This window comes from Lampetra planeri, chromosome 9, assembly GCF_965212315.1.
Source record: "Lampetra planeri chromosome 9, kcLamPlan1.2.h2, whole genome shotgun sequence".
NCBI classification, from domain to species: Eukaryota; Metazoa; Chordata; class Hyperoartia; order Petromyzontiformes; family Petromyzontidae; genus Lampetra; species Lampetra planeri.
The window spans coordinates 1820515-2108872 of record NC_136115.1 but is presented as its reverse complement, the minus strand read 5'-3'; the positions used below and the strand labels follow the sequence as shown (position 1 = coordinate 2108872).

Below are 288358 nucleotides of genomic sequence, written 5' to 3'. Positions count from 1 at the left end.
GTGCTGATATTGCGTTGGCAGGCGTGTCATGCGCAATGAAGAAGGGTGATTGCCCGAAACGTCGCCGGCTATATATTGTTCCTTGAGTGTTTTCTTACATTGCACTGGTGGGAGGGAAGGCGAATGGCAGCTTCTGATACACGCGCACTACTTCGGATATAAGCACAGCCGCACTCGCTTGCAAAGGTTGAGCTTCTGCTCATCGTCGTCGTCGTTATTGTCATCATCATCATCAGGCACCTGACGACCTGAGTTTGATTCCTGGCCACGGCTAACATCAGTGCTGAGTGATGTGTCAACCGGTCTTCGGCGCCCCCCTTCAACCAATCCACGCTGAGCAGCGTGCGGTGAAGTATGGTCGAAAAACCTCCGCGACCCGTACCGTGTTTGGGGAAACCCTCATCCAGCGAGTGGATCAATAAAGGGCCTGCACATGTCCTGTGAACACCGTGCCTCGCAGTGATATGTCGAAAAGCAGCGTTAATGTTTGAGATCCAGTCGTGATTATTTCGGCGATGTTTCCATGCTTCTCTGTGCACTTAGAAGCTTTCATTACATCCCCCCTTGTCAGTGTCCATGTTTATGTTACCAATGGTCGCAGCCGAGAATCTGCAATCATTGACACATTCGTCTCTTCAGTCGCCGGGGTATTGCCGCTTCTCATTGTCAAATGAAGTAAAAACATTTCTTCTACTCGAAAAAACTCGGTAGGAATTCGTCACGTGTGCCTTATCTGATTGGTTGTCTCTTGACGGTTGCCTTTTGCAGTGGCTGTAGATGGCGGCTGCATTGTTAAGCGCTACGCGAGGGTTATGATCCTGAAAAGTAACGGAGTAATTCTGCCGTTGATGTTGTTATTGTTGTTGTTGTTACTGCAACAGCGTTTACTCTTGTAAACCCTAAGAGCAGCGTGCTACCAGACACCGTATCACAACGCACGGCCACGAAGCGTGCAAGGGGTGCACTTGGATTGGGACCACGTGGGCCAGAGGGGTCGAGGCGTGGCTACAAATCGAGGCCCCATTTCATTTCTCGCACCAGGGCCCCATGCCAGCGACAACGACGCCACTGGCTGAAGGAGTACATCCATAAGCCCAGACTGGCAACAGCGACTCCTCAATACACTTTAGAGTCGGGTGTTGAAAGGCAGTTCCCATACGCACGCCGACACACTGACACACACTGACACACACGGCCCACACGCTGTCAACACCAGCCCAAAGAGGCCGTTCCTGTGTGCGCCTGGGAGCCCCTAAACCTGACCTCCCCGCTTCGCGTAATGACAGCTTGGTGCCGAGTGAACCTTGACTCTGGCATTGTGACGATGTTTGAGAGAAGTGAGCCCTTGCGATTCGCGGGCCGCGCAACGACAACTTGCATTCGCGATCACTCGACTCTGCCTCGCCTGGTGGCTCAAACCAGCAATGAGTATAATGTAAGGCCCGTTGTCAATCCACTGCTGAAAGTCTTCGCGTGCCACATCAGTCATGGCGAAGCTGTGACCATTCTTCACCATGCTGGTTTTGTCTTCAGAAATATGGATTTTAAAATTCACGGGTCAATGATGCTGCTATTGAGGTTAAAAAATAAATCAAGGGGAACTGGGCAGGACGCTGTCATGTACGTGTATATTTGCATGTTGAACTTCTTTCGCACCGTACGGAGCCGATCGGAGGTCAGCACGGTTGGCACGGGAGCAACTGAAGAGGGATGAGAAGCAGAATAAACTCACCATGTTGGCGTTCATTCACAGAATAAACTCCACAGACTTGTGTTGCCTCCGAAACGTCGTGATTTTATTATTTTATTTTTTTATTAATTTTCATTACATTTTTTACCTACGTGACTTTACCGAAAGAACTAAGAATATAAACTCCACCGTGTTGGAGTTCATTCACAGAGATGAGAGAGCGGCGACACGACTCCACAGAGTTCGGAGGCCACGGCTGTACAGGAGCAAGCGGGGCAAAGGAAGTGATTGTGTGTGGCCTTGGTCAAGCAGTGGGATCTTGATGTGTGACAACTACAAACAGCAGCGCCACGAGGCTGCTCGGTGTGCGTTGGTGAAGCGGGCTACCCACACAAGTGTAGAGGAGTCGAGGAGAGTGGTGGCGTCGTGTGCGCTGTCCGGTGCGATGACATCACGGGACGTGGGGTCGCACGTGTTGGGCAGTGCACGTGACGTCACGTCTCCTAGGGTATTTAAGGGAAACCCCGTGACGTAAGCGGGGTCACTGTAGGAACGGGGATAGTAAACAGGGTGAAGAGGGAACCAGGGATAGTGAGAGGGATCGAATAGGGAGTCTGGGGAGAAGCCGGTGGTAGCCGTAGAGGTGCTTCTCTCGCCGGTCGGTGGAGTCGGCAGAGTCCACGATCCGACACGAGAGATAGAGACCGGAGCTAGCCGGCAGGGACCCGGACTCAGAGTAGGATCCCTAGCCCCTGGGAGTTGTGTACACTGCTGTGTAGTATTGATAAGTGTTAATAACCCCTGGCGGAAGCCCCTAACTTACCTCCGTCTCCGAGTACGTCCGTCGGAACTACTCAACACAAGTGTAATGACGACTTCTCTTGAGATGGCACTTCATTGAAGACACGTTCACTTGACATCAAACAAAACCCCCACTGCAACAGCCCCGAGTCTCCCGCGTATCTCCCTTTTATACCAAGACGAGGTCACGCCCCCCCCCCCTTCCCGAACCTTCTCGCTGACTCTGGACGCTCGCTCCACCGTCAGACTCCACCGCCCTTTTCTGTCACGTGACCGCGCTCCCTTCTCGATCATTCCCGTGGCCACTAGTCCCTTCGCACTCACAACTGACTCCCCTGTCATTACCTCCCGTGGCCACCAGTCCCTTCGCACTCACAACTGACTCCCCTGTCATTACCTCCCGTGGCCACTAGTCCCTTCGCACTCACAACTGACTCCCCTGTCATTACCTCCCGTAGCCACCAGTCCCTTCGCACTCACAGCTGACTCCCCTGTCATTACCTCCCGTGGCCACCAGTCCCTTCGCACTCACAACTGACGCCCCTGTCATTGCCTCCCGTGGCCACTAGTCCCTTCGCACTCACAGCTGATGCCCCTGTCATTGCCTCCCGTGGCCACTAGTCCCTTCGCACTGACCGCTAATGCCCCTGTCATTGCCTCCCGTGGCCACCAGTCCCTTCGCACTCACAACTGACTCCCCTGTCATTGCCTCCCGTGGCCACCAGTCCCTTCGCACTCACAGCTAATGCCCCTGTCATTGCCTCCCGTGGCCACCAGTCCCTTCGCACTCACAACTGACTCCCCTGTCATTGCCTCCCGTGGCCACTAGTCCACTCACACCGCATGTAGGCTCTACCGTCATTACACATTGTTACTCACTTAGTGTTGTTAGCCGTGACCAGGATAAGAACTCAGATCTCTGGGTTTAATTGCACAGTGCTCTAACCAAAGTCTAGCATTTGTTTGCGGCCCTGCTCAACACGCTCCGCTCATTGTCCTGCCTTTGTGTGTCGACTACCGTCGGTTTGTCCGACTTGAGTGATTTTAATGGATGTTGCGAGCTTTACAACATCCTTCAGCCTTTTGTATTGTATTGTATTTCCTACAGTTAGATTTTTTGGTATTTCCCCTTTATTATACAGCCCACAAAATGCACTTCCTCACAGCGAGGCAATGTTGCCTTAATGAGCTGGGATTACTAACAGGTTCTGGTTTGACTCGGCTATTTTCAATTACCATCTCCGAGAAAATCTGCATGAAATTATGAGTGGGTGCGTGGGCCGTTCTGTTACACACAGCTCAATCGCTGTTGGGCAAAGAACATGCCCTGCCTGAAGGATGTGTTTCGTCACTCTTACACTGCTCGTCCCTCGTGAGCGGGAATCGAACTCGAGTCGAGAGGGTCGTGGCGCAGCGCACTAACGGCTACACGACCTCTCGCCGCAAGGGCAAAGACAAAGATCCCCCGTGTAACCTTAACACACCGTTGTGGCAAGTGCTCTTAGCGAGCACCTATTACGGCCGGAACGGCACACGAGGGAGTGGGTGGCCAACACCACGCCCAGCCGCCTTTGTCTCCCCAGTGGCGATGTTTACTCATTTTCTTAGGCTGAGTCGACCTAAGGGAGGCCCCAGGAACGGTTCAGATAATCGACACTGACATTGACCATGAGCGGGAATCGAACTCGAGTCGCTGGGTTCGTGTCGCACCGCGTTAACGGCTACACTACCGCTTTCCACGCACAACAATTAACACATCCATGCACTCACACATATCATTTAAAGAGGCCATCTCCCAGTTGCTGTTACTGTGTTACATGTGATTACAATCTTTAATATGTGCCCTGCGGTCCAGCACGAACTATATCTGGCCATGAGTTGCAGTTGCTCAACATAAGTAAGAAAGGAATGTTTATTTGTTTAAAATAAAAAAACACAGGTAATGCCATCCAGGTGCGCTGGCTAGCCTGCAGTCTTAACATAGCTCAAATGTTATCACAAAAGAGCGTGGCATGAGCCCTGTCCCCCCTGAAACAAAAACCACTTAAAGTAGAGGAAAAAATGATGTTGGTTTTAATATCGCGGCATTATGTTTGTCGGGGGAATATATGATGTTTTGCACCCTGCAATTTTCAGCGAACGTTTTTCAAAGAACCCGTTTCACGTGTCACTGGAGTTTGCGCTGTGATGTTTTGTTGCTTTTCATTAAGCACACCACCCTACAAATGTATTCCACGGTGAAGAAACGCCACAACAAAACTGTGTACATGCGCCGATATTTCACGGCCACAGTCCTGAGTGTATTCAACCAGCCTGTGGCGGGGTACAGGCTGTCTGGCCTCTCCTTGTAGATGCTATTGAGACGGACCATTGCCTGATACGGTCACCTATTGTATGCTTCTCATTTTAAAGTTACAGTATTACTGACGAATGCGTTGTTCGCGGGGCGGTAGATTGTGAACATGCAACAAAATTACGGATCACGCTCAATGCGCCCAGTACAGTCACATCTCAGAAGCTCAGCAGGGCTGAGCGTGGCGAGTACTTGGATGTTGAGTGACCACCAGGCCGTGCCAGGTGCTGTCGGCATGAGGCTACGAGGTGTAGCCAGGAAGTGCCAGTGCTGGGTGTCTCCACACCCACCCCCCACCTCCTAAGCGGGTTTTCTCCGGGCTCTGCGGTTTCCTTCCACGCGAAGCCAAACAACTCACGAATGGCATTGGCCAAACATCCCCGTTGTAGCAGGACCCTCCTGAAAAGCGAGTCTTGAGACTCAGTGGTGGCTTGCCTGGGTAAATAATTGGAAACATATTGTTGAAAACGCTGGGTGTAAATGCCCTTTGTTCCCTTCTCTGATACATTACAACGTTCTGTTTTTGCACTCTTTAAACGAGGTCATATTCTTTGGGTCTTTCGGTAAAGCCACGTAGACAGAAAAAGTATTACATTATTACGACGAAAATAATCTATTTTCTCCTGTCTCGGCAGCTCTCTCTCTATATTTTTCACCTGATGACGATTGCTTGTGTTGCGACCGAAACGTCGTGATAATTGTATTATTGTTCTATCTACGTGGCTTTACCGAAAGACCCAAAGAATATGAATTCCTGCAGTCACGAAAGCTTTAAGTCGAGGTCATATTATTGTTTTACAGCGGGACAACAGCGCGGCTGTTATCAGAACACTCCAATCCGGCGCCGGTAAAACAACCATCGCACAATCAATCACGCCGCACCGGTGCGCGTGTGTGTGTGTGCCCGTGTGCATGTCCCCTTGTGTGTGAAAGGCGGCCGGGCGTGGTGCTGGCCACCCGCCCCTTCGTGTGCCGTGCTGGACCCTTCAGAGGTGCTCGCTAACAGCACTTGCCCCAACAGTCTGTGAAGGCTATTATAGGGGGGATCTTTGTGTGTGTGTTGTGGTTGAGCGTGACTTGCGAACAGTTTCCTGATTTCTGCTTAATAAATCCCGAACCTTATTCTCTGGCCATATACATTTTACAGTGGCTTTACCTTGCTACTGAGGGCAATCTGTGCAATGTCATGAACAAATTGCCATTTTGGACTCTCAAACCCTGTGTCAGAGAACAGCCCGGGAAATGACATCACTGGATTGGCCTTTGAATTCACCATAGGTACACATTTTCGAAACCCTACAAAGAGGGTTCGTCGCATATTTAAAAAACATGTTTTATTCAACATTTAAAGTTGGGGTTTTCTTGTTTGCAGTCATTGGTGACCTGGCTGAGACCATCGACTTGCGAGACCCGGGAGCCCTGGTCAAGTCGCTGGCAGCTGAAACCCAGATTCAATCAATGGCTCAGCCCTCCGTCCTCTGAGCTGCGAGGCCAGAACTATACAGGATTAACGGCTGGCCCAAGACTCAGCTTGTTTAGCAGGATGGTTTATAATGGAACATTCGGAGGTTGTGAAGGCACAGGGTGGAAACTGGGAGTCTAGTGACAGATTCCGACAAAAGCTACGGGTTCTTTCCTGAAGCGAAGTGTCTGGTCAGGTACGATGGGAAATTCAACCGCTTTGTGGACAGGGTTTGTCAAGCATTAACGAAATGCAGCCATCAAGCTAAGGCTATAGCAGTTAGCGCACTGTGCGACAAACCTGGCGACGGGGGATTCGACTACCGCTCATGGCGAACATCAGTGACGATTATCTGAACCGGTCCTGTGCCTCCCCTAGGTCGACTCAGCCTCAAATGAGTACCTGGTGCGATGTGTAAACATCTCCATTGGGGAGACAAAGGCGGCCGGGCGTGGTGTTGGCCACCCACCCCCTCGTGTGCCGTGCCGGCATTCATAGGTGCTCGCTAACAGCACTTGTCCCTACAGTCTGTTAAGGCTATACGGGGGATCTTTATCTTTGCATTTTTTTGTGTGCGTGTGAGCGTGCGTGTGTGTGTTGGGAGGGCGGGCGAAGAGGGATGATATTCACGACTGGTTTTATTGCGCTGGTCATTGCCTCTCTATTTAAACACAGTAAGGGGCTCTTGGAAACGGGGTGGTGCCATCGACACCAACGAGCCGAGTAACAACAATGATTCAGTTAATGGGGGTTATGGTTACCACTTCTGAGCTACTAAAACACTGGGACATATAATGGAGAGAACACCGCACGATACTGGAAGATGGGAGAGCTACATGCAAATGCATTGTCTTGAGTGGTACAGTAATACTATTATTATGCAACTGACAGAAACTGAGGTTTCTTACTGTCTGCGGGACGACTTATGGATTCCCCAGGGGAGTCAATAAAAAATTGGATGATTCTGGAATCACCAGGACAGGTGGCAACTATAGCTGCAGGTAATTTCCACCACTGTGATTCGGGCTAGGACAACACTAATGCACAATGTTCCCGGCTCTTGTAAATAACAGGACAGGGTCTTTAACATTAAATGTATAATAGCCACCGCACTTTGAACTCACTCGTTGTGGAAAGGCACACACCTGCCACACGAAACCAACTGCGGCACTTGGGCCCCAGCAACGACTGAATTAATCAAAAATTCAGACGAATATCTATATATATAAAAGGGAAATGTGTGAATATGTGTGTCTGTTCGAGATGTTTAGCATATTTCCCAACATGCAACAAACTTTAACTTTGGCATGTGGGTAGCTTCCAGACTCTACACAATGCAAAACGTATAAAAATAGACTTTTGTATTTGGGGGGGGGTGGGGGGCGCAATAATGGATATATATTGCACGGCAAGTGAGCGGTGACGTCACATCTGTGATGTCACCCGCATGCGGCAGCGTCATGCAGTGTGCCTGCTGACGTCACCCCCCCCCCACCCTCCGCGTAGAACGTGTATTAATCCAAGACAAGAATCCAAGTCTCGGGCGAAGCCGGGTAGTAAAGCTAGTATATAGAATACGGCCCTTGTGTTTATTGCGCCGGCTGTTGGAGAAAAAAAAACACATTTGACTGCACTCCCTTACATATGCCATGCTGCATCTGCGTGGCCCGTTCGTCTGCATGCGAAACCCGCACTCCATTGAGACCCTGTCATGGGGAACGTAAGGGCTTCCTTCTCGGTGGCTGCAGAGACCTGAGATTCAATTCTTTTAAATCACTTTCCTCACTCGCGCTCTGTTACAACAGCAAAACCTATTTACCAGATCACCCAGAATGCATCCCCCATCACAATAGATCTTGGAAGCTAAGCAGGTTTTGAGACTGGATAATGCTTGCGTTGGTGACCCACGTGCATGGCAGGCAGCTTTTGGCTGATGCGGGCCCACATAGTGGCCAGCTAAGGGAAGCTAGCACGTCTAATTGATGGGAGGAATGCAGAGAGAAATATTGTTGTACTGCACTTCTATGTTCCAGCACCCATGCTCGCAGTCTTCACCAACCCGCACTGACCCAGCATGGTGAAGTATGGTCAAATAACCCCGGCAACCCACACACCATGGGCTCTACTGTACCACGTGCACACATACCAGAGGAATGCACAGTATGCTGACTTTTCGGGCAATCTCCCTTCTTCAGAGCATAGAGGTCGGAGAGAACGGCATGTCGATATTAGACTGCGTGGTCCTGAGTAGTACATGACATTTAAATATGGATTTGAATTAAACGATTTACATTGTTGTTTTTTATTACCAAGTTAAACCCACTGGGCTACATTTCAGAGGTGACCAGGATGCACGAACATGCATCCTGGAAAGTGTTCCACGTTTTCAGCGCCCATTGCTAAATGTGCACCACCGCCAGCATAGCTCCTTTGATTTGAATACCTAAAATATGCGGTGTGTGTGTATATACATGATATAGTGGGGAGCGGTAGTCTAGTGGTTAGTGCACTGCGCTAGAAACCCGGCTACCTCCTGCTCATGGCGAACATCAGTGCATCTCTACTGGTCCTCGGCCTCGGCTGCAGTTGTGTAAACAGTCTGCTAAGGCTATACGGAGATTTTTTTGTATGAAAAATAATAATATATGACAACGGTGCTGGGCCACCCTTCATCAGCGTGCACTGACCAACACTGTGCAATATGGTTAAACAATCCCGACAACTGGCACGGCGTGGGGGAGGCCTTCATTCATCGGTAGATTGAAAGAGTGATCAAATTAAAATTAGTATATATAACAACAACCGCCATTCGCCACTAAGTGGCGGTGACGCCACCACGACGCTTGTGCTAGGCTATGTGCACCTTGAGGCCACGTGAAGTGTTGAACGCCCGCTGGCAGGAGGTCACGGGGCAGACCCAGATGCCACAGGTCGACTGACTGAGACGAGTGGTTGATGCACCACCTGTGCCCCCTAATGTGCCAACTTGCTGTGCTTTATCCACCCGGTGCTCCGCTCGTTGTTGTGAGCGTCGCTCTTCTGCCCTTCGTTGTTGTTGGAGGGCGACTGCCTCCAACTGCCCAGCAGCGTCATTCACGAGCCTCTTCCACAGAGGCCGATCTTGACACCACTGGTACCAGTCATCGGCAAGTCCACTCAGCTCCACGTCCTCCTGTACCACATCACTCCATCTCTTCTCTAGCCTGTGCCGCGCCCATTTAGCCCCCTCTATCCGGCCGAACAAAAGCTGTTTAGGCATGCGGTGACTGGGCATGCGGGCTACATGACCCAGCCACACACACCCATTAAATGTACTTGGGCTCCTTCGGGCAGCAGCTGTAAGAAAATTGTGGGTGAGACTCATCCTTTAAACTTGAACTTGGGTAGATGATGGTGGTATTATTGTGCATACCAAGATAGTAAACGGACGTTAATATATAATGCATTAATGATTATGCTGCTGCTGCTACAGACATAGAATGGGAAATCAGCATTCATTGTGTAAACAATGCAAATCGCAGAGAAGGATGGTATGAAATAAATAAATAATCAAGCAAACACATGTAAAATATCTATAAATTAAGCAATGCGATAATTAATATGGAACAATTTAGAGCCAGTAATGTTCTACATGGCCTACAGTTTCCGAATTTATGCAACAACCCAAATTGCCTCTTATTATACATTAAAAAGAGACAAATAAAAAAATAGGCTGAAACAGAGCGCAGATGCGTGTCATTAAAATAATTGCCAACCACGCCGGTTTTCCTGCTAAATCTCATTGCATTGCGAGTACGAGAGGGAATATTAATGCACCCGTGGTTCCTGGACCTTTTGGACCATTTCCCAGAATTTTTGTCAGACTTTAGTGGAATTTTGCGGTCCGTTTTTCTCTCAGGTATCAGCGTTTCATGGGAAATTATTCTGAGTCAAACTGCTGTTTGGCATTGTTTTTTTAAAGCATGCTTAATGATGATATACGACAATAGCAATAATAGCCCAGCGAATGTTAGTATTAAACTATGACCAAATTATCCGAAATGTGCCCGATCTTATCGGTTCTCAGAAGCGAACCAGGTGTTTGCGACTGGTCAGGACTTAGTCAGGCGGTGATAGCTATGCATGTCTCTGTAAGGTGTTGGTGGGGGATCACAAGGAGTTGGTGGTGGATCACAAGGTGTTGGTGGGGGATCACATCGCAAACGTGGTCTAATATCAACTGTCCTGTCTGTACAGGATCGAGTGTTGCCTCCGCGCCCACGTGGCTTCTCCCCAGGTGCTCTGATATCCTCCCACGTGTAAACACTCAGCAATTGTTGATGCGATGCAGTTCCATCAATTAATGTACAGACAACCATATTATTAGTCGGATGGGTGGCCACCCGTCCGTCATTTATGACGCTGCATCGCACAATGCCGCACATTGAGATAATTTCAGCCGACGAATGAGTGTTTACATGGGGGAGGTAACCAGAGCACCTGGAGAAAAGCAGCGTGTGTGAGCGAGTAACGCTCGATCCTGTAGCGATAGAACAGTTGATATTAGACCATATTTGCTGTACAGCTTTCTCCTGGAGAGCCCAGGTATGGTCCCTCGACATTTGGTGGATAACTATCCAAGTGATAACAATTACAAGGTGTTGTCAGGAAGGGGCAGTGAGGCGTTCAGGAGACAGCAGAGTTGAGTATCACCCCCTGCTATGCATTGTGGGTTTTCTTGGGTTTCCTCTAAAATAGCAAATACAATCAACAATGGCTTTGGCCAAAACATCCCAATACAAGGCCCTTCTACAAAATTATTGATATTCAGTGAGTAATCATAATTATGATTTTTACTCTGTGTGTATATATATGTGAAGATTGATACAAAAACAAGCCTGTGACCCACATTCATTCCATGGGTGTGGTCAGGGCCACATTAAGTTTGAGGGGCCTCCTGGGCTGTTAAAGTGTTGGAGCGCCCCCCCCCCACCTCTATATGTTCAACTCCTTCCTTTCACTTATCGACTCTGACGCCAACAAAAGACTCCGTGTGGTTGTTTTTTTGCTTGGTTATTTCACCGTCACTTTTTTTTCATGTTACACGAATGGTACAGTTAAATCAAAGTTAAAGCACACAAAATTATTTTAATTTCGGCACATAACCTGGTAGTTATAGACACCTTTAATTACCACATTACCTGCAGGGTTTATCACAGTAATACAGTATTGCATTTCAACCATTATACAGCCGTTTATATATTTTTGGAAGGCCCTCAAAATCGAAGGTTCCTAAATTCCCGGCATTCATTCAGCCATAGGTATGGTGATACAACTCTATTGTTACAAGGCCAGAGGCTTTTTAGATCATTCCTAATCCACTTAATAATTACCATTCGCTTGTAGGCTTGAGGCTGTTGAATGCTGATCCCGCCATCAAAGGGGGGGCTAGGGGGGGGGGGTGTTGTTCCAGGGTATAGAAACAGCACGGCCTTGCCGAGGCTTGGGTTTTCAGGGGCCAAGGCCAAGTTTGCCCCCAGCGCCAGGGTTACAAATGTTGGCGCCTCATTCTAAAGTCGTGGTCCACGGGACCCGGGGGGTGGTGGGGGCGGTTCGATGCCGTTGTTTTTGGCGAGGGATACAGGAGTGGAGTTTTGATGGAAACTTGGGCAGCTGATGTTTATCCCATCTCCAGCCACTGCCAAACGTTTCTGAGTTGTTTTGCTGCGTTGATTTCTTATGCGTTTGTTTTATTCGCCGCTCAAATATTCCACCGTTTAAAAAATATATCAATTTTGCAGAGAATCACCGCGACAATTGGTTGTTTTTTTATATCCCTCCTTATGTGAGCTGATGAAATGTTTTTTAGTTACACTTGCTGCGAATAATTCTGTCCAATTATTATTGTTGCCCCCAAAGCCACGTGGGGAGCAAGGCGACACGTGTGCACAGCCTTCGCTTGTATTGCTAAAGACGGTACGATCGATTGGCAAATATCTTTCAAACCAACAAAATGAATGCATAGCAGCAACACGATGAAAAGAACAACAATGGGGGTGTGGTAAATATTTGAATAATATTGCAGTTCAGCCATCCAATAATCTCATAAAACCAATCACTCCAATACATTTTCCACTCTCTGTGTCAGGCCTTCTCAAAAAACGAACTGGCATTTGTGAAAAGGGAATTGTTTTTGCTGATTTTTGGTGTAGCATTCATGTGTGTACTGATTTTGGTTATTCGGTTATGAGGAGGAAAAAGCAACCACCTTTAGATTATTCAATAATAGTGTGAATTTTGAAAAATGTAACACCAGTTGTGCTGCCGGAGAAATGACAAACAAAACCCAACGCGTTCGTCTGTTGCTTCTGCAAGGAGGGTGAGAGAAGGCGGCGGTCGGGCGTCACGTGACGTAGCGCGACGCGTGGGTGTTGGTGCACGTGAACTTCGTGGCGCGCGTGAACTTCATGCACCCTGGTGATTGCACGGCAGTTCGTTGTCGCGCTCGCTTATGTCGATTGTAATTCCTACCTGTCAACCCCTTATCAGTGCCCTAACTTATTGCAGACAAACCCACACCGTATTGGTCACCCCGTGCCCCTTATGAATCTCAACGTTCATCCTACAAAGTCCCATCACAAGGGAGAAAGACATAATATTTTTGTTTTACTCCATATCCCTGCACAAGAAGACGGGTTACCCGTGTGAGTTGACAGGGGTGGTTATTCCACACAGCCAATGTTGCGCGTGCGAATTCAATTATTCGCAAACTCTTCGATGGTTATTATTTTGTATTGCTCTTGGGGTTTAAATTTAATATTTTGTAACATTACACAGACGCCCTGGCAAAGCTATAGCCAAAGTAAGGGCACACACACACGGGCTACCAGAGGGCTGTCATCGTCTCGTTTCCTTTCCGCGGCTGTTTTTTGTAGACCGTTGATGGGGTCGCATTTGACGGCCGCTAGCCTCTGCACACATTTACGGTAAAACGAAGATATTTTCGCAAAAGCGAATTGTCACACATGCAAATGCTTCCATTTTCAGACAACGTAAATCTCTTGTCGGGCAATTCCCCACATCTGCAATTCTTTCCGAACATATATCTTCGTTTTCACTTGTTTTCCCTGCGCCTTTTGTGTGGGGGTGTTCTACGTCTCGACTACTGGTGCTGCATGCCTGCAACCCAAGACGTGAATTTATTGACTGTGCACCATTTTGTTAATCTACTGCTGGATGACGGTGAAAAAACACTCACTGCGTTTGTCATGGGAGTTGTTTGTCCATGATTCATCATGCTCGTATGTGTGGGTTGGTGAAGATGGTGGGCGGAGTGGAGGGCTAGTGAAAATGTTTAATGTCACTCACTGTGCTGATTTCATGGTCAGCGACTGAACTGAGGTCACCACGTTCATCGTGCAGTGCGCTAACCACGGTGCCACCGCTCCACCCCATCCAGCAAATGAGAGCAGCGAATGATGTAGCTATTGTCTGAAACAGGCATCCACCGAGTAATGTGGCTCCTGTAGGTTGTAGGTTGGAGGCTTCGCTCGTTGTGCGCATGCTTATAAATAGGCACTCCAGACTTCCGCCCGCACAGAAAGCCTCAGACAAAAATAGGGCTTTTGTAAAGCCACCAAATATATTCGCATTTTTATGCCCGGAGGATGTACACACCAGTGGGCTTTCAAGATATCTTCATTTGCTAAGTGAACCTGTTGTCCATGACCTTTGTTCTGCTCATATTTATGGCGAATGCAACGCTGCAGCCTGTTCTAAGTTATTCCATCATGTGCTGGAGGTCATTTCCATTGAACAACGTAATGACTACGTCATCAGTAAATCTGAGATTGGGTAATAATTTCACTTTTATTTATTTATTGCCTTTATTTTTCCAATCCAATGTTCGTAAAACACCGTCTAATGTCGCTGTGAATAATGCGTCTCATTTCCCGATCCACCTTGCGATATGACATGTCGTCAAAACGATGATTAAACGAGCAGCTTGATGTACCTTTGGAGGGGAAAGAAATTAACTTGAAAATGAAAAGACGTGTTTGAATGTGCCTAAGGAAGTTAGGTTTTCAATCGGTTAATATAACGAAACAAGATAGAACATGCCCCTGCAGGCAATGCAAACGAAACAGAAGGGAATACGTTTTGGAATTTAAACGGATAGACCACGTATCGTGACAATTCATCAAGTCACCATGGAGAGGAGGGGGTGGGATGAATCATTCCATATTTAATGTAAAAAGAAAAATACAACCCTAACGTAAATAAATAAATTACGCCTGCAAAGTGTAAGATGAGGAATCTGCACGCCTGCGAATGAGGTTTGTTCAGAGACGCGTGCGGCGAGCCTCGCTGTTTTGACACCGAACCAAACCAGCAAACATCTCCCGCATGCCACGCACGGCGAGCTTGAACATTGAGTGCTTATAGAACTTGTGGCAGGTGGCTTATTTCGCTGCCCCCGTGGACGGCAGGTTCATGAATCACTGCCAGGGCCAACGTCTCCGTGCTTTCGGCCCACTTTGGAGTAAGAGCCCCGCTTGCCCATTCCCGGAGCCTTTGGGTAAGCCCCAGTCGAGAATTCGCACATAAAACAAATTCTGATCTTATCGTCTGACGGAGCTGCCGCGGAAAGCCATGCCAATGGACCCTTTGTCAGGAAAGAAAGAAAAAAGAAACTGACAGAGTAAACTTCTCATAAAATACAAAGTTAAATAAATAAGTGTTCCAAAAAAAAAACATTACAAACGTCGTGTACAGCCCTTCGGCAATCTACCGCAGGGTGAAGGGCTCACCACATCGTGTCCATTGCGGGGCGTTTTTGACCACACTGTATTTGATTGCACTGGTCACCGTGAGTTCTTGAAAAGGGGGGCCCACGACTGATTCATATAAATAATTGCATGTACGCATGTTGATTTCTTTCGCACCGTACATAGCCAACCGTGCTAATCGGAAGTGCGGGGTTAAGGACAACAAACTAAACCCAAAAATAAGTAAAAAAAAAGACGAGGTTTCAATCTAGATTTAAAAGTGTATAGCTCCAGTGGCTTCCTAATATCCGAAGAGCGTTCCAGACGGCCGTGTGAAGATCCTGTGTTGGCAGTGGTGCACAGCAACAGTAGCCAGCGCTTGTTGGTTGAAGGCCCAGAACCGATTCAGGAACCGAACTCCGGGTCGCCGCGTTCATAACGGCGGCGCGCGAAACCACTGCACCGCTGCTTCGCACGTGCACAACATCACAAGCAAAAGGAAAAAAAATGTGGATAAAAGCAGATACCTTTACACTTCGCTGAGCGTGAACGCTGGTGCACAGGCCCAAGATGCGGGATGTCACAACACGGCCTCCGGGTATTCGCACTCTAAAGGAGACACGTGGTGCCAACTTCTCACTGTGAATGTCTTCCTTAGCACCGTGGTCAGCCTTGGTTGGGGAATTCGACCGGGTGGGATGAGTTAAGCCACGATACCTCTCAGCAGGGCTAAGAACATTAGACTATCGACGTGTCTCAGGAGCTAAGCTGGATTTGAGCCTGGTTAGCAATTGGATGGGCGATCACCACCGGGGCTTGCCAGGTGATGTCGGCATGGGGCTACGAGATGGCCAGGAGATTCGAGTGTTACTCCCTCGTATAGAGCGTGGTGAGGTTTCTCCCGGGTTCTCTGGTTTCTTACCACATTAAACCAATCACTCGCGAACGGTATTGGCCAAACAGCCCCTAATAGAGGGCCCTCATTCAAAATAATCTTGAGACTCACGAACTATTGTCTATAATTATTATCACAAACCGTTGTGTATTTTCTGATGATTAAGGCCCCCCCAAACTGCTACCCCCCCCCTTCCCCTCACAGTGATCCGATGCCACAATCCATCTCAGTCCTCCACAAGAACGAATTTCATCCCTCCATCCCTTGGATGGCACCTCTCTCCTTTGGCCGTCATTCCGTCAACGGTGTCACCCATCGGCCGTCACCTCCGACAGCTATAACGAACGCTTCCTCACCAAGCCCGGTCACTCACCTCAAGGGCCATTATTAGCGGACTGGTTATGAGATTGACTCTTTCATTGTCCATCCTAAATATTGCGCGCAAATAAAAGCTCGCTTGCGTCGGGGACTCCCTGGTCAGTAGTAAGACTCCTTGCTATCCCAGCATCTGTGCACACACTGGGCAGGGGAGACCTGGAGGCTGCTGCCATGGCCGGCTTTAGAAGCAGATAAATTGGCCAACATCCATGCGGCAAAGCCTGCCAAACTCCAGCGAGTGTTTGGTCATGTGTTTGTTTGCTGTTGGTTTGCCTCTTATTTTCATAACTTCAACAGCGATCGGTGCAAGGGAAGGACATCTGCTTGGCGATCTTGCAGCCCTGGGTGTGTGCGCCAATTGCAACAAGTGTTTTAGAATGCTGCTCTGCTGGTGATATTCAGAGAAATGTCCCTTCAAGTTCTTGCAGGGATTTATGAAAACCGATATGGTCTGTTTGCATGCATTTCTCGTCTCTATGTCTACCCATCTGTCGGTCTGCTCATCTGTCTGTCTGGTCTGTCTATCCATGTCCGAACGTCAGTCTTGCCTTTCTGTCCATCTGACATTCTATCTGTCCATCTGTCTGTCTGTCTGTTTGCCTCCCTGCCTTCCTCCCACTCTCCCTGTTGTTGCTATCTTCCCCTGGCTGGTGGCGTGGGTCACGTGTTCCGCGGAATGCTCCCAGTCTCCCTTTCTCTTGAAGTCGAGCAGACCCAGGTTCCCAGCACTCACCCTCAAACCTCGCCACACTTACAGCGCCCCCCCCCCCATGTCCACATAACCACGACCACTACCACCAGTGTGTGTGTCTCACATTCCTGCCAGCGGGCAAACGGAAGAGGCAGGTCCGTCTGCCGGCGCTTACGCGCACAAAGGGTGCCTCTTCTTTTGCCATCTATGCCCAGCACCAGCTGCCTCTCGCTGCCCCCATCCCCTCCCCCCTCTCTCTCTCTCTGCCCTGCTCTGACTCCTGCAAGGCCGTGGAAGCTTCCCTTTGCACCGACCCGCGAGGTCAGAAGCGCTGCTCTCCGCACTCAATCGGGCATCTGTTTCCTGTCACGATTTTCCTCTCCCTCGCTTTACATTTTCTTTTTCGCTTCCTGAATTCATCTTCCCAAAAGCCCACTCCATCTCCGTTTAGAATTCTCTCTCTCTCAAGATGCCCCACTTTTGTCAAAACCAACCCCCCTCCCTCCGGCCCTGAACACGCCACCACGGTGTCTCCGTCTGCCTCTCGCTCTCACTACCCCTCGCCGCTTTTATTCTCTGTCTCGTCTCTGGCTCTCTCGCTCGCTCGCTCTTTTTCCCAGAGCTCTTCCATAAAAGGGCCGTGTTATTGAGCCAGGGTGTAATCCCCGCACTTGCACAAACACTGACTGTAAAATGTGCAAAAACAACCGAGCTCATAAAAGGATCGGGAATGAATAGGAGTGACTGGGTGTGCCCTTGCTACGCGCGCACACCACTTCCACTCGCATTTTTTAAAGCGTCTTTCATTTCGGGGGGGGGAGTGGGTTGGGGGGATGCAGGTTTTGGAGGCTCTCTTTTCGCAATTTATTTGGTTCAATCGAAATGAACTGAACCGTTGTGTAGATGACCCCTTTTCGCGCGTTGCCCTCCAACTTTAGTCGCACTCGGCGTAGCGGCTTCGACTTCCTACGGTTTCCTGCGATTTCCTCCTCCATTTGCGGCCGGGTGAATGCCCTTTTAGGTAAAGGATCGCCGCTGCAAGGGAGACCTGGGGAGGAGGCAGAGGTTGAACTTGATGGCATGGTCAATCAATCATTTACCCCCACCCAAAGTTTATTAGGGCGCCACGGTAGCGGGACGTTAACTACCTCGCCTGGTATACAGGAGGCCGTGGGTTCGATCCCGAACCTGACGCCTGTATAGTTGGAGTTTGCGGTGTCTCTCTCCCCGTGATAGCGTGGATTTTTCTCCGGGTCCTCCTGGTTTTTCCTCCACATTTAGAGTCAAAATGCGTTTCAAATATTTGGCTACAATAAATGTCCACACAGTAAGCCACTTCGCTGTGACCAGGTCGCTTATGAAAAAGGAGCGATACAGCTCAGTGGGCCTTACCTGGTAACATTTAAAAGGAGCATTGTGTGAAATATTAGGTGGGGTAGAGTGGTGCCGCAGTGGTTCGTGCACTAAACTGTGAACCCAGCAATCTGACTTTGATTCCTGGCCACGGCGAGTAGCATCAGCGGTAAGTGACATCTGAAGCAATGCTCCCTTTGCCACCCAGCCTCACCAAACCCACGGCGACCGGCGTGATGAAGTATGGTCGAACAACCCCCCAGTGTGAGCAGGCCTTCGTCCAGTAATGGATTGCTGCTGTGAATTATTGCTTTTTATGAGTGTATAATATTTTTTAGCCGAACAGTAATAATAACAAGAAAACTAAAATGCACAGTGTATTTGTATAAGTCGTCATTCGCCAGTAATGCACTAAAACAACTTACACAAGCGGTCAGCGGAAGACCTGGGAGAGCCAGGGCTCTCAGAAGAAACATTCATTTTCGATGACACTTAAACATCACTTCATGTCAACTGCGAAACCAGGGGATTCCCAGTTGACATCACAAACTGTTCTTTGATTTCCCCCTTTACTCCCTTCCACGCATCCTCCGCTCCAGCGAGCAAGGTTTTTTTTTGTCAAAGCCCCGAGACCCCTTTCACTCAGTGGGAGGTCGCTCATTCCTCCTCTGCTGACCCGCATTGTCTGGCACACTCCCTTCCGCCAGTCCCCCGTGCTTACGACTCCCTGCCCCTGTTCAAGTTTAGACTCCGAGATCATTTCTCTTCTCCACTGGGCCTACGACTGCTTCTCACTCTCAAGAATATTAAATTTGCTCGCCCTGTCAGTGAGACGCTATGGCATTTTGACGCTACACAAATCCTGATTGAGACGTTAGTGCAAGGCGCCTTACAACTAAATGTAAATTATTATCATTAATTGTTTCGCGATGTTGCTATGTTCCTATGGGCGTGCTACTCAAATGCAGTGGGCGCAGTAAAGCGACCAGTCAAAGGGTGGCTTTCTTGTTCAAGCCTGCAACGTGGCTGTCATATGAAGTCATTAGGAAGAATGAAACACAGGCACGCGCACGCAAAAAAAGTACGTGGCTTTTGAAGTGAAAAAAAGGTGCAGCTAAGTTGCATTCTTCATCCATGTCGTATCACACTGCAGTCGACATCGCCTGCAACCGCTTTGTTATTGCAACAATTAACAATTATTTTCTATACAAACAATGTAAAATATAACAAAGGGGTCCTCATGCCTGCGTGCCTCCCTTGCCTGCCCGTTGAGCTCATAGGTTTATGAAGACCGCTATCTGGCAGGCTCGTTAGAAATTGGCTGGAGCAGCCGTGATTAGCGTGCTTGCGGAAGGAGGTGATGCTGGGGGTGGTGGTGGAGCGGGGGTGGGTGGGGGGGCTTTAGCAACTCCAGCGCGACGGCGAACCCAGAGATGAAAGCACCGCTTTGCAAAAACCCCACAAGCACCAACAAAAAAAGGACGGGGTGAAGAAAGAAAACATCCCACGTGAATTCGACGGTGTCCGTTGGTCAGCCCAGCCAGCCCAGCCCAGTCCAGTCGAGACAGCCAGCCAGCCCTGTCAAGCCCTGCCAGCCCAGACAGCCAGTCAGCCCCACTCGGTTCTTCCTCGCCCATACACAGTGCCTCTTTAAAACACGGGGGCCTTGATAATCGCTAACACATGGCGTTGGCGGACATGTAACAAAAAAAAGAGTAGGAAAAAGTGGTGCTGGCGAGGTAGGTGGGGGGGGGAATCCATTTCGCTTTGGGACGTATGGCCCAGACGTGAAAGCCGACAGTCGGACCCGGGTCGCACGGCGGTGGGACAACAAACTCGGCAAAATCAGTTCCCTTTTAAGGCTCGCCCAAGTCGGGTGCCGTGATAATGAGAGCGGAATGCCGTGTTTTTCTCTACTCGGGTTAAGGCTCGGCCGCGCAGCAGATGCGTGGGACTGTGTTTCTGCTCCAATCGTCCTGCCCGGGCAACGCTAACGCAATTGTAATTTATGGCCGAGTTTTTCTGTCGTGAAGAGGGGGTGGGGGGTGGTGGTGGTGAAATTTTTTTTCTTAAAATGTTCACCCGTAATTTTTTCTCCTCTCCTCGCTTTTCTCCCTCTTTCGTGTCACCCCTTTCCACCGCCTTCCTTCGCGCGCCCCCACCGCCATCCCACCACCTCGTGGCCATTGCACGCCTTCTATATAAGGCGTTGAAACGCGCTTGAGAGATGGAACGTGCCGTGTCGGACGCGCATCGCCGTACGCCATTCCGCTCGCTGGAGATGCCCACAAAGGGGAAAAACCCTCGGGTTGTTTACCACCGGGACACCTATCTGGCAACAGCGGTGCCCCAAACACCGCTGTTGCCAGAGGTTGGTCGTGAAAAAACAAACCCTGCAGAGACGTGACGACCACACGGGACTCGAGTAAACAAGGCAAAGAATCCACGTGGACCAAAGGTTTCTTGCCGTGTCAATATAAACTAAGCCGTGTCGAATGTTACGCGTTAGGGAGATCCCCTCGTGTTTTTTTTTATCGATGTTTTTAATCGCAGTTACTGAGCGTCGACCAAAAGGCACAACACGCAAAGTGGCCAGCAATAAACAACATTGTTTAAGATTTGAAGCTTTCGTGACTGCAGGAATTCATACTCTTTGGTTCTTTCGGTAAAGTCACGTAGGTCGAAAATAATAGATCACGACGTTTCGATCGAAAGAAGCAAGGAGTATTGTTTAAGATGTGATAGATAAAGCGTTGCTAGGTTTCTTGACTTGGGGAAATACGATGGGAGGGAAAATTCCGAAGCAGAAAGAGAAGCGTTGTAGTGACCTGCAGTGTGGTGAGTGGCTGAGTGAGTGGGTGAGTGAGTGGCTGAGTGTGTGGGTAACTGAGTGGCTGAGTGAGTGGGTGAGTGAGTGGCTGAGTGAGTGGGTGAGTGAGTGGCTGAGTGAGTGGGTGAGTGAGTGGCTGAGTGTGTGGGTAACTGAGTGGCTGAGTGAGTGGGTGAGTGAGTGGGTGAGTGAGTGGGTTGTTATCCACCTGCAGTGTGGTGAGTGGCAGAGTGAGTGGGTGAGTGAGTGGCTGAGTAAGTTGGTGAGTGAGTGGCTGAGTGTGTGGGTAACTGAGTGGCTGAGTGTGTGGGTAACTGAGTGGCTGAGTGAGTGGGTGAGTGAGTGGGTGAGTGAGTGGGTTGTTATCCACCTGCAGTGTGGTGAGTGGCAGAGTGAGTGGGTGAGTGAGTCGGTGAGTGAGTGGGTGAGTGAGTGGGTGAGTGAGTGGTTGAGTGAGTGGGTGAGTGAGTGGGTGAGTGAGTGGGTTGTTGTCCACCTGCAGTGTGGTGAGTGGCTGAGTGAGTGGGTGAGTGAGTGGGTGAGTGAGTGGGTGAGTGAGTGGGTGAGTGAGTGGGTTGTTGTCCACCTGCAGTGTGGTGAGTGGCTGAGTGAGTGGGTGAGTGAGTAGCTGAGTGAGTGAGTAGGTGAGTGAATGGGTTGTTGTCCACCTGCAGTGTGGTGAGTGGCTGAGTGAGTGGTTGAGTGAGTGGGTTGTTGTCCACCTGCAGTGTGGTGAGTGGCTGAGTGAGTGGGTGAGTGAGTGGGTGAGTGAGTGGGTTGTTGTCCACCTGCAGTGTGGTGAGTGGCTGAGTGAGTGGGTGAGTGAGTGAGTGGCTGAGTGAGTGGGTGAGTGAGTTGGTGAGTGAGTGGGTTGTTGTCCACCTGCAGTGTGGTGAGTGGCTGAGTGAGTGGGTGAGTGAGTGGGTGAGTGAGTGGTTGAGTGAGTGGGTGAGTGAGTGGGTGAGTGAGTGGGTTGTTGTCCACCTGCAGATCGGATTCTCAACAGTTCGTGGGAACGGTAATAAGGGTAGCAGCAAGAGAAGTCATAGTGAACTCGAAATAAAGAAGGCAGGATGCCGCATGGAGCCAACGCATTGAGGGAGTATTCATTCAACGTTAAGAGTTTCTAAGGGAAAAACAATATGTGCGCACAAAAACAGGCAAAGGCACGCACAAACAGACAGGCCAATTAGGGGCACTTGCTTACACGTGCACGCGCTTCCACGTGCACGCGCGCTACACGGACCCCGCAGGTGGAATGGCGTTAACTGCTCACGGCAAAAAAAATCCTATTGAGCCCTCTGACGCGTTCTCTGGTTGTTTCGCGTGTTTTTTGGCACGATGTACGACGTTTTTCAGTTTTTGTGTGAGAACATGTAAGGTGTCCTTGGGACTGACGTAACATTTCTCGGGGTACAGAATTGAAGAAGCCTCTATGGTTCCATCCCCTCTGTGCTTCTGGCGTCGATAGCCTAACTCGCACCGCAAATACACAACTCGGACAGAACAATGCGATGCAGCTGCGTGCATCACGATACTGATGTACGCAATGATATTTACGGATATGGACGGAGCTCTGATACATTGAATTGGCATTACAGGAGACACAAGCATGCACAAGATCGCTATTTCAATTGTAATCAGTGCTCTGTCATTTGGTCAAATATACATATCCCCCGTATTGTCTCTAGCAGGCTGTTGGGGCAAGTGCCGTTAGCAAGCACCTATGCAGGCTAGCCAGACACACGAGGCGGTCAGTGCAGGATTATCCTCGCAGCAAAAGTAGCTACTTTTTCTTACGGGTCCTGCACTTTCAAGGGCCCCGCGCTAAATGCTTTCAAGCTACCAATTCCAGTTCAGTTATTCTGCACTTGCTCTATTACTATAGTACTATATTGCCTTCAACTTTTAGAACGACTGGGTGTTTCAGTTTAGCGATTTGTCATATTATCTGGCTGTACAGCAAATGAAAAAAACTAATTACTTTACTATGCAAGTAAAAACTTCGTGTTTTAATATTTATGGGTTTTTATTTATTTAGGGCCCCTTTATAACAACATATGCTACAGGCTCCGCACTAGCTTCATCCGGTGTGTGGCCATCACCACGCAACATCGAACGTTGTCTTCCCAGTGCTGATGTTTAACACTGCGCCAGGAACCCATTTGAGGCTGGTTCGAACCAAGGATCAAGCTCAGCGGCCGGTTAAGTGACTTGCTCACCGTTAATCGAACTGATCAGGAATCGAACCCAGCTCGGTGCACGCCTTCGGGTTTCACAATCGCCACGTTGACGATTAGCGCGGTTGGCTACGTACGGTGCGAAAGAAGTTCAACATCCATACATACAGCCGTGGAAATCTACAGTGTGGTGCATCGCTCAGACTGCAGGAGTTTGAGAAGCACAACCCTGTGACATTAGTTTCCGCGTGTCCTCGTACAGCCAAGGTAGGTTGGTATCGATGTGGCTGTGGTGGTGGCATTGTGACAGATAGTATAGATTGATGCTGGTACTCAATACCCGTACTGATAAAGTGTGACTGGGAATGAGTACTACGTGCCTTGATGGCATGTATCTCGACAGACAATGATTTGAAGTCAAATTTACATTCTCAGACTGGCTGGGAGGGCATCCAATGAGAATAATTGCCGCATTCTTGTGTGTATCGTACGTTGAACTTTTTCCGCACCGTACGCATCCAACCGCGCTAATCGGAGGTGCGGGGGAATCAGCTCAATGGGGGTGCTGCGAACAACAATCCAACTAGAGACGAGTCCTCCCACTCACCATCACGCCCACGGGGAACGCCATCTCTGTATGACGCTGATTGTGGGGCTTTTATTTCTACATGTGGATTGCATCTTCTGCGTAAGCCACGTCTCCCTTGAAGAAAAAAGACCGTTCAGTATTTAAGGGCTCTCACCTGGTGTTAAATAATGCATCGATGTTAAATTCCGGCTTCAACCGAAAGCCAGGAAACGCGGAGGCCACGGCAGGAGAGTGGAGCGGTGGCACAACGCAGCTTCTGGACCCAGCACCACGAGGTCGCGATGCGAGGAGACGTCGGGATGGGGGGCCGTGTGATGGGCGGGGGGGGGGGCTGAGTATTCAGTACGTAAGGGGTCAGCTCTCTACAGCCCCCCCCACCACCCCCTGCTAGATTCGTGTCGTCAAGTCAAAAAACTGTTGAGCACGAGTGGCAAGTTTTTGTTCAAAGTGTGTCAGGTCGGCGAGAAGCACCGACACAAGGCGTCTGCGTTCGTTGCAGGAGGCTGGAGACGATGCAGAAATTCGTACATTCCGATGAGCACGGTTGGCTACGTACGGTGCGAAAGAAGTTCAACTTACATACGATGTCGGACGTTTGGCTCCACGTCCTTTAAGCTTTTGAGAAACATGCGTTTGGAGTGTTCGTCTGCTATACATGTCCTCACGATAAGCCACTTTGTTGAGCCTCCATTTGGTCACTTCAGAAAAAAACGAGCTATTCAGCTGAGTGGGCCTTACCTGGTAAACAAAGAGTAGCAGCTCTTCAGAATGAGTACAATCAAGCGTTCGCTCATACAGCGAGAGGAGATCCAGAGCGGAGTGCACAACAGACAAAAGCAGCTTGCATCTTGTTTGAAGCGTATAACGGTTGCGCAAAGTTTGGTTAACATTGACCGTGTTATTGCACCCTCCCCCCGCCACCAATGTAAACAGGGTCACCAGACAGAGCTCCTGGACATCTGTGAAAAAGAGCTTTACGGCTCATCAGATTCCTCCAGTATGAAAATAAAATACAATCTGATTTCTGATTCTGAGCTGCGTGCGAGTGAACCAACTTCTAAAACGAGTCCGACACCAACACCACCACACAATTATTATTTTTTACTTTTCCTGGAATTTTTTTCTCTCTCGCGAATTCGAGTAATCTTCAACAGGTGCTGTAGTTCCCATCGTCAGAGATAGGCAGAGCCACACATCATCGTGTTTCTGTGGTACTGGTGGCAAGTTGTGGGCATGAGTACGGAGACTGATGTGACGAGACAACATTACATTAAAAGTTGTGTTTGGCACCAGGTCTCTGGAACATTTGCGAATGCTCATCTGTGTTGGCTCGGCGATGCACTCTTTAAAGTTTTACGTGCAATCACGGTGATACAAAAAAAGAAGAAGAGATAAATAGTCATCGTAAAACTTTACGTTTGGCCACAGACTTCGAAAAAAAAAAAGCCAAAAAAAAACATCGCTCGAAAAGGATGCGAGCGCATCCACGCCGCAAGGACGAACGGACGGCTCCATAAAGGGGCCCTGCTGGTCGGAACGAAATGAAGCGGCCTTGCCTCGCCCCGTCGCGAGACCACCCAGTGCTGACAATCACAGCGGGCTCAACCCGCATGGATCGCAGGAAAAAAAACACGGCGCAAGCGTTTAGCCGATGACTCTGGAGCGCTTTGAGGACACAGCGCCCGCCCGTATTGAGACGACACTCATCACGTCAAATCGAGGTGCAGGTAAACGTACGTAAATGAATGAACACGAGTTCGTTTTAGACGTTGTAACTCCACTGCTGGAGGAAGGATCTTCCCATACCGCACAGAGTTGTGTCAGCCACGGTGGTGGGGGGGGGGGACAACACTTTGGTGCTAGCGGAGTCGGAGGTGGCCTTGAACTTGTGGAGATATCAATCACCGTCGATGCTGGCTGCTGTGGAACTCAGGTGGCTGGATACATAGCGCAGTGTACTCACCAACCCACCAGCACCCCCTCCCCAACTCAGAAGAGCCCCTCTCAAGCCCCTTGAATAACTTGGTGGGTCTCATTGCGTTGGGATTTCACGCAGTGCGAGTCGAAGTGTGTTCCCCACACAAACAAGCATTGGGCCAGCGCTCTTCTGCTGCTCACAGCCCTGAGACAGCGGTGCAACTTCCACATTACTGTGGCAGGGACCGAATATCTTCGTGTTGTCGGACAAGCACCGTCAACGTTTGGCAAAGTGTTTATTCTTTCGGGTAGTTTACCCCCGGAATGAGGGCTGAGTCGACGCCGGACCGAGATTTGAACGTGCATCCTTCCGAATTGCGATTTTTGCAACTCGCACATTCTTAACGGCTGCACCAGAGGCTTGCATCCCACGAAATCCACTGACTGATGAGAGCTGCCGAGGGTTAAGAAAACACAATAACACAATAGGAGCGTGCGCACGCTTAGCATTCGGTGAGCAAAGCTGACCAGAGGAGACCGTTCACTTCTTCCACAGCGCCGCGTGTGAACACAAGGAACACGTAGCCGTACGAACGATTTAGCTGCAGCAAATGCAACCGGGGAATAATTGTTCTCAATTCATCACGTTTAACCGCCAGCTTAATGCGCCCGCGAGCTTAGACCGACGTATTTTTTTTTTGTATATTTAGTTTGTAACGAGCTGTTGTGGATCTACGCGCGAATCAATGGACCGCTGTTTTTTTTTAGTTTTCCTTGTAGATATAATGAGGCCACTGTGCACAACCGCAGCGGCTCACAGGGGAAGCCACGCGTAAGCCTCCGGTCGATTTGCTTTTCAAGCGATGTCATTAAGACAGCGGGTGACCCGAAGGTGAGACGTGGGGAGAGAGAAAGAAAAAAAAACAACGACATTTCACGCATTATTCTCTAAATGGACATCGACTCGATAAATGAACGAGAGAGGTCAAAGCCATCTCTAACGATGGGTCAAACCGTGGAGACATAAAATGTGTAATTGCACATTTAAACACTCGTAACTCATCCGCGGACCTATACACGCATTCTTATTTATAGCAGACGCATCTGTAGCGTGTGGGGGGGCTTTGGAGTGAGGGGCAGAATGAAAAGGCGTCTGGGCACAGAGTGGTTAACGCAGCCCGTGCTACGATCCTACTGACCACAGCGCCCACTCGGATCGGTCTTATGCCAGTCTTAGTCAGAGAATATGGCGATTACATTCACAGACAATCCTCATTGAGTCTCTCGACTCTTCTACAGCAAGGTTCAGCATCGGGCTCTTTGATCAGTTCCATAAAAGAGAGTTCGATCTCATGTGGGTACGAGGCTTAAGTACATGGAGAACATCCATGCTTATACAATAACAATAATGATGGTTTCTTATTGCTACGGTGCCATTGACACCAGGGCGTCTCAGAGAGCTGTTACGTAACATCCTCATGAAAGGGCACCCACAGTGGCAGCCTTCTCTGTGGGCACAAGGTGACTCTAACAGCACCTGGCCTGCAATTAAACATTCGTCTGCCAGCTGGGATTGATGATGATTATTGCGCGTAATCCCAATTGAGTAAGTTGCAGATAATTCTTGTTGAATGTGGCACATTTAAACCATGACACTCGCACACAATGGCCTGCTCTCGCAAATTACATTAAGGGATCTTTAACGTTGCACTGTGAAGCAGACGTGACGTATTTGACGATGAATGCACTGACGGTAATAACCGGGGTGGCCGGCCAGATTCGATCCACGGACCTCTGCAATGAGCGGCGAACGTGCTTCCTCTGGAGCGTGTCACTGCTCCGTATGAAGGAGTAACACTTGAAGCGCCACACAGATAGTTTCAAGAAACCCTTGCTGGTCTACAATCTTCTGGCTCTCTCGCAGACCAAGCCCTCAACACGTGACATTCTCAGGCAGCCTCCCATCCATGTACTAACCACGCTGACCTCTGCTTATCTTCCGAGATCCGACGATGATATGGGGCGCGGTGATGGTGGTTTGACATTGCTAGGTGCTCGCTAACAGAATTTGCCCCAACAGTCTATGAGACTAAATGGGAATATTTTTTTCGTCTGATCTGCCCTCGCCTGCTGAGAAAGAATAAGTGTCCAATAAATTATAAATAAAGTCATAGGCGGTATAATGGGAGAATGAAATTGTCATTGATTCTTGTACGCACACGGAGCGTGTCATCGCTATAACTAAAATAGATTTCGGATAAATAGCCAGAGTATTCGAATCTCTACAAAGAACAAAAAATATAAATTACATAATTAAGTTCTTCAATGTTGAGTCTGGCTTAATCCCGCTGGCTCTGATTTACCCTACCATTAAATGCACCCTAACACTGACCCGAGTCTAAATTCCACATTGCAGTAGTTTTAGCCTGATATTTCTCTAATAATTATTGTTTACCCAGGAAAGCCTGGGTCTTAGGACTTTTGCAGGAGGGTCCTGCATCGGATATTTGATCAATACCAAATTTGACCAAAAGTCCCCAGGAAACTGGCTAAACGGAATCATCTGTGTGAAAACATCACTTAAATTGAACGAGAGTTTGGCTTCACGTGTGCATTAAACCAGAGAACACGGAGAAAACTCCACCACGCAGTGGAGGGGGCGACACTCAGCACTGCCATCTCAGGGCAAAATCTCACAGCTCCACGACTACCCTACAACACCTGGAAAGCCCTGGTGGTGGTCCATCACCGATTCCAACCAGAATCAACCCTGCTTAGCTTCGGAGATGTAACATGTTCAGATGCATTTCTAGTGAGTCGGTTGTGGATTTAGATGCAATTTTTTTTATCGTGAAAAAAAACTCTAAAATGTTATCTTTTTTGCTATCACTGTTTTATATATATGCGTACGTTTTATCGTGAGGAATGTGCATCTGCATTTTGTCCTCTAACAGGCAGTCTGCTCACAAAGTTTATTGCTTTTATGGTTTGTGTATCAGGCCGTCCATGACTACCTTGAAAACAATCATGCATGTGTTTGTGTCTGTGTGTCTTCGTGTCTGTGTGTGTGTGTCTCCGTGTCTGTGTGTGTGTGTCTCCATGTCTGTGTGTCTTCGTGTCTGTGTGTGTGCGCGTGCATATAGGGGAGCGGTAGTGTAGGGGTTAGCACGCTGTGCTACGAACCCGGCGATCCGAGTTAAATTCCCGCTCACGGCCAACACAAGTGACGATTGTCTGAACCAATCCTGGGCCTCCTCGAGGTCGGCTCTGTCTCAAATAAGTTCCTGGTGCGATGTCAAACATCGCCACTCCAGAGACAAAGGCGACCGGGCGTATTCCTGGCCACCCACCCCCTCGTGTGCCGTGCCGGCCTTTATAGGTACTCGCTAACAGCACTTGCCGTAAAAGTATGTTGAGGCTATATGGGGGATATTTATCTTTATAGAGGGGAGTGGTGACGTGGTGGTTAGTGCAGCGTACTAAAATTATATGAATTTAATTCCTGGTAACAGCTAATGTCAGTGGCGAGTGCTTTTAAGAACCAGTCCCAAAGCCTTCCCTGTGTCCACGCAGGATTAAGTAAGTACCTGGTCTGGTGTCTCAACATCAACGCTGCGGATACAAAGGGAACCGGGCGTGGTTCTCGCCACACCGCGCCCGCTCGTGCTATGCCAGCATCCTCTAAGTCAGTGGTTCTTAACCTTGCGCCCTTTGGTTCTCAGTCGATAAGAAGTGGACAATGTAATTTTTATACTTCAGACGCTGTCTTTCCGACAGACCTGTTCTTCACCTGAGGACGGCTGCTTGCGTTGTGGCCGAGACGTCGTGAGAATTATTGTATTATGTTTAATTTGTATTATTTTATTATTTCCCTTCTACATGCCTTTACCGAAAGAACCAAGCAGAGAAAAAAAAATGCTATTTTATTTTATACCTACGTGACTTTACCGAAGTAACCAAGGAGTATAATTTTGATTTAAAGCTTTCGTGACTGCAGGGATTCATAGTATTGGTAGTTTCGGTAAAGTCACGTAGAAGGGAAATAATAAAATAATATAAATATAAAACAATAAAAATTCTCACGACGTTTCGACTGCAACACAGGTGTCGAAACGTCGTGAGAATTTTTATTGTTTATATTTATATTATTGTATTATTTCCCTTCTACGTGACTTTACCGAAAGAACCAAGAATAAGGAGTATAATGTTAAAAAACACACATGTTTGATGAAACAAAGTAAGTTGCAACTTACGTGTCCGTGCTTAATTTATGTGTTCGATGATTTACCTTCTAAAAAACATCTCGCCACGTCTCGCACCCCCAGAAAGGGCATCTCGCACCCCCCCCCCCCTCCCCAGGTGAAGAAGAAGACAAAGAACCACTGCTCCGGGTTCTCATTAAGAGCGCGTGCTGCAGGAGTCCGTGAGAGGCTACACGAAGCGATCTTTGTCATTGTGTATAATTGTCCCAGTGATGTATTTCCATAATTATATTGGTTCCATGACAACTGCGACGCCTCCCTCACGTATTGTCTCGTAGCTCAGTCAACGATGTCACTGCACGACCGCAGCTTGGCATTCATGCTCCTCAAGACATGCTTTATTGCCAACTCATGACACAACTTCCCTCGGCGTCTGCCCACTTGTTTTCTTTCGCCGTGTTACGGGTCGTCTTTTTTAAATCCTTTATATTAAGTTCGCTTGCTTGCTTGCTTGCGTGCTTGCGTGCTTGCTTGCTTACGACCGTGCAAATCTTTCGGTCGTTTTTTAACACACTTCCCGTGATCCAATCGAGCTGACATTTTCCACACAGACTCGTTGTGCATGACAATTAATTTTCGTGAAAAATGTTTTCCAAAATTTTACATTGTTTAGGGAATTGTTTTAAATATTTAATTACCAATTGCTTAATGCTGGCAGACAATCATCTGACCCATAGGTGGCAGCCATCTCAAGCCAGAGGACGAGAGGACTCTAGCCGCCACGCATATAAAGGATTTATAGTGAAAAACTTTGTTTTTACGGGTTAATTTTTTTTTCATTCGTCTCTGCCTCCTCATGTTGGGAGAGGCTGCGGCGCAGTAGCGTTAACCCTGACCTCGTCTGTCCGTGCCGCTGCTCTGCAGGAAGGTGCAGGGCACGGGTTAAGTTGACAGAAGGCCACGGGGAAGCTGGGCTCCCCCACCATTAGAACGTCACGGTATTGATTGATAGGGATACTGCCGTGGATTAATGGTTAGCACGCTGGACTCGATGGTTTGCAATCCAGAGGTGGCTGGTTCGATCTCCGGGCGCGGTAATCTCCATCCACCCCTGTTCACCAATGGGTACGCAACAGTGCAGTATGCCGCACTTCTTTCGCACCGTACGTAACCAACCGTGCTAATCCGAGGTGCGCATCTCGCAGTGAGTAGATCAGCTGGTCGCATGCGGTGCGTTAAGTGTGAGTGCTCCCACTTTTTTCAAAGACATTTGGCCATTGTGGAAGAGTAGGCCAAATGCCCTCCAGCGGGGCTCTCGAGAACTCTCTCGAGCCGGAGGTCCTTTGACGATTACAGAGCTGCACCTTCAGGGATTTTTTTTTTCCAGGAAATCTTCACTGCGCATAAAGGTTGTGGAGGGGGCCCTGCTAGTCTGCTCCATTGCGATACGTGGTGGTGAAGTAGTATTTGTTATTGTGTGCAGTGTTGTGTTTTGTGCATTGTTTTACTTGCATGCACGCAATTTGGTTTCGTCTGTAAGTATTCATGTTATTATTATTATAATGCTCGGGGGGGGGGGGAGCTTCCATCCACTTGGAATGCATTAATTTTCCGCACTTGCCAAATGTCGTCAACACGGTTGTCCACTACCTCCCTCGCTCTTTAACCTTTCCTTCCTTTTCACCGAATCATTCGAACGGTCATACTGCTCTTCGACAATGTCTCTCGTGGTTGAGATTTTTTTCTCTCTCTCTGTCTCACAGCCTGGGTCTGGTGGATAATGAAGCCGAGAGTGTGAGGGGCATTCCGAATCGCGCTCCATCCGCACTGCGCGGGGTCACGACATTGAGTGCAATGTGGTGTTGTGGCAGCCCTTCTCAGAAGCGTCGCGTCATGCGGCCCGTATACCGCATAGGGGTGTAACAATTAAATCACCCCTGAGCCCCATTCAGGGTCACTATTATACTCAAGAATGTGCTTTCAAAATGCATTACACAGTGGTGAATGTAGTGGCCTCTAGACAGAGCAGTGGTCACGTAAACACATTACATACAACTTATCAAATATGTAACAATCATTTACAGCCCTATGTCAATCCACTGCTCGATTTTGCCCCACGCCCCCCCTCCCCCTCCACCAATGATGTGTTGGTCATACAGGTTGTTTGACCATACTTCACCAAACTGATCATTGCGGATTTGGCGAAGGGGTTAGCCAGGACCAGTGCCGAATGATCCTCGTAGCACAAGTAGCTACATATTATAAGGGCCCCGCGCTTTCAAGGGCTCCTCGCTAAATGCTTTCAAGCTATCAATTCCAGTTCAGTGATCCTGCACTTTCTCTATTACTATAGTACTATACTGCCTTCAACTTTCATGAACGACTGGTTGTTTAAGGTTAACGATTTGTCGTATTATCTGGCTGTATAGCAAATAAAAAAAGATATAATTACTTTACGATGCAAGTTAAATATGTGTGTTTTAATATTTATGTATTTCTACGAAAAAAATAGGGCCCCTTTATAACAACATATGCTACAGGCCCCGCACCAGCTTAATCCGGCCCTGCCCAGGACCCGTTCAGGCATCACGCGCCAACTCACGCTCGCCGCGGCTGGGAACCAACTCCGTCCACTGAGTTCATAGCGATGCAGTGCCTGCCAGTCACCCCACGCACCTCCCACTAGCACGGTTGGCTACGTACGGTGCGAAAGACGTTCAACATACGAATCTAACACACACAAAATTTCTTACCGATTTCATTCAATGCATGTATCGTGCAGGGTTAATGCCGTTTGGTAAGAGAATACACTTGAACCTAGGGAAGTGCACTCCGGCAATAAAATATTTTGTGGCATGGCGCTATACGCTCCCACATTACTGCATTACTGGAAAAATCAGCCCCCTTTCCATTGTAAAAGAGTTGCCCGCACAACACCCAATACGGTGATTCATCTAGAAAGCGCTGCGTAATTACACATGCACTGTACGTACACACGTGGTGATTTCATCGTTTTGTAAATTCGCAGCTTTGTGGTTATTAATCGTGGGCAGTCTGTGGGTGAGCTGCGTAGCCTGCGACGCAACTCAGCAGTCTCGCGTCTTCCTGCGGGATATACCCACAACACCTCCCCCCTTCAAAGTGTATCCTTCTGCCATGGCTGGCTTTTGGAAAGCGTGATGAGTTAACTTCTCGCACTGGCAAAATGGTAACTCCCTCGCCTGGTATGAAGGAGGTTGTGGGTTCGATCTGGACCCTGACGCCTTCTGTATGTTTGGAGTTTGCGTGTCTCTCTCATCATCATCATCACGGTGGCTAGGAGATGTTAACTACCTCGCCTGGTATGCAGGGGGCTGTGGGTTCGACCCTAACGCCTGCTGTATATTTGGAGTTTGCGTGTCTCTCTTCCCATGGTCGCGTGGATTGTTCTCAGGGTCCTCCGGTTGTTTTCCTTCCACATTTAGAAGCATGCGTTTAGAGTATTTGGCTGCTATACATTTCCACGTGATAAGCCACTTCGTTGAGCTATCATTTGCGGCCAGGTCGCTTCTGAAAAATAGCTACGGAGCTCAAGTGGGCCTTACCTGGTTAAATAAAAAATATTTTTATTTTTTAATAAGTTGTAGTTTTAACGACTGCCACGTGTAGTGTCTGCTACATGTTCCATTCCAGGTGCCAATTGTGGTGAAATGTTCCACGTAAATAAATGAGCATCGTCATCTGTATACGACTGCAATTACAACTGCTGGGAAGCGAGTTGGATATTTGTACGTACACGTTACCAGCCACGTCGGAGATTTTTGAGGTCACGTAAGTTGCTTTTCGTGGAAACGCAGCGTCAGCGGGGGAAAGTCGGGAAACCCGGTGATGAGCGATGGGGAACGGGAAATGCGATTTTGGGGAAGACATATGGGAGACGATCGAAGCACAATTCTTCAGGACAAGGATGGATATGTAAATGCAATGCGTGATTTTTTTATCTTTCTTCACACAAGGCGATGTGTTTGGGCAACAAACACAAAGACCCCCCCCCCCCCTATAGCCTTTAACAGACTGTTGGGGCAAGTGCTGTTAGCGAGTAGCACCTATGAAGGCCGGCACGGTACACGAGGGGGTGGGTGGCCAGCACCACGCCCGTGCGCCTTTGTTTTCCCAGTAGCGATGTTTACACACCGCACCAAGTACTCATTTGAGGCTGAGTCGACCGAGGGGAGGCCCAGGACCGATTCAGATAATCGTCGTTGGTGTTGGCTGTGAGCGGGAATCGAATTCGGGTCACCGGGTTCGTAGCGCAGCGCACCTAACCCCTACACCACCGCTCCCCTATATGCACACAGACACACTCACACACATACAACAAAGATCCCCTGTATAGCCATGCAAGCAGTTGGGGTAAGTGCTGTCAACGAGTACCTATTAAAGCTGACACAGGGCAGGAGGGGGTAGTTTGCCCATTATTATCCCCAGTGCTGATGTTTACACACTGCACCAGAACCTCAATGTCACTATAGAAGGCTGAGTCAACCTAGGGGGGGGCAAGACCGCGGGTTCTGAAATCACGCACACCACGAATGTTGGCCAAGGCTGGGAATCGCACCCAGGTGGTTGAGTTTGTAGTGAACCTCTGTGATGAAACCGCTGCACGCACAAGCACATGGATCCCCTGCATGGAACATAGTCTACAATAAAGGCAAAGATCCCCCGTATAGGCTGAACACACTGTTGGGGGTAAGTGCCGTTAGCGAGCAGCACCTACGAAGGCCAGCACGGCACACGAGGGGGTGGGTGGCCAGCACCACGCCCGGCCGCCTTTGTCTCCTTCTTGGCGATGGTTGCAAATCGCACCAGGTACTCATTTGAGGTCTGAGTCGACTTAGAGGAGGCCCAGAACCGATTCAGATCATCGTCACCGGTGTTGGCCGGGTTCGTAGCGCAGCGCTGTCCGCTACACCACGACTCCCCCAAGCCACGCAGTCTGCAGCCCAACGCCCACGCACAATCCTCATTCAACCTCGCAGACTGTACGGGCACGTGCGCCGCTAGCGAGCACTTCACGCACGCATGGCTCCACGCAGAGTCCCCCAGGCTGAAATAAGAGTTGCAAAGGTGATGCAAGGGGAATTTCCACGATGATTGAAACACAGCGTTGGGGAGGGGCAGACGGGCGTGGAGGTGCAGCAGTTAAAGAACGACTCCCCCCGCACTCACTGAATCGCGCGTTCGTTAATTGTCCTGAGCGCGAAGCTCCAATATCCAGGGCACGTCAGCAGCCGCGTCCTTCACCTCCCTGCAACCAATCCGCGCAGAGGCCACCGCTCACCCACGACCCGCGACTGCGATAACAACAGCGACGTTGGTCGAAATCTGTCCGCACCTGAAGGGCGACTGAACCTCCAAACTCCAGGTGCAACAAAAGGGGGTCCTTCACGTGGGCCGCGCGCGTCGCGGTGCGACTGACGCGGGCTTGAAACTCACTCCCGTGGGAGTGAGCAGATGCGATTCACAAATGCGTCGATCGCACCCCCCCAACCCCCCCTAGTGGGTCTCACGGCCGGCAGAGCGGCTGGGTGTGAGACCTTCGATTGGCGTTCTCGCACCTCCGGTTGGCTACGTGCGGTGCGAAAGAAGTCCGACATACCCGGAGAGGCGTTGGTGAATCTCGGGTCAAGGTGTATACGGGGCGGACACTGCCTACTATGAGGGACCGCGAGCATTGGCACTGCAGTTTAACACGTCAGCTTTCGCGGCCAATATTATCCATAATAAAGGATTTTTAGGGGGGTTATTTACGCGATCTAACCCATAAACCTCAATATTTAATTTTCACTCCGTCAATGCAAAAACAGTTTTTATTTTATTTTGGAGCAGAGGGAGGCTGTGGGAGGGAACCCGTGGAGACACATGACGCGAGAAGGATCGATGTTTTGATGGACGACATAAACCACGGCGGTGGAGGAGAAATGTCAACTTGGTGTTCAAAGAGAAACGTGTAGCCTTTGAACGCAGGTGCACGCGCGCAGAGGACGCCAGGAATGTCGCGCAAGGATCGGGTAAGCGACTTGGACGTTCGGCGTGCAACACGAGGACAAAGTGTCGTGAGATGCAGACGCTAATTTGCAGCGTGCGATGTATGTACGACGAATTTCGTTCGCACCGTGCGTAACCAACCGCGCTAATCGGAGGGGCGACGAGTGGGACAGGTATGCAGGGTGCAGGAGGGCGGGTTATTGACGCCGGACATTGGAGTGGCACCCTGATGAGGTCCGGCCGAGGGGAAGACCCGAAAGCGGATGGTGCTGATCGAGGGGCTGCAAGAGCCGTCGTTGGAGGTCGGCAGGTAACTCTGCACCATCTGCGGGGACCTACGGAAAGTGATAACGAGGTGTGGCAGCAGCGACAGAATTGACTTTGATGACCTCTTCCTGTTCGCCTTCATTCACGCCCTCGGTCGGTGTGAACTCCAGAATGGTCGCGCGAGAGAATGCATCGGAGATCAGCTGTCACTTTAATTGTTGATAGTTACAATCAAACTTGATTTGAAGCTTTCGTGACTGCAGGAATTGCCCTTTTGGTTCTTTCGGCAAAGTCACGTAGAAATAAAATAAATTAAATAATAGAATACGACGTTTCGATTGCAACACAAGCAACCGTCATCAGGTAGAACTAAATTTGAGAGAGAGACCGAACACAAACACGGAGACACACAGCAGAGAGAGACAACACAGAGACACACAGAGAGAGACACACAACATAGACACACAAAGACCCAACGCCTCCGTGTCGAGGCCTTAAATAGAGAGAGTTTCTGGGGTGCGTGGACTAAGGGGGTGCAGGGGAGAGAGGGGGGCCTTGGAACGTTGATGGAGTGTGCGGGCGCGAGTAAGAGAGGAGGCAGATGGTGTGTGGGTGCAGGGGAGAGGAAAGCCGGGATGGTTAATGGTGAGTGCGGATGGCCGCATAGCAGATGGAGTTAAATGCACTCGCTCTCTCTTGCCCTTTCGGCCAGCGCCAGTCACCGCGGAGCTACAATGACCAATGATGGGGGCATCTGGAACAACAGGGCGGATGCTTTTTGCGAGTCAAGGGGTCGCCGTTTAGAAACTAAATCCGGGCTACATGGGGCTTCTTATTCCTGCACACCCCTCCCCCAACCGAGCTGCCACCCGTGTCTCTCTTCGCCTCGTCTCAATCTCTCTAAGCCTCTCCCTACCCAGGACATACACACACACACTCTATATATATATTTGCCTATGCGGTAGAGGTTGAACTGGACAATTTTAGCACTCATGCCTAGCCACGCGCACGCTCACACCTTGGTGTTTCGCTGAGTAAACGCGTTAATTACATAATAATTGTCATCTTCATTGGCAAATGTTATATCCACTGCTGGATGAATGTCTCCCCACGCCATCGCAATCCCGCACAGTCGAACGCTGTTGGAATCCACCTGGCTCCTACACGTGAACTGATCTTATTGCTCCATAATAATGAGGGCAATGTGCTTTATTTGTATGTATATTGAACTTCTTTCGCACCGTACGTAGCCAACCGTGCTAACAAACCGACAACAAACTAAACACAAAAATCCGTTCTAAAGAAATTAGTTTTCAATCTCGATTTAAAATTGCATAGCTCCAGTGGCTTCCTAATATCGGAGGGAAGAGCGTTCCAGACGGCCGCAGAAGCGCATCTGAAAGCGCAGCGATGCGGTGATCGTCTTTCTTCAATGACCAGCCAAAATCCGCTGCTGCGAGGATGCCTCTCTGAGTCTCAAGGCTCTTCTTCAGGAGGGTGTTGGTGCATTTAGATGTTTGGGCCCTTTCCGTTAACTTTACATTTTGGCATCATGCGGAAAGAATAATCAAAGTACCTGGTGAATACCCCACTTGCATACAGGAGGGTAATGCACCCAAAGTCCCACACAGATAGATTCGAGATAACATTTCTGAACTGCCATCCCATGGCAGTCTCACAGCAAAAGAAATCAGTAATCTGCGCGTGCATCGTGCGTTCATGTGACACTGCAACCGAAGCTTACGCAGACACGCGGAATTTGGTTTTACCAAATCAATCGCCAATCGCTGTAAAAGTTGGGATGTAGCGGCGGTGACGGTGGGGCAAGGGTTAACGCACCGCGCTCTAAAACCCCGCGGAGCCGAGTTCGATGACGCCCCGAGCCGTGGCTAAATCAGTGGTGGGTGAAATCTAAAACCGAGTATTGGGCACCCCTAGAGCAAACCGCGCTCACCAGGGTGGTGAAGTATGGTAGCGAATTAATGAAGCGCTTCATCTTCTTGGTTCTTTCGGTAAAGTCACGTAGAAGGGAAGTAATAAAATAATAAAAATAAAACATAATAAAACAATTCTCACGACGTTTCGGCCACAACGCAAGCAGCCATCCTCAGGCGAAGAATGAAACACCCCAAGCTTGGAGCGTATATTTAAGCTGGGTTAGAGGGGGGGGAGGTGGGAAGAAGAGCGTCTAAACAAAATAATTTGCATATCAAGAGGAATTCAGCATATGGAAAATGCGTAGGAGGTGGGCGGGGGGGGTTCCAAATCAATACTATGCCCGTGCATTATGCAGGATTAGCAGCATCAAAGGGGGGGGGGGGAAGGGGGGGAGCATTAACAAAGGAAAGGAATGTTAATAGTATGTAGCTGTAGTTACTAAACAACCACGTAAAAAACTACAGTATAAACTGCATGACAAACTAAAGTATAAACTACATAGCATCATCAGTAAACTTACTATACTCTACAATAAGCTGAGTTACTAACAGTAAGTAATACATGAAAAATTCTACGTTGTAAAAAAAATTATATAATATGCTTCCATCTAAACTTTATTCTCTTACATCACACGCGTCTATACCGTACTATATACTTCCATAGGCAAAACCAACATTAAATTACATACTGTATTGCTATAAACCACCCTATACCTTATACATTTTTAATATAACACTATGTATTATTCTACCCACCCTAATGTGTATCAAAATGGTTTATTACGTCCTTCCAGTGATTGCTAAGCCAGAATCCATCTTCTCGGTTAAAATTGTCTCTGTGTTTGTAAATGTGGATCGCCTCATGTACGAATCTCTCATGATAGCCAGATGGCTTGCAGAGAACCTCTGTCTTGGAGAAGTCAATGTCATGTGAGCCCACTGAGTTGTAACAGTGATCTGCCACGGCTGAGGTGTTTGTCCTACAGTGTTTCAGGTCAGCTTTATGTTCACGGATGCGGTCCGAGACATGTCGTTTGGTTTCCCCAATGTAACTGCTACCACAGAGGCAACTTAGTTTGTAGACACCAGGGTACTGTATGTCTGGAACCACATCTTTTACAGACGGTACCAGATCACGGATTTTATGTACTGTGTTGAATCGGACCTGGATCTTGTGTTTAATCAGGATTTTGGAGATCTTTTTTGTGACCCCAGCAATGTAGGGTAAGGTGATGGTCTTGAAAGGCTCCTCAACAGGATCCTTCTTGGTGGTTGGAGTGATGGCTTTGCGGATTGTGTAGTCGGAGTAACCATTAGCCTTAAGAGCTTGGCGTACGTGTTTGAGTTCACTGGAAATGTGTTCATGGTCGGAGATGCATTGGGCTCTATGATATAGAGTCTTGATGAGGGAATTCTTCTGGGATGGATGGTGGTGGGAATCCGGTTTTAGATAAGCATCCGTGTGGGTGGCTTTCCTGTAGACAGAGTGGCTCATTGAACCATCAGGTCTCCTTTTGATTAGGACATCCAAAAAGGGTAGCTTGCCATCATTTTCGACTTCCATGGTGAATCTGATGGCTGGGTGTATGGAATTGATATGGTCGAGAAATTGGTCTAGAGCAGGCCGGCCATGTGGCCAGATGACAAAAGTGTCGTCTACGTACCTCTTCCATAAGGTCGGGCGTAGAGTGGCAGTCTGGATGGCGTCCGTCTCAAATTTCTCCATGAAGATGTTGGCTACAACCGGAGATAAGGGGGAGCCCATTGGGGTGCCCTCAATTTGCTTGTAGAAGGTTCCATTCCAGGTGAAGTATGTATTGGTTAAGCAGTGTCTCACCAGGGGGGGTACCCCAGCATTCAGTCCTTGATGAACCAAGTCTTCAATGATTGCGATGGTGTCAGGCACAGGCACCTTGGTGAACAAGGAAACCACATCAAAACTGACAAGCAGGTCGTCTGGGGACAGGGCAATCCCCTTGATTGTTGATACCAGGTCAGTAGAGTTTAGTACTGCAGAGGTGGTTTTTCCAGTGAAAGGCCGTAGGATTTCGGACAAAAAACGAGCCAGTTTGTAAGTCGGGGAGTTGATAGTAGAGACAATGGGGCGAAGAGGTGTATCTTCTTTATGTATCTTTGGCAAGCCGTACAATCTTGGTGGCCTGGCTGCAGAAGGTTTCAACGAGAACTGTTTGGTCTGATCAATTAATGCGGTTGAAGCAGAAATGATGTTGTTGGTTTTGGAGACGAGGCTGTTGGTGGGGTCTCTTTTTATTTTTGTATAGCTGCCATCGGTGAGTAGTTCTTGAATTCCGTGATCTGGTACCGTCTGTAAAAGATGTGGTTCCAGACATACAGTACCCTGGTGTCTACAAACTAAGTTGCCTCTGTGGTAGCAGTTACATTGGGGAAACCAAACGACATGTCTCGGACCGCATCCGTGAACATAAAGCTGACCTGAAACACTGTAGGACAAACACCTCAGCCGTGGCAGATCACTGTTACAACTCAGTGGGCTCACATGACATTGACTTCTCCAAGACAGAGGTTCTCTGCAAGCCATCTGGCTATCATGAGAGATTCGTACATGAGGCGATCCACATTTACAAACACAGAGACAATTTTAACCGAGAAGATGGATTCTGGCTTAGCAATCACTGGAAGGACGTAATAAACCATTTTGATACACATTAGGGTGGGTAGAATAATACATAGTGTTATATTAAAAATGTATAAGGTATAGGGTGGTTTATAGCAATACAGTATGTAATTTAATGTTGGTTTTGCCTATGGAAGTATATAGTACGGTATAGACGCGTGTGATGTAAGAGAATAAAGTTTAGATGGAAGCATATTATATAATTTTTTTTTTTTACAACGTAGAATTTTTCATGTATTACTTACTGTTAGTAACTCAGCTTATTGTAGAGTATAGTAAGTTTACTGATGATGCTATGTAGTTTATACTTTAGTTTGTCATGCAGTTTATACTGTAGTTTTTTACGTGGTTGTTTAGTAACTACAGCTACATACTATTAACATTCCTTTCCTTTGTTAATGCTCCCCCCCTTCCCCCCCCCCCCTTTGATGCTGCTAATCCTGCATAATGCACGGGCATAGTATTGATTTGGAACCCCCCCCGCCCACCTCCTACGCATTTTCCATATGCTGAATTCCTCTTGATATGCAAATTATTTTGTTTAGACGCTCTTCTTCCCACCTCCCCCCCCTCTAACCCAGCTTAAATATACGCTCCAAGCTTGGGGTGTTTCATTCTTCGCCTGAGGATGGCTGCTTGCGTTGTGGCCGAAACGTCGTGAGAATTGTTTTATTATGTTTTATTTTTATTATTTTATTACTTCCCTTCTACGTGACTTTACCGAAAGAACCAAGAAGATGAATCCCTGCAGTCACGAAAGCTTTAAATCGAAATTTAACCGCCTCTACGGGGAGGGTTTCCACATAACTTTGAGATCCTTCAACAAGCTCCGGGACAAGAAGGCTCAGCTAATCGAGTCTCTCACCTTTCTGAAGAGATGCCGCGACTCTAAGGTAATACCGAACGCATTTACACTAACATCTGCTGCTGTAACTTCTTCTAATGCGAAACGAATTCTGTCTAGAACTAGCTTAGCTCTTATCTCAGAGAAAATCAGACTTACGCGCACCGAACTAGATCAGTTAGACAAGACACTCTACAAATCACACTTATCCTTGAGTGCAACAATGTCCACATCGGATTGGGAACATGTGGAAAAAATGACTGCCTCTTCAGCTGCCGCTATGTCGACTAAATGTAAGGACAACTTGATTTCCAAATTCAACCGCCTCTCAAACAAGAAACCGGACCCACACATTGAAAAGCTAGATGTTAACAAAGTCGTAATTAATCGCAGTAACAGTCCTATTTCTGAAGGTTTGAAATCCGTTTTAGCTAAAGGACTAAACTTTGCAGTCACACCTAGACACATACCAGTTAATGATATAATTGCTCGAGTAGATGTAGCTCTCAAGGGCTTGAGTCACATCGCTGCAGACGTAGCAAGATCGGAAATCTCTGTAACCCTCAAAAACGCTAAGATGCCAGCTAGCAACATCAGCAAAGATGAGCGTTTTGAATTAGCTCAATTAAAAAAGAGGGATGACATTGTCATCCTCTCAGCCGACAAAGGCAATGCCACTGTCATCATGGACAAAATAGAATACAACAACAAAATTCAAGAACTACTCACCGATGGCAGCTATACAAAAATAAAAAGAGACCCCACCAACAGCCTCGTCTCCAAAACCAACAACATCATTTCTGCTTCAACCGCATTAATTGATCAGACCAAACAGTTCTCGTTGAAACCTTCTGCAGCCAGGCCACCAAGATTGTACGGCTTGCCAAAGATACATAAAGAAGATACACCTCTTCGCCCCATTGTCTCTACTATCAACTCCCCGACTTACAAACTGGCTCGTTTTTTGTCCGAAATCCTACGGCCTTTCACTGGAAAAACCACCTCTGCAGTACTAAACTCTACTGACCTGGTATCAACAATCAAGGGGATTGCCCTGTCCCCAGACGACCTGCTTGTCAGTTTTGATGTGGTTTCCTTGTTCACCAAGGTGCCTGTGCCTGACACCATCGCAATCATTGAAGACTTGGTTCATCAAGGACTGAATGCTGGGGTACCCCCCCTGGTGAGACACTGCTTAACCAATACATACTTCACCTGGAATGGAACCTTCTACAAGCAAATTGAGGGCACCCCAATGGGCTCCCCCTTATCTCCGGTTGTAGCCAACATCTTCATGGAGAAATTTGAGACGGACGCCATCCAGACTGCCACTCTACGCCCGACCTTATGGAAGAGGTACGTAGACGACACTTTTGTCATCTGGCCACATGGCCGGCCTGCTCTAGACCAATTTCTCGACCATATCAATTCCATACACCCAGCCATCAGATTCACCATGGAAGTCGAAAATGATGGCAAGCTACCCTTTTTGGATGTCCTAATCAAAAGGAGACCTGATGGTTCAATGAGCCACTCTGTCTACAGGAAAGCCACCCACACGGATGCTTATCTAAAACCGGATTCCCACCACCATCCATCCCAGAAGAATTCCCTCATCAAGACTCTATATCATAGAGCCCAATGCATCTCCGACCATGAACACATTTCCAGTGAACTCAAACACGTACGCCAAGCTCTTAAGGCTAATGGTTACTCCGACTACACAATCCGCAAAGCCATCACTCCAACCACCAAGAAGGATCCTGTTGAGGAGCCTTTCAAGACCATCACCTTACCCTACATTGCTGGGGTCACAAAAAAGATCTCCAAAATCCTGATTAAACACAAGATCCAGGTCCGATTCAACACAGTACATAAAATCCGTGATCTGGTACCGTCTGTAAAAGATGTGGTTCCAGACATACAGTACCCTGGTGTCTACAAACTAAGTTGCCTCTGTGGTAGCAGTTACATTGGGGAAACCAAACGACATGTCTCGGACCGCATCCGTGAACATAAAGCTGACCTGAAACACTGTAGGACAAACACCTCAGCCGTGGCAGATCACTGTTACAACTCAGTGGGCTCACATGACATTGACTTCTCCAAGACAGAGGTTCTCTGCAAGCCATCTGGCTATCATGAGAGATTCGTACATGAGGCGATCCACATTTACAAACACAGAGACAATTTTAACCGAGAAGATGGATTCTGGCTTAGCAATCACTGGAAGGACGTAATAAACCATTTTGATACACATTAGGGTGGGTAGAATAATACATAGTGTTATATTAAAAATGTATAAGGTATAGGGTGGTTTATAGCAATACAGTATGTAATTTAATGTTGGTTTTGCCTATGGAAGTATATAGTACGGTATAGACGCGTGTGATGTAAGAGAATAAAGTTTAGATGGAAGCATATTATATAATTTTTTTTTTTACAACGTAGAATTTTTCATGTATTACTTACTGTTAGTAACTCAGCTTATTGTAGAGTATAGTAAGTTTACTGATGATGCTATGTAGTTTATACTTTAGTTTGTCATGCAGTTTATACTGTAGTTTTTTACGTGGTTGTTTAGTAACTACAGCTACATACTATTAACATTCCTTTCCTTTGTTAATGCTCCCCCCCTTCCCCCCCCCCCCTTTGATGCTGCTAATCCTGCATAATGCACGGGCATAGTATTGATTTGGAACCCCCCCCGCCCACCTCCTACGCATTTTCCATATGCTGAATTCCTCTTGATATGCAAATTATTTTGTTTAGACGCTCTTCTTCCCACCTCCCCCCCCTCTAACCCAGCTTAAATATACGCTCCAAGCTTGGGGTGTTTCATTCTTCGCCTGAGGATGGCTGCTTGCGTTGTGGCCGAAACGTCGTGAGAATTGTTTTATTATGTTTTATTTTTATTATTTTATTACTTCCCTTCTACGTGACTTTACCGAAAGAACCAAGAAGATAATGAAGCGCTGTTAATAGTTTATCTCACTGTACACCTGAAAGGTGACTGAATCTTTGCCCTGCACCCACTCTTAGACTCTACCCCAAAGGTCAATGTTCGTGTCATAAAAACAAATGTTAAATGCCATACATACGTGTAAGTGAGTGGTGGGTACCGTGATTCACGTATATCAAAGAGAGCGATTGGTCATTGATCGGGGTCAATCTGTGTCGATTTGTCTCTCGCGCCCCAAGGCCTCACACTCACACGCGTGGAGTACTCTGAATTAAGACACAACGTGCCACGTGACATCCCTCACCCGTACAGGCACCTCCGTGTCCCCAATGACCCCCCCGCATCCCCCATGCCCTCTCCCCCCCCCCCCCCCCATGGTAATACGACCCTGAGCGCAGGACCGACCCCATGACCTCCTGAACACAAAAAAAGTAGACATCCCTATGCAACGATGTAGACTGTCGTCAAAAGTGCTGTTCGCGAGCACCTATTAAGCCCTGACGCCGGCGCACGAGGGGCCCCGGCTCCAAACACGCCCGGCCGCCTTTGTCTTCCCAATGCTGCCGATGTTTAGGCACTTCCCCGGCTGTTCGATTGAAGGAAGGCCGAGTCGTCCTTCGGGGAGGACCGAGGACGAGTCGTCGATAACCCCCCGCCGCCGACCCCTGAAGCCGCGCACCACAATCGATCCCAGGTGGTGCTGTTCGTGTGGGGCAGTGCCCGCTGCGGCCTCCTACTGTGCCACCGAAATAGACAGAGGGACATCGCTGCCTTTGCAACAGGACCAGCTCTGGCTGCTGTTACCAAGCGCTCGTGGCTATTTTCAGCTCTGGGCGATATCAGTGGAAGCCTCGCATCGAGAGGGCAATGCCGTTAGCGAGTAAAGCACGGGTGCAGATAAAGCCAGTGCGCTACCATAACGTCGGCCGCTTTTGTATCTCCTTTGTCTTCGCCGTGATTGATGTTGACCGCAGGAACCCTGATTGTTGTTGTTGACGGATGAAGCAATTTGTTTTTTTTTTACGGTTTGAGTCGACTTAGAAGGCCAGGTTCAGCAAGGTTTCGCGAACAACACGTAGGACTGGTGATTTGTGCACCGAGGGTCAGGGAGCAGCAGCGCAATCACCACACCGGCCTGTACGCTACAGCTCCCATGTTTGTGAACTCACCCTCACTCAACAGCAGACGAAGATCAGATGCGTGATTTCGTATACAGATTGAGCACGTGTTGTTATCGAACACCTATTTGCGTGCACGAGTCGGCGGAGTGGCACCATGTTTGTTACTGTAAAGCCGACACTCAAGTCAGGGAAACGCTGGACAGATTCAAATAACTTCTTACATACACACCAAGACAACCACAAAAAAACCCGTACAGAATTATAGACTGTTGGGACAAGTGTTGTTAGCGAGCACGTGTTAAGGGCAGACCCGTGCAAAGAGCGGCGGTCTGGTTAGCACCATGCCTGGCCGCCTTTGACTCTCCATTTCTGATGCGTACACAGCAAACCAGGCATTCCTTTTTAAGGCCGAGTCGATCTATGGGAGGTCCACGACTCCCAGGACCGGTTTCGGATGTACCACTCACTACTGATGTATGTTAGTCGTGGCTGAGAATCGAACCACGGTCGCCGGGGTTCGAAGCACAGTCCGCGAACCGCTTATGCCACTGTTCCACACTGCACACACAAACATCATACTAAATGCCCCCTTATTACAAACCGTCCAATGCGGCCCACGTGTTTCACTTGAAAATCCATGTTGAGTTTGTTTATAAAAAAAAACAACACAAGCGAAGCTCCGGGAATGGATTATTATTTTTGGTCCGAGCCCTTCCTTGTTTGGCCATTGTGCAGAACCTCCAAATCGTCGCCAGCGAGGACGAATCTGGGCAGGGAGACCCCTGCTGCGTCGTCTGTGTTTATGGGTCTGGTGAGCGCAATTAAGGAGTGGGGGGTGGGGGGACGTCGGGGGGGGGGGGGGTCCTTGACATTTTTGACAAGCCAAGTGTGTGTTTTGATTTAAGATGACCCATGTTAGCTTCATTGGAACACTTTACGAGCCACTCTTGAAAGTTGTTTTTGTTATGATCATCTCCCCGAACGGTGACCTTGACAATTCACGTTTGTGGGCAACTTAATCCGACTGCTCCCAACAACAGCCGGCTCTCCGGGACAACGTGATTTCGTCGAGTTATCAAGTTTTCCCGGGATATTCTTCTGAACTGCTCAAAGTCCCGTCAATGTTGCTGCCCTTGCTTCGGCTTCTCGACACCAAACCCAACTCGATGCATCGAGACATTACAAAATATATATATTCGCAACGTCACGGTGCACAGAGCAAACACCCTGCTGATGACACCCAGCGACGTCGAAACCGGTCCACAGCTTGTATGCATCAACTAAGACGGCTGGAAAGATCGAGGGCAGTAAGGTGAGAGCTTATGGATACCATGCGCAAAGGGGAATGGAGTAGTGGGTGCTTAAAATCGCACCGTATATAGCCAACCAATTTAGATGATTTAAAAAAAACGATTCTAAGCTAAAGCCCCCCGCCCCCCACACACACACATGTAGCCATGGGTCGTATGAAGTGAAGTCGCTGTTGCGGGTGCGTGGTTCCTAGAGGCCCGTATGGTCGATGAAGTGGCGAGCTGTGGGTGCCCCCCACCCCGGGCGATTCGCAGGAGCGTTCCCGCAAGAACCCGACAGCCCCCCCCCCCCCCCGTAGCGAGGAGCCGCCCTGCTCCTACGACTTCACTCCTCCTCCTTATTCGCTTTCGGTGTCGTGGCCTTGCGTGGCGAGCGCTCGTGGCTGGCGACTTAAGCGGGCACAGCGGCGCTGCTGCCTTTAGCCCGCACGGTTCCACACCAGTTACGATCGCATCAGTGGGGTGGGGGGGTGGGGCGTCGGCCTGCGGGGGAGATACCGGCGGCACCCACGCGTTTTGCCGTGGTTCTCACGAGACATCCGCACGAGCCAACGTCACTCGATGTTTACATTGTTTCGTTTGTCATCGTCAGCCATGATCAATCCACTGCTGGATGAAGCCCCCCCCCCCCCACTCCCAAGCTGTCGTTTGACGATTCTGAGATGCAACAAGAATTCTAGCAACCATCCCGCGCACGAGCCGATTTCATCGCTCCGTCTCCACAGGGGTTGACCAACACCAGACGGCGTTCCATCCTTTGGCTGCCACTATTTAATTATTTTGACCATCGGCTATGATCGATTAAAAAAAATCCAGAGACGCAAAGAAGAGACGCAGAAACAGACGCTCGTGAGAGAGGGGACAGTAGAGGGGAGGGATGAGGAGGAAGGGAGAGGCCGCGCGTTTGTGCTGAGCATCTTGACAGCACAGAATTGCTGAATTGCAGTGACCCAACCTAACCCAACCCAATTCCTACACTAACCCTACCCGAACCCCAACTCCGACACGAACCCTAACACCACCCTAACTCCTACACTAACACTACCCTATCCTACCCCAACTCCCACACTAACCCTACCCTACCCCAACTCCTACACTAACACTACCATAACCCAACCCAACTCCTACACTAATCTAACCTAACCCAACTCCGAAACTAACCCTCTCCTACCCCAACTCCGACACTAACCTAACCCTTACCCAACTCTTACACTAACCCCACTCTAACCCAACTCCGACACTAACCCCACTCTAACCCAACTCCGACACTAACCCCACTCTAACCCAACTCCTACCCTAACCCAACCCAACCCCGACACCCACCCTACCCTCATCCTAGCCGGGTTCCCACCGCTCCCCCCGACCCGCCCCCTCTCTCTCCCCACGCCGCGCGCGTCACTCCCAGAACTCACAAAGCGCCGACACCCACTTCAATGCCTTCCCCGCACCACTACCACCAAGTCACCACCCCCGCCAAAGACACACACACACCCCTTCCCCGAGCAACACCCTAACCCTACCCCTCCGAATACCCGCGGCGGTCAGAGAGGCTAAGGATAGGCGCATGAACTCACTCACTCGCGCTGCTGCAGGTGTAGGGGAATGATCGAGACTCCTCGACTCGTTGCGGTGGCATCGTCACCAGCAGCAGCAGCATCACCATCATAAAGTAGCCCGTGGTTCCATTGACAGTACGAGTCCAATTTGCCCACGTGGTGCTGCGTGAGGGTTTGGGCGCTGGAGCTGGCGGCGTGAACGCGGTGAACTCATTCGCTACGGACACGTTCAAGGAGTGCCGGTGCTGCTGTTTGCTGCTGCTGCTGCTGGTGGTGCTGGTGGTGGTGGTCGGGGCGAGCGTGAGAGATGATCGCCGCTGGCACGGGCATGGAGGAGCGGTTGCTGCTTCGGCTGAGTGGGGGGCCACCCTGGGGATTCAGACTCAGCGGGGGCCGTGAGGTGCAGAGTCCTCTCGTGGTGTCCAAGGTACGGACCGGTGGATCGGCGTGGGACGCGGACTGTGGTGGACAGGGGGGGGGGGTTCGGGGCCGCCCCGAGATGAGCGGACGGTGTTTCTGCGTGAGTTTGTGTTGTTTGCCTTAATAGGTGCTCCCTAACAGCACGCTCCCCTGAAGTCTATATAAGGCCGTGATGTCGGTTCTCTCGCTGTGTTAGCCTTATATAGGTGCTCACTTAAAGCGCGTTTCCCCAACAGTCTCTGAGTGGGATCTTAGCTTTGTGTGTGTGTATGTGTGTGTGTGCGTCTATTAGCTCGTATTGCGTGTGTTGGCCCAATCGGTAGGCGATCGCTAACAGCACTTGGACCCAACAGTCTATAAAGTTGTGCGATGCATGTGTAAGTCCACGTGTGTCTGTGTGTGGGGGGGGGGTAGTGTAGCGGTTAGCGCGCTGCACTATGAACCTGGTCACCCGGGTTCGATTCCCGCTCACGGCCAACACCACAGTGACGATTATCTGAACCGGCACTGGGCCTCCCCTAGGTCGACTCAGCCTCAAATGAGTACCTGGTGCGGTGTGTAAACATCGCCACTGGGGAGACAAAGGCGGTCGGGCGTGGTGCTGTCCCACCCACCCCCTCGTGTGTACCGTTCCGGCCTTCATAGGTGCTCGCTAACAGCACTTGCCCCTACACTCTGTTAAGGCTATACGGGGGATCTTTGTCTTTGGAGTGGATAGAGATGAGTGGCGCATTGATCAGCCCACTGCGCTTCGAACTCGGCGACCTATCGGGTTCAATTGCTTGCCACAGTACTAAAGGCTGGCGCCAGTTGCAAGTGATATCTCAACCGGTCACAAGCCTCCCCTTGGGTCGACTCAGCCTAAAATGAGTACCTGGTGTGGTGTGTGTGAACATCCCCATTCGGGAGAGGACAATGAGTGACCAGGCGTGGTTCTGTTCACCACCTCCTCTTCGTGCCCCGTAGCAACCTTGAAGAGGTTCTCGCAAAAACAGCACTCGCACACAAAAAAAATATCATTATAAAACACTAGGGGCGGTTTATTTGTTATTGTTATTTTCGTTTAGAGTAGGCACTTTAAAATATATATATCATGACTACACCCTTAAGAAACGACTGTACGATGGGGATTCATCATTGCCTAACCCTCAACCACTCAGGGCAAAGTCTTCGAGACTTCAAAGTCACGCGAATTGAGACACGCGTGGGGTTCCAATTCACACCGTGTCCGTTGAGACGTCTTCGGAACTGAAAGCAGCGAAAATTTGTGTTGTTTATTTAGAAGCTCAAACAAAATAGACGAATGCAGAAGTGAGGCGTAATGTCAATGGAGCTAGTCTTACTGGGGAATTAAGTTTGATGGAACACTGGCACTCACACGAGCCGAAGAAGCGATGTTGTGTTTGAGTGCGCGTGTATCGTGTCTGTATCGGGGAGAGCGGAGGCGCAGTGGTTAGCGCGCTGCGCTACGAACACTGTAGCTGTCAACCCCTTATCAGTGTCCGACTTGATTGCAGACCAATTCACACCTTATTAGTCACCCCGTGCCCTTATAAATCGTAACGTTCATCCTACAAAGTCCCATCACAAGGGAGAAACACAAACACATAGATAAACAGGTGTTTGTTGAGCCCAGTATTGAAACGGCTGTACACCGTATGGACCTGAAAACTCAATTCCCCTGTACACGAATACGGATACACCGTATGGGTTGACAGGTATGCGAACACGGTGACCTGAATTCGATTTCAGCACACGGCCAACATCAGTGACGATTATCTGAACCGGTCCCGGGCCTCTCCTAGGTCGACTCAGTCTAAAATTAGTTCCTGGTGCTATGTTTAAACACGGGGCGTGGTGCTAACCACCCACTCCCTCGTGTGCTGTGCTGGCCCTTCATAGGTGCTACTCACTCACAGCACTTTTCCCACAAAGTCTGTTGCCTCCGAGCAAATTACCCTGACAAATGCGTCCGAACTTGTCGCATATCTCAGCGCTGCGCAGAGTTGAGGCTGTTCGTCTCTTTGGATCGGTGGCCACCACGAGGACTTCCCAGGCGTTATGAGCCGGGGAGGTGAAAGTGCTGAGTGTCAACCGCGACGGGGTTTTACCCACGTGTCGTTCAATATCGCAACGCAGGAGCCTCTGGGTAAATGTTTCGCATCATTGCACCTGAGGCTGTGACCAAATCAGCCGGAAGCTAAAGCTGCTTTGACCATCGATGGTGCTTTGATGTGTGCCCACCGTACATCATGATGAAACAGCTGTTATAGGCTGCTGCGGGAATACGTTGGGAGCATCAGAGGCCAGATCATAAACATTCCGTTGTTACACTATACCGGTGGTTCTTCAAGACCTGGGGTGCATGCACCCACTGGGGGTGCGAGATGCCCTTTCTGTGGGTGCGAGACGTGGCCAGATTTTTTGTTAAGAAGGTAAATCATCGAAACACCAATTAAGCACGGAGGTACGTGAGTTCAACTTAATTTGTTTCTTCAAACCCTTATGTATGTATTAACATTATAATCGTTTTGACGATTGTGAGCCAAAGGGTTGCAAGTCTGCAGTCAAGGTTAAGAACCACCGCACTATACTATGCTGCCACGTCTATGCCCTCTACCTTCGCCAACTCAAACTGACCAGCGTGGCGAAGTGGTGAAGTATGATCGAATCACGCGTACGGGACCCGCAGGATAGGCCCTCATCCAGCAGTGGATTAGCAAACGTCTGTACACAGTACAGGATGGTTTCGTGTTCACAAATGCGATTTGCAACTGACAGCAAACCATGGCGAATGCAACTGGAAAGGAGGAAAATGGAGAAGTGACACTTGTGGAGAAGGCAATAGTGGTTGTCCGATGGATAGACTCGCCCCTGCCATACGAACGTGGAATTTCCCAGGGGAGATGAGCACTGACGCACTGGGTTATTGGAGCAGGAAGTCACTCATAATGTTGATATATATACAGAAATAACGTTTCATTTCCACACAAATAATGGTAATTGTTTACTTATGAAAGCCCTGAGTCTCAAGACTTTTTTTTATCAGAGGGCTCTGCATTGGCATGTTTTGGCCAATGCCTGACTTAGTGGGCAGGAAACCCGAACACCAGGAGAAGACCCCCCCCACCACCACGCATACGAGGAGGGTGACACTCACCTGCCCCCCCCCACCTCACAGCTCTCTTCGCCTACAACGCGTGGCAAGCCCTGCTTGCCGGAGGTCACCCAACCCCAAGAACCAACCAGCCTCAAAAAATCCTTCAGCTTCAACTTCATTCCTGCTGGGTGATTTGGCCGTAGGCACGCACACACACACACAGTGCCCCACGTGTGCGTGTGTGCATGAGCTGCTTGCGTTCCTGTGAGTTTATTTTTGTGGCGGGCATGTTCCAGCTCCCGCTCCAAAGTCTGCCCCTCTCTCCTCGCCCATGGGACCGCTCCCACCAGACACCGATTCTTGCCCATGTGAGACAAATTCTACTTAGTTATTCTGGTTATTTAATGTGTCTACATACGGTACAAAATACATATAGACTGGGCTTCATTTCTCACTCGGTGTGTTTTCCAGAACACTGCTAGGCTGGCTTAGAGTAGGGATTATTGGCATGGCACTCCCTACCACAGGGGTACAAGGTACGCCTATCCATAATAATCACTTTATTATTTTACCCCATATTTCTATAATCCGATGGACAGGTTGATGCGAATATAAGGTGCATTGAGGACAAAATAAGGCGAGATGGGTGTGTCATACCAACATTCATTCCCGGAACAGCATTCCGAACTCCTTCCGGTCAAAACTAAGAACAGCATTTCGGCGATTGTGACAGAGAGACTTGTGTAAATTATAATCACGTTCTCAACGGGTCAGAGCGGAAATGCGGTACAAATTCAAGCATAGTAGAGTCAGCCATTGTCCAAATAATCAGAAATGCACCCGGTCTCATACCAGGATTAAATCGGGTTAGTGCTTTGACGGGTAACCATCCCATGCACAGCAGGTATGAGGGCAGTGCAGCTCGCATGTCTATGCTCCCCACCTTCAACTCGCCCTGAGAACCATGGTGAAATGTCGTCGTATCACTGCCACGACCTGCACGGCGTGCAAAGTTCTTTACCCATTAGGGCCTCACTTGCTCTCAATTTCAGGAGGTTCCTGCGATGGCCGTTTTGGCATCTTTGGCCAATTCCATGATTGAAGTGACTTTGTGCGGGAGGAAACCGGGACAACCCGGATGCGAAAACCCCCACCATGCATCGGAGTCGGTGGTGGCACTCAGCACTGCCATATCCGGGCCACTCCCGGTAGTTCCCACTCATGAATCACCGGGGAGGCCCCGGCGGTCACACGCAGCTGACGAACCAAGCGAGTTCAACCCTGCTCAGCTTCCGATATTCATCGAGATTTGGCGCAGGGTTGGGGAAATTGGTAACGCTGAGCCATGGCACAATGGGAATGCCACCGGCAGTGTTCGACACGTACGAAGCAATACAGAACGAGAGCAGCTCAAGCCAGAAGTGGTGGTGCATGCCTGTGATTCAGCAGTTTCTAGGAAAGGCTTATTGGGTCACGTCGATTTGGGCATCAAAACTTCCCACCTGGGCTGCAATGTGGCCAGGGGATAGCAGTACAGCAAGTGGGCTCGTGCACCTGGTCGTTTAGACATTGGAGTTGTAATCACCAGTGCACGGACTCTCTGGTTTTCCTCCCACACAAAAGCCAAACTCTCACCAATGCTCAAATATCCCAGCGCACTCTCCTGAGAGGCACTCCCTGAAGTTGAGTCAGACTTTCGTGGAAAATTAAATTACGTTGCTACTAATTTTGGTTATTATTTTATTATACACGGCACCAAATGTATACGCGTCTCTCTGTTCAATTAAATAGTAATAATTTACCACCCTTTCACAATCCATTGCTAGACGAATGCCTTCTCACGCCTATTCTATCACGGTAGTCGTTTGACCATACTTCACCACTCTGGTCAGTACGGGTTTGTGAAGGTGGGTGCCCAGGTCCTGTTCAGATATCACTCGCTGCTGACTGTAGCTGTTAATGGGAATCAAACTCAGGTTGTCAGGTTCCTGACTCATTGCGTGAGCCACTGCGCCACCGCTCCTATGCACCACACCCGTATGTGTGTATGTATGTTGAACTTCTTTTGCACCGTACGTAGCCAACCTTGCTAATCGGAGGTGTTGAGGAAGGACAAAAAAACTAACAATGCCCTTTCCTGGTGACGAGCTGTCTGCCCGAGTGGTAAGTGTGCGCAAATGTGTGCAAGTGTGTGTGTGTGTGAGAGAGAGAGAGAGTGTGTGTCAGGGCCCTTTAAAAGGTGAGGCTGAAGACGTTCACAGAGTGGATTTAAAAAAAGCCCTCGCCTCTTGCGGTCTCCGGTTTCCCGACTCCTCGCGCCGGGGAGCTATCGAGTTGACGAGACCGCTCTCTGAACCGGCGCTACGGTTAGCGGGACCCGGGTCGGGTGTCCAACTTGGGTCCAAGGCGCCCGCGCCGCTGAGAGTTCGTTTCGGGGGAGAATGCGCGCCGCGTGCGCGCGTGGCTCTGGGGAGCGAGCGAGCGAGGTGGCGGATACCGTGGCAATCTCCTCTCACTTTCGTGGCTGGCCGCGGCGTCTCCTGTGTGTGTCTCTCTCTCTCGTCTCCCCACCTCTTGCCGTCTCGTCCCGCGTCTCTGTAAACACGCAGCAGCAGCAGCAGCAGCGGCAGCAGCGGTGGGAGGTATTGGGAGAGTTGCCTTCTAAAGAGGGGGCGCGGCGTAGGGGTGCAGAAGCGATGGATTGGTGGTGAATATTTGGTGGGGGCAGAGTGGTTTCATATTGTGTCAAGTAGCCAAGAGGGGTTTATTGAGGATATGTATGTTTGTATGTTTTTCCCAATGTAAAAGGGGCCACTTTTTCCAGTAATGCAGTAATAAGGGGGAGGCGGGTATAGTGCCATGCCACGAAATATTTTATTCAGGGAGGGCACTTACCTACGTTCAAGTGTATTCACTAACCAATACATGCTCTGAAACCATTCGGTAAGAGTTTATGTTTGTTGTTAAATTCGTATGTTGAACTTCTTTCGCATCGTACGTAACCAACCGTGCTAATCGGAGGTTTTAAAATCACCCCGAAAAAAACCAGGGCAATCCTTACCCCCCATCAGATTTGACTCAGAAGTCACCTGCCTCTGCTCCTCTGTTCTCACACTTATATTGGAGGAGTAAGATGAAGGCTGAGATACGGTGTTACACGTGGCCGTGAGAATGTTGTTGTTATGTTATGCACATATTTTAAAAGTAGCTCACATGCAAATCATAGTGATAAATAAATTAATCATTATTGTGGATTTTATATAACCTAGATAGTCTCAAGACTTTTTTGATGAGGGTCCTGTATTGGGGTTTTTGGTAAATTCCTTTCGTTGATTCTCAGGATTCACCTGGCATAAAAAATATATGATCATAATGATCTTGCTACTTAGATGCTGGTGCTGCTAACACTGATGACAATGATATCATTGATGCTACCGATTATAATGATGATAAGACACTGGTGCATCATACTGGATTAAAAACCAAAAAGTATCGCATTGGCGTTGAGATTATTGCATTAATTATAAGAATTCCAAATTCCTGGAATGTGTCTCAGTCGTGCTTCTTTATATATAGCAGAATTAATATTAGCATAATTCCATCATTCAAGGTTATATTGAGATATTGAGATTGCTGGAGGAGGCTCAGGTGTCAGGTCCACTGAGCCAACACCGCTGTCATCCTCTGGGTTTGAAACCAGGCAGCCGTCTGTGATTAAATCAAATCGTCGTGTGGAGTGAATTGATGGTCGTGGTGCAGTCAGCAAGGCAATTTTCTGAACAACAACTAAAATATTTTTTTTCTGAAAAAAAAAACTCAACGCATTTGTCATTTATATTTGCTATGAATAAAAAGTGCCATTGCCCAAACACATCAACTGATTCATTTCTTGGCTATGGCGTTTTTGTACTGTATGTATGTTGAACTTCTTTTGCACCGTACTTAGCCAACCGAGCCAAATGGAGGTGCGGGGGAAGGGCAATAAACTAAGCATTAAAAACTGTTATTAAGAAATTAGTTTTTAATTTAGATTTAAAAGTTATTGACGAATGTGTTGAGTTTCTTATTATGTGCACACCATTGCCAAGGCAAAATCGAATTTTCCAAAATATTAAGTATTGTCTTTCACTTTCATAGTAACGAAACATCTTGGTTTGAATGCCATGTGCAAAAGTTTGCCCTCTAGTCTGTGTGAATAAAGAAACCCGTTTGAAAAGATGTCAGAAATAGTTCCCATGATGGGTTATTTTTGCTTGGCATCCTCTACCACATGGAGTTGAATTGCTCTCTTAAGAGTTCCGAACGGATACCTTGTCTCGTTCGATGGCACCGACATCACAATTGAGATACAACTGGGAAAATACAAATAACTAAGAATAGGGCTGAGATGGGATGGGGCAAAGAGTGAATGTGGACGCACTGGAGCCAAAGTCAGCCGGTATCGTTGTGTCCCACCGCACTACACCTACGACAAAATCACCGCGGATTCAGACAATCTCATCGGACCACCAAAGCTGAGCAGGCTTGATCCTCGAGAGTGTTGGGATGAGCGACCCTCATGCATACCAGGTGCTGTAGGCTGCGCAGGATACGTGGTGGGCAGCAGAAGATAGTGCAGCCAAATCCATCGTCGTACTGTACTTCTATGCTCCCGCGCCTACACTTTCCATCGACTCGGTCCCAAGAGGCTTTTGGCGCCCCTTGCGCACGCGCGCGCCGTGGGACTCCGCGTGCCCGGCCCTCCAGAGGAGCGGCCTCCCGCTTGCGGTATTTACAAGGCGCACCCGGCGCGTGCGTGCGTGCGCGAGCGAGGGAGCAAGCGAGCAATTTTTAGAAGGTCCCTCGTTGCCCCCCGTTCTGGGAGCGTCGTCGTGTAGGGTAGGCGCTGTATTTATAGCGGCGGTGACGACGCCCGGCAAAACGGAGATCGCGCGCACGTACGGGGGGTGTCGCCTTAGTGAGGGTTGCTGGATCCACCAATCTGTGCAAACGCACACGCTCGACCGCTCGCTCGCTCGCTCGCTGGCGCGCGTTCGTGTGGAGTGTTAAAAGCAGGAAGGCCTCGCCGAGTCTGTGGGCTGCTTTTCAGGAGGGTACTGCGTGAAAATGTTCGGTCAATTCCTTAACAATGAGAATGTTGCGTGTCAGAGGACTCCAGCGAGCGCGGAGAAACCCGCGCCTCCTCCCCCCGTGCGTGTGAGGGGATGACAGCTCGGCGCTCCGTAACGATGGTTTCACAAAGCCTCTTGCTCTACTGCCACCGCCTGGCCACTTAACAACCCAAATTGGCTTGCGAGTCACAAATCTGCACGTTGTCCACCAACCCTTCCCTCGAAAGCCACGTATCCGCCGCTTGGCACCACCTGAATGTTTACAACACAAGCCAAGCTGCAGCCATTCTCGAGCCACCAGCGCATGAAGGTCGCCATGTAGGTCACGGGCAATCTTTGGCCATCCTTGCCCATGCGCATGGTCAGTGCAGGGCGGTGAATGGGCGGAGGGGCAGGGAACGGTTCCGTTAACGCTCGCCACTAATGTTAGCCGTGGCCGGGAATCGAACTCGGGGCGCCGGGTTCAGATGGCACCACGCGCTCACCACTCTATCGCCTCTCCGCCACGGCACATGCAAGCTTCATATTTCATGTGATATAATTCCCTAATAATTTGTATTTTGCATGTGCAAGGTAAAGGCTCGAATAGAAAAAAACCGCGTCAAGATAACTCGGTGTCAGTGATGATGTTAATCTGCTTCTATACGTATCAATGGAGCGACTCACCAGAAGCATTGTATCAGGGGCCATTGCTTTTAATTCAGAGCTCAAGATTCTAAGAATCTCATTCACCCACGACCGCCTCATTCAATTCACCCTACCTCGGCCTCCGCGTCATCGCGACGCACTGAAGCGTCACGCACGCAACACTCAGGCCCTCCCTTTGTGCCACATCCTTTTGCTTTAAATTTCAAGGTGTCCCTGACAATTGCAATCAAAGGCTATTGTGAAAAAAATGAAAGTTCTCAAGAGTTGTAGTATATATATAAAAAATATATTTCCTTGGTATGTTTAACTCTCTATTGCCATCAGAGATGTCAGATTGGGATAGAGATATTGTAGGCTGGCATAACAAAAAAAGTACAGCCCTTTTGTAAATCCCGTACTGGATGAATGCATCCCCAAGGACCATGAGGGCTTGTTTGACCATACCTCGCCATGCTGGTCAATGCTGGTTGATTAAGGTGGAGAACATAGACGCAGGGGCATAGAAGTACAGTGCAACAATGGGTTTTGCTGCATTTCCCACAACGTGGCCCCACAGTCTACAACGCCCATTATGTGTGGCGACCATCCACGCACGATCCAAGTTCTACCCTTCTGAGACTTATTGGTAGGAAAGCATTGATTTTTATTTATATATATTGATTCATTTCAGTCTAAGCAAGGTTGAACCTGGATCGTGCTTGGATGGATATTAAATCAATATATTCATCCACTTACAGCACGTGCATCAATTTGTGAATGTATGTAAGAATATATCAAGTTATTTTCATATCTGTTTGTGAATGGTACATGGTATGGAATTAACTTTGTGATGAAAGTGGCTCTCAGGAGAAGTCAGGAGGTTGTTGCCATCATTATAAGTTGGCGGAGAGCTTCGAAATGCAGCCGTGATCCCATCTTCTAGAAGTCGTCTCCATATGCAATCGTACGTGTTTATAGTATGCGTTTCATACCGCCACAGAATCCACAGATTCCCACCACTTCTATTGATTCATGCCCCCTGGGATGCTGCTCCCGTTGTGCGCGACTTGCAGCGCACGAGGTAGCATGAACTTAAGTGACACTGAACGCAAACTGAGCAATATGCTTCTGAACACCATTGGAACCTCATTTGCCAGAAGAAAAAATATGATAATTGGTTTTTTACCCTTTTATCTGGCAACAAAACTGACACCTTTTTTTCACAAGGAGTCATGTTTGCATTGACCACAATACATGCAGTCATAATGCAAACAAAAAACATAACTCTGATAATGTATGCACTGTCCTTGAAGTTGATAAGTCCACACCCGAGACAGCTTTCCTTAGAGCCTAGTCTCACATAGTGTTGGACCAGATGACGCCAAAAGGTGCTTCTGCACAAACAAGCGTGCACAGTGATCTTAGATGTACAGTTTTCGTTGAAAATCCACAGATATGCAAAGAAGGATTTAGTCTGTCCCGACAAGTAACGGGGGGTGCAACATTCTAAAGGAAGGGAACATTATTCCTGAATATTTCCTCCACTCGGCGGAACAAAATCTGTGTCCATTCCTGGGGCACAAATATTTCCTGATACGGGACTGACATTGGGGTTTCGTCACGGAGGTCCGTGACGATGCACAGACCTCGTCGTGATTCCCACGGGCGTAGAGGGGGGGGGGGCATTGTTCTCGCCGTGAGAGAAAGCCGTCGCCGGTATGTTCCCACGTACTCGAGCCGGCACAATTAAGAGTCGGTGTAACTATAAATGCCTCCTCGGCTCTCGATGCGAGGGGGCTCTTAACTTTGGCGATCCCGCGTATTATGAGACGGGCTTGCGTAACCTCGCGCGCAATTCGTGTGTGGATCTCATTAGGTGCATAAAGGTCCCGATTCAGAGCAACACAACAGCCAAATCGTCATGTGCCGTGGCTTAAGGCGACACTGCCAGCTCACCGATACACACCGGCGTGGCCAAACAACCTCATTGAACGGGGGGCGGGGGGGGGCTTCCGTTAATCAGTGGATTTCCGAAAGTCTGCAAATCATCACCACCACCATTATTATTGTTCGCGGAACGCGGCCACTATCATCACGTGCGTGCGCCCCGGTTCCTGCGTCATAGCATCTCTAAAGGAGCACGCCGCTCATCCAGCCACCCAACGACACCCCAGCGCTCACGCGTGAACCCACCACCCCGCACACGACCTCTCATCCGCTGGTCCTGTTCGCCCTCCCTCCCCTCATTTACACGACGCATACCAGAGACCCTCCCGCAAGCCAAGGTCCAGAGAGTCGCTGATCTTGCAAGCTCATCATGGATTATAAATACTCGCTGAAGCCAGGGCAACGTATGGGGGGGGTGGGTTCTTGTGCCACTGTTGCCTCCTTTTTATGCAGGGTGGGGGGGGTCTCCGGGCACTATTATTTGTTAGGCTCGAATACACACCGGCCTTCCGCGAAGACGCAAGAGAAGTAACTCGATTACAGTAATTAAAATTGTATTGCTGCTCATTAGTTTATCTTGAACGGCCGCTCCTGGAATTGCATGTATTGCTATTTGTTATATTTTGTATTATTATATATATAATGTAATCACGCACAGCCATACGTTCATTACACTGCTGGATGAAGGCCAGCCTACAGCCCAGCTTTGGTCATAGGGAGTAGGTATTGGTCATACTTCACCACACTGGTCACTGAGAGATGGTGAAGGGGTGCGGGACAGAAGAACGGGTTCAGATAACACTCGCCACTGATGTTAGGTGCGGAAGGGAATCAAACTCAGGTCACCGGGTTAACATCACAGTACGCTAACCACTGCGCCACCACTTATCAACCGTGTTTGAATCGAAAGCGGCATATGTTTGAAGTCTGGCCGACTGCACGAACGATATAAAAAGTCTGGGTTTGTGCCTGTCCATCGGGGCCGATTATGATTTCCATGTGACAGACGATGTCAAAAAAAATTACTTGCTGAAAAATAACACCGAGCAGGTGGCAACGCGACAGGGTGGAGGGGAGGAGGGCCCCAAAGTGTTGTTTGGGATACAACCCGAGGGTACTTTGACCCGGAGTGAGAGGCACACTTGCTCTCACCCATCACAGGCACCAACCCCCAATCCCCCCTTTAACGCACGCGTCACTTGGAATATTCCAAGTGTTGGACACCCGACACCAGTTGCAAGTCCAGCATCAGTCCTGGAATCTCGCCTATGATAGTGCAGTCAGATTTGGAAAGAACCATTTCACAAGAGGGGTGACCCAGATGACTGCCAAACTGTCACATCAATTTGCTTGGCGTTTTTGTATTTCTCTGTGTGTGTGTCTACATGATGTGTATATAGATGAAGCCCTTTTGCCAATCCACTGATGAATGTGGATCTCTCGATTTAAAGCTTTCGTGACTGCAGGGATTCATCTTCTTGGTTCTTTTGGTAAAGTCACGTAGAATGGAAATAATAAAATAATAAAAATAAAACATAATTTAATAATTTTCACGACGTTTGGGCCACAACGCAAGCAGTCGTCCTCAGGTCGATAAGACAGACCTGTTCTTCACCTGAGGACGGCTGCTTGCGTTGTGGCCGAAACGTCGTGATAATTATTTTATTATGTTTTATTTTTATTATTTTATTATTTCCATTCTACGTGACTTTACCGAAAGAGCCAAGAAAATGTGGATCTCGTCGTGTCTTGCATGTCGTGGGAGCTCTTTAACCATACTTCACCACGCTAGTCAGCGTAGGTTGGTGAAGGTGGTGAGCATAGTACCACACAATTAAAGTAAAAATGTAATGAATCACGCAGGAAACAATGATCTTCTTTGTCTCGGGGAAACTATGCCTTGAGTGGACCCCAGGATCAAACTCGAGGCTGGAACGCCTTTGATCTCCGCACCAAGTTACCTGTTGCCCCGTAATGACCAGGGGAGCGGGGGGGGGGGTGTGGGGGGCACTTGGTGGCATTTTCAAAATTCCTCATAGCAGCCGGAGTGGAGAACACAACAAGCAGAGCACGCGTGAGAAGAGCTGCCTGGGAAGACCTTTCCACCGTTATCACCAACAATCGCCGCATTTTGTAACTTAAATATGTGCGCACATACAACGATAAGTAAATAATACATACGCGGACAGACAATGGCTAGGTTTGACCGCGTTACGAATGTAATGACATTTGGGTCCATCAGCCTGCTAATGGGCCTTCTGGATCAATGCCCCCCCCCCCCATAATTGGTTATTTTGTAGCAAGCAGGCAAAAGCATTTACCGATGTAAACGCTCGGTGTCTCAACAGCAGGGTCTCTGACCTGTTGGAAATCAATAAAGGTAACCATTTGGACGTTATCGCTTCTCTAGCAACAGACGGATAATTGAATAATGTCCGAGGCAAGAGCCCCGTCACGCCAGGGTTGTTGATTCCACGACACGTCGCCACGGCACGGGTCCCGCAGGTGGGGCGACGCAGCAGGGGGCCTTAGTCGCAAGAGCCTTCCTGCATCTCTGGCTTTAGGTCGACTCGTATGTCAGCAAAGTCTTAAACAAATGTGTGTTTCTTTATTGATCGAAGGTGTGACATTATTTTCTACATACGCTTTCAAAATACCACCAATGCAGATTGTTTAATTATATAAAGGATATAGTATGTGCATGTCATCATCACCACAATCCACTGCTGGATGAATGCCTCAAGCCATCGCTAGCCGTTCACGATCCTTCAATCCAACACCTGCACGTGCTTTTAGCGAGCACCTATTTTTCAATTTCCTTTCAGTGCTGAAGCTTTTTAGTGTTACGATTACGATTGTTGTACTGAACCCAAATTAATGACCCATCCGTGCTCACATTGATTGCAATGCTGTGTTTTTGGCCACGTCTACACATTATGATTTGGATGATGGTGATGATGATTATCATCATCATGTACTGATGTAACATAATAGGCCCTGGAGGACCCTGGAGGAGCCAGGGCCTTTTCAGATATTGCTGGCCACTGATGTTAGCCGTGGCCATAAATCAAACGCAGGTAGCTCGTTTCACAGCACAGTACCGCTAACCACCGTGCCACTGGTCCACCCATAGTGGAGAGAAAGGCACTTCATTGTGAGACCTAGATTTAAAAAAACAAATCCCAGCCAGAGCCAACTCAAACTCTACGTAGGTTAAAAGAAAACAAATAAATTAAATCACGACTTTTCGGAGGCAACACAAGCTTCCGTCTTCAAATGAAACCGTCACAGCAAAATTGCTGTATTGATACATCAATGTCCCCCCGTCGTGATTTAATTTATTTGTTTTCTTTTAACCTACGTGACTTTACCGAAAAAAACAAAGAGTATGAATCCTTGCAGTCACGAAAGCTTCAAATCTAGAAATAGCCAACTAAACCCATTAGTACCAACAGGTGAACGCCGCGTGATGGGAAGCCATTCGAGGCTCTTGCTACGGAGAGGTAACGGTATTCACCATGAGAATGTGGAATTTACACAACTGGGTGAGGACCATTGATGGAGGGGAGCACTTCTTTGAGCTTGGGAGTTGACTTATTTAGAGCTGCCTCCACGCACGGGAGTGTGTACAGATTAACTCACCTTCCCAAGAGAACAGGCCTGGCGACAGCCCAGCACTGACGAATTCCAATTATTCAATTAAGCCACCTGCCCGTGTCACCCGAAACCAGGCAAAACTCAACACCAAATTTATCCCTTTCTTCGACTGGATCCAAAGGTCTGCCACGCCTGTCGTTATATATTTGCGTGCAGTCGCCACACAAATGTTTAATTTCAGCGAAAGGGTGAGGGAAAGCTATACCAAACCCACAAAGGCCCCACTTTGATTTTTTTAAGGGCCATTCCACGCATTGTGAGAATTCCTACACCTCCAACCCGCTCAGCATCACAACCGTATCCTACCATAGCCCCATCTCTCTCTCTTCAGTATCCTCCCAACGTGAAGTGACCTGCAAAAAAGACACGTGCTCTGATTCTTCCCATATTCTCTCGCCCGTCTCGTACATTGCAGAGGCTAAACGCTCAAAAGACAGACAGAGGGCGGAAACAAGAAAGTTTGTTATACGCAGCCAGCGTCGCAGAAACGCACCTTCGTGCGGTGCTGTCAAATGCTATTTACGCTTGAGAGTCTCAGATGTATAATACATCGTGACATTTTACGTAACAAAAGCTCTGTTTTAATATTTATTTCATGAGGGTTCTAATTGAAGTTTTTGGCCACTGCCTTTTTGGATTTGTTTTTTTGCAAATGATAGAACTTAGCGTCTAGAGAACCCCCACAATTGAATTATATTAATGTCAGCAAAACTGAATTAAACGTAAACATTTCTAATTTACAACCACGTGTCAATCCACTGCTGGATCAAGCCCGCCCCCATGTTGCGTGGATCTTAGGGGTTGTTTGACCATGCTTCACCAGGAAATGTCAAACAACCAATTTAAACTACATGGCCTCATTCCCGCGGGGTGTCTTGAATTAAATGATCAGTGTAAAGGCGCTGGGCCCAGTACTGGTCCAGATATCAGTCGCCGCTGGTGTTAGCTGTGGCTAGGAATTAAACTCAGGTCACTGGGTTCATGGCACAGTGTGAAAACCAATCCACATTCCCACTACATTACCATTTCTCAAAAAAAACGTGTAATTACATTGACATCTCTTTAACGTAAACCATTTTTAGACATTTTTGGCCAAACAAAACTTGCAGTAGGACAGTATGAAGTGGCCAGGTGACTGGGGTCAGAAACGCTGACCTAGAACTGCATAAATCCTGGATTCAAGTCATGATTTCTTCCACGTGTAATAAATCCACATTCTGCGGTGGAGCGCACTCATAGTATCAGCCCGGTTAGCAATCACTGCATGAAAATAAATATTAAATTTGGCTGCTCACTAAACTTGGCTTATTCCTACTCTGAGATTAACAAAATATATTTGAGATGCGACGATCTCTGGCTCCAAGAAACAAATTGCGTGCATCCGTCTTCCAGGGGCCATTCTCTGATGCAAGGTGATCCACTGCTGTCTGCGAGCAATTCCAAAGTAACAAAAAAATCTGTCAGACGCTCGACCCGTCCGCTCAGCGTGCGAGACACCGACTCGGCTTCACCACGTTATTGCTCATCGGTGAGCCGTACACACCGGGCAGGGAAAGAGTAAACAATCCGCGTCGCCCCGTGAAGGCTTGGGGCAACAGCGCAGTGTCTGCATTACCCACGGGTTTCTTTGGCCCCCGAGACGATCGCAGCTACCGTCGACTGGATTCATGAGATCGACAGGTGCGTGTTTTCGACGGCCCCGCATGCTTTAGGAATGACGCGCGGCCCCAGCATTGGGCTTGGCGTGGTGCCGCTAATGAGGCCGGTAATTTGAGGCGGGGGTTGGTTGATGGGGGGGGGGTATTGGGAGAGAGGGGGGGGGGCTCTGTGTGGCCACGTTACACAGAGGTGGGAGGAGTATGAGTGAGATTGATATCTGCACCATCGTTTTGTGCGATTCAGATCGATCGTGAGTAGAATTGCATTGCCCTGCGATGTGCTTTCAGGTTGTGCCCGCGCGTTCTTTGGCACGACGTCCGACGTTTCACTCCATGTGACTGGGATCTTATTCGGGAACCTTTTTTTGGAGGAGTGAAAAAAGCTCCTGGGAGCCGGAGCGAATTGTCAGATGTTGTTACCAGACAAAAAAGTGGCCTAACCCGAAACACAACGTAGAGCTACAGAGCGCAACCTCAAACAACTCTGCAGTGGTCAAAATCGAATCGTATTCCAATTACGTTCCACATCTGCGAATGGACTTTGGGAACACGTGACATTTGACGTCAATTTCATAATAGGTGAGGTTCGCAAGACATGGCAGTGCAGCACTGGATTGAATTATACCGTGCCCAATATTATTCTCTTGCACGTGCGGTAGCACAGTGTGTGTTGTTATGCACATGCACAGAATGTTCTGTTTTATGCAATGAGACGGCCAAGAGATGACAGAACAACAGTGGGCTCTTGAATTCGTTTGTGCAGAGGCGGTGTTACCCCCTCTCGTGCGTGGGATTTCTCCGGCACTTCGTTCTCCACCAGCAAGCCAAACACTCATTCATCGAATTTATCAACACATCCCAGTGCAGGGAGCCTCCTGAAAGAGTCATGTGACCCAATGGGGCTCTTCTCGATACACAGAGTACATTATTCATACACTCAAATAAAAAAATATACACGGACAAATATTTTCCAGAGCCATTAGACTTGAGCAAACCCCTGGGCAGGCTTCAACTTTCTCAGTCTCATCAGCGTGGCGCAGCCTCTTACAGTCAAGCAGACGCTGCTGGGGTCACCGGCTACCGTCCGCTGTTTCGCTCGAGGTGACAGTCACAGGGAAGCATTTTCATAACGTGGACAATTGAGGACGGAGGAAGTGATCCGTCGAACGTCGCCGCACGCCAAGACGTTGCATGCGCGGGTAATGCTTTCCTTCATTCAGCTTCATTCAGCGGGGCCATTCGAGTTCAGGCTGCAGCAGCGGTTTCCTCGCGGCCCTCAAGTCACCCCGTCACTCCACCTGGCACGCAGCGCGGGTGGCGTGGAAAGCCGGTTCTGGATCACGCCGCACAGGTTGTAGATTGTGGACGCCTGTCGTAGGCAGAGCAGGGAAATCTGTTGTTGTTGTTGTTGGTGTACACTGCCGTCAGCAGTATGTGATGGTCAAGTAACCCCCATAACCTGCGGCGTGGGGAGGCCACCATCCATCCAGTCGTGGATTGACAAAAGTGATGTACGTGCACGGAGTGTAACACGTGCGCTTAAGTGCAATACAATGCAATGTTGTCACGCGTGGCTTCGAGAGTCTGTTGATCCACCAACCCTTGCCTCCAAAAGGCCGCTTCACAGGTGTGCCCCCCCCCCACCTTCCCCCCGACTCCACCCCCCACCGCCACACTTCTGTTATTCGTTAACGTGTGGCAGACACGTGCAGGTGTCACGCCAACCCTCCGTGGCTCTCTCTCTCTGTTGTGTTCACAAGAGCACACATGGTGCACGACCGTTAGTCAACTTCATCTGCGCCGCGAAAAGCGTCGACATTCCATTCCGTCTGCGCGTCGCATCAGATTAGACGCATCGGGAAAAAAGAGCGAACTCCATGAATACAGCGGGATGGCGTGTCACGATTGAAAAGCCAAAACGATTTGAAGTGGTTTCCAGCCGGGATGGGGTGTGGAGTGTAGTATGTGTTGAACTTCTTTCGCACCGTACGTAGCCAACCACGCACACACAGAGCAGTTCTAAAGAAACGAGTTTTCATCTCACGTTTACTCTTCTCAGCCGGAAATTCCACATTCACGTGGTGGGTAATGAAGAAAACAATTGACTAAGTGCACTATTAAAATGGCACCGTGTATTTTTTTTGCGACAATTATATTTGTGTTCTGCACTTGCATTCCACTTCTGCGCATTCGCGTGACGTCGTGAGATGACGCCACCATTCCAGACACACGCGGTGTGGTCCATCACCCCGCGCGGAGCGTTCGAGAACGACCCGTGGAAGGTGATGTCACAAAACTACTTCTGAGATCCCTAATTAAGTCCGCCCCTCCACACGTGAGCGGCGGACTCACTCTCCCACACAGCCACCTACAGATAAATGTTCCCGATACGGCAGTGAAATGGTCATTGTGATATGTGTAACTTTTTATTCAGAACTGGATTTTTTGTTGTTGCCAGTTTAAGTAAGCGAGACAAAAAAAATTAACGTTGAACATAATTCCGCTTTTGTACAATAACCGGTGACCATCACCTCGCTCCAGTTGCAAGCCCAGTTTGGCAACGACAAGGCAGCCAAAGCCTCGTTTCATACTCGCGATGTCAGTGATGCCAACTCGGCTCTTGCTGACCTCTGAACCAACCCGGCCACCCCTCGCAAGGCTGCTTATTGCACAGCGGGGATCTGCACCTTTCGAGACGTGCCAAGCCTTTCCACGTGGCTCTAATCACTCGCCAGAGTTTTCATGGGCGGGTTGCTCCAGCCCCTCACCTCCTCAGGAAAGGAGCGGTCGCAGGCTGTGATCGTAAAATCAGACGCCGATCTAAAACGGTGGTTCCACCCAAGCCTTGGGAAAAGTCCTTCACCGGAAAACCTTTTAATATGCTTTTTTTTTAAATGTTGCCCATTCTGTCAATAACCTTGGTGTTTCAGATTACATTTCCCACTGGGGGATGGTCTATAGTGGCTGGGGGAGGGAGGGTCCAGAGAGAACGGGGGGCTATACAGATATTTCAAGGTCATTTCTGGACGAAACTTTCAAAGTGAACAGCGGCAGCACCTAAATTAACCTCGCCACCCTGCCTGGCCTGCTGAATGCCCAATACGAACGCAGGATGTCAACAAGCACTAACCACGCATCGTCAAGCGCAATTCTCTCCCACTTGGCCACGCTTATTGAGCACACATGAGGACAAGCGTGCCCTGAAGGCCGACAAAGCACACAAACGGGTGGCGTGGCCAACACCGAACACCCCGATTTGGGCTGAGTCGACCTAATTGCAGCTCAATTCAAGATATATCTAACAATCACAATGAGCAGTGCAGTATCTCTAAATAGACTGCCAGTGTACAGTCCTTTGTCGATCCACTACTGGATGAAGGCCTCCCCACACCGTGCCAGCCATGGGTGTTTTACTATAAAGAATCAGTGTCTTTATTTAGACTGCAGGAGAAATCCGATGAGCTATGAAGTTCTTTTCACAGATGTCCAGGAGGGGCGGGTCAGAAAGTTCAAACATGCTTTAACTCGCCAGTCAGTGTGGATTGGTGAAGGCGGGGAGCGTACACGTGGTGGTATAGAGGTTCAGCGCAATAACATATTTTACTGCTCTGGCCTCTGTTACCCACAACGTAACTCCTCAAATGACACGACGCTTTCCTTTATTTACTACCGGCCTGAGTCCTGACCTCCTCCGAATGACGATGGGGGGTCATGGACATGGCAATAAAATGGGTGAAAGAGGGCAGCTTAACCCCCTCCACCTTCCCCACAGCTACGCCACCACGACCCCTGCCACCCAAACATGAGACATGAGGAGCAAGGAACATGACGCCCTCTCAAAGTCGAGTTTTCACGGGCCTCTTGGCTCCTCAAAATGAACCCCAAATGGCTCCCTGGCCTCCAAAACTTCAAAAACAGTTCCCACGAATGCACGAAGACAACCCCAGAGGGGTGGTGACTCACGGTTTGGATTGTAATGTTACTTCTCTTTTCCTTTAGTTACTGCAGCTACATACTATTAACATTCCTTCCCTTTATTAATGTTACCCCTATCCCCTCCCTTTGATGCTGCTAATCCTGCATAATGCACGGGCATAATATGACTTTAAACCCCCCGCCAAACCTCCTACGCATTTCACAATTAGTACTAATCGCATATCTGCATTTCCCATAAATATGCTAAATTCATCTTGATATGCAAATTATTTTGTCAAGGCGCTCTTCCCCCTCCATCCCAGCTTAAATAGACGCTCCAAGCCTGGGGTGTGTAATTCTCGACAGACCTGTTATCCACCCGAGGATGGCTGCTTGCGTTGTGGCCGAAACGTCGTGAGAATTATTTTATAATGTTTTATTGTTATTATTTCATTATTTCCATTCTACGTGACTTTACCGAAAGAACCAAGAAGATTCTCTTTTCCTCTTTGGGGACACAGTGGCGAAGCAGCTAGCGGCGCCGCGCCACGAGTTTCATTCCCGGCCACGGCTCGCGTCCGTGGCGAGTGGCACCTGAACTTGATTCTGGAGCTGTCCCCTTCGTTACGAGTCGGGCTGAGGATGGGAGAATTGAGGCCGTGTCTGAGACAAAACACGTGACAACCCGACAACGTCTCATTGTCCAGAGAGCTTTTGTTGAGAGCGCGTGGATTTAAGTGGATGAAAAAAAATACATTTTGAGTACACTGTGGGGACGCTAAAATAGGTTGTTTTTAAACTATATATTGAAGCTTGAACTTGATTTGGAGCTTTCGTGACTGCAGGAATTACTCTTATATTCAAGGTTTTCCAAGACAACCCTCGATCGTTATGTGACTACTGATCTTGTCATCTGATGAACTGTTACAATTACTGCGATTTGGCTATGCGATCCAAGTCAATGGCAAGAAAGTGGATAAACAACAGAATGCATATATACTTACTCCCTGAGGCTGTTCTGCTCCCCCTTGTGCCCCCCCCACCCCTCCCACCCCTCCACCCGTCCGTGCTGAAGATGCGCAAGCGGAGCGCGGCGTCGCGAGCCGGCATGTGCGAGCGAGACGAGGTGGTGGCCATCAACGGCAACCCGTGCGCGGGCCTCACGCACACCCAGGCCATGAACCTCGTGGACGCCGGCGGTGGCTCCCTGGACATCCTTGTGGGCAGGTGCGGGGGGAGGGGGGGCCGGGGGGAGGGGGGCGGGGGGGGCACATCATTATAATAACGCTAATATACATTTTTAAGTCAAGCACCCCAACCTAAACCTAACCTACCCCAATCCCTTCACGAAAGTCTAGAAAAAAAAGAGTGAAAGCAGCAACTACTGCGCCACCGCTCCCCACGTTACACGCACGCAGTCGATCTAACCCCCCCCTAACGCGCGGCTCCCGACGCCTCTCGATGCGCGCGCACAGATGCAGGAACCTCACCGAGGCCGAGGGCGGCCACCGTCTCCGTGCGTCCAGCTACCAGGAGCTCACCTCGGCCTCGGACAGCGACGCTTACTTCGGCGAAACGGACAGCGACGCCAACACGGACCCGGGCTGGGCCTCGTCGCACCGCCCGTGGGGCCACCGCCGCAGCCCCCGGTCCTCCCCCACCCAGCAGCAGCAGCAGCAGCCCTCGTTCACCTCGTTCGCCTCCTCGTCCGGCCCCGCGTCCGGCGACACGGGGCTCTACCACGCAGACGGCGTCGAAGTGTCGGACCTCAGCGAGTACGACTCGACGTCCGAGCTCGTCCACTACCACCACCAGCAGCAGCAGCAGCACCTGAAGCAGGCGGTGGTGAACGGAACGTCGGGGTCCGGTGGCCACGTCGTGAACGGAAGCGCCGCCCCGCCGAAGCAGAGCTCCCTGCACATCGTCCTCAACGGCGGCCAGGAGGGCGACGCGGGGGACGTCGAGGGTTCGGGGGGTCACGGGGGGGGTGACGCCGCCGACGACGCCGCTGATGCGGCGGCCCCGGCGGCGCAGGACGGGCAGGCGGCACTGGCGTTCACCCTCAACTTGGCCGTGCGAGGGCCAGGCGGCGCCGCCACCAGGGAGGTGGACCCCCTGCGCAACGTGGCCATCGTGGACGAGGAGGAGCTCATCGCCACGTACAAGGAGAAGGCGAAGCAAGCGAGTGCGTGTGGGAGGGGGGGCGGGCGGGGGGGGGGTTGGGGGAGGGGCCGGGGGGCGGAGGGGGCCGATGCTCACTGACATGGGCAATATTGTTATTATTTACACCCACCAAAAGTTGATTGGGGCGCCACCTTTGCCGGGATGTTAACGACCTCGCCTGGTGTACATGAAGTCGTGGGTTCGATCCCGACCGTGACGCCTGCTGCTGTATACTTGGAGTTTGCACGCTCTTGCCGTGCTCGAGTGGATTTTTCTCCGGGTCCTCCGTTTTTTTCCCTACACATTTAGAATCGACGCCACTCGTTCAGAGTTTTTGGCTGCTGCTGTAAATGTCCACGTGATAAGCCACTTCGTTGAGCGATCATTTGTGATGGCCAGGTTGCTTCAAAAAAAGAGCTACTATATAGCTCAGTGGGCCGTATCCGTTAAAATGTTTGAGATATATATATATAATGTGAAGGGGGGGTTGGGTGGGGGCAGTGACATGATTGATATGGGTCCTGGTGCAAGGATAGAAATTGGGGGGGGGGGGGGGGGCTGTCTAATGCCACCCACTCTGTCCCATTTCCATGGACCAATTAGGTACGTATTTTTGGGATCCCACATTTCATACATTATATTTTTCATATTTCTAATTATGTGTGCAGATTAAATTTCATATAAGTGCCAAATTTCAGATTCCTAACCATCCTATAATATATTTAGAATTTACATCAGTCTTGATTGTCTGCATATATTATTATTTCGTAAATTATTTTCTCAAGATGCCATTCAACTTAGACTACCAATTGGCGTTCTGAAGCATACCAAAAACACATTAATATTGTCAGGTTTGGATCAGCTTCGTGCTCTTGGTACTCACCAGCAAGCCATAGCTGGTTTTGCAATTACCAAAGAGCATGGATCATCCATAATAGAGGTTTGTTTGGGTTCGATCGCGTAAATATATAAACGTGTCGTTAAAACCCGCCACCACCCGACACAGCCAACTAGTAAGGGTTGTCACGTAAACAGAACGTGGCCAATTCGTCACTAGTACAGCACACTGGTGTGTTGGAGAGCCAAGCCACAACATTTACAATCTTAGTACAGATGTTCCATTTACGTGACAACCCTTACTAGTTGTCTGTGTCGGGTGGTGGCGGGTTTTAACGACACGTTAATATATTTACGCGATCTAACCCAAAAAAACCCTCTATTATGGATGATATTGGTCGCGATGGCCTCCTACGTATTAAGCATGGCTTATACATGCATACACAAATACATGCCTTTAACAGGCCAAACACAACGGATCTCCCCAGCATGCTTTGCAGATCAAGGTGACATTCCCATTGTTACGCCATCTGAACACGCGTTGCCCCAAAGCGTTACACCTGGATGTCAGCCAGCACGCACGCCTTGGCGGGCATGTCACAGGATGTGTATTAATAGGCTGACATCCAGGCATGAGTAAGGGCTCTCTATTCTTATCCCGTTCTCATATCAATCCCCTGTCGCCATTACGACAGGGGTCAGCGTTAGCGCCGTTAATTATCGCTGTGATGCGTCTGTGTGCGTGTCTGCGTGCGTGTCTGCGTGCGTGTCTGCGTGCGTGTCTGTGTGTGTGTCTGCGTACGTGCGTGTCTGTGTGTGTGTCTGCGTGCGTGTCTGCGTGCGTGTCTGTGTGTGTGTCTGCGTGCATGTCTGCGTGCGTGTCTGTGTGCGTGTCTGTGTGTGTGTCTGCGAGTGTTGGGTAGCGGCAGTGTGGCGGTGGGCACGCTGCGCTACGAACCCGGCGACCCGAGTTCGATTCCCGCTCACGGCCAACACCAGTGACGATTATCTGAACCGGTCCCGGGCCTCCCCTAGGTCGACTCAGCCTCAAATGAGTACCTGGTGCAGCGTATAAAAACATTGCCACTCGGGAGACGAAGGCGCGAGAGCGTGGTATTGGCCACCCACCCCCTCGTGTGCCGTGCCGGCCTTCATAGGCACTCGCTAACGGCACTCGCCCCAACCGTCTGTTGAGGCTTCACGGGGGATCTTTGTCTTTGTCTTGCACCAGCGTGGCGGTTGTGAATTGAACGCCCGCTGAGACCGCCACGCTGCCTGTGACGTACACGCGCGTCATTGTGTGACGTCACAGCCCCCGGGGCGACGCACTGCTTGCTTAGGGCCTCCCCAAGCCGCGTGGGCCGTGAGCAGCCTGATTGGGAGCGTAGACGCGGGATCAGAGAAGTTTTACTGTCACGTCAATTGGTTTGACGGGGTTGGCCTCGGCTGATCACAAAGTGGCGCAGCTCCGCAACCGCCAATGGCAGCCTGGCATGCACGGTGACCAAGCACTATCCAGGCTCACGCCGGCTTAGCTTCTGGGATCTGCCGAGATCAGGCTGATTCCAGGTGATTTGGTCACGGGCTGCGTCTTGTCTATGCTGCTTGTGTCACGCTGCTCTGTGTCTGTCAAACTGCTGCGAGGGAATGTGCACTAAACGCCCACCTCATTACTCATGCGCGAATGCAATCACTCACATCACACACCAGCACACATACGCGAACGCACACTACAATTCACACATTCTTACTTACACTAACACTCATACGAAGGCAAAAGATCTCCCCTATAGCCTGAACATAGTTGTGGGGCAAGAGCTGTTAGCGAGCACCGAAGAAGGTCGGAACGGCACACGAGGGTGTGGGTGGCCAGCGCCACGAATATCTGCCTTGGTCTCCTGAGTGGCGATGCTTACACACCGCAGCAGGTACTCATTTGAAGCTGAGTAGACCTAGTGGAGGGCCAGGACCGGTTCAGACAATCGTCACCGACGTTGGCCGTGGCCAGGAATCGAGCGCGGGCCGCCGGATTTCCTAACGCAGCGCGCTGACCGTAGCAGCGCTAACCGCTGCACCACCGCTCCCCACTCACTTAGGACTGAACCGCGGCGAGAGCCTGGTGGAGAAGCAGCAGAAGGAGGTGCGCCGGCGGTGCCAGAACATCGCCCACTCCCTCGCCTCGCCGGTGCCGCGCGCGCCCAGCGCCGACCCCGGCAGCCCCCGCCCGGACTCGCGCGGCATCCTCATGTTCCGCCGGCGCCGGCAGCGCGTCAAGCGCTACACCCTCGTCAGCTACGGCATGGCGTCGGACGGCGAGGGCGGCGAGCCTCCCGGCGCGTCGGGTGAGGACTACGACGAGGACGAGGAGGATGAAGAGGAGGAGGAGGAGGACGAGGAGTGGGCGCGGACCGAGGGCACGGAGGGACGGCCCAACGCGTGGGACGCCGTCTCGTCCGACTGGGAGAGCGCCGGGGCCGAGGGCCACCACGGCAGGGGGGGTCGCGACAGCCTCCCCGAGCTGGGCAAGGGCAAGGGCGCGCTGCTGTTTGAGCGGAGGAGGCAGCGCGTGGAGGAGCTGTCGAGGGAGGAGCGAGCGGCGGAGGGCAGGCGCGAGAACCCCGGGGGAGCGGCAGGAGCAGGCGAGGCGCAGAACCCTGGAAATTCTCTCGGCCACGCGGCGGGCCATCAAGCGGATGGTAATTTTAGTTTTTGTTTTCAACGTCATCGTGATCATTTCATCAACCATCATTCATCAGCCGTGGGTTGTCCACTGCTGTCACCACCACCATCCCTCATGGTCCTGCCATGCCACAATCCATTTCATCCTGCACTCGCCTTCTCACTCCATTTCCACGGTGGCCATTCTCTCCAGGCATGTTCCCTCCTTTAGCAGCCGTTATGTTACCGCTCTCATCTGTTGACCTTTGTCCCGTCTCCTGATGTGCGCTGTCCCAACGGGCGTGTGAATTGAGTTGTTCCTGATCACTTTGCTCCTCTTCCTTCGTCTCAGTGCGATTCTGAGCTTGATCAGCACTGTGAGAGTTGCAAGTAGATGTTTGGGTTAAAAGACAGAAAAAAGGGATTTAAAAAAAAGTTACTTTTCATTTAGTCAATGTTAAACTAAAAATGCAATGATATATAATGTAACAAAATATAAATTGTCTATATATATATTTTTTTACTTTAAATATACACAGTGAATCAATGCGTGTACACGCAGAAATTGATTGACTTGTCCATGTGTCTCTCCCACGCGCATGTACATACGCCCGCACACACCCACGTACACACACACGCACGTACACACAGCGCTTCAGGGTGCAACCCCGCATGCCCCCCCCTCGTACAGCCCAGTGCAGCCCCCCCAGTCTCGCACCTTCTCCTCCAGCGTGCAGCTCCCTCCGGCCCCGACCCGGGGTCACGGGGTCAGCGTGACCACGGCGGCGGCGCCGGTGACCATCGCGTTCAACTACTCCGGCCCCGGGGGGGAGCCGGGGCATGCGGCGCAACCTGCCCAGCAGCAGCAGCTGGGTGAGCAACAGCAGCAGTACCAACAGCAGTACGAACAGCAGCAGTACCAACAGCAGCAGTCGGGCGTGCAGAATCGGAGCGCGCGGCCGTTCACCCCCGTGGCGGAGGGGCCCGGCAGCCAGCGCCCAGCCTCGGCGCCGTTCAACCGCGTGAGCTTCTCTCCCAAGCCGCCCCAGCAGCAGCAGCAGCAGTATCACCATCAGCAGCTGCAGCCATCGTTATCGTCGCCAGCAGCCGTGGCGGTCAACCGCACCGCCCAGGCGTTCGCGGTCTCGGGTCGCGGGGCTCAGGGAGCGGCGGCCGTGGCGGCGGCGGCGATGCCGGCGATGCCGGCGATGGTGGAGGAAGCGCCGAGGACCTTTGCCCAGCCGGTGGTGTCGGCGGCGCCGCACGGCTCGGCAAGCGCCGGGGCCGAGGTTCTCCCCTCGAGGGAGCAGAGGATCTCCACGCCGGCGGTGCGCACCGGCGTGCTCCAGGTAGAGGAGTTCGCTGTGGTTGTGGTTGATGGGGTGCATGGGGGTGGGGGGGGGATATGTTTGCCACCGGTCCGAGTTTTGGCATCTCTGTGTTTGGGCGGCAAGGAATTGATTTGTGCCACGATCTGGTACCGGTGTCGTGTCGCGCTTAGTCACAGTTATTCTGCACAGTGTTTGTTGATAGGCCCTAGGCTGATTGACACTTCTGTCCGGGTTGGCTCTGTGGACAAGGTGGCCACCTACCCCAGGGCTGGAGCTGAAAATGTCCAAAAGTTAAAAGAAAAAGTGAGAATGGGGCCAGGTGAGAAGCCAAGAGAGGGGCTAAGGTGAGAGTCAGCGGTCAGGGTTCGGTACGGTGGGCGAGTTGGTTCGGTGAGAAGACTAGTATTCGTGGGCGGTTGGACAGTTATGATTAGAGATGGTTTTGGTTAAGGCAAATACCAGTGTCCGGTTGACAAAATTGGCTGTGATTATGGGTTATGGTTCGGACGAGTTCTAGCCGCTAGTTGTTTACCTGACCGTGTCTCTCTCTCTCTCTCCACCCGTCTCCGCACGCAGCAGGCACAGAGACGCCCTAAGCAGCGCCTCTTCTCCATCCCGGAGCCCCCCAAGGAGAAGCAGCGGCCAAACCCGGAGCTGCTCTCCCTGGTGCAGGGTCTGGACGGGCGGTTCGAGTCCGGCCCCGAGGACGACTCCCTGAGCCTCGGCGCCGAGGCGTCCAACTTCCTGCGCTCCGGATCTGGCGTCGCCACGGCCACGGCCACCGGCACCGTCGTCTTTGGCGGCGGCGGCGGCGGCGGCGCCAAAGAGAAGACGCCGCCACCCATCGCTCCCAAGCCGTCGTCGGGTGGCAGCAAGCCGTCGAGCCCTGTGGAGGAGCCCCAGGAGAGCGCCCTGTTCCTCCGCCACACACCCTCGCCCTGCCCCCTGCACACGGCCAGCGAGCCGGGCGTCCCGACCCTGCAGGCAATGCGCGACGCCGACGCTCCCCGCCCCGCCGTCGCGCACGCCTAGATCGACTCGTCGCGCGCGCACACGCGCGTGCCCGTTCGCCGGGAAGCCGCCGGAAAGTCACCGCAAAGTCAGCAGCGCGCCGATGGGGTTGGGGTGCGGCGCCATCCACGGCGTAGCTACCGAGCGTGCAGGCGGTGGAACTGCCACGGGGTTTTGGTGGGCTGGAGGGGCTCTAAGTGCCAGGGCTGCCGAGAGGAATGGGGTGTGGGGGATGGAAATTGGACAGGAAGGGGCTCCCACCTCATTCACGGCACTAAAACGCCGATGCCAATCACGCAACACCGCTAAGCGTGTCAGTGCCACAGCTCGCGCTGTGAATTCACACAGTGTCCGACAGACAGGACTGCTCTTTGAGTTAACATTTCGATTTCCAGTGAATTTGACCATCTCAAGGAGTATATTTTTGTCATAGTTGTAGTTGTGTTAGTATAATGGTATTGGCAAATATTGAAAATGCTCTGGCATCTTTAACAAGTGTTTCTAGAGACTGAGTGTGAAAAGCTTTAATTAGAAATTTGGACTGGTTAAATACTGAAAAAAAATATAAATCACCCACCTATGTACCAAATGACCTTCCTAATTACCTACTTACCAAACTTACTAATCTATCAACTGACCCAATTAAATATTTACCTACTCACACATTAAAAGACCGATCAACATAACTACCACCTACCTTCTTAAAAATTCTGCCACCTGCCTGCCAAACTAATGACCTACCACCGATCTACCCAGTTTAATAATTAGCGAGCTAATCACCCAATGACCTGCCTAGCCACCGACCTGCCCGCCTACCTAACCACCAACCCAATTAACTAACCACCCACTCAACACACCCCAACCTTCCACTTACCTAGCCATCCGCCCACCCACCGACCTCCCCACACCAATTAACTATTCGCCCATCCATCAACCCACGAGCGAACCCGGTAAACACGGTCAACCGATAACTGGCGTGCCCCCACTTCGGCATGCACCCCACTCCCCCCCCCCCCCCGTGCCACAGGGTAAAGGCGGGGAGCTGTTTGCGCGTCGCCGCAGCCGCATGGAGAACTACGTGGTGGACAGCCCCCGGCGGGCTCCCACGCCCTCGTCGCCATCCTCGCTGCCCCCGTCCTGGTTGCCCACGTCCACCGTGCGCACGCCACCGCCACCCTCCTGGGGCAAGCAGCAGCAGCAGCAGCACAAGCTTGGCGGCGGCACGGGCGGCACGGGCGGCAAGGGCAAGAAAGGAAGCAAGCCCATGTCGGCCAAGGAGGTGATGCGCCGGCCGGCTTACCAGCTCAAATCGGCCATGTTCGTGTACGACCCGGAAGCGATAGCCCGGCCCTCCCTGCCAACGGCGGCCCCCGGGTCTCGCCCCGCGGCCCCCGTCGCCGAGACGGCCGCGGCCGCCTCGGCCGCCTCGGCGATCGGCGCCGTGACGCGGCGAGCGGCGACGCTGCCGTGGGGGCCGGGGCCCGTCTCCGCCCGCGGCGCTCCTCCTTCCGCTCCTCCTTCCGCTCCTCCGTCGTCGCTCGGCGCGTTCGCGGCGTCGGTGCTGCCGACTCCGCCGCCCTCGTGGGGCCACGAGGAGGAGGCCGCGGTGGCGTCGGCGGTGTTGCACGTCAGGGCCCCCCGGTTGGCAAAGCCGCGGCCGACGTTCAGCGTGCGTAACCTGGGCCTCCAGCGCCAGGTGTGGGGGCCCCTGGCTGAAGCCCAGTACTACAATTGAGCGCCGCTCATAGAGATGCCCCTCATTGGAGAAGAGGGGAGGGGGGCTCGCTCAGCGTGGTAGTGGGAGGGATATAACGATTCCCCGTGATCGTTACATCCCACGTAGCCTCCCCACAATCGTTGCATCCCGCGTAGCTTCCCAACAATCGTGACATCCCGCTTAGCTAACCCGTAGCGAATTTCAATGAGACAACGTAAAGCTGCACCACAATTTAGCTGCGATATAGTGCCAGCAGCATGAGTTTGTTTGTAAACTTGGGATTGTTATTTTTTTTTTAATACTACCTAATCGATGCGGCTTCCGCATTGCACTTAGTTTTCCGGGGTGCGAGTGCACGCCGATAAAAGATGTTAGAAACATTTGTGCCGTTAGTCCGGGCTGCTGGAGTGCTGCCACGCAATGAAGTGCCTCTCGCCTCGGCGTCGCCTTCAATCGACGACCGACGCACCGCTCGCAAAAGCGTCGTCACATCTCGGCCTTTTGTTAAAAGTTGCCTTCGATGTACCCGGCTGCGCAATCGCGGCCACGCGAAAAGACGAAGCCGACCGTCGTCGTGAGGTTTAGGTACGAGAGAGATAAAGTGGTTGGGGGGGGGGTGGACTGGGAAAGTCGTTTCCCCCCCCCCCCGCCCGTATCCACCGATCACCTCCCAATAATCACACGGAAAACGAGTCCCGCCCTGCCGCCCCGTTCCTTGACGAGAGCGTGGGCCGCCGAAACGCTTCGCGCGCCTCCTGCCTGCCGTCGAAGAGGCCGAGTAGAAATTGAGCAGAAAACGAACGATCGCTCGGCCACGGTCATATCGGAGAAATCGAAGCGTCGGCGTGCAACGCGACCGCCGGTTGCTCGGATGCGTTGACCATCATCGACGTCGCAGAAGTTGTAACGGTCGACCTCGTGAGAGATTCGGTCGCTCCAGGGGGGAGCCTTGTTACGTTTGTATTTGGTGCCGGAGGTGGCGGTGGCTGCCGTATCAGGTGTGACCTCTTTAGTGCCTTTGGAAAGCAGACATTGGCCACCCACTGTGTATCAGCTATTTAAAAAAACGCAACTGGAGTTTGCAGATTTAAGGAAAATTCTGCTTTCTCGCCATTTACGTACGGCATGATATCTTTTTTTTTTCCAGCGGTTGAAATATTTATTCGTGAACCGTTGAATCTCGTCCCTTTGCTTGTGTGTCTCGCGTAGCGTGAGCTACATGCCTTGCGAGCGACCGACAACACCAGCGCCCTTGCGATTCGTGAACGTTTCTGTTCTACCGGTGATATAATCACGCAGCGACAGCAGCAGCTGAGATTGTGTGGCTTAAGCCGTGGAGGTTTATTTTTTTATTTTCCCAAGCACAAATTCGATGGGATGTGCCCTCCCCTTGACAGCTATTCTTTACAAGCAAAAAAGTATATTATTTAACAAAAACAAAAAATTATATATTTTTATAATCGATTCATTGCCAGCCGGGCGAGTGACGCCCAACACGCCTGGCATGGCACCGCGATGACGATTGGTAGAGAGAGATGAGATAATCATTGGCATCGGTGACAATGATGTCATTATGGGGGAGATCGTGACATCATGATGGGGGATAATGATAATGTGTAAATAAAAAATATCCGCACACAAAGCTCCAACCACGTGATTTTAGTGCAGGGATTTAAAGGGATGTACGACATGTATTTATGCAAATGATGTGCACATTTTAATGCGAGTTTTAAAATAATATCAGTCAGAACAGTAATAGATTGAGTCATTGATTGTTTGAATCATTGGCCGGTTGCTGCGGCTCTACCTGACTTTCGTCTTTAACTTCGAGTGTCCCCCTCTATCACCAGACGCGTGTGCCCAAGTGGAGAGGGTAGAGTTCGTGGACGTGTTCCTTAGATAGATAACAACAATAGCCACACAGTACCTACATTCTACACAGCGCCCGCAACGTCACCAATCGTCTCCGCAGATGAACCCGCGTGCTTGTTATCCTTTGACCGGGATATCATTGAACTTTAAAATATAGATCATGGGATATCATTACAGTAGTGTTATTATTCTTACCATCATTATCAGGTGTGTTATGGGTAAGCTCCCCCACCCCCTTCGTTATCCATGGCTGAAGAGATCTAATTAACCATATCACGTGCGGGTGAGCTCAAGAATCGATCTTAATCGATGGGTTGAAGCGTCGTTAGCCCGACTAGCCTGTCACTTGTTTTATGTCAGCAGTAGTGCATGTCCCCCCCCCCCCCTCCCTGTGTTTAACGGCAATCATTTCTCAATTTTACAAATTGTGACCTCTCAATCGTGTAGCCTTTTTCATGAAGTGAGTTTTTACATACACCATCATCGTGAATAAATCAGCTGTTTTCATATCTCGTCGGAACTACGCATTCACCTGAACACGTTTGATCTCAGAAGCGGAGCAGAGGCTTGAACCCGTTGAGTGGTCTCAAGGGCGGCCACCACGAGGGGGCTTGCCAGGTGTTGTAGGCACGGGGTTGTCAGGTGGGCAGGAGGCGGCAGTGATGAGGGTCAACCCCCTGCTGTGCACGCTGGGTGGTCTCTCCCCCGGTCTGTCCAGTTCCCCACGTGAAGGCAAACTCGCAGCGACGGGAACTGGCCAAAACATCGCAATGCCGGACCTTGCTGAAGAAGTCTTGAGACTCACTGAGGTGTTTCTGGGTAAATAATTGACATCACCATCATCGTCATCTCGCTGATCACTGACTGAGCAGTATTAGTCGCGCTACTCAAGCTAGCACATGGATCAACTCGCTGTGGTCAGTCAAAAGAGGAACCACCTTTTTGAGGCTGAATTGCTTGGTTAAAAGTCAGTGGTAGTTATATTTAGTAAGCATATGCCAGGTCCCGCCGTACGAATGTGAAATGTCTTTCTCTGGCCAAGCATACACCGCAGAGATGAACGCCATTGATCGTTTATTACGGCGTGAAGATGATGACGTGACGGAGTTATGCTTTTCTAATCGCTATTAACCACCCGCTCGCAAATCTTCTTCACAAGTTGTGCACGGCTTATCTGTAGAGACTGCTGCGTAGCCTCCCGCGAGCTGCGAGCACGACACCAGCGTGCTTCGCGTGCATTTTGCTTCTCGTTTATAACACGCTCGCAAACTGCTTCCCTTCCTAAAGAGCAGCGCAAGGCAGGAACGCAGCCCCGCTGTGCCCCCCCGCTGTGCCCCCCCTGCTGTGCCCCCCCCCCCCCGCTGTGCCCCCCCCGCTGTGCCCCCCCCCCCGCTGTGCCCCCCCCCCCCCCCCGCTGTGTCTCCCCCGCGTTGTCCGCTAACTTTTCCCCGCGATCCCCATCATCCAGTGGTTCTCAACCGGGGGCACGTGGGCCCCTGGGGGCACGTGGCAATGTCCCAGGGGGTACGTGAGGTCATTTCTAAATGCGTGAAATTATATCGTACGTGAGAGTCATTGGTGAGTAATCACGTATGAATCTGCCAATGTAAAATAACTACGATTGAGTAAAAATTCATATGGTAACCTACAACTATATAAAATATATTTCTAAACTGACTGATCGTAAATAATGTGGTTACCAAGAGTATCCAGTGATCGCGAACGAATTTATCGGTTTGCATGCGGAGTATAGGTTGATTTCTTTTTGTATTATTCGCAGTTAGGATACCCCACAAAGTGGGCAATTGATTAAAATATTGGCGTCCACCATTCATTAATTTATCTGAACCATGTTGGGTCAGGCAAGGGGGGTAACTCGGTTGAAACTAAATTTAACAATCGGGATAGCACAGTAGCCAACAAAGGTTGAGAACCACTGGCCATGAACCGTTACAGGTCGGACGGACGAAGGTCGAAGGCTGTGAAAGAAGGCAATATGTTGTGTGCCGGGCGAGCGGAGAGGTTTGAGCGAAGGTTGAAAGGTTCACGTTGCGAACGCGTGCTGGGTGCGCGGTGACGGCGCGCTTTGCGCACAAGGTGTTCGGGAACGCGACAGGCGTGAGTGGAAGAGTGGTGGGTCAAAATGCTGCCGCTGTGAGCACCAGAAACTAAAAGTGACCGAAACTGTAACGGCGGCGCTCTGCAAAAATGGGGAGGAGGGGTTGGCAGGTTTTGGGGGCACGCTCACCGAAGCTTACCCCAAGCCCAGTCGCCAGTGAACGCCACCGCTGACCCTTCCCATGACCAGTACGAGCCCTCTTTCTGGTCCAAAATTCCATGCATTCAAGCCAACCAGCCACTAATGTTATCCTTGCCGCTGGCTCTAACGCTAACTCAAACCTTAAACATCAAGCCAACTAGCCAGTAGTGGTAACCCTACCCTTAATTCTTACCAGCCATCCAATCAGTCACTAGTAGCGAGCCATCCCACACAGAAGAGGCTAATACGACCCCCAACCTCGCCTCCAGCACTTTTCCCCTTTTCACTTTTGTTCACTTTTCAGTTTTGACGTTCACAGCTCACAGCTGAATTTAATGAGGTCACTGCTCATCAGCTGACGTCTCCGCCACTCACTAATTCGGTCCCCAAGGCTGCCGCTGTCAGTGCGATGGTCTTTGTAGCTACTCATAGCCACGAAGCCAAACACTACGGCTCTTAGAATAAGCCTGTGATCCTTATGACAATTGCACTGTCTTAAGGAACATATACACAAGACCGAATCACTCTTTGTGCCCCATGTAGTCCAAGTTCAGGGTTGAGCCTGGTTAGGGATGGGTGGCCACCACGGCTTGCCAGGTGTTGTAGACATACGTTGCCACCTGTGCATTTGTTGAGATCGCTGTCCAGGGGAAATCTCTAAGTCGTTCTGGGACTTTAAAAGTCCAGGTTTTTTTTCATTTGAATAGTAATACTAATACGCCACTCAAGACAATTAATTTACATGCAGAGTAGTTCGTATCTTTTCCAGTATTGAGATTTTATTCTTCCCATTATATGTTGCCACGGTGGCGAGACGTTAACTACCTCGTCTGATATGAAGGAGGTTGTAGGTTCGAGCCCTACTCCGACGCCTGCTGGAGTTTGCGTGTCTCTCTCCCCATGGTCGCGTGGATTTTTCTCTGGGTCCTCCGTTTTTTCCCCTCCACATTTAGAATCGACATCACGCGTTGAGAATATTTGGCTGCTGTACATTACCACATGATAAGCCACTTTAATTGAGCTATCATTGTGATAGCCAGGTGGCTTCTGAAAAAAGAGCTACGTCGCTCAGTGGACCCTTACCTGGTAAAATAAAAATAAAAATGTGTTTAGTTTTAACTTGTAGCTCAGAGGTGGCAACTCTATGATGTTGGCGTGCGGCGATGAGGTCCATGGCAGTGCCGAGCGTCACGACCCTCGCATGCGTGGGGGTTTTCCTCCGGGTTCTCCGTTTTCGCCCCTCGTTGAAGGGATTAGCCGAGCATCCCAACAAACTCGGTGAGGCTTTCCCGCGTGAATAATTGGCAATATTGTTGTAATTATTGTCATCGCGTTATCGTTTCGGCCTAGGGATTCTACGGTGTTAAAATTGAGAGGCATCTCTGTTGTGCAAGTCGGAGCTAATATATAATGTAGGCGGATTGGGCCCTGGGCTAATTTGAAATGTAGGCTAATTGGGAGTTTCAAGGAAGTGAAACATCATGTTTAGATTTGGTATTATTATTTTATTATAAAGCAGCGTTTACATAAAGTATTCAGGTCGTGAATGCAATGACCGATGTTTAGAGTTTGGCCACGCTGGACTCTGTACGGAATGCACTCTGTGGGTGCAGCGGGCAGTGTCTGTTCGGGGCTCCGGGTTGGAGAGGCAACAAAGTCCGCTTCGGGTTTTCTGGTCTCGGCTGATGACGCATGCGGCGGCTGGTGGATTCATTGATAATTGGAACACGAAGGCGCCGTGGTGGTGAGATGTTAACTACCTCGCCTGGTATGCAGGAGCGCGTAGGTTCGATCCCGACCCTGGCGCCTGCTGTATATTGGGAGTTTGCATTGTTCTCCCCATTGTCGCGTGGAATTTTCTCCAGATCCTCTGGCTGCAATAAATTGTCACACGACGATAAGCAGCTTTGTATAGCTATAATTTGTGGCCAGATCGCTTCTGAAAAATAACTATATAGCTCAGTGGGCTTTACCTTGTAAAATAAAAATATAATTTAAATAGTTACAAAAATTGTTCAAAAATATTGAACCAGTGCTGGGCTCCCACAGGACCAGTTCTCCTGGAAAGCTGATAATGAAGCCACTGTCAGCATGTTGTAGTTTCTCAAATGGGTCTCTATGTGAGGCCATAGGTCGAATTGTGATTCTAAGGGGTCCCGTTGTGAGCCTATAGGTCTCGTAAATCTATGGGTGTCTACGTAAATCTGTGGGTCTCTATTCGAGTCTACGGCCCTCTACGTGAGCCGGTAGATCTCTGAGAGTCCTATGGGCCTCTACGACAAGCCACTGCCAGCGCATTCCAGTTGCTCAACGGAGCCACCTGTCACGCGTTGTCACCTGACACTGGAAAAACCCGAGACGGACTCTGTTGCCCCCTCTACCCGGAGCGTTGAACCGCCCCTCGCGAGAGAATGGAGGTGAGATGTTTGGCAATTGAGGCACAGGGAAGCTGGTGCCCAAAGCAAAGATGAAAGTCGGCCTCGCCTGCAGAGGCTGAGACGCAGAGAGACCCGGCACGGGAACTGGCACAAGGACGATGAGCTGCTGGGTTCGATGGAAGTTGTGACGTTTTTTTTTTTTAGGAGAGAAGTGTAACGGATTTCTTGGATCTGTGTGCATGCGCGCTTCACAATAATCCCGTTCTGTGCTTCCCACGCTTTATTGGCATCGGCTGTGTGACTTCCAAAAAATCACTTCGACGATAACGCACGGCCGTCTTGTCGGTCCACTGCCGGACGAAAGCCTCCTTCCTCCCCGCCGCCGCAGACGCCTTCGGTCGTGGGCAGTTGCTGCCTCGCAATGGGACGCTCACGAGTTCAAGCCCTGGTTGGGAGGTTGACTGCACCCATACTCCGTACGGGGGGGGGCATTAAAATGAGAACCACGTCGTGTGGAGAAGTCAACAGGGCTCGGTTGTGCTTGGCAGAGACTCACCCCGGCCAATGGAATGGAGAATTTCCACCACTGGCTCGTGGCTGAATTGATTCATCCAGTCTAAATTAAGATTGTGATTCTGATTCCGTAAATAGGTGATGAGCGTAGCCTCGATGCTCGTTTTGGGCTCTTGGCTTGGCTGCACCACGCTGGTCAGCGTGGAGTTTACAAAGAGGAAGGTTCAGGATCAGTTCCCTTATAATTCACCACCGATGTTAGCCGTGAACGGGGATCAGACCCTAAGTCACCGGGTTCACAGTGCCACTGCTCCAGCCCCATAATAACTCATTGCTACCTTGTAACTCTATGAAGGAATATCTGAGCTCGGTAATCATACGAAGTAATTCAGTAAGATTTGCTCCTCAATCACGAGAAAACTCACTTGTTTCTTTTATAAACAGTATGAGATTAGGTATAAATCAACACTTAAATATTCATAATTCAGGTATCTATTTAAGTCAATTGGTGGCCCATGTGAGTCTATGGGTCTCATCGACATGACACAGGTAACACCGTCTCATCTCACCGATCGTGCTATCTAAACAAGAGTAAATCATGATAATGACCGTTAATAGAAGCACAACACCCACCCACACACCCCTTGAGATTGAATTATTTTTTTCGAATCAGGGTCACGATTTGGCTCAAGAATCGTTTTTTGTTTTTTTTGACCTCGTGGTGACCGCCTCGTTTGTATTGTTTCTCATTCATTGTCCAGTTGATCGAGTTCCATCAGCAGAAATGCATTCTCAGCTAATCGTTTGCATATAATGTGCGTGCATTGCAAGCAACTACTTTACGCACGCTTGGCGAGAGCGAGAATCGATACGAATCGATTAGTTTACGTACGAAGACGTGCTTGTAGGTTATTGTACTCGCAGCGCTGAGCCGGACCCGCTGGGTTCCCTGGGTTCCAATCCAGGCTCCAGCCGCCCCTGAGTTTAAACATAGCAAGTTGATGGCCTCGGCCCGGTCGCCAATGACTGCACAAAGAAGACCATGGCATTCATTTCGTTTCAACGTTAAATTTGACTAATTCTCACGCTGAGTATGGAAAAATATCCGTTTCATCGCCACGTGCGATCAACGTTACTCCTCGCTGGCAGAGTGGACGGGAGAGTTCCGCCTTCTGCTGTGTGGACCGGAGGTCGCTCGAAAAGCCATCTCGGAGGTAGCTCTTCAACGTCCACTTCTGTGGACCATTCCCCAACACGGAGGAGGGTGGCACTGGCTTGTAACGTTTGTCCCACGACGTGACACCAAGGCTACAATGGGGAATACAATTTGCGGAATTCCTTTAATTTACTATTTTAAAATAATAGTAATGATCTGCATTAATTTAAGCTGCTGCACTGAATCCGAGGAAGTAATTTACAGTCGTTGCCCTCTGTTGTAGGTGGGAGATGGGAAATCGCGCTGTCTGCTCCATTATCGCAGCAGCCTGCGAACAGAACATGCCAGATTGTGAGCAGGCGCACACAGGGTCAAGGCTAATGCATTTATTTGCTTTGTACAAATTACTGCTGCAGCTCAGTGTCTGCCAATACGACAACTCCGATTGCAATCACGGCTGGGTGCAATTATGCGTTCAAAAGTTTCAACGGAGAAAATTGTTTTAATTAATAAAAAAAAGAGAATTACCCATATTCTTTCCCTCCCGAGCGACAGTAGAAAAGAGCCACATTTTCGCTTTGAATTCACCTGCTACTCGTTATATAATTGCACGGAAGAAGCCACCTCAAGGCGTTGCTGCTGTTGTTGTAACAAAGTTCCCAGAGCCGCTGTCTCCAGCTACGATCTCCGACTTTCTCTCACCTGCTCACACTTCTCTCTTCTCCGAAGAGGGGCCATATTAATAATAATACGAGTAGCAACGATTCTAGAGAGTCTTATATTTATTCGTGTGTGTGTGTGGCGTAACGAATCGCCCTCATTGCGATGACAACGAAACGTCGCTATTCGGGACGGCCGTGTGAGTCACGCGTTGACTCGGTTGCATTGCGGTGAATTTGGCTGGCTTCTCGCTGGTCACTGGCTCGCACGAGCACAATGATCGGTAGCAATCGACAACCCGATGCGTCGCTGCAGCCCGATTATTACGAGTGTTATGTTTTTAATCAAGCAACGGAGGTCGCTCGTGACGGCGGCGAATGGCACGCGTTGTCATCCCGTGCGCAGTGCGTTTGTTATTTTATATATGTAACAAACAAAAAAACACAGCAGGAATTTCGAATAAAAAAAAGTGCTGTGTGAACGTCAAGACGCCGTTCACACACAGTGGGGTCGTTCGTTTTACGGAGAGAAATAGGCGGTCGGTCACAGGCGGAGGGGAACAAAAACGGAAATGTCTTGAGCCTGGATTCGAACGGGGACAAGGGAGTCAACAGCAGCACGGACGGCTGGGCACTCTGTTTTCAACGCGAGTTCCGCAGTCCGGAACTCGACGCGAAATTGACACCAGCTGGGCGAACGTAAACAAAGCACCCCGACGCGACAACTTGCGCGGCCGTCTTCTAATGAACGCATCTCGACCCTGCCTCTCAACGCGGGGAGCGCACGGACACACTTCTTCACGACCTTCCCACCGTCTGCTGCCTCGCTGCTGCTGTCCACCGGACACTTGTCGCTGCTGCTCCGCTTCTTGGCGCCCACTTTCCTGAGTGTGTGTGTGTGCGCGTGTCCGCACGCGCGCGCGAGATGTATTCTGTGAGCGCCACCGCTGTCTCCCGCGTCTCCGTTCAGCATCTTCTCGCAGTCTTCTTTACCCCCCTCCCCTTCTTGGATGATGACGTCGATGATGTTGGGTGGATTTGTTGTTGTTCTCTCTTTCGCATTAAATCTGCTCTCCTTGATTTCAACCCTTGCTCGACTGTCTTCTTCTTGTTATTTCCCCTGCGCGACGCGGGATGCACGCAAACGTCGCCCATGCACCGACTCGCGGTGTTGCGATACACGCGGGAGCGGGTTTTCATTTGTCCCCCCTGCGACTGGCGATTGATGCATCGGGTATCCAACGTGACCCGTCACAAAAGCGGCCCGAATGCGGACGGGGTTTCATGCGGTCTCTCGGAGACTAAGCGAGGTTGAGGCCAAGGTGTTGCCACCTCCTGAGGTTCATTGAAAAAAACATCCGGTGCGCATATCACAGGGAGAAGAATGTCTGACAGAGGGTAGAGCCGCATGTCAATTTGCATCGTTTCGAGTGGCGTATTATCATTATTATTGTGCAACCAGCAAAAGCCGGGACTTAAAATCGTCTGGGAAGACTTACAAGTTTCTCCGGACAGCTGCCTTAACAAGGGAGTGTGTGTCCCCTGAACTCCGGGACAGGTGGCAAGCCTAGCTGAGGCTGGTTAGGACATGGGGTATATCAGGAGATTCCAGTGGATCAGTGTTTTTGTGAATCTATCTGTGCAGAGCTTTAGGTGTTACCCTCTTCGGGGTACTCGGCTTTCCTCCAACGTGAAGCCAAACACTCAGCAACGGAAGTTGCCCACAATCTAAAACACAGTACCCTCCGATAAGAGTGTGGAGACTCGGTGAGGCTTTGCTAAATAAATCAACAAAGCGCATTTTAATTAAGAGCATTTCATTGCTCTGTTAGCTGGTGAAACCCCACCAAATTGCCTTACCTCTCGTCAAAAAGTGACACCTTGAAAACGCTAGTAATATGAGGCCCAGAAATGTATCCCAGTCAAATATATTGCATGACCTTCGTCATTCTACCGATGGATGAATGCCTCTCAATGCCGTGTCGGTCATGGGGGTTGTTTGAGCATACTTCACCACACTGGTCCGTCCGTCTTAGTGAAGGCAGATGAGGCAGGCGCCTAGGATCGGCTCCGATCTCACCGAGCCGTGGCATTTGGCCTTGGCAGGCAGCTGACTTCGTGTCGCAGGGCTCCTGAACAAACCCACGTGGCACCGCCCGTGAACTGACATTATTATTGCGACCTCGCGTATACCGAAACCACCGGGGTCAGAATGAGATACCTAAGCTCCTAGTACGAGTGATCCCAGCGCGGCTAACTCACCCATTCCCTTATTCACCTTCCCACAGTATCGTGTATCCGTCTGTGCATCCGACGCATCCCTGTAATGAGGCCAAACGCAGAGTCGCCAGCTCCGATAGACCCACGGTGACGTAACGACTCCGAGCTGATTCGCTCCCTCCTCGGGCCGGCGAATGGAATATTGCTGCTGCTGCTGCGGCCACGTGAACATATTACGACACAATCATTTACAATCGTCGGATCTTACGCGCCGCGTTTTGGAAGCGTGCGTCATAATCTAAAGAATAAATCTTAATCAATGGACCGTCCCGCGCCAAATTGGCAAGCAGCTATAGCCATTTGTCTGACGCAGAGGACAAAGCAGCCCGACTGGCTTGATTATCTCTATCACTGTTTATTTTAGGCTACATGACCTGTGTATCGGGGTGTGGGCAGTGCCGGATTAAGCTAGTGCGGGGCCTGCAGCATATGTTATAAAGGGGCCCTAAATAAATAAATAAACTTTTCTTTTTTTCGGTAAAGTCACGTAGGTGAAAACAAAATAAAATAAAAATAAAACAACTAAATTAAATCACGACGAAGCAACACAAGCGTCCGAAACGTCGTGATTTAACTTAGTTGTTTTATTTTTTATTTTATTTTTTATTTTTTACCTATGTGACTTTACCTAAAAAAACAAAGAGTTTGAATCCTTGCAGTCACGAAAACTTCAAATCTAGAAGAAAAAAAACACGTACATTTTTAACGTGCATAGTAAATTGTATTTTTTCATTTGCTATACAGCCAGATAACACGACACATCGCTAACCTTAAACACCCAGTCGTTCATAAAAGTTGAAGGCAGTATAGTACTATAGTAATAGGGCAAGTGCAGAATCACTGAACCGGAATTGATAGCTTGAAAGCAATTATCGCGGGGCCCTTGAAAGTTCGGGCCCCGTAGCATGTGATACGTTTGCTACGAGGATAAGTATAATCCGGCACTGGGTGTGGGGGCGTAGTGGTTAGTGCATTGCGCCACGAACCCAGCGACCCTGAGTTTGATTCCCGGCCAAAGCTAAGGTCAGTGGGGAGTGACATTTGCAGTGGTCCTGGGGCCACTCAACACGCCCTTCTCCAACCCCGCCAGCGTGGTGAAGTATGGTCACAAGCCCCTATAGCCAACACATTGTGGAAAGGCTTTCATTCAGCCGTTGATTGACAAAGAGTTCAACATTATCGCATTACAAATGCATTTATAAAAAGCCAAAGTGGGCCCCGTGCTCAATTGCGCCCTGGGTGGCACTTATATTTCCATTTATAACCATGATTTAGGGGTGGAAGTTCCACATTCCCGTGGTGTGACCGAGTACATCCATAGGATCACAGCTGTTGATTTTCCACGCTGTGGTTCTCATTTTAGTAACGACTCAATGTCTCGAGGGGCTGAGTCGACTCCCGACTTGGATTTGAACTCAAAACCTTCCCATCCTTATCACGACTTGCTGAGTGAGCCACGCGGTTGGCTAGCAGCTGCTGGTGATACGCTCAGGTCACATGGCTACATCGTTCAGCGATGTCTGGAATAGACCTAAAGGCCACGATAAACTGGAGAAGATTCCGGGCGAATGTTGCTGGTGATTGTCACCGGAAACAGCCCGATTCTGGCAAACGTGATCGCTGCTCCCCCTGGTGGTCATATGGGATTGCAACTTCCAATAAGAATTGTCGACGAAGATCACATGACTTCCGGAGGTTGTGTGCTGTGTAGACCAATCGTTGCTCAGCAAAATCAATTTTCTTTGCCTCGACTCAACATTGTCCCTCGCTATCGTTTCCACCAGTGCCGGATTATCCTCGTAGCAAAAGAAGCTACAAATGCTACGGGCCCCGCACTTTCAAGGGCCCCTGCGCTAAATGCTTTCAAGCTATCAATTCCGGTTGAGTGATTCTGCACTCGCTCTAATACTATAGTACTATAACGCCTTCGATTTTTACGAACGACTGGGTGTTTAAGGTTAGCGATTTGTCGTATTACCTGGCTGTACAGCAAATAAAAAAATACAATTACTTTACTATGCAAGTAAAAAAATGTGTTTTAATATTTATATGTTTTTTTTTATTTAGGGCCCCTTTAAAACATCATGCTACAGGTTCTAGATTTGAAGCTTTCGTGACTGCAAGGATTCATACTCTTAGTTCGTTCGTTAAAGTTATGTAGGTAAAAAATGAAATTAAAATTAATAAAAATAAAAACAATAAAATCACGTGATTTTATAGTTTTTATTTTATTAATTTGTGATTTTACCGAAAGAACTAAGATATCATGCTACAGGCCCCACACTCGATTAATCTGGCACTGGTTTTCCAGGACAGGTTACCACATCCAGTGACTGTTGCCGTCAACTTGCCACATTAAATCTCGGTCTCGAGCTGCATGGGCGAAATGTACATTTCTTAATCCAACTTTAAAAATGTTGAATTCGGCGAGGAGCTTTGTGTATGTATGTTGGACTTCTTTCGCACCGTACGTAGCCAACCGCGCTACTCGTAGGCGTGGGGGAAGGACAACAAACGAAACACAAAAAAACAGTTTTATAGAAACGAGTTTTCAGTCTAGATAATTTAAAAGCGCATGGCTCCAGTGGCTTCCTAATATCGGAAGGAAGAGCGTTCCAGACGGCCGCAGAAGCGCATCTGAAAGCGCGCGGTGCGGTGACCGTCTTTGTTCGATGGCAAGCAGCCAAAATCCGCTGCTGCGAGGATGAGCGGAGTGTGCGTCATGGTTTGTGCTCCTTGACGAGATCAGCAAAGGATTGTGGTTCCTTTGTGGCGAGCACTTTGTGTGTAATAAGTGCGACCTTATAAGATAATCGTTCGGGAATCGGAAGCCAATGCAGCTCAGAGGGGCACCGGATGGACACGGCGGGATGCTTTATTGGTCAGCATCTGATCAATTACATTGGCACGTGTATAAATAGCACAAATTATATATAATATCACGGGACAATCTTGTCGGGTGGTGGAGGCTTAAGGGCAATACATTTGGCATAAAACTGCGACGTGGGCTGAACACGTATAACTGGATCATTGCACTTTAAAACTCAAATAAATGTTTTCTTTCAATGAAACCTACCACCGATTTTTTGGTTCCAAGTGAGACCTGGTCATCCAGGTCATCCAGGTCTCACTTGCTAAAACAAGCAAACATTATTACTTGCTTAAATAAATAGCACAAAAATGTAATTTATTTACCCAGGAAAAGCCTGGATTTCAGTCTGGAATTACGATATTCCACCAAATACATTCATGACTTTGTAGTATTTGTGAGCAAACCGGAGAAGCCAGAAAAGGAAAAAAAACCTCCCATGCGTAGACTGAGAAAAACTCTCAAAGCACCACACGGATGGATTCAATAATGCATTGCTACGCGACTTTGATATCCCAGGGCAGTCAATCAAAAGTACTGGACCAGACATTTCACTTTTTAGGTTTCACCTAAAATGGAAATAAAAGTTTTATGGTGGCAATGTTTTTGAGATGACCGATAAAAGTGAATCATGGGCGAATTACTGCCCAATTCGCTTGCAGGTGGCAGCATGAAGGAAATTTGTCAAACTCACATTTACTACCGCACCTGGTACCAAACTCCACTCATGGCCACAATATTATTTGAGCTTGTCTCCCTCAATATCTGTGTGTGTGTGTGTGTCTCTCTATCCCTGTCTGTCATTGCTCTCAGTGTCTGCCTCTGATTTGTATCTTCCCGTTTGCCTATTTTCATCTTTCTCTGTGCCGCCCTGTGTGTCTGTCTCAGTGGCTCCATCTCTCCAGATCTCTCTGTCTCTCTCTGTTTCTGTGTCACAGTCCATGATCATGAGTCTCTCTCACTTTGAGTCTGCTGTCTTTCCATGTTTTTTTTTGTCTCTGTGCCTGTTTCTCTTGGGTTGGCAGATCGCACAAATGTTGTGAAACTATTTCCATGGCCTGGCTTACCAGGAGAATACAGCAAAAATGTGTTCTCCACCCGTTCTGTCTGTATGGGATAGAGTGTTTCCCCCTCGCATGTGCGGGTTTTCTCCAGGTGCCCTGGTTATCTTCCAAATGTAAACACTCATTTAATTGGCCGTTAGCAGCGTTATATGTAGAGGACCATTGAGCTTGGGCAATTGTTGGTGCCGGCTCACTGCGCGGCGGCTGCCATCCCGCTTGTCTGTTGTTCCTCATTATCCCTCCATCCAACAGTCGGTCTGTCTGTCGGCCCTGTCCACCGCGCGCACCCCGCAGGACTTCACATGGAAGCCCCAAGCCGAGGACGCCTTCTCCGCCTACTCGGACCCCCACCCGTGGTCGCCGCTGTCCCCGCGTCCCTCGGGCCCGCGTGGGGCCCTCTCCTCCTCCAGCACCTCCGGCCTGCCCCCCACGGGGCTCTCCCCGTGGGAGGCGGCGGCGCGCTCCCCGCTCGGCTCCGTGGACGCCGCATTCCAAGCGACCTCCGCCCCGGCGATGGTGGCCCGCGCCGTGCTGGCGGCCGCCCGCCGCAAGACCCTCCCGCGGCCGCCCGAGGAGTGGCGCGACCGCGTCACGGGCCACCCCGCGCCGCCGGCGGCATCGTCGTCCTCGACGGCGGCGGCGCGCCGGTCCGCGGGCACCCTGCCGCGCTCCTTCGGCAGCTCGCGAGCGCCGCGGATCTTCCAGTTCGGCCCCGAGCAAAGAACGGGAGCGGGGGCAGGGATCGGAGCGGCGGCTGGAGGAGCTGGAGGAGCTGGGGGCTGCGGTGGCCGTCTAGGGTTTGGAGGTGCGGCGAGACGGAGGTCTCTGAGCTCCGCCGCGGACGGAGAGCGCGGGGGCGCGGCGAGGGTCGATTCGCACCGGGGCTCGCCGGGCCTCGTGTCCCCCGTGGACGGGAGTCGGGATCACAACACGAGGCCCAGGGGCTGGCAGGGCCTGAGCCGGTGATCGGTCCTCACGGTCGCTGTCTCGTCTCGAGCGAGCTGCCCTCAGATGTGCGCGCTGCCGTCTGTGCGCGAGAGCCTCCACCCCTCACTTAGCCGCTTAATTTCGGCCCCTCGCCGAAAATTGTCTCCCTCTGTCTCACCCCCGTGTCTCTGTGTCAAGCTGTCACTGCACCTCTGTTCCCTGTTGTTGGTGCGCGTGCCTTCTTCGTCTCGACCTCTCTCTGCGCCTCGGCCTCTCTTTGTGTCTGTCGTCTCCATGTCTCAATGTCTGCATGTCCCTTGTCTCTCTGTGTTTCTCTCCATCACTGTCGTCGAGAGGAGACAGCAAACCGGTGCATCCGTGCACACATGCACGCACACACAAACAATCACAGCACGTACAAAGATGCAACATGACTGCGGAGACTCTATGACCAAGTGATGTTAGCAAGCATCTATTAAGGAAGCATGGACCATAACGCACAAAAGCAACGACCTATTATCTCCATTCAGTGGCAGATAAAGGTGCTCGTGTCATCTTAGGTGCGCTTTGAGGCCTCTTGAAGTGCGGTAGGCTCGCTGGCATGAGGTGACGGGACTGCTCCTGGTGGTAAGGTTTAAACTGACCCGGATGACTGACAAATGCGCCACCTTCGTTCACCACCGTGCCAATGTGTTGCTCAGCGGCCTGGTACTCTGCTCATTGCCGAGTGTCGCGCCTCCACATCCCATTGCTGCTGGAGGGCGACTGCCGACAACTTCCCAGGAGCATCCTTCGCGAGCCTCATCCGCACGCAAAGACAAAGATCCCCCGTGTAGCGTTAACAGACTGTTGGGGCAAGTGCTGGTTGGCGAGCACCTATGAAGGCCGGCACGTCACACGTGGGTGGCCAGCACCACGCCCGGCCGCCTTCGTCTCCCGAGTGGTGATGTTTCCACACCGCACCAGGTACTCATTTGAGGCCGAGTCGACCTAAGGGAGGCCCAGGACCGGTTAAATTAATCCTCACTGATGTTGGTCGTGAGCGGGAACCGAACTCGGGTTGGCAGGTTCGCAGTGCGGCGCGCTAACCGCGGTACTACCGCTCCCCACGTATGCGCATACACCCCCTCGTATACACACCGACACACGAAGATTAACCCTCTCATCCAGATATGCATGCGGTTCTTTCACGTGTCCAAGGTGTCGACTTGTGATGAGTGCTGCTGTTCAATGCGGACGGAACACGCGAGCGCTGTAGCATTTAAAATTATGCGCAGAGACAGAGAGGAACGTTACACGATGCAGCCACGAACGCTGAATAATAAATACCTTAACGCGCGCGCACCAGCCCGTGACATGTATAGCTTTCACGTTACGTAACTGTCAGGTTTTAAAGGATCAACAGAAGCAATATATTGTTCCGGCACAATAGTAATAACAACGAACACAAATTCATTTATTTACGCGGACTGTACAATGTGTGTATCGTCACCGTTTCGGCAGAAAGGACGACTTAAATATTTCCGTGTTTGCAATTGTACAACGCAGCAGGCATCGCCCGGTCTCTCAAGGTTGAATCGCCGCTCGTGGCGATACAAAAAGAAACCGCAACAACAAACACTGTTTAAAGTGTGGCGAGTAACCTACTCGTCACAGTCGAGGCTCGAAACAAACTTTGAAATATGGGCTCCAAAGAGGTGGTTGTAGGTGGCTGAAGGGTTCATGATAGCCTTTAGAGCAGTGGTTCTTCTTCTTAACCTGGGGTGCACCCCTGGGGGTGCGATATGCCCTTTCTGGGAGTGCGAGACACAGCCAAATTTTTGTAGAAGGTAAATCATCGAAACACAAATTAAAGAACAGGGCACGTAAGCACAACTATTTTGTTACATCAAACCTCTATTTATGAACATCTTTTTTTTACGATTGAGAACCAATGGGGTGCAAAGGCTGCAGGTAAAGGTTAAGAACCAATGATCTATAACGATGCACCATGAGTACTGCCGATATCCTGCGTTTGAATGCGCGTTAAAGCTAGATGTTGATAATCTGCTTTCTTAAGAGTGGGGTGTTAACGATCTCAGCCCAAGTCATCAATGACTGAACACACACACACGCAAAAACCTCTCGTTAAATACATGTTTTTTTGTACAATTTGAAATATTTACAGCCCTGCGAATAAAAAAAAATACTTGGGTTAACCGTCGTGCATCACCTCGCGTGGACGAGGGGACAACTGAAATGGTCTCAGAATTAGTTCTGTGAAGTCGTCTTCCGTCAGCCGCTCTCTAACACGCGGTGATGCACCGCCTTCTGAGGGCGTTTCGATTGGAAATTTGGGATGTGACAATATATAGGCTACAGATTTATTTTGTTTACAGAATAAGAAAGCATTCCCGGATATGAATGTTGTTAAAGTTATATACAGTTTCTGTTTCAGCGAACTCATGCAGGGAAAATCGAATACGTTGGACATAATAAAATGTTTGTTTAGGATATTTCCTAAGTAAGCCAGCAGGCCAAAACACCGCGAAATGTTACGTGTGAAAGTAAAAAAAAGTCACTTTATATTCTTAATAAGTGCTTTGGATCATTTTTTGTAATTTCCGGTTGGAAATATTGACCATTAAAGCTTTTAGAATTTCGTTTAAGTGAATAATTGCCTTTGAAAATATTTACTGCGCACTTCACTTGTTTGACACATGATGCAAGAAGGAATATAGAGTATGTGGTATGTGCCGTGGAGGTTTGATTGCTATGACAATCTTAAGCATGTGGACTTTGCAGATATGTGCGTGTATGTAGTGTGTAAATATGACATGAAGAATCAATAACAGGGACCCGAGTACAGAAAATGTTCTGAAAGATTTCTCGTAATTATACAAACGCCCAATATCGTAACTCACATATTTACTGGGATTTTCGAGATTTTTTTTCTTGTTACATTCCCATTTTCTGTGCTCTCGTCCCAAGTTATCCGAGTGGGTTGGCGACACTGGTGGACACTTGGTGAATTGTGAGGACGTTGTGAGCCGGTGACCGAAAAAGGCTCTTGTCGGAATATCACGCGAGATTGGTGATGGCATCTGGACGTGCAAAGCCATGCTGGTGCCGCCTCTTGCCGTACCCTTCGCCTTGTTGTCGAGGGCACTTCTGTTTGCGCCTAGTCATTTGTTTCCGGTCCGAACGAGCGTTTTTTTTTTATCCGGCCGTCGAATAGCCTCTTCACGTGGAGAAAGCGTTGATGTTGTGCTCCAGGGTTATCCGCCAAGGCATCGGGGCGGGGGGGGTCATTACTCGTACCGGATTTGCACTCGAGCTCCAAGCAAGGCTCACGTATTGTTCTGTGCGGCCCCCCCCCTTTCTTCTTCTTTCATTCCGAGACACTTTGCGGTTTAATGTTATTAGTGCTGATCCCACGGCTTGCTGGATCAACATGGTTTTTTGTTGTTATTGTGCGGATAACAATATCACTATAGTGTACATGCCAAAGAATACATCGCGATAGAAATGCTGAAACCAAAGAAGGCCACGGCGCTCGGGTGTTTGGCAGAGGGCTCACATTTTATGGTAATGATTTAGAGTGCAGTGTGAGGCAGGGTTGTGGCTAGGGATGCCACCTTTTCCGCAGCAGACCAAACCCAGACATATTTCTCAGTCAGCCTCCCGCTATCAAAACTGTGCAAGTGCACCGTAATACAACTCAACGAAATGCCAACAGATCTCGGGACAAACGAGTTCCTGCCACTTGACCACAAGACGCCCGTAGCGGGTTAATCCTGGACAGGTGGCAATCTTAGTCGTTGGAGGTATGAGACCAAACCGCGCTGGTTAGTTAGTGCGAGCGAGTTAATGTGGCAAGTCATCTGATGACAACGTAATCACGCAACGCCCTATACCATTATTGATGGCAGGTCACCCATCCAGGCACTACCAAGGCTCAGCCCTGCTTAGATCCCATAAAATCTGATATTGGGTATATTATTCTTTGGTTCTTTCGGTTAAGTCACGTCTAAAAATAAAATAATAAATGTATTATTTTATTTTTATTTTTAGACGTGACTTAACCGAAAGAACCAAAGAATAATTCCTGCAGTCACGAAAGCTCCAAATTAAGATTGGGTATATTCTGGCCAATTTGTTCATAGGCCCTCATCTCAGCAGTGAATTGACAAGAGGGCTGGTCCGCGAACGTTGTTATAATTTAATCTAAGCAGGTCTCACGCAACGGGACCCTAGTGGCGACTCGTGGCATTAAGCAGTGAATGTCGTATCGACAGACCTCTCTGGCGAAGACGAAGAGTGGTCGTGATAATTTGGTACTTACATAATCAAAGGCATCGCCAACGCCACAAGCCCAACCGTGTATTCATATTGTATCACCGCTATTAATTGCAAAAGCACTTGTCTATGACCTTAGCACCTACCATTAACTGCCATGCACAACTAAGTGCGATTTGGAAAGCCTTGGTCACGTGTCGGCCGACTCGACTAAACACGAGGATTGTATGTACTCGGTACACGCGGTGGTCTGTTTGGACTGCGTTGGTTGTCGTAAGGGAGACAAAGATTGCCCGGGCGTGCTTGGCGTTGGACATTCTTGCACACGATCCAAATCGCTCCATCAGCACGGTGGTTGGCCCTGCCGGGCACACTCAAACTCTTAGTTTTTTCGGTAAAGTCACGTAGGTAAAAAATTAAATTAAAATTAATAAAATGAAATAATAATAAAAATCACCTGCCGGGCACGTCCCAAGCCTTCGGCTGCCACCGTCATCATCCCTCTAGGGAGGCGTCCTGCCCACGTGTCTCATAACCAGCACGGCAGGCTCGCATTCACCCAGCAGTGAATGGACAATGTTCGATGATGAGGATGATTTACGGTGGCGGTGATGATTGTGGAAATGATGGTGAATAGGAGGATGAAAAAGATTACGATATTCTTTGGGCCTTTCGGTAAAGTCACGTAGATAGGTTCAAAGAAAATAACAAAAAACTACGACGTTGCGATCAATCTACATGACTTTACCAAAAGACCCAGAGAATATGAATTCCTGTAGTCAGGAAAGCTTTTAAGTCAAAGATTACGATCATGAAAAGGAAGATGATGGGGGGTGGGGGGGAATTGTATTTTAAGCTGATTAGGATACATTCAACTTACTACTGTATCTGAACACGATGTATGAGATGCAAGGTTTGACCTTACTCCATAAATTGAGCGAGAAGCGCCACGTTTCGGGCCAGACCGCATCTGCTTAATGCCGCTTGCGTCACGAAGACAGTAAAAGAAAGTCGATAAATGTGTCTGGCAAGAGCCAGACATTCACATGTGCACTTACAAAAACACACGCGTCAAAATACTCCCCCCTAGAGCGTGGACTATTGGGGCAGGTGCTGTTTATTAAGACACACGACATACACACACACTACACACACCCATTCGCCACTTAGTGGTGAAGTCACCACCAGCCGCTTGTGCCAGGTGAGGTGCACTTTGATGCCACGTGAAGTGTGAAGGCTCGCTGGCAGGAGGTAACGGAAGAAACCCAGGTGTCAGGGGTTAACCGAGAAGGCTGACAGATTCACCACCTGTGCTCCCCACTGTCAACATTTGGCATAGTCGGATGTTAAATACACACCAAAACAAAAATACCTATTGCCACACTTGTGCCAGGCTAGGTGCACGTACACAAACCCACTCAACCTCTCCTCGACTCAGGCCATTTCGCTGCGGAAATTTTAGTCATAGCTTGACTTTACCGCGACCCAGGGAACGGAAGACACAAGCTACGTTTATACAAATATTCCTTGCGAGTAGGAGCGCGTGCGAGACATTACGTGGATTTTAGAACACACACCCTCTATGTATAATAAGCAAACATATAAAAGCACGTGAAGCTATATCACGCGTGACATTATCACGAGGATGTCAACGTTCCCGGCGGCGGCACTTATTTTTAGAAGCGCCATGCCGTTCCTAAAGTTTACCTTCACAGTTGCTGTCCTGCTTTGTCTGCAATTATTATTAGACATCACTGTACTGTTGTTGTTCACCGAGTGAGTCGCATACACGACATTCATTTGGACACTTGCGGTGTTTTGCACGCAAGCCGCTCTCCTAATAATTGCGGATGCGCTTTGTTTTGTAACTCAATGTGACGCGATAATCGATAACCCCCGTGCACTGTTTTTGATACCACGACCGTTTTGTATCCCGGCGGGGTGACGGTGCTGCAACACACGTGCCTATATTGCGCATTGCAGTCTTATATATGGGTGGTCAATAGCACACTCACACGTACCTAGCCACGTTTCAAAATAAAAGCCATTAGCGTTCCAAAAAACCTGTCTCGCTTCGTTTCCTTTAAAGGCGCGTCACAGTTCACCATTCCACCGCGATTCAATGAAGTCGATTGGAATAAATGATTAGTTTGTTGATTTTGTCTGTTGTGTGTTTATCTACCATTATCCTAAATGCATATTTTCAGATATAGAACAATCAAATATTTTTTACAAACCCATTCCACGCATTTGTGATCCGTTTTACTCTATGGATCTAAATGCTGGATAATCTAGATTTGAAGTTTTCGTGACTGGACCCTAAGGGGTGGGAGGATGAGAGATTCTTGGTTGCAGAGATGAACTGGCCGAGAAGGATCCCGGGAATATTGCCACGACAAAAAAACACAGGGAAAACGTGAGAGACTTTGGTGCAAATGATAAAGATGCAGACTTCTTTGGTTTGGAAATATAAAACAATGGAGGCCAACAAATTACCACCAAAATCCCGGCACTGCTATGTGGGGAGGAATACGAAATTTAGAGGGTGTCCACGCAAGAGGGCAGCCTCTAACGACACAAAGGAGAACTCGAAACGTTGACCTACAGGAAGCGATCGGCCACGACCAGAGAAAGGAAGACTTGGAAGTAGCTGTGCCTCATTGTCAGCCGCCACGTGACAGCCAGGAGCATTACTCGCGTGTTGGGCAGGGGGTGCCTGGCCCTCCCTGGTGGCCAAAGCTACAAGTTGGCGGCCCCTTTGACAACCAACATGAGATACTGTATACTCTTTGGTTTTTTCGGTAAAGTCACGTTGGTATAAAATCAAATAAATCACGTTTCGGGCGCAACACAAGCGTCCGTCATCAGGTGGGAAAGCATGGTCTGCTGCTGAGGCAGACCGTTTTAAATGTTTGAGACCGTGAGCCTAATGATGATGTGATTATGCGACCGTGCGAGGCAAATCAAAGTGGGACTCCACCTGACCGATTTCTGCACCCCCTGAGCTGATAATGTCGTTACTACGCCACCGATGGACAACCGAACGACGAGGATACATTCCAATTAACATCGCACACAAACCGTTCACTCGCGCACTAATTCAATCGTGCAGATCGACACGCACAGACACGACGCAACGCCTCTTTACAGTCTCAATAAGCGAATTTATTGTTTTCTACAAGATGCGACACGTCTTGCAGGGAAAAATATCGAAGTACAACACGTCCCAAAAAATCAAGAGTGAAAGAACATATCCTGAAGGAAAGAGCTACGGGCAGAGCAAATCGGGCATACGGGTTACAGAACGCAAGAGGCAGCCCGACTCCTGCCAACAACATTACACTACGTCATCATGCAGCATACAGCAAGCGATTATAAACTATTTGAGTTAAAATAACGGACTATGTTCACCAAAAGGGGGGGAAGAGGGGGCAGCAGGGGTCGGGGGCGGGTATCGTCCTTGCTATCTTTTCACATTCCTGCAAATAAACGGCCTCAATTTTGCATCCACTCCTAAATTGTTCCTTTTTTATATTTAATTCTCTTCTACTTCTTCAGATAGAAAATGTAACTACGCCCCAAGTTCTACAGTTCACAAAATACTGTTACCTTATTTTTTGTTGTTGTTAAATGTAAGCACTCAGGAAGTCAATAAACGATTCCTGCCAACCCGCAGACCTTTCTCTTTGACCAACATCAGCTCTTCAGCGAAAAAAACAACACCCGTGCACATTTTGTTACGACTTGCAAACTGGAGTGCCGTGCACCGCGCGCGCGAGATGGATTAACGTTCAACGATTTCGTTTGTTACTTTTTTTTTGTTATCCTAGATATATATATTTTTTTACCGTGCACGTTTTGCTCTCTAAAAACACGCTCGGATGAAGAAGGCATTGGACTGGTCGACGCCCTCTCTAAAGTTGCACATTGTGTTGCTCAGATAAGTAAAACACGATGGAACAACATGCTTAGAAATGATACAACTCAAAAGCATTCCAGGAAGAAAAAAAAACTAATTCAAATACAAGACTCTAAAAAGGTAACCAACGGAGCAGGCTACATTTACCGTGTTCAAATATAACATTCAATTTGTAATGAAAGATTAACTGATTACACCGTCTTTTTTTGTTGTTAATTTTTTTAATTAAGCTCTGCAACTTAATATGTTTAATATTTCATACCAGTTCACGTTAAGTTTTTTTCTTATTTTTGTTTTAAATAAATAAGCAGTACATGCATTTCAATCTTTATTTGGCAGGCATTAATCTGTTTGCAATGTGTTTAAAAGTTGCATATCAGACATGATAGTGATACACTGAAAAACAGCACTTTCTTTATTGTTACCGATCTTAACCTAAATTGTATTAAAAATGTAATACACTACAATTTAATAACTGTCAAATTCAAATGTCATATAAACCTAAAAACTTGTTTTACTTTCCCTTATTTCTGCCTGCAGTGCTTCATCTGTGCTGTTGTTATTTCAAACCAATCATGGAAATAAGTTATTGCACAAAAAAAACCCCAAAAAATAGCCACGAAAAAAGTAGTTGCTAGCAATTAGTGATCGATATGCAAAACCGAAATAAAATTCCCACGCGCTCTCTCGCACACACGCACACATATGAAATTGTAAAAAAAAAAATTCCAAAGCCTTTTTTAATTAAAGCCTGGAATATACAAATACAATTTAACGCAAAAAAGAGAACATTGCCGAAAATGTTACAATGCTAAAAATATGAAAGTTCACTTTCGAGAAAAGGCTTCATCAATCTCACTCACATCGGTGTTCTGGCTTTCTGCACTCACCCCAGTACTCTGGGGGGGGGGGGGCAACTCAACAAACCCCGATACTCAACGCAGCACTGCCACGATGACTTGAAACAAAAAAAATAACGAATATAACTCAAACCCAGCCACATACCCTGCACCGGCCATCATCATACGCACAACTGCCTGCATTCTCAGAAGGAGTGGCGAGCCCCCACCCCCCTCAACTCTCTGCTGCGCCTCTTAGCCCCCTCGTAAAGTGTGGGGGAGCAAAAGGACGGGGAGAATCCGACAACACCGCCGTCTTTTTCACCCCCTCCCCGCTACAAACTCCAACGTAATCTACAGCTCCGTTTCCACACGGGAACGGGGAAAAAAGGTTTGTGATCTTTCTGTAGTTCCACATTCTCAGCCACGCGTAGGAGACCTTACACCACACACAGCGAGGGACGTTTCACCTTCAGCCTCAAGGAACTTTACGTGAGGTGGTGGTGGGGGGAGGGGGGCAGGGAAATAAAACAAAAAAATAAACGGAAACATTTTTTAAATTAAAATGTTCGTTCAAAAAAGCATTGTTTTCGGAAACCTCTATCAAACTAATACACCTTCTGATTAGTGGAAGCTTCATCACAGCTTGATACCTTTAATGACTGTTCCTCTGAATGTTCTTCTCAGTGGAAGCTTTTATAAACCTCCCCAGTCTACAACATGACAATTACACCCAACACGATGATCCTCAATGTAAGAATAACATTAATAATAGTAATAATAATGATAAAAAAACAACAGCTGCATGATGCTTCTTTTGTTTGCATCACCTCCACGAGAAATCACTTCTGATGAATTCAAATGCTCACGTACATATCCAATACCATTTACGACACCTAATTGTAAGCACACCAACGTGACAATTTCATGCCATGGTGATAATCTTTAAACAAAAAAAAATATGAAACGTTACCTTTTTTTGCAATTTTAATTTCAGTACTTAAGAAAATTCATGCAACAATTTCATCCTGGCCAGCTATATGTATGACACATATACTTTTTTTTCCGTTTTTTTAGCTTAAGTATTATGCGCCGCCGTGCGGTACGCTGAAACAAGTTGAAACATCCACCAAAGAGAGAGAGAGTGCGACGCGACAGGACAATGGAGTCACGTGCTTTTTTTTTTACGGAGCAGGCAGCCGGGCGGAGGGGATGGCGCGACATGCGTTGCTGCGCCACCCGGCGGGCGACGCTGTTGGCGGCTCGCTCGAGGCTGCCTCACAAGGGAGCACACCATCGCCGAGACCACCCGCTCAGCCTGCGTGACACGGCAACACAAAAGACACGCGCGCGAGCACACACCGGGTTAGGTCGGTAAAACGTTACGCGCGCACAGCAAAGTGCGGCGACGCAACTGCCAGCGCTGCCCCCAGTGTGCAGTGCGTGTTATAGCGCGGCCATGCAATGACGCGTCCACGCTAAGCGGTCGAGCGGTGACCCGCAGCACACAAATCGGCAATGAGCGATGCCCAAACTCGGATTGCCTTGATACACACGCCATGCACATTTCCAGCTCTGCACAATACAGACACACTTCACATTGTATGGTGCGGCCGCTCAATTACCCATCCACACAAAGCAGCCACACAGTGACCTGCACCGCACAATCAACAATGTTGCACAAATGCAGCCGCAAATATCCGCAACTAATGTAGCCAAACAAATCAGCCGCACCATGCAATGCAGGAATACAACATACTGCACGGTACAGCCTCACAACTTTCCAAATCATATATAATATACGCAATCATTCACCCGACCACATAGCCTTATATTCAACACGACTATTTTAAGAGAGCTGTCATGCAATTACCCACACCACACTGCAGCAATGTGACGCCGACACCCCAGTCAAAGTATCGTTAATCCTTGCTACACACTTCGGGAATGCAATCATCCACATCTCAGCCACAAAATCAACCGTACCCACCTTGACAAATTAAGCATTTGGGGTTACAAGGTTTCTACTAAGAGCATTACCTTATCACAAGCAATATTGGTGATAAAGCGGTGACGCACAAGGCTAGACTCAAAAGTCACGACAACATGATTGCAACTTCTGCAAACCTTCACAATCTCCTGAGTCCAACAAATGGCTTTGGCCAGTGGTGGTGCCAGTAGCGGTGGGATTAGCATTGAGAGAGCACAAGATAGTAATCTTGATCCAGGCAGGCTTGTTTGTTTGTGCTAGTGCAGTGCACTGGACCACTTTCAAAACACCCAGATTCTAATCATGTTTCTGTTCAAAGTGGATACCTCACTCAGGGGGGTGATGGCTTCAGTTTGTGACAAGGTGGGCTGAAAGGGCTCATTGAATGTTCAGAATACTGCATTTTTGGCAAGATGTATTAATTATTGTTATACATTTTTATAGTAACATTTCTGTCAAAACAATCTATTGAAGAAATAATAATTTACATGCACATCCAAATAGAAAATGTTTACAATGAAAACCGAAAATATTCGGAAAGAAAAACACTGCCGCAGAAGCTCCCAGCACGTGGCGAAACGTTGGACATCGTGCCGAATAACATGCGGTACAACCCAAAAACACATCAGAGGGCTGTACAGCAGTAGCACAACTTGCTGAAGAAGGCCTCAACACGGGAGGAAAAACGTCAGACATCGCGCTCAACAGCACGCGGTACAACCCACAAAACCTTTTGAGTCATCGTTGCTCAGTGGCTCCTCAAATAGGGGGGGAAGGGGGGCACGTCGCGCCACCGCTCACCTTATTTAATTTTCCGTAAACAATTTTTATTGTTGTTCAAGTGCCAAGGGTACAGAAGGAATAACAGAGGAAGGGCCGAGACATCGTGTAACAACCGAAGGGGTTTGACGCAACGGGTAGCCGCTCACCTTATTTGACGGGGAGGGCGGACGGCGCTCCCGAGCGGTGGAAGTGCACGTTGCGCCAGCGCCCGTCGCGACGGTGCCACACGCGCGTTTCCTCCGACTGCTGGGTGCGCGGCAGGCCCGAGCCGTCCAGGTACTGCGTTAGGCGCACGTAGGCGATGCAGCCCGCCTCCTCGCCAATCAGGTGCACGTGCGGGTTCAGGATCGTTGTGTGGATCGGACGCGTGTTCTTGGACAGGACTGGTGGTGGTGGCGAGAAAATAAAAATTGTGAACTTCCGCATCGATGAAAGGAACAGCAAAGGCTCTCGTACTGCCACTTTCTTGCGAGCCAAAAGTCAAGTTACGGCATTGGGAAGGCCGAGCGGGTTTCCTTTCTCCATGCACTTCAATTCTGCGCTCCCTCTCCCCATAGCCCCTTTTTTTACATTACCTGATTATTTTACAATGGGGCAAAAAAAAATTAGTTTTCGTTTCTCTTCAATAAAATGCTTAAATGCTTTAGAATCAGGGCCATGCTTAAAACAAAACTAAATTGGGATAAAAACGTGCACTGAAATGGGCCTCTTGGTATCTTTGTGACATAATTACGAGAGGTCTAACGATTCATCACGGAGACAATTGGAAGAACTATCACGATTCAGTGTTGCAACACAATTAAATAATCAATATTTGTTTCATCACTGTGGTTAATGGCAGTGCCTCTAGTAGCTGTTGGGCTCACTGCACCCATTACATCAATGTTTAAACACGTGATCCAATGTGAGGAGCTTTAAGAAATAATGTGAATTTGTGAATTGATGCATCGTTACACCTCGAATAAGATCCACACATGAAGCTATTTTCTGTGGTTTAAACAAGAGCTACTGCATGGTTTAACAGTGTCATGCACACAACATACGGTTTTCAAAGTAGAATTTGTGGAAGTCCATCCCCTCCACCAAGTTACCCAGAGCTTCGGGCTCGAAGGAGGTCAAGCCGGGGTCACAGATCTTCCTGCATGTGGCGCAATACGCAGCAAGTGAACAAAAAGCAAAACAAAATACAATTGGTACAAACAATTGTTGAAAATTGACAAGCATTTGATAACTTCAAATATTAAGAAATGTTGTTTGCCATGATAGCATTTTGCTATTCCCGTATTATAGTAATTGACCTTAAATGTTGATAATGTCATCCTCAACATTAGCAAAATAAATCCTGGAAATCAGACAACTCAGGGAGGGTTCTTTAATAAATCAACTGCAGTAAAAAAAAAATTCAAATCCTGCAATGAAAAGGCAAAATTCAATGACAGGGTTATAGCAGCAAACCCTGCATAATATTTCGTGCACATGACTGCCATTAATTTGGCCATAAATAGAGGACCCCGCAACGGATGAGAAATAAAATGACCGATTAAATAAAAGGAGGGTGGGGGTGGGGTGTAAATCGCTGACGTGTGGAGGCTGATGCCGCTCGCTTACGAGTAAGCCTCGAAGTCGCCATTGTTGATGGCGTCGATGAGCTGCTCCGTCACCTTGATTATCTCCTGCTTGCGTGCTGCGGTCGCCAGGCAACCATGCAAGCGAGCGGCGTGGAACATAACGAGGAGCGGGGGGGGAAGAGAGATGAATGCGGGAGGCGAGGATTGTGGCGGTGGAGGGGGGGCGGACAGGAATGGAATGGGTAGCAAGGACAAGAGCGTAAAGCAACAATTGGAATAGGGGGTTAAGCGACAGACGTTTTTTTTATATATTAATATATTCCATGCAGCAGAGGTGTATTATGGCAAACAATTACAAGGGATCAAACAAAATGAATGCAATTAAGGAGATGGCAGTCAATAAGAGGAGTGCAATTCAACAAGTGCAGGGGATGTCGAGGCAGAGCAGTTTAAAATGTAACGTGTGCGGGGAATAAGAGAAAATATCTCAGGTCAATTAAGCGTTCACAAACACGGAAAACCACACAAATTGCACACTGTTAATAAGCAATCACCATGGTTTGCGTTTTTCTGGACATACAAAGCTACTGAAACGTGTTCTGTCAACCCTGTTTACTCTCAAGCATTGTATATGCGATACTCTGGCACCAGGTGTTGAGACAACCGAATGTGTAATTGCTGAGAGATGTAATTAAAAATGCTATTTTAATCTGTTAGTTTTATCTATGCAAAACATCTGGGCTTGGATGACACCTGGGCTTGGATGACAGAACACACCAAAGCAAATTCTACGCTGCACATTGTTTAACAAGAACCTTCACTAAAATAACTGGAGGAATGTGTATGGAGGCAAGGACAGCTACATCACATCACTGAGCCAATACATTGTGTTAAAATGAAAAGGATAAATAACACAACCTTCAAATGAAAGCAATGGTGATGTCTGTCTCAAATAAACAAATCATACCGATATATAAAACCAAACGCAAACACCAAAGGAAGGGGGAGAAGCATGCAAACTATGGCGAGACATTTACGAGTCTGCATACTGAATGCGCAAACACACACAGCAGCAAAATATCTACCTGCTTACTAATCCAGACTCTATTTTAAGCTTCCCATCCATGCTCGAAGCAAATTATTCCACTGGCATTGATGTTATTACACGGCGAAGCCAGCTAACCAAGGCAGACTTTATTTGGCTCAGGCACAGATATGCAAAGCCCGTGGGTTCCGCACTGCAATTCTGTTCTCTCCTCTAACGCTTCCCCCGTCGCCGAGCCCAGCAGCAAGGTGACTTTGACACTATTTTTTAATGGATCATTTAAATACATTCACAGACACACAAATACCTGTTGACATTTCCAAAAACTCTTTCAGCAACTCCGTCACGAGACACCAGCCTACGAACGTGTTGTCCAATTTAGCAAATTTCCAGAGTGCCGAGGAGGCGGCTACTCACCATTCAGCTGACTCTCCATGTCTGTATCCCCCTACTGCCACAAGCCAGCGTGACTATGTGACGCAACAGCCTGGGGGGCTCGGGTTACCCCCAAAGAGCGTCCCTTTTCACAATGGCAATGATACTCGGCGCTGGGTCACACCATAATACAATGCACATTTTCACCAGGCAACACCGGGTATCGGTTTCCAAACTTGTCAAGGATCCCCTATTTTCAAAAGAACCCAATTGGTTTATTAGTCACGGATGTCCAACGCCTCTGCCTCCCATAAAATATGTATTCATAAAAGAAAACTCTGCCTCGGTTCACAAAATGAACTTCTCAACTCCTACAAAACACGTTATAATTATTATTATTGCCAACATCTTGGAGAATCGCCCTAAAGAGTGCTCCTCCCACAGCTTGGCAGGTGCATGCAAGCTTTCCTCACATTCACTCATTCCCCTATGACTTACACTGCACGGAGTTGGAGCGATCGGACTCAGAAAGCTGGAGCGAGTGGCTTTGGGTGGGCTTAACCGTCGGGCTCGTATTAGCGCTAGCATTAGCCAGGGCCGCTGGCTCCGTCCGTTTAACTGCGCTCGATTGCTCTGCACTTTTCGCGGCTGCATGCATCGGGCAAGGAGTGGAGGGAGGAGGGAGCAGTGTGGGTAGGGGATGGGGGGGGGGGGGTGGCGGGGAGTGTGGGGGCATCACACCAATCCAGGCGAGTGTTTTTTTTTTAGGGTGAGGAAAATAAAAGGGTACGGAGGGGGGGTGGAAAGGAAACACACGCACAAAAATGAGCAATGACAAAAAAAAGGAATAAAACTAAACATGATGAGGTACAAAACATGCAGGATAACTCAACTGTGGGTACATGGTGTAATAACCGGCAAATGACCATCGTTATGCAATGATTACTAAACCCAATATATCCGTTCAAAACAGCGGGGTCCTATGAACATGAGCGCTGCTGTAATATTTCACTGTAAGTGGCTCTTCAGCACCGCACACTCATTAATAATTAAGTCTCGACACCAGCACAGGCGTATCATATTTGCAGCACACTGTACAGGGGAAAAACCAAAGAAACACGAAGAGTGCGGCGGGGGACTGCAATCACAATGTGAAGTTATGAGCAGAGACAATTTGAAAATCAATTCAATTTGTTTTGTTTTCATTTATTCCCACATGGCCCTTTAGGTCACATCACTGGATCGCCTCACTTAATCAGCATCTCCCTTGTACGCTGCTAGGCAGCCAGAAGGCGTCTGTCTGCTGGGCACATTTACTCGTATTGTTTAAAAATTTTCAGCTCGCCGTGTTATGTTTGCGCTCGTTATGAAATCGCAAAAATTGTAAGTTAACAGGCGTTTCGGATTTGCGACTCACCTTTCACGTCTTCATCCTCAATTGTAGTATTGCTGCTCTCGGAAGATTCCTGCGTAGAAGGCCAAACAAAGTACAGGCAGTTAATATATATTGTTAAGAAGATAATGCTCCTTTTTTACACAACTTGGCACGTCATATTTGCCTGAACATAAATTGTCAAACATTTAGAAGTAAATTATTTTTTATCGGTGTGAAATATTAAGATCACTTTCAATTCGTGTAATCAGTCATAAAAAAATAACAAGAGTGTTGTATGGTATTGTTACGGTAAAAAGGTTAATTGCTCATGTGAAGCAAATCCTAGAAAAGGAATGTTCGATAAGTGCCAGTTTTAATCACAGGACAGTGAATTTTTTAGCTTTTACGAAATATTTTTTCCCAACTCATGCTCTTCACTAATTGGGGCTACCAATCAGTAAATAGGGTACACATTGGATGTTATTCATAATAAAGTTTTTTGGGTTAGATCGCGTTATTTATAAATGTGTCGTAACCCTCCACCACCCGACACGGCCAATCAGCAAAAAAGTGTCACGTTGACAAAAGACAAATAGTTCACTACTTTAGCCCACCGGTGTGTTGAAGAGTGAATCCACAACATTTACATTTTTTTAAATGATGACATCACCCTGCTGCTCTATTTAAAACCGGGAGCAAGTGAGGGCTTCACCATTCTGGCGAATTGCCCGATGATGCTGGATGTAATTACCAGCGAAACGTCGTACTAAAAAAACTCTTCACCACACCGGTGGGCTAAAGTAGTGAACTATTTGTCTTTTGTCAACGTGACACTTTTTTCCCGATTGGCCGTGTCGGGTGGTGGAGGGTTATGACACATTTATAAATAACGCGATCTAACCCAAAAACGTTTATTATGAATAATATTGGTCGCGAAAGCCTACGTGTTAAACTGGATGTTATCTCTGTATGTGCGTGTACAAACAGTAGTGACAATGTAACAATATATGTACTATGACACACAAATGGACTAAAGGACAAATACAATATGAGGCAGGAAAAAAAACCACGTTAAACATTTAGGTTGTTATAAAAAACAACACTGCTGTTGATATAAACAAAAACACGTGTAAGCATTCCACAAAGGACTAAAGGAATGGTACAAAGAAAGCATGAAGGGCAAATGGTAAAAACAAAACAAGTAATGAAGACGTACAAAAAAAAGAGACCTTTTAAAGCAATAAAAGTTAATGAAATTCAATAAGAGACAAATACACCACTGCATGGACACATTTATAAATGATAAAATTAGACCACTATATCTTCGTGTGCGACAATCTTTCGGTTATCTCTCCTTGGAAGAATTAAACATCTCACCAGAATTGTTTTATTATTTTGTATTCTTGTTGCTGTAAACCCAAATGGTGGGTTTGCATACAGTTCAACAAATCGTCGTATTAAACATCAAAGTTCAACAAAGGGTATCCAGTTTTTTTTTTTACTACATGTCAAACCAAAATGTCTCAACTGTACACGAAGAGCTGCCATGTCCAAGTACAGTACACGACATATCGCTAAGTGGGAAATCCGAAATATCCGAGTTGCAAGGTGGCAATGTTACGGTAGTCATGCTGCACAACGTTTAGCTAGTGGCCATGCCTTTAAAGAAAGAGATGCCTCGGTCATACCAACTCCATGCGATTGGCTTTGAATCGGTGCTTCGTGATCAGCAATCCTCAACCGTCACTTCAGTTTAGCCTTTCCTTGGCTGCCAACTGCGAATCTGTACTTGTTACCGAGTTCATCCTCTCCACTCGCAAGTAAAGAAGGCACAGAAGGCCGGAGTGAGCAAAAGCAGCGGCGACTGAGAACTGTTGGTGCACAGCTTAGTACTTCATGCGACCGCATGAAAATTAATAAAGACAGACCTGGTTACGGTGTTTAATCTTAAGTCTGATTTATATTTCTTTGAAAACGTGATGGGTGAGAGTAAGCTGTTGTGTGCATTCACACAGGAGCAACTTTAGACTTGTTTTGACAAGGCAAGTGTCTCTTTAAAGTAAGCACAACTGTGAAGAAAATAAACATGCACAATACATAATGAATCAAAGAATTTAGGAAAACCTTTGTTTTTTAGTTCAATCGGAGCAACTACTGCACCATCCATTATATTTTAAATGACCTTCTGTCACCGCATGTTTATATCGTTTATTGTTGAGAAATGTCCACAATGGAAAATAAAGGCTTTCCATCCTTTTTGCAGAGTAATGAGAGAGCAATTACAAGTTCATTCACGTTCCAGCAAAATGCATTCATGTCACCAGGACGATGGCTCACTCCAACAAGATGCACATTTCCCCCTCATGCAAAACAATGCATCCTTTCGTGGCATTGTTAACAGAAAAACAAACCCATGCCTCCACATGCCGCGTATGGAAAGTGTCTGTTGAGATATTATCCTATCTAACACGACTCTTGAAAATCACTGCTCCAGACGTCACATGGCAATGCATATTTTTGAGCAATTTTAAAGACTAAGAAAATATGAGTGTTATTTTGATTTAAATGAAGACGAGTCGAACAAAATAGGTCAAACAATCCAATATAGGGCTGCCAAGAATAATTCATTGTGATTAACTTCAGAGACAGCTGAGTATTCACAAAAGTGAAATTAAATCTGGTGCAATATGGCACTTCAATAGTCAAGTACAACATTGCACCTATGACGAGATTGTCAACTAATTTTTTTAATATTCACACTCATATCAAAGTTTCTGTTTTTTTAGCAAGCATAATTATGAAACAGAGATGACATCATTTGGTGTCGATAATTTGTTTTTATTTATGGATATTGTTGGTGCAATAAAATATTGGGCGATCAAATCAATAATTATTCAGTGGATTTCTTTGGGGGCATTATTTATATTGTGATGCTTTAACAAATATTTTTCTCTCAGAAGCCTACCGCATTCTTTAAAAATGTGAAAAACAAAAGTATGCTTTGCAGACAATTTAAAATGTGAGCAAATAAAAACCTTGGACGGTTGAACAAAAAACGTAACGCAAGAAGCCAGCCAACACACACACACACCCCCAAGCATGGCAGTAATGCGTGATTACACACAATGATAAATTCATAGTTTTGGTGTCTAAATGTGAAGTCAACCCCCCAAAAGCGATGCTGCTAATGTGGACAAGGAAGCACTCAAATAATAATTGGTGACTTGTGCAGGACAGACTTTGATCCCCTGCTGGGCAGTGGTCAAAGTTTATAGAATGAGACCATGGACAACACCATGGCTTACAAAAAAAATACCTTGGCTCCATTTGACGGATTGTGGATAACAGTGGTCTGAGGCTCCTGAAGAATGAGTGAAGTAGACAAGAGGGTTAAGTAGAATACCGGTTGTATTTAATCCTTCCTAATGTGCCAAAAATGCATTCCGTGGCCAATGCCAACTACAAGTCCCCTACATTAGTTTCATCTGTGCTAAAACAGGGCTGTGATTTTCATGAACATTTTGTGGTGTTAAAACCGTCTGGGTCATGTATATGGACACAAAGGGTGCTTCGTTCGTTTGCGTGCAAATAAAGTGGGATGTGCATCGCAAATGCATGCATTACCAGCCGTTTGTTTTACCCTTTACCATATCAAATGCAAAAAAGCTTAAGCAATGACTAAACCCAGCTAGATAATTTGAAGTGCTCATTTTTTTTTTACAAAATTGTACTCATTTTTTAGCGTACTACTACTCGGGAGACTTTAATTTGAAGAAACATTTAAACGTTTTGGCTATTTTATACAATGCCAAATGTCTCCAAAAAAGAAAGATGTGTAATTAAAATAAAATGAGCAGTTCTGTGAATTTGTACCAATACTGTTTATTCAAGTCACCTTACTTTGTGCTCAGACGTATACAGAAAGAACACTGACACACTACCGAATTCTTACTCACTTTACAATAAAGGTAATTACACTTGAAAGACGACTCATCCCTGAAGTCTGGTCATTCAATGGATGGCGTGCAATCATGCAAGTGTAAGACTGTTATTACAAGTACAACATTTTTGCAAGGTGTATTTTTTTTATGCAAAGTTTAAAATAAAATTAAATGCCATTGAGCCAAGGTCAGTTTTAAAACTAGGATAAAAACTAAAAGGCAAACAAAATAAATAAAGTTTGTAATAAATAACATACACAAATCGCCTTCTATAACGATTTCAACTCACTTAGCGCAATTACAAAGTTTAGTATTGAATATACCAAAAGCAAAATGAATATCGGTGTGTATATAAATTATCATTATTGATTGATGAGTGGATTAGCACTGTCAGCCACCATCATAAGCAGTGGAGATCAAAATTAGTCAATTAGAGAACTGTGAACAAATGCAGCGGCTAATCAAATGATGAAAAATGGCATTTTCATTGCAAAAAAGTTATGATTTAAGATTCAGATAAATACACACACACACACAAACGTGTGTGTGTGTGTATATAAAATAGAGTTTTCACGTTAAAAGAATAATATAAAAAAACTAAAGTCACAAAAGCCATGCAAAACTATCAACATATGTTGCTACTCTAAAGTGAACTCATGGTGCACTGTAAAACAAATCCCAACGTGAAGGGAGGAAAACTGGAGGATAAATCAATATTCATCGCAAATAAAACACGGTTCAACCAAATTACTTAAATCGTTAAACAACAACGAAAAACAAACCAAACCAGCTAGGGCAGACGGAGGAAAATAAAATTCCCCTCGCGTTAACAATAAACCCTAACAAAAATGTTAGAACTGCGTGACAACGTTACACTACTTCATAGAGAAAATAAAGGGAATTAATGAACCCAAATCAAACGTAAAAGAAACACAAGCATGCAGTACCAGTGCTGGAGAAGGGGAGCCCTCTTTCCCACTGCTCGCTACACTGGCTGCTGTGTTGTTCTGCTGTCGTGGCAGAAAACGGTGCGTTAAAATACTTTTACTGCTCAACGCCATCCCCCCCCCTTGCCCCACCTGGGGAGATAAATGGCTCCCCCCCCCCGCTGCAGCAGCAATGTGCCCGGTGAGAGTTTTTAACTCGGCTCTTACGCTCGTGAAAATGCGTTCCGTTGTCCTCAGCATTGACTTAACATTTTGTGCGTACGCATTTGTTTACCCGCAAATTTAAATCTTTTAGCAAAAAAATACATTCAATAGCATTTCCACCCCTGCCTTCATCCCCCGGGTTTAACTACAATTTTACGTAACGCTGCATAACAATCGGACAAAGTGGTTCTGACATAACTTGACGGCAAGCTGCAATTCAAATACATGAACCTGCACAGGAATAACTTTCAAAAGTTACACTTTGACCCCGTACAGTATTATTGCAGACAGATTGGATGACTTTACAGTGGAAAAGTGGAAAACACTACTTTGGATGGGTTGTCATGAAAACGCGTACATAATAAAAACAAAACAAATATTGACGTTATTTGGTAAATGAGAAAACAAGAGTAAAGAAAAAAAACAATGAAACAGAAACAGCTAAATACACCAAGTAAAAAATCAAACACAAAGTGAAATGAATGTTCGCACATTGTGCCCGAGTGTTTTCCATTCACTTCAGGCTTCATGGTTTGTTACAGACTACATCATAGTATGATTTTACTTGTTATAACTCATTTAAAAAAATCTAATTATGTATAGGAAGAAACCCCTCCGAGTGCAACCGGCATTCTGTTTGCATGCACGTGCAGAAATAAACGGCACCAAAACTCAGGGTCGTTGTTGGGAAGGAGGAAGAGGAGGAGGGATTTGGGGGTGGACTTTTTAAACAAAACAAGAAAAGCGACGCACCAAGTTTTGGCATGCGAGAGACACATGCGATGTCACGACACGGCAAGGCAACGGCTGGGAGGACGCGATGAAAAGGGTGTGAAAGCCACGATGCAATTCCAATCAAAAAAGATGGGACAGGAATGGACAATATCTAGCAATATATGTTTAAAAGGACAATTAATGAATCATAATTTAATGTTTTTTTTCTCTCATTTTTTTTTACTCACAAATATTTGTTTTTGTTAATTTACACTTGTTACTATTTGCTATTGTTTTTGAAAACAAGATGGTTCTCAACAGTACCTGAACACTTGCACTGGACTTCCGTTTCTGAATGTAAACCCCCCACAAACCCCCGAGTAGCAGAATGTCGAAGGGGGGGCGGAAGCAGCGATATCAAAGAGCAAATTGTAGCCGTTAGTCACATATAAACCACACATGGCAGCACGGCAAGAAGGCTTTTGGACTGACGGCAAGCGCAGCCTTGGCAGCGATGTTTACAATTTGGAACGAGCGATTTACAAAAGTAAGAATATCCATGAGATATATAACAAAAAACAATACTGCGGTAGGCTCGGCTTGATTATCTTAAGCTGCAAGGCTGTAAGCGTGCTCTTTTGTAGACGATGCCTTCATACCTTGTTGCATGCTGACATAGCAAATAAACCCTCTCAGTATTAAGTGCTTAGTGTATTCGAAGAGTATACACAATGCACTCCATGGAATCATCTAAATACAGCAGCATTCAAGTGTGAACTAGATTAATTTCCGTATTATATTGTGAAAGGGAAAAGAAGAGTAAGGGGTATATTTAATTATTCCATGTAGAGCATTTTTTTCTCCTTTCATTTACTTGGCATATGCGTTAGGTTTGTTAAAACTGTACTGTGTAAGGCAGTGGCCTCATGAGTTTTATTCTTTTCATAAAGCACTGAAGAGAGAATTTAAACAAAGGCACATTTCTTTTTTTTTAAGTAGCACATATAGTTGATATGGTACACATGGATAGTCATTGTTAAATACATAAAAGTATAAACAAAAGACTAGGTTTACAGTGACATCAAACAATCACAGCAAAGACATGCAAAATGTGACGTTTGTCGACAATACCCAGCGTGTTATTTGTCACATTCAGAACTTTCCTTCACATGGCATTGGATTAATAGCCCATAATATATATTTCATAAGCAGCACTAAACAAACAGCATATTTGCAAGCCCTTACGACAACCTCAAGGCCATTACGCAATATATTAACACAGATGATAAAACCATTAGGATTTAAACATTACATTGCTGAAATGCTGAGCATGTAAAGTTAAGCACTGAGCACAGCGTGAATTTTGCTGGCTCACCTTAACGCCATCCTGAGTTTTCTTGTTCAGAAGACTCTTGGCTGCTACAAGGGAACACACACCGCACCATTAGTAACGTGCAATCAATGCTATAAACTGCAAGCAGGAGGGAAAAACCCAATATCAGTAATATTACACAATTTTTCTCATTCCATTCGGACAATCTGTTGAAAATGTATTAACGAAACGATTGTACACATAGGTAAAGTCACGTAGAAGGGAAATAATAAAATAATAAAAAATAAAACATTATTAAATACAATTCTCACGACGTTTTGGCCACAACGCAAGCAGCCGTCCTCAGGTGAAGATTTAAAGCTTTCGTGACTGTCTTTCCGACAGACCTGTTCTTCACCTGAGGACGGCTGCTTGCGTTGTGGCTGAAACGTCATGAGAATTGTATTCTATTATGTTTTATTTTCATTATTTTATTATTTCCCTTCTATGTGACTTTACCGAAAGAACCAAGAAGATTAATCCCTGCAGACACGAAAGCTTTAAATCGAAATTGTACACATAATTTATTCATTGCAATAATGCTAATCGAGTTTGGGGAAAAAAAGGCTAAATTTCAAAAGGAATCGAATTTTAAAAGATACATTAACTTTGAAATGGTCACAGCCAACAAATCATCCCTTACAATAGAAATCATATGAATGGATGACTTGGGAGAACAGCATGATCATCAATAAAGAGAGGTCCACAATCTCCACAGAGAGCATTAGCTGACGTCATAAAGACACTGCGTTGATGAACATGACGTAAACGTGCATCGACAAAAACTATAAGGGGGCACCTAAAATGTGACCGTATCCCAAGATGCTGTACAAAAATTGCATGAATACTTGTTTTAAAGAGGGGCAACCAGGGGGAAATATTTACTGCAACAGGGGGGAGGGAGTCAAATACAACAGGAGCAGCAGAATAAAATAAGCAACCTCCCACCGAGTTCCTTACCTTGGACAGGAAGTGCATCCGCGAAGGGTACAACAGAGTACAGTTGGTTGGAAACATGGGAAAGGAAGAGAGACAGACATAGTTTAGTTGACTGTTTAATCTGCAGAGAAGACCTGGGCAAATGCAAAATGCCACGACTGAATGAAGGTGCACCGTGGTCCAAATGTAAGAGAGTTGTATGAATTTTGTGTTTCCTCATGCAGAGTTGGTGAGCACTTTTAAAATGCCCTCCAAGAGTGATTGAAAAACCATCATGCGTAGCACAAAGCAAAGACATCCACCACTAAAGGTTGCACAACAGTCAATTGTGGACATGCAATGTCTTCTTGGTAATCTGCACCATAGGTAATTGAAATTACTGAAAGTATGTTCTTCCCTCCCCACCACCATCCCATTGTTTTAACATTCAAATGCCCTGCCAAAGTTAAAACATGTGCACAAGAACTGTATGAGCAAAGAAAACCTATCAACAGAGTCTCTAACAGAACATAAAACCTGTGGCAAGGAAAACATATTCACATTTAACCATGCAGTTTCATGCAGTCATTTAACAAACTAATCACTTGGCATTCTTAATGGATATCTGGTATGAGTCACAGGTTCACTTTGTCAGGCAACATAATTCAGTACAGTATGGTCTTTGCGAACAGGCTATGTTACAAATTGAAATATTTATAGCTGGGTAAAAACAGAACCACAACCTTCACCCGTAGCTAAAGCCATCATCAAATTCTACACTCTGTGTACGTGCGCATACATATGTTGCAGAGTTTTTCAGTCTTCATTTGGAAATCTCATGTTTCTGCTAAGTGAGTCAATACCACAGTATAAGTCTGGGTGACATTAAATAGTTGCTTAATGTAGGGCAGGGCTTTGATATTAGTATTAACATTTCTTTTTAATGGTTTATTTCAGCCACGCAGGCTATAATTATAATATCCATGTCTTCTGCAGATACGAGGTATTATGTAGCAGTTAGCAATTGCAGCCACTGTTAGCCAACACTCATATTCAGGTTTGCTCTGCCATACAATACTCAATTGAAATAAAAAAAAGGTTACACCTGGTTTGGAAGAACAAATGACACGGAGCTGTGGTTAAGTGGCTTAATGACAAATATTTAACTAAATGTAGCACTGCAAATGCTTGTGGCCATCTTGCAATAGTAAAATAGACATTAAGCCAGCAAAATACTTGTAAGTATTTGAGCTTATAATGTAAAATTAAATAAAGGGAACGTACATTAGCATGGACAACAATGACAATGATCGAATTTAAAATAACCGCACCAATTGATTTAACATGCTGTTAATTAGAACGCCAATTATTTACGATAATTCTGGAGGAATAAATAATGAGTTGTTAATGCATCTACATTATTTTTAAGATTCAACAATCGGCCAGCAAACAACAGTTCATTTCAGCAAAATTAGGTCATGGAAAAAACCTTTTTAAACTGGTGAACATTACAGGGGATTATACCAAGTATCAACCTGCATCGCTTAAGGCTTTCTTGAACAATCATAACGGGTAGCATTCATTTTAAAGATATTTTTAAAAACTGAATATATTATTAGTCTTGGCAGATGCGCAATCAACCTTACAAGCCACACTTTCAAGGGGAGTGATATTTAGAAAATATAAATAGTAATGTTTATGGACTAGATTTATACGGCATTAGGCATGCACATGCATATATATATATTTTTTCTGTTTTAATTTTGCAAAATGCAACAGGGCTATGCTTTGTCTCAGGGGGAAAAAACAATTACGTTCCAAGAGATGTTTTAGAAGAATGACACTTTACAAGATTGGAAAATATGAGCAAATTATATATTTAATTTGTGATCATTCTAATATTTGGATAATGTAGCATTAGCCAGTTGCAATCTTCTAGACAAATGCAAAGGGATTGAAATGGAAATGTTATGTACATTGAGTTATCATCATTAACTGTTTAAAAAAAAACCAAGGTTTTCATTGGCTTGGCTTTTTTGTCCAGTCATCGCAAAACACATCAAGAACTAATGGTGGGCTTGTGAAGATTTATTAAACTCTTTGGTATAATGTATTTAACATTATTGGGCTAAATAGATCATTTATATGGACAACAGTGGTCATAAAATTACGAAACGTTGTTGATTGGCATTTTGTGCATTTCATTTGTTGTATTTTAGTAACGGGATAACATTATTTTTAAGCTCGCTGTGAAAAAAAATATACACGTAAGTAGTGAAGTGGTTTTTAAAAGAATGCACATGGCCTGCAGCGAGAACATCTGAAATTGCATTCAGATGGAACAAATATATTTTTTCTACCAAGCTGAGAAGATGAAGGGGAAATCAAAACGGTTGTAAACATGTGGACGGAAGATAACGACAAGAAGCACACGCAAGGTCGACTTGTTGCTTAAACGTCGTCCAGAGACTGCATGCGAATCGCTCTGGGTAAGGCTGAAACAAGATTCCAGCCGAGAGGTTTCAGAAACTCCAGTCGTCACACCTCCACGTGGCCTCACGTTTCAACGATTACCAATCAACAAATGTAAGAGATGTGCCATTACCCCATTTGCATTTAAATTGCAGAGAGGAATGAGATCTGGACCTTGAGAACACCACTGAGATAGCCCAATATCTGGGCTACTTGAATAGAACAAAGCATGTTGGACACAGATGGCAGGCAATTCGGTGGAAAATGTACTGTTGTAGTATTTAAGTCAACTTTGTTAATCTTTGCACTTTTGGGTAGGTAAGGCAGTTCTCGACCTTGTAGGTTTTATTTTCACGTATTTTCAGGAGAATCATATTTGAAATATCTAGGCAGTGTCTTGTTATTCCCTCGCACGTTGCACACCTAACTGCACTGTACCATACACAGCCCTTCTAAAAGCCCTCGAAGGAGAAATAGCACTTTTGCTTTGTTACTGGTTCCACACTTTTGCTCTCAGGGGGCAACGAGGGGAAAGGGAGGTCACAGGTTGATTGGCTGGCTTGGTGGTTGGTGGACAAGGAGGGATGAAGTGAAAGGGGGTGGAAGGAAAGGAGGCGAAGTCAGGAGGATGGACATCGGTGCATGCAGGAAAAGGGCGCATGCGCCAAGAGCCCCATACAAATTTCCTCGTCTTTTGTTTAACGCCCACATACCTTGGTCGGATAGACCAGCGAGAGACACAGAAGCAGGGGCGGCTGGGGCACTGGTAGCAGCTGCGGCTGTGGCTGCTGCCGCCGCCAGCCCCGCACTACTCGGCTTCCCCACTACCCGGGGGAAGGAAGAGGGGGAGCGCCAGTGCGATTCGTTTACCAGGAAGGCCGATTTATGATTGTGATTGTTTTAAATTTACGCAAGTGTTTATTTGCAGCCCCCGCACGCCCCACCCACCCTCAAATAAAATAAATTAAACACAAAAAGCGGGAGGGCCATATCCAAAAGAGGGGGGGGGGGAGGCAATAAAACGACAAAATAATTAATTCTAACATGTGTACAGAATTAACATTTGAGGTCACTTTTTGTTCATTACTGCTTTCCTTTTCGTGCATTGCAATCGACTCGCTTGTTTTAATGTTCTTGTGGCATGCAATATGCCATTATTCAGTGGCCATGGTTATTATATTAATTTAGTGTTTTAAACGTAGAGGCCATAATACCTACAAAACTATTATATAATGGCAATGCATATAGTCCTTAAAGGATTGAGCACACAATGCAAAAGGAAAACATCAATGTCTCATCTTGAAATACCCTTCTGTGTGCTCTCATGAAGTGTTCAATGAAGGTGTTTCCCTATACTACCCCTAAGCAAGGAGGTTAACACTTCACGGAGCAATCAAGCTTTGAATATTGCTGGGAGTCAAGAGTGCTTTAAAAGAGCTCAACCTTCAAATCCAACACGAACACAATTGTGCAAATTAAGAAAAAAAAACGTGCCATTAAATTGCTATCTGGATCCGAACATACTAAGCCAATCAACAGCAACTGAATACAATTATAGATCAGCATTTGTTTACATTGGGAATACGTTCCAAGAATAAAGAGCAGAATTAAACTATATTCACTGAATAGCTAAAATAATTACTTAGAATTGTATTATTGCCACTGATGTGAGAGTATTTTTTTTAAACATGCAGCAGAAACTAGAACATCTTCATGGTTATTTGAGTCATATGATTCCTAGTATCATTTATTTACATTATTTAGTATTCTCCCCCCCCATTTTCATCCGTGTGATGAGTCAGCAGAATTGTAAAAAGATATTTACTTTAAAGATTAAGGCGTTATACTGACGTCAGGCAGTCACTGTAGCCCAGTCTCATCAATGTATCGCATCTCTCAGTGGATATAAATAATTTGCAGACAGATGCTCACTTCATTTATTCAACCTCGTGAGGTGAAAATAGATCCACTATAACATGGGAGTTACATGTAGTCCATATAAATTGTAAGCAAACACATTTAGGTTTAATAGCGCATATAGGTTACGAAATTTAACCTGACAGGTGTAGCAAGCTTGAGCATAAACAATTTTGAAACCAACAGAGACGAAATAGGCACATTCAAGCAGCATGAAAAGGACATTTGGTACCAAATGCTTGCTCGTCACGGGGCACAAAGGGGCAGAGATTACGCCGAGGATACCGACCTGAAAAGTTTCTTGTGGCCAGCATTGTCGTGAGGATAGCACCCTGTGTGAAAGAAAACAGTCATATAGATTGTTAATCAAATTGGCATGAGAATAAATGTTTATTGTCTTTGGTGGCATAATACTCCAACTCTCTTGTGCGTGCACCTTCGGAGGACATTACTCAAAACGCACCTTGAGTTTTCTTCTGGCGTTGAACTTCCTCAAGCACTCCACAGTCTCCTGCCTGTGCATGCAAGATGCCACGGTGGAGCGTTGCTGAAATAGAAAAAAAAGAATGATTGCAAAGTCATAATTGTATGGGGAAAGATTTTGGTCACACTTTGCATTATTGTGATGGCCAATCGAGATGCCATGTCTGTGGGGTTTTTTTTTAATGAGATCTAAGATTTTGAAAGAAAACCCTTCTACATAAAATACAAATTTGCATACTTAAAAATGAATATCAAGTGTTGGGATCAGAGGTGTTCAACATCTCCAAATACACTGATTTTGGCAATAAAAGCTGATACCTGAACAATTGTAAACTTGTGGCCTGCGTACCAAAAATATATTCCATAGCATGTTCCATTGCAAAGCAACATCAGAAGAAGGGCACTTTGCTTCACAAAAAATATAACATATACACACAGAATGCTCACATGGAAATTACATTCTGTTCCAATCCCTTTCTTGGTACATGACTAATTTAGACATGGCATCAGGTGGACTGATAAGAAAGTCAAGTGATCTTACGCAGATCCAGGGATGTTTGAGTGCCTCTGCAGCGGTGATACGCTTGGCCGGGTTGATAGTCAGCATTTGGTTAATGAGATTTTTTGCTTCTGCAGTCACGGTATCCCACTCCGGTGATGGAAACTTGAAAGGCAAATAAGGTTTGTTAGAAAATACATCAAAATGATGCAACAATCATTTACATTTTGCTACCAATCAACAGCTTAGTTTAAACTATAAAATTGTGCAAAGGGAAATTTACATATAAAAGGGAAAACCAACTTTAAGCAAAATCTTTAATTACCAGAGCAGACTTTTGCTCCACTTCAAGAATAATGTGAACAAACTATGGTGTTTCAATAAGCAAGTCGACAAACATGTTACGTTGAATGTTTCTTATAATCATTATGCCACAATATTTCTGCAGCCACTCTTTACGAAAATGTCCTTGTTCCAGCAGCTGACACCATTCCTAGTACCAGCACAGCGTTGAAGTAAATTTTCTTGGCCCTTAAACCATGACTGCACCAACAGCTTTTAAAACCCTGTCACTGTCAAACAATTTGGCATGTCGGGCTTTGTCAGAGGCCCCAGCATATGGATTTCAGATGGCAATAGGTGCTGGGCTGCGTATACAATAATGCTTCGGATCATTCCATCCATGCTTTCCCAACAATTCCATCTTTGCAAAAGCAGAGTGTGATATATTGGGAAGCAGCACTCCCTTCTTCCTCCACAGTCCACAGGCATTTCTGACAAATCATAAGACTTCCGATATCAACCTCCCAACAAGCAAAACCCTGGCTGATGTTGAAGCATCAACCGGCGAGACCCTCATCATAAGAAATATGCTCACATTCTGAATGCAGTTGTTACATCGACTTGTAAGCAATGCCACAGTTCATGCAGTCATCACGCTGCCACTTAATTGTCTTAACACCCTCGATGGACTAAAAATATAACAATTTGCTTATTTTTAAACGCGCTTTTTGTAAAATGGCACCAGCATCTTTGATCACGTAATACGTGTCCCATGTTGTAGGAAACCCTAAAGAATTGTTACACGTAAGAATCAGGATCATATCGGGTGGCGCAGTGGCACAGCAGTTAGTGCATGAAACAATGAACCTAGCTACCCGAGTTCCCAGCCATGGCTACCATCAGAAACAAGGTGATACATAAATCAGTTTAGGGGTTCTCACTTCTCTAACCCTTACTTATCAGTATGGTGAAGTATGGTCAAACAAACCCAAATAACTGTTTTGACATTGGGAAGCCTTCATTCAGCAGACGACTGACAAAGGAGCTACAAAATAGGGGAATCTTCAACAAAACTCACACTGAAATAAGTTACAGATTCATGAAAATTATCTTTCCTGATTGGAAAAGTCCTCACATCACATACACACACAGTGGTTTCTATGGGACTGTAAAGTTAACCACGTGTTTCTCCAGTCTTTTGAGCTGCATTCACTCCCCATAGAATGCTTATATAGATTTCACCATGAAATGCCGTAAGTACCCAATGCAATCTGCTTAATCCAGATTTTTCATTTTTAGAGAAAAAGCCACATAATACCCAGAGTGGGCTGGTCTGAATGAGTGTGGATTAGAGTGGGCATCATCTACAGTAGATGTAAATATATTTAAGAACGCTGGTGGCAAATGATGAGATTCGGTTAAATAATTGTGTCATTTTAAATAGATAAATCATTTGGTGGTCGACAAAATTTCAGGAAGCATACGTGAAATAACATATTTTGCGAGTGTATGAGTGCTCAGCTACATACATCATATGCTCCAGCTTTGATTTGCTGGTAAAGTTTGTGCTGATCCTCATCCCAGAAAGGTGGGTACCCCACCAGTAGGATATAAAGAATCACACCTGAAAAGTGTTGCGAAATAATAATTATCAGTGAACATCAAAAAAAAATAACAAATTAGTTAACAATGACAGAGGATTCAAGAAAAATAGACAGTGCATGTTAGTCAAGGTCTCATAAATCAAACAGGTAAGCATGTGCAAGGAAGCAATAACGCAACAAGCTAGGATGATGGCTAGATTCATCAGCCTTACCGCAAGCCCACATGTCCACTGGTTTTCCATAAGGATCCTTCCTGAGAACCTCAGGGGAAAGATACCCTGGAGTGCCAGCAAAACCTGTCAAAAAAGGTGAAGGAAATTTGTATTAAATGCGAGGTCACTTTAAATTACAGGTGGTTCAGTGATCATATTCTGCGAATGGCTATTATATACCTGTAACTATTACGTACGCTTACAGCACTTTTGAAATAAATCTACTGCTTGGATAATGGCCTCCTCAAACAGTGTAGGTTGGGGGGGGGAATTGTTCGACTGTACTTGATCATACTCGTCAGAGCCTTTTGGTAAAAAGGAGGCTTTGTACACCTTGCTAAAAACTGTTTTTGGCAAGTTGTTGGCAGTGTCCCATAGCTGTGGACACTTGGCAACGACAACAAAAACTAACAGGGAGCATAGACTTTAGAGAATCTAAAGCAACGTACAGGAATGTATTCTGCTGCATTACCCTCTGCTGTCCACCACACAGCCCCACAGCTGCCGATGATAACCTGGCATGCATGGTGGTTGCCAATTCAAGCACTATCAAGCCAACTTAGCTTCTGAGATCTGATGAGATCGAACACATTCTAGCTTATTTGCACATGCATATCAGATTTTCCATTAACAAAAAATTGAGCTAGAAAAATAAGTGTACAGCTTAAATTTTGCTATCCACATGAGCACACCAATGAATAAAGGATGGGAACAAATTAATCTTTGCTCCTGCAACACTCCACTTACCAAACCAAGCCTGCTGATCACCCTGCACCTCAATGGCGAGTCCAAAATCCGCCAGCTTCACAGCAGCTCCCTTCATCTTGCTTGCTAGCAACAGGTTCTCAGGCTTCCGTGAACACAAAAAAACACTTTGCAGGATTACCAGGGTTAAGCTCGGCATTAGGGCACATGGCGCCTCCCGTTGTGTGCAAGCTTTAACAAATAAAAAAGTGAACGCAGTGGAGCAGGAAACACACAAACAACTAGAGCTCTGATGGTGAATTACAAAACTTGGTGGCATATGTGCAGCTTCAGAGGGATATCACCGAGTCACTCGCATTAAAAATAATAAAACATTCATACCTTGAGGTCACGATGCACGATGCCATGCTGATGGCAATGGTGAACACTTTCCAAAATCTGCTGGATGCAGTGACTGGAAAGGCAGAGGGTTGTGAGCTTAGGAATTCATTCTTTGAACAAAGATTTGTAATTAATATCACCTGCAAATGTGGCACGCTGCTCTGTATTTTAGTTTTTTCTTGTTTTAAAGACAATATGCAGTATATATAACAGGTACATTTACACCTCCACCCTCTGCTGCCTGAAACAGCGCCACAGCAGCCTACAGCATCTCTGCTTTATGCACGATGACCATCCATCCATGCGCTATCCAGGCTCGACCTGGCTTAGATTCTGAGATTTGGCCAGACTGGACACATTCCAGGTGATTTGGTCATAGGCATTGTGTAGATTACGTATCGTATGGATTACGTATCGTGTAAACCCCCCCCCCCCCCCCAAAAAAAAAGATATGATCAACGTTATAAAGATGTTTATTGTTGTTTTTATTATATTCTCACCTGGCATCAGCCTCACTGTAATACTCTCTGGCTACAATGTCTTCAAACAGCTCTCCTCCTGTTACCCTGTGAACGTCCACAAAGAGGTGCGACATTTAGCGTCACGTGGCATTCGGAAACGAGAGGTGTCACTGACCGCACATTACAGCTGGCTCTCCGTAGCCGTGGCTCTCACTCTTTGCAGGGCGATGGCCACAGGGTGGGGGTAAAAGACCGAGGAAGGAATGTGATGAAGGCTGCGAGGGCAGGGGGAGGGGCAGGAAATACAACTATGCCTTCTGGCCTGCTACATGAATGTACCCAGCAAAGGCAAACGGCATCTCACTTTGAAGCGAGCCCGTGACTGATCACACGCATCCTTACACCGCGAAGCAGTGTTATTCACAAATAGCTTCGAGGCAGGGAACAAAGTGGAGCCATTGCGCATGAAGACAAAACATATAGTTACATCAGCAATCCCGCATTTTGGAAGAAAGCTCCGGTAAAGCGTTAGGCGCCCAATCGAAAATGGTTGTGGGTTATACACCTATTGATACTACAAAAAGGATTTAGTTCAATGACAGTTCCTTGTTGGTTTTTTCCCTCTAGGTGTTCACATTGGCAACATTATGAGATTTAGCTTTCACCCTATGACAATTGAATCACTTGGTGGACGGTTTTGGATCCCCATGTGGCTCGGCTATATTTAGCTTCGGAGCAGGTTACTGTGACTGCTTAGAGGAGGTGAGCGGAAGGGATGAGATAGAAGGTCGAGTCTGCGGGGGTTCATGTCAGACACAATCAGCAGAGCAGTGAAGCAGACATTGCACACACACCGCTTTCTGTGCATCTGGACATTCACCCCTCAAATTTTCCTCTTGCCCATCTGCGTCACGTAAATTACTAGAGATATGAGCTCATCGCCCAAGATTGTTTTTTTTGGCTTGTGGTAACAGAGCAACATGGCAAAGTGTTTTAATTCATGGATCTGCAAAGTACAATGATGGAGTTTATTTATGAAAAAAAAAAATGGGAGTATTTTTTTCAATACTCTGCACAATTAAGTATGCAGTGCATCACTACCTGCAATATATTTAGGTATATTGGTTGCTTAGACAATGCAGTTTGTTTTTGGGGCAGACACGCTAAGGCAGACTGATTTCTGATCCAACACTTCCAATTCATACATTTTCATGCTGGTTATACCTTTTAAGGAAAAATCCAGATTTACAACTTGTCATGTCAAGAGACTGGAAAGAGGAAGAAGATTATTATTATTTAAAATCACGAGGAAACAAGACCAAAAAGGATTTCTATACGGAGGGATATAAATTGCCGTGCAGCATGCAAAAAAAGTCACTGCGAAAATCGATGAGAGACTGCAGCAGAGAAGGCTGCTGTGAATACAGATTACACCAGAAGGTGGCTTTGTAAGCTAGGTCACATGGGCTGAAAGAGTGGGTGGGAGGGTGGGATGGAGATTCTGCAACTGCCAGAGATTTGGAGATTTTTGTTTGACGGATCCGCTGCTGCCCATTAGTAACCATTACAACACTTAGACGCATTAGCGTGCGCGTTCGTTCGGGGTCTCTACCGCAAGCACCCGTGGCCTACCGCACGAATGGCACAATGCATCGGTCGTCAAACACACGCGCGTACGTGCACACGGACAAAAACACGTGCCGTGTGCTCAAATAAAAGAGCAGGTGTTTTCGCAGTGTCAAGAAAAGTGTGTCAAGGTCATTCTGTTGATGCAAATCAAACGTGGCTTCCAACTTTTGTAAATGCTAACCAACTAGGCTACATACACGAAGCTAGGGGTATTTTATTAATGGACATATGGCATCAAGCGCAAAAACAAATATTTGATGAAAGGTCTTGAAATATCTAACTTTTTATAGCTGCGTAGAAGGGAAATAATTATTTCCCTTCTACGTGACTTTACCGAAAGAACCAAGAAGATGAATCCCTGCAGTCACGAAAGCTTTAAATCGAAATTTTTATAGCTGGTTCGTAAGCACATTAGTCACAGTTGTCGCTCTTGTTGATGTTATTGAGTTTAAAAGCAAATCTGTCTCTGTTGTCTACACACCAGGGGTTTGAAATCTTCTAGCTGGGCGCCCTACCACCCACAAGCAGAGAGAAGCTTTGCCACATTCCCAAGTTGTCTTTCAATGCAAAACAAGGCCATACAAATCTGATGTCTCTTGTACTCTGGATGGGCCAACCACAGTTGGGAATTGTGTGCTGCCCTCTCTAGTGCAGTGTGCTGAGAAAGAAAAAGACCCAGCCACCTATCCAAGGTGGCACTCGTGGGTTTGTTGATGGGTGGCAACTTGGATATTTAAAATATTTGATTGTTACAAGTGGCCAGGTGGCCCAGAGGTTAGAGTGCTAAGCTGGCACAACTCTGAGGTCCTGGGTTTGAATCCAGGCTGCCCAGCTTTAATTAAGCTGGATTCTCAAGTGACCGCACATAACATCAAACACGTTAAGTTTATCCATAATAAAGGTTTTTGGGTTAGATCGTGTAAATATATAAACGTGTCATTAAAACCTGCCACTACCCGACACAGCCAACTAGTCAGGGTTGTCACGTAAACAGAACGTGGCCAATTCGTCACTAGTACAGCACACTGGTGTGTTGGAGAGCCAAGCCACACCATTTACAAACTGAGTACGACGTTTCGCCAGTAATTACAACTAGCTTCATCAATTATATTGGTCGCGAAAGCCTACGTGTTAAATATTCAGTTTAGTTCTACAGTTTATTTTTCTAAATTCCAGCTCTGAAATTGAAACCAAAGATATTGTGTTGATTGTGATGTGACAAGCATTACTCTCAGTGGCAGAGGAGGTGGTAAAGCGCCGCCCCACAACTTAATGGACAGGGGGTCAAGGGATTTAAGATAAAGAGCACTCTGGGTGCCCGCTTTCTAAACAGGCACCTTATCTCTTGACATGACACCGATGGCATCATTGGGATATAATTTGGGAAAAGTATCGCCGCTTAGAATAGGAAGTCGTGGGTGAATAGAGTTTTGGGGCAGTGGCATGGGTCTCTCAACCCAGGGCAAGTGTGGTGACTGGAAGCGACTGGAGGTCAAAGCAACCTGCTGACAGAAATAAGCATGTGCCGCCCATGCTTAAAAAACCCTGGCAGAAATTATCATCTCTCCATGGAGTCTGAATCTAAGTTTGAGATCAACTAGTTCACGCTACAACTAGTCACTCAAACATAGATAGCTTACAATTCTAAACCTATGACATTGTTTTGTTTGCCACATTGAGAGTCCACTTTGGATTCCACTGTAATGACCTTTGTAAAATAAAATAATTCCGACCAATACAAGCAATACTCTGAAGCTCAAAACGGACAAACTTTTTTAGCTGTACTTTTGTACAAGACTGGAATGCCTAAAGAGTCTGTCAGTGATGCGACTCATGAAGGTTACATCTGTGTTGCCAATGGTTAATGATCTGCAACCACTGAATACTGATGTCCTTGCTCTTTATTTATACAAATTTGTGCTTTCAAAGTTTAAGGGGATTACACTCACAAAAATTTGGCACTTTACGCCAAAACTATTTTTGTACAAGAACCTTTTTAAAAAAGTATAGTAAGCCTTACATCTTCTGACAATATAAGACTAAGACTTTCATTCAGAAAGGTATCATTCCATCTGTGTGACATTATGGAACACATATTTCACATAGTTGATTAACAATATTTTACATTAACTTAATTGTTCTTTTTAGACCAGAGGTCAATGACAATCATTCTTCTTTACAAGGTGGAATGATTACAAATGTAATCATGCCAGTAAATGTTTTTTATTCACTAATTTATTTAGCCAAGTAAAGCCCACTAAGCTGTTAGCTGTCTTACAGGGTGACCTGGCCACATATGATCGCTCGTCGAAGTGGCTTATCATGTGGGAATTTACAGAAGCTAAATAATCTAATCGTATGTTTATAAATGCAGAGGGTAAAACCTCTGGACCCGGAGCAAAAGCCACAACCCCACAGGAAGAGAACATGCATACTCCAAATATACAGGAGTCCGGGTGGAGATGGCACCCACAACACAAGATGTTAACTCCCTCGTCTGGTATGCAGGTAGTCGTGGGTTAGATCCTGACCCTGACGCCTGCATATCTGGAGTTGCATGTTCTCTCTGTGGTCCCATTGATTTTTATCCGGGTCCTCCGAGTTTTCCTTCCATATTTATAAGCATGTGTTGAGAATATTTGGCTGCTAGAAATTTCCACATGATAAGCCAATAATTTGAGTTACCTTTTGTGACCAGATCACTTCTCAAAAAGAGCTATATAGCTCAGTGGGTCTTAGCTGGTAAAATATATATTTAAAATTTTTAAACAACCTCCTTCACACCAGGTGAGGGTGATAACATCACCACTGCGGCAAGATGCATATTGAAGGTTATAAAATTGAAGACAATAAAAAACGAGATTTGGGCTAGAACCATTCATTTCCATCTTAAAGGAGACAAGACGCTCTTTCAGCGATGGCGCACGCCTATAATCTAGTGAAGGCGAGGGGGGTTGATGGATCACAAAATGCTGTGGAACTATTCCCATGGGAGTGAAGGTGAAATGCCTGGCTTGTCAGGAGGATGCAGTACAGCAAATGTTGATTTATCCTCACTTATTCTGTATTGTATCGTGTTGCCCCCTCGGATGTGGGGTTTTTTCTGGGTAATCCGGGTTTCTTCCACATGTATAAAACTAATTATTTGGCTAAAAACATCTTAATATATAGAGGACTGCAGAGCTTGAGCACTTATTGGTGCTAGCTCACCACCCGATTGCCTTTCCTGCTTGACAGTGGTCGTGAGATGCAATTTGCATCAACGATGCTCCATAAGACTACATCATTATATTATTGCCATTATATATCTGTAGGTTTAGCACTTGTGAAAATAGGAGTAATGAGACTGGTTGTGCGACACTGGTTTCTACATTTAAGTTCTGCCATGTCACATTAAAGCAGTGTCATGCAAAGACCCCTGCCTCGACTGACCTTTTATATCCAATAAACATCAATGCAACAGGAAAAATGTAGTTAAACACAACTTCCCCAGTCTTAAAACATAAATGTCAATACTGGCCCAGAGTTACAACCTTTCACGTCCTACTTTTTGTGCCTTCACAACTTTTTTCACAGTCCGTAAGTGATCTTAGCATTCAAAGACTATGTAAAATGGATACTTTTACCATTTATGATGCAACAGTGTAGCAAGCGAGTTTGATAATCTGATTTTGAGTTAGGGTTATGGCAGTATAGGAATGCGTTTGTGACAATCCTCTGGCTTCATAAAATTACCATTAAAAATTATGTATTTGTGCGAGTTCAAACATTGCGTTTGCAATCCTCTGAGTAATGCAAGGAACACTTAACGGAAGTGGACTAAGACATAAACAGCACCATTCCATTCTGTGTCTCCAGATTTAAACAAAATATATTTAGTCCAGCAGCCTGTTGGCTTTCTAGACCAGTATTATCCAGTAGCATTGTTTAAGGAAGTAAATTCTGGTTTGGTATCAGCCGTCTATAGGGTGCATCAGTCGAATCAGCTTGTTAAACACATGGTGCTGGGTTGGCAGATGCTATTCGAAAGAGCACTTCAACTCAAAAAGAAAGGTGGCATTGGTAGGTAAGCATAAAATAACCTGCGCTAAGCTAGTTTTTCATTCATTGATGCATCGTGGGGGTGTTCAGCTAGTGGTTGAATATCTGAACTTTAACTTGGTTACACCATCTATGTGTGAAAGTGGCTACAGCTCAGCAAATGCTTATAAGAAATCAGCAAAAGTATACTTACAGATCAAAGACCAGGTAATGGAAGCCTTCCTCTGCTATGCTTTCATGGAGACGTACTGCAAGAAAGACAGAACAAGCACTTATAGTCAAACGTTATAGACAAGAATATTGTGATTAAAAGAAAAAAAATACTTCAGGATATCAGATGCAAAAATTCGAAAGAGCCGTGTGTTCAGCATACTGATTTTTGGCAGTGAAAAACTGCGGTGGTACAGTGGTTAGCACATTGAGCAATCAACCCAACAAGCAATTTGATTTCCGGCCATGGTTAACATCAGTGGCGAGCGATAATCTGAACCAGTACGGGGCACGCCTGTCGATTCAACTTGCACTGACCAGGGTGAGGTTCACTGTGGGGGAGGTCTACATCCAGCAGCAGATTGACTAAAGTCCTGTAAATCGTTATTATTATTCTTAACTACAGACGATGTAGGTTTAACAGCCCCAGAACACAGACTTAATCTGCAGTGAAGAGCAAACGGTGCCTCATCTGCTTCAGTGTCATATATTAGAGGGGACATGTAGAGCTGATGATTTGAGCACTGTTAAGACGGTGTGTGGACCTGTACTCCCACAATGGTCATCGTTGACCTACGTTGGAATAAAGGAAATTAAATTAATGAAAATGTCAAGGAATAACATTTTGGAAAAAAATCTAGCAAATATTATATATTAAAGATCATGTTATTTTCAAAAATCTTGTCAAAAATATTTCCACATTTTCTTTTTATTCCCTTCATGGTTTTGCATATAAGCAGGCATAAGTAATGTTTTGTAATATTTATAAAGTGGATGAGTATTTCAACAGGGATTTCTAAGGATTCAAGCCAAGTTTTTCCCCTTGATTTGTATGTGCTTTGATCACTAGATCAATTTGCCTTTAGCAGTTACATAAGTCTGTTTAAAAGTGCAGTCACGTGGTAATGGCACGTACAAATATGGAGTACTCCATAGGGACATTGTCTTTTCCCTTACTTCCTTCATGTCTTCCCACCTGAAATTATTTATTTACAAAGTTTAATAGCAGTGCATTGAGGGGAGTGTGTTTATGTATTCCCACAAATTGCTTAGGTACATTACTGGGCAAATAATCATGCATCGAATCAATTAAACGTGGTACATGTGTTCACAATAAAGACATTGAATCTTTAGTTAAAATGCATGTACATTATATGTTGTGGCTACATTTAGGCTAATAATGGTGGGCACAAAATAGTACAAATGAGAAAAAGAACGAGAAATAACACAAATGAGATCCTGACATCGAAACTAAATAAAAAATAAACGATTATTGAATTTATTAACAATAAATCGTGAAAATTCATCAAATCACTGGGGCGAGGAAGGGATGGGGGAGGGTGAACCATTGTCCACGGCCAGCTCTTGTCAATCCGCTGCTGGATGAAGGCCGTCCCACGCCTGTGAGGCTTATACAGTTCACCATGTTGATCAGTGAAATTCGTGAAAGTGGTAGCATAGAAGCACAGGACAAAAGTGGATTTTGATGCACTTCCCTACACTGCTCTCTAAATAGTCCTTGCAAGCCCTACAACAAACTGCTTGTGAACGATAGTCTCCTGTTCAAGCACTATACAGGCTCAACTCTACTCCGCTTCTTAGATCTTATAAGATCAGATACTTTGTGGGTTATTTAGTCATAGTTGGGCAAGTCATTACACATTTATTTTTAGAAATTATATGTGTTGCATCAATGGGTTACCATGTGTTGCATTACGAGCGCGTGCATGAATGTATGAGCAATTATTCACGGCCTTCGGAAACTTCCAACATTCGTAAACTGCGTACACTTTCCCGAGGCAGCGCGGGTTCACTCTAAAAGTTATTTTGTGTGCCACGCTGTCGCAGTTTAAAGTTTAATGAGCACATCAATGCAAAGCGCTTTGCCAGTCATACTGATAAATGGTCTGATGGCATTTCCGACTCAAATAAATCTGTCTGGCCCAAGAGGCCCTTTGCAATGCATAAAGGCTAAGGTCCGCTTATTGTCAAACAAAACGAAAAAATTGCCACCACGTCGAGACGGATGTCCTTGCAGTAATCTACAACAAAAATGTGTCCAGATCGGTTGTGGCACTTTATGATGAGCTCGTGGCCAGCTATAGGCTTGCTTGTCATCTGCATTCACCTGACTGAGTCAAAAGCGTGCATAATGGAGCCTTCGCTCACATCATTCTTTGAACACGACTTCAGCGAGCACTGCAGGAAGGTCTCGTGCATGTTCAGAGCCCTCAAGAACAGCTTATTTAAATTAAAGACAATGCTTCAAGAATAGTTCCAAGCAATGTGCTTGGCACATCGGGAAGCACAAGCCTTCAATTATGTAACGATTGCATTTCAGCAAGTCAGTGCCTTCCCAATTAAATACGGCTGATCTCTCAGTTTAGAAAACTTTCTCAGGGCAAACATTTTGCAGATGGTAACTAATGCATTTCTTTCTATGCCACGAACACTATAAATCAGTGCTTAATCGATGAACAACTGAAAGGTTACCAATACATTATTCAGCAATGTACAGCCGCAAGATGGATGTTTAAACCAAAGCGCATTGGTAGTGTAAAAACGGTCTTATGGCAGACAAAATTGACCACAAAGTCGTTAATGTATTTGTCGCTGGCACAGAGCGGCTTTAAGAGATACCCTGGACAATACAACGAGCATAACCGTAGATGAGATGACATGGAGGTAATGAAATTCACTAAATCAGTGTGACGTGGACGCACAGGCACAACGCACAGGCAGACAGCCTGCAGCTACTATGCATGCATTCAGAATCGTTCCATCAAATAATAAAATGTATACATGCGTCGGCACGCTAGCATGTATGGCGAAATGAGTTGCTTCTTTACCTACCACACCTATGTGAATGAAACAATTATAGTAATAAAAACACACATTTTTAGGCTGACTTGTCTAACGTAATTTAAGCAAGCCTATGTATGGAGAAGCTTTTGTTTATTTAAACCATAAATAAATAATAAAGGACATACTGAAAAACGCTTGAAAAATTACACATCCGCTATTCCAGATCATTACGTGAGCATACAATTCCCCGGAGGGCTCTCGTCCACGATGATTTATTCCCTCCAATATTATTTTTGTATTACTTGAAACACTACAGGGGAGTACCAGAAGCCTCGTGAAAGGTTCTCAGTTAAGAATATACAACACAAATAAAGCACGTTCTACATAAATGGCCAACGTTATTAAAATTGCAAAACCCAAATGACAATGGGTCACTTGGGAGGGAAATGGGTATTATATATATTCACGTAATATATTTTAGCCAGACAAGACACTATTGATATTAAGTGTTTTGTAAAATGTGGCAAAGTGCATTATACTGTTCTTGGTTCTTTCGGTAAAGTCACGTAGAAGGGAAGTAATAAAATAATAAAAATAAAACATAATAAAACAATTCTCACGACGTTTCGGCCACAACGCAAGCAGCCGTCCTCAGGCGAAGAATGAGAACATTATCAAGCTAGGAGCTTATATAGGTGTTGCGAGGAGGAGCGCCTTAACAAAAGAATGTGCATATGAAGAGGAATTTAGCATACCAATGGACAATGCGTAGGAGGTGGTCGGAGGGGTTTCAAAGTCCCATTATGCCCATGCATTAAGCAGGATCAACAGCACCACGGGGGGGGCGCAAGGAACAGCGTTAATAAAGGAAAGGAATGTTAGTGATATGTAGCTGCATTTACCAAACAACCACGTAGAAAACCAAAGTAAAAACTACATAAAAAACTAAAATATAAACTGAAACTTACTATACTCTACAATAAGCTGAGTTACTAACAACAAATAATAGTAATTCAGCTTATTGTAGAGTATAGTAAGTTTCAGTTTATATTTTAGTTTTTTATGTAGTTTTTACTTTGGTTTTCTACGTGGTTGTTTGGTAAATGCAGCTACATATCACTAACATTCCTTTCCTTTATTAACGCTGTTCCTTGCGCCCCCCCCGTGGTGCTGTTGATCCTGCTTAATGCATGGGCATAATGGGACTTTGAAACCCCTCCGACCACCTCCTACGCATTGTCCATTGGTATGCTAAATTCCTCTTCATATGCACATTCTTTTGTTAAGGCGCTCCTCCTCGCAACACCTATATAAGCTCCTAGCTTGATAATGTTCTCATTCTTCGCCTGAGGACGGCTGCTTGCGTTGTGGCCGAAACGTCGTGAGAATTGTTTTATTATGTTTTATTTTTATTATTTTATTACTTCCCTTCTACGTGACTTTACCGAAAGAACCAAGAAGATGAATCCCTGCAGTCACGAAAGCTTTAAATCGAAATGCATTATACTGATAAAGTGAATGTGACACTTTAGACTCGGATAAGTTTCAAACCTTCGTTCGTCTTTCTGAAAATATCCGAGTCAAAATTAGATTGGAGAAATTAAACTTTCAGCCATCCAAGATAAGCCAGATTAAAATGAATCTAAATAAATTATTTAAGAACTTCACGAAGGCAGCTGCAAAGCTGGACTTAATAAATTAGCAAAAATTGAAGTAATTTACAAGTTTGCAATAATTGACCGTGGATTAGTATCAAAATAACAATTAAGGAGAACAAGAGAGGAAGGTATAGTGCCTTTGCAAGAAGAAAGTTCACTCGGTGCATATTGGCAACTGTGACATGTATTAGAATCATGAATAATGACAAATACAAATTAACAAAAGCTGACAAGTGCGCAAAAAAGTGGAAAGATGCATGAATTGACTTATACCGAGACAGGAAAAGGAACACACAGTCAGGGAACAAACGTATCTGAAACATCTTATTGACCCTTAGAAAAGTAAATGTGCTTGGAAAGGACACACAGCTAGCCGGAAATGATGGCCGATGAACAAGGTTGGCGATAGAATGGCAGCCAAAGGGAAGAGCGCATCCAAACGGATTACCACTGCCAAGACAGAGCGATGTGGTCAGATCATGTGTAGGAGTGAGACGAATGGTAGTGGCACTTGACTTTGCGGGAATGGCGATGGTGCAGAGGCCTTCATACAGCAGTTGATAGTTAGTAAATGATGAGTTTTAAAATGTTTCATTTGGGTTGAAACACCAGAAATGAGTGCCCAATTTTGTGCACATGATGAGACGATGTCACTGCAAGGTTTGTATATGTTCACTTCTAGCAGATAGCAAGCTTTGGCATTTCCCTAAACAAATTACTCAGGCGCTGCAGGGATCAAAGCACGGACTTAAAGCAAATAATCTCGGTGGCAATAACGCTAACCTCTCGGCCAGTTCTCCTCAAGTCCAGCCGTTGCAACCCCGATTTAGTCCACCTTTTCACAATAACCAGTCTTTTCTAATCGTGTACAAATGGTTACACTGCACACTGCATAGTTAGTAAACTGTACTGTGGGGGGCTGCGACGACTGGAGTTGAGAAACACTCCGTAAGTCGATGTAGCCATCCGAAATTTCAGATGTGCAACTGTCAAATTTCCTGATGATTTCTGTTCATTGGCCAGAATGTGGAATATATGTCGGCACACCTGCGCACACTGCTGGGATTTCCATAATCAGGATTCACTTCGCTGCCCTCCGCCATTAAGCAAAACCGAGATATTTTGAAACATCTCCAATGCTGAGTGAATGAGTTTAGATGTGTTTCAGAATATTCTACACATTATTAAATCGTTACTTGAATGTCCAAACTTGTGAAAATACATGCAGCTATGCATCCATTACACATTTCTACATCTTCCGCGGAGCAGCGAGGCGTGCTAATCGCGAGTCACATATGCGTGCCAGCGCGAGGCAAAGTCCTTCGGCTAAGTAGGCATCGTTATGCTGATAAAATCCCGGGACCCTTTGTGTGCACGGCTCACAAATATGTATAAGCCTGTGGCAGAAATGCATCCCAATATTGAGAAAACTTAAAATGCACACAAGATATAGACAACTTACAAGCGATTGCATGTACAGCCAAACTGCTTTAACTGAACGCCAAGTCATTTGTAATGCCATAATCTGAGTGTATAATGTGCATTCTTGTGAGTCGAATGAATAAAAGAGCAAAGAGTGGGTAGAATTTCAGGAATAATTAAAATGACAAGCATTTTGCCCCCAATGTACTCCCTTTGAATAGCATAATTAATAATAACTCTGCTCTCAGTCGGATTAATATTTAGGCTGTCCCACAGTGACATGAGGACAAGTATTGAGCAGAATGGTGTTTGCAAGCGAGACTGGAGACAATTGCTCACAAGAGTGGCATTTTTGTTTGGTTTATTATTTTATGCTACCGTTCATCAAGCCAGCCGCCCAACAGCTGAAGTGTCTAATCTCATTGAATGGTGCTTATACAATTGGAAACGACAGCCTTCCGCTCGAGTCATTTGGAGTAAATAAATTCTGAAAATCATATAAATAAAATCGAACAGTGTTTCAACATTGGTTAAAGGTTGTGGACAGGCAAAAAAAATCAGGAAAATAGAGTTACATTAAATCTTTAAAACCTATATAGAGCCTTTAATCAGGAAGGACATTCGTACGAGTAAAGATTTTACGTGAAAAATAGTTGCCGTTAATTTGTGTAAAATCCTCTGCATAGCTATAACTAATCTTATTATTATTTTCTCAGAAACATTTAGCACAATACGATTTGGATATAAGCAGCAACTAAATGCAACCGCATCTCATGATACCATGAAGAGATAGCGTGCATATTTATTTTATGAAGGAAGTCAGTCATAAGCCGAGAAGAGAAAAAGTCCTTGAGGCTCGACCAAAAAGAGGGCAAGGAGTCGGCTGCACAGACTGGGGGGGAAGAGTTTCAGACAATTAGGCCAGCAGAGCAGAACGAGTCAACTCTCATTGAGCAAAGGTTGACTGGGGTTCTCAACAGAAAGTCTGCTGAAGTAGAGAATGCGAGGGAGTGGAGCAGTGCGAGTCGGGAGGGGAGATGTAGGCAAAGGGCTGAACCCATAGAGGATATAAAGTCTGAGTGCAATCTTAAAAATGATTCAAGATCGGATTGTGGGCCAGGAAAAATTTTTTTTAGGGAGTATTGGGTTCATGTGGTCACATTTGAAGGTAAAAAGTCTAATCATGGAGTTTCAGATCATCTGCAGTTTGATGTAATACGAGATTTGGGGAAGCCATAGGAAAGAACAGCAATAGTCTAATCGGGATGTGATGAAGGCACGGCTGAGGTGAGGAAATGGGGGATCCGAGCAGTGTTGCATAGATGGAGGTAAAGAGGTTCTGTAAAGTTGAGATGTGGAAAAAGAATCAGAGCTCAGGATAAATTACAACTCCGAGGTTTCGTACTCTTAGCCAGTTTAATGTCAGCATTTAAATGGTGCACAATCAATCTGGAGATATGACCGAGTGTGATTTTTTTTCCCCGATCAGGTGTAGCTCAGTTTTGACAAACGTCCAAAACCTCTGTCTGTAATGTACAATGTACTGTCTGTAATGTACAATGTACATTGTAATGTAATGTACAATGTACATTACAATGTAGATTACAGAATACATGTAAAATCAAAAATTTATCCAATGAGAGCAATCTAATATTTAAATTAATCTAGGAAGAGAAAAAAAACTTGTGAAGCAATCTCCACTCGTGCTTAACCAGTATATATATGGGTTTACCTAAGAGGTCAACATATATACTTGTGTGTGTCTGATTAACATATGTCCTCGTGTTTACGAGTCAATAGATGGCCACACTCTGGTCCAAACCAATCTTAATATATTCCACAACTCCCTACTGCCTCTGCCTCACTGCACTGTCCCCCATGCCCTATTAGGAACTAAACCAACCAGCCTTGGCACCCCTCATTGCCCTGTGTTGCAGCAGTGGTGGCTGGTTGGATGGCCCCAAATGGGTTAGGGCGGAGAGAAAATATGGTCTTGTTGAGCTGAATCAAGCCATAAAAAGATATTTTCCCTCTGATGCGTGGTCTAATGAGGGTTTAGAGCAAGATCAGCTAAACTCCCACTACATTTCAGTCAAATCTCTAACCTTGACACGTTATACATTCTTGCCCAATTCCCAATTGAGAATGTGTTCCTGCGGTAGCTGGACATTTCAAATTTTTCAAATATCTTTGGCACATACCCTCTCATTATTTTAATTACGCAGGAAAACGTTTTCTAAAATAAAACATCACTGTACTAAAAATAATGTCAGCATAATGTACAATGCAAGAGAACAAGAAACAATGAAGGGTCACCTTTAATTACATCCAGTTGCAAAGTCGTGTTAAAACATGCGACAAATTCACTGGTACAAAACAATCGGAAAGTTGAGTTTGTTCAAACTATTTCAGGGTCAGTGAAACATGGTGCAGTACCATTGTTGAGAACATGACTTAATTTTAAATCATTATGCAGCATTAACCATATTAGCATGAGCAGTATGGAGAAATGACTGCGAAAATAAAATTGTATATGCAATTGTTTAAACAGCATATAAACAATTAAAAGTAATAATTAAAAACAACAAATCACGCATATGTGTTACCGTTACGTGTTAATGCTAGATAGTGGTTCAGAGGAGTTGTGTAATGTTTTAGCCTTTAAGCATACCGATTGCGATATGGATGCAGAGCCCTGCACAGATATAAAATGTCCTCTTACGCAACACTGCTGCATGGGCTCACAAATCGCTTGCTGCACTAAAATTGCCAAGTTGCAATGAATGCATTTAAATTGTCACTGCAATATATTCCAGCGATCAATCAAAGGGACATGCAGAATTAAGGAAACTACTTTGCCTAATCCAATCAATTCCATCCCTCGGATCTACACCCACAATTTACAATCCAATCAAATCTCTCTCTGCAGGCATCGATCGACAGCGATTGGGTCCTCGCGTCAGAACCTTTGGCGGCAACGCGACCCCAGCCCCTGATGCCATCGCGGTCACGGGCAGGGATTCCGCAGCGAAATGGAGCCGTTGTATTTTTAGGCGGCATCTGTCTATGTTCAAGCCTGGGCAGGCTCTAAACAAGGCCATAGCAACCACGCGGACACAGTCGTCCTGTGGCCTAAACATAGCGTTCGACAGCGCTACGTTTTACAAACTTAGTCTGCTACGTAGCACCAAGTGACTGCTTAGCCTAAACGTGGACAGCTGCAATCTGAACAACCGCAGGGAAACAATAAATAGGCACAAGTGACACACACACAAAAAAATCCCTTGGTCCCGAAATGAAAAAATTGTACAAATGGAAAATAATCTACTTTAAGTAACTTACTCATATGTAGGAAATGATAACGACGTTTTTTGTTATCCGTAACCTTTTTATGGTCTCAGTGTGTGCATGAGGAATATTAATAACATTTGGCATACACAATTGGCAGAAAGATACTTAGCACTGTTTGAACTGAGCAATGCTGTCAATGTAAGGAAGAAATCTGTTCTAAAAATTTCACTACAATCCAAGCCAAATTGGGTTGTTGATCAGCATTAGAAATCAGAAGACAATGGTGTATGTCATTTTACGAACTACACAAATATCCACGAGCACATAACGGTGGATAGGCGGGTCAACAACTATTTTTTCTGGAGGTGATGCCAATGCAAAAGCACATGATAAAACACTGGTCATTTTTAATGATGAAAACATAACAGCCCTATATTTAGACCACAGAATGGTGTCTATGAACAAAGACATCTCAAATACATACAGGGTTAACAGTAAATGTTCTGTACATACACACGCACTGTACGAGTTACATACACAAATACAATTATATAATATGGCATGCTGTTAGGTTAGTGATCTTGCTAATCCTGAATTCCCTTGGGCATGAAGGGTGGCCAAAAAATAAAGTGGGCCCTATGCCAAGTTACAGTCCTCTGTCACTCTGCACACCAGTACAGCACACCAGATGGTATTAATAGGGACTGACCCAGAAAGTATTCAGCCTATTTACTGGCTTGGCCTCTCATAGATGCCTCAAATTACTGCTTCACACATCCCTCACTGCGCTTCTTAAGCCTATTACTAACTATGGCAGCCCAATCATTTATGTACCACATGTTTTGAGATAACAAAAATATTAATAAAAAGCAAGGTCTGCTTACCATCACTGCTCTTGAAATGCCAAGTGTTGAATATATTTTAAAAATAAACCCCAAGTGTTTGGCAAAAGCATCAATTTTTGGACCCGTACAGAACAAACGTTGTAATTCATTACCTCATTCTTGCATTCATTAATGTTAAAGCAGCAAACTATTAAATCCTAAGAAAAAAACGAAAATTTAATTTGCTTTAAGGCTGGCTTTCAGAATTGAGCAAATATTCAATTAGAAAAAATAATATTTATCTCCACCTTAATCTTCCACCCCATCCAACTTAATCCATCATCTTCACTTTCTAGACAGAAAGCCTTCAACTTTCAATCGCCTTCAGAGTAGGTATTGGTGTCAGATAAATTATGTGGCTGCACATCTAGATTTGAAAGCTTATTGAAAAGAATATGAAATACGGGCACTGCATATTTATACCAAGACCTTAATGAATTGTTAAAATCTCGCACACTTGCCTTATAAATTAGTGTTGCCTAGCATGCAAGTTCTCATCCTCATAACCTTTCAAAAATTAGCATAATGTCGTGTACGCATACAAACAATGTTAGGTGCTGAAAATGCGAATTTCTTATAAAGTGACCTTACCTAAAAATTATCGGAAAGAAAATCAAAACAGCTTCACCAAATCAGATATAGTAAACATAGCCAATGTAAACATAGCCTAGATTGTTATTTTACCAAATTCCATATACGCAGTACCATGAGCAGAATGATTCTCCTGGACCTAATTCTTTAACCAAAATACGACAAAGTTATGTCCATGGGGAACAAAAGACAGCGGTCAAATTATAAAATTAAATATGCATACTGTCGGAATTTGCTGATGTATAAGGAGTAACCAATGATCAAAATACTGGATGCAGGAGCTCAGAAGTGAGGGATATTGTTGGTAATGCAAAAGGATATTTGGGCCCCCATCGGAAGTGGCAAGGGGCTAGATATGGAGAAACATTTAGAGTAATAGGTGTTGCCAATGTGAGAAAGATGGACTTTTGAGCTGAAAATCACAAGACGAAGGGCCAGGAGATTAAATCAGTTGGCAGGTCAATTGACTTATAGCAGTGAGGAAAGAAAATGAAATGGAGTTTGGATGGATAATCAAGATGGAAGTTGAAAATTGAAATCCACAATAATTATATGTAGAGGCCAAAATGAAGGCAAGGTGGGAAAACCCAAATTTGAAGGTGGTATGAGGTTGGAACGTGGTAGTAAAGGGAAATAGATGTAACAAAGAAGTGAAATCAGATTCAGAGATGCCTGCAAGGCCATACTCTGGCCAGGGGAAAGAGCATGCTCTCATTGCAGTGGTAGCCAGAAGGGTTGAGTTCAGAGGAAGCATGCCAAACCTCTGTGACAAGAGGATGTCTGTGTTTTACTCTGGCAACAAAATAAATAATGAAAATAAACTTGGGATTGGGCAGGCAGAAATTGAATAGGACAAAGCTTACATTGTAGGCAGGTGGATGTGCCTGTGTGGATGGAATCATTGTGGGTTTTACAGCCATTAGGAGAGTATGCCATCTCTTGGATGTGATATAATCCGAGGAAAGTAAAACTTTCAAATTTTATGTTAATAAACCAGTCATTATTTCTTCCCCAACCACCAATATTCAAAAGTTAATCAGCATTGCTAACAAAACATGGTGTTATACTACACTGCTGGGATGAATGTGAAAAGCACTGTGGAATGAAGATAATTTGGTCAAGAATTTGGCAGGTAAATGCTGTTATTGTTCAGCCCTGATAATATAATTCATTCACTGATCATGTATGTGCCAATTACAATATTATCTTGTGAACATTTAGTCTAGAGCAACCATCTAAGTGCCAACAAGAGGTTTCCTGCCTTCAGGAGGGAAAAAAGAACAAGCAATGGAGAATCTTTTTTTCAGACTTCAATAATTTTCTGCACGTGACACCCACACAGAATTACTTACTGTCGATAATTACATCGCTGGGTCTTTCAACGTCCATCTATGGCAAAATGCGCAATGCGATAAAGCCCAGCTGACCTAACGGACAGATGTGGGATTTTACCCCTTGATTCTCACATGGACAAAAGCACTAATGCCTTGCTATATCGCATACATACAGTATTCTCTGGTTTATGATTCTCCGGAAAGTAAGACACACCACAAACCTTTTTCTTAAGGTGTTGTTGTGATCGGGAGAATAGGCTACTATGGAAAGCCATTTTCTGGAAGATGATTATTAATATGCTACTTTAAAAAGGGGAGAAATGTCTTTAACAAGATTATTCTAAACGGACACCATGTTCGTTTGTCATCTGGCTGGTAATGTATTGCTAAACAGACCCATTTTGGGACAAATTATTCTGAAGTAGCTTAAAACATGACTTCTGCAAGACAATGTATTCTCTGGCTTAAACTGAGGGAAAAAAGTGTGGCTTATAATCTGGAGATTATGGTATGTGTGTACACACAGAGAAAGGAGCTGTGAAATTGCGAACATTTGATTTTACTGACCACATGCAGCATAGCGCGCACTGTCACGAGAATATTAATCATATTAATAAATTGAGAAACCCGAGGAGGATCATCTGTGGTGTCCCATCTCCAGCTACCACCATCTCGGTTGAACACAATTTCGCATGCACGCTTCCACGTGCACGTGCTTCGAGGGCATTCTTGGAACTAGGGAGAATTTTGATCAGGCACAAAACTAAAACATGTTGGACAAACCAGACAGCATATTCGTTCAACGCAACAGAGCAATACTGCCAACTGTTGGCAAGCGTCTGCTTAAAAAGGCCCGTATGAGCAGGAAAGTTACATAACACGTACATAACGTAAACTAAATATATTCTTACTCTCTTAATGCATATCGAACTGTGCACGCACAATGTTTATGCTAATTATATGCCATTCTTAGAATTAGGCTATGAAATTAAGGGTCAGACAGAACAAACAAGACACTGAATTGCAAACTAGAGCAGAGACAGACAATACAAACAAGACGGCATGACCAAGACAAAATCATTGATTATTTAATCGAATTGTGATCCTAAATTGAGATACACATCACTGAGGGGTGGGGGGTAGAACGATTCTATCATTAAACATATGGGTTTGAACTCTACAGATATTTTCATTTTGCATTTTCTTAACTGGACCCAACATTTGGACATTGCCTCCACAGGGTTGAATTGGTAGTGCTTTTTGAAATGCCATTTTTAAAATCCATTTGACTACAACAGTGTGGAGAAAATTACTCGCCAGTTTTAACTTGTGCAAAATTAAAATCTGCAAAGCATAACCTAATGCATAGGAAGCAATGTGGATGCATGTGCAGTGACAATTAACTCCAACAGAAATGCTCTTCCGTAGCAATGCGACAAACTTTGCTTAAGCCAATTAAAGGTGCTAATGGCCATGAAAATTCTCTGGCATATGACATTTTACATATTACTTTTTTATGACAGACTTTAATTGGGAACACCCACTCATGTTTTTTCCCTCCGCATTGATAAGTCATATAGGACTGATGTTCAAGCCAGCAACTGTGCAAGTAATAAGAATGAAATAAAATAACACTATATTTATTTGCCTAAAAATGTGCCGAAATAATATCGCAGCATATGTACGATGTGTGACACACGCACGAGATACAAAGCATCGCACGATCTCAGGCAAGGCAAGTTCTCGCATGCCAGAGACTAGAAATGTTATAATAGCACCTTCAAAAAAATTCCACGTACATTTGCTTTGCTCCGCATTTTAACAATGCAAAACGTTCAACGCTTGTCTATTTTGTGGTGCACTTTAACTGTAGAATCAAGAGGTTATTTTTTTCAACGCAAAAAAATACATACAATCAAACTTAGAGGCAATGACTAAAAGAAAAAGTAGGTGTAGCGAGAATTTTTTTTTGATACAGATGTAAAACAAACACAATGTCGGCAATGTCTATCCACATCCCAATGGAGAGGTTATGGGGTGTGGTGCACAATTTCACAAACGTTTCCACATCCTGTGAAAACCGGTTAACAATCCAATTCCGCAGGCTGCTACTGTTGCTGCTGCTTCTCCTCCTGGCGTCGTGCTCTCCTAACATAAACGGACTGAACAATGCAATTTGGGTTGGGGCGTGAATCGGGAAGGGTGGGAGCAGGGGTGTTTGGCAACACAAATATACTGCCCCTGGTTTTTTTCCCACAAGTATGTCGTCTTTGCTTCTGTTTCACCAAGGTGACGTATCATTAAAAAGATGTAGGCGTGGCGACAGTGAACCGAGTTTTAATTACTATTTGGTAACAAAAACTTAAGCTTGTGGTTTGTTTTGTAATAGTTGGCAAACAATATGAAGCAAGCATATATGGACAATCATAATTACTTGACCTTTAACGTTTTTCAACTTTATTTTGTATAAACTACTGTCTTTATAACAAAAGTAATGTTTAGGTTGGTTGGTACCCACACTGGCATATTAACTCAGAGTTTATTTTTTTCTGTTGCCATTAATTTATTTTTATTTTTTACCTACGTGACTTTACCGAAAGAACCAACGAGTATGGATCCTTGCAGTCACGAAAACTTCAAATCTAGAATGAACTCAGAGATCAGTTCAATTCCGAGCCACTGCAAACATCAACAACGAGCCATACCTTAGCTGGCTGGACACGCTTTCATCAACCCACACTGACCAACAGTCAATCATGACTAAACAATCCCTATGGCTGCCCTGGTGGGGGGGTCTTCATCCAGCATTGGACGATAACAGACCTGTAAACAATTGAAGTCAAGTAAAGATTCATCTCCCCTTGGTGACTCTCACAATCAGATGTCATGGTATTATTCAAGAATCGATCTTCCTTTCCCCCCCACTGTATCACTCAGTATATTCTGTAGATTGTTTAATTTTTTCTGTTGCCATTAAAACAAATTCTGCGTACATTTTAAACAATATATTCTTGCATGCACGAATCTTAAGAATGTTTGAATAAAAGATGTATCACATCGTTAAGGACCTATTATTAGCATTTGCTTTATACACATTGATGTTCATTGTAAAATAAATGTATTTTATATTCGTAGCTTCTGTGCGATACAATGAGATGGACTGCATGTTTTACACAGGTCATGGGCAATTCGAATGCATTAGATTGAGGTTCGGAGTGTATTTTCCATAACCCCAATCAACACTACAGCTGCAGGGCAAACGTAATCTTGCTAAAGAGTTGCGACAAAGCAGTAAGGCGATGCTCGTCAAAGGCATGAGTGGAATATAATCACATTTCCAAATGCGAGTCGGGATTGAAAAGAGGGTTGCAGATATTATTTGTTTAGCATTAACAATTGCGTGTAAAAAAGACCCTCAAATAATACGTTTTCCTGCGCATATTGGAATTTCAAACAATACAAAATAAAGTCCTGCCCTGCGGCGCCTGTGTTGGAATGTACAACACCGTGACGAATGAGCTTTGCAGCCGATGCCATGTCATATCTACTGTTGACCAATCACGTTCGATTGCGCAGTGCCATCTGCCAATTGGTTCCAAAGTTTATTAGAATTTGATTATCAGATTCCTCCACTTTTGGATTCAATAATCGATTCGACTAAAATTATTCAAACATTTATAATCAACAATCCTAATTTTAACTGTTGTAGAATATGTGAAACAGGCTTAGATACTTGTGTATTATTATAATGCGTGTTTACCCAGAAAAATCTCACCAAGCCTCATGACCATTTTAAAGGTCCTGCCAAGTTTTCACAGTGTGGGGGGGGGGATGATTGCTATGGTTAATGCCAATTGAGTAATTCTCAAGTATACTCTTTTCTAATTTGGAAAACTGGGACCATGATGCTGGCAGACAATGGACGACTCTTCCTAATGATGTTACGGGAATGTTAACCTTCACTGTAAAGTTGTATGACTTCAATAACTTAGGACTCAGGTCAACTCTACTAACCCATCTGCCAAAATATGTTCATGAGAAAAATATGATGTTTTGAGGCAAGCCTTTCATAAAAAAACCACTCTGAACCACATATATCACCAAACAAAATCTTATGACTTTGGCACTGTAATTTGCAAATTATGTGAGTAATTTGCCAATAGAGCCAACACTATTTTCCCTAGATGATTTCAACCTTGCATTTGAATCTGCTTCAGAACATCGTGTGAAATAATGTTTTGTTTAAATGTCTCATCTCTCATACTTTAAAGTTGTTGTGCATAATGCATTCCAACTGCACACATAAAACAACAAACACAATTTTGAAAGTCTCAGACGAAAGAAAAAAAACACATTGTACACCTCCAAGAATTAAAATCTGACACGGCAATATTTCTCAAGAGATTTTTAAACTTTTGTTGATAAAGTCAATAAAATGCTTCTGCAGATTTCTACTGCTTCTGTCAAGAGCTCAACATATTAAGTAGCGCCAAATGCCCTTTATGACTGTGCCGACATGAATAGCAAGTTTGGTCCCTATCCGATTTAAAATGTCAAAGTTGCGCATGGGACACACGAACACACACACAGCTCATCAGTGTATTCCTTCTACATGGCGCCGAGGTAAAAATATCCTGACAATGCTTCCAAGAAAGCTTTGACAGTGTCACAGGCAGGGCACAGGCCAAAAATGCAATGCCCCAGACATACATTATATTTAAAAATAAAATGCATGCCAAAGGTCTGCAATTCTTTTGTTAAAAGCTGCAGGGGAGAGAAGATCAATCGTATTTCAGAAAAAAATATTGTGAAATAAATGTTGTTTTAATTATCAATAACTACCAATTGGAAACCAATTTACATCTTCATCTTGTGGACAATAACAGAAGCTGCACAGCTGTAAAAAATATAAGTGGAATTACGAGTGCTGACGTGAACATGTTTACACAAAATGCCTGTTTTTACATTCCAAATTTTGGATCACCACCACAAGCAATGCCACATGCCTGGAGTAGACCCTGCTTGACAATGTGGGATATAATCGCTGGCCATGTTGGTAAAGGTTATCTGATGCTTCTTTGTTTTTTTGTTTCCCTAAGAATGAGTGGGGGCTGCATTATAGTCGTGGCTATGTGAAATTTTACGCACCAAAAATCCCTTCCCAGACAGCATCATTAACATGCATGTTGCGAGTTGGCGTAAGGACTAAATGAATGGAATTGTTTTAAGGACTTTGCCTCAGGCAGTACATTTTTGGTATATTCTTAACTTTAAAGTGCAATTTATGGTTGCAAAGTGTTGACTTTGTCCTAAAAAAATGCTACCGCTGATGTCAATTATCCATTAAAATTGCAAATGCCCTTGCTTATATCAAGTGGTGTGCAAAATACACCATCATTTGTGCACTATACTGGGAATGTTATATATTTTTAAACACGTTTGTACAAACAACCTATTGTTATTATATTGTACAAATAGGGTACATTTTTCTATACTTCATGAAATAATATAGTATCTGTTCAATATCATATTTCTTGACAGGAGTTACAGATCCTGAGGGGCATGTTGACGATTGCCCTTGTGTAGTAGGCAGACCTTAATTAGGTGCTCATTTGCACTACTTGCCTCATTATGCAAGAAACTCGTTAATTTAACGTTGGGTAATACCGTTACAAATTATTCTGAAGTCTGCACACCAATGTATTAATTTAATTATACGACACTTATCACTAGTGTCAATTTCATTGTAAATTTCTTGTTTAAAATTTCGTGCAAAACGAATACTCAATGTGTCTTTCTCGTGAAACGAGTGTTGGGGGTGGTGCCTATTTACTGGAAATCTGGGCAAAAGAGCTTTACAGCTCATCGGATTCCTCAAGAATAAATAAATATTCTGATTCGGGGCTTAGTCCAGTCTCTCCACAAAATAACAATTGGAAAATTAACAATGGTATGATAAATGCATAATCTGCATATGATCAGGAAAGTGATGTTGAACTGTAAAGTATCACATATTTCTTAACATTCCTTAAAAAAACTAAAAGTCTAGCATTAATTAACTTCTATTTTTTAAAGGTCAAATTTGATGCAGTAAAGATAGGGCAGCAGAGAAAGGAAAATACAGCTCTGCATATGCTCCTCTGGTCTGCCCTCTTGTAATAAAAATATTTATCCACCCTTTATTCTAACGTGGTTTAGCCCATGCTGCGCCCTGCTGGTAGTGCAGACGGGTTAAAAAAAGTGAGGAATTATGGAGGGTGGGTACACGTCGGATGGCAGGAGCAGGCACTCAATGCACGCCTCCAAAAGTATACTCTGTGGACGTTCCGTCACCCTTCAAGAATATATAAAATGTAAAGAATAATAAGACCTGTAGATAGGTAGCATAGATGTAAAAATAACATATGCCATGCATTGAATGTTAGTAGATTCAATGGAATTAATGCGTGCATTTAAATTGTTATTGAAAATGCATGCCAAACATTTACATTCATATTTAAACAATGTACATCAAAACGGTACAGTATAATTGTAATTTAATTGGAAACAAAGTATTTTCAGCTGCCCATTTTGAAACATCGTGATGCAGTTGCATGTCAAGACATTTTTGGTGAAAATGCTTTTAATGAAGCATGGTTCAAGGGCCTGCAGACATATCAAAGATTTCAAGTCTTCAACATAACATTAATGTGGCATTTTGACATGACCGAGAATAAATGAAACAGAAAATGGTAAGTATTTGCTTGTGTACATGTACAGTCATACCTCGGTATACGACCGCTTTGGAATACAATGAATTTGGTATACGTCGTGTTTTGACGAGAAAAAAATGTCTTGGGATACGACGTCTTGCTTGCTAGAACTTGTATGGGTCGGGATGAGTCACCGCGTACCTGCGTAGACCCCGTTCACGACTCCTCCCCTTCCTCACCACCATCCTCGTAGGCTATCAACTCCTCTCAGCAAGGTAAAGTGATGTTAAATTTGATTATTATTTAAATTTATTTATGCATTTATTTTAATTTATGTATGAATTTTAGTAATAAGTAGTGTCTAAATTATTTTATACAACCCCATTAATGTATAATATGCCAGATAAAATATCATTTCTTATACTCTGGAACGTATTATTTCCTTTCCCTTTATTTCTTATTGGAAAAATTAGTTTGGTATACGTCATTTTCGGGATAAGTCCGACCTTCTGGAATTAACGATGTATACCGAGGTACCACTCTATATCCGTATGAAAATAAATGATACCATTTATATAAGAAAAAAGTATGCAATATCTGGCTTGGGATTAATCTGGATCTGTTCATGTGATATTATTGTAACACTAGCTAGTTTGCCCGTCCAAGGACGGGTGTATATTGCAGTAAATCTGAAATATTCAATAGAAAAATTGTTCAGCTCATGATTATTAATGAGGGGGGGGTTGCCCCATTTGGAGTGACGCCACCCCCTCATGGTTACTCTTTGGTTCTTTCGGTAAAGTCAAGTAGGTAGAACAGTAATAGATCACGACGTTTTGATCGCAACACAAGCAATCATCATCAGGTGGGACAACCACAGGGAGGGGTGCGGCATGTGGAGTGACGTCACCCGCTCATGATTATTAATGAGGGGGGGGCCTCACGTGCGGGACACACACACATTCTTGGCTCATTATATTGTTATGATCATACTTTTGTAGTGACATCAGGGATGCGGACAGCACCGGGTGGGTTGCTGTGTGATGCCGGCTTTAGCATACCACAGTGTGCGATGCACCATCATCGCGCACACCCCAGAGATGGGTTTAGTACCAGCCCTAGTGGGGCTTGGTGAGCGCTGGGATAGCACGGGCACCACGCATAGCATGCAGTGCGGCCTCCCACAAGGGGGAGCGGGAGAGTGTCAGCCCAGGGACAGGGTTGCCCCGGGCCATAGCACTCTGGTTGACCACGTAGACACGTGATCTGGAGTGTTCACAGAGAAGGCCCCAGGTGGGGTGGGGGGCTCGGGGGTGATCACGTGTCCAGCGAGAGCTCTCGAGAGGGATCGAGGGGGAGCTAGAACGCTCGAGAAGGCGGGCGGGGCCGAGGGCGGATCCGGCCCCGACCCAGGAGGATATAAGGTGGGTCCCTGAGAGGGACCGCGGTCGCTTCGTTCTACAAGATGGAAGCTCTACGTCCACAAGCTGGAAGCCCTACATTCTACGAGGCATCAACACGTAGCAGGGGACCCGAGTGAGGGTCTGACCCTTCGTAGCTGTAACTCCTCCGTATAGTGGAGTTAGCTGGGTGGTCACCACCCCAGGCTGCATCTGGTAAAGGGGCAGTTACCCCTTTATATATACGTGTTACAATAAATGTGTTGCCTCTCAAGAATAACGCCTGCGACTCAGTTGGACTCACTACACTTTTACTGGCACGACTACACTGTGTAACAAAAAAAATTGTTCCTGGGTACTAAGTGTTATTTCCTAATTGCTTCTGTTTCAAAAGTACAGAAAACGGCTATTATTCCCCACAACCTTTGCTTTTGTGACCAGGACAGTGACATTTTTAAATGTACCTATTTGCAATGAGAAAACGTGTGCATTTGTGTATTTTGTTCACGTAAAGTCCTGGTAACAAAAGCAAAGTGTGTGGGGAAATTAGCCATTTTCTATACTTTTTAGGCATAAGCAATTAAAAAATAACATATTCTTGGGTCTTTTGGTGAAGTCACATAGATAGGTTCAAAGAAAATAACAAAAAATAACAAAAAACTACGACGTTTCGATCGCAACACAAGAAGTCGTCTTCAGGAAAAGTTAGTTTGTTATTTTCTTTGAACTTATCTAAGTGAATTTACCGAAAGACCCAAGAATATCAATTCCTGCAGTCCCGAAAGCTTTACGTCAAGATTAAAAAAATAACACTGAGAAAAAAAAATTGTGTTACATAGTGCTATCAGTTAAAAAATCTTGCACACGTGCAAATATGTAACCAGAAATTCTAGTTTAAAAAAGGCAGCACGATATGCAGCACACATACACGATATGCCTGGGAGACAATTATTGGTTTGTTCATTATGTGTCCTACTTGCCCGTTCATAGGGTGCATGTTCATTTGGTCAAGGATGTCCTGCAGGTCAGTGCCAAATGTCATGGACAAAGTGTCCGAGACATGCGAGCTTGTAATGTACTTCAAACATTATGGAGGGCGCAATGACTCACCGATGTTGGAGTGCTTCAGCAGACGGCAAATCCGAGCTTCCCTCTCCAGTTTTTGGTGATCTGTAATTAGAAAACGTAAACAACCAAAACAAGAAATAAACTCCAGTTATTCAGTGCAGTATTGTAACATTTGTAAGGAGTATACCATGCATCATTTGCACCTTTTTTTTTTACACAGTGGGCGCTGAAATGAAAGAAGACTCTCGATGATCCGCATGCGGTTTATCCGATTTGAGGATTAACCGCACACCTGAGATTGACAAAAATGAATAACTCATGGAATTTCCCTTAAGCCCAAATGAATAATCTAAAAACAGAAACAGTGTTATTCTTGGAAATATTTATTGCAAGTGATGTGCTTTAACTGAAGCAATATGTGCTCTGGTTAATCCGAAATCCACGTGATCCGCCTCTACAGTACAGTAGTTGCATATATTTACAAGTGGGTAGAGTTTGATTGATTTTGATTGGCGTGGCTCTGCTGTCCACTTAGTGGGCAGTCTTCTGCGCAGGAGCAGTAAAGTGTTATCACCGAGCACGCGCTTCAATCGGTCGATCGTTAGTATTCCTTCTAAATCGAAAGAGTAACAATCAATATTGTCAGTTGTGCTTCATCTTGAGTGATGTATCCGATCATTTATTTTGTGAGTTTTAACTTACGAAACTGTTCGATGGCAAAGACACTTAAATATACTTTATACATTTATTAGTAGTTTTTGGCATAGAGATCCGAGGAAAATTATTTAGTTTGTATTATCCACGATTTTTAATTATCCACGGCCGTCCTCCATCATAAATGCGAAGAATCGAGTCTACTGTATTTGAAAATAACAATGGCAACATAAAATGTATTTTAAGTCTAAAGTACAACCAGTAACAAAGACAATTTTACATACAGTGAATGTAGATTGCTTTTTTAAATCACACTGTTAAAAATACATTTTAAAACACATTTGAATAGTCCTTTGAAACTCCTGCTGGATGTAGATCTCGGGACGCAGGGTCAGTTGGTTGCGAGTTGTTTGACCATAGTTCACCAAGCTGGTGAAGCGGGAAACGTTCAGCTATCACTCGCCACTGATGTTAGCCTTGGCCAGGAATTGAACTAAGGTCGCTGGGTTCATTGCACAGTATGCAATCCAGTGACCTTTAATCTTCCCAAAACACCAATGTTAGTAACATGAATATTACTAGTAGTAATATTAAAGATGTATTGAGCTCCTGCCCATAATGCTGTTGCTACTTTATTGCAGATCCAACCTAAAACTCCAGCTGGATGCTAATAAGGGCTGAACCAGCCATTATATAACCTTGATTGCTCCCGACCATTCTCAGATTCCCCCATATTCTCCACAGAGGCCTCAATATCCTGGCCGCATTTAATCACATAGTGCTGTAATTTTAATTAATCATCACAGCAATTCAGTGTGCATTATACATAGGTACTTTAAAAAAGAAACTCAAAAGTAAGAAAAAAAGTTAAAAGTATAAAAAGGAAACTTTGATATAACTGGCCCATTACCTAACCTTGACATTTTGGTTCGGCATTTTGGTTTGGCAGATGGCAAGATCCCGAGTGCCAGCAAAGGTACCCCATTTGTACAAGATGGCCTACGATAGCTTTACAGCTACAGTAAATCACAGGGGCAAGTTTGTATGTCACCAGAAGCATGCAATGCAACCTAATTCAGGCCGCGCTGCAGACGTGTATGGCCGTCATTGGCTACAGTATGCTGTGTTCAAGGTGCTGTGCGCTGCATTTTAATGCGCCGCACTCAACGGTTGCAGCCACAGTAAACAGCAATAGCGTTACGAGAAAAGAACCGCCACTCCCTCTCTCCCAATTATTAGCATTTCATGCCGGGTAACCAATGCAAAGATTTGCAATAAATTACAGCCCCTTTAGATGCAGATTACTTGCAAAAGAGCGCCTGGCAGAAATGTTTGTTGAAAGATAACCAGTAACCGTGGTTAAGCAGACTATAAATTCTGCACACTGCAAATTATACAGGAATGAATGTCAACAGGAACCTGCGTCTTTAAATGAGATAAACAGTGCACCATTTCATTATCACTCTGTATTAAAGTGGTCCAAAAAGGCATTGATTTATCACTGAGTGACAACATTTATTGTAGGGCAAAGAAAAAACAAAATGCAATGAAACGCCATCTATAACTGTTGAATCTTCATGACATGCTTGTTTTTGCACCTTAAAATAGCCTTTTATAAGCCCCGGCACAACTGTTACATAAAACTGTTTATCAAAGACACCCTTTGAAATATAGTAAATACAGGGCATAATTCCAGAATGCAAACTAGTACTAGCAAAATAGGAACGGAAAGATGCTGGCACCCTGGGGGGAAAGGTTAGGGGGCTTCTTTCGCAGCCTGAACTGAAGATAGGATGCCAGAGTGAGTCAGCCATGAACTGCTGGGCATCATGCCTACAGCAAAAACACCGCATACAGTCGCCAAGTGCCTCAACACCCATTTTGTTGAAGAAACTCGCGTCCCAGCATGGCTCGATGGCCTAAAAGCAAACATACTTTTCCTGCTTTTGACCAATCCAACCGGAAGGCACCTGATCGTCAGATCCGGAATGCGAAACAGATACACACTCTTTGGTTTTTCGGTAAAGTCACGTGGGCAAAAAATAAAATAAAATAAATAATTTAGTTTCCATTTATTATATTTTTTACCTACGTGACTTTACCGAAAAAACCAAAGAGTATGAATCCTTGCAGTCACGAAAGCTTCAAATCTAGAAAGATACATTTTGCGAAAGAAAAACTAAACACGGTCATTGCAAAAAAACAGGTAGTTAATGGCACTCATGTTAGCCTTGGCAAGTGTTACAAAATCCATTGTTGTAGTGCTATGTTCCTACACCAATGCTCCAACATCACTAACCCGCAAAGACCATCGAGAAAAAGTCATCAGCCATGACCTGCTGGATAAATCCCTCCCTGAGCTGCTGTCATTTATCTCAATGCTATGTAAAAATTGGCTGCACAAAAGCTGATTTCATCGCTCCATCTCCTCAGTGGACATCCTCTCGGATGCGTTACATTGCTTGGCACCACTGTCACTATTCTTGACCAACGGTCATCAACCCTTCTTGCGACGTTCCTTCCTATGTCCATTTTCTTAACAAATTTGATTTGTGTAAAATTACCTGCGTATGCATAAAACAAAAGTATGGTCAAATAGTCAAATAACCCTCCATGATACGCACGGCATGGAGATATCCTCATGCAGTCGTGGATTCACAAGAATGGACTGTACATGTATTATTTGTCTTTTGGTTGGCTAAATGTTGTATTAAACGAGGCAAAAAAAAACCTTAATCCATCTCGCAACATAGAACAAGCCACATCAACAACGAGGTGTCTGCAAAAGTACACGCAGTGGTTATAGAGTCTGCTAATACTGAGAAATGTTTACAACAGTGTTTTCTGCTCCATTACCCGAGGTGACCAATCAGGCTGAGAGGAAACCGTGTGGCCTGCGATAACCGCATTGCAAGACAATCAGTAAACTGTAAGAAGGGGCCCAACCCAAGCCAACATTTCACCAGTAAACACACCTAAAAGCTTCAAATAAAACGAATGAGATAATCTTCATGCAACAAACAAACGATCAATGCATCGGCGATCAGGCCTTTGAAGATATTTATTTCGCCTTTAAGAAATTGATTTGCTGTTGAGTTGATATCAGATTGAATAATCAAAGTGGCATTTAATGGCTGTAAAATCAGCCGATATCTATTTTCCCCACTTCACAGTATGTACAAACATTTTATAACATGTGCTCTAAAGAAGTACAAATTATTAAATTTGCCCAAGGTTAAAAACGAATGATACCACACTTCCAGATAGAGGCCTCCCCCTCAACCCTGTCCATCAGGGGAGTTGGTTGACCATACTTCACCATGACAGTCAGTGCAGACTGGTGAAAAGGAAGCCTAGAACGGGTTCAGATATCCATCCCTACTGTGCGAGCCATAGCAAGAAACTGCACGAACAACTGTGATACCACTCTTCCACATTATACTTATTGAAAGCATCTTTTAATGTTATTTTAATAGATACAATATACAGAACATATAACAAAGTAGAGCTTTGTTGTTATACATGCACTGCTGGATTAAGCCTCCCCACTTCCTGTTGGTCATGAGGATTGTTTGACCATATTCTACCATGCTGGTCAGTGTGGGTTGGTGAGTGGGGAACCCAGGAACAGTACAGATATCACTCACCACTGATGTCAGACATGGTGGGAATGAAACGCAAATCATCAGGGACCACTGTAGCATCACTTCCCTTTACCCCATATACAAAGCATAACGTCGCAAAAATGTGATAACAGTGCGCAGCAGAATCTGCTAAAACAGTACCAAATATAAATAAACATAACTACAGAATTAAAGTTTTAAAAAATGCAAAAGAGGATGCATCTAAATTATACGGTAGGACTTGGAATATAGAAATGTACACACCAAGTGAAGTGGGACAGCAATAAATGGTGCTTCAAGTGGGCACAATATGAACTCGGGCTCAAAGGTAGAGATTCTTGCCATTTCCGCTGGACAGCTTGTATATCTGACCAATTAGCGAGACGTGTCGTACAGGTTAACAATGCCATTTTGTGTTCTCTCTGCACCATTTACACTTCAGTATGGTTAAAAATTGCACTGCACCAATTGGAGGTGGTTTTGGTAGCATTTGGTATGATCCAACACTTATACTGCAAGGGCCTCACTCAAATGGACTGCTCCAAAATAAACAATTGATGACAAAATGAAAGAATTACCGCAAACTACAAATTATATTTAAATTGGCCGTTGGTTATAGCGAGAGAGAAAAAACCTTGCATCCCCGATCAGAATTAAATATAAAGAAGACACAGGACTGTGAAGAGCACAAAACGAGGGGAGCACAATGATTTCTATTTTAGTACCATCACTATTACACTGTGTTCCCTTTGAGTGGTGGCGGAGTGGTCAAACTGTGCTTTGAACCTGGCTACAGAGTTCAATTCTCAACCACAGGTTACATCAGTAGGTGGTGAATGATATTCGAATTGATCCTGCCCCCACCCAGCCAACTTCACTAACCTACACTGACTGGCATGGTGAAGTATGGTCAAAAAACCCCAATGGCCATGCAGTGAGCTATTTTCAGCCAGCAGGGAATTGACAAAGGTAAGATATTTTTTTAAGCTACAATTGCTCTCTTTATTCATGAGGTTATTGTAAACTCGAAACAATAGATTATGCAACAATAATAATCTTCAGCCGTTAATTAATGCAGAGCTTAAGATCTTTCCACTCTATATTGGACATGGGGATTATTTGGACCATACTTCACCACAATGGTCAATGCAGGTTGGTGAAGGGGATATCGGGTCACCCACACATTAGCTGTGGCCACGATTCAAACTCGGGTAGGCAGGTTCATAGCAGTGCACCAATCACTGTGCGACTGCTACCCACCCCACATACTACAAAGGCAATATTAAAAACTAAGAGCTGTAAAGCCCCATAATTTTGTTTTCATGAATCAAACTATGGGTATGCATGGGATTAAATGCTTCATATGACCCTACCATTAACGCTTAGTTGTTTATGCTTGATTAGATGGAAACACATGTTCCTTCAAAACCACCTGACACTCTTCGCAGCAAAAGCAGAGCAACACTTGTGATTGAAATGCCAGTATGAGACCAGATGACGTAAAAACATCCATTGGCTTTTGCTTCAAACGTACCATGCTGTGTCCAATGGCAAGACAGTTGGGGAGATCCCTTTAATAAATTGTGTATACAAGAGAACAAATGAGTGGACTCCAATCCCGTGACTTCTATCACTCCAATTACCATTCACTATTCTGACACAACCAGGCAGGCGGTCCAATACAATAGCGCTCTTCAATCATCAATAAGCATCGATAGGGGGAGGGGAAAAACCCATTTGTTTTGATGTTGAAAACTTTATCACCTTGACGAGATGTGTCTTTGTAGATAATCTCGTAATTTCATATGCAATACATTACGTCAGTACTTTTTCGCACCTTATTGCACGTCACAAAACCTCATTACAATTACAAGCTACTCATTTAAAATACATGTAGCCTAAATCCTCCAAAATATTTTGCAGTGCGATATCACCATTTGAGTTTCAGGAGGCCCATCCTGTTTTCATTTTCTTCCAGAAAAAAATATATCAACTAGGCTTGCATTCATTACGAACTATTTAAAATAATCTTGCGAAATTTATTTGATACTAGTTCATAAAGCCTGTCTTCGCTCGGCAATAGTTTTCAATGAATATAATAATATAATTAACCTACGTATTTTTGTTACAATTTGTATCTACGATCAGATACGAACAACTACTCAACGACGAAATTCAACGTCTTAAATTTATAGACGTACCCATCGGAAACCGTTCAATTGAAAGATTCCGTTCTTTTTTCTATTAGAAACAACAACAAATAATTAACTTAACACTCTTTGAGGAGAAGTTCCTATCTTTTACCGTTATCGAATTATTCAGATTTAAAGATCATTAAATGCATTTTGTTTTCGTTCAAAACAACTTGAATCCGAAATTTCTCAAAAACAAGAAACGATAGAACAATGGTTCTCACTTTCATTGTATTTGCTGTTTAACGGTCTATCAAACGAAAAAAAGCAATCTTATGCTTTCGACGGTTTCTGAATGACACGCACAAACATGTTTATGGGGGCACTTAAAATCGAGATTTTGGGGTTTTATAATGACAAATTTCGGATTGGTTTCTGTTGTTTGTTTACTAAAAGCTACCTATGTACCAAATTTCAGCTTTCTACCTTGTTGGGACGTACAATAGGTTTTTAAGATATGCAGATTAAGGTCTAATTCTTGACTTAAAGCGTTCGTGACTGCAGGAATTCATATTCTTTGGGTCTTTAGGTAAAGTCACGAAGATAGGTTCAAAGAAAATAACAAAAAACTACGACGTTTCGATCAACCCTTTTCCTGACGACGACCGCTTGTGTTGCGATCGAAACGTCGTAGTTTTTTTGTTATTTTCTTTGGCGACTTTACCAAAAGACCCAAAGAATATAGATTAAGGTCTATATTTGTGTCGATGTTGTTTGCATAATCACTATTCAAACAGCCTGTCAGTTTTTGCGTGTATTCAGTCAAGATATTTAATTGTGTCGAGGAAGAAAATGCAATAATTATTCCTTGCACTCTGAAGGCACCGCATTCAGTTTATTGCAAGCAGAAACCGAACAAATTCTCACTCGTGGCATTTGTGTTTGACTGCAGTTTCCGATAACCCTCCGGTGCCAATCTTATAGCAAACAACAAGAAAAACCACTGCCACCACAAAGCTCGGCTCCAACCAAGTAACTTTGCACCACATGTGATTGTGAAAATTACGTTATATTTTTTATTAAATTCAACACAATTAGTTCTCATACCAGGAATTCTTCAAAAATGGGGACTTTTCAAATGTGATTTTGTGATGTAATTTATATCACGTATCCAACAATACCTGTTCCCATAGTAACCCCATGCATAATAACCTTAATACAGACAAGTGCATGCAGTGCATCTGTAAACTATATGTTTTACTGGTGTCTTTTTTCTCCCCCAACTCATAAAATCCACTTTAGTGTTTTGTCAGTTGGGGTATAGCTTTACATACTGTCAGTTATTTAAAAATGATTGAATGCTAGCACAACACCAGAAGATTATTTTTAACCAGCTCTTACTCTGCAATTTTACTCCATAAATCTAACAAAATGTAGTTTTTCAGCAAGGCATGAGTTCTTAATGCATGTGTAGTGACGTAAATGGAGTCACTGTGGCGTTTAGTGCCAGATACTGTCACAAGAGTGGAACTGTGTATCTTGAGCCTCTCTCTGGCACCACAGTGGGTATGGCATGGAAGTGGGCCCTAGGCGGCATGGTTCTGGTGGGGTCAGAGAGAGGGCAGTTGAGGACGTGACAGTCGAGTTGAACCCGAGAGGGCACGTGACCAAGAGAGGGTAGAGAGGTGGGTCAAAGGGTGGCAAGAGGGACAAGTGATATATGGCCCAGAGCCTTCTAGTAGGATCTAGAAGGGGGCGTGGGCGAGGGCGGAGCCAGGCCACGCTCAGAGGCATAAAAGGGAAGTCCCGAGAGCAATCGCGGCTGCCTGTTGGAATGGAACCCGTCGGCGCTACGTCTCTTCGATTCTCGGTCCTCAGTCTTTGGTCTTACGCTCGGCTTCGTGGGTCAGGCAGTATGTCACCGACTGACCCAGTTATGTAGTTACCCCGTTGTGGTATAGTTACCCCGTTGTGGTCAAGTTAACCGTGTAGTTATCACCTATATGCCGAACCCGTTGTTACGTTTATGTAGTACCCTGTTGGGTTGTAGAATAAACGTGTTGCCTCCAAGTTCTAGCGTGTGCCTCCATAGAACCCACTACACATGTAAAAACACACGTATTGATAGGTAACAAACACACCGGTAAATTTTGATTCAAAGCTTTCGTGACTGCAGGGATTCATATTCTTGGTTCTTTCGGTAAAGTCACGTAGAAGGGAAATAATAAAATAATAAAAATATAAAACAATTAAAATTCTCACGACGTTTCGACTGCAACACAAGCAATCATCATCAGGCGTGAAATTCAAATTTTCTTACTGTGGATTTCACACCTGATGACGATTGCTTGTGTTGCAGTCAAAACTTCGTGATAATTTTTATAGTTTTATATTTTTATTATTTTTTATTTCCCTTCTACGTGACTTTACCGAAAGAACCAAGAATATAAACACACCGTTAATTTAAAACATGCTACTAGGCAATGGGATTACTGATATACTCGATAGCCAAGCCACAACATTTACAATCCGATTACGGCGTTTCTCCAGCAATTACAACTAGCTTCATCAGGCGACAAATCTGGCTGTCGCCTGATGAAGCTGGTTGTAATTACTGGTGGAACATCATTCTCAAATTGTAAATGTTGTGGCTTGGCTCTCCAACACACCGGTGTGCTGTACTAGTGACGAATTGGCATGTTCTGTTTACGTGACAATCATTACTCGTTGACTGTGTCGGGTGGTGGCGGGTTATAACGACCAATTTATATATTTACATGATCTAGCCCAAAAAACCTCTATTATGGATTTAATTTATTGTATGTGGACTCACCCTTATTCAAAGATGACCTGTCAGAATCATTAATCATTCATCACCCCCCCCCCCCTGCCTCTTTCCACAAACTGAAATTCAATTGATTATGCAAGCCCACAATAAAAAAAATTGTCTCATTGTACTGTCTTGTATGTTCGGTATTGTGTGTCAGCTATAATACGTTTCATTGGCAGATATAATTAATTATCATTATCATATAATTTTCATAAACTATCAATGGGATAATCATGATAACACAAGTGGTTCGATGCATTATTAAATCATTACGTACCCTAAGCGTATGGACCATGTGAGTAAAATTAATCTGCTGAAATAGTCTTAAGGTGAGCTGGCGATTGAAATGCCTGCCCTGAAACTACTGGACTAAACTGTCAGTTTCCACTCAAGTTGCAGTTAAATTTGCTGCTGGCCCGAAGTGGTTATCTTCAGGTCGGTGAACAATCCTGAGTTTTGCTCTGACATTTGTTTACGTCAGCAAATAATAAAAAGGTCCCTATATACCCTATCATAAAAACAAACTCACCCACCTATCCCACTTAATGTTGGATGCGAGTTGAACATTGGATTCTAAGAAGATAAACTTTTAAGCCCCTGTGCGAAACACCTTATTTCAGAACATTTACAGTTGAAGAGTAAATACCTTGTGGATATGCCAAAATGATAGTAAATATTTAACTTCACAATGGGCATGGTCACAGTGCACATGTTCCCCATGTAATGTGATACGTTTGCCATGGTGCACTGCATACAGCATGACAATAAAATAATGCCAAGCACACTGCATTAATTAGCACCACATTTGAAACCCATCTCAGCTACATTTTGAAAAAAAATCGCATACAATTGCCAAACAATATTATTCTTCCAAATGGAGACCATTACATGAAGAAAGTGTCCTGTCATGCTAATTGATCATACTATGTGTTTAAAGTTGATTAGACCCAGTAGCTTCTAGACATGTAATGTTTAATCAATTATTACTTTCACAACGCATGCTTCACAATATTCGCCGTGATTTGATTGTATAGAAATTGATTATGCTTTGGTATGAAAATGCATGATATGCATACCTATATCGTAAATCATATAACTGTGATTTAAAAAAAACACCAAAAAACTGGAGCCCAATTATTTATTTACAGTTCACTGCTTAACACAATGCGAATACACTTTTTTCTTATCGTGAATCCAAGAATGACAGATCCAACCCTTTCCCTTCAAAACCTATGTCGCAGCAATCCTCACTCGCTGCAGAGAAATCCATCCCTCGGAGGGCACAAACTTCTCGCCTACTGCTTTTAAGGAAACATCCAAACGCACTGCGTCAGTGCGCTCCCGCCGTTGTATTTGTCATTTTGGGGTGTAGTGGCTCTACATGAAACCGTGGGTGACTTGCAGACACTGGGAGTCCTAACCCATACCCTCCCGTGATTATCGCATAAATAATTAACCAGAGCTGTTTCTCAGACACAGTAATGACACACAAAGGACCCAACTGCATTTCAAGAAAACCACATTATGAGCCAGATTTACTGCCCATTACAGACTATATAATTTTTCATGAGGAAGGCATTTGATGGTCCAAACAAGACTGCATACGATGCAAGTCAGGCTGTGCTCAGCTGCTTGCGTTTGGCTGCTAATGACAGATTACATGCGCATAGATTTAAATGAATGTTCTACAGTGAACACGATTATTGCGTGTTCTTTTCTTGTACGGCCATCAATTGAATCAACCAGATTTATTTTCATTTTATTATAGACATTATAGTTGGATAGATCAAGTACACAAATGTACTCGGCTTCAGTAATCGCATTGTGAAAACAATTCTAATATTACCAATTATAAGTAGCTGCTTGCTCAAAAAGTTATTAATTGCATTACTCTTCTTGGCTATTGACTCCTGTGCCTCATCATTTGCTTGTGACATCAATATGTGTCATGCTTTACGGCCAGTTGCAGACGATCCAATAATGTGCTGCAATAAATACATGGTGTTCATCATTTCAAAACTACTTTTGTTTCTTGATGTATACCTATAAATATGGCTCTCCTAACCTTGCACAGCAAATATCACAGAAACAAATCATTAACTCGTAGCTGGTAAAAACTACTTTTATTGAGAACAATCACTAATTTCTCATAACCTTTTTATACGTAACATATATCACACGAATATGTAGAGGCTGGACAAAGATAATTATTGCAGAAACACTATTTTTGTAACTATATTTTCTACAGCAGAGATATAATAGACAGGAATTACTGCATTAATAATAAAATATTTATCGTACACTAACACTCCAGGGACAAGAATTGTGCTCCACTGGTTTGCGCACTGCGCTATGAATCAGAAAACGAGTTCAATCCCTGACCATGGCTAACAAACGGCAAGAGATTCATTAAGCTCAACATTACGTTGGAGCAACACGTTTACAGCAGGTTGTTTCACTCGTATGTTTGCCCACGATATAGTAAAAACATATTTTTCTCAAACACCACAATTATGGAAACCAATTGGGTGGCAGTATGGTATGAATGGTATGCGGATATACTGAAGAAAATGTAAAAAACAACCACACCGTGTAATTCACAACCGTAGTTTGGTTGACCAACTTCCAATTTAGACTGAGAACAGATTAGCAGTGGCACATTCCTTGTCGAGGTGTAATTTAAGCTGCCTGCGTGAAGCATCCGAGAGGTAACCTCTTAGGACGTGAACTTTGAACCCCCCACTTATGACCCTGCATGCATTACTTTGGTTCTCTCATTATGTGTGCTGTAGAGCAGAATCCTACTTAGCATTCAGCCACCATAGATGCTCCCCATCACTCACCACCGAGGAGATTTACGTTGGGATTTACGCACGGATTTACCATAATCAGCCAGGACTGCTCAAATTAAACAGAAGCAGAGGAAAGGTGTAATCACATAACGGGTGGTGTTGTTTTTCCACTCCATTGATGCAAAGGATCCTGACATTGAGAGCCAAGAATTAATGAAACTGCGACAGGATTGGCAACCCAAGTATATTTTGTTATTTAGTATTCTTATACATGTATCAAATGTTGGGTGAATACTCCATTGTTTAAAACACTGTGGGCCTATTCTGCTTCAATATTTCGCACAAAACCAGATATGGCGAGGAAAAAGCATGTGTAATGCATTAAATACCCATGTTTTTTGTTTGCTAATATGAAAATACCTTGCATTAATGTTCAGCAAACAATGATTTTATTACAAGAAATGCGCAAACATTTGTTTCACTAAAGAAACAGACAGCAATATCAGGTAAATCGTCCATAATGCAAATAATAGCTACCCTCAGGGCAGATATTTTTTCTTCAAGTGCTTCCATCTAACCAGTTCCTTGGAGACATTCATGGGAGCAGTAAGTATACAAGTGATAAATGCTTTCAAAGCGAATAAAGCAAAACCATACCACCTCAAAAAGAATGTGGTATACTAATGGCTTTTTGAATAACAAAATACATCTTAAATACGAATGGCTAAATTAACAAAAACGGTACCTTTAACGTAACAGTTCGGCTCCAAACACGCTAATCCGTCTTTGGCTTTTACTTTCTGGAATATCGATTTCCTTTTTAAACACAGTTCACCGCTTAGAATTTACACACAATCTATTTTGGAACACAGTACACATGTGCCACTACGGCATCGTTTGCGGCCTCCACTTGTAACAACAGGTTGAGAAATGAACTCCGTGCATTCCACGTGTTTTTTTCTGGCTCTGCAATGCAGTTGGATTCGGAATAATTCTGAACACCGCATTATTTTATATTGGTTGAATGAGAAAACATGATTCTGGAACATTATTTCATTTGGTATTCATTTTCAACTATCATTACAATTCTAAATATGTCCAAACGTTCCTATTGCAGTACGTGATAAACAAGATTTTTAATCTGCTGTGCCTCAGAATATTTGGTGTATATGCACAATGTGCTATTCAGGGTTTTAAAAAAAAATCGGCTCATACAAAAAATATAATCAAATACCAAAATAAAATGCTCATTTATGCTGTATCACTATCATGAAACCGTCTACATATCAGTTTCAATAATATTTAATATAAACTTAAAGCACAAACATTTGTGCCCTGTAACAATTTGACAAGTACTATCTGCAGCGTACATTTGGATGTGGCCACAAATCTTATGGAAATAAAATAAATGCATGTTATCATATTCATTACGAGATGTGCAGGGGTCGCAGAACAATGTTTTGCATTGCCAAATCTTTATAAATGGTAATAACCACACCATTAAGTGTGCATGTAGAGAACAAAACGGGTGCAAAGTGTGAACGGGAAAGTCACTGCGACAGCTGCACTGCTCCAGCAGGGAAGGGGCTTGAAGGGAGGGGTTACGTTTGGGGGAAGCGCATGCATTACACGAGGGCATAGCTTATTCTTATTCCGTGATGTTGTTATACAGACTGCGACGTACACAGAATACCAAAAGCCCTCGAACCCCATGACCGCCTCTCTGGGCAGCTCGAGCAAGTTTGAAAATACCACAAAGCCTCTACATCTTCACGGAACGTTTTCAATGCCTTTGTAACACAACGGGCCTTACGTAATTCAGTATTTGATTATACTGTCTTTAGAAAAAAAAGGCAAGTGACGCTATTCACGTCTGTATATTATGGCTCTAAATGTCACATGACAAGGGTTTGCAACATGTCACTGTGGAACTTTAACAGTGTCCGTATGTGTGGCTATTGCTGCTTTGCGCACACATTTGAATCATTGCCATAATAAATTCGAGGTTAACAGGGGCAATGCACACAAATTCTAATTTGCACACTCCTTTAAAAGCCATTCATTGAAGGTGCTCTGGCATGACAGCTGCAAGCACTGGAGTCAACACAGAAACATCTCCAATCGACCTCTAAAAGCTAAGGAAGAACAAGGTCCTATAATTTTCATTAACCACACACAGGCATTCATAGAAACATGACACCTTGCCTTGTAGTGACGTTATTTGTGACGTGACGTTTCACTTTGGCATTTGCGAAGACACGAGCCTTCGGCTTATCGGCAGCAACACATACCCATGAACACACGCATGTATGAGCGTATGCGGGCTCGAGAACATGGACATGCAGTGCTGGTACAAGCAAGCCAGGCATTACGGCCTACGTGTCAACTTTCGATTTTAAATGCAATGCAAGTTTCTCTCAGACAAAGATGTGTTCATATATACATTCATTCATGTATCATTATGAACAGGTGAACACATATACTGTGTATATATATACCAGAAAATGTCCATGAAATGTCATGGGTTAAATCCCCCAGGAAAGACTGCCCTGAATCACTGTCACCCACTAAAGAAGACAGGCAGTCGTTCTGGGGACCTTACAGAACTGCCAAACCTTGCAGACATGCAGAGACACATGAGCATACCAGATACAGACACACACAGATACAAAGATTAAGACACATAGATAAAGACCCTCCCCCAGTAACCTTCCAGGCTGTTGGGACAAATGAGATAGCAACCACCTATTAAGACCAGGGGGGTGTTTGGGCCACCATACCTGGCTGCCTTTGTCTCCCAGGTACTGATGTTTATACACCACACTAGGCACAAGGCTGAGTTGCTCTCAGGGGGACCAGTAACAATTATGTAATTTACACCAATGCTGGCCATGGATGGGAATCAAACTCAGGTGGCTGGGTTTATAACGCAGCGCACCAACCACTGCGTCACCGCTCCACAAATACAGATTACGCACAGATGCAGCCAAACACACATATGCACACAGATCCTACGTCTATAGTCTTATAGACCCTGGGGGCAAGCACTATCTGCACACACGTAAACAATCACACGGAGCCAGCACACGCACAGACTAAATAGGTGTGAACCTGTGTAGTCATACCTCGGGCAGACAGCTTCTTGGTGTTGATGATCTTGGCTGCAAACTCCTGCCCAGTGCTCACCTTCACACACCTGCGGACCACCGAGAAGGCTCCCCTGTGGACAGCAAAGACAGGCCAGCTCCGATCATCATCACCAAAACCACTATTAATGTCATCATGACTGGCTGTTATAGGAACCAAAAGTGCATAGGTGCAGACAGAAGTGAGGCAAACAGAACTCAAGGCAGCCAGTAATTTACTTAACAAGGATGTATCAATGAGTCTCAAGACTCCTTTTCAGGTCCTCCTGGGCGTATTCCACTCGGGGTTGTTGGGCATATGAAATACTAAAGTTACATATATTGTACTATTACAATATTGACCAGCAGCACGTTACATTATTAATTCTGAGTTTAAGAATTAAGATCCTGGTTGAAAAGCATGTGTAAAGAAACTGGAGTACCCAGAGAAAAACCACCACGCATACAAGGGAAAAACATTCGCATGTCATGCAGATAGATTAAAAATTCTGATGTACTGCCATCTCTTAGATACCTCAAAGCCTAAGCCTAAAACACATGGCATTTACCAAGAGAGTCTCCGATCCACGTACTAATCAGGATTTATCATTATGAGCTTCTGAGATGGGGTTCATTCAGAGTGATTTGGTTAAAAACAGGTTTGGAAAACGGAGGCAAATAGACACAAATGCAGACGGACTGACACGTGGATGAAATTAACAGGAAAACGAAGCTGACAGGTCATGATGACAAGCCTCGAAGATAAAAAAAAACAAACAAGGAGACATGCGGACAGGATGACAAGCTGATACGACAGGTGGACACAGGTCTAGCTGGATGACGGACAACTCTAACATGCAGAACTGATGGGCACATTGACAAGCAGGCTGACAAAACATCACACGCGGGAAGACTGGCACAAATAGGACGCTCAGGAAGATAGCGCGAGGCACTGTGGAAGGGGAAAGGCAGCCAGCAATGGGATATGATGAGAGGGAATAGAGAATGACAGGAGGCGATAGTGTGGAGAGAAAAATTAAGCTGGTGGATGAGAAGCAGGCTGAGGATAGTGAGCACGAGTTAAAGATAGTGCAAACGCGAGAAGATAGGTGATGGAGAGGAAGATGCAAATTGAAAAGAGGAAACAAAAGCTGGATATGAGGAGGCTAAGGGTATGGGGGGAAGGCATGAAAAGACTGAAAATTTCGTATGGAGGAAAGGAGGCGATGGGGAGGAAAAGTGAGGGCGAAAGACGTGAATTGAATCGGCATGACGAGAACTGGAGATGAGGACGTGACCGATGAGAGTAGCGAGGAGAAAACACATGACACCTGGAGTACCCAGACGAAAAACCACCACGCATACAAGGGACTAACACTCGCATGTCATGCAGATAGATTAAACATTCTGATGTACTGCCATGTCTTAGATACCTCAAAGCCCAAGCCTAAAACACATGGTATTTACCAAGCGAGTCTCCTATCCACGTACTAACCAGGATTTATCATTATGAGCTTCTGAGATCGGCTTCATTCAGAGTGATTTGGTTAAAAACAGGTTTGGAAAACGGAGTGAGATGGGAGCATACATAAGACGAGAGGGTTGAGGGGAGGGGGACACAGGACGTGGAGATGTAAACGAAAAGAGAGGTAACGGCAGCTGGAGATCAGAAGAACAGACCAAAAGTCACGAATGTTAAGACGAGGCCCTCACACACGTCCGGAGGAGGGAGATATGAAGTAGACGACAGTAAGGAAATGGAGCGGCGCATGGAGAGACGAGGCGATTAACGCATTGGAAAGGAGATGGCGATGCTGAGCAGATGGCGTCATGGTGTTAGAGAGGAGAAGATGTGGAAGAGGAGATGTGGAAGAGGCGATTTGGCCGTGGAAAGAGAAGGAAGAGCTGGAGATGGAAACGAGAGACCAAATAGAGACGAAGCTTTTGGAAGGATGAGGGTCGCAGGCGGAGGTGAAGAGGACGTGGCGATGACAATGATGACCGTGCGGGTGGTGGTCACGGTGGTGGAATGATGATGACAATGTCGCGTTTGTATTATTATCATTGTCATCACCGAATTATTCGTTATTTTAATTTTATTTATATCGCAGAAATGGCGGCGAGGTAGGCGAAAACCCACGGCACGCCCAGCGGATGAAGCTATCCCCCAACGAAGGCATTAGCAGCGTGTTTGTGTATTAAAGCAAAGACACAAAGGACGTACATTGCCACACACACACGATCACCCCCCACAAGAACTCAAGAAGGGTGTCATGACAACTGCTGTCAGCGAGCACCTATTAAGGCCAACACACAACACGCGGTCATGCATCAGCATCGGACGTAGCTTTGACGACAAGTTACTAAATCATGTACAATGTATACGTGGAATGGACATCACCAACACATTAGATTTGCGGATGATGACAGCCGCAGCAGCAGCGACCATTGCAACCCATTGGAGCACCACGACCCACCGCCGATGGACGCGCTAAATTCTCATCAAATGCACCGGCAATCGTCGTTAACAATAGCGCACAACACACTCAACAAGCGACACACAAAGAGGCTGTTACTGTCGTGGTTTTACTCACTTGCCCAGCTCCTCGTACAGCTGATACTCGTCCGTGAAGCGGGTGCATATCGTCGTCGCCATGTTTGCTGTGTGCGCAAGGCTCTGTCGCGCTCCCTTCTCCGCTCCCTTCTTCCTCTCTCCCTTAGCTCTCCCCTTTAGCTCTCCCCTTCTCTTTCCTGTCTCCCCTCCTCCTATCCCGTCCGCTCGCTGGCGATCTTAACTCTCCCCCTTTGCTCTCTCTCATTCGCTGTAGCTCACCCACGCCCTCTCTCTCTCTGCCGATATCTGGTATCGCTTCTGGCGCTCTCCTTTAACTCTCCCCCTCCTCTCTCCCCGCTCTCCCTCTCCGCTCTCTCTCCCTCCGCGCTCTCTCCCCTCCCCCCCTCCCCTCCCCCTCCCTCTCCCTCCCTCCCCCTCTCCTCCCTCCCCTCTCTCCGCGCTCCCTCCCCCTTCTCCCCTCCCTCCCCCTTCTCCCCTCCCTCCCTCCCTCTCCCCCCCTCCCTCCCTCCCTCTCCCCCCCTCCCTCCCTCTCCCCCCCTCCCTCCCTCTCCCCCCCTCTCCTCCCTCTCCCCCCCTCTCCCCCCTCTCTCCCTCCCCCTCTCCCCTCCCTCCCTCCCTCTCCCCCCCTCTCCCCCCTCTCTCCCTCCCCCTCTCCCCTCCCCCTCTCTCCGCGCTCTCCCTCCCCGCTCCCTCCTCTCCCTCCGCTCTCTCTGCCCCCCTCCCCGCTCTCTCTCCCTTAACTCTCACCCTCACTCCCCCCCTCACTCCCTCCCCCCTCCCCTTTATATTTCTCACTCCTGCTCCCCGCGCTCTCCGCTCTGATATCGCCGCCTTTCTCCCTCACACGACGCTCTAAAAATGTAAATCTCTATCCCACACCCCCCACCCCAAGCACGTCTCGCCAAATAACGTTTCAGTTTATAATTTTATAAATATTTGTTTTATTGGTTTTTAAAATAAAAACATCAAAAAAATTTAGTCTACGACGTGGTTCGCGCTGCCGCCTCAGAATTACAAATGCACATGTATTATTAATAGTAACCGTAATTAATATGAATCATCACTATGAATTGTGAAAGCAATTATAAATTAAGCAGTCATTACGATTATAACGAGAAATACGATTTTAAAAAAGGGTAAGGAGAATAGTGATGATGATAAAATAAATAAATAATAAAACGACAGCGGCCGTCGCTTGACAAGGAGCCGCGACCCCTCGCCGATTGCGTGCAGGGGGGGGTCGATGCTCCTGACGTCACACGGAAGGGCGTGGTCACAGTTTGGGGGCGTGGTCACCGGGCGTGACGTCACTCGGTGACCGAGGCGCGCGCTGGGCGGGGGCCGGTTGCGCGCGTGGAGTCACTCGGTGGGTTGGGGCGAGGGGCTGAAGGACGTGACGTCAGTCAGAAGTAGGACGTGACCAAGCGAACGGGGGAGGGGCCGGGATATTTTGTGACGTCATAAAGAAAGGCGTGGCCACACTCAGGAGCGGGCCCGCCTCTTGGAGGTCGGGGGTCCACGTTCTGAGTGACGTGACACGAGGTGGGTGCAGGTGGTTTCGGTAATCGAGTCCAGCTTTATTGATCACATACCCATGCATGCATTGAGTACATGGCAGTGAGATTATTTGTTCCCGTGTCGCTCTCTCTCTCTCAGCTTGTGCAAATTAACAACAGCAGCAACTATTTTTTAAAATATATAAGCAATTTATTCATAACTAAATAAAATCGCCGTTCAGATGATAACAGTCACATGTGTATGGCAGGAATAGGGTCCCCTGCGGGTGAGCTTTTTCATGATCTTGATATGCAAAATGTTCTTGTTTGGTTAATGTATTGTGCAGTCGGTGGGGAGAGGGAGTGTGAATGGAGGTAGGGGGGGAGAAAAATCAGGGTTGGTGGGGCTTGGGCAAATATTGCGCGGGGCTTTGTTCAGCTGAGCATCCTGATGACCTGGGGATAGAAGCTGTCCCTAAAGCGGTTGGTGGTAGCCGCAATGTTGATGTGGCCGGGCTTCCTCTTGGATTGTTTCCTGATGAAAAGGCCTGGCTTTTTCATCAGGCTGGAATCGGCGATTATCTTTTGGGCCTTTGCGATGCACCTCTTGGTGTGTAGGAGGTCTCTCAGGGTGGGCAGCACGCCACCTGTGATCCGCTGGGCGGACCACATCACCCTCTGAAGGCTCTGCCGATCCCGTTCAGTGGTGCTGCAGCCATTCAAGATGCTCTCATTGGTGTACCTGGTGGTGGGCATGTTATTATAATAATTACATGTATATAGCACTTTTCATTTTAGAAATAATTTACTATAGGTTCAAGTTGCATTTGTTGAAGCGGATGAGAACTGAAAGAGGACGGGATGAACCTCTAATTTCGATTTAAAGCTTTCGTGACTGCAGGGATACATATTCTTGGTTCTTTCGGTAAAGTCACGTAGAAGGGAAATAATAAAATAATAAAAAGAAAACAATAAAATTATCACGATGATGATTGTTTGTGTTGCAATCGAAACGCCGTGGGATGAACCTCGTTGGTAAGAGCGGCACCAAAATGACAAGCGAAATATTTTTGTTTTCAAAAAGCACAAAAACGCAGGCGGAGACAAAACAATGAAATAGCAATCAGCATAAACAACCGAGGTGCAGAATAAACACAAACATACTGCATAAACATGTCACACGTTCAACTTTCAAGTTTTCTTTTGCTTAACCACGTGAGAACTGAAGGGACCAGGATGGTCTCATTTGCAGGAGTGGCATTCGTCACGAGCACCACAAAAGCTAAGCAAACAAAAAGTACAGCAAATAGAGCAGTGGCGCAGTGATTAACGCCCCATTCTCGGAACCTGATGTACTGGTTTCGATTGCCAGCCACGGAAAACATCCCCCCAAACAACTCTGCGAATTTAAATTAAACCAAAAAGGTAAACTATGTTCTTGGAACGTAACGATCTGCCCTCTTTGCAAGTCAGGATCGCGATTTCAATCCGTGTTGTTTTACCATAGGGGTTGGATGGGTATAGTGAACTATTCACGTATGTATACGAATGGAAAAACGTCGATTCAAAAAACGCGTGATATTAAAATACGCATTAATCCACGAATCGATATATTTATCGTCTTACTGGATAATTAAACGGGCGTGGTTGGCAACTGAAGCGTGTGGTTTACTTGGGCGAAATCCATCACGGCCATGCGATCGTTCCCAACAGCAACGTCACGCTGTCCACTGCACACGTCCACACGTATGTTTGTTGAACTTCTTTCGCGCCGTACCTAGCCAACCGTGCGAAATGTAGGTGTAGCAACCACATATACAAGGCTAGGGCATTTAAAAGATGTTTTGCTTAAATTGTTTCATGTATATTCTTGGTTCTTTCGCTAAAGTCACGTAGAAGGCAAATAATAAAATAATAATAAATATTAAACAATACAATTCTCACGACGTTTCGACTGCAACACAAGCAATCATCATCAGGTGTGAAATCCACAGCAATATTTATTTTTTCAAATTTTCTTGCTGTGAATTTCACACCTGATGATGATTGCTTGTGTTGCAGTCGAAACGTCGTGAGAATTTTATAGTTATATTTTTATTATTTTATTATTTCCCTTCTACGTGACTTTACCGAAAGAACCAAGAATATGAATCCCTACAGTCACGAAAGCTTTGCTTTAAATCAAAAGTTGCATGTATGTTGAACTTCTTTCGCACCGTATGTAACAATCAGCGGCGTTGTGAAGAATATCAGTCGTAAAACAAGCAGATAATACTGCGGTCTGATTAACTCTGACTGCTGATGAGGCACTGAATAACGAACCCGTCCAGAGTTTGGTGTGTCAAACCAATGCTGAACTGCAGAAATGATGCACTCACAGAAGGATCACGTGGTTTATGGCATGTGTAAATGTCACTTATTGAACTTGGCCTGTTGTCTGTTTATATTCTTTCAAATATTCGATGCCACTCTTCAATTGCGCCCAAGGTGAAACATTTGATCAGTTTAAGCACTGGGCCAGGAAAGCCCCTTGTGTTTTTTTTTCTTCCGGAACCAAATATATATTCCGGGCACACGGTTTGTTTTCTTACCCGAGCAGCGGACCGCGGAGACTTCCGGAAGGCCTAGGAGTCATGGGTGAGGCCTGACGCAACGACGGCGTTGATTTAAAAGCGAAAGGAAAACAACAAAGTTAACAACAATAAACAACAACAAAACAATCGACCAGCAGCGTGACGGACAAGAATAACACGACGGGAGCGGAGAATGGCGCGCGATTCCAGGTACAACAACAGTTTCGACGTTAATGCGCGCCTGGCTTTAATCCGTTGAGTCGCAGCGTTGTGTACCCAGTGGTTGTTCAGTAATTAAATATTGTATTTTAAATCTTTACCTAAAGCTTTCGTGACTGCAGGAATTCATATTACTTGGGTCTTTCTGTAAAGTCACGTAGATAGGTTTAAAGAAAATAAGATCGCAACACGAGCGGTCGACCGCTTGTTTTGCGATCGAAACGGAGCTTTGTTATTTTCTTTGAACCGATATCTTGTATTGTAATCACGTTTGATATTGTATCATTTAGCCAACATGCATTTCTCTTATTCATTCAACCGTATTGCTTGCAGTTTCCGCCCTGAAACGTTATGGGAAGCGTTGTACACTAAAAATGTGTGTATTTGTCATGAAAATTACGGGAAACGATATGAAATCATTAATGATTAAAAGCTATCCGTTTTTTGAGTATTTACGTTTTTTTACGTGGTTATAATTGACCTTTCATCACATTATTAGTTTCATCCCGGATCTCTCTTGACGAAGGGACCGGTATACAAGTCTAAATCCGCTAATACCCGCTCACAAAGTACATCCATTTGTATACCCCGTGTATGTCTTAACTTATTTCGCACCCTACTGAATGCAATGCTTTTTGTTGTTGTTGCATCGCACAGACACCACCGCAAACGTTCTCGGTCTTCGTCGCGCGGGAGGTCACCAGCCGAGAAGCGCTCCAAGGCCGCCGAGAGCCGTGACAAGAAACGCGATCGGGAGCGTGACCGCCGGCGCACCGAGACCCAGCGCACGAGGTTGCGCGCTGTTCACTACTCACTGCCTTTCCACGTCAAAGTGTCCACGATTTGTTGTTGTTGTTGTACTTTATTTATAGTGTATATAAAAAAAGGCCCGGCATTAAACCACTTTTATTTAAATGTTCATTCATCCAGATCAAGAAGATGTCGTTTTGATCTTGTTGGTTGAACCTACGAGGCGTGCGTATTCGCTGCTGGTTTTGTGTTTACCCCACAAAATGTTTAAGAAAAAAAAGCGTTGCTCGCTGTTGGGAGGGACGGACAGATGGTCATATCTAAAGGGCTGTTAGTTTGTTAAAAAATACCATGCATTGCAAATATATTAAGATTCATTAATACAACTTCATTATTTCATTGGTTATTGCTTCTATATTTATGTTTTATTTACGTTTTTGAGATAATTTAGCACACCAGTTTTGGTTTTAGGATCCCAGCAATAATGTACGTTAATGCCATAGCAGTGGTGGGAAACATTTTCCTTGCTGGGCAGAATAGGACTTTCAAATACCTTTGGCAGATCACATTAATATGCGCCTTATTTTTTCCCAATAATAACGAATAATTTTTTTTAAGAATCACCTTTGAATAGTGCACTAATATTATTAACCCAGTTGTTGCCAATTTGAAAATATTCTCCTTTTGTACCAATAAGATGCTTGCAGTGATGGGTAAATGTTTCCACGATGTTTTAAAGCCTTGTATGTGGCTCACTTGCTGCAAGTAGGGTCTCCACTTCTGCTATATGGATCATGGTGGTGCACACCTGTCTGTCATGGGATCACGGGGTCACAATAATTAATGTAAAGATGGTCTGATACAATTTTAATTCATTAGAAAGTTGTGTTGCTATTCGGGATTTAATCCATAGAAAATTGGATAAATTCATCAACGTGAATAAAAAATCGACACAATGAATTTCCCCTTTCAGCCAATGTGATTACATCACACACCATGTGCGCACCTCCCCACACAATTTTACTATCCGTGATATCATCTTGCATTGCCACAAATGACGCGTAACGCGACGTCATCTTGCTGTTCAGCTTAAAAGTGAACGTGTCTAATTGAAATATTTCTGAGGACAAACATTATAGAAAGAACCAGACAATTCTTAAATACGCATAATTTGTCTACCTTGTGTCGCTGCGCAGGCGTTCAAGTAGGGAGCGACGACGCTCACACAGCCGGGAGCGCCGCTCCCGTCGCTCCCGCTCGAGGGAGCGCAAACGCTCCCGCACACGCAGCCGCAGCAAGGAACGCAAGCGGTGAGCCATGTGGGACCGGGTACAGCTTATTAAAGTTGTTAAAGTTTTATTTTCCTTGAAAAAATTTTACTTTTCGCAGTGTCACTCCTGGGAATAGCATCGCGAACCGATTTATCGACCCTGACGTATGTATATATGGAGTTTGCATGTTCTCCTCGTAGTCGCGTGGATTTTTCTCCGGGTTCTCCGGTTTTTCCCTCCACATTTAGAAACTTACATTTAGAGTAGTTGGCTGCTACATTTTTTCACATTATAAGCCACTTAGTTGAGCTATCATTTGTGGTCAGGTCACTTCTGCAAATAGCTATATAGCTCAGTGATCCTTTCCGAGGGAAACATTTTTTTGTTTTAGTCGTTTAATTTGCCAGCATTTCCTTAGGACGGCACAGAAATCTACTCTTTGGTTCTTTCGGTAAAGTCGCGTAGGTATACAATAAAATCACCTATGTGACTTTTTTTTATAAAATCACCTACGTGATTCTAGATTTGAAGCTTTCGTGACTGCAATGATTCATGTTCTTAGGTTTTTTCGGTAAAGTCACGTAGGTAAAAACATTAAAAAAACATTACGTGACTTTACCGTAAGAACCAAAGAGTATGGATTCCTGCAGTCACGAAAGATTCACATCAAGATTGGCACAGAAATAGTTACATCATGGGGGCTGTCTTAACCGTGATTAGTGAGAAAATGTAAATTGTACGTAGTATAAAATAACATTAATGAAAGGACTGCTTATTTATTTTTCACGTGAAGTTCCAAGTCCAAAGAAAAGAAGGAGAAACCTGAACCAGAAGAAAAGGAGAAGCCCAAAGAAGAAGAGAAGGATGCTGCCGTGAGTCATTTGTGAACACTTGCACATTCTATGAGTTTTTTTTTAATTACCCAATATACAGAGCATACTATTAGCAAATCACCTGGAATGCGCTCGATCTTGTCATATCTCGCAAGCTAAGCAGGTTTCAGCGGAGAGAGTCTTTGGATGGGTGACCACCATGCGTAAAACAGGTGTTATAGGCTGTTGTGGGATTACGTCAGGAGATGGCAATGCAGAAAATCCATTGTTGTACACTACTATGCTTCATAGTCAACGTTCCCTGCTTTTTGCCAATCAGCACCAACCGGTGCGGTACCTTGTGGTTAAATATTCCCTACAAACTGCACAGCATGGGGAGGCCCTCATTCTGCAGTAAATTGACAAAAGGGGACGACAAATTCATGGGGAGTGATTATTTGTCGCGACAGAGCTTTGAGCAGGGCAAGCTGGAAGTGGAGATGAGGAAGAGGAAGGAACGCATTGAAAAATGGCGTGAAGAGCAGAAGAAGAAGGCGCACATCAACATTGGCGACATCAAGACGCAGGTGGAGCTCATGTCCAAACAGCGGAAGAAGTGGAGCCTGGAGGATGATGGTAAACTAATTTTTATCTTCTTACAATATAATTTGATCGTTCTAATTCTAACCAATAATTTGTTGTAATAATGCCTTCTATTCAAGGAAACCATAATTGCATGTGTCAAGTCTCCAGGATTACCCTTGAGACGCGTTTTTTTTAAATTGACAATGTTGAGTGTCTCTCGGCCATGCAATGGATTCTTACGTTTTTAGTGTTTAACCGGAAAATAATTGACTCAGCCTTGTTTAATGCACTGCAGCGGCATCTGCCAATGGTCCATGTCTTCTGTAAGGGTCAATTCAGCCTAACTTTATTAGTTTTTTTCCAAGGGTTTTTGACTAGCAGTCTCATTGATTTTACATGTAAGTCAATGTGTCACAAGACTTTTTTTGGAAGGTCCCGCATTGGGATGTTTGGGCGTTTCCAATCGGTGTTTGGCATGGGGAAAGAAACCAGAAACTACCCTGGGAAAACTGAAAACACATATTTTAGTGGTAACACCCAAAGTTCTGCACGGATTCATTCAGGAATCAATTTCTATGCCACCAACTCCTGTCAACCTTGCCGTAAAATCCACACGCTCCGGTTTCTGTGGTCTGGCGCAGACGAGGACGATGATGAGGGTGAGGATGAGGACGAGGATTCTGCCGACAAGGAGGAGGATGACGATGAAGAGCCAAAACTGAAGGTCGAGGAGAAGGAGGAGATGGTGGAAGAGGTGGTGGTGCCGGTGCCGGAGCCGGCCAAGCCCGAGCAGCACATGGCCAGTATTCAGGCTGTCGTCGACGATGACGACGACGATGGCGTGGACCCCCTGGACGCTTTCATGGAGGGCATCAAGGAGGAGGTGAAGAAGTTCAACATGGGCGACGCAAAGACGGGCGAGAAGGTAGGTCCTGCTGCTGCTGGTGTTGCTGGCTGGTAGAGGAGCTAGCAGTGGGGGTTGGTGATGGAGTTGGTGGATTTTGCTGCTGCTGGTGATGATAGTAATGGTTGGTGATGGAGCTGGTGTTGGTGGTGATGGAGTTACTTGTGCAGCTGGTGGTGATGGGAACTGGACTTGGTAATGCAGCAGATGTTGGCATTTATGGAGTAGGTGGCAGCACTAGCCTGTAGTAGTAGTAAGCTCCTTCAATATTTGACAAAATCTTGGTTACATTGATTCAATTCTAAACCATCAATGGCAAGTGGTATTTGAGCCTACCTTTGGCATCCCCTTCCTCAATTAATCATAAGTGAGTAACTGGTGCATTGTGTAAATATCACTTGGGAGACAAAATAAGACAAGTGTGCTTTTGGCCAAGTGTACTTCTGGCCATATTCGTCTTAATAAATGATTGCTAACAACACTTGTTTCAACATTTTATAAGGCTTAACAGGGACGGCGTTGTCTTTGCTCACGGTGGTGGTGCTGATTGAGGCAGTGCTTGTGATTGTAGGCATGAGGAACAACCATGCAGTCTATCCCAAACAGCCTTGCAAGCACCAAGGTCACACTTTTCCATGCTGCCGTTGTTTTATTAATAACCAAGTCAGCACACGTGCATGCTGTCCCACAGGGCATCTGACTACAGCATTGCCGTGGTGCTTTAAATCAAGCTGTGAGCCCAGAATTGTGGCCATCTCGGGCGGTATAAGGCACTCAAGAGTGTTTAAAATCCTTCATTGGAGAGGCACTGGGGGAATCCTTATGGTATCCTATTCCTGAATTGTTCCCTGCTATGACAAACTACTGTGTTGTCAGTAAAGGTATTTCCAGTGATGTAGTATGCCTTTCCTCTTGTACAAACAACAGTAGCAGGATTGGCAAAAACAAACAGTTAACATGGTTTTGTTCAGTTGACGGTTCATTTGAAATTTGTCTCGCATTTACAAGACCACATTTAAATAGTTTTCTTGTTAGTTTCAGTTACAGCTCCCTTTCCAATGTAATATTCACTAATATCTTCTTGGTTCTTTCGGTAAAGTCACGTAGAAGGGAAGTAATAAAATAATAAAAATAAAACATAATAAAACAAATTCTCACGACGTTTCGGCTACAACGCAAGCAGCCGTCTTCAGGTGAAGAATGAGACACTGCCAAGCTAGGAGCTTATATATAAGCTGAGTTGGAGGTGGAAGAAGAAGAGAGCCTTAACAAAAGAATGTGCATATCAAGAGGAATTCAGCATATTCATGGGAAATGCGTAGGAGGTGGGCGGGGGGGTTTCAAAGTCATATTATGCCCATGCATTATGCAGGATCAGCAGCACCAAAGGGAGGGGGGGGTAGCATTAACAAAGGGAGGGCATGTTAATAGTATGTAGAAGCAATGAAACATGTGAATGGGAAAACGGTGGCAGGAGATCCGCAGCGGAGCAAATAATGCATTCCCTGTGGAGAACACAAGATACACAGTTAATGCCAGTGAGTGGACTGCGGTCTGAAAGTCACCATAAACGTGAACAACAATCAGTTAAGATCCGAAGTGGTTTATTACGTCCTTCCAATTGTAATAAGAGACTTGACCACGATCTCTGGCTCAGTGTCCTTTATTCGGTCCGTACTGCACTCCCACACGGCTGTCTCTCTTATTCTCTCAGTGCTGGTTCCGATGTCCACTCCAGTCACCATCAGCAGCCCCGCTGCTGTTCTTGGCGCTCTTGCAGCCCCACAGCAGCTCTGCTGCTGTAATCTCACACAGCTCCCTTGGCTGTTCCTGCTGCAGCTCCACTCTCCTCTCTGCTACTCCGCAGCTCTGACAGCCTCGTGCTGTCTCGCCTCCTCGTCGCTCCTGCGACTCTTGGCAGCCGTCTTACTGCCTATCCTATCTGCAGCTTACACCTCCCAGTAGCTCCCTACTGTTCCCGGGGTTGGCTCCCGCTTCTGACGGTGCCCCCTCGGCTCGTACGCCCGCGTGGCCCCACACCTTTCCATTCACACCCCGACTGCTCTCCCTTTCCGGTTTACCCGCTTAAAAGCCCCAACCTTTCACCCACGTCACCTGGCTCCGCCTCCTCGTGACGTCACATCCGGAAGGTCGCTTTCGCCCGCATTACACCACCCTCCCCCATAGAAAAAACCCAGCCGACCTCGGCTGAACAATACCAAAGCGTAATGCGGTGAACCGACCTTCCCCCTTAAAGGACACTAAGCATGCAATATAACAACAAGAACAACAACACAAGTAACATCGACGAACGTACGAAAGCATGCGATAAATACGACGGCAAGAACAAGAACAATAACAACATACAATCAACGAAACGTAAGCGATTTGGAACGAGTGCGGGTCGCCGGCCCGTCCCGGACGGTCGGCGGCCCACTTGTAGAACGGGGACGCGATGGAACACGAGGAATGACAGGGGGTAATTCCCCTGCTGCGATTGGAAGTCCACCGACGTCTCGTGTCCCTGACGAATCAGTCTTGGTCGTGTTCCGCGAATGCGCCTGCAGCGGGGTCGGAAGGGTCGCAGGGCTCGAAGGTCCCGCAGCCCTGGCAGGCGCCCTCCGAACAGGCCCACTCCTCCCCCGCGGTGTCACGGTCGGCCTGTCTGGAACAGGTACGACAGGCGCTCTGTTTCGGAGGTTCCTTGGTCGGCTTGTCCGGTGTTGTGGGCTCCTGCTGCGGCGGACCCGGGAAGCGGGCCCAGCAATCCTTGGCGTAATGGCCCCTACGGCCGCAGCGGAAGCAATCGGCCTCGTTGCGCCGAAGCGCAGGTCTTGCATCCCGGCGGCCCCGTTCCGATGGCGTAGCGCGCGGCCCCGGCCTTCTGCGTCCCGACCATGGAGAGGAGGCGGCCGTCAGCTCCCGAGGACCCCGCTCATCCGGCACATAGATCGCCCTTGTGGGGTCCCACCCCATCGCGCCTCCTTCCTTGACGGGCCCACCCGTCCATGCCGCCACTTGCTTCCAGCGACGGAGATTAAACTGCGCATCCAGACACTTTGCTGCCGCCCGGGACGTGAGCTTCTCATGCCCACACACAGGCATGGGGATCCCCAGATCCCGAGACAGCTCCAGCATTTTTCCCAATATGAGAGGCTCGAGCAGATCCTGTGGCGTGTCAGGATATGCTGCCATGGCCAGCTCCAACACCGCACCCCTGAACGCCACGGGCGATTCTTCGGGTGCTCGTTGTCGTTGAGCGAATCGCCGATGCGCGTCGTCAGGTGGCTCATAGGCGTCGGCCATTTCCTCAAAAACTCCACATAAAGTCTTCTTCTTATCGGCCGTTATGGAACGGAAAAATCGAACAGATTCGTCGTCCAGTAGAGTCGGCAACACTTCCAAAGCCTCCGCATCGGTCCATCTTGCTGAACGAACCGCCGCCAAAAATCGGCAGGCGAAAGCGCTCCAATCGCCCCCGATAGAGAATTCCTTAACTGTAGTAAGGTGGCGACTCCGACTCCTCTTTACGCCGTCTTCCAATGATGGTTGTTCTGGAGGCAAATTCAAAATGGCGTCGGCCCGCGGCGTGGCCAAGATGGCGGTTTGGCGCCGCGGAGCGCGCAAGATGGCGTCTTCTTGCCGCGTGGCCAATGGCGGCGGCAGGGCAGGCAACGTGGCGGCCCGTGGAGCACCTTCTCGTTCCGTCGTCGTCCTTGGCGTAACGAGGTGACATAGATGCGCCAGGACGTCCTTGAGTGTCTCCAGTTGTTCTGCCACCTGTTGCCATCTTTGATCAGCGTCCGATGTTGTTGACGGACCCGCCATCGCGCCGACATCTTCCACGCCCGTCCCCGTGCTCGCCTCAGCAGGGCTCTCCTCCACCACCCCAGCAGAATCCGTGGTCGGAGGGAATTCGTCGTCGTCGGACGAAGAAGCCGATGCTGGCGCCGGAGGAATTTTCTTCCTTACTTGCTTAGACATGCCGTTTCACTTCTGACCCCAATGTAATAAGAGACTTGACCACGATCTCTGGCTCAGTGTCCTTTATTCGGTCCGTACTGCACTCCCACACGGCTGTCTCTCTTATTCTCTCAGTGCTGGTTCCGATGTCCACTCCAGTCACCATCAGCAGCCCCGCTGCTGTTCTTGGCGCTCTTGCAGCCCCACAGCAGCTCTGCTGCTGTAATCTCAGACAGCTCCCTTGGCTGTTCCTGCTGCAGCTCCACTCTCCTCTCTGCTACTCCGCAGCTCTGACAGCCTCGTGCTGTCTCGCCTCCTCGTCGCTCCTGCGACTCTTGGCAGCCGTCTTACTGCCTATCCTATCTGCAGCTTACACCTCCCAGTAGCTCCCTACTGTTCCCGGGGTTGGCTCCCGCTTCTGACGGTGCCCCCTCGGCTCGTACGCCCGCGTGGCCCCACACCTTTCCATTCACACCCCGACTGCTCTCCCTTTCCGGTTTACCCGCTTAAAAGCCCCAACCTTTCACCCACGTCACCTGGCTCCGCCTCCTCGTGACGTCACATCCGGAAGGTCGCTTTCGCCCGCATTACACAATGATTGCTGAGCCAGAATCCATCTTCTCGGTTGAAATTGTCTCTGTGTTTGTATATGTGGATCGCCTCATGAACGAATCTCTCATGGTAGCCAGATGGCTTGCAGAGAACCTCTGTCTTGGAGAAGTCAATGTCATGTGAACCCACTGAATTGTAACAGTGATCTGCCACGGCTGAGGTGTTTGTCCTACCGTGTTTCAGGTCAGCTTTATGCTCACGGATGCGGTCCGAGACATGTCGTTTGGTTTCTCCATTGTAACTGCTACCACAGAGGCAACTTAGTTTGTAGACGCCAGGGTACTGTATGTCTGGAACCACGTCTTTTACAGACGGAACCAGATCACGGATTTTATGTACTGTGTTGAATCGTACCTGAATCTTGTGTTTAATCAGGATTTTGGAGATCTTTTTTGTGACCCCAGCAATGTAGGGTAAGGTGATGGTTTTGAAAGGCTCCTCAGCAGGATCCTTCTTGACGGTTGGAGTGATGGCCTTGCGGATTGTGTAGTCGGAGTAACCATTAGCCTTAAGAGCTTGGCGTACGTGTTTGAGTTCACTGGCAATGTGTTCCTGGTCGGAGATGCATTGGGCTCTATGGTATAGAGTCTTGATGAGGGAGTTCTTCTACAAGCAAACTGAGGGCACCCCAATGTGTATGGAATTGATGTGGTCGAGAAATTGGTCTAGAGCAGGCCGGCCATGTGGCCAGATGACAAAAGTGTCATCTACGTACCTCTTCCATAAGGTCGGGTGTAGAGTGGCAGTCTGGATGGCGTCAGTCTCAAATTTCTCCATGAAAATGTTGGCTACAACCGGAGATAGGGGGAGCCCATTGGGGTGCCCTCAGTTTGCTTGTAGAAGAACTCCCTCATCAAGACTCTATACCATAGAGCCCAATGCATCTCCGACCAGGAACACATTGCCAGTGAACTCAAACACGTACGCCAAGCTCTTAAGGCTAATGGTTACTCCGACTACACAATCCGCAAGGCCATCACTCCAACCGTCAAGAAGGATCCTGCTGAGGAGCCTTTCAAAACCATCACCTTACCCTACATTGCTGGGGTCACAAAAAAGATCTCCAAAATCCTGATTAAACACAAGATTCAGGTACGATTCAACACAGTACATAAAATCCGTGATCTGGTTCCGTCTGTAAAAGACGTGGTTCCAGACATACAGTACCCTGGCGTCTACAAACTAAGTTGCCTCTGTGGTAGCAGTTACAATGGAGAAACCAAACGACATGTCTCGGACCGCATCCGTGAGCATAAAGCTGACCTGAAACACGGTAGGACAAACACCTCAGCCGTGGCAGATCACTGTTACAATTCAGTGGGTTCACATGACATTGACTTCTCCAAGACAGAGGTTCTCTGCAAGCCATCTGGCTACCATGAGAGATTCGTTCATGAGGCGATCCACATATACAAACACAGAGACAATTTCAACCGAGAAGATGGATTCTGGCTCAGCAATCATTGGAAGGACGTAATAAACCACTTCGGATCTTAACTGATTGTTGTTCACGTTTATGGTGACTTTCAGACCGCAGTCCACTCACTGGCATTGACTGTGTATCTTGTGTTCTCCACAGGGAAGGCATTATTTGCTCCGCTGCGGATCTCCTGCCACCGTTTTCCCATTCACATGTTTCATTGCTTCTACATACTATTAACATGCCCTCCCTTTGTTAATGCTACCCCCCCCCTCCCTTTGGTGCTGCTGATCCTGCATAATGCATGGGCATAATATGACTTTGAAACCCCCCCGCCCACCTCCTACGCATTTCCCCTGAATATGCTAAATTCCTCTTGATATGCACATTCTTTTGTTAAGGCTCTCTTCTTCTTCCACCTCCAACTCAGCTTATATATAAGCTCCTAGCTTGGCAGTGTCTCATTCTTCACCTGAAGACGGCTGCTTGCGTTGTAGCCGAAACGTCGTGAGAATTTGTTTTATTATGTTTTATTTTTATTATTTTATTACTTCCCTTCTACGTGACTTTACCGAAAGAACCAAGAAGATGAATCCCTGCAGTCACGAAAGCTTTAAATCGAAATTCACTAATATGTTCACTGTAAGGGCACATGGTACCGAATGACTTGTCCACGCTACACCGTGACAGTTGATGACAATGTAAGTCCTATGTAGTGAACAACAGAGGGCAATGCAGCAAAATCCACTGTTATATTGTACTTGTATGCTCCCATAACAATTTTTCCCACCTTCGCAAACCCGCACTGACCAGCATGGTGAAGTATGGTCAAGTTACCACCACTACTTGTCGTGATGTATTTGTATTTTTTTTCTTTTCATTTTTCAATTCTCTAGCTATATGGACATTTAGCTTTGGGGTTAAATAACGCTCATTATTGGTGCCAACAGAAGGCGGGCTCCTCGGTTACGAAGGTGGTCACGGTGGTCACCAAAAAGCAGTCGGAGGTAGAGAAGCCCAAAGGGGAGCTGATGGAGAATGACCAGGATGCCATGGAGGTGAGTTCGTTGGTCTGGAACACGTTCATCCTTATCTTGTTGCGCGTCCACTGCCCAGGACCTAAAGTCACTTTCCCGAAAAACGCTCGCTTCTACAGAAGATATTTGATCGGGTTATTTCACTTGTCACTGTCGTTAGTAGTGATATAAGCAGTAATTATTGGCTATTGATGAAAGCAATTATTCCAAATGATGTAATTATTTCTAGCTCATGTACACTAAGCATTTTATATATATATACACACACAGGCATGCTATGGATCGGTGTTAATGACTATAGTGGTAAGATATTTTGGGATTATTGTGTTTATACTTTGTTCTACATAACCTGCTGTATAGGCGCACGTGTCCGTCCCATGGGCGTCTGCTCGGTGCGATGAGACGTGCGTGCTGTGTCGGATGCGCAGTACTCATCCGAAGAGGAGGACTCGGACCTGGCCACGGCGCTCACCGGATACAATCAGAACAAGCAGCGCAAGATGGTGGAGGTGGTGGACCACTCCAAGATTGCGTACGAGCCCTTCCGCCGAAACTTCTACGTCGAGGTTCCCGAGCTGGCCAAGATGACAGCAGAAGGTGCCTCGCCAATGTCTCCCTTGCACTTTAAAATCTAGATTGAATGCTCGTTTCTTTAGAGCTGCTTTTTGCATTTAGTTTGTTGTCCGAATAGCACGGTTGGCTAAGTAGGGCGCGAAAGAAGTTCAACATACATACACGAGTAGGTGTGCAATTATTCACCATTCCCACGATTCTATGAATTGTCAGAATCTGGGGTGACGATTTGAATTAAGAATGTATTGTTTTCGACCCGTTTGTATTCCCGTGTACATTTTCTGTCTCGTATGTTCTGCATTGGTATATATCATTTGTTCTATTAACCAATAGGTGACATCTGAATATAATTTGCAAGTATTTACATGAAATATAAATAATAACGTCATTTTTGATGTTGTGCCTTGCACTAGCAAACATTTATGCCGACAGGGGTGTTCTTAACGATGCATATCATCGTTTTTCCTGTTTTGTGGTTTGACAGTTTCTCAAATTTTATTTTCAGCTGAGATTGTAAAGCATCTTGGGCTTACTTTTCATTCTATCAATATTATTCTTTGTATAAGAAGCAGGCGACGTTTTGGCATTCACATGCCTTCACGCTTTCCAAAAGAACAATGGCTGCTCCACCAACGCGCACACCATATCGTTAGAAAGGGAATTGTGCCATCACTGCAAATTTAAACAATCCTCTCACGATGCTAAGTAACAAGCCAACCTTGCATCCATTTTTTTGTGCCGTTATCTCTCTAACCTGACCCCAACCTGCCCCGTCGGGTCTCTTTCACATCCCGCGATCTCGCGTTCACCCCCCAAGAGGTGAGCGCTTACAGGCTGGAGATGGAAGGCGTCATTGTGAAGGGCAAGGGTTGCCCCAAACCAATAAAGACCTGGGTGCAGTGTGGCATCTCCATGAAGATTCTCAACACCCTCAAGAAGTGAGTGAACACAATTCACGAAGTCCCCCTTTTGTTTGACTGGCGACTCCATTCAAGGATGCATCTGACCAGCTGACAAGTAAATGTCGAGCAACCGTGGCAGAGCAGTGCGTCTCTCTATTCGTAATGAAATTTACAGCTACGTATTCTGGGTGCTGCGAAGGAACTCACAGTGAGGCTGCTGACAGATTTGTGCTGCGATGCAGAAAATGGCACAGGATAGGAAAAGAATTCGCAGATCAATGCCAGATCAATGCCTTATTTATGTGGGCGTTGGTGCCATAATGAGCACCAAGGTGATGTGGATAACGTGAGCATTGATGCGAAATTTTCAATATTTTGGTGCAGTTTAAGGTTAGTGCTGAGATGTATAAATATTATATTTACGTTCGAGCGAGGAAAAAAGTTAACTGTAGGATTCTGGTTAAGGCTAAGTGATAAGTCATGGCAAGAACTCTGGTCTAGGAATTTCACAAATTCATCTATTAAAATTGATTCTTATGCTCATGTTACTTTCATTGAATTGTGCTTATAAAATAGATTATTTATGGAATGACAAATTCTTTTCAATTAATATGCTAATGTTTGATTTTGCCAAATGATGTGTAAAAAAACTATACAAATAAGAGCAATTGAATTATTATCAATGCAATTATATTCCCAAAGCTATACAAATTAGACCGTAAAAGCAAGACAAATAATCTATTTTTTCAAATAATTTAATATTTTCCATGCATCATTGCATCCGCACCAATAAACTCAATCACACCGCGCCCATTTGTTTCAAACCATCCATTCTATTTTGCACCGTATCAACAAGGAAGAAACTCAATTTCAAACATGGCACAGAATCATGACAATACATCAAGTTCCTTTTGGACTAAAGCATTAGATGTCTGGTTGGGCCTATCCTGCAATTTTGCATTATTGCTGTTAGGACCCTCAATCAGTTATTGATTTTTATATTTAGAATTTTTCTGATTAAATTATTGATTCCAAAACACATTAAATCGGTAATTGAGTCAAGTCACATTTTGTAACGGTTCAACTGATTGGCACATGCACGAACGTTCAAATGGCCGGCTCGTTTCAATGTTATTGGTCAACGGCAACCATCGTGAAGCCCCCAGCAGCAGGGTTCTTCAGTCACCACGTGGAATGTTTGAACAGACATGAAGACACACACACACAAAAGGGGTAGACTTATTTTATCATACATTTCGATTTGTGCAGCAAACCTGTAATAAAACATTTTGCATGCGATTATCGTTGACACTGAGACACTGAAATGAACAACTGCAGTTACTTTGCTTTCCTTTGTAATTAATGGCCTCCATGAAACTCTTTCTCTTGTGGAAATGCACAGGCAAAACTACGAGAAGCCCACACCCATCCAGGCACAGGCCATTCCGGCCATCATGTCTGGCCGCGACCTCATAGGCATTGCCAAGACGGGCAGCGGAAAGACCATCGGCTTCCTGCTGCCCATGTTCCGGCACGTCATGGACCAGCGGCCTCTGGAGGAAGGGGAGGGGCCCATCGGTACAGCCATCCCGGCGTGTCCGCTCGCACGCCTCGCGCTGTCGCGCCGGCTTCGTTTGGTTGTCGGGTTATAATGGACGGGGAGGGAACGGGCAGATGACGAGAGAAAAATTAAACCATTCCCGAGTTCATGTACTCTAGGGTGTTTATGAAGCTGTGTTTTTGCAGTGCAGTGTGCCAGAGAATTAAGTGTGTTGTTTATTTTTTTGTGCATTCGATATGAGTTTCGCTATGTGTTTGCATAAGTGATTGAATGATTGCAGTTGGTGAAGAGTGTTATTGTTACTGCGCATTCTCCACTGTTTATTCATGTTCTCAAAAGTAGTGCCATGGAATGTTACATTGCACATTTATTTAGTTTCTTGTAAATAGGTTCATAATATTGGGATACATGTTTTAATTATCAGTTATGTTATTGCAACAAATATTTGGAGTTTTATGAAGTTTTAATTCAACAAACAGGTTTTTTTTATTGTTTTAAAATGTGCTATAAATGTGCACAAAACCAAATGCGAAGTGAACGGTGATATATATCTCTACATTCTCATTATTTTACTGAATTGCAACTGTTTAGGCCTGTAGTGTAATTAGACATGCAGCACGAAACGAATAATAGTGTGATTACTGCAGGCTTGTGTAAACTGTTGGATCAAAATGATAATCACATGTCTCGTTAACATGAGCTTTTCAACAGGAGAGTATTTGCTTGATCTAATTATTTTCTTGACAGAAAGTGCACAGGCCAATATGAACCTATTCGTGTGAAATTTCCTTCTTATTTCGGTTTGTGAAGATTGTTTAATTAACATGCAATGGTACGGTGGTCAATGCACCACCCTATGAGCCTCGCCGCTGCTGAGTTAAATTCTAGTCCGACACTCACATCGGTGGCCAAGTGATGTCCTAAACATTCATGGGCCGCCTTCTCACCTGCATTGATCAGCATGGTCAATTATGGTCAAACAAGCATGCTATGACCGGCACGTTGTAAGGAGTCCTTTATCCAGCGCTGGATGGCCAAAGGGCTGTAAATATACAAATATATGTACGAAAAAATATTGATCAGAAGTTCATTATTTATAGTCACGTGAGAGTGTGTTCAAGCACATTCTCTTTTTGTAAAATATATTAATCATACTTGTATGTAAGGTGAAAGGGGTACGTTTCTTGACCTGATAGATGGAAGCAATTTGTATATGACCCATGCAAATTAAATAAAAATGAAATTACTTTGTTGGCAGCGCCGATCAAGCGCAGACCAAATCGTTGGTAGTGTGCACGCTTCCATACGTATATCCAAAAATATAGATGCCCATTCCAAAGTACGTACGTAATTGCATTTCAGAGCTGCCCATCTGTCATTTTATTGATTTAGAACCCCATTACCACCTGTCAAGACATGTTGTTGCACTTTGCTGAAACGGAGACCTGGGAGAAAAGATTGACATCAGCGCTTGTGTTGCCGTCGCAGGCGTGATTATGACGCCAACACGCGAGCTGGCTCTGCAGATCGCCAAGGAGTGCAGGAAGTTCACCAAGCAGTTGGCGCTGCGCGTGGTGTGCGTGTACGGTGGCACGGGCATCAGTGAACAGGTGCCGCCACCCCCCTCCGCCCCTGCCCCCCCACTCCCTGCTTGCCCTCCTCACTGCAACTTGCTTTGTGCATGGTCTTGCTCACTCATTCACTGACTCACTCATTCGCTGACTTGGCAAATCTTTCGCTCTCTCACTTGCTCGCTTCCCTACCAACTCTCTGCCATTCATTCTCCGACTCAATCACATATTTTAATCTGCCAAATTACCACCACTCTCCAACTCGTTTACTCTCTTTAATGTAAGCGTACTATCACAGTCACTCACTTGCTCAACTCACGCACTTGCTAACCATGCACCAATAGTCTTGCAAACTATTCTTTGGGTCTTTCGGTAAAGTCACATAGATAGAAAATAATTATTATTATTTGTATTCACTTTATTTTTATTAAATTTTTATCATTTTATTTATATTATTTTTTCTATCTACATGACTTTACCGAAATACCCAAAGAATATGAATTCCTGCAGTCACGAAAGCCTTAAGTCAAGTCTTGCAAACTGTTGAACTAATTTACTCACTTATTCACACACACTCTGACTCATTCTTACTGTGACTCAGCTCACCCACTCTTTCATTCGCTTGCAAACTGAATTGCCTACTCACAACTCGCCAACTAACCCACTTGACCAAAATATAATCGTTATCACCTGCCCTATAATCCATTAGCATGCACTCGTTTTAAAACACTCAGTGTAACTCAGGTGATGTAGATTAATATTGAGCAAGTCCAGTAAAGGTGGTCTGACAACATGTTTATGACATTTAATATTTTAAGTACAATGTACGTGTACTTTTAATTTCCTATTTTAACTTTAAGGGTTTAGCTCAAGATCTTTTCCAAAAATATAGACCAGAATCTGTTATTTCGTTGCGATTTTTTTTCTCCCACATGTATTCTAACTGTCCTATTGGCGTCATGTTATGAGATTAAGTGTCTCGTTGTAACTCTCACAGAATAGGGTATCACCTCGTGTGTGAGAGGAGGGCCTGTGGAAACAGATTTCACCCACTCCTTTTGGATATTCTATCAATTGACGTATTTTTTTAAAAATCCCCACGATAGCAGGAACACTTTCCTGCTTGCCCTGCTTCACAGACACGTTTCTCACTTGACGGTCAAAGCGGTAATTTTCTCAGATCTGGAATGTAGCCCAATTAAGTGACAAACCAAATGTAATGTGACCGTTTTGTGTAATAAATTGCTAACCAGGCTCAGGTTACCACGGACTGCACTTATGAGAAGACCAGTTTAATCACGGCTATCTGAAACCTGGATTCTTCCCAGATTCTCAGCAGTGTTGGCTCGGAGTGTTGACCCCCTGAGACCGTCCCCCCGCCCCTGGCCACTTCAAATCTACAGTTTCTCCTTCAGTGAAAGATCTAATTTAATGCAACGTCGTCATCAGTAACCAAGCGAAGACCATCACCTCTCACTACACTCTACGAAACCGGTTTTTATAGCTGGTGGCTGAAACCTGGATTCCACGCTCTGGAATTTCGGCAGCTTTGGCTCGCCGCTCTGACCTCGGCCGTTTCAGTTCTGCGTTTTCTCATGCGCTTGTGTTTTGTTACAGATCGCTGAATTGAAGAGGGGTGCAGAAATCATCGTGTGCACGCCCGGCCGGATGATCGACATGCTGGCTGCAAACAGCGGTAAGCCCTCGCGCTCGTGTTACCGGGGCAGGACGCGAGATTTACGACCGACCCGCGTGCTTGTAAGGAAGCGATATCCGTGGCGTGTACCGACTGCGCAGCGCATAGTTGACTTCACTGGGGCCTCTCGCAAAATCTGCTAATTCGATAACTTTCTGTAAAAAGAGTCGGCCCATTGCCGCCACTGCCGCCGTCGTCAATGCTTGCGCGAGCACGTAAACCGCGCGAATCTGATCCAGATGTGTGTGCAGAGTCCCGCACAAACGGCCAAGTGTGCAAATAATAACGCGTGCAGAACAGTGCCTTTATTTTTGTTGCCAAAACAACGTCGATCCATGGCGGTGCAGCAGTTTAAATGTGGCCCCGTAACTCTGCATCTGAAGATAGTGTCTCCACGAGAACACTTGAGGGAGAGCAAAGGGAAACTGGCACCTCCAATAATCCTTCCCTCGTCCTGGCCCAAGAGCCCTAGTTTGGAGTGTGGTGTGGCGAGGTGGAGATTGGGCACTGGGATCCGATCGGGTAGAGGGAACTTCAATCAAGCACCTGTTCTTGGGCAGAGAACTTAAAGAAAGAGTATCACTTTTATCTTTGGAAGTGGGGGCTGCTAATTCTCCTGGTGCCTCTGCTGTCTGGAATGCTCTTCCCTATTTTATCAATATGGCTGATTTTATACTCCCGTTAAGCACCTTACCTTTCTTGTCTCCTCTGCTTACGATCACCTACAGTTGTGCACTGTCTCATTTTTACACTGTAATAATGACTCCCCTCTCTATTTGAATTGCTGAAAAGTGTCTTGAGACGTTGCATTTAGTTGCTCTGTGGATTAAAATTGTATTGCAAAACACAAGCCGACCTTTCACCTCTGCAACCCCATTATAATCACCTTCAGGACTGCACACTGCATTTATGCGTTTACATTTTCCAGCGCACACACACCCAACTTCCACGAGCTTCCAATATGCACTGTGCCATCGATGTGGTGCTTTCCCCCTCCCCCGTTGCATCAGGCGTCTCATGACTCAGGTCTATGAAAATGTACGGCAGTGACGTTGCTATGCTGCATTCTGCTCTCACGTCTGTGCTGTCCGCCTTCGCCAACGCACACTTACCGGTGTGGTGAAGTATGGTCAAATAACCCTTACGATCCACAGGGCATGAGGATGCTCCAACCCAGCAGTTAATTGACAAAGGGCTGTTAATGTACATGCACCGACAGCTGGATTGGCCAACACTGAGTCAAACGAAAGCACCACAGCATGATGAGGATTCTGCTGCAGACATTTAAACAACGACCTGCTGCACGATGGGTATTTTGATTTTCCAAATTGCTGTTCAACCCTAGACCACAATCGATGCATATGTCTTAGTTTTTTTTTTTGGGTTGCCTGCAGATGATTACTCATCATGGACATGTAACGATTCAGTGAATTCTCATGATTCGGGGGCCTGCTTGTACTGCCATCAGCATACAGAGAATGTGCATATAATTTGCATGAAACACAATCAATCTATTCAAGCGTACAAGCTGACCCATGTGCTGTCGGCATAATAATCAATTTTATCATCACAATAAATTTGTTCATGCGCTTAATTTGGCTATAGCTCTGAGAATTAAAACATTTTGTTTTGACTCGTGCGGCAACGAGCATTACCCTGCATGCCAGGCTGTATGAAAAGTGGTGCCGCCTACTGTGTGGAGCAGAGGTCACTTGAAGGCATTTCAGAGGTAGATCTGTCATATCTACTTCCGTGGGCCGTTTCTGTAACACGAAGGGTTGTACTGGTGTGTGAGAGATCCGATGGGTAATTCATCTAATGATGAAAATAAAACTTGGGAAGTAGACGAAAAACTATTTAAAAACCATAAAATAATCTACGTACTTTAATAGACGAGTCGCTACATGCCTACCTAATTACAAAAAGCACCGCCACTCCGATATGTGCGTCGGTTTTTAGCGTGCGGTCGCGGGACCACCCTCCCGCACATGCGGCGTAATGTGTGTTGTGTGTCCCTCAGGTCCGAGCCACAGCGCGTTGTTGTTGTCTCGGCTGTGGCCGCGTCTCTCGCCTCTCCCCACTTCCTCGTGGTGGCCGCTTCTCTCTCGTCCATGGGATGCCCGAGCATAAGCTCGGTCGAACGCGCGGGCGGGCAGGCGGGCGGGCGCTTGTGATTTTGCGCCGGTCCGTGATGGCTCGAGCCGTGAAAAAAATAATGTTTGCGTGATATTGAAATGCTGAGAACATGCTGTGAAGTGCTGCTAGTGGGGAGCGAGTTGTGTTAAACTCTCGTGTGTGTAATTATGGCTCTGTGATGGGTGGTACACAGTGTGGTGGCATGCGTGTCGAATACTGAAGCATCAGCTGTTCAGAAATATGTTCGTACACTGCACGTACAAGAATAAGAATTCGGCAAAGGCTGAAAATACGTTTGCACCATCGTCGTTAACGCTACCTTTTAACATGTAAACTAAAATAATATATGACCTTAATATTTAAAAGGTTGCTTATATAAGAATATTTTGGAAAGTATTATAATTGATAGTTATCGACATGAGAATTTTGGCATTAAAGTTTCACTGTTTATTAGGTGACCCGCATGCTGCAAAATTAATGCATTTAAAGGTCAGTCACAAATTATTGTCATTCAAAAGTAAAAGGTTGCTTAACGTTTAGCCTCAAAGCATAATTGAGATTAAAATCTGTTCGGTGACCGGGACGAGGTCAAGTTACCACCTCCGTCATCACACCGTGGAGTGCAGTCATTACTGTGATCCTTATGCCATTAATCGCGTCAGCTCCTTTTACTATCAGAATAACAATGACACACAAATAACCCTGTGCACATGGCTTAACACAGTGTAATTGTTGCATTGGTAAAGGTGTGAAAATGTGACGTTGGCAAAGTCGTTTGTGAGAATTTAAATCCTTCATTCTAGTCAGTGTTCCAAGATTTCAATTATTTTACGGTGTGTACCTTTTATCAGCATTCAGAGGTTTGTTTTGTTGCATGTCCAGTATGAATTTTAATGCACATCAGCATTGCACATTAAGTGTGGCCATTGATGTTGGCTTCCATGAACCTATTGATAATTGGCGAATTTGCAAACCACGTTTGAAGCCGGCTGCTCTGCCCCGGGGATTGCTTCACAACTGAAACATTTCAGTTTCTTTTCCTCATTAACATTTCCACATCTCCCCCATCCACTTCCCCTTTCCAGTCTCACCACAAACTCTTCTGCAGCCCACGGGGCAAAATTCTGCAAAGTTTCCAAAATCATAAAAACCACACATCCTTCATCGCTTGGCTCTTGGAAGGATGTCAATCAGCGCATAGGCTGCATGCGTGCGAGTTGACGGCGAGTAATCCCTGAAACGCTTGGTCATGTGGTGCCACCCCTTTCCATGCAGGGCGGGTGACGAACTTCAGGAGGGCCACATACATGGTTCTTGACGAGGCCGACCGCATGTTCGACATGGGCTTCGAGCCACAGGTAATAACGCACTCCAGACTCTTTCCCGTTTGCTGGTATTTCCTCTTTATCTGGAAACTTGCAATTCGTTGATGGAAATGGATCGTCAGGCTCGCGGTAGGTGCCTAGAATTGTTTGTACGGGGATATTTATATGATGTCAGACATGAGAGAGAGGAAAATCATCGGTTCCTGAATCGAATCGTGACCTCGGATCGCGACAATTCATGGAATTGCTCGGGAGTGAATTTATCACATGCTTAATATTCATGCTGGAGATCTTTACACAATTCACCTCCTGCCCAGCGTCTCCCCAGAAATAAAACCAAGTCTCTTAATTATCATGTCAGTAATAAAGTCCCCACATCCCATATTATTGCCAGCAGACTTCATTTTATCCCTTCCCTCATAGCCATGCAAGTTCTACAGATAAACAAGTTATTAAAAGATTGATGGCATTAAAGCACACCGACACCTGATAGGACATGTGCTTTTGATTTTGACTGAGGTCGTCTGTATGCGCCGCCACCATCAACACTGCCGCTCGTATATATTTCACTTTTTATTTGTTGGGCTCAGGTTTCTCGCCTCTGGATGAGCCAGGTCTTGTCCTACCGCCTCTCGCCCTGGCCGATGGGTACACACGATGCTGGACCATGTGCCCATGACTCGGTGCTCTTATACCGTACTAGCGTTAAACACGTAAATTGGGGTCGCATCGCCCCATTGAAATTACCACGGCATAGCTGAGAATCTCGAGGGGTCAGTACTGATTGTCGCGGTGTTTACAGCGTCCCCCGTCTAAACTAAAAGTGGCCGTGTTGTGATGTTGGTTTCATTGTTAGGATTATAGTGGTGCGTGACAGACCTCCTTTAGGTCAGAGTTCAGCTAATGGACCATTAAGGTGCTGTATTGTAAGAGGCACATTATTTTTGGATGAGATTGTGAAAGATGTCGTCGTCTGCAGCGTAGGTGTTTGTGGTTCTGCTGTAGAGTTGTAGAGCTATCCAATGTGTTTACGGGTTGTACTGCATCGAGCTAAATGTCGGGAAGTCATGCTGAACTGAATGTCTATATGACTAAAAATATATGAATACATTCAGTTCCTGAAGAAGCTCCCAGCTCTTGGAGTACAATGTCAGGCATCATGCCAAATACTACGCGGTACAACCTGAAAACGGAGAGACGTCTTACATGTGATGTAAGTTTTAAGGCTGTCCACAATTCATTGAATTCTCATGATTATCAGTCCTGTTTAATTTACATGAATATGACATTTCCCCCCATTATAATTTTTTTATTTTACATGTAGAATTGATAGTGGCTGCAACATTGCAATTAATTAACCAGTCACATACAATACTTGTATATCGGAAATAATGTATTCTCACCATTCAACGCATGTGTCGTGAACATAAGCTCTGTTTCAATCGATAAAACATCGCGTGCTCCTTGTGTGGATGGAAGAAACCACATGTCACGTAGGTTACTCGAGTGAGAATAAGAAGCAGCAGGGTGGCGCAGCAGGAACACTTTGTGACCTCGCAGAAAGAAGGGCCTGATTTTGATTTCTACTTTGGTATCTTTCCATGTGGGTTTGTATGTTCTCCCTGTGTTCTGCATGGATTACCTTCAGGTTCTGGGGTTTTGTTCCATAGCAAAAAATATATAAAAACCCATACAATGTTAGTGGTATTGGCCAAACATTGCCACGTAGAATAAATACTTGTAAATTACTCCATTGGGATTACACATAGCAATATACTGCGAAGACTTTCCTGGCAGAGTTGAGACTCCTGCAAAAGTTGAGACTCGGTGAGGCTTGGGTAAATAAGCAAAATAATAATCTTTACTCTTGGCACAATTTTAACCCTGGCATGAGTAATTCTACCCTGACTCACTCTAATCTCAATTGCAGGAGGTGGCTGTGTGGCTCTGGTCAACGCTAAAGCTATCACCATCAGGATCCTGGATTTGAATCTTGGTAGCCACCCATCACTGAAATATGTTTATCAACTGTAGTGAGTTACTGGCCTTGACCTGATTACCAATGATGAATATAATACATTCATTCCATCATTATATTGAGCTCATAACTTAATTTGGCAAATTACAGCACTGAGAAAGTTTTATATCGGTTTGGCTGCCATGCAAGGAATATTTTACAGAAGCAGGGTATGTGGAGAAAGGTCGCCCCCTACTGTGTGGATAAATCAATTTCATTTGATATATTGTACCACGGGGCCGTTATATAACAGGCTCTGCAATAGTCTTGAATGGACACTGTATCTCGTGATATAATCACGATAGCACAAAGGTTATAATTAAATATGTAAGTGACACTTCACGAAGATCTCCGTTTCAATGAGACACCGTCATCATCATTCGTGAGCGTAGCGGTCTACCTCGAGTGGCCGCCAGGCGACCCTCCCCTGAGCACGTCGGCCGCGCTGAGCGTAGTCCAACACCTTCGTGATGTTTTCGGTCGGTTTCGACAGTGGCCGCGCGTCCACGTCAATCGCGGTCCGCCCTGAGGTCGGCTCCTGTCCCGCGTTAGCCGCTGTGGATGATGGTATGCAGGGCTGTGGTGCGATAGGCCGACGCCACGGCCGGTCGCACCAGAGGCACACTCCAGCATGGAATTAGGCGGCCTATGACCAAATCACTCAGAAGGTATCCGATCTCATTAGACCTTGTAAGCTAAGCAGAGTTGAGCCTGGATTGTGCTTGGATGAGTGACCACCATGCATAAAATAGGTATACATTAGGCTTGGGCAGTAGGGGGCACTTAATAAAAATCCATAGTTTTTCTGTACTCCTCTCCACCTTCACCAACCCGCACTGAAGTATGGTCAAATTACCCTCGCTGTCTGGATGGCGTTGGGAGACTCGCACTCCAGCAGCGGGTTGACAAACGGGCTGTACGTGTGCGTGAATTAGACAAGCGATCCATCCCTCACCTGTCACGAACGCGCGTGCGTGTTGACGCTCGTCTAGGTAATGCGAATCATCGAGACGTCCAGGCCGGACCGGCAGACGGTGATGTTCTCGGCCACGTTTCCACGCGCCATGGAGGCGCTCGCTCGCCGCATCCTCAACAAGCCCGTCGAGGTGCAGGTCGGAGGTCGCTCTGTCGTCTGCTCCGACGTCGAGCAGCACGTGGTGAGGGTCACGGGTGGCTGGCGGAGACGGCACCGCACACGCGCACACACCTGCAAAGACAAAGATCCCCCATGTAGCTTTTTAACAAACTGTTAGGGCAAGCGCTGTTCGCGAGCACCTATGAAGGCCAGCACCGCACATGAGGGGATGAATGGCCAGCACCACGTCCGGCTGCGTGTGCATGAACTTACACACGCAGGTACGCACACACGCGTACAAAGACTGAGATATCCCTGTTGGTATACAGACTCGGTTAACCACTCGTGGGGTGCTGGGGTTGGCTCTGCACCACCATATGTCCCTTTCGCCCACTCACGTTCACTCTTCTCCTTCGTGGTATATCACTGTTACGGTGACCCCCAACAACAGCCCTGCCCCCCCCCCACGCCACCATCCAAGAGTATCTGGAGACGTGTTTGCTACAGGCTGTTGACTGTTGGGACAAATGCTGTTATAGAACGCCTGTTAAGGCCGGTAGGGCACACGATGCGCGGGGCGGGGGGGGGGTGTGTGACCAACATCACACCACATACTAATTTAAGGTTGAGTACCTATGGGAGTCATGTAGACATGTATGTTTGCATGCGTGTGTGAATGCCCGCACAAAAGTACACATGAATGTACTTGCACTCTTTAAGCCTCTTTCATGATTAAGCTCACGTTTTCTCCTGACTAAACAGTTTTCGGTGCCGATAGTCTAACGTCATTCGCTCGCCACCCTTGGACCTGCGTTACCGATGGTGATTTGGTTCACAAGAATTCAAAACCTTTTTTTCAGCGGCTTTCCAGTAACAAAAAAAGTCATCACAGTTTGGTTGCTTGGTTGGTGCCTCGACGATGGTTAAAGCACAGAGCTGGCGCTGCCGAAGGCCTGGGCTTGAATGTTGGAAGCCCATCACGATTGAGCGCATGCCGTCGACCACAGATCGTGATCGAGGAGGACACCAAGTTCTACAAGCTGCTGGAGCTGCTGGGCCTGTACCAGGAGAAGGGGGCTGTCATCGTGTTTGTGGATAAGCAAGAGCATGCCGACTCGCTGCTCAAGGACCTCATGAAGGCGTCCTACCCTTGCTTGTCACTGCATGGAGGTGAGCGGTGCTGCACACGCGGTGTCAGGCCCCTGCGTGCTCGTCCTATTGCGTCCTCCGTTGTCGCGACTTCCTGTGTTGATTTGATCAAAAGTAAAAGTGGGGGGGTGCTGGTTAGCGCACTGCGCTATGAATCGAAACCACCTGAAATCAATTCCTGGCCACAGCTAACACCGGTCACGGACCCAAAACTTTGCCAATCTGCACTAACCTTCGTGCTGAAGTATGATCCAATCAATCCCCAAGGTAGGTTTTCATTGATTACATCCGCATTCATAAATAACGGGCAGGAAATTATTGTAATAAAAAGTATACTCTTAATGACATATGAAGGGGTATCACTGAATATGATAAATCAACAACTGCCATACTGCCATGTCCTGGCCAACATGCAGCCCAAGCCTACCAGACCTTGCTATTGCTGTGCACTCCACCATCTTAAGCACTAACCAGGCTCTGCCGTGCTTAGCACCTCAGATCTGGTGGGGTCGGACCCATTCACTTGGGGTGATTTGGTCATAGACGCTGACTGTCTCTCTCCCCCGTGCCTCTCCACCTCCCTCCCTCTCCGCGCAGGCATCGACCAGTACGACCGTGACAGCATCATCAACGACTTCAAGTCGGGCGTGTGCCGCCTGATGGTTGCCACGTCGGTGGCGGCGCGGGGCCTCGACGTCAAGCATCTGATCATGGTGGTCAACTACGACTGCCCCAACCACTACGAGGACTACGTGCACCGCGTGGGCCGCACGGGCCGCGCCGGCAACAAGGTGGACACCGATAATTATCGGCCGAGATCGCCTTCGCTTCATCTATGTCGGCACGGTGGCAACATGTTAACTACCTCGCCTGGTAGACAGGTGGTCTTGGGTGCCATTCCGACCCTGACGCCTGCTGCTGTATATTTGGAGTTTGCACGTCTCTCTCTCCCCGTGGTCATGTGGAATTTTCTCCAGGTCCTCCGTTTTTTCCCTCCACATTTAGAAACTTGCGTTGAGAGTATTTGGCTGCCTTAATTTTCCACGCGATAAGCCACTTTGTTGAGCTATCATTTGTGGCCAGGTCACTTCTGAAAAAGACCCATATAACTCAGTGGGTCTTAGCTGGTAAAATAAAAAATAAGTTGCTTAGTTTATGTCGCTCGTGCCACTGTTATCTTATATAGATTTATATAGCAGCTCCTACGTCCAGTTTGTTGTCCTTCCCCCGTAACTCCGATTATCACGGTTGGCTACATACGGTACGAAAGAAGTTCTACATAGACACAGTATCGATGTCGTCCCGCACTAGTGGACAGTCGGTTGTCAATTGGGCTCAAGAGACTCGAGGGGACAACGTTTATAGCCCAACTGTCCATGAAGCTGCTTAATAATAATTGAAGCAAGCCAGCTGCTATTAGAAGACCTCCTCACACCGTGTCAGTCATGGGGGCTATTTGTCCATACTTGACCACGCTGGTCAGTGCGGTAATTTTATTTTCTTTCCATTTAAACACTTACAAACCGTGACGGATCTCGCTCTGCAGCTGTCGTGCAGCTATCACCAGGGCTTTGTGGCCCAACCGGGCCCAGGTGCCGAGCTACGAAGAAGGGAGGGTTTAAATTGGACCGGGGGGGGGGGGGGGCCCATTGCATTCTTTCCACCAGGGCCCCACGCCTACCACGCGACGACACCGTCACTCAGCCCGCAATTCCGCAATGTGTGAAAGTTGCTTGGCACGTGAACGTGCGTTTTTTGTTGTCATGAGGGGCTGATATGATTGATGGGTCCTCTCCCCACCACCACCACCGTTCCGCAGGGATACTCGTACACGTTCATCACGAGCGAGCAGGAGCGATACTCGGGGGACATCATCAAAGCCCTGGAGCTGTCCGGCACGCCCCTCCCGCCCGACCTCGAGAAGCTTTGGACCGAATTTAGGGAGAAGCAGAAGGCCGTAAGTTTTTGGTTGCGTTCGTCAAAACGCGAGCGAGCGACACCAGTGATGGGATGGATTACACATCGTTGTTATCAGACTCTTTATTTAGTCTGGAGGAATCCAATGAGCTATTGAAGCTCTTTTTTCACAGATGTCATGGAGATGTCATGATCATCATCATGAAACATCTTCTCTGTCTTTGCAAGGCTCAATTGGTCTCCTATTCAATCCAGAGAGCACTTGGGCAATGCTACAGTGGAACGCACACCCAAGAATAGGATGCACAGCAAGCGTCAGTTACGTCAGGATTAAAAATAAATAATGGAACTGGGTCGTGCAGCGGTTTCAATCCAACCATGAATGTATAAAACACATTTAACTACGCATATATCAACAATTTTGTGACCGTTGTTTGATGTCCCTTGCATGACTTATTGAACATTGTTCTTCATAATTTTGCAGAGTTTTCTACTTCTGCTTTTCTCATCCACGGGTTCCCATTCCACTTCAAGATCGCACTCGCTCTTCAAGATCCACCGTGGACTCGCCTCTGGCTACCTCTTCCCTCTCATCTCACTCTTCTCCCCTCCGTGCACTTTCCTACTTTTCTTCTCTCTCATCTCCCACCACTCCCCCTCCACCCAGTCTTTGCTCCAACAACAAAAGGATTTCTGTCGAAGTCCCCATTGTCTGGAACTCCCTTCCCCCAGCCGCCCGTGCTGTTGACTGCTTTACTCTCCCTGTTCAACTCCAGGCTCAATAACTTCCATCTTCTTGTTCTGTTACTGACTGCCTCTACAAAATAATTAGGCCCGCCATCTAATCATCATTTACATTTGATACCGCGCCTGCCATGCAGTACATCTTAAGCCACTTGTAAATACAGTCACATTTCGATTTTGTTTAATTCCAAATTGTACTTCCCATTGCAATGTTGCGAGTGCCGTGAAAACCGTCATCCTCACCTCCCCCGACTCCACAGGAGGGCAAAACGATGAGGAAGAGCAGCGGCTTCTCGGGCAAGGGCTTCAAGTTTGACGAGACGGAGCACTCGCTCGTCAACGAGCGCAAGAAGCTGCAGAAGGTGGCGCTGGGGATGCACGACTCGGACGAGGAGGAGGGGTCCGGAGACGTGAGTCATTGTAATGCTAACAATTATTGTAATCACAATCCACATTTACACAACGACGTGATTTCGAAGATTCCAAGGCCCTTCGCTGGTTACAAGGCCCTTCGCTGGTCTTTTTTGAACCTAGTCGGGAGCTGCGGTGGACTGTTTGCCCGAAGGCGGCAACCCACCCCCCAGCTGAGCGAGTTCCAGACAGCTAGCGCAGACCCGTTGAACCCCCGAGTGCCCGGCGCGGTGCACAAAACCATCGAACAAAGACGGTCACTGCATCGCACGCTTTCAGATGTGCTTCTGTGGCCATCTGGAACGCTCTGTAGATTGAAAACTCATGTCTCTAGAACTGATTGTTGTGTTTAGTTGTCCTTCCCCCGCACCTCCGATTAGCACAGTAGGTTACGTACAGTACGGCAGAAGTTCAAATATGAAAATACGTGCCGGGAACTCCTCTTCTCGTCCTGCTGTTTAGGGGAGGAGGGTCAGTGGCGGGGCATCGGTTCTTTCAGCGAAACCTCGTCAATTTGAAATGACACCGGCTTGGCTTGGCTTTTCTTTTTTGCTGGCTCGTTGCGTTTACAGATCGACCAGCAGATCGAGAACATGTTCCGCTCGAAGAAGATCGTGAAGGACGTGAATGCGCACGGAGCGTCCTCCACCGGCATAATGATGCCATCCGGGAGCAACGCTCAGAAGCTGGAGATTGCCAAGAGGCTCGCGTCCAAGATCAACTCCCAGCGCAACCTCGGCACAGAGGCCATGGTACGTGCGTGGCTGGCGGGTGTCGTGTGTTACGTGCGTAGCAGTGGCTTAGTGGTTCTCTAGCTTGACGCCACCAGCACGGCAATCTGAGTTCGATTTTCGGCCACGGTTAACGTCAGTTGATGGTGACTTCGGAAATGACCCTGGGGTCATATCGGCCTCAAATGAGTACCTAGTGGAGTGCTGAAACATCATCACTGAAAAATAAAAAGGCGGCCGCACGTGGTGTTAGGCCACACCACCCCCTTGGTGTGCGCCTGCCGGCCTTCATAGTCGCTCGCTAACAACACTTGTCTCTAACAGTCTGTATCGCTATGCGGGGGGGGGGGGTAATCTTTGTCTTTGTATATATGAACAAGAGGACAGGCACGCACACTCGCCTTCTTACCGCATCGCTCTGCTTTGTTTCCACTCTCGTTGGCGGTGCCGTGCACATCTCGTGCGCGTTCACGTGGGCGGAAAATACCATTGGCAAGTGTTTCCACTCGCTAGTGCCTATAAATATTGCCACTTAGGCCCCCGAGACGATGACATCTACCACTGCGCTGCAGCACAGGCCCCCCGTTAAATAAAGCCTTTGACGTGTTACACCCATTGCACTTTGGCCGGGTTTGGCAGCCCGATGATTTTACTGCCTACTTCACTCTGTGCTGGGTTTCGATTGTTCGCTGTGCGCTTCATGGCCAATATGTAGCAATGCGATAATTCGTCCTCTGCCTTCAAGGGAGATACAAGCAAAAAACACCTGTAGCTCTTCTTGCTTCCGTATAGTACACGCCTCGATGGTATCCCATTAAGACGGCTTCAAATTCATCCCGGGCAGCCTGGGATGCACAGCATAGGTGTGAAGCTACGGGATTGAGAGCTGTGCGATTTATATTGCACCTTTTAAACGAGCACCCCCCGGGGGCAGCTATCCCTGTGCGGCACACGATGGGGATGAGTACCAGTAGAGGGCAATGTTGTCGTGTGGCTTTTTTTCCTCCAATTCACTAAATTTGCCAGTGATTTGGAAAATGTGGACGGTGACGAATAACTCGGTGCGGCCATGAACGTGCACTCGCGTGCTTTGCCCACGCGCGCCCGCCCCCTCCTACAGGACGTGATCCAGCAGGCGACCAACAGCATCATGCGAGGCGGCACCATGAACGTGCCCATGGTGTCGGCCAAGTCGATCGCCGAACAGCTGGCGGAGAAGATCAACGCCAAGCTCAACTACGTGCCCGCCGAGAAGCTGCTGGAGGAGGAGCGCGTGGAGCAGGAGAAGCAGGCGGACAAGGTGCGGCGCTACGAGGAGGAGCTCGAGATCAACGACTTCCCGCAGGTAACTAAAATTTTTATATTTTTTTTATTTTTACCAGGTAAGGCCCACTGAGCTGTTTTGGCTCTTTTTCAGGAGCAACCTGGCCACACATGAGAGCTCGACGTAGTGGCTTATAGCAGCCTTGTTGATTCTAAATGTGGAGGGAAAAACCGGAGGACCCAGAGAAAAGTCCACGTCACCACGGGGACGTGCAAATTCCAACTACACATGTACACATTCTCGTATTGACATGCTCGTACGCACGCACCCAAGTATTCACACCCTTTGTACATATACACACATAGTCGCACACACATGTACACTCATGCACATGTTCACGCATATGCTTATACACATAATCATACACATAATCATACATGCATGTTTTTATACACACAAACATTTGCAAACGTTTCATATACATATTCTCTTGCACGTGCACGCACAGTGGCAGACATACACATACACGCTCGTACACATACATACATGCTCGTACACATACATATTAGACCAGGGGTCAATTATAAATACAATTAAAGCAGCTTTGTCAGCTGAAATTAAAATTACATCGTGATTTCGATTCATAAGGAATTGCACAATGACAGCTGTAATTAACCGCAGGTCTGACATACACTCGCTAAAGACATACACACTGTAATACATGCTTGTACGTACGCACAAACTCGGACACATGCAGTTAATTTCCAAACACTCGCACGCTCACATAACACACATTTCACGATTCAATAAATCATTACGTGCCTATTTCTATGCATAAACACTCGTGTGTGTCGGCCGATTGTGCGTGCGGTTGCAATTTGTGTTTTGCAGACGGCTCGCTGGAAGGTGACCTCAAAGGAGGCGTTGGCGCAGATCAGCGAATACTCGGAGGCCGCCATCACAATCCGTGGCTCCTACTTTGCTCCGGGCAAAGAGCCGACTGACGGAGAACGCAAGATCTACCTGGCCATTGAGAGTGAGACGCTCACCCGGCGGCACTGGTCGACTGCGTCTGTCCACAGGGCACTCCTCGCCTGGTCCTGCCACATTGGAAAAAGTGGAATTCACACTGCCACTTGGACCAAAGGAGGAAACGAATGGGATGATAAGGATTTGTTTTTTACTCCTGGATCAAATTCCTTCCAGAAAAGTTGGTTTAAGCAGACAATATATGGATCGGTTTCATCTGCTCTGAGTCTAATGAGCAGGGTCAGCAGGTTCTGGCCTTCTAGATTGAAACTAATTTCTTTATAGCTGCTTTTTGTGTTTAGTCTGTTGTCCTTCCCTCGCACCTGCGATTAGCACGGTTGGCTACGTATGGTGCGAAAGAAGTTCAACATGCATAAACACTTCCGTGTTGCCTGCTGCTATGGGAAAGAGTTCTCCACATACAGATAGGCACCTTCTAATGCCTGAGATAGCAAGGAGGCTCTTTAACATTATTCTTTAAGCACTGAGCCTCTCAGGACCATTGCAATAGCCAGTTATTTGTTTCCATTGGTGAGTATCATTGTGGTGAATTTAAGAGCATTTGTATTCGGGTACATTTGGATGCGGACTTCTTCATGATGTGCGTTGTCGTGGGCGCTCTATGGCCATACTTAACCACACTAGTCAGTGCTGGTTGGTGAAGACGGCGAGAAAAGACTTTGATGCATGGCGCGGTACAGCAGTAGATTTTCACTGCCGTCCGCTGAAAATGTAATCCCATTTTCTCCGTGAATACACATCGGGATGCATATTAAAACACGTGTTTTTTTTACTTTCTGCATCATCAGTTTGCTTCCAAGACACACTTGAACGTGTGCGTGTTCACCACAAGCTCAGGTTAACAAGAGCACGGGAATGACCGCGAGTTTATTCTCTCGTACCACCAGCAACTGCAAACCGTTTCTGCTTTGATTTTCACTTGAAAAGGATCCCCTTTGGCCAGAGTGGATGTTGGCTTGTGTAAGAGCCCTTATGATATTCTGAGCTCTGCGAATGCTAAAAAAGCTTACGCTTGCTCGGAAGAGATCCACAACATGGACGTGGTCAATTATCGATCCATGACCTCATTGCTGTTTATTCATTGTTGATGATATCCAAATGCTCTTGTTCTGGCGTCGGTGGAAATAGTAATACAAATATATAGAATCCTCAAAGATGCCGTGATCATTTATTTATTAGATGCCAAACTTGAACAAATTGTTCCGTCTCGGCACAGTTGTGATTGGGGATTAAGGGAGGATTTTTGTATTAATCTCCTGCTTCACAATTAATCCGAGCTTGTAGCAGTTTGCCACGCTGCTCGCTTGAATGGTCACCCTGTAATTGAGCATTCCTTTATTAATTTGTTTGTGGGGAGGGGGGTTGGCCTTGTATGACACCGTGAAGTAAAGGTTAGCACACATTCCAGAGGTCTGTTCAATCTCCCGGCGCGGCAGTTGAAAAAGTTAACAAGTTTCTTAAATCTCTCCCACCTCTTTCCACGCTGCTGCAGTATACATGGGTGCACCACGATTAGTTGCTTGTAGTGTGGTAAAGTATGCCTACTTTCATATATTCCAAGATGCCTGGCCAGTGTGAACGAGTAGACCAACTTCCCTCTCTAGAGCCCACTCTAGTAGAAGCCCTTTTGTCAATGTTGTCACGAACGAGCGATTTCAACGGCCGCACCTATACCATGTTTTGAGTTTTTGCTGCCGTGCACGATGTTAACAAGCCGCGCGTGTCCACCACAGGCACCAGCGAGTTGTCTGTGCAGAAGGCCAAGGCTGAGGTCACTCGTCTCATCAAGGATGAGCTCATCAGGCTGGTGAGAGAGCAGCATCGCACAGTGGACACTCGCCACACCGTTCTCCCCGTGCAGGCCACCCAATATTCCCAGCCCACACCAATCACCGTTCTCTCTGCACACCACACCATTCTCTCTGTGGCGGTCACGCCTTTCCTTGTACGAAATGCAGGGCGTCACACCCGATGTGCAGCAAGCTGATGTAGCCACACGCTAGCCTTCACTGTAACTAATTATTTGACCAAGAATGAGGTTGGACTTTTGTATTCGGATGTGATGGTTTTGGGTGGCACACCTGTAATCCACCACTTTGGAGTCAAGGGTTGGTGGATGACATAGATGAGTACAACTCCCGAACTCGCTGAGCTGCAAGGTGGCCGCACAGAGAATGGGTTTGTGAACCCATCTGTGGGGACCTTTGTGCGATACCCCCTTCATAGGCGTGGGATTTCTCCACCATAGGAAATACTCCTTCAGGATTTGAGCAGGGGGTGACCGGGTGACTCACGTGGCCTATTGTTGGGTCAAAGCACTGAGTCGGCACTGCTGAGATTTTGGGTTCAAATCTGGACAGTGACCCATGATTACACAACCGTGATCGTACATGCTATGTATGTGGTGACTTGATGGGCCCCATAAATTCTCAAAATAACAAAAACTAGAAATGTTACTTTTCACTTAATATGGCAAATTCCGGCTTTCATTGTTTTTTTCTTTGATTAGCGTGTAATGAACACTCCTTGCAGGGCATACCAAAGGTGTTCATAATCCTTTTGAAGCACATTCCAAATAGTTACTTTCCCATGACTACTTTCTTCTGGAGTCATTCTCTGTAACACAGGATGGTGCACTGCTTGCTGTGAGAATTCCAATTGGGAATGTCTTGTGACAAGGCGACAGTAGCACAGCGCAAATGTGATTGGTGGGAAAAATAGTTGAAAGCAATTGTCCAATTTCAAAAGGCAAAGCCACTCGACTTTTCCTGTTAAAGTAAAAGGACACTGAAGCTGATATCACAAGAGCCTTTGCTTGTATGTATGCTGAACGTCTTTCTCACCGTTCGTAGCTAACCATGCTAAGCGGAGGTGCGGCGAAGGACAACAAACCAAAACGCAAAAAAGCAGCTTCGCGGTAATGTCAATCCGGCAGCTTGACGATAAACTTCTTCGTCTTCTCTTCCCTTGCAGCAAAACTCGTACCAGCCGATCAACAAGTCACGCTACAAGGTTCTGTGAGCCGAGCGGAGAAACCGACGTCGGGCGACGCTGGAGCCGGTTTTTCAGTGGAAGGTGGCGCGTGCGTGGACCCTGCGATGCTCTCACGTCGCGTTGGCGCCTGCGGGATTTTATATATCGTTCTGTGCAGACGGGCACGTCAAGTGGGGTGTCTCTGCAGTGCGTCGGATGTTCGTTCGCCCCAGGCAATTTTGGTCGACGTCTTTTTAGTTATATCCATTTGTGGAGGATCCATCCGTCGGCATGCTTCTCTTGCCGTTTATCTCGTACAAGTAGCTGGAATGTCATCACATGGTAAATTGCTTCAAAAATATGTTGTATCACGTGTCAAATAAAGGTTTTTTTTTCAATCTTGGACCGTCCTGGCTTTAGTGCTTTTTTTTGCTTTTGTTAAGATTGCTGATGTTTGTAAATAACAAAAAATGGTTGTGAAATTTTTTTTCACAGTTAATAGCATTCTGATCAACAAGATCATTTGAGAATGCTTTTATTTTTCTACGAATTCAACCCTCCTCCAAAGTAGTTTGACGAATTGTCAAAATGCAGGATTCTTCTTATTTCACTCAAGAATGCGTTTTGTTTCATTCTGTTGAATGATTGTTGCCTCCTGTGGCCGCACAGATGACATGATCACATTACTTAAATTGGATCGGCAAGCATCGATTCTCGCACGATTTCATGCATTTGTCTTAAGCTGCTCATTATGGATGTATGTTTACATTTTTTAAACATGTGACCCCCGTGTGCGTACTGAAGCGCGTGGGCTTTGTGTGGAGCGGGATTAACCCCGACTTGCACGTTAGGTAATTGCCGCATGGCGCACAGCGCGCGTGTTTGCGTGCGCATGCTCGCGTGAGAAGGGTTGACGCGATGGTTGGCACTCCATGCTACCATCCACAGGGTGGTCCAGATGTCTTTTTACCCCCCCCCCCCTGCACAAATTGACCCCTACATTTTTTTTTGTACTTGGCATATTCATTTATGTTTTAAATAAACCTTGCTTAACAAGAATATTACATTTTCGAGAATGAAATAGGGGTCACAAGACATCTGGACTACCCTGGAGGCCGTTCATTGATTCTTGTTGGATTCCTTGCCCCACACACCTTCGGTGACGGATTGATTGGTGGATTGATTGTTCTCATTGTTGGACAATGGATGGGTGGGTAAGTGAATAGCTTGGTGGGTGGATGCATAGCCGACGGAATGGATGGTTGGGTGGGAGTCTGGAAATGTGGTGGGTGGCTGGCTGGGAGATGCAGGAAAACGTCGTTTCCACGGTCAGGCTTGCAATGTCCGTACCTCTCACAGGCCCCGATTAACGCTACCAGACACGTTCACAGCATACAGGATCACGTGTATTTACAGCATGCATCTGCAGCGGAGACCAACAGAAACATGTTCGTTGTGATCGATGCAAGCTCAACCTTCACATCACTTGACCGAGATGACTTGGAATAACTGGTGGCATCGGGTACACAACCAGTGGCTTGTGTTCCAGCATTCCATGTGGCATCCACTGGCACAGCTTTCTACCTTTCTACTCTACAAGCCAAGCTGTGGCTCGGCAAGACTCCCACGAAGAGCCCAATTTTGCAAGTGGCCACGTGTGGGGGTGACCAACCTCGTGCTGTTTGCGTTGACGTATTTTGAAAATGCACGTGGGGTGTGGTGTGAGACCCTTAATGATTGGACGTGGGCCGTTGGGGGTTGCAGGCTATTATTTTAATCCAGGCCGGCTAAAAATCCTTACCCCCAAACGGTTTAAACTATACGTGTGGCGACGTTGATAACGTAACACGCTGCGCCGCTCCGATTGCCTTAATCCCCTTTCCCCTCATAACTTTTTTCCACCGACCGTGGCCGCTGACAAAAAGCGCACGCGGCCCTGTGGACGTTTTCAGGCCGGACGCTCATCGCTCGCGCGCTTTGTGCGCTCTTCGTGCGACGGAGTTGTCTCTCGACGAACATTGAGGATGCCGGCACCGCCAACTTGGAACGAGACGTGGGCCTTTGATGGCGAGTCAGTGTTCACGCAGCGGGAGCACAACATCGTGGCGGCATACCTCGTCACCGCCGGTGGGACACTTGCACGCGTCCGTTTGTGAGATAGTCGTCGGTCGGTCATTGCATCATCGGTCGCTGCTGCACCGCGCTCTCAGATGCGCTCGTGCGGGCGTCTGGAACGTTCCTCCATCTGATGTTAGGAAGACATTGGAGCTATGCACTTTTAAATCTAGATTGAAATGTCATTTCTTTAAAACTGCTTTTTGTGTTTAGTTTGTTGTCCTCCGTTTAGCACGGTTGGTTACATACCGTGCGAAAGAGGTTCAACATGCATACTTTGGTGATGCATGTGACCTCTGCAGCCACTCGCGGTGCTAACTCTCACCACTATGTACACTTATATTCTTGAATCCTATCCCGACCTTAAATCTTGACAATTCACTGCTTGGTGGGTGGGCTGGACTGCCGCATGCCTCTTGCGTTCATTGTCACGCTCGCACGTTGACTCGTGCGCGTGGCGAATACTCATTTTGGTTTCTTTCCCACTCCATTCATATTCGATGGAGGATATTGGCAACCACAAAAATGGCCTGGCAGGGGGAGGCGATGGCCACGTGATATCCAGTAGCCTGAACGGAGAACGGTGCTTTTGTTTGAACGCCTGTCGAATCAGGCCGGCGAGCAGGTGCAATCGCCACGCTCCGGTTCTGCTCCCTTAGATCAGCTCGGCCTTAACGGAGTTCCTGGTGCGGTGCTATCAACACCAGCGCAAAAGGCGGGCCATGCTGTGCGTGCGTGCGTGTGCGCGCACGAGGTGTTGCCCACACCATCGTAATTTGTTGCTGGGCCGGCCTTAAGAGGTGCTTGCTTACGGCACTTTTCTCACAAGTTCGTAATTTGTATTTATTGTGCATTTTATAATACGTGTCTTTTTGTCGATGTGCATGTACCAATATATTGTGCTTAATGGCTGGATGAATGGATGGTTGGATAAAATAAATGGATGGCTGAAATATGTTTGGCTGGATGGGTGGATGAATGGATGGATGACTAAATGGATGAATGGCTTGCTGTATTGGATGCACGACTGGCTGGATGGATGGATGCATGCCTCGCTGGATGGCTGAATGGCCGAATGAATGCAGGCATCATCAGCATCGTCAGCAACGTGGTGGTCATGGGCATGTTCGCACGGTTCCGCGTGCTCCGCACGCACACGAACTACATCATCATGAACCTGGCGGTCACCGACATCGGCGTGAGCTCCGTCGGGTACCCGCTGTCCGCCGCGTCGGACCTACACGGATCCTGGCGCTTCGGCTGGACCGGCTGCCAGGTGCGACTTTGCGTCCGCGGGGTCGGGGATTATAAGGAAGAGCTCCCCGTGTTCCAAACACCCTGAATGCACAAGCTGGGGTGAGCCCGTGTCGTGCTTGGGGTGGGCGACCACAGTGCGTGAAACAGGTGCCATAGGCTACGTTGTGGTCGGTGGAGGGCAGTGCGGAAACAAATTGTGATGCTCTGCTTCTATGCACCCATGTTTATGCACACCGCCAACGTCAATTCACATTTCCCAGAACGGTGAAGTATGGTCAACCCCCACGACTCATATGGCATAGGGTGGCCCCCTCATCCAGCAGTGGGGCGACAAAGCGGCTGTACATGTCGATACATCGACTATGAAGACATACAAAGACCCCATAATATAGGGTTTTTTTGGGGGGTTAGATCGCGTAAATCTCGGTGTGTCGTGAAAAGCCTACGTGTTAAATCCCCAGTCTCGCCTTAATCCTCTTGGACGAGTGTTGTTCGCGAGCATCTTTTAAAGGCTCACACCAGGTACTTATTTTAGGCTAAGTTGACCTAGGAGAGACCCAGGACCGGTTCAGATAATCGTCACTGGCGTTGGCCGTGAGTTTAATTTAACTCGGGTGCCCAGATCCGTAGCGTGCTAACCACTGCACTACCGCTCCCCACATACACAAAGGCAATACACGCGCACACAGCATCCTCATAGAGGCCCTCCCTCTCCACGTGCAGGTATACGCAGCTCTGAACATCTTCTTCGGGATGGCAAGTATTGGGCTTCTCACAGTCGTGGCAGTGGATCGATACTTGGTCGTCTGCAGCAAGAACCCAGGTACACTGACCACAGCGCCGTGTCTCTCCCGTTTCTTGACATGGGGTAAGCACTGAGATGTTTGTGAATCCAAGTTTCACTGTGATTGTGTATCAAACAATGTAAGGCAAGCCACGGTCGTGTGATTGTGCAGGCCATGCAACCCAAACTGGACCTTATCGTAAAACACTTGAGGCCTGCGCTTCTTCAGTGGAGGGGGAACGGCAAAACTACACGAACTCTCGCCTGAAGCCCTCTTTGTGGCTAACAGATATCGACTTTGGCATTTAGCTGCTGGGCATACTGCAGCCATGAGCATGAAGACAATTGAATAATCTTGCGGAGCTGTGTATAACATCGATGAAGCACTGACAAAGCATGCAGTGGAACCAGGGCTTCCATCTGTCATTGTTTTTCGCGGGTCGCTAGTCGATTGGAGTAGGCACGTGAGCGGTTTACTAGATGTGGTGTGCCGGGGTGCTGAAAATAAGATGCGCTATCAGAAAGGACCATTGCCGCAAAACGTCTATATACATTTTTTTCCTTTAAGGCCACCCGGTGTAACTGACCAACGTGTTGAGTTCTGCGCTTTCATTCCGTCCCTCTCTCGTCTGCGCGCGCCGGGTGGGCCCCCTGTCCCGTAGTCGAGGGCCGCAGCTACACGAACCTCATGGCGCTGGCGTGGGTCAACGCCGCCTTCTGGGCCGGTGCGCCGCTCCTCGGCTGGGCCGGGTACGCGCCCGACCCCACGGGGGCCACGTGCACCGTCAACTGGAGGCGCAACGACACGTGAGAGGGCTCACCACGCCGGCGCATCTCTCGGAGTCGCCTCTGCGACGCAGTTTCTCTTCGGCGATGAGAATCGGGGGACGGGGGGGTGGGCGTGTAAATAAAATGGGATCACGATGCAATTCGTCAGCAACTGATGGGGGGATTTTTTTTCTCCATCTCCCCCCCCCCCATGATACGCGCTGCCACGTGATGTTTGACACCTCAGGTGTTCCAGCCTGCCACCGTCGTTCGGTTGGGGATGGGTGTTTTCTCGTTGGTTACAGATAGTTTTTTTTATTAAAGATGCCTCCATCGCCGTGGGCTGTGCGCCCCAGAGGACCAAGGGAGAAAGCCTCTCACCCCTACCCAGCCAGTGTCACTGGATTCAGACACTTTTTGGGGTTTCCGTAGCGACCAACGTTCGTTCTAGCGGAAAAAAAGTCATGTATGGTGTATATATGTTGAACCTTACGTAACCAACGATGCTAATCGGAGGTGCGGGAATGTAGACTTGGGGTAGCAACTCGAGATTGGTATCCAGATACCGGTCTGGGTTCACGTTGCGTTGCTACATTGCCGAAACTCTGGTGACATGATTGGCAATTTTCAAAGGTCGATTCCGCAACTTTTTGAGATTCGTTGCCAACTTTACGCTTGTCAGAGCTGGCAACACCGCTCCCCCCACCACACACACACCACACACACACAACACACCACACACAACACACACCACACACACATCACACACACACACCACACACAACACACACAACACACACCACACACACATCACACACACACCACACACAACACACACCACACACACAACACACACAACACAACACCCACAACACACACACCACACACACACAACATCCCTCCATCCGGCACACGCATCCCCCCCACCCATTGCAGTATCCTTTCAATTCCCTGTCACCCTCCGACAAGACGCAACACCAGTGTAATGGGGATGATGATGATGATGATGGCGAGATGTTAACTACCTCGCCCGGTATGCAGGGGGTCGTACCCCGACCCTGACGCCTGCTGCTGTATATTTGGAGTTTGCGTGTCTTCTCTCTCCGTGGTCGCGTGGATTTTTCTCCGGGTCCTCCGCGTCTCCGCTCCACATGTAGAAACACGCGTTTAAGAGGATTTGGCTGCTCTACATGTCCACGTGATGATAAGCCACTTCGTTGAGCAATCATTTGTGGCCAGGGCGCTTCTGAAACAAGAACTATGTATAGTCGTAGGTTTTTACCCTTTAAACTGGTACAAAACTGACACCTTTATACAAGGCATCATGTTTGCAATAACCACAACACAAGCAGTCATAATGCAAACAAAAAGAAACAACTCTGATAATGATAGGCACTGTCCTTGAAGTTGATTGGTCCACACCCGAGACAGCTTGTCTTAGAGCCTAGTCTCCATTGGTGTTGGACCAGAAGACGCCAAAAGGCGTACTACTTGTATGAAGGTGTCAGTTTTGTACCAGTTTAAAGGGTAAAAACCTACTACTATATTTTGCCACTGGTAAAGGAGGTCTCATAAGAACTATGTAGCTCAGTGGGGCCTTCCCCTGGTAAAATAAAAACTCGGAAATGCACGTTACGATCATGGTGATGGTTATTACAGAATGCCGAGGCGAGTGCTGTGAGCGAGCTCCTGCTAAGGTGGCCGTGTTCTCCGCGTGCACCCAGCTCGTTCGTGTCGTACACGATGGCGGTGATCGCGGTGAACTTTGTGCTGCCGCTGGGGGTGACGTCGTGGTGCTACCGCAAGGTGATCCTCGCCCTGCGGCACGGACAGAGGACCTCCTCGCTCGACTGGGCTGATCAGAGCGCTGTCACCAAGGTTTGTTCATCATCAGCAGCGACAATCGGTATTTGTCGCATTGTCACCACCACCATCAGCAGCAAACAGCAGCAGCATAACAGAAGCTGCATCAGTGGTCATAGCAGCAACTCCGCCGTTATCGTGGTTATTAGCAGCAGTAGTAGCAGCAGAAACAGCAGCTTCCAAAATAAAAGCAGTCACAACATAATCACCACGACCACCGTTATCACCACCACCATCATCAATCATCACCAGCAGTAGCATCATTATCACCACCGTTATCAGCACCATCACCACCATCATCATCATCATCACCATCATGATCACCACCATCACCACCGCCAGCATAGCCACCACCAACAACAGCCGCCAATTGGCCACCGAGTGGCGGGGACGTCACGGCAGCGCTTCGTGCCAGGCTAGGTGCACATTGAGGCCACGCGACGTGTCAAAGGCTTTTGCTGGCAGGCGGTCACGAGGCAGACCCGGGTGTCACGTGTTAACTTAGATGAATAACAGGTGCATCGCCACCACCACCACACAAAGACAAAGATCCCCCGTGTAGCCTGTAACAGACTGTTGAGACAAGTGCTGTTAGCGGGCGCCTGTGAAGGCCGCTACGGCAAACGAGGGGGTTGGGTGGCCAGCACCGCGCCCGGGCAGCCTTTGTCTCCCCAGTGGCGAATATTTACACTCTGCACCAGCTACCAAGCACCAGCCAGGAACACGATGCAAAAAGTTGCCCCGGGGTGTCGATCGTTTATTGACGGCGGTGGCGTCGGCGCGTTGCGAGCAGATGTCGCTGGCGATGATCGGCGCCTTCGTCACAGCGTGGTCGCCCTACGCCGTCGTGTGCCTCTGGGCCTCGTTCGGGGAACCTCGTGACATCCCGCCGGCCGTGGCCATCATCGCGCCCCTCTTCGCAAAGTCGTCCACCTTCTACAACCCGCTCATCTACGTGGCCACCAACAGGCGGTGGGTGCGGCGGCGGTGTGTGGCCGCCCGTCGGGACAAAAACAAAACGGAGAGGCGCGATGCCCTTCATGGCAATGATACACGAGGTGGCAACACTTTAAACTGTTTTTTTATATTTCACCCAGGTAAGGCTCACTGAGCTATCCGTAGCTCTTCCTCAGTAGCGACCTGGCCACGAGTGATTGGTCGACAAAGTGGCAAACCACGTGGACATTGAGAGCGGCCACATGCTCGAGACGCACGTTGATTCTCAATGTCGAGGAAAAATCCACACGACCCACGGGGAGAACATCCAAACTCCAAATATACAAGAGGCGTCAGGGTCGAGCATCGAACCCACGACATCCTGCATACGTGGCGAGGAAGATAAAGTCTCGCCACCGCGGCTCCCCGTGTTAAGATATTCGCTGAATTAGTAGCGCAACGCGCTAACCGCTGTGCCACCGCTCCCCACATGCACACACACACCTATTACACACACGTACAGCAAAAACACACACTGCTACCACCACTTTCACACAGTATAAACGACGCATCTCTCACCTCAACCAAATACTTTATTTTAACCAGGTGACGGCCCATTGAGATAACGTGACACCTCTTCAATGGGATTTGGGAAGCAAAGCCCCTGAGCCGAAGAGTCGGAAGCTCCCAGCTCTCCGCTTCTATTCATGGATGACCTTGTTGATGGATGTAGGCTTACGACACCTTGCGTATGTATGATAGTTTGTGGGTGCACGTATGTGTGTCGGTGTGTGTGTGTGTCGGTGTGTGTCAGTGTGTGTGTGTGGGGGGTGGTAGTGCTGCGGATAGCGCTACGCTGCGCTGCGTACCCGGTGACCCGATTTCGATTCCCGCTTACGGCCAAGACCAGTGACGATCATCTGAACTGGTCCTGGGCTTCCCCTAGGTCGACTCAGCCTCAAATGAGTACTTGGTGTGGTGTGTAAACATCGCCACTGGGGAGACAAAGGCGGCCAGGCGTGGTGCTGGCCACCCACCCCCTCGTGTGCCGTGCCGGCGTTCATAGGTGCTCGCTAACAGCACTTGACCCAACCGTCGTTAATAATGTACGGGGGATCTTTGTCTTTGTGTGTTGATGGGTGTGGGTGTGTGCACGTGTTGGGAGGGTTAGCGCACTGCACCAAGAACCCGATGACCTGAGCATGACCCTCAGCCACGGCTTAACATCCGTGGTGAGTCATTTCACTAGCACGGTCGGCTGCGTACGGTGCGAAAGAAGTTCAACCTCCGTACATACGAACCGGTGCTGAGCCGCTCACTCTCCAGCCCGCCTTGGCCAGCGCGAGTGAAGTATGGTCAAACAACCCCCACGGCCGGCACGGTGTGGAGAGGCGACGATCCAGCACTGGTTCGGTAAAGGGTAACCGACTGACTTGCGTAGCGTATTCGTGAAGAGACAAAATGGAGTACGTACAAATACATACACATACGGCCTGCTCTCCTATAACGCGGTAGTTGCTGTGTTCCTGAAGAACATCGCGTGATGGAAAAATCGCGTTATAATAAATCATATATATATTAGATGGGGTCAAGCACAGTCCGCGATAACGCGTGCGATGCTTACGCAGGCTGAACAAAGGGGCGCGTGGGCAGCATCTCGAAGCATCCAGCAGCATCCCGTTTCGTGTCACGTGACGCCAAGGCAGCCGTACAAACCGCGTATTCCAACTCGCGCGACGTAGTTCCGTTCACTCGATCGCGTGATGTTAAATTCGTTATATATATTCAAAAAATGTGTTCCCTGAATACATTCATCGCGTTATGAAAACAGGCGTTATAAGAGAACAGACTGTCCATGCGGCAAGAGTGTCACACGGAACAGGGGTTCATACGCACGTTAAGAGTCATCGTGTTGACTGTTGAGTGAACGTGGACCTGGGCGGGACACGTGGATGGCGGTGGCCAAGATGAACGTCCACACCAACGGCGGGACCACGCATGGCTCCCTGGAGACGCGGCGATGAAATTGGCTCTCGCGACGTTGGAGCTGGGTGGGATTGTCACGTCTCACGGCCGTGAGATGAAGCCTTGGGCGGGCCTCCACCAGCAGCGTAACGAGCGTGGGGCAGGCAGGGGGTGCATTGGCCCTCCCGCGGGTGGCCGCAGCTACGAGTTGAGTCTCCCTCGACAACCATCTTGAGAGACAAATCAAATTTTGGGGCCCCCACCTCAAAGATCCCCGCACCCCCCGAGCTGATAATGTAGTTACAGCCAATGGCCTCCATCCAACTGTGGACAAATCATGACGATCAATAATGATGATGATGTGACAACACGCTGTGCGAATCTACACGTGCGCGCGTTTACGTGTTTGTTTGCCCGCAGGTTCCGTAAAGCCATGGCGTCGCTTCTCCGCTGTCAGAACTATCAAGAGTTCACTCTGCAGGAAGCCACTGGCGTCAAGACGGTATCGTGAGCACGCGCCCAGGCGGGGAGAGAGAGACACATTGACGCCAACGCTCACCGACGCCGCCGCCGCCTCTCTCGCCCACCGCTCCAAACTTTCGGGACGCGCGGCCTCGCAAAATCGTGGCACCACGCGGCGTCTGTCCCCAGTCAAAATAAATCTCGCGTTGGCGAACTCGAACACGGATTGCGTCGCGAATACTTCACACACCAGCATTAGGGTCCTCGGCTCCTCGCTATAGATGGGAGTGAAAAAGTAGCGGTGCAGGTGACGGTAATCACAATGAGCATTGCAGGTTGTACCAACGTGCTTTTCGGGTTGTCGTCCGACGTTTCCGCTCAACGTGCTGGCAGCTTACTCTCTGGTTCTTTCGGTAAAGTCACGTAAGATAGAAAAAATAATAAAAGAACACGAGGTTTCGGTCGCGACACAAGCGTCCGTCATCATGTGATGACTGCAGGAATCCATACTTTCGGTAAAGTCACCTGATGACGGACGCTTGTGTTGCGACCGAAACGTCGTGTTCTTTTATTATTTTTTCTACCTACGTGACTTTACCGAAAGGACCAGAGAGTATGGATGCCTGCAGTCACGAAAGCTTCACATTAAGATGAGTGCCGGGAGCTTCTTCAGTTCCTGACAAAGCTTCCATCACGCGGAGCGAGACGTCGGGCATCATGCCGAACGGCGCGCGGTAACAAACCCGTGCAGCGCAGCCGCAGCGGAGATTATCATCGAGTTTCAAGATTCCTTTACCGGGCATGACGCAGCGTTTGCGGCAGTGGCGTAGCTAGGATATTTTGCGCCCGGGGACGAACTATACAATTGGCGCCCCCCCCCCCCGCCGTTTAATCACATACCACCAAAATGTAATTACATAACATGTAGGCTGTGTGTGGCGGGATATATAAACTTTTAGGTTGAGGTGTAGATTTGTGCAGTAGTTTCAGGCTGCCGCGCCCGCCGCAAGTTATAATGTAACGTTGTAAGCCTCATTTTGGCGCCCCTTTACCTTGGCGCCCGGGGACATATGTACCCCCCTGCCCCCCCCTAGCTACGCCTCTGGTTTGCGGCCAAGGTTTGGTGGATCGCGGGAGTTTTGTTAAATTCCCAAAGCCGCTGGGCTGCAAGGTGGTGGCTAGGAGGTGGATGTAAGTACGGTGAGTTATCTTCCCGTGTGTCTCTCTTTCGTTCTCCATGTCCCCTCTCCTTCGCATCTGCACAGCGCCCCGCTGAGGCCGGAATAAATTATTCCTGCCAATGCCCTCTGCTCTACGATGTGTAAGCAGGGCGCTCTCTGCCACACCGCGCTATGAACCTGGCGCTAAGCGAGTTCAATTCCCGGCCACGGCTGCTTTAATTCGGTGGAAAGTGGTATCGGAGAACATGTCCTCCCCCCTAGGTCGACTCAGCCTTGAATGAGTCTTATCAGTAGAGGTCAGCACTGGCCCTGCGGCTCACCTTGGTTCTGCCTCCTTCCAGCGTCTGCTCGACGTGTTCCTTGCGGCAGAGCTCCGTGTCGCTCGCCGCTTGCAGGCTGTCGAAGGGGATCGCGTTGGCTTCTGTCGCCGTGCCTCCTACTCCTCCACTGTTTCCTCCTCCTCCACCTCCTCTTCCTCCATCACCCTCCTCCTCGTCCCGACTCCAGCGTGCCCCGCGTGCCTTCTTCATCTTGCGACTGCCGCTCTTTCCCACACCACCATCGCCTGTCGTGGACGAGACAACAACAGCAACCGACGTTCGCCACTAAGTAGCAGTGGCGTTACCACGGCGCTTGTGCCAGGCTGTGTGCACGTTAAGGCCACGTGAAGTGTCGAACGCCGGCTGGCAGGAGGTCACGGCACAGACCCAGGTGCCATGGGTTGACTGACTGAGATGACTGGCCGATGCACCACACACACAAACACCGAGTGATTCACGTGGAGTCCACGTCACGTCCGATGAGCACGTTTGCCTTCATACGGTGCAAAAGAAGTTTAACATACACACGTACATACATAGTCGAACAATTCGACACAATACCCCGCACCAGATCTCGTTACAAACCAAATACCGTGACCACGTGAAGATAGATGCCAATTGCAGGACTGTTCCGGTCAAACCTAGAAGGGTGGGGTTACCACCTGCCTGGGTTACCCCCTGCCTGGGCTACCACCTGCCTGGGTTACCCCCTGCCTGGGTTGCCACCTTTAGATTTTTTTTGTTTACAATTTTTTGATTATTTTTATTTTAGCAGGTAAGCCCCACTGAGCTATACAGCTCTTTTTCAGAAACGACGTGGACACAAAAATAGCTCAACGAAGTGGCTTATCATCACGTGGAATAGCGGTCAATTACTCTAAACGCACGTTGATTCTAAATGTGGAAGGAAAAACCAGAGGACCCGGAGAGACGCACGCAAACTCCAAATATACAGGCATCAGGGTCGAGATCGAACCCACGACCTCCTGCATACCAGGCGAGGTAGTTAACATCTCGCAACACAGGCACCTCCCCCCCCCCCCGACCTCCGCTCACCCATGCGACTCTGCGCGAGGTTGACCCCCGTGCTGAGCGACCTCCGGCCGCAGCACGAGCAGCCGGGTGCGCGCGCGTCCCACGTGCACGCGAAGATGCCCGCGGGCACGATGAGCAGCATGGCGCTCACGACCACCACCACGTGGATGAGCTTCTCGCGCTGCTCCATCTCGCTCGACTCCTCGCTGCCCGTCACGAACGTCACGCACTGGCCGTGGCGCGACGCCGGCGCCGCGTCGCGCACCAACACACACGCCTCGTACTTGCTCACTGGCCGCAGGTCGCTGAGCGAGTACGTGCTCACGCCCGGCCCGATGTACACCAGCTCCTTGGTGGGCGAGTCCGCCGGGCCGTAGTGGAGAGAGAACCAGACGTCCTCGTGTTCGTCGTCGTCGAAGCCGCCACCGATTCTGACGCAGGTCCAGGTGAGGGTGACGGCGCGCGCGCCCTGCTTGGACACGCGCAGGTCCAGGCGAGTTCTGCCCGCGGGGCCGAGGTGGCCGCGGTGGTCCAGACGCGACCTCCTCGCGGGCGGAGGGGCCGGCGGGGCCGGCGGCCCGTCCTTGCGGGGGGCCACGGCCACGGTCAGGGAGAAGCCGGCCCACGCGTCGCCCGCGAAGCTGGAGGCGGAGCACGCGTAGCGACCCGCGTCCGACGGGAGCACGGGCGCCACGCGCAGCGTGGACAGCAGCGTCTCCTCGTCCGCCTGCACTACGGAGGCTGCGGGCAGAGTGAAGGGCGGGGATGGATGGAGAGATGCGGGTGGAGGGGAGATGGGTGCACAGACAGGATGGGTGTTAACCTTCGAATTATTTTTATTTGATATGGAAAATCGACAGTGGGTGTCCTTTGGACAAACTCTCACTCGCCACTGAAATGTGGAAATTCCACCACTGGTTCATGAGTGGAAACCAATTTGACTTTAAACCTCTGCATTTTGTATGTCGAACTTCTTTCGCGCCATACGTAGCCAACCGTGCAAATCGGAGGATGGACGGATGGGCAAAACGGGGATAGATGAACGGATATAATTTAAAACAAGTAAACCCGTAAAAACAAAGTTTTTCACTATAAATCCTTTATATGCATGGCGGCTAGAGTCATCTCGTTCTCTGGCTTGAGATGGCTGCCACATATGGGTCAGATGATTGTCTGCCACCATTAAGCAATTCGTAATTAAATATTTAATTTGTTTTCCCTAAACATTGTAAAATTTTGGAATTTTTTTTCACGAAAATTAATTGTCACACACAACGAGTCTGTGTGGAAAATGTCAGCTCGATTGGATCACGGGAAGTGGGTTAAAAAACGAGCGAAAGATTTGCACGGTCCTAAGCAAGCAAGCGAACTTAATATAAAGGATTTAAAAATATATTCGCCTGTGGAGGACGCGGGGATCGATCCCGCGACCTTTGGCATGGGAAGCGAGGGCGCTACCAACTGCGCTACTCCGCCACGGCCTGTGGAGGGGTTACGCTCTGGGCTCTTACACTGTGACGTTCAGCCAAAGCCATGAATGAGTTCTATTTGAATATATGTAAAATATAAAAATTTTGCCTAAAAGTGTACAATTTAGGGAATTTTTTTTCACGAACATTAATTGTCTCGCACAACGAGTCTGTGTGGAAAATGTCAGCTCGATTGGATCACGGGAAGTGGGTTAAAAAACGACCGAAATATTTGCACGGTCGTAAGCAAGCAAGCACGCAAGCAAGCAAGCACGCAAGCAAGCAAGCGAACTTAAATAAAGGATGTAAAAAGAGACGCTGACGGACGGATGGTGGAAGGCGGACAGGGGCGGACGGGCGCGTGGACAAGACAGACGGATGAAGTGAGCCAGGGAACGATGGATGGATGCGGAGGAGATGGGGGTTGTGGGTATCTTATTTAAGAACAGTAATTGACAAACGCCTTCGTAGCCGGGCAGCAGCCAGCAGGCAGTAGTGGTGAGGAAGGGGCCCACGGGATCGCCGCCACCTTTCAGCGGTCCCGAGCGAAGTCACCAAAACAGCGCGCGCGAGCTCCCCCTATTGGCCGCGCAGAATCGCCGCGCACATCACGATCTCGGGGGTGTCGGGGGGTCTGGTGCCCGCCGTGTGTGTGGCACAAGGCCGTAATTATAATATATTGGGGGGGACACATCACCCCCCAATATATTCAAATATGCTCAAAATGCCCCCCCCCCCCAATATATTGCTATAAAAAATTGCGATGTAAATAAAAACAACAATTTTCTAAACCTTGGCCATAATATCTGGACTTGTCTTCATATAAATCAAAGCATAGATTTCTGTTAATATGATTGTGGTTATGGTTGTACTTTATGAATCCCTAATCTCTGCCATTACATACAATGAAACAAGAAATGGTAAAAAAGTAAAAACAGAGCAATGTAATGCAATGCTCTCTTCGACATTGTAAAACATAAATAAAAAGTCCATCCCATGTGTTAGTGCATTTTTTATATTTTCGGCAAGAAATTCGAAATTCGTTTTCAAATTTAGATTTTTTTTTTCTGGGGGGGGGGGGGGGGCAGACACCCTGGAAGATTTGGTCCCCCTCAATGTTGACTCCACGGCTACGGCCTTGGTGTGGCAGTCTGCTGCGCGCCGTGGTCGCGGTAGCAGCACTACGATGATTGTTGTTGCGATGGTGGTGGTGAGTGAGTGAGTGGCGCGCGTGATCGTCTCCATCTCTCAGGCGCACGCGTTTGCCAGGGGGCCCGGGACTGTTTAGCTCCCAGCTAAGAGCAAGCCCACACATGCGACATCCTGCACTCGCCCGTGGAAAACGTGGATTGCCCTTCGCTCCAACGCGCTTTAACATGTGCGTGCGAGTGCTGTGAGTGTAAGTCAATGTTGTTGTTCAGGTCGAGGGTGGTCCCCACGACCCACAACGACCCAACCGGAATAGTCCAGGGAGGACCTTTTCCATCCAGCAGTGGATATATCAAAGGGCTTTGCACGCGTACAGGTAGATGTGCGTTCAACGCAATGCCTGTGATTCCGCGGCGTCAGTGGTGCACACCCACAAACAACAAAAAAACTCATCACATTGGCCAATAACACAGCCCTTAGAGAATAAAAATGTATATTGACTACTATATTTGCATTCTGACCACAAGCATTGTGGTTAATGCAGACATGATTCCTTGTAAAAGGTTTCAGTTTGGTGTTTTAAACATCTTAACACCTGTTTTGTTGCCAGAAAAAAGGGGGAAAATCTATTATCGTACCCAAGAATGTCAGTGTGTAACGCATGTGACGTCACTCCACGTCGACCAGCCCCCCTCATTAATAATCATGAATAGGTGACGTCTTCCAAATGGACACCCCTCCCCCGCCATTCATAATAATTAGCGGGTGACGTCACTCCACATGGAGGGGGGGGGCGAGGCGCCTCCTCCCCCCTCCTCGGCGTCAACTCACAGCCCTCACTACACAGGCAGAACCCTCACGTCACGTGATCTCCGTGACGCTATTGAGACATCGAAGTAAAAAGGACGTCGTTATGAACAAGGGATTATCACCTTTAAATGAAATAAGTCTGTGTCACCGCGCCCTTACACATTGCACACGAATGGATGCAATGAATATCACGTCGCGATCTGCTTTTCGCTTGCAAGTTTCAAATTTACTGCAATACACCCTTGGACAGGCACAAGGCTCGTGTGTAATAAACAACGTTTTGGGCAATGGCTCTTCTTTATATCACATATATAGGTGTGTACACAACGTGACATACACACAAACTATTAAACTAAACTATTTTAGTTTTACCGGGTAAGGCCCACTTAGCTATATCGCTCTTTTTCAGAAGCGACCTGGCCACAAATGATAGCTCAACGAAGTGGCATAACCATTGACTTTAAACGTAAATGTGGAGGGAAAAAACTGGAGGACCCGGAGAGAAATCCACGTGACCACGGGGAGAACATGTAAACTAGACATATACATCCATAAGACAGGTTTACTTGGTTTAGATCGCGTAAATATATAAATGTGTCGTTAAACCCGCCACCACCCGACACAACCAACTAGTAAGGGTTGTCACATAAACAGAACATGCCATTTCGTTACTAGTACAGCACGTCGGTGTATTGCAGACCAAAGCCACAACATTTACAATCTGAGTACGACGTTTCACCAGCAATTACAACTAGCTTCATCAGGCGACAAATATACAGGCGTCGTCGGAGTTGAGATCGAACCCACGACCTCATGTACACCAGGCGATGTAGGCAACATCTCCAGGCCACCGTGGCGTCCCAGCACGTGTACCCACCCTGCAGGCGGCGTGCGTTTGTCGTCTGGTAGCTCCAGGCCACGGTGGGCAGTGGCCTGCCCGTGGCCGTGCATCGCACCGACACCTCTCGGCCCACGGCCACGGTCGCGTTGCCCTTGTCCAGGGAGACGGAGGGCCTCGCGCACGGACTCAGGCGCAGGTCGTGGAAGAAGAGTCCCGCGCGCAGCTCGGGGCCCGCGCACGTGATGTAAGAGTTCATGAGGATGACGGGCGGTCGCGCTTCACGCACGAACTCCACCAACCCGCGCAGGCGACAGTCGCACATCCACGGGTTGTCGTGCAGAGCCAGCACGACGCTGCTGCCGCCGCCGCCGCCGCCGCCACTTTCGCTAACGCTGCTGGAGACGCCGCCGTCGGCACCGCCACCGGCACCGCCCGCGCCGCCACCGACCCCGGCCACCGGCGCGGCTTTGACGGGCCACTCCGCAAAGACGGCGCTGGAAGCCACGCTCAGCTTGTTGGAGGAGAGGTCGAGATACGCGAGGCCGCTGAGGAATCTCAGCGCGTGCTCTGGGAGCGCGTCCAGGCGGTTGAGACGCAGGTCCAGGAGACGGAGTCGCGGCGTGTGGCGGAACGCGGTCCAGGGCAGGCTGCGCAGGCGGTTGCCACGCAGCCGCAGCTCTTCGAGGCGGCCCAGACCCTCCAGGCCGCCGGCCTCGATGAGCGTGATGTTGTTGAAGTTGAGCCACAGCGAGTGCAGGTCCGGGGCGGAGGAGAAGGCCTGGTTCGGGATCTCGGCCAGAGGGGAGTTCTCCACGCGGAGTTTGGTCACGTCGGCCGGCAGCCAAGCTGGGATGCGCCGGTCCTTGAACGCCATGCAGAGGATGGTCCTGCCCAGGGAGGAAGACAATGCCAGCGTGCTGGTGGCGGTGCGTGGCGGTGCGTGGTGTTTGGCCACCCACCCCCTCGTGTGCCCTGGCGGCCTTCGTAGGCGCTCTACTCGCTGACAGCACTTGCCCCTAACGTGGGTTATGGAGACCCCGACTATGATCCACGATATTCAGACTGATCTCTCTCTTTCTCTCTCCGTCTCTCTGCGTGCTACGAGGAAGGCGCAGTGCTTGGAACGGCAGTGGACTGGCCTCGACGCTTCATGTTCGTGTTGTAAGGCAGTGCTACGAATTTTAACTAAAATCCTCCACTCACCTCTGCCCCTTTGATTTGGCTTTGCCTTGAAGTCTCCTGTTACGCCGGTGCAGTGTGTTTCGCACTTACAGAAAAGTAAGTGCGAAACACACTGAAGACCACCGCTTCCGTTGCGATAGAAACGTCGTAGTTTTCAGTTATTTTTATTCATTTTCTTTGAACCTATCTTCGTGACTTTACCGAAAGACCCAAGAATATACATAAAATGTCTTCACGCATGACAAGTCGAATGTATGAAAATGCCGTACACAATAGATGCCAAACATTTTAACGGAAGACCATGAAAAAAATGTAATAAAAACAACCTCCCGGTTTCAACTCACACCGCAATGGTCTGGATCGAATCTTCCATTAGAACATCGCACGGAAGGATGCAGTCATCTCCGATACTGATGGACAATTGTGAATCTCCAGCCCGCAGTTCGACTCCAGTCACCAACCTGATGGCCCTTAACGCCACTGCCCGTTTACATCATTCGCCAGCATTATTTCAGATTGTTTCCACGAGGCTACTCCTGAAGCCATCCACTTGCTCACCCACCGAGCTCCACAATGAACATTGCTGATCAACTCCACACAATGTTGTAAGTTTGTGGATATCCATGCCAGTCTATGGTTGTGTGTGAGAGTGCATTGATACCGATGTGAGTCTATGAACCTCCATGTCACTCTATGTATGAAACAGTCGACCATCCGATCATTCGCGGGCAGCATTTCAGATAATCACCGTGAGGCTAGTCTTCAAGCCGTTCACTAAGTCACCCACCGACCTCCGATTAGCGTGGTTGGCTACGTACGGTGCGAAAGAAGTTCGACGCACAAGTAAGCGTACATACAATGGCGATCAACCTCCCCGGGCCATACGAGTGGAGAAGTGTCCGCTCAAGTCGACGCGCGTCTCTCGGCGTCCGTGCGAGTCTCTGGGTCTCGCTGCGAGTCAACGACTCCTGCAGGTGCGAGTGATGGACTGCAGCGTGTGCGTGACACACCTGTCGGCGGCCTCGCTGGTGCAGGTGCATCCCAGCAGGCAGGTGTCGTTCACCACGGAACCACCGAGGCGCCCAGCAGAGACGCCCAGCGTCAGCAGCACCAGCAGCATCGTGGCGTCCTCCATGACTCACACTTTGCTTCGTTCTCCTTGTCTTAGTGTCTCCTCCGGTCTCGCTGTGTCTAACGCTGTCTTCCTCCGACGCCTCTGTGTCTCACTCCTCCTCCTCCGTCTCTCTGCCTCGCTCAAGGACGCAGCCGAGTCACCCTCAATTCGGTAACCTCCTAATCGGCTTAAGGCCGCATTGCATACTGGTGCGTTAGGCCTAATAATATCTCTCCCCCTGCAGGTAATGACATTCGTGCTAATGCCTGATTAGCCAAAAGCTGCAGGAAGCCCGCCAGCTGTCACCAGACGGTACCCATGCAAGCAGCACAACCTTAGCAGCTCCACAGCTCTGGGCGAATGTTTACTCCCCATGCCGTGTCGGTCATACGGGTTGTTTGACCAAGACTTGAATTTGCCGGGCACTTAGTGTTGGTGAAGCGGGGGATAGAAAGAGAGGGGAGGGGAATCCAAGAATCGGTTCACATATCACGGATGGTGGTAACTTTGGCTGCTGGTATCGAACTCAGGTCACCGGGTTTATTGAGCAACTGCGCCACCACTGCTTCACCCGAATACGGTTGATGTCCTGGGGATAGTTTGTACTGCAGTTGTTAGTGTGGAGCAGTGGCTCTTAACATTTACTTCAGCCTTGCATCCCTTTGGTTCTCAATCGCTAATAAGTTGACAATGTTAATACATCTTCTTGGTTCTCTCGGTAAAGTCACGTAGAAGGAAAGTAATAAAATAATGAAAATAAAACATAATAAAATTTAATTTGTATTATATTATATAATTTAATTGTGTTTTATTTTTATTATTTTATTACTTCCCTTCTACGTGACTTTACCGAAAGAACCAAGAAAATGAATCCCTGCAGTCACGAAAGCTTTAAATCGAAATGTTAATAAACACACGTAGTGTGTGATGAAAAAGTTGTACTTACGTGTCCGTGCTTAATTTGTGTTTCGATGATTTACCTTCTAAAAAAAATCTGGCCACGTGTCGCACCCCCAGGGGGTGCGTGCACGCCAGGTTCAGAGGAACCACTGATGTAGATATTCTTTGGGTCTTTCGCTAAAGCCACGTAGATAGAAAAAAATGAATAATAACAATATCACGATGTTTCAATCGAAACACAAGCAATCATCAGGTGAAAAACGAGGGGGAAAGCTGCTGAGGCAGGCTGTTTATAAAGGTTGAGAGACGGGCGGGGCAGCTTAATAACGTCCTTCCAATGATTGCTCAGTTTGTACCCATCTTCTCGGTTGAAATTGTGTATGTGTTTATATATCTGGATGGCTTCATGGACGAATCTTTGCTGATAGCCAGTGGTTTTGCAAAGTACCTTCGTCCTGGCAAAATAAATTTCGTGTGTGCCCACAGCGTTAAAACAATGATCAGCCATGGTTGAGGTATTGGTCCTACCGTGTTTCAGATCTGCCTTGTGTTCACGAACACGGTCCGAGACATGTCGCTTAGTTTCCCAAAGTAACTGCTGCCGCAGACACAGCTTAGTTTGTAGACACCGGGGTATTGCATGTCAGGAATCACATCCTTCACAGATGGAACCAGATCACGAATTTTCAAGTCACTGATGTAGACTCAACAGCAGCACTCTAAATATGTGCCAAATGTCAGCTCTTTCTCGGCTCTGTTGAACATCACTAGGATTTACATCACTCGTGTACTCACGCCACTCACGATAGTTTATTTGTAATAGACATGGAATGTAAAATGTATTCATCACCGTAATTAATCACGTGCATTTCATGATGTTTTATAATCAAGGACAGTACTGTATAATCGAATATGTATCTTTAGCAGAAAACAAAACATCCTAGAACGCCATGCCTTCTGATGGCCACCAGCAGCTGAGTAAAACTGACGTTGTGGCATTTGTAAGATAGACAGCATCAGGACAAGTGGACTGTGATCGCGGCTTCATCTCCGTTGAGACTCATCAGTACATCTGGGCATCATTGACTACTGCTGCCATGTGTGCCTCAATGACTTATGTTGAGCAACTTTCCACCAACACTAACAGGACAGATTTGGCACTCGTTAAGAAGGATGGGACGAGGAAATCACCGCCTCTCAAGATCGCACGATGGCTGTGTGCTCTTTAGGGTCCTCTTATCATTTCCCAGCTGTACTCTTGTGATGATGCACATTTCTCGTAATTTTCAGATGTTGATTATTGTTGGCATTAGCAAAGCTACTTGTGGCCTCACTGTGTGGGAGTGATCATGCCAGGTACATGGCTCTCAGAGGCAGACTTTGCAGCAATGAGCATCGGTGGCTATACTGTGCTGATGAGTCTTAGTGAGAATGAAACCGGCCCACAGTTGTCTTTATCACGGGCTGCCAGTCAGTCGGTAACAGTTGTTCAAATTTATTTTTATGGTGACCGAAGGAAAGGGGCCGTCCATAAATGACGTCACGCGATTTTTGACGATTTTTGACCCCCCCCCCCTCGTCACACGGAGTCACAAAAAGTCAGACCCCCCCTCAAATATGACGTCACAAAGCTCTGCCCCCCCCAAAATAAAACATGCTTCAAATAGCTTTAAACTATTGTCATTGTAGTGCGTATTTAATGTGGCGCTGCACTCTGATGTTGTAGGAGAAAACATTTATTGAAAAGTATATTTAATTAAGTAGAACGTGTTGTCTATATTTATTGAAAGCTGCGCATTTCGATGTGACGTCACATTTCTCAACCCCCCCCCTCTCGTCACACATCGTCACAAATGTCTGACCCCCCCCCCCCCAAGTGCGTGACGTCATTTATGGACGCCCCCAAGAGGACCTCAACGCATTGTTTCAGACACTGCTAATGTTTTGTTTTTCATAATGCCTTTGCCGTCTACAAATCCCTGCACGAACTCTTCTGTAGAATGCGCCACTCGCGTATTTACCGCCGGTGTACGATGTTACCTTACATTGGTATGACATTTAGTGCCGACGAAGCGTGGTCACGCAAAAAAACACACCCTATGGCTGAGATGGCGTGGGGAGTGGGGGAGGACGTCATTCATCGGTAGCTTGAAAAAGGATGGCATTTATTCTATACGTTCACGTCAAACAAATCTTCGCCAAATCATTTATGGTACCGGGCCCTGAACGCGAGACGTTGTTTGAGCTCCGCCACGAGTGGGGGGCTCACGCTGGCCCCCTCGGAGCCGACCCCACGTGACCCTCCCGTCGACCTAAACGGGGGGGGCTGCCCCCCGCACGGATGCCCCGGCAGAAGCGACCTCCCCATCACCGTCAAGGGGCGAGCGGAGGCTCCCGGCAGCAGCGGCGGCTTCGGCGGCGCGGACAAAGCCCCCACGCCGCCACCGCCGGGAGTCCCCGCGGCTCCCGCATTCGCGTCGGAGTCCGGGCACGGGGGGTCACCCACGGGGGGGGTGGGGGAGGAGGACGGTTGCCCCGAGTCGGCCCGGCGGGCGAGGGCGCCGGCGTCTTGGCGGCGGCGGTGGCGCTGCAGGACGGCCGCCCTCACGCGGGCCCCGCGCCGGCCCCGGCCGCCCGCCGCAGGGACGCGGCCGCCCGGCGCCGCGGCCGCGGCAGCCGAGGCGACGACGATGCGTCGTCTGTGCGGCGCGACGCGGTTGGACTTCTTGTTGCGGCAGTAGGCGGCGGTGGAGATGAGGGCGGTGAGAGCCACGAGGAAGGCGGCGAGGCCCGCCAGCACGCCGAGTGCCCGCATGGGGTTGTCGCGGTGAACGATGGAGCGCAGGGCGCTGAATTCGCTCCAGCTCTGAGGAACGAGTGCGGTCAACAGGCTTAATGTGTCTCGCTCGGTACTTCCCGGAACGATGTGCTGCCGAGTTGGCTCGGAGGAGAGATCACCGGCATAAGGCACTACCACTGGAGTGCAAGGCACGCCTGCTTTTGTCCTCAACCAACTCACGGGATTTCTAAGAGTGTACGGGGTGCTTCCAAAAAATGTGAACACTTCTGAGAATTTGCAACGATACCACGAGAAATGTGCCTCCCGGCTCTGGAGGCCACCTGGAGATAAATCCGGGCGTTTGTTGACAAATGATGGCGAACAAGTGCAGACTCTTTGACTTTGTGAAGCCATTAACATGCATTTGTTATCATGTTACAGCGTATTATGCGTTCTTTTTCCATTAAAAACGATAGTCCCATGTAAGTGATCACATTTTTTTTAAGCAACCTGTACTTTTATAGGAAAATATATTTAAAGGAATATAAATGTTTATAGGAATGTAAATCCCGCGAGTTGGTTGAGTACAAGATCAGACGAGGAGATTGGTGTGGCTGAGGACGCAACAGATTTTCCCGGAGCAGCGTTTTGGACTCTTCCAGCTGAACTTAAGCCCCGAGTTCGGGTGACAGTGGGAAATGATGGAGCAACGAGTGGCGGTGGTTTTGTTTTTAGTTTGGGTTAGCAGTCGCAAAAAAACTGAATCTGATGAGCTGCGGTCGTTAATGGTGCGAACAATGCCACGATTGCCAAACTTTGTCGTGGCTGTTCGCCAATAAAATCCGCTCGGCTGCCACGTGTGAGTCTGTCGTCCCATATAAGTGCTTCAGAATTGGCTTGTAAACACACCGGCAGTACTCGACTTGGGTTTAGTTGACGACCCGTTGTCAATTCACTGCTGGACGAAGGGCTCTAGAACACCGCGTAGGCCGTGGGGGTCGTTTGGCCATACTTCAACACTCTGATCAGTGCAGATTCGTGAAGTGGGATGGGAGGTGGGTGTGGCCCAGAATCGGTTCAGATATCACTCGCTGCGGATGTTAGCCGTGGCCGGGAAGTGAACTCAGCTCACAGGGTCCAGTGCGCTAACCAATGCGCCACCGCTCCACCCACTGTATCATGACGCCGGTGTGAAGATTCTATACAAAGCCCGTGAGGCTTACACAGACAGCTTCTGTGTAACACGTCGAGTCCGCTGCAGCAGCGACGCTACCGACATTCAGCGGTAGTTCTGTGATGTCACCTTCCGCGGGGTCGTTATTTTAACACGGGGTGATGTGAGACTGCGAGAGGTCCACAAAGGGAATGTATTCATCTCAGGACTAGACGCCGTTGAGCTCGAGTGAAATGTATTTAGACAAAAGTAGTCTTACGTAAATAAACCCCCCCACAACTTTGATCCTGCGCATAGTAGGACGACACGTCATTGCATGGGGCAGCTCTCTACAGAAGACGTTCTCACAGATCAAGCCCTAATCCCAGCGCAGTCTGTTCTCTCTTTCAGAACACCGAGCAATGCTCTTAAAACAAACAGCTGCATTAGTGATTGGAGTTGCTGGCTACTGAATGAGGAGGCTTATACGCAACAGCAATCCTCATTGTGATTATGTTTTGTTTACCCAAGAGGGAAGCCTCAACTGAGTCACAATACTTTTTCCCCAGTTTATTTTAAGAAGGTTCCCGTTTTGAATGCCTGGCCCAATCCGCATGTTTTTGATGAGTTCATCGAGGGGGCGGGTGGGTGACGCTATGGTTGTCGGGTCTGTAGAGAGAAAGCCGGCGACGCGAGTTGCATTCTTGGTCACGGCAGACCTCATTGGTGAGTGATATCCGATTCGGATGCTGGACCCTTTTACATCACCAATCCGCACCGATCAGCGCGGTGGTGCATGGTCCAACCACGTGACGACTGACGCACAAAGCAAGAGAAGCCTTCATCCAGCAGTGGATTGACAAAGTGGGATGTAACATTGTCGTAATATATGTAGATACATAGCGTAAGAGTACTGCACAACAAATATTATGGACTTAGTTAAATGATGAACTAAACATCAAGATACATTAAACATCAAAGACGAACAAGTGCCGATTGTGATGACACTTGTCCAATGTTTCGTTCTTAAATTAGTATTTAATTCACAGCTCTTCTTGGCAATCTACTGCTGAGTGAAGTCCTCCCCTCGCCGTGTCGGTCTTGGGGGTTGTTTGACCATACTTCACCACGCTGGTCAGCGTGTGAAGGGTCCCAGCACCGGTTGTGGTATCACTCGCCACTGATGTCAGCCGTGATCGAGAATTGAACAAAGTCAGTTTGAAGAGTCCACAGTGCAGTGCGCTAACCACTGCGCCTCTGCTCAATTTTTATTATCATTTCAAAGTGCTTAAAATCTTATTCTTGGATCTTTCGGTAAAGTCACGTAGAAGGGAAATAATAAAATAATACAATTCTCACGACGTTTCGGCCACAATACAAGCAGCCATCCTCAGGTGAAGAACAGAGCTGTCGGAAAGACAGCGTCCTAATTAGGACACTGCTGAGCCTGGCAGCGTATTTTAAGCTGTGTGGGAGAAGCAGAGAGCCTTGACAAAGGAGTTTACATATCAACAGAGGAATTTAGCATATTGACGCTAAAGAACTGCTTCTACCCTACTACCATACAATAAACCGATGTGAAAAAACTAGGTATAAACTACATCAATATAATCAATGTACTCAATATACTCTCCAATAAGCTGAGCTATTAACATATGCTTTTTTCCAATTATATATTTAAACCAGTAATCACTGCTGCTCTGGTGAATAGCTTATGTGAGATGGGCAACGTGTGTGTCCATTAAGCGCTTGTCTCTACAGTCTGTGAAGGCTATATGGGGGATCTTTGTCTTCATTGTGTGTTTGGCGTGTGTGGCGTGTGGGCGCGCGCGTGTGCGAGGAAGGTTCACGCCACCACCGAAGTTCGATTCCCGGCCACATCGGTGGTGAGTGATATCCGAGCCGATCCTGGGTGGAGACCCAGGTTGATTCACCCTTAGACGCGCACCTGGTAATGGTGAGTGGACATGAGCACGATGGGGGAGACAAAGGCGGCAGGGAGTAGTGTGCGCCACACCACTTTCTTCGTGCGCCGTGCCGGAATTCATGAACTACTTAATAGGTGCTCGCTAACACCACTCACCCAGCGGCAATCTTTACGGCTGCACGATAGCTCCTTGTGTGTCCGTGGTCTGTGTGCGCGATGCTGCTATGGGGCCGTCCATAAATGACGTCACGCGATTTTGGACGGCGTCACAAAAAGTCAGACCCCCCCCCCCTAAAATATGACGTCACAAAGCTCTGCCCCCCCCCCCCCCCCCAAAAAAAAAAAAACATATTTCCATTTTGAAAATAAAACATGCTTCAAATCGCTTTAAACTATTGTCATTGTAGTGCATATTTAATGTGGCGCTGCACTCTGATGTTGTCGGAGAAAACATTTATTAAAAAGTCTTATTAATTAAGTAGAACGTGTTGTCTATAATTATTTAAAGTTGCGCATTTTGATGTGACGTCACATTTCTCAAACCCCCCCCGTCCCACATCGTCACAAATGTCTGACCCCAACCCCCCCCCCCTAGGTGCGTGACGTCATTTATGGACGGCTCCTATGTTGCACTCAGCGAAACGTTAAATTGTGGACAAATGGGAGTTGGTTTTCATTCGGGTACCAAAATGCCACGATGTTGATTTGTTTTTATTTCTTCCGAGACCCCGACAGCAGCGGCGAGTCGCGGCGTGAGTTCCCGTGCGACTCGAGCCGATGGTTTGGGACGAACCGGGAGTCGATATCTACTCGACAACTCAAACCATCTTGAAAAGGTAAAGATTTCGTGCGCGAAAATCTCAAGAAAATATCATACAGTGCAACGCTGCGATTGGACAAACATCCCCATTGCTGAAAATTATACGAGCGAATTACTCAACGTGGACTACACATCAGCAAAAGCAGGAGCAGCAGCAACACCGCACACCTCTTATAGCGTAAAAAAAAACGTTGCAGGATGCTACTGAAATAATAAATAGTCTTTAAACATCCGTGGGGGGTTCCCCAGTAAACAAGCGGAACAATTACAACGATGAACGTGGACGCGGTCACTGCCGTGGGCTTATAAGGGATAACATTTTATGGGTAATGGCCCTCGTTCACAAGATTCATTTGTGGGTTGTTTTTTTCAGCTCCATAAAATGTTAAGCAGAGCGTGCTGCATCCGGCAGAGCAGCCCCTCAAAGTGTTTTCTGACTTTGTTAAAGCAACAAATTGAGAAGCAAACACTCCCACATTCGTCACGAAACTAAACTATTATTTTGTTATTTTACCCAAGGCCTTACTGAGCCACGTAGCTCTTTTTCAGAAGTGACCTCGCTATCACAAATGATGGCTCACCGTCACGTGGACATTTGGAGCAGCCAAATATTCTAAACGCGCGATGTCGATTCTAAATGTGGAGGGGGACACCGGAGGACCCGGAGAAAAATCCACGTGACCACGGAGAGAGAGGACATGCAAACTCCAAAATATACAGCAGCTGTCAGGATCGGGGTCAAACCCACGACCCCTGTATACCTGGCGAGGTAGTTAACATCTCGCCACCATTGACACCTCCTTACAGGGAAAAAAGCTCTGCTCTGCAAAAGGGCCATTGCTCGAAACGTTAGTCTTTTATATATTTGAGGGGTGTCCCGGAAGAAGAAAAGCACTAATTGATAGCCAAGAAATCGCGTTTTGCAGACAGTATATGCTTCAGTTGATAGTTGGCGGATTGAGTGGATAAAAAAGTTGACTGAGTGAGATTCGGTCCTCCGTGGGGAGATGCTGCAAGAACGCAAATCCCGCGTGGATGAAGTGTTTTGAGGGAAGCTACGATGAGTTAAGTGTTCCAATGAAGCTAGTTAGCATGGGTTAGTTTTATATATGAGACTCCTCTACTCACGAACGAGTTAGGTTCTACAAGTCTGTTCGTAAGTAGGTTTGTTCGTAAGTAGGTTTGTTCGTAAGTTCAACTTTACTCTCGTCGATTCCAAACGTGTTGTACGGCGTGTACACTAAACACGGGGAATGGCTTTAAATGTTGTATAATCTCCTGTAGATGTAGATGCCACTGGTTCTTCATGTTCCACAGATGTAGATGCCACCTGGTTCTTCACATTCTGCAGATGTAGATGCCACTGGTTCTTCACGTTCTGAAGATGTAGATGCCACTGGTTCTTCACGTTCTGAAGATGTAGATGCCACCTGGTTCTTCATGTTCCACAGATGTAGATGCCACCTGGTTCTTCACATTCTGCAGATGTAGATGCCACTGGTTCTTCACGTTCTGAAGATGTAGATGCCACTGGTTCTTCACGTTCTGAAGATGTAGATGCCACTGGATCCTTCACGTTCTGAAGATGTAGATGACACTTCTTTTTCATGTTCTGCAGATGTAGATGCCACTAGTTCTTCACGTTCTACAGATGTAGATGCCACTGGTTCTTCATGTTCTGAAAATATAGATGCCACTAGATCTTCATGTTCTGCTGACGTAGATGCCACTGGTTCTTCACTTTCTACAGATGTAGATGCCACCACCACCGCAATCTATTGCACGGCGGTTGAACTTACGACTCTCGGTCCGAACAAGAAACTGGCCATACGGACATATTTGTTCGCATCTGCGAAAGTTCGTAAGTCGAATGTTTGCAAGTAGAGGAGTGCCTGTGTCGCGAGTTATACGTGATGTCACTGGTATACTCGATGTGGTGTGCCGACCCGGATAGACCCGGCTTGAATGATCAAGTGTTTATCTCTCCAGCACAACCCTCACTTGTAGATCATATACAGTGCACACATACTGTAGATTACGTACAGTATATGTGCACTGTAGATCGCGTACAGTGCCTACTGTATAGAGTGTACAGTTTGTACTGTACAGTTCGTGTACAATATTACATGGGTTCTAAAGTTCCACCTTACAAACTATAACGAGATTATTTGAACACGTTCATTAACGCCAGAAATGATGACAACAACAATAACAATAACTCTAATATAAAAAAAACACCCTACAACTTTGTTTCAGCAACACGTGAACCTGAAACGTGCATATTTACATAATAATTACATTATTTAAAAACAACTGCATTTACACAACAAGAACAAGGTGTGGGATTTCCCTCCATAACACAGCAGTCACTTGAGCCCGGCTATGGCATTTGTGCTTCGTCCGTACGGCTTGGGCTTGGCTCTACCCCCATATGGTATCGTTTTTCTCCTATTCTCATCGCTCTGGCTCATCATCATGCGCGTATCCCTTTCATGTATGTTGAGCTGCGTATCCTCACGACGATGCTGTGCATCTCAAATTGTTCGAATTGTATTGACGCAGCGTTGTGTTTACACGCTCCATGACAAAGTTGTTGTGAAAGGCGCTCTATGTTAGTGTGCCCTACGCCGCGCTGTTCTAACATCTAGATTCTTACGCACGTGCCATCCGTGCGTACAAAACAATATCAGTCGATCAATTGATCAAACACGAGCAATTGATCAACGTCGATCAATCGAACAATTTCAGTCGATCAATTGATCAAATTCGATCAATTCAACAATATCAGTTGATCTATTGATTTTTTTTTAAGTAGATCAATTGATCAAAGTCGATCAATTGATGAAATGAACAATATCAGTCAATCAATTGATCAAAGTCGATCAATTGATTAATATAATTCGATCAATTGATCGTCACGAGCCCATGCACGAGGACGGATATCACCGGGGAAACGTAATAACCTACGAACAAATATTTGCCCCGAAAGTTATAGGAGGTTTAAATTGTTACAAACGGGTAGAGTCATTGTTCAGAGTATTGTAGAGTGGGCGGATGAAATGGACGATGTGTAATTCATTGTCAGCTATTTGTGCCGCCATCCGTGGGGGTGTGACATTCGGGAAGCTGCCTGGAGTCTAATTGTCTCGTGACTGAAGGCAAGACAAGACATCGTGAACAATACTAATAAAGTTTGCGGTTGCCACGTGCCACTCCCACCGACCAACTTCCACGGCGCACGTGTCCCACCGAGTCTCCCAATTCACCTCGGTTAGAATCTCAATGTTAAGTCGCGCCTGGTGATGCCTCATCATGTACCACGTGATATGAACCTTATGGCGGTACCCCGGGGAACCATTGTGCCCCGGCTCTCGAACGATGTCCGTGACGCAGTCGTATTTAGTCTGTTTATGGTCGGCGATGCGGCAATCGACTCATCTCGACGAGCTGTACACGATGCACTATTCAAGGTTGAAATTTTCGATCATAGATTTTGTTCTGCTAATGTTTGGCGTTCCGACATCGCGGAGTGGCACCGATTTCGGATTGATTGGTACCCCAGTCGCGGAGTGAAGTTCACCCCTGGAAACAAAGTGTCCCAGAAATAACATTTAATTGCCTCGGCCATTTAGTATTATTTGGGTACCCTGGGGCACCGCCATGAAGATCACATGTACACACGATCTCTCTGCCTGACAAAGATCCCACGTGTAGCCTTGAACAGACTGTTAGGGTAAGTGATGTTTTAGCGAGCACCTATTGAGGCCGGCACGGCACATCAGGGGGTGGAGTGGCTAGCACCACACCCGGCAGCCTTTGTATCCCCAGTGGCGATGTTTTTACACCACCAGGAACTCGTTTGAGGCTGAGTCGACCTAGGGGAGGCCCAGGACCGGTTCAGATATAATCGTCACTGGTGTTGGCCGTGAGCGGGAATCGAACCCGGGTCGCCGGGTTCGTAGCGCAGCGCGCTAACCGCTACACGACCGCTCCCCACACACACACATCCACGATCTCTATCTTAATTTGAAACAAATCACGTGGTAATGCTTCTGCATTGCCATAGAAGCACCTGCAACATTAACGACTACAAAACTCAACACATTCGTCAATAACACGGCCTTAAAGAGAGGCAGAGTTACTCCGGCTCTTTGGCCTCTCTGTGCGCTGTGAAGAAGGGCCGTTGCCCGAAACGTCACCTATTATGTTAATTTGCGTTAGTGCTCTGCGGCGTGAAACACGCATCAATACACACCCAATGCCTCGTACTTTGAATACGAGCTCCCGACATCGCGTGGAACACGTGCACACACAAGATCCTCTACCTCGAATCGCATCAGCACTCTCCCGCGTCACGTGGGACGCCGAGCAATCATCAGGCGCGTGCAGCGTGCAAGGACCGCATTTTCACTTCAACCGAAGCGAATCGGCACAACCTCGACGAGACGCAGTGCGTCGCGACGATCGGGGCGGATTTCATCCTGTGTTAGAAGAAGAAGAAGAAGACGAAAAAAAAGGTTTGCTGGCTGGAGGGAGGTACGGAGGAGGGTCACGTCCAACTGTCGCGACTCCTACGGCGGCGACGACGGCGGCGCGGGTGGCTCCGGCGGCGGTGTCTGCGCGCCGTCTCGTGAGGTCGTCTGCCCGCTCATCCTCCTCCTCCTGATGACGACCACCCGCTTGCGCCCCGCCGGGTGAACGCGCGAGCGCTTGACGCTGCGCCAGTACGTGGCGCCGGAGATCAGCGCCGTCACGGCCACCAGCGCGGTGGCGCTGCCCATGCAGATGGCGACGAGAGCCCAGGGCCGGTGCTTTAGGCCCAGCACGTACGTGAGGACCCGCTCCTTGATCTGCGAGGGGTTCGTGGTGTCCCCGGCGCCACGTGTTACAGAGTCCCGGACTTTGTACGTGCGCGGCACGCGTTTCTGTTACTCCACTGCTGGATGAGGGCCTCCTCATCCCCCTCCCCTCCTCATCCCCCCCCCCGCCCCTTCTCCCCCCGCCTTGTGCTGGGTTTGGTTACGGATGCGGGGTTATTTGACCGAACTTCAAGCGACTTTACGCACTCGTCAGCAACACTGTGGCTTTAAAAGATGAAATCAAGATAAAACAATCATTGAAGTTTCAGGCAATGAGATCTTCTTCAGAGCACACCGTGTGGTCCTTGCACGCTGCACGCGTCCGATGATTGCTGAACGTCCCACGTGACGTAGAGAGTGCTGATGCAAATTAAGATCGGGATCTTGAATGTATGTGTGCACCTCCGATGAGCACGGTTCGCTACGTACGGTGCGAAAGAAGTTCAACACACGCGTGTGTTTGTGTGTGTTGCACGCGCAAAGAACACAATGTGCTATGGTGAATGGCCATTGCCTGAAAAATCGCAGATTTGTTTTTGTTTTAAGGCAATGTTGTTGTTGTTGTTGACGAATGGTTTTGAGCTTGCATTGTTAACTGTGCTTATGCACCACTGCTATATTCCCTGCCTTCATCAACCCACAGTGAGCAGCACGAACAAGTACGGTCGCCGCATCCATCCGTGGCACAGCGAGCTGACAGCGTACCGTGCCATCGCACACGCACAGACGAAGATCCCCCGCGTAGCCTGTAACAGGCTGTTGGGGCAAGCGCTGTTTGCGAGCACCTATGAAGGCCGGCACGGCACACGAGGGGTGGGTGATCAGCACCACGCACGGCCGCCTTTATCTCCCTATTGGCAATCTTTGCACATTCCTCATTGGAGGGGAGACCCAGGACCGATTCAGATAATCGTCACCGGTGTCGGCCGTGGGCGGGAATCGAACTCGGGTCCCCAGGGCAACACGCTGAACGTTGCACGCGCGCACACGCGCACACATCCTCACCTCCTCGGTGATGTCGAGGCGCAGCACGGCGGTGCTGCTGAAGGCCGGCGTGCCGCCGTCCTTCGCCTGCACCAGCAGCGACCAGCGGCAGTCGCGCCGGTGCGTCAGGTTGCGCAGCGCGGCCAGCGAGCGGATGGACGGCCGCAGGCGCAGTTCGCCGGACGCCGTGTCCAGCTCGAAGACGTCGAGCGGCTCGGCGCGCTCCAGCGAGTAGCGCACCACGTTGTTGGGAGCCTCCGCGTCGCCGTCCGTCGCCTGCGCACGGCCACCAAGAGACGTTCGTTTCGAGGTTCGAGTGAAAAAAATATGTTTTTTGTCGCTGAAGTCGGTGAGATATGCAAGGGATCAGCGAGACCTGGCGGGGCGTTAGTCTGCCAAATTTTTTGTTTTGTTACAGCTCAACTCTCTCGTCGCGACGACCCGCGGCGCCCCGTCGCGTCGCTCACCAGGATGTGCAGCGCCCTGCCGATGACCATCACCTCCTCCAGCACGCTGTCGCTGAACGCCGGCGGGTGCTCGTTGACGTCGGTGACCGCCACGAGGACCTCGGCGATGCCGAACAGGCCGCCGCCGTCCTCGGCGCGCACCGCCAGGTGGTGGCGCGTCTGCGTCTCCGCGTCCAGCTCGGCCCACGGCTGCGTGTACAGCACGCCCTTGCTCGGGTGGATCAGGAACCTGCCGGGGGGTGCGGTGGGGTGAGGGGTTCAGTGGGGCAAGGGTTCAATTGTTCAGGGGTTCAATGGTTCAGGGTTTATATGGGTCAAGGGTTTCATGGTTCAGGGGTCAATGGGTCAGGGGTTCCATGGGTCAGGAGTTCAATGGTTCAGGGTTTATATGGGTCAAGGGTTTAATGGGTCAGGGGTCAATGGTTCAGGGGTTCAATGGGTCAGGGGTCAGAGACACTGAGACCGCATTAATGAACATTCATCCGAATATATGGGAGCGGCAACCCGCGGTGAACCGTCGAACCCCCCCGGGGGTTTGAGGGGGATCAGGGCAACGTTCACCGAGAGAGCCCAGCTTGCCGCCTCGCTACCGGTTGGTTTCGACTTTGAATGTGTGTGCGTATATATTATGTTGGGCTCATTTCGCACCTTACAAAGTCAACCGTCCTCCTTGGACGTATGGGGATAGGAAAACAAACTAAACACAAAAATCAGTTCTAAGGAAATGAGTTTTCAATCTAGATGCTCTTAAAGTACACAGCTCCAGAAGAGCACTCCAGACGGGCGCATAAGTGCATCTGAATATCAGCAATGCAGTGACCATCTTTGTTTAATGGCTAGCCAAATCTGCTCCCAAGAAACCTGTAAATCTCCCCCCAGGGCATTAAAAGTCAAAAATGTATTGAGTTGCATCGTGATGATAATACTAATAATGTAACGCCACTCGAGACGACGCGTTTACACGCAGCTCTCCCCTGAAGCTACACGTCTCCTTTATCGCCCATTCCCTTCCGCTTCCCTCCCCTCACCCCTCCACTCCGTCCCGTCCCTCCCCCGAACTTTCGTGACCCCCACGTGCCCTCTGTTAAGGTCACTCATCCCTCGGCCCTTGCATGCCCCTTGCCATCTGAATCACTCCCTTTGTGTCACCACTTTTAAGCTACGTAAAGCGCCGTGAGCTTAGGCGCTCCGTGAATACAATTCAAGATAAGCATTGTGAGCTGTCGTTTTTTTCCCGTGGCAGGGGAGTTGCCGGAATACATCGCGACTCACATGTCGGCCCCCTCGCCCGCCAGCGTGTATCGTATCTTGCCGAACTTGCCGGAGTCCGGGTCCACAGCCTGCACGGCGGGGTAGGCGGGCCAGTGATCACAGAGAGAGCGAACAGGACAGAGAGAGGGAGATTGCGTTGTGAGTTAACCGCCATCGTGCCCAGGTATCCAGTGTGGAGAAAACCCATGGACACGAAGGGATAACACTGAACCCCCCCACCCTACACGGGACATGCCTGGTGAAATCCGACTTGCTGTACTGCCTTATGCAGACAGATTATCGACCTGAGGGTGTGACCTCGTTCACGTGATGGCTCCATTTCTGTGTAATCCACCGACCCCACTTGTCCAATGTCGATGGACGGCAAACATAATTTTATTGAAATGGCCATGTACTTGACAGGATGGGGGGAAGCTTTCATCCAGCAGTGGAGAGGCCATGGCTTATGATGACGATGCTGATCGATGGTGATGGCCTGAGGATGTCTTCATCCAGTAGTTGGTACAATTATTGAGAATAATCATTATGACGATGACCTATGGCGGTGATAGACAATGGATGATGATGGCCTATGGTGATGACAATGGGAGGACTTAACCTGGCAAGGGATAGAGACTGACCAATGATAACTATGATGATGATAATTTACAGCTGTAGCATGGGGAGACATTCATTCGGCAGGGGATACACGATGGCTTGACGAATATTGTGAAAACAACGATGACTTGATGTTGGCGCAATGCCTTCATTCGGAGGTTCTCCAGGTGTACAAGTCGGGTAAGTGGGCGCTACGAGCTCTCGTGCCTGCACTGTGGTGACGATTGACCCTCCGGGCGAGTTCTCCCGAATCTTGGCCACGTAGTGGTCCCGCGAGAAGCTCGGGACGTTGTCGTTGATGTCCTCGAGGTCGATGTTGATCTCCACGGCCGACGAGCGCCGCTCCACCGTCTCCATCTCCTCCGCCACTATCTGTCCGGTCGGTTGATGATTTTAAAATTGAAATGACACGTGCTTGCGCTCGGGTGGAGCGGCGGTGCAATGCCTAGCGCAACGCGCTACGAACCCGGCGACCTGAATGATATCGGACTCCCGGGCCATGGCCGGAATTAGCGGCGAGTGATACCTGAACCGGTCCTCGGCGCCCCCCTTCGTTACCAGCAGTGGATCGATTAGAGCAACGTGCTTTAAAATCTGGCGATGTTCGTCTCCGTACATTTGGAGGAATTTTCATTATCGTCGTCTCGGTGTCTCTGACCCCCGTCTGATTCAACCTCTGACAAGTTGAACCCCCGACCCATTGAACCCCTGACCCATTGAACCCCTGACCAATTTGACCCCCGACCCATTGAACCCCTGACCCATTGAACCCCTGACCAATTTGACCCCCGACCCATTGAACCTCTGACCAATTTGACCCCCGACCCATTGAACCCCTGACCCATTGAACCCCTCCCTGCCACTGTTGTCGTTGACCCCGTGACCCGCACCTGGCAGCGGATGCTGCGCGTCCGCTCGTAGTCGAATGCCGCCGAGTTGGTGACCACGAGCGCCACGGGGGCCTCGTTGAGGACGGTGCCCGGAACGACGCGGAGGGCGGCGCCGGCGCCCAGCACGCGCAGACGGAACTTGGCGTTGGCGCCCTGCGTGCGCCGCGGCGTGGCACACGGACGCCGCCGACACGGAAGCGCGCGTGAGCACGTGCGCCAGTGCGCAATATCGCAGTCGTGGAGGGGTCGTCTGGAAAGAACTCGGCAGCCCGCGGCGAGATCTCGTAGGCGGGTTAATTCTGTCTCGTTGCTAGGCGACTGCTAGGTGTAGCAGGGTGGGTGTGCCGTTCACCGTCGAATCTCGGAACGCGCAAGTGGCTCAGCGGAAATTTTCTTTAGGGAGGCGTAGCGCCGTTGTTTTTAAAGACATTGTACTCACCGCGGAGAACTGTAGTGACACGACCGCACTCTACGATAGCTGGTGCCAAACTGTGCTAAACGCTATCCCATATATGGTCTTGCGGGAGCCTCGACACTGATACAATTATTTTATTTTATATAAAACTGATGACGTACACGTACGTCATCAAAATGTGAAACGGTTAAGTGGATGGCAAGAAGCGATTAATTACGGTGGAGGAACGGTGGCGCCGTGGTTGGCGTAAGGAGGCGGGGTCACGTGGGCATTTTGGGGGGGGGGGGGCGTTGGATCGAATTACAGAATCGATTTAACCGACGGACCGATAACAAAAAATCGATTAGCTTCCTGCCCCAGGCCGTGCGCCCACCTTGTCCCCGTCGGACACGGTGATGTTGAGTCCGCGGATGACCTCTCCGAGCGGCGGGTTCTCCCGGACGCTCGTGCGGAACACGTGCTGCGGGCCCGCGGGGCCGCTGAACACGGGGCTGTGGTCGTTCACGTCCACCACGGTCACCGCGACGCCGGCCAGCGCGCCGGAGCGGCCCAGCGGAGACGCTCCGACCTCGTCCGCCTGCGCGGCCCGAGCGGCGAGCGGATTGCGTCACAATAGCGTTGTAGCGTCATCGTGTGTGTGTGTGTGCGTACACAATGACTTGGGTTAAAGGCAGCATCGTCACGGCGCAGCCACTCGCTGCAGGGGCACTGGAGCCAGGGGGATAGGGGGAGGTACTGGATAAAATACCTGGACGAAGAGCTGATACGAGTCTTCGTTTAATCTCGTCACGTCAGGCACGGTGATGGCTCCGGTAGTTTCGTTGATCAGGAACAGTCCATTGCTACCTGCAGCGAGGAAGATTGTGATTATTATTCACAGATGAGGAGGATTATGATTATTATTCACAGATGTGTGTGTGTGTTTGTGTGTGTGTATGCAGGGCTTAACAGCACTTGCCCCTACAGTCTGTTAAGGCTATATAGGGGATCTTTGTTTGTATGCAGGGCTTTATTGCCACTGAAGACGGTCTGGATCTCTGATGTGCTTGAGTAGATGCAGGTCACGTGTGGTGGGGTAAACAGTGGGTATCCCCCACCTCTTCAAAGTCATCTGACCAGCATGAAAGAGTAGGCCAAATACCCTCTCTAGACTCGAGGGATCTTGAGAGCTCCCTCTCGTCAAGGCGTTGCCACCAGCTTGGGCGCGAGCAAGAAGTTGCAGGCCTGCGCTTCTACATTTTACTTTTTGGACCCGAGCCCGGCTTTGTTTTTGTTGAGAGAGCGGCGACGCTGTCCTGGGTACCGTTGACGACGGAGTAGCGAATGGGGTTGGGGATCGCCTGGTCCCCGTCATACGCCACCACCGTGAAGATGTCCGCTCCCTGCGCGCGACGGACGGGACGGCACGAGGGGTCCGAGACGGAGTTGCGCGAGCTACGGCCGGGCCACGGAGACCGCTGCGAGATGTTGACTACCTCGCCTGGTAGACAGAACGTCGTGGGTTCGATCCCGACGATGACGGTGCCTCTATATCTTCTTGGTTCTTTCGGTAAAGTCACGTAAAATGGAAATAATAAAATAATAAAAATAAAACATTATAAAATAAAATAATATAATATTTATTTTTTATTATTTTATTATTTCCATTCTACGTGACTTTACCGAAAGAACCAAGAAGATGAATCCCTGCAGTCACGAAAGCTTTAAATCGAAAGGTGCCTGTATACTTGGAGTTTGCGTGGAATTTTTCTCCGGGTTTCTCCTCCGGTTTTTCTCTCCACATTTGGTATCAACATCAGGCGTTTAGAGTATTTGGCTGCTGAACATTTCCTCGTGATACTTCGTTGAGCTATCATTTGTGATGAGGACGCTTCTGAAAAAGAAGCTAATGGCTCAGTGGGCCTTACAAAATAGTAGAAAATAGGTGCTGGCTAACAACACTTGCCCCAACAGTCTGTGAAGGCTATAAGGGGTGGGATTTTTGTCTTTGTCTTTTGTTAGTGGTTGTGGTGGTTGTGGTGGTGATGGTTGTGGTAGTGATGGTTGTGGTGCTGGTTGTGAGGGTGCTGTTGGTGAGGACCGGCGACATTTCTGACAGTAGCGATGGTGGTGGCGCTGGTGGCAGTTGTGGTGGTGGCGGTGGTCATGGCGGTGGTGGTGATGGGACGGTTGTGTTGGTGGCGGTGGAGGCGTTTGTGGTGGTTTTGGTGGTGGCGGTAGTGGTTGTGGCGGCGGCAGTGGTGGTGGCGGTGGTGGCGGCTACTCACGGAGGGGGTGTCCTCGTACACCACCGCGTGGTAGGGCATGCCGACGAAGGCGGGCGGCGTGTCCTGCACGTCGCTCACGCCCACCGTGACAAGCGCCGACGCCGAGAACACCACGAACGCCTCACGCAGCCGCCCGCCGCCGTCCTGCGCCGCGCAAGCGATCGGGAGGGGGGGGACGGAGGCGGGTGGACGGGCGAGGGAGAGATTTGCTTTGGCGTCGGGGTCGTGATCGCCGCGGGAGACAATCGCGTTGCGGGATTTTGACCGGAGGGAGCAGGGGAGGAGAGGGGAGGAGACGGGAACGGCGTTTCACGTTCTGCGCACGGCTCAATTTCTCCCAGCCGTCCCGAGCACCGCGACGTTCCAGACTCGGTTGGTGCGGAGTAATCACACACAGCCCCTGTGTGTGATCCACCGCTGGTCGGGGGGGGGGTGCCTCCTGCCACGAGGTGCGAGGTCGATAGGGGTTTCATTGACCATACTTCACCCACGCTGTTCAACGCCAGTCGGTGAAGGCGGGATGCAAAAGATGTGTACGGTACAGCTTGCTCTGGACTCTGCTGCCCACCACCACGGGAGCAGAGTTGTCGGATGTTCACGAATGTAAAGGCAGGTCAGAGCTGTTGAAAGCACACTTCAGTGCAGGTCATTCCTGTGTCTTGATGTCACGTGTGTACGTCGAACTTCTTTCGCACCGTACGTCGCCAACTGTGCTCATGGCATCCTAGGCTGTTGGGAGCTCCTCGTGTGTGCGTGCGGCTCCGAGCGAGAGAGCGAGGCACAGTGCGTTGGGAAGAGCGGTAGTGTAGTGGTTAGCGCGCTATGCTACGAACCTGGCGACCCGAGTTCTATTCCAGCTCACGGCCAACACCAGTGACGATTATCTGAACCGGTCCTGGGCCTCCCCTAGGTCGATTCAGTCTCAAATAAGTACCTGGTGTGATGTGTAAACATCGCCACTGGGGAGACAAAGGCGGCCAGGCGTGGTGTTGGCCACACACCACCTCGTGTGCCATGCCGGCCTTCATAGGTGCTACTCGCTAACAGCACTTGCCCCTACAGTCTGTTACAGGCTATACGGGGATCTTTGCCTTTGTCTCTTTTTTTGCGCGTGCGGCTGCAGCGGTGGCAAAAGACACGCGCACGGGGGAGAGAGAGAAGTAACGAAGACAACGCAAGGGGTGACCACCAGAGGGACACTGCTAACTTACTGGTGTGTCTCTGCTAACTTACTGTCAACCAGGACGATCACGGCCACACTGGGGCCCCGCGTAACGCCGACCACCGCGGGCGGATTTGGAGGTGAAGAAGCTCGCGAGTCGAACGATTGTCGCCGGAATAATTGACGAGTCCAGTGGCGCCCACCCAAGCCGCCCCGCCCTGCCACCCACCCACACCACCAACACCACCTACACCACCCACCCCACCCACCCCACCCTACCCACACCACCCACCCCACACCACCCACCCCACCCACACCACCCACCCACACAACCCACCCCACCCCACCCCACCTACCCCACCCACCCTACCCACCCCACCCCACCCACACCACCCACCCCACCCACCCCACCCACCCCACCCACCCCACCCACACCACCCACCCCACCCCACCCACACCACCAACACCACCCACCCCACCCACCCCACCCTACCCACACCACCCACCCCACACCACCCACCCCACCCACACCACCCACCCACACAACCCACCCCACCCACCCCACCTACCCCACCCACCCTACCCACCCCACCCCACCCACACCACCAACACCACCCACCCCACCCACCCCATCCCACCCACACCACCCACCCCACCCACACCACCGCTGCTTCCCCTTCCTCACCTGCGCCACGACGGTGACGGTGTGGGCGCGCTCCCTCTCGTAGTCGAGCGACGCGTTCGGCTTCAGGCGCAAGACGCCGCTGTGCCGGTCCACCGCGAACAGCCCCCGCGCGCCCTGCCACGGCAGCGAGAGACGCAGCGTCGTTTAATAATAATAATAATTAGAGTTGTAGTTGTTGTTGTAGTTGTAGTGTGTGTACACGTCGTGTCGAGCCCGCACTCGGAGGCGCCGGGAGGAGGAGCCCCCACAGCAAAAGTCGCACGTAGATGAGCCGCTGCCAAATTCGCCACCAAAGCCCCATGCGGTCCTCAATATATCACGAAGGTGTTCATACTCTGTGGTTCTTTCGGGAAAGTCACGTGGGTAGAAAATAATAGATCACGACTTTTCGATCGCAACACAGCAGGGGAAATGCTGTGTTGGTCTCACCTGACGACGGTTTGCTTGTGTTGCGATCGAAACGTCGTGATCTATTATTTTCTACCCACGTGACTTTACCGAAAGAACCAAAGAGTTTGGATTCCTGCAGTGACGAAAGCTTCAAATCAAGAACGAAGGTGTTGTCGTCCAATGAATGAGTGTTTCTTTCTTTACAAGTGGGATGAACCCGGAGCCTAGCCAGAGAAAGGGGGAAACACTCTATCCAACAAAGATGGAACAGGCGGGGGTCCACATTCCGCTCGACCTGGCCACAAATTATGTCACGTGGAATTGTACAGCAGTAAAACACTCCAAACGCGTGACGTCGATTCTAAATGTGAAGGGAAAAATCTGAGGACACGGAGAAAAATCCACGCCACCACGGGGAGAGAGAGAGACACCGCAACCTCCAACATCCAGGCGTCTGGGTCTTGGTCGAACATACGACCTCCTGTATACCAGACGGGGTAGTTAACATCTCGCCATCGTGACGCCCGAGATCTGATCTGGTTTTACGCGAATAACAACAACGGCGCTCTCGTTCAATGTAAACTCTGTGCCCAATGTAAATGCTGCGGCTGGGATGCGGCTGGCACTGCTGGTGTTGCGGTGGGGAGTATTGGCGGCAGGGAGTGGGGGGAGGCTGTGAGTGGCGATGTGGCTGGTGGCGGCGGTGGGGGTGCCAGGCACGGGCTGGTGGCCTCACACCTGCAGGTGGTACAGGATGCTGCCCCCAGAGCCGGCGTCTCTGTCGGTGGCCGTGACTCGTAGCAGACTCGCCCCGCTCGGACAGTCCTGGCGGAAGAGGGAACCCGCGAGTCAACGAGCCCACCGTCGATTTCTCACGATTCTCTAGCTCAGCTCCACCCCACTTCTTCCCCTGCCGTTAAGTGCGCGCAGCGTTTGCGGAGCCCGGCGGCTCGCTCCGTGTCTTCGGGAGCGCTGCTCGGCTGGCCTTGGAGCGGCAGCTGGAATGCATCCCGGTAATCCGATATTATTGTACCCTATATTGCTCTAATCCTATTAGGACAGAGCAAGGCGAGGCAGATGTGTGATGACGCAGTCATTCCCGGTGCAGCGTTCTGGACTTTTGTGCACTGGCTGTCTCCTGTTAACCCAGGGCATGTCATGTGCCGAATGTTGTTTCTATAATAGAGCCGTGGCTTATTGTAGGCAGGTACATGGGTGTGTAAGTAGGTGGTTTGTGAATGGACAGGTAGTGTAAGTAGGTGGGTGAGTCGAGGAAGATGTTGGCAGGTGTGTAAGTGGGAAGGTAGGTTGGTTGGCAGGAATACAGGTAAAGTCGGTACTTGGGTAGGTATGAATATATGTGGGTCGGTAGCAAATTGCTTTGGTGGGTTGATAGGTTGGCATAGAGGCAGGTGGGTGGGTAGGTGGTGAGATGGGTAGGTGGGTGGGTAGGTGGATAGGTAGGCAGGTGGGTGGGTGGTGAGATAGGCAAGTGGGTGGATAGGTAGGCAAAGGGTAGGTGGTGAGATAGGCAGGTGGGTAGGTGGATGGGCAGATAGGCAGACAGCTGGGTAGGAGCGTATCTCGGCGAGCAGGTGGGGACCTCACCTCAGGCACGGTGACTGTGTAGGGCATCCCATCAAACACAGGTGGCTCATCATTAACGTCCGTCACGAACACACGAGCCTTCTCCACGACCTGTCAGAACACGTCATAGTAGTTATCGTCGTCGTGCAGTTTATCCAGAAGTGCCTCAATGAGTCTCAAAACAGCTGTCGTTGTTGAGTAGGCTCCTACGTTGGGATGTTTGTCAGTAGCCCGAAGCAGCCGCAGAAACCCCAATGCGAACACAACATGGGTGGAGATATCACGCGGTCAACAGCACCACTCTCGCCCTTGTACGGACGCTTAAAATACGGTTCGCTCATCGGCCAGTAGAACTTTTTTTTCCCCCTACAGGCATCAACCACTGTGGTGTAACAGGCGGCGCGGGTGAGCGCCTACGGAAGGAAACGAACCCACGTGGAGGAGGACGTCGCTTGCTCGCTCGCTTACCGTGTTCAGTCCGTCGGAGATGCTCACCATCACGTCCAGCTCGTCCACTCTCTGGGCGCAGGGGGACAGGGGGGAGCACAACGCGCGCACACAAAGATCCCTCCCGGTAGAGCCTGTGACACACTGTAGGGGCAAGTGCTGTTCGCGAGCACCTATGAAGGCCGGTACTGTGGCACACGAGGGGGTGGGGTGGCCCGGCTGCCTTTGTCTCACGAGTGGAGATGTTTACACATCGCAGCAGGTGCTCGTTTAAGGCTGAGTCGACCTAGGGGAGGCCCAGAACCGGCTGAGATATTCATCGCTGATGTTGGTTGTGCTGAGCGAGAAAGTGAACTCGGGTCGTCGGGTTCGTGGCGCAGCGCGCTAACCGCTGCACCACCGCTCACACACAGACACACACACAGACACACACACAGACACACACCCACCTCACGGTCCAGCGGTGCCACCAAGGTGACGTTGCCCGATCGCGGCTCCACCGCGAAGACCTCCTTCTGCCCCGGGGGCGCCTCCATGCCGTACGTCACCCGCGCGCCCTCTGGGTCGCTGCCATTGAGCGTGAACACCTGGGTACCTGGATGCACGTGCATGTGTGTGCGGTAGTGTAGCGGTTAGCGTGGTGCGCTATGAACCCAAAGACCCGGGTTCGATTCCTGCTCACGGCTAGCAAGCAGTGACGATTATCTAAACCGGTCCTGGGCCTCCCCTAGGTCGACTCAGCCTCAAATGAGTACCTGGTGCGGTGTGTAAACATCGCGACTGGGGAGACAAAGGCGGTCGGGCGTGATGCTGGCCACCCACTGCCTCGTGTGCCCTGCCGGCATTCATATGTGGCACTCGCTAACAGCGCTTGCCCCAAAAGTCTGTTCAGACGAAAGGGGGATCGTTCTATGCGAGCGGCAGTGTAGTGGTTAGCGCACTGCGTTGTTGGGGCCACAGTTAAAGTTTAAACACGTGTCAAATGCTGAACAAAATGAGCACCCTAAAGATATGTTTTCAAATCCTGTTCAATATTGTAGCAATATGTTTTCATGTCAGGAGAAATAATTTGGAGAGAGGGGGCAAAGCATCCCTGCAAATGGCTCAGCCCCCTTTTCTCAATTTTGATCAAATTCTTATAGTCAAGTGTGAAATCGGTGAAGCCGATATCGGTAGTTGTCCGGTACTCTGCTCCCACACCGATCGCTCTCTCCCTTAATCAACTGACGTAATGATGTCCGTGGCATTGCCTCAAGAACTACGTGAGGTCGCATTTCTCCTGCGGTTGTTTGTTAGCAAGCCATCATCTCGTACGGGATGGATATTTCACTTGAGTGATTTTTTTTCCTTAAACCGCGGGACATTTGGCCCCCGGGTCTCCCTGGGAAGCTCCTTACCGACTGCGGTGTCTTCCGAGAGGCTCGTGAAAGCCATGTTCCCTCCCTCGTGGAAGAATGGAGCGAAGTTCGCTTGCGCTGCGTAGAGGACAAAATAGTCGTTGAGTTAATTAGATTAATAACTCACAACAATGGCATCCACCATAACCATGCCAATGGGGGACACTCAGGGCCTCACATCTTACTCGATATCTTCCGGGTCACTGCCACTGCTAGAATACAAAGTGCGCCTCGTTATAATAATCCCCTATTATTGTACCCTATTTGTCGATCATCGTAGCAGGTGCAAATAAGTATCAAGGGATCAACATTAGATTGAGATGATTGAAGCGTTATGCCAAAATTATTCCTGGAACAGTGTTCCATGCAGGCTGTTTCCGGATGAATGTAAGCATTTATACAACAATATAATGATGTGATGTCGAGGTGGCCACGTGGCTCAGAGGTCAGGAGTCAGAGCTCTGATCTGGCACTGCTGAGATCTGCGGTTCTAATCCAGGGGCTGCCTTATGATTAAACCGGGTTCTCAAGTGTGTTGAGCTGATGGTATCAGCACGGTCACCCATGATTGCACAAACACAACCGTGCCATTGCATTTGATTATGCACATTTTCTCTCCGTGGTAGGAAGCTGCTGGCCTCTAGTCAGAGATCACTTAAAGGGATTTCAGAAGTAGTTCTGTGATATCCGATTCCACGGACAATTTTAGAACAGGAAGAGCTGCACTGCATTGCGATTATTCATCTCGTTGCAATGAAACCGATAGCAAAATCAGGATACAACTGTGGAAATAAAAATTATGAATATTTTCTTTTTTATATAAAAATTATAGACGCGCGTGGCCTCGTGTAATTTCAGGTGTTCTAGAAGGGTCATAACGGTGGCTTATCGATAGGCCAAGTCTATGCGTACAACAAGAATCAATGCAAAAAAATCGAATTCGTATCTCCTCAAATTTAGGGACAACGTTGTTGAGCTTTTAATAAAACAAAAAATATCTGGCTACAATCGTTTGAATTCAGATTTAATGAATACTTCATGAAGGCATCCAAATACGAAGTCAGGTTTTCAGTAACTCAAAGGTTTAAGTTTGTGAGACTCAAGTCGATGGAAAGTGAACGAACCCCACTGGTGGCTACTCATCATCAGCCAAGACCGATCCACTACTGGATGAACGCCTCCCAAAGCCGTAGCCGTCTCCCGCGGCCATGCTTTGGAGAACAACTGGTTACTGCGCTCCAATTAGCACGGTTGGCTTCGTACGGTGTGAAAGAAGCTCAACATAGAACACACAAATCTAGATAGAACACGCAAGTTTAAAGTCGAATTTGTTCCCACTCAAGCAGCCCTGAACCAGTGGTGGAATGTCCACATTCCTGTGGCGAGTGAAAGTTTGTCCAAAGAACCACTGTCGATTTTCTATTTCGAATAATTATATTATAATCATCGCCCTAATTAAATGTACATTTTTAAATGAAATAAATAAATAACCGCCGCCCCCCCCCCCCCCCCTCACTATTGTTCATCTACCAGCGGATGAGGGTCACAGGGGTTGTTTGACCATACTTCACCACGTTTTAACACGTCTCGTAAACGCACAAGAAGTCAGTGCATGCTCCACCAAATGGTCAATGACTTAAAAGCAGCCCGTGGCTTCGGCTGTCAAACAGTTAACGAGAGGAGACGCATGCCGAACAACAGCACACACAGCAAGCGAGGATGAAGATGTTGCAAAGCAGGAGGAGAGAGGAGAGAGGAGGGAGTAAGGAGAAGAAGAAGAAGCGGAAAGATGAGCGGCAATGGTGAGACTCACTCGCGGGCGCGAACAGCAGCGCGCAGATGGCGAAAAATAGCGGGAGGCAGTCGTCAGACGGAGGCATGCTGACGATCCCAGAGAGCTCGCGGGCTCGCCAGTCGCATCCTTCGCGCGCGTCAACGCATTTACTCCCACGACCGACGCCGGCGGCGTTGACTCGCGACGGATCGAGGCACGCGTTTTGGGGGGGTGAGGGTTTCGCCCTCAGCGCAGGAGCGGCGACTCGTTCGTTTGTCACGGGGCAGTGTCCAGGGACGCAGATTATGGGAGGCGAAGCCTAATTAACGGGAGTGGATTTAGCCGCTCTGCTGCCTAATCTTCTTCCCGCGGCTTAGAGAGCTTGCGGGGTGCGTGGTGGTGGCGGTGGTGGTTCTTGTGGGTTTGGTGGTGGTGATTGTAGCAGAGCAGCGAGGCTCACAACAACGAGCGGAGCGCCGGGCGGATAAAACACAGCGAGTTGGCACAGCAGGGGGCACAGATGATGCATCTGCCAGTCATCTCAGTTATGGCACCTGGGTCTGTACCATGACCTCCTCCAAGCAAGCATTCGACACTTCACGTGGCATTAAAGTGCACACAAGCGCCGTGGTGAAGTCACCGCCATTCAGTGGCTCATGACGGCTGTTGTCGATGGTGGTAGTCGCGGACGTGTTGGCGGCGGTGGCTGTGGTGGTGCCGGCGGTGGTAGTAGCGGTGGTGGCGGTGGTGGTGGCATTCGTGATATTGGTGCACAAGATACGTAACGGAGGACAAAGAAGGCGTTTGATGAAAATTATCCCAGGCAGGGCCATCCTGTGGCCCACGCGGGGTGCTCAGCGGGGCTTTCCCGGCTTCACGCGGGGCGTGGCGGGAGCAGAGACCCTGTCAATCTTTAAATCAATCTAAAATTTTGTGTGTGTGCCAATATCGCCATCGATGCTCACAAACTCGCTACCGTGGAGTCGAGGGACGTGGAGGCGCGACTCGGTGGTGAGTCTCCACACACTAATTAAGACCAATATTGTAAATGCCGCCGCGTGGTCACGCCCATCAATGTCACCGCATCCAATGTGCCGAGTTGCTCATCTCCCAAGCACCCTGAGGCGCGACAACACAGTTTGTCCGAACCCGTATGAATCTGACACCGCTGTTATAAAATTACACTCAGCAATGATAATAATGTAGAGCCCCTGCGAGCAGTGATTATTAATAGGGCATCGTAATTAAACTTGTTGATGGAAGCATGCCCACGCCGTACCTTGGTTTTAAAAATTTTGTTTTGTTTGACCATACTTCACCACGCTGGTAATTGCGGGTTGAGGGCGGAGGGGGCGTGAGAGCCAGGACCTCAAGTTCAAGTTAATTTATTAGGTATAGCCCTGTGAGCCATTCGGCTCTTGAATCAGGTGCAACCGCAACAAACAAAAAACTAAAACATGAACAAGAAAACATCTTAAAGTGACTATGTGACTAGGTGCAAACAGAAAATCCAAGAAAATACAGCAAAAAATCCAGAAAAAAGCACCGTACACCAACGCTGTGTGCAAAAATCCTGTTCAGATATTACTCACCGCTGATGTTAGCCGTGGCCCGCAATCGAATTCAGGTCGCCAGGTTCACAACGCAGTGCGCTCATAACGCATTGTGTCATTGTTATAATTGTTCTCTACATTCATATTAATTATGTTTTGTAGCACATTGTCAATCCAATGGTGGACGACCTCTCCAGACCATGTCAGTTTTGAGTGTTGCATGACCATACTTCACCACGTTGGTCAATGCAGGTTGGTAAGGGGGAACCCAGGACCGATATCTCTCGACACTGGCGTTAGCCATGGACGGGAATCGAACTCAGGTGGGCGGCTTGATGGCACACAGCGAGAACCACTGTGACCACGCTCCACTACAATACATGCTGTATATGTACTCGTATTTATATATATGCAGCATATAGTCCATCATAATTACGACAACAACAATAATAATGTATAGCCCATGTATCAATCTACTGCTGGACGAAGGCCTCACCACGTGGTGTCGGATATGAGGGGGGGCTGGTTGTCTGCTTGACCATACTTCACCAAGAGCTGCTCAGCGCCGTCTGGTGAACGCGGGCAGCTTTTGACGTGGGGAGCGTGAAGAGTCCGGCAGGAGAGTGCCACGATGGATTTCATCCGTCACCGCGCTCTGCTGTCCCGCAAAACGTCGCCCCGCAGGAGCCTGTAGCACCTGGGGGCTATGGACGGTGGCCACACAAACGGCCGGAGCTCTACGAAGAGCGGTTTCAGCTCGGCATTATTAGCGATCATCTCGGGGGCTTTACTCGCCCCCCCCCCACGCACCCCCAGCCCAGCGTGGTACACACAGCCCCCCCCCCCCCCCGCGCAGTTAATCCGCCAGCCGCGCAGTGCAGGCCACGCACCTCAATCCACCACCTGCGTGACACGGGGGCTGACATATACCTGCAAAATAATAATCATATTTGTATTGACGGCTGTGCACAGCAGCAGCAATCATGCATACGCTCAGCATGAATACAAGTCGTGAAATTAAGAGAGCGAGAGACAAACCTCACGATAACCCCGTGCGAAATAGTTATAAGAAAAAGTTACATGCCAAAAGCCATTTTGGTGACTGAAATGAACGCGTGTAAATAGATACGGGCGAAGACATTGAGAAGTGTGTTGAGTTGTGGATGAATGCCATCTCTTCTCGCTCGCGATACGAGCGAACGCAGTGAGTCGCGAGATGCGCGGTGACGATCGATTCTTCCTTCCGAGCCTGGGCAGGGAACGACAGCCGTGGGAGATGGAGCGATTACAAAAGAGCAGCTCGTACACAGGCGCGGGATGGATTGTTACAGCACAAGACTGTATGAGACGACGACGGTTCGGGTTGCATCCTTCATCCAGCAGTGGATAGAGTATGGCTGCTGTTGCTGCAATGCCCTTGTACAATCACCACTGGTGCTAGCCGTGGCCAGAAATCAAACTCACGCCAAAGTGCGTGTAGCGCAGTGCGCTAACCGCTGCGCCACCGCTCGCCCCCCACCACTAAATCTATCATGTATTTTGAAATAACAGCCGCATATGAATGTCCCAGCGTGTCAGCCGAATACGTAATCATCCGCGTATGCTAATAGCGCTCACCTGCACGCTGAATTTATAATATGACACGCGAGTTTGATTTGTATGACGGTAGCGTGTGCAGGTGTGCGGGTGCGTGTGCAGGTGTGCGGGTGTGTACACACGTGTGCAGGAAGCCCGCAGGCCGTTCGGTATAAAGTGAGAGGCTGGACGACACGGACATCGACTCTCGCCCCGACCGGGTCCGCAACGTCGCCTCCATGGTGAGGTCGTCTGCTGGGCTGCTCACGCACATTGCGATCGGTGGAAGGTTGCGTGGCTTACATCTGTTGTGATGGGGGGGGGAAGTTGACAGATGGTGTTCGTCGCGTTGATTTTGTTTAACCCAGGTGAGACTTCGAGAGAAGCATGTTGAGTCAAATTTTGCAAGAGTATGTACGTACGTTGAACTTCTTTCACGCCGTACGTAGCCAACCGCACTAATTGGAGGTGGTGGGAGAGAGTGGCATCTGCAGAGTCACGAAAAGAACGAAAGCAAAAAAGAGATAACGTAGAACAATTGAGCTCATACAGTTCAGTTGTTCAACAACAAACTGCGCCATCCGTGCATTTGACTCTTGACTTAGGGGTGGTCTGAAATGCAACGTAAGTAAACGCACTTTTATTTCACCAGGAGTTGAAAACAACCAATTTTGGACAGCATGGAACGTGGTATTACACTGGTCAACAAAAAAAACATTTTTTTCTGGCCTGAACTTTTGCAGCTGTTTTAAGACTAATTTCAGGGTGCTGATTCCAAATCTGACCTCAGATTTGCTCTATCACATCTCATTTTTATGCTATCGCCATACCCCATTTTCATTAATTTTACCTGAAATTAACTCCGTCACTTATGATTGCAAGTTGTTGCGAGTCAGTGACTGCTTTAGTGTTAAAATATGTTGCTCGTTCACGTAACTTGCCCAACGTTCTATGCGGGCTACACGGGGGAACTTTGTCTGTGTGTGTCACAGAAGGTCATGGCGCATCTGCTGCTGCTCCTGCTGCCCCTGGTAGCGCTCACCCACGGCTACTGCACCCAGCAGCAGCTCTCAGCGGACATCGTCATGCGGGACGGAGGTGAGTGCCACTCTCCCTTGAATGACAGAAGCAACATTACAAAAAACACACGGACACCCCCCCACCCCCCCCCCCGCGTTGTCTTACCCTGTAGATGTTGCGCGTCGGCACGAGCTGTCGATGCTGCGTCTCCCCCTTCACCGGGCTGCCCCGCACGAGTTACAAAGCTTCGCTACATTGGGGGAGGAGGCATCGAAGAGCCGTGGGGCCGACACGCGGCTGGCCGTGGCGGCAATGTTGTGATACAAGAACAAGTTTGGCGATGATGATTGACTTCACGTTAAACGGACAAACGCCGAGATTGTCGGAGGTGTGTCCGCTCCTCGGCATTGCCAAAGAGAGGATTAGAGACGATGGCAGGCGGGGTCCTTCGTATGCACAATGGCGATGGCTGCCGCAGAAAGTGATGCCACCCAGCCGCCCAGCCCGAAAGCACGTCAACCGCGGAGATGGAGCAATAAAATAAGCTCGCGCGTCGGCGGCATCGTGCCGAGATGTGTATGTATGTTGAACTTCTTTCGCACCGTTCGTAGCCAAGCGTGCTAATCGGAGGTGCGGGCGAAGGACAACGAACCAAACACGCAGACACACAAAACACGGTAGTGACGGCGTGGGGAGGGCCTTCATCCAGCAGTGAAGAGAGCATGGCTGCTGCCGCCGCTGCTGCTTCTACTGTTGACGACGGTGACGATGTCGATGTTACCGGTGACCGTTGCCCGTTCGTCTTCCTCTTTTTGTTTGTTGTCACCGTGCCCGCGGCAGTCCCGGTGCTGGAGGAGGGGTCGTGCAAGGACGAAAACGGCGATTCGCGACTCGCCGGCGAGCAGTGGAGAGAGCGTGGCTGCATGCAGTGCACCTGCGGGGAGACGTCCGTCTCCTGCTGCAGCATGTACGTAACGCCGCCAACAACGTCGCTCCGAACAGCGTCGCATATCCGCCCCCGACCGATCAATCGCCCGCACCCGGCCGCACGTTGTTGAATGTAAAACGGTGTAAAAAAAACGTTCAAGGCCCTTATTTGTTAGCAGCAATATTTTCTATTGTAACCCGACAATTAATTGGAAGCCAATGCAGAGATTGTATGATAGGGGTAATGCGGTTTAAATCTTTCGTGACTGCAGGGGTTCATCTTCTTGGTTCTTTCGGTAAAGTCACGTAGAAGGGAAATAATAAAATAATAAAAATAAAACATAATAAAATACTATAATAATATCTTATTTTATTATTTCCCTTCTACGTGACTTTACCGAAAGAACCAAGAAGAAGGGGTAATGTGCTCACGGGATGACGACGATGATGATGATGACGACGATGATGATGACGACGATGCTAATGTTATCCGCGCACCGCGCCCACATCTCCTCCCATCGGCCGGCAGCGGGGGCAGAGCGGTGAACTTTGGGGCCGACTGCGAGGCCGTGTTGGACGTTGACACGTGCCGCTACTCGGTGGTGAAGAAGGACGACCCGAGCCAGCCGTGCGCGCACGACATGGTGGGATAGCGCGGAACACGACGCGTGGGGCCCCGTCCACCACGGCGCGAACCCAGGCCACGCGAGTTCAGCGGAGAGAGAGAGGGAGGGATGATGATGATGATTATTGCGATGGAGGAGTTAAGGTTCAGTGGTGGCGGAGTGATGGGTGCACGCTAACGGTGCTTGCTACAACAACCTGCTATAAACGCATTGTCTTTGGAGTATTTCGATTTAAAGCTGTCGTGACTGCAGGGATTCATCTTCTTGGTTCGAGGAGGAAGGGCGCCTTGACAAAGAAATTTGCTAACCCAGCTTAAATATACGCTGGCAAGCTTGGTGGTGTTCATTCAGACGCTGTCTTTCCGACAGACCTGTTCTTCACCTGAGGACGGCTGCTTGCGTTGTGGCCGAAACGTCGTGAGAATTGTATTTTATTATGTTTTATTTTTATTATTTTAGTATTTTCCTTTTACGTGATTTTACCGAAAGAATCAAGAAGATTTTGAGTATTTGTTAAGTGACGGTTTCTCATATTTGGAGTGCTCACTACCTACACGTGGCACCTGCATGGCGAGTTGATGTCATCATCATCATCATCATCGCGCTACCGACGTTTGCCCAGGTGTGCTCCCTCCTTGTAACTCCCAGTCCGTCGCTAGTCTCGACCACCTGACGTCATCTGTTCTCACGACGTCTCCTGCCCACCAAGTTCGCTTAGACTCCTCAAACACTCAACGCATTCGTCAACAGCACTGCTGCCTTCAAAAAATAAAAGTATATGATAATACGTATGTTGAACTTCTTTCGCACCGTACGAAGCCATCCGTGCTAATCGGAGGTGCGGGGGAACAGGTGACGTTTCGGGCAGCCTGTCCTTCGAGTCAGTGTTTCTACAATCAGGATGATGTCTCTGACTTGCGTGCGTTCTCGAATCCACGTGCCCCTCGTTCTGGACAATTCCAAGCGCGCTTTTCTCCGCGCCTCGAAGTGTCTTGAGTGATTTTGTCGCTCATGGGAGATGTGGATACAATCATGACATGCGGTCCATGGCCAATGCTATAACCCGCATTAAACGTAAAAGATAACATGGTGTAACATTTTATATCGGCAGTTTTGTTCGCTTCAGTGACCACTCAATGTTGAGCGAGGTTTAAAGTTTTGCGCACGATATTGTGGACCGAGTTTACAAATATGCACCTCTAGAAGTAATTGAATCACACACAATAAAAAATGATTTCATTAAAGCTCACCGCGTGTGTCTGTGAGGAGTGGTAGTGTAGCGCTTGGCGCGTTGCGATACGAAACCGGCGATCCGAGTTCGATCCCCGCTCACGGCCACCACCACCAGTGACCATTACCTCAACCGGTTCCTGGGCCTCCCCTAGGTCGACTCCGCCTCAAATGAGTATTTGGTGCGGTGTGTAAACATCGTCACTGGGCGTGGTGCTGGCCACCCGTTCCGAACTTCATAGGTGCTCGCTCGCCGCACTTGCAGCAACGGCCTGTTAAGGCTACACGGGGGATCTTTGTCTTCAGCACAAGCAGAAGATGCAGGGGCCGCCGATCGCTGGGGGAGCCGATGGAGCCCGGGCAGGAAACAAGAAAGTGGAAGACAAGTTCAACGACACTTAGCGGAAACATTTGAACATTTGTCAATTCAGCACTTTAACTTCCATTTTGTATTTCAACCCCATCGGGGGTGGTGGGGGGGGGGTTGACTGCACGTGCGCCTTCATTAAGTGAAGTCGCCGCCTTCCCTCGTTCCACCCGGGGCCCTCCGTCGACCACGATGGCAAACAGCAATTAAAGCAACAACTGGTGACGAAGTCACGCACGTGCAGTTGTACCCGAACAGAGTTGAACGGTGTTCACTGCGGACAGACGCTCACCCCCCCCCCACCATCCCTTAGACATGCGGGTCACGGTTAGCCTCCTGGCTACGGGCGAGTCGGGACTCGCGTGTCACGCCAAGCTGGCAGGATGCTCGGGGGGGAGAGGAGCTTCGTTATCGATTCACGCACTCGAGCCTCCCCTTCTGGCGACGTCGCCTTCGGGCAGCGTGCATCGGCGACGTCACATCAAATTTCGATTTAAAGCTTTCGTGACTGCAGGGATTCATCTTCTTGGTTCTTTCGGTAAAGTCACGTAGAATGGAAATAATAAATTAATAAAAATAAAACATAATAAAATAATTCTCACGACGTTTCGGCCACAACGCAAGCAGCCGTCCTCAGGTGAAGAACAGGTCTGTCGGGGAGACAGCGTCTGAATGAACACCCCATCCTGCCAGCTGGCGTGACACCCCAGGCTTGCGTTGTGGCCGAAACGTCGTGAGAATTATTTTATTATGTTTTATTTTTATTAATTTATTATTTCCATTCTACGTGACTTTACCGAAAGAACCAAGAAGACGTCACATCACTCATCGCCTGACGAAGCTGTTTGTAATCGCCAGCGAAGCGTTGTCAACGTTGTGGGTTTACTCTCCGACACCCCGGTGTGCTCTACTAGTAACGCATTGGCATGTCATTGTTGAAGTGACAAACATTCCTATTGACTGTCGGGTGGTGGCGGGTTTAAGGACAAAAAATATATTTTTGGGCAAATATCCCAAACATCGTCAGGGCAATGAGTGCTGTGAGGTGTGAGTGGTGGCGCAGCAGTTATTTCAGCAGTTATCAATCAAATCCCGCCATTTGAGTTTCATTGTTTTAGATGAGCTGACAATTCATTGCGACTGCCTGACGAACCCACGTGGTTTGTCTGTCGATCCCACGCGATCTGCCTGACGATCCCATGTGATCTGCCTGACGAACCCACGTGGTTTGTCTGTCGATCCCACGTGGTCTGCCTGAGGATCCCACGTGGTTGCCTGACGATCCCACGTGGTCTGCCTGACGATCCCACGTGGTCTGCCTGACGATCCCACGTGGTTTGTCGATCTCACGTGGTCTGCCTGAGGATCCCACGTGGTCTGCCTGACGATCCCACGCGGTCTGCCTGACGATTGAACAAAGGCTCCCCGAGTATTCTGTACTTGCCGAAGAAGCTTCCTGCAAGACGCGCTGCAACCAGAGCTTGTGCGGTGCTTTAAATTTTGTTTTTAAAGGGCACCATTCGATGCACGCATTTTGAGCTGAATAACAATGGTATTGTTCTAATCCCATTTGAATCGATGAATCCAGGGTTGACCAATCTCCAGTCCCCGCGACTGACCACGCTCCCCCGTCTTTCCGCGTTTGTCGATTGACTCCCTCCTATTCAAAAACGAATTAACTCTTTCCACGCTGCACGCACCAGACGATTGTTTAATGAGTGCCACGTGACGCGCTGAGCAATTCACGCTGTCTGCGTCTAATGGCTTGCGTGTAAACACACGCACACGTACGTCACACGTGTACACACACAAAGACAAAGATCCCCCGTTTAGCCGTAGCAGACTGTAGGGGCAAGTGCTATTAGTGAGCACGTATGAAGGCCGGAACGGCACACGAGGGGTGGGTGGGCAGCACCACGCCCGCCGCCTTTGTCTCCCCAGTTGCGATGTTTACTACACACCGCACCAGGTACTCATTTGAGGCTGAGGCCACACACACAGTCACACACTCTCTTCATGCGCCTCCGTACACTCAAGGGAGTGGCCACGGATTACTCCAGTGTTAATACAGATTCTGATCAAATTAATTTAATCAAAAGATTCTGATTGAGAGCCCACCGCCCTGGGCCGCCGTGCGTCTCCTTTTCGCAGGAGCCTGAAGCCCCCGAGGCATCCCCGACGACGGCGAGCTGCTCCTGGCCCAATGCCGCCACCGCCGCCGCTACAAGACGGTGTCCAAGTCCGACCACAGCCAACCCTGCGACTCTCACGGCGTCGTGGGGTGAGAGAGAAGGCAGCGACAGGAGCCGCGTCTCTGATCCCCGCACCTCCTTCCTCCCCATCCTCCTCCTCCTCGTCGTCGCCTTTGTCTCCTCAAGAGCCTAAAAGCCCTTTCATCTCCACGCTGCTAGAGAAGACCTTGCGGGTGGGATTCGAACCCACGATGTTCAGAGCAATATTGCCGGAGGCTCTCTCGATTTCGTTTCCAGAACTCTGCAATGCGTTTGCATTTATCGGTGTCGGTTGTGGAGTACAAGGTGTGACTATCGATAATAATAACAATCCTACATTACTGTGTTGTTCCCCGTGTTGCTATATATATGCTCACAACAGAGGTGTGGACTCGAGTCATGCGACTTGGACTCGAGTCAGACTCGAGTCATGATTTTGATGACTTCAGACTCGACTTGGACTTGCCTCATCTTTGACTCGACTTGACTCGGGACTCGAGAGCAAAGACTTGAGACTTACTTGTGACTTGCATAACAATGACTTTGTCCCACCTCTGGCTCACAATATCATGAGGACAAAACAAGGCGAGATGCATGTGGCGTGCCAAAAATACTTTCCAGAACGTCGTTACAGACCGCTCCGAGTGACACGTAAGCATGTCGATTGTCAAAAGCAAGGGTCGCTTCTAAAGTCCAGAATCAATGCAAAAGAAATCCTCCCCAGGTTTGCCGCACTGCAAACGTGGCTGTTGTAAATATACACACAAAAAACCGGAGTGTAATCTCATAGCGGCTGGGCCTATACTTAATTATTTAGCTCTGGTTGTGATTCAGGTGGCTGAGAGATTAAACCTAGCAAGGTCTTTATTTACACAATGAGCATGACACACTCCATATAAAGACCGATTTCGCACAGACATCGTGGTGTAGCTTATTTACACTTTAAATGTCAAATGTTTTTATAAATGAAACACACATAGCACCCCCCCCCACTCCGTATCGATGCCCTCAGCACCGCCACACACGTGACGGTACCTCACCACAACTCAGCACCGTCAACTACCCCTCCTATCTATTGTCGCCATTAATTTGTCATAACTCTAGCATTGCTTTGGATGGTTGTTGTTGTTATCTCATGCTTCCTGTGTGGCGGATATCGGAGCCGTTTTGAGATATTATTGGAAGTCTGTGGTCGCTAAATGCCCCATTAAAGGGAGCGAGCCATAGAATTTACAACGGTGACGGTATTGGACCTAGAGCCATTGGCCCGGTCAGGGCTTATTGGCACCACCGCTCCCTCTCTTCCCGTGGAGCTCCACATCCCTTGCTCCGCAGTGAAGGACGCTCTCGTGAGCTCACGCAATGACACACTCCACGTTCTACGTTGCATCCTATCGATGCATTGGCCGGCGTTTCAGAAGCGTCTGCTAGCGTGACCACAGTTGGCGTTTACGAGCTACCACGCCGAGTGACGACGCCGAATCGGCAATGGCACCTTTGTATGAGAATCGTTGACATTTCTGAGTGGAGATCGACACGTGGAGCGTGGATGTTACGCTGGACAGTAGAGGGCGGCACGGGACCGCTCCGGGCACAGTGCCGCTTCTGAAACAACGGACCGGATTTTCATCCCGAATGGATTGGGCCGTCGGTGATGAGAGCAGTGAGCTAAATAAACTCAGTACGCGGGAATGCACTTTAATCGATTCATCGTGATAGATTGGTTCCCTCCCTTCACTCCCCCTCTCCATGTCCTTATTAAAACAAAACAAGGAGCTTACTTGCACAAGCACCCGCTATTGCCTGACGCCCCTTGCTCTCAGATGATGCTTGCACTTTTCTTTTCTTTCAATTCGCGTTTCGTTCACGACCGTGAAAGGCCTCTTTTGTTCGTTGTGCAGCAATCCTTCAGGAATCTGTAACTCGTTCTCCACAATGTCGATGTTCTTTTGTCTTTTCAGTTGCTGCTCTGCTCATCACAACACGAATCTCGCAAAATAGCCGGCGACTCCCTGAACGGGACCATTCGTGACGACGAATGAAACACGCTAAACACTCTTGGGTATTGCAATATGTTTAGGAACTAAATGTCGAGATCTGCTGACCAGGAGAGGGCTTCTAGAGAGAGCCCGTGTAGTTTTTGCCGTTCCTTTTAACATCGAAGGAGCGCAGACTGCGTCGGTTTAACTCTCTGGTCCGGGTTGTATGTCCACAGTAGTTCGACTGTGTATCATGTCATTAAAGCTCCGCTCGTGAAGAAGATGTGCGCATCGGCCAATAATGGTCATTGCAATAGAGACAATTCCGTTTCGGGAAACAGAAAGTTACTCCAAGTGTAACATTGACATAAGGATGTCTCATCCAGTACTTAGTCACGGGTGCCCATATTGTGACCGTGTTTCAAACTCAAATATTGCTTTGATTCGAGTAAATATCGCTTGAAAAATTACTTTTCGGGTTACAAATGCCAAGCACTCGGTATTCCGTTGAATAAATGTGCTTGAGCGCAGCGAGCAAAGGGTCCGCTAAGCATGACGCATTCCACCTCGTTACAGACGGTTACAAAAGCAGGACGCGGCGTGGACATCATCACGTCACGCGACACCAGCAGTGAGTGACCTCGGTAGGCGAACGGTTTCAACTGTTGCACAATACGGGAGTGAAGTTTCTCGAACGAACCTACGTTTATTTACGTAACAATAATTCGATCTCTTTACCCTACTTGTCAGTGACTGGAGAAGGAAAAACAACTCGGCAAGAAATGCGTCCATGCCGCAAGTAAAATGTTTGTATATATACACACACACCATTAGGCGATTGATCATTGAGAGCACATACAGACACAGAGAGGATCACGAGTGACCAGAGACCACACGTCACACCGTGGTGCCTGATGATAATTACACGTTAAAAAAAAATCTGATCTTAGCAGATTTTTTGATTGATATTACGAATAGTTACCAATTAGTACCAGTGAGCATAGTTAGTTAGAATCCTTCACGTGTAGCTCATTTAGCTTGCATAACTATTCACTGCCGACATTGCATAACGCCGTGATCGTTTTCGATGGACAGCCAACAGATCATGCTGCAGAATCTTCATTTGAAGCTTTCGTGACGGCAGAAATCCATACTCTGTGGTTCTTTTGGTAAAGTCACGTAGGTAGAAAAATAATAGATCACGACGTTTCGATCGCAACACAAGCAATCGTCATCAGGTGGGACAACCACAGCAAGAAAACAACTGCTGAAGTAGGCGAGAGATCTGCCGTGACACGAGGTTATATAGTGTGTAGTGTAGTGTAGAGTGTAGTGTATAGTATAGTGTATAGTGTAGTGTATAGTCGTGTATAGTGTAGAGTGTAGTGTATAGTGTAGTGTATAATGTAGTGTAGAGTGTAGTGTATAGTGTAGTGTATAGTGTAGTGTATAGTGTAGTGTATAGTGTAGTAGTGTAGTGTATAGTGTAGTGTATAGTGCTGAAGTAGGCGAGAGATCTGCCGTGACACGAGGTTATAGAGGCCTCGGCATTGCTGCCGCGGTGGTCCACTTTACTGCAGTGACCCGAGTTCTGCTGCGGGGTCAACTTTCTGCCCCCCCCCCCCCACTTCTCTCCCCCCCCCTACTTGCCGTGGTTGTCCAACCTGATGATGATGGCTTGTGTTGCGATCGAAACGTCGTGATCTATTATTTTTCTACCTACGTGACTTTACCGAAAGAGTATAATGCTCTTAGATTTTCCAAATTACCTTTATTTAAATGAACGGAACTTCTGCAGAGCTCTGTCAACCCACTGCTGGATTAAAGGCCTTTCCAGACCCTGTCGGTCATGGGGCGGTTGGTCAATGCTGGGTGGTTAAAGGGACCGGTTAAAAAAATCACTCAACACCGCTGTGAGCCACAGTTGGGAACCGAACTCAGATCGCGAACACACCGCAACCCGTATGCGCATGCTTTCCCAGATGAACAAATGGTCATTATTTTGTATTGTTGTTGTTGTTATGAAACACATTCTCTTTGGTAACGCGCCTGCATTGGCGGTGGTTTGTGCGCAAGCACATACATCAAAAACAACTCAACGCATTCGTCAATAAAATTGCACATATAAAGGGTCATTGCTCGGAACGTCACCCATTATACGTCTCTCGTTTCATGGCAGTACAATTTACGAGTGTGTTGCTTTGTTTGACATTCTGAATAGTAATCTTTTAACGAGTCAGTCATTTCGACCACGCCAAGGAGGTCGCAGTCCTCATCCACCTGAAATTCCCCACCGTCGCGATGAGATGAAGACGGCACAAAACCCATAGATGGATTCAGTCGGCACAAAACCCATAGATGGATTCAGTCGGCACAAAACCCATAGATGGATTCAGTCGGCACAAAACCCATAGATGGATTCAGTCGGCACAAAACCCATAGATGGATTCAGTCGGCACAAAACCCATAGATGGATTCAGTCGGCACAAAACCCATAGATGGATTCAGTCGGCACAAAACCCATAGATGGATTCAGTCGGCACAAAACCCATTGATGGATTCAGTCGGCATAAAACCCATAGATGGATTCAGTCGGCACAAAACCAATAGTTGAATTCAGTCGGCATGGAACCTATCGATGGATTCAGTCGGCACGGCACCCATCGAGGGATGCAATCGCCACAAAACGCATCGAGGGATTCCGATCTGTCTAGTTTTCCCACACAGTTCCTGTGTTCAATCCACTGCAGGAGGAGAGTGCCTCCTGCCACGAGTGTGCGGGGGGGGGGTGAAGGACAGCAAACACAAACTATTTTTTCTAAAGTTGATGGAGGAATTCTTTGGCTCATTTAGATAGACCGTGCGTCACTCTGTGATCTTGTTTATCAAAGAGCAGCCAACGTCTCTGTCTACCTCGCTCCGTAATCCCGACCAAGGGCAACAACCCGTAACGTCTGCGCTATTGTTTTCCGTAAATCGGCGATAGCCGCAGTTTAAATGTTAGAAAATTAGGTTAGTGGTGAGTTCAAGCGGCACTCAAGCCTTGAACATCTCACACGCGCGCATCAACACACGCACTCGTGGCACATCCGTCCACACACTCGGATGGATCTCTCACGGCACTTGCGGAGTACAGCGAGTGATTCCATGGCTCCGTCTCCAAGGTGGTGGGGCTCCTCCACGGTCAGAGGCAGTCGGCAACCAAAACAACAAAGAGGCATTTTTCTCGAATTTGGTTTATGAAAGAAACACCCCCCCCCCCTCGAAACATTTCAAGAGCCGTAATTGCACTGCGTAGTGAATACCGGGTGCTCTTTAATAAATAGCGCGTCACGAAGCAGCAGTCCTTGCCAACGCCTGTGACCGTGCGTATTAAACATGGTGATTCACGTGTCTCCTATTAGCACGGTTGGCGACGTACAGTGTGAAAAAAGTTCAACGGCAAATACGTGATTCACGTGGATTGCTCAACACGCACGTTGGCGTGTTTGTTCACCCGGCAACTCACTTTGGTTGTGTGGGGTGGAGGAGGGTTGTACGACACATATTGAGACATTGCGTCAAAGCGATCTCACCCCCCCCCCCATCCCTCAAAAAATCGCGTATTCATCACGTTCTCGCTGACAATCGTCATATTGTGGAAACTGATATTGTCGCAAACCCCCAGTAACCAACCCTTGTCTCCAAAGTGCAGGGTCACGGGTGTGCACCACCATACAATCGTGTAAATGACACAGACGACTGCTGTGTGATGAAACATGGCAATGGTTAATGTGGGAATAGGCAATGTTTGTCTGTTTGGTTTTGTGGAACATCTCGGGAAAGCCTGTTAGGAAGCTTGATCGTTCGCTTGTTCACTCACCGAACACTCCCTTATTGACTTATCAAATCACCGAAACACTCACCCACCCACCGACTTACTCCATTCACCCACTTGCGAGCTCGCTCACTCATACATTCACTGCCTTACTCAACGACTCACCAACCCAACGACTCACTCATCCACTCAGTTACACGCATACCGCTCACCGACTCATTGGCTCGCTCACTTACTAACCCACAAACACCTACCAGCACGTGTTCGCTCGCTCTTCCACACATCCACTCACTCACCAACTTACCTGCACACTCTCTTACTCGCCGATCCACGAAATAACTCACTCAAACATTTACTCACCACCTCGCTTACACGTGCCAGTGCCTCATTGACTCACCAACTCAGTGACCGGCTGTCTCACTCGCTCACTTCCTGACTCACTCACTCACTCGCTCACCTACTCACACTCTCACAACCCGAGTCGCTGACGAACTACACCTGTCGACCCATACGGTTTAGCCCATATTCTTGTACAGGGAAATGTAGTTTTCAGGTCCATACGGCCTACAGCCGTTGCAATACGGGCATTTTTTCCGTCTATTTGTTCGTGTTTTCCATTGTGATTAGACGTTGAGATTTATAAGGGAACGGGGTGATCAATACGGTCTGAATTGGTCTGTACTAAGGTAGGGCACTGATAAGGGGTTGACAGGCATGACAAACAGACTCACTCCCCTAGCGAAGCACGAACCGATTCATTCCCCCCCCCCATTACCCTCCAGGCATTCACCCACTCACCGGCCCACGCACCAACTCGCTCACCTACCCACCGACTTACGCCCGGAAGGACTCACACCCCCACGAATTCACCCACCCAGCCGCCCACGAACGCAACGGATTCGCCCATTCACTCGCCAAATTTTTTTTCCCCTCTGGGTCACCATCGACGCAAAGGCCACGTGGTCGCTCTTTATTAATGGGTTTGCTTAAATTGTTTGCGTAGGGCTTTTAAGAGCGGGGCGATTAGCGTGTGCTGAGCTAAAGTAACTCGCCAAAAAGAAATGCGTTCACGGGTCAGAGACGTGACCTCCAGCATGAGGGCTCAGGGGCGCATAAATACGGTGGGCTGAGACGACTTCGTCCACGACTACTCTGTGTTGTCATTCTGAGTCCTTGTTCAAGAGCCTGACCCAGCCACCGTCGCATCATGGTCAGGACGCGTGCGATTTTATTTTTTGCGGTTTTCATTTGCACACCGGTGTGCTGTACTAGTTCGCGTGTTGCGTGAGAGCGAGTGGATGGCGCGTGTACATCGGGGAACGGGAGTGGGCCACGAACCCCGAGGCCCGAGTTCGATTCCCGCTCACGGCCAATGCCGGTGACGATTATCTGAACCGGCCTCCCCTAGGTCGACTCAGCCTCAAATGAGTACCTGATGCGGTGTGTAAACAACGCTACTGTGGGAGACAAAGGCGGCCGCGCTTTGTGCTGGCCACCTATGCCCGCTCGTGTAACGGGCAGTGCTACTCGCTCACAGCAGTTGCCCCCAAATGTATGTTCAGGCGATATGGGGGATGTTTTGTCTTGGAAGAATATATTTAGCGTGGGGAGCCGTGGCGCAGTGGTGAGTGTACGGCGTACTCATTGGTTATTTCGGTAAAGTCACGTAGTTAGAAATAAAATAAAACTAATCACGACGTTTCGATCGCAACACAAGCGGTCGTCATCATTGCCGCTTGTGTTGCGATCGAAACGTCGTGATTTGTTTTATTTTATTTTATTTCTACCCACGTGACTTTACCGAAAGAACCAAAGAGTATGGAGTCCTGCAGTCACGAAAGCTTCAAATCAAGATTGAGTGTACGGCGCTTACGAAATTCGATTGCAGCTGAAGCCCTCTCCAGACGTCTTGTCGGTCATAGGGGCTGTTTGACCATACTTCACCACGCTGGTCAGTGCGATTGGTGAATGTGGGTATCCAGGACCGGTTAAGAAGATATGAGTTGCCATTGGATCGAACGCAAGATAACCGAGTTCATCGCTCAGTGCGTTAACCGCAATGTTAGTATCGTTATTATTTACGTTGATAGTAATACAGTTCATCGGGTTTTTTTAATGCCGATGACCAAATTAGTCGGAAGCTAAGCAGGTTTGAGCCTGCTCAGAAGGGCGACCGCCGTGAATCACAATATCTAACTCGTGTTTCATCACAGGATATATAACTCATGTTCATCACAGGATCTAACTCGCCCGCATTGCCGGTTTGTCTCGTAATGAAGTAGACGTAACAGCGGCATAAAACCTTGTGCCCCTTCCATTTCGAACAGTCGTTTTTTAGAAGATACATTCGGAATTATTGCTTTTGTTGAGATATTAAATGCACATTTAATGAGTCACCACTTTACCAGCCTTACTTACACACTTGTGCCATGAAGAAGGACAATTGCCCGAAACGTTGCCTGTTAAAATGTGTTTGATGTCCATAGTGTTATTGACGAATGTATTGACTTGTGTTGTTGTTGTTGTTGTTGATTATCGTGCTTGTGAACCACTGCCAACGCAGCAGCAGCAGCAGCAGAGGTGGTGATGGAAGGTGACTGCGATGAAACTCGCGTCACGTGTGATGTCTGGTTTTTTTGCCGTACCTTGTACAGATTTAGTTACTGGGTTGAGCCAACAGTCGGTAGGTTTTAGACATCATCAGTCGCGTTTGACTTACAATTATTCAAACGTTATTTGCAGCGCGAAAAACAAGGGTCACGTTCACACTCTTGCCAACGAGTCTAGCTTCGATAGGTTTGTGCGGGATCTTTTCACGTTCACTTTTAAGAGCCGTTGACCGACGTTCACTTGCCGGCCACGGCTAACATCCGTGGCGAGTGATAACTAAACGGGTTATGGGCCTCCCCTAGGTCGACTCAGCCTTAAAAGAGTGCATGGCGCAGCCCATAAACATCAGCACCGGGAAAAAGACCAGGGTGGCCGGGCGTGGTGCTGGGCACACTTTACTTCCCCGCGCGCGCCTTTCCCGGCATTAATAGTTCGCTTTTTGTTTTAAACAGCACTGATCCCCAACGGTCTATGTGAGCTACATAGGAGGTCGAGACATTTATCATTGGCTCAACGTCCACCGTTTCGAATGTAAACGTGTAATAACCACAACTCATTGTGTAATAACCACAACTCATTGTTTGTCGCTGTTTGTTTTTTTTACGCAGAAACTTCTGCTGATCGCGCTGCTGTTCTGTGGCTTGGTGCCGATGTACCACGCGGCCGTTCTACGTGAGACATTGCGCGCGCACACACACACAGCTCCGATTATCACGGTTGGCTACGTACGGTGCGAAAGAAGATCAACAAACATACACACACCATACCAATAGCCGCCATTCGCCACTAAGTGATGGCGACGTCATTACGGCGCTTGTGCCAGGCCAGGCGCACTTTGAGGCCACGTGAAGTATTGAAGGCTCGCTGACAGGAGGTCACCAGACAGACTCAAGTGCCATGGGATAGCTGACTGAGATGACCGGTAGATGCACCAGCTGTACCCCCTACTGTGGCAACTTGCTGCATCTTAGCCGCCCGGCGCTCCTCTCATTGTTGTGAGCGTCGCTCCTCTGCCCTCCGTTGTTGTTGGATGGCGATTGCCTCCAACTGCCCAGAAGCGTCCTTCACGGGCCTCCTCCACATACGCACATACGCAGAGTGACATCACCATCGCACCGACGGTGAACTTTCGATCATCCGCGTGCACATTTATTCGGGTTTCGAATTAACCGAGCTTGCTAGAAATTTATTCTAAAATAATAATTAGTGTCGTTGTTTAAAGTATAAGTTACACAAGAAATAAGCCGACAATACGCCTTGCTATATAAATAAATAAAAGTTACATATAGCATCAGCCACACATGGCGTTCCCTAGAATGAATAATGTAATGTGTGTATTTGTCTATTTATTTTATTATCTAAAATATGGCATCACACGCGCCCAATTAGTGCCTTTACATGCTGGGCCTAGATCAATTAATGAGCAGCAGCTTTTCAACTCGTGGTTCCGTGGCGGATTTGACATTCCTCCTCCTCCTCAAAGACACGCGTCAGCACACCGACAGCCCGACGCGCACAACTCGTTCCTTTGTGGGAAACTAAAGGCAGAGCCGCAGAAATGCGCCTGTGGCCATGCGACCCACACCACGCACCGCACAGTGAACCCACCGTGGTCTGCATTCCTTCAGAGGAGGAGGAGGAAGAGCAGCACCACGCGAACTCTCTCTCTTGCTGTGCTGAAGCCCTCTAGTCGTGGCATGTAGCAGACCACGACGTTGGCATTTAGCTCCTGAACGCGCTGTTACCTTTCGTAATAATTGAATAGTGACGGGTTATTTTAGAGTTAAACAAAAAAAACGTGTATTAAACATTTCACGTCTTCCTCCGTTGCCAGGGGCCGGCGAAACAAAATAATAAAAGTGGCCACATGTTTCGAATTTGGTTTTAAAAACCGCAAATATTTCGAGAGCTGCGATGCAAGCGGTGAATATGAGACGCTGGTTGTCCCTAATAACTAGCGACACGAAGCGGTCCTTGAAGAGCCACACGCGGCTCCGGAGCTGCAGGTTGCAAACCCCTGGACATTGGAGAGATTTACATTATTCTAGACACTCCATGGCGAGAACTACAGTACCAGATGCCAGCTTAGATCTTCATAAATTAACAAGCTTGAACTGGTACTTCGCTGGAGTTAGAATCCTGTAAATGTTTGAAAAGATGAACAGTCTTTTAAAATGTCGGTTTTCACGACCAGTATTATAATTCACGATTTAGTTGATCTTAAGTAAGACGGTGAGAGTTACAGTTTAACACTTAGATCGCATAAATATAAATGTGTCGTTAAACCCGCCACCACCCGACACAGCCAATCTGTAAGGTTTGTCACGTAAATAGAACATGCCAATTCGTTACTGGTACAGCACATCGGTGTGTTTAAGGTTACAATGTCACTTATTTTACTATGAACATGGTTATAACTATACACCGACACGATCTAACCCCCAAAAAACACGAATTATGTTGAGTTTTAGTTTAATTTGTTAAATGCATGGTCCCACAAGCGAGAACCGTGGCGTTTCTGAATCAAACGTCTTTTTGCCTTGCATGACAACAACTGCCATGCGATCACCACACTGCATGCACAATGCTTCTCAGCCTTGTCCAAACCACCACCACCACCACCAACTCAAGAGCTGAACGTTTAGATCGCAGAATTGCTTCGTCGTTTCGACGACCGACTCGTGGAATTGAGATGTGCGTCTTTACAACCTCCTTGCCGACCCCCCCCCACGTCCACCGCGACTCCCACAGAGCCTGCGGTGCAGATCATCTCGAGGGGGTGCAGCTCGCCTATGGGACTCGTGCCAATCGGAGCGTCTTGGCGCAACGCCAAATGTGAAACGTGCGTCTGTGGCGCCAACTACATCCCGACCTGTACTCTCAAGTAAGCCGAGAAGTCACCACCACATTTTACGTGTTGTTGTTGGATGTGTTTTTCAACCAATGTAATCCTCTTCTTGGTTCTTTCGATAAAGTCACGTAGAAGGGAAATAATAAAATAATGAAAATAAAACATAATAAAATACAATTCTCACCACGTTTCGGCCACAACGCAAGCAGCCTTCCTCCTGCTGCTTGCGTTGTGGCCGAAACGTCGTGAGAATTGTATTTTATTATGTTTTATTTTCATTATTTTATTATTTCCCTTCTACGTGACTTTACCGAAAGAACCAAGAAGATGAATCCCTGCAGTCACGAAAGCTTTAAATCGAAATTCAATGTAATCCTGTTTAACACAAACTCGCTTCACGCGTTGATATAGGTCAAGGCAAATGGAGGGTGCAGAGTTTCGCGTTCTGTGTATTCACGTAGACAAATAAATGTCGTGCTAGTCCACCGGCCTATTGGTTTTCCACGCCAATATTATCACGCGGTATTTTGTTTAAGTGGTAAAACTCTGGACCGATTTTGACCCCTCTGGGCTTCATCAGCAGCAGGATCAGTTTAAGCGTTTGAACACAGAGAGCCCGGATAAAGGAAAAAAACCAGATGAGTCTTCACAATCAATCAGTCGCCCCGGATTCACCAGAGGCACTGAACAAACAACAATCACCCGACTCAACACTTTGGTCAATAACATTGTGTGGCCTTACAAAAAGGTAAAATTTGTATATATAATAGGCGACGTTTCGGGCAATGGCCCATCTTCACAGTACAGTACATACATTCTTCAGTATTGTTCTAAATTATATATTGTTTTATATATAATTATAGACAATTTTACTGGATTTTAAGCTTTCGTGACTGCAGGAATTCATACTCTTTGGTTCTTTCGGTAAAGTCACGTAAGTATAAAATAAAAAAAATCACGACATTTCGGGCGCAATACAAGCGTCCGGACGAAAGAACCAAAGAGTACAATTTAACTTCCCAATTATTGTTGTTGATTGAGCACCAGTTGAACAATAGAGTATCACCAAATAATTACTTTGTTTAGCCAGGCTGATTAAACAAACGCTTCTCTATTAGCCAATGTTTTTTTTTCGGCAAGAGTGCTCCACATACGACCTGGATCCCCGATCAACAAACAAGTAACATCATACACAACATGATGTGTGGGTATGCGTGGAGCATTGTGGGTACACGATGATACGAACATATGTCCTTCTGTCTCTCGGTGAAAATCAGATAGGCTGATGGACCAGAATTCTGCTCCGTTTTATTTCCTTGTGCTTGTGATATCCAAATCACGGCACGGTGATACCAACATTAATGCCACGTCACAACACTTGCGAAAGAAGTTCAGCAGACAAACGTCGCATAGAGACAGCTGCCACCGGGCTCCCATTGGCTAGACTGCAGCAGGGCATTGGGATGGTGGAGAGGACACGTGATGCAAGGCGCTGCCACTTGTGGAGGCGTCTAAGCGTGCGCCATGTGAACGTAAACCCGCATCCCGAAAACGAAGCGACACAGGACATGGGCGATTCCTGTACTACATTATGGGTTAATAACTTGGTGTGGAGCATTATGGGTAAATAACACACATCTGTTATCGTCCATCGGCTTATTGGCTTTCCATACCAATGTTATCCAGCAACATTTGTTGTTTAACCAGAGCAAACCGTGGACCTCATTAGCGAGCGTGCCAGCCTTGTTAACAAAAACTGCTGCTTCGATCACCCGGTGTTATTCTGTTCCAGTTAAAAAAAAAGTGACACCTCTGATGTTGCCCAACCCCACTCCCCATCTGCCACAGGCTCTCGATTCCAGTGATGTACGACAGCGACTGCGAGCTGATGCTGGACACGAAGTTGTGCATTTACAAGGTGGTGAAGATTGCCGACCGCACGATATCGTGTCCCTACCGGGGCATGATCTACCCGACATCGAAGTAACACGCGGAACGACCAAAAAAATGTCTTCAAGAAACACGCTCGAGAAAGCATCTTCAGACTGACGACGCTCACCGCGTTGTTATTCTTTTTGGCCGTGGCACCCATTTGCGCTTACAGCTACACATAGATACATTTTGGTGATTAAGATTGTGTTACAACAACAGGGACATGTCATTGGTCCACGGGCCAAAGCGGATACGGGACACCACCTCCGGCTGCTAAAACTTAACAGTATCGATGACCAATTCACTTGGTGAATGATAATCAATTAGTTAATTACTCTACTCAGTGCAAATGGTTATCACGTAATTCGCTGTTATTCTTCACGTAAGGAAATTGAAACTGTTAGGTCACCAACAAGTCAAACATCTGGTCTGGAACCCGTGGACCATTGAGTGATAGATTCCCGCTAATGCCTCTTATTTAGACGCTGCTTGGCCACACACTCAAATATTGTTGTTTTCTTTTCTTTTGGGGCTGAACTGTTGTTTGAACAATTAAGAAAAGCATCATCAACATCAATAAAAAAAAACGCAAAGCTGCAATTCTATTGCACGGGTGTTGTGGAGTATTTGCCTTGTGTTAATGTTCAAGTTGCTCGCTAGGGATATGTTAACAATGATAGTTTAACACGAAGTAGGCTTTCGCGAACAATGTCATCCATAACAGTTCTTTTTTTTAGTGGGATCGCGTAAATATTTAAATGTGTCGTTGAAACGCCACCACCCGACTCAGCCAACTAGTAAGGGTTGTCACGTAAACAGAACATGCCAATTCGTCACTAGTACAGCACGCCGGTGTGTTGGAGAGCAAAGCCACAACATTTACAATCTGAGTACGACGTTTCGCCAGTAATTACAACCAGCTTCATCAGGCGACAGCCAGATTTGTGGAGAAATCCTCCTGTTTAGTTCCTTAAATAGAGGGAGAAATGTGATGACGCCATAAAATCGATTATCAAAATCCACTGAGTGTCCTTATTGGCACGCGTGGTTTGCCAATGCCGACAGTTGTATTTGGGAATATTTAATATTTTTTTGGCGTTCGTTTAGCCTCGTGCTGATCAGCAGAACACGCGTGCCAACAAGGACACTCAATTGATTTTGATAATGTAGACGTTTTGTGCAAAACTAGTTACTACTGGCCAAGACTAATTAGAGAATCTAGCGTAATTGAGAGAAATAAAAATTAATTGTAACCGTTCGGAGAGCTACAGGCTTAGTCCTGCTTGGAATAGAATCATCAAATAAGGCATTGTTTAAATGCATGCCTATACAGGTCACCATACTTCAATCGGTATTAACGTTGGTACGGATATTTTAGTAAGCACAATCGACAGGAGGTACAAGAACGATGGGTTTTCATAATATGGATGCATTATGTACGTTGATTATCATATAAATAACCCACAAATTCAATCGTGAGACACCGTTCGTGCCTGATGATTGGTCAACGAATTTAACCAGGTGAGAACGCAATGTGCCAGGATCGGAGTCTCGTTTGTAAAAAGGTGGACCTACCTGGGTCACCGACATGGTAACATCAATGCATATCCTCAATTTCTAGAGAATATCCTCAATTTCTAGAGAAATTGAGGATATGGCACACAATAAATCAACGTCAAATCACGGTTAAATATTCCATTTCCTGCAGTGCCACTCAGCTCTGGGAAGACTATTTTTAGACTGATCATAGTACAAATACAACATTAAGTACTGAAGTACACTAATGTATAAACAAATGATGATTACATATCAAACTCTACGGATAATATTTATGTGAATCAGCGCTCTCGACATCACGTGGGACAGCAACATCAACCGCCGCTCGCCACTAAATGGCGGTGACGTCACCGCGTCGCCAGTGCCAGGCTAGGTGCACCCAGCGGCCACGTGAAGTGCCGAAGGCTCGCTGCTGGCAGGAGGTCACGGGGCAGACCCAGGTCCCATGGATTAACTGACTGAGATGACTGGCAGATGCACCACCTGTGTTCCCCACAATGTGTACACGTGGTGGTGTGTGTACACGTGGTGTGTATGTGTACGCGTGGAGTGTGTGTGTGTGTACACGTAGTGTCTGTGTCCTCGTGGTGTGTGTGTACACATGGTGTGTGTGTGTACACGTGGTGTGTGTGTGTACACGTGGTGTGTGTGTGTACACGTGGTGTGTGTGTACACGTGGCGTGTGTGTATATACACGTATTGTGTGTGCACACGTGGTGGGTGTGTGTACACGTAGTGTCTGTGTACACGTGGTATGTGAACACATGGTGTGTGTGTACACGTAGTGTGTGTGTGTACACGTGGTGCGTGTGTGAACACATGGTGTGTGCTCACAAGCACTCGACTGGAATATTTAAAAACGTGGTCTTGCCCAATTACTTACAAGCCTGGTTTGCCTCTCCACGTAGAAGCGAGTTTTCCGGACCGAAAAACCAAAATCTCATTCACATTCACTAATATCACTGCCATAAAAGGTAAAGCATAATAGACGACATTTTACGAAATGGCCATATTTTAGAGCAAATAGATTACCGCCCCCTCCTATCTATATATTAACTCAACTTTCATGTCATTCACGAATGTGTCAAGGTTTTCTTTTTCTTATTAGTGTTTGTGCACCGCGAACAAGGCAGTGTCATCACCAAAAATAACACGCAGAGATCTGTATGAAAAATAAATGGTCTCGTATTGAAATAACCATGAATCATCAGCCATGATCTATCCCCTGCTGGATGAAGTCTTAATCTCTCACGGTTTCACCCACCGCTTTGCACGCGAGCCGATCTCATCTCTATCCACCCCTTGATGAGTCTAATATCGAGGCGAATATTATTATGAGCAGAACTCCATTCTACGCATGTAGATATAATGAAATATGATTGTAGTCCATCGGCCTATTGGCTTTCGGGGTTTGTATTATCAAACAGTATTCGTTGCCAGCAAGCAATCTCTGGACTGCTTTCGGCCTTGAGCAAAATAAAAAAAAATATTATAAGTCTTCGGGCAATTCTTTACAGCACAATTGCTGTCATCACGAGGGCAGGCGTTCGTTCTCCGGCTTTACCCCTTTTTAAATGAAGGCTTTGGGTAGGCGGCAGATAATTTCGGACTGACGTTAATCGTAAATGATAACAAACTCGGGATTTTAAAATAGAAAACAAAAACTAAACGACGCAGATCGCCGGAGGACTCATTTAATGACTCGTGACTTCTCAGGCGACGGCGCGATCCGCCCCTGACGCTCGCGTCTTGGAGCACTTCGCTTGCGCCTTCAAGACGACGGTGGGGGCGGCGCGTTAAGCTCCGATCCGGACACGGACAATCCGTACCGCACACAGACACACAGACACACACACAGGGCAAACTCGCCTCGGGGTCGATTTGAGTTGGGGGCCAGGCAAAGGGACACTCGGAGAAGCTGACGGATGAACTAAACATGCTGGGGCGAAGGTAGACCACAGCGCATGCACACGTGCTTGGACTGTGTACGTGTGCGTCGTGGAACTTATCTTACTTGTGTTATTGGTTCTTTCGGTAAAGTCACGTAGAAGGGAAATAATAAAATAAAAATTTTTATATAAAAAAAATAATAAAACAATAAAAATTCTCACGACGTTTCGACTGCAACACAAGCAATCATCATCAGGTGTGAAATCCACAGCAAGAAAATTTCAAATTTTGTTAAATATTTTTCTTATTTGATTATTTGCCTTCTACGTGACTTTACCGAAAGAACCAATGATATGAATCTCTGCAGTCACGAAAGCTTTAAATCAAGATGTATCTTACTTGGTTTGTTGTCCTGCCCCCGCACCTCCGACGAGCACGGTTGGCTACGTACGGCGCGAAAGAAGTTCAGCATACGTAGTTATTCCTCGGCATTTATGTGCTACGAAGAAGGGCCATTTACCGAAACGTCGCCTATTTTTTTTATGCTTGGTCCTTTTAAGGCCACGAAGTGTTGTTGACGAATGTGTTGAGTATGTTTTTGTCGCTCTTATTAATTGTGCCCCACTGTCAACGTAGCAGCAGCACCAGATGTTGCGTTTTACTCGTTAACTGGAACCAACCTGCACGACCTTTCGCACGTGACCGTCCGTCTTCGTGGCCATCCATAGGACGTGACAATTGCAGGCGATAGGAGAGACAGAGAAACGCAATCGCTAAATTCGCAGCCAACCAGCAAACCTTTTTAGAATATATCGTATGAAGAGTTTGGCGGAGAGGTGGGTGGTGGTGTGGGAGGGGATATAGAAAGTTGATGACAACAACAATGATTGTACAGCCGAACCAACAACAACAACAAAACCTCTCTTGTGGATGATATTGGTAGCGACGTCCTACGTGTCAAATTGAAATATATGCTGAACTCCTTTCGCACCGTACGTTCCCAACCGTGCTCATCGAATGGCAATAAACTTAACACAATCGATGTCAGGCGGTATTAAGCCAATACACAGGGTGCTTTAAAAAATGTTACACTTTTATACGGGACTATCGTTTTTACTGGAAAAAGAACGGATAGTAACACTGTAACGTGATAACAAATGTGATGTTAGTAGCTTCCAAAAGTCAAATAGCCTCCCACTTGTTCGCCATCGTTGTCAACGCGTGCCTGGAATCTTCTCCAGGTGGTCTCCAGAGCCTGGAGGCGGCACATTTCCCGCGGTATTGTTGCAAATTCTCGGAAGTGTTCACATTTATTTGAAGCACGCTGTATGTCACACACGCTATCTCGCAGCAAGTAGATTCGTGACCAGCGGCGACGCGGAACCCTTCGGCGATAAGAACCCGCACGCTGGTTGGGTTGTTCTCCTGTTGCTTCAGTTTCCTCCCCAAATAAGCAAGTTTCAAGTTTCATTTATTAGGTATAGCCCTGTGAGCCATTCGGCTCTTGAATCGGGTGCAACCGCAACACACAAAAAAACAAAAACATGAACAAGAAAACATCTTAAAGTGACTATGTGCAAACAGAAAATATCGTCGTTATCATCATGGAATTCTAAAAAAAAAATCCAAACGTAGAATGGCCTTCGTGATAAAAAAAAAACACTAAGGGGAGACTCGAGATTCAGCGAGGCTCTTCTGGCTAAATAGATAACAACGAATGTTAATGTTATGCACGTTATAATTCCGAGACGCGAGCCGTGTTAAAGCGAGCGACGTGGTCATTTGTCTCGCGCTTGAACCCCGCGCCCGCCGATTGACCCGCGCCAGGGAACTGGTCCGGTGTTTGCTCTTGAGATCACTCCGTGCGTCTGTCTCTGTGTGTGTGTGTGCAGTCTTCGGATCTCTGTGCAATCACGAAACCGTCTCGTGGCCCGGCCGATTGGACCGACAGCTCGGCCTAAAGCCCTCGAGCACACGAGCGAGTGGGCGGCTAATCCTTTTGTATAATAAACTTAATGTGTCCATTAGGCCGGCGGTCATGCCATCGGTGACAGCAGCTCGCTCGAGTGGTGGCCGGCTCAGGCTGGAGTCCAGCGACGGTTGCTGGATAACACGAATAATGTTGCGTGACGCCCTCCCCTTGCCCGTGCAACGTCAATGTCGCCATCTCCTGACTCGCCACGGCATTCGCAGGTCTCGTTCGCATGGCCCCAGGGCTCGGCAACCAAAAACAACGAGGGGCATTTTTCGAATTCGGCATGAAACTCGATATTTCAAGAGCCGCGATACCATCTTCAGATGAAATTTGCACGAATGACGCGATATACCAAATAAATAAATATGTGTTTCATATACCGTAATGTTCGTCGTGCAGAGTCGAGTCATGACTCATTGTGAGCAGAACCAACCAGAGACCTACGGTAGCAATTTATAATGATGATGTTGTCGATAGATACGGCCCACGAGGGCTAGGCAACAATACATATTTAGACAGAAATGAAATCTCGCACTGCAACGGTGGAACAACGTCCCAATAATTCGTCCATTTAAAGAGGACAATAAACCTCACTCGGAATAACTGCACACTCATTCTCCACTTAACTCACGCGTACGAATTGGTGGCGGAGAAAATTGGTAGCAAAATTAATAACAATTCGAGGCTCACCAACCACGGGAGCAAGCGGTGTTGGGACATTCGTCAGATTCTGGATAAGACAAATGCATTTGAATTACCATCGTGCCTGGCCTTTGTAGACTCTGAAAAAGCATTCGACTCAGAAATAATCGATGCGGTCATCCAAGCTCTTACATACGGAGGCCAACAAATTGAGAGTTGGAAATTATAAGAAAACAATTCAATTGACAAAGCCACCCCAAGGTGACATGACGCGTGGTAGAATAATGCTCGGTAATCTCCACGAGAATGACCTCATCCAGCAGTGGATTGGCAAGTGGCACACGTGTACATAGGCAAGAGCCCTCCAATACTGTGTGTGTGTGAATTGGAGGGTCCAACGCAACCACCTTACGATCCACTGGAACAATCTTCCTTCCGATATTAGGAAGCCACTGGAGCTATGCACTTTAAAACGACGATTGAAATCTCAATCTCTTAGAACTGATTTTGTGTGTGTTTAGCGTGTTGTTCTTTCCCCGCACCTCCGATTAGCGCGGATGTCTAAGTACGGTACAAAGGAAGGTCAACATAGTGCATATAATTGCTGCTGTTGAGAGACACCTCCAACAACACACGTAGCTTGTTGTATGAGTCTAAGTAGGTCAAACAAAGACCCCCCCCACACACACGGCCCGCACACTTGCAGCCTCGCGAGGCTCATAAGGAAAGTGTGTGACACCGTAGACAGCCACGTCACACGTGCGAGGGACGATCTGTCCTCGGTGTGTGTGTGTGACAACGGCGGTGTGTGTGTGACAACGGCGGTGTGTGTGTGTGACAACGGCGGTGTGTGTGTGTGGCAACGGCGGTGTGTGTGTGACAACGGCGGTGTGTGTGTGTGTGGCAACGGCGGTGTGTGTGTGGCAAGGGCGGTGTGTGTGTGTGTGTCAACGGCGGTGTGTGTGTGACAACGGCGGTGTGTGTGTGTGTGACAACGGCGGTGTGTGTGTGTGTGTGACAAGGGCGGTGTGTGTTTGTGTAACAACGGCGGTGTGTGTGTGTGTTACAACGGCGGTGTGTGTGTGTGTCAACGGCGGTGTGTGTGTGTGACAACGGCGGTGTGTGTGTGTGTGTGACAACGGCGGTGTGTGTGACAAGGGCGGTGTGTGTGTGTGTGACAACGGCGGTGTATGTGTGTGTGTGTGACAACGGCGGTGTGTGTGTGTGTGTCAACGGCGGTGTGTGTGTGACAAGGGCGGTGTGTGTGTGTGTGTGGCAACGACGAGAAGCGCCACGAGTCGGTGTCGTCGCAAGGGCTGGGCGCGAGGTTCGAGGGGGGGGGCTAGGAGCAGGGTGCTCTGCGTGAAATATGAAGACCCAAATGACGCTCTATAAAGTAGCTGCGTCGTGCCAACATACGCTTAGCTTGGGCGTGGACTTGCCCGTACAAGGAGTCGTGGAAATAATGGAGCTATTTTAATTCATCCCATGCTCTTAGACCCCACGCTCTAACCCGTAAAAGCTCCATCCAATGTTCTTAGACCCCACGCTCTAACCCGTAACAGCTCGTCCCCATGCGCTTTCCATCGGTTGTTCATTGTGGCATTGCTTCTTGTTGGCTACATGAGGCATGCGCAATCCTTCCGATGTTTCACGGACTCTATTCTGAATTATCACTGCAAAAGCGCCGACCGAATGGATTGCCACACAAATGATAGCCACAATATTTGTGTGGCTATCATTTGTGACCTGGTCGCTCCTGAAAAAAGAGCTATATAGCTCAGTGGGCCTAACCTGGTAAAATAAGATAAACTTTTTAAATATATATATTTTTTAAAATAAATCAAGCAGTGGCAGGTGGTGTATCAAAGTGTATAT

The 288358-nt window shown here is 47.4% G+C and overlaps 7 protein-coding genes and 2 long non-coding RNA genes across 14 annotated transcripts; 5 read left to right on the top strand and 4 right to left on the bottom strand.

The window, feature by feature from the left end:
* Positions 1–48687: 48687 nt before the first annotated feature.
* On the top strand, positions 48688–101331 carry LOC144720553 (synaptopodin 2-like protein). The gene is made up of 8 exons (XM_078597345.1): positions 48688–49195; positions 70279–70430; positions 70679–71388; positions 74300–74899; positions 75513–76210; positions 76769–77176; positions 78231–78482; positions 94266–101331. Exons 1-8 carry the CDS (start codon positions 49076–49078, stop codon positions 94935–94937), a joined length of 3612 nt encoding a protein of 1203 aa, XP_078453471.1. The 5' UTR covers positions 48688–49075; the 3' UTR covers positions 94938–101331.
* Positions 101332–102319: 988 nt separating this feature from the next.
* Positions 102320–173291, bottom strand: LOC144720555 (calcium/calmodulin-dependent protein kinase type II delta chain). 5 transcript variants are annotated; one of them, XM_078597351.1, is made up of 23 exons: positions 172958–173291; positions 170364–170458; positions 155250–155309; positions 134046–134100; positions 128222–128287; positions 127722–127794; positions 127383–127485; positions 126636–126719; positions 126349–126443; positions 124580–124702; positions 124019–124102; positions 123845–123887; positions 122352–122462; positions 118252–118295; positions 117201–117227; positions 115959–116021; positions 114387–114431; positions 111113–111161; positions 110194–110343; positions 108316–108391; positions 107751–107845; positions 106854–107090; positions 102320–105252 (listed from the first exon to the last, which is right to left on the bottom strand). In XM_078597351.1, exons 1-22 carry the CDS (start codon positions 173017–173019, stop codon positions 106855–106857), a joined length of 1839 nt encoding a protein of 612 aa, XP_078453477.1. In that variant the 5' UTR covers positions 173020–173291; the 3' UTR covers positions 102320–105252; position 106854. The 5 variants fall into 5 exon arrangements, with proteins under 5 accessions (XP_078453477.1, XP_078453472.1, XP_078453473.1 ...); XM_078597346.1 differs by lacking the exons at positions 117201–117227; positions 122352–122462 and having other exon boundaries at positions 118252–118292; XM_078597347.1 differs by lacking the exons at positions 114387–114431; positions 117201–117227; positions 122352–122462 and having other exon boundaries at positions 118252–118292.
* Positions 173292–174243: 952 nt separating this feature from the next.
* Positions 174244–212078, top strand: DDX46 (DEAD-box helicase 46). 2 transcript variants are annotated; one of them, XM_078597344.1, is made up of 24 exons: positions 174244–174480; positions 177034–177217; positions 177884–178018; positions 179173–179286; positions 180041–180119; positions 180530–180695; positions 181286–181569; positions 188494–188601; positions 189009–189177; positions 189971–190091; positions 191458–191633; positions 193105–193226; positions 194805–194883; positions 198295–198377; positions 201354–201518; positions 202444–202606; positions 203183–203376; positions 204405–204542; positions 205507–205656; positions 206230–206409; positions 207509–207733; positions 208544–208688; positions 210436–210509; positions 211676–212078. In XM_078597344.1, the coding sequence occupies exons 2-24, from the start codon at positions 177201–177203 to the stop codon at positions 211721–211723; spliced, it is 3135 nt and encodes a 1044-aa protein (XP_078453470.1). In that variant the 5' UTR covers positions 174244–174480; positions 177034–177200; the 3' UTR covers positions 211724–212078. The 2 variants fall into 2 exon arrangements, with proteins under 2 accessions (XP_078453470.1, XP_078453469.1); XM_078597343.1 differs by having other exon boundaries at positions 188440–188601.
* Positions 174492–177109, bottom strand: LOC144720552 (uncharacterized). The gene is made up of 3 exons (XR_013585774.1): positions 177026–177109; positions 176061–176211; positions 174492–175176 (listed from the first exon to the last, which is right to left on the bottom strand). It is a non-coding gene; the product is annotated as an uncharacterized LOC144720552 (long non-coding RNA).
* A 1520-nt stretch (positions 212079–213598) lies between the features above and the next one.
* On the top strand, positions 213599–222060 carry LOC144720548 (visual pigment-like receptor peropsin). The gene is made up of 7 exons (XM_078597340.1): positions 213599–213802; positions 214876–215066; positions 215771–215870; positions 216494–216638; positions 218324–218477; positions 219256–219434; positions 221784–222060. Exons 1-7 carry the CDS (start codon positions 213700–213702, stop codon positions 221872–221874), a joined length of 963 nt encoding a protein of 320 aa, XP_078453466.1. The 5' UTR covers positions 213599–213699; the 3' UTR covers positions 221875–222060.
* LRIT2 (leucine rich repeat, Ig-like and transmembrane domains 2) lies at positions 221369–230947 on the bottom strand. Its single transcript, XM_078597339.1, has 5 exons — positions 230823–230947; positions 228667–229517; positions 224383–225102; positions 223327–223571; positions 221369–221593 (listed from the first exon to the last, which is right to left on the bottom strand). The coding sequence occupies exons 1-5, from the start codon at positions 230945–230947 to the stop codon at positions 221459–221461; spliced, it is 2076 nt and encodes a 691-aa protein (XP_078453465.1). The 3' UTR covers positions 221369–221458.
* Positions 230948–234029: 3082 nt separating this feature from the next.
* On the bottom strand, positions 234030–257860 carry CDHR1 (cadherin related family member 1). The gene is made up of 17 exons (XM_078597337.1): positions 257738–257860; positions 255925–256002; positions 254977–255122; positions 254549–254599; positions 254102–254191; positions 253232–253318; positions 252104–252217; positions 250257–250400; positions 249293–249371; positions 248738–248835; positions 248363–248566; positions 247575–247727; positions 246892–247056; positions 246088–246155; positions 244816–245044; positions 244370–244624; positions 234030–234692 (listed from the first exon to the last, which is right to left on the bottom strand). The coding sequence occupies exons 1-17, from the start codon at positions 257802–257804 to the stop codon at positions 234030–234032; spliced, it is 2691 nt and encodes an 896-aa protein (XP_078453463.1). The 5' UTR covers positions 257805–257860.
* An 8891-nt stretch (positions 257861–266751) lies between these two features.
* Positions 266752–270388, top strand: LOC144720744 (uncharacterized). Its single transcript, XR_013585796.1, has 4 exons — positions 266752–266965; positions 267148–267277; positions 269189–269289; positions 269783–270388. It is a non-coding gene; the product is annotated as an uncharacterized LOC144720744 (long non-coding RNA).
* A 3651-nt stretch (positions 270389–274039) lies between these two features.
* LOC144720545 (uncharacterized) lies at positions 274040–281021 on the top strand. The gene is made up of 4 exons (XM_078597336.1): positions 274040–274233; positions 276242–276305; positions 278385–278517; positions 280333–281021. Exons 1-4 carry the CDS (start codon positions 274231–274233, stop codon positions 280469–280471), a joined length of 339 nt encoding a protein of 112 aa, XP_078453462.1. The 5' UTR covers positions 274040–274230; the 3' UTR covers positions 280472–281021.
* Positions 281022–288358: the final 7337 nt, after the last annotated feature.

Coding starts and splice junctions, on each gene's coding strand:
- CDHR1 (XM_078597337.1), bottom strand. CDS start 257,804: ATGCCTCCGTCTGACGACTGCCTCCCGCTATTTTTCGCCATCTGCGCG. Junction 254,600..254,976: donor TGGCACCGCTGGACCGTGAG/GTGGGTGTGTGT, acceptor CCCTGCGCCCAG/AGAGTGGACGAGCTGGACGT. Junction 249,372..250,256: donor TGTACGAGGACACCCCCTCC/GTGAGTAGCCGC, acceptor CGTCGCGCGCAG/GGAGCGGACATCTTCACGGT.
- LOC144720548 (XM_078597340.1), top strand. CDS start 213,700: ATGCCGGCACCGCCAACTTGGAACGAGACGTGGGCCTTTGATGGCGAG. Junction 215,067..215,770: donor TCGGCTGGACCGGCTGCCAG/GTGCGACTTTGC, acceptor CTCCACGTGCAG/GTATACGCAGCTCTGAACAT. Junction 219,435..221,783: donor TACGTGGCCACCAACAGGCG/GTGGGTGCGGCG, acceptor GTTTGCCCGCAG/GTTCCGTAAAGCCATGGCGT.
- LOC144720555 (XM_078597351.1), bottom strand. CDS start 173,019: ATGGCGACGACGATATGCACCCGCTTCACGGACGAGTATCAGCTGTAC. Junction 122,463..123,844: donor GGCCACAAGAAACTTTTCAG/GTCGGTATCCTC, acceptor TCCCCCGGGTAG/TGGGGAAGCCGAGTAGTGCG. Junction 110,344..111,112: donor TGAGGATGAAGACGTGAAAG/GTGAGTCGCAAA, acceptor CGATGCATGCAG/CCGCGAAAAGTGCAGAGCAA.
- LOC144720545 (XM_078597336.1), top strand. Junction 276,306..278,384: donor GTACCACGCGGCCGTTCTAC/GTGAGACATTGC, acceptor CGACTCCCACAG/AGCCTGCGGTGCAGATCATC. Junction 278,518..280,332: donor ATCCCGACCTGTACTCTCAA/GTAAGCCGAGAA, acceptor CATCTGCCACAG/GCTCTCGATTCCAGTGATGT.
- LOC144720553 (XM_078597345.1), top strand. CDS start 49,076: ATGATCGCCGCTGGCACGGGCATGGAGGAGCGGTTGCTGCTTCGGCTG. Junction 71,389..74,299: donor GGAGAAGGCGAAGCAAGCGA/GTGCGTGTGGGA, acceptor CCACTCACTTAG/GACTGAACCGCGGCGAGAGC. Junction 78,483..94,265: donor AGCCCATGTCGGCCAAGGAG/GTGATGCGCCGG, acceptor CGCACCCCGCAG/GACTTCACATGGAAGCCCCA.
- LRIT2 (XM_078597339.1), bottom strand. CDS start 230,947: ATGGAGGACGCCACGATGCTGCTGGTGCTGCTGACGCTGGGCGTCTCT. Junction 225,103..228,666: donor AAACGCACGCCGCCTGCAGG/GTGGGTACACGT, acceptor CTCTGCCCGCAG/CCTCCGTAGTGCAGGCGGAC. Junction 223,572..224,382: donor CCTCGCGCAGAGTCGCATGG/GTGAGCGGAGGT, acceptor CGTCCACGACAG/GCGATGGTGGTGTGGGAAAG.
- DDX46 (XM_078597343.1), top strand. Junction 180,120..180,529: donor AAGAAGAGAAGGATGCTGCC/GTGAGTCATTTG, acceptor TTGTCGCGACAG/AGCTTTGAGCAGGGCAAGCT. Junction 203,377..204,404: donor CGGGCCGCGCCGGCAACAAG/GTGGACACCGAT, acceptor ACCGTTCCGCAG/GGATACTCGTACACGTTCAT.